Here is a 212,717-nt window from a genome sequence, read left to right as displayed (position 1 = left end):
ATGTTAGGAAGATCACGACTAGCACTGAAGGGACATTATTTGATTTGTTTTCATTATGCATATAAACGACTTCCTGCAAACTGGACTGGGGTATGTTATGTTGGAGTAATCTGCCCAATGTTATGCCCTTGATCTCCTTGCAGATCAAGCCTCACAGACGTGGGCAGCAGTACTCCAGCACTGCATTGTTCTGGACTACCTGCTAGCTGAAGAAGGAGGTGTCTCTGGCAAATTAAATGATTCTACTTGTTGTCTAAAGATTGATGATAATGGGATTGATGCAAATGAATTGCTCTAGTTATACAAAAGAGCACATGTTCCTGTCCAAACTTGGAAAAGCCCAGACCTCTTTTCCTGGCTCCCAGGTGGCCCATGGCTAAACATATATTATTTTATTTATTGTGTGTTATTGCAACTCTTATGTTTGTTCCTTGTATGATACCATGTTTTATTCAACTAATACAACGTGTGGTATCTTCTATGTACTTTACAACCTCCTCTGCTGATGAAGTGAAACATATCAGGGTGACAATTGTAACCAAGACTAAAAAATCTTTTGTAACAATTATACGAAACTTTTGATTCCCTGTCCCCTCCCTCCTTCACCCTTCTGCTTCCTATCTTTCTCACCATCATGAATCATCAGCGTCCAATTTTTAAGCAACCTTTGAGTTAGTCTCTTATACGGGGTGGTGCAAGACACTAACATTTTATACCATTGCCTCAAAGTTTGCTGATGAACATGTCCAAACATGTCCAAGCAAGTCCTGGATAAGGGTTGTGAAATCCTTTGTCTAACGAACAAGCAGATGGGCATGTCCTGGGGCAACGAAAGAGAGAGAAGCTGCAGCTCAGTGGCCGCTTAACACTCTTTTGTGTAGTACTCATCTCCGTGGGGAGATAGCCATCACAGGAGACGCTTGCCTGGCACTCTAGCATGGTATTTGCCACATAGGCAAGAGAAATGGAGGATAAAAGAGGGATCGACCACCATGAGATTGTTGTTGCTGTGTTGGTGTTCTTCCATCGGAAACCTCATGAGCTGATCCCTGCTGCTGAACTCCCTCCTGGGCCTGCTGCCTGAGACATACTGCTTTCTCCTGGACCTCGCCGCTCCTTCGAGGTGTTCTACCATCTGAACCCTTATAAGCTGATCACTGTTCGCTGCTTCTCCTGTGCTGACCCGGTGCCGCTTCTCCAGGACAACTGCTTGCTGCTCAAGCCTGCCTGTCGCTGCTGCTGTTCTCCCCGCTTCTGCTACCCCTGCTCTTCTGCCTCGGACCGTTGGAGCCGCTTGCAACCGGACTGCCCCTAGGATCCTGGCTGGTGTCTTTCCCTGCGTTGTACAAATCCTTGCTTCTTTCCTGTCTTTCCTATCGCTCGCCTTCCCTTCCCCATCTCCCTAACAGTGTCCGCCTTCCCCATCTCCCTGGTCAATATTGGTAATAAACTGGTCAGACCAACATTTGAACCGTTGTTTCTTAATCTCATGCCGGGTATACACATAATCAAAGAACCTTCGTCGCCCTCCTTTATATTGGAGCATGACACGGGGAGTTCCCTCAGTTTGTGGCTTGGAGGCTATTGCCACACAAACAAAATTACAGGTGATTGTCTTTGTTAAAGCCAAGCAACTAGAGAGGAAGAACAGACATAAGAAGGCCATCTGCTTTTGTTGGGATTGTGATGAACTTTCACTCTTTGGGAGTATTGTAATGGGTACTGTGTTTTCATAATAGTCACTAGACTGTTATGAAAAAAAAAAAATTATTGAGCAAAACGCAACCATCTATGAGAGTTGCTTCCACTTTTGACTGTAAGTTTGGTGTGGGGGCTTGCAGGTGTCTAATTCTGTCTGTTAAAGTCAAAACATTCTTGAGGTCAGTCACTCCACTTGAAACTGGTTTTGTTTCTCTTTGTAGATCCTACCACACATAGGACTTGGTAGTCATTGGGCTTGACTCAAGTGGTGGGTGATTTGCCACTGATGCTGAGTAATGGTGCATGTAGCAAACATCACTGTGCATGCTGGGAAGGTGTTGGGCAGTGTCTGGAAGGTTTTGGAAAGCTGGCAGTGGAATGTGCCTATTTCAGTGACTTCATAAATCTGCATTACATATATGAAAGTGGTGGAAATTTTTTAAGTATTATAAAAATATTTTTCAGGGAATAAAATGGGCTTTAAATAAGATGGTTGGTCATCTGAACAATGCTTGAACGAGTTCTGTTGAAATGAAACAGTTATCAATAGTGTTTGATGGTGCAGAGTTACAGCTACCTCCAAACAGATCTATTTTAGTAAATTAGTGATAAATGCTGCTGAATGCAGACAGTCTGAAAACTGTGTGTTCTCTTTCTTGCCAGGTAAAGTAAAACAGTGTCCACACAAAGCAGACCTCATATTTGCTCAAGTTCTCAACTGGGAGTTCTGTAAGCCTCTTCATTGTGAGGCAGCTACCTCTTTTTGCCTTGAAGTTTCCCTCATATCACACAGGTTTGCATCAAGTAAACATCTATGTGCTCTAGTATGAGTCCTCATAATTGCTTATCCTGCTTCGCCTATTAATTTAGTAGCTACACTCTTGAAAAACAGGTCAGCAGAATAGGAAGAAGTGAGAAGATTGGAAGAACATCCCAGTCCTGATCTCAAACGGACTAAGTTTACTTCCGTCTCTGCATCTGTTTATGATGCCCAATAAACAGCTCTGTACCATGAGACCATTAAGGAGCCATTTTTAAAAGCTGAATAAGAGAGAGATCAGTCTAGAACATGACTTTTTGAAAGCTCTTCAATTGACAGAAGCAGCTACAAATAAATGAGTAAAAATCAAAGAGCAGAAAGAGAAATTTGTGTAAGCACTGTTCATCTCAAAAGGTGACTTGTCAGAATGTGAACTGCTTGGGAGATAAATGTGGACAATGGAAAAGTCAATGTAGCATGGCAATGGAGACAAAGTACAGTTCAGGCTGAAGATTCAGAGCCCCACTGGCACAGATAACCTGCAACAGAAGTTTTCTTCAATTAAAATTTTGGTGTACTAAGGAGGTGACCTTGAAAACAACAGTCAGAAAAGAGAGTTTGTTCTTAAGGTGCTGATAACTCTCTTATAAGGACTGTATCTAATGGAGCCATTGTAGTATCAATCATGCTTATGGCTGATGGCACAATGTCAAGCTGATTGCAGCTTCTGTTCAGGTCATGTAGGATTTTTTTTTCCCAACCTCCAAAATGTCAGATGAATCATTGAGAGATACCTAACAGCATTTGACTTTCCTTCCTGAGTTGTTCCAAGACTTAGAAATACATAGAGACTATAATATATGGACCTGCCATTCCACTTGCTGTGCTCTCTGGTGGATTTTTAGGGACTTTTTCCAGCAGCACTCAGATCCTCAGTGTCCTTGTATCTGCAGTGCATTTATGCCTGTTTCCAGTGAAGGTGAGCATTTCTCTGTCATAGCAGCAGCTGTCTGTCCTCAGTTGCTGCGGCTGCTGCTTTTTCTTGAGCATAATTGAACATAGTGCAGACTTAGGGAGAATCAGCCTCTAGAGCCATATTTGCAGCTCTGACTTAATTTGCAAGATAAGAAACAAAATTTATAGAATCATTCCAATGCATTCCAAAAAAGATTAAATAAATCCACGATGCCATAAAGTTGAAGCAAGTTGCACTCTTCCCAAGGGCAGAGAGATTTGTATAATGCCTTCATGTGCACCCTGTAAAATTAAGACAGTGCTGGTAGATATGCTGTTTAAGATCTCACTGGTAATTTTATATTAGCTTCAGTACGGCACAATTGGTTTAGCACAGTGTGATCCTGAACATTTAATAGTGGTAAGGAACGTTGTAGGTACACTTAATTTATTGAAAGAGTTGGTGTAGAGCTATGGGAATAAGGTGAGGATTTGATCTGCTGAAGACTGTATCTCCATTTGCCTGTTTCAGAAGAGAAGGTTAAAATTCTCAGAGATCAAGGCATGCATAAATTTAGAAGGCTGCGTGTGGGTTAAAGTAAACGGGGATAAATAGCAAATATGATTAACGCTCTTCAGATAGCATGTTTCTTCCCATGAAGTGTTTCCTGTGCCATTCAGACATCTGGTTGTCTTGTGCTGACCCTGTCAGTTAGTACACTGTTATTCTTACCAACACCTGGCTATGCCTCTGTGTCTTTTCCTACTGGGTGAGAAGCTTGCTGCTATTGTCCCTGTCTCAGTGTTGTGTGGTTATACTTTTGTTTACTTCAGGATACATTTGGAGACATTTAGAGTTACATCTTTGTAGCTAAAAAGGTTATCCATAATGCTCTGTCGGCAAGGCATCTCACATCATCTTATTTGATGCTGAATATTTGCAGCTGGTTGCCTCATGTTTCAGGTAGTGAGAACAGTATTTGTCTTCACCTATTTGGTATTTGGGTATTGTTCCCTACCCAGCCTGGGAACCCAGTTTGTGTGGGTTCTCCTTTAATCTAAAAGAGAAACACTGCTGAAAGGGAAAAGTGGGAAAGCTCCATGGGACTGTTTTCAGTGTTGCATTTAATCCAATAGCTCAGCAATGCACTTAGCACACTTGGTCATTCAATGGGGCTGCGGGTGGAGAGACCACCAATTCTTTGAGATTTGTTCTATACAAAAGCAGAGCATGCATTAGCACAGTACTTAGCAAGGGTCTTTGTCCCAACTGCACTGTTTTTTTAGATTATGGATATTTTTTTGTTGTTGCATCAGTCCTTTCAAGATGAGCATGATTGTGTTATGACTGTGCCATGAGCATACAGCTGGCAGAGTGGTGAAAGCGGGCCAGTGAAATTATGCAGTGAGAAACTGCACATTTGGGAAAAGTGCCTGAGGGAGTCCCTTGAAACAAATGTCAATCTCTTCAAAGGTTGAAACCAGCCTAAATTCTTAATGGGAACGTTATTTACCAGGATCAGAAAAGCTTCTACAGAAAGGAAACTAGGCGTGGCTCCTGTGCAGCTTCTGTTCTTTCCTGTGGGCTGCGCTGTAGTTTCAAATCCTGCCTGTTTTCTGCCAGAAGGGGAAAATTGAGGCAGAGCCTCCTTGAACACCTTCCTGGATGTGCCAAGGCTACACATGCTTCTGTATGCACTACTGCTAGTGCAACACCTGTCCTCCATCAGCTCAAGGCCTCTGTGCTCACCACATCCCAGTGAAGAAACTCCCAGTCCTTGTGCTGTGAGATGGGGCAGCATGTGGCGAGTTTAAGAGTGATGACACCTTCCTGTGTGAATTCAAGAACCTTGAAGTGAGAGATGCCTAGGCAGGTCTTCATAAAAAGCCTCAGTTACTTTCCTCAAAAAGCATGTGACTTAATTGCATTTTGTGATAATCTGAGTTTGGTGATTCTGTAATCCCTTAAAATGCTGCTTTGGAAAGCTTATTTCAGTGGATTAATTCATTGAACTTCAAATTTGCTGCAGTCTCCCTTAAAGACTATTTTAAACCTGATTTACTAGATTGTTTGGAAGGGCACATATCAATTTTGCAGGGCATAGAGCTGTGAATCCATTGCTTTGTTCTTTCTGTGTCCCCACAGATGCCCCCAGGGATTGTTCATGTAATCAGTGCAGCCGTTTTACACAGGGAGGACCTTCTGAATTTCATTAGATATAAGAAAAGCTCATCAGCCAGCACCTGTGGCTCTTCCTTTGGTAATGCACTGCAGAAGCAAAATGTTCCACTGTTGTGAGTTTTATCTTGGGCACCAAAAATACCTCTCATAACACTGAAGTAGGACTATTCATCTAAAATTTATGCTGTTTACTCCTTTCTGCTGCAGAAAAGAAAAATGTCAGCGTCCCATTCTCTGTTAATCTGATCTGTGTGTTTGCTGCCTCCCCCATTAACTTTTGAAAGGAGTTAATGAGAGAAAACATTTTGCTTTCTTTGTAGAGACAAATCCACTCCATGTCTTAAAGCTGCCATCAAAGATTGCTGGATAGTTAATCAAAGCTGAGGCTTAACATTTCAAACCTAGCTGTTTTCAGCAGCAAATGCTTGCGGGTTGCTAAATGCACTTAGCCTTGATTAATAAGCCTTAGAGTGATTGCCTTTGACTGGGGAAGGAACAGTTTTCAATTAACATTTATCTTCTGTTTATCAGTGGCTTTCCTTTGAGTTTTGAGCCAGGATAGTTATACAGCACTCTCACAAGTTGCCTGGCAGGTGGCTTGCAGCCTGTTAAGCACGATAGGTACGCTCTTATCATAGAGGAACAGGGCAAGACTTCAGCTGGTGTAAAACTGCTATTGATTTGTTGTATTCACAGAGCTATCTAGTGGTCTGCCTACTTTTATTGAAACACGTGACTTCTGCCAGTTGGTTTTTTTGTTTTGTTTTGTTTTTTAAATTTCTAAAAAGATGAACAGCAGAACAGGGCTTTGATTTCATTGTGGTGAAAGGTTGCTCACTGGGAAACTTGATATCTTTTAGTTAGATCCTTATCACATAGTACTGAAAATCTGAACAAAAATAAATTTTTGGTTTGTTAGCAAGGGAGTACAGGCAGGGATTCAGCATTTACTCATTTCCAATCTTTGGGAATGCTAATGCTCAGCTTGGTCACCTTGTATCTGTTTTTTATTTGCTGGGTGGTGGGGTGAACCAAACAGAACAGGATACCAGTTTCTCTACCCTCTAGCTTTACCCTGCTATGACTTGCTAAGCAATTCCTAAAGCTCTTATTCCTGCGTAGCTAAAAAGACCATGGTAATATCTCATGAAAACCACAGATAATGGTACAAATCCTTTCTTGCTTTTCCTCATCTATAGTAGGAAGTGTCATGCTGCTTCTTGTTCAGCTGGTTCAGGTTACTGGAGTGAAAAGCTGTAAAACAGATCCTTGACAATGCATGAGTATGAATTCAGTGGTTTTGAGTGGATTAACCTTGATCTAAGAGGAGTGACAACCTCGTCTTGATTTTAAAGAGTAGTTATGTTACCAAAGAGAGTTAATTGGCTTGGAATGTTCTTCTCAGTGTGTATTGTATTGCATTAGCTGCTGTGCTATTCACAGAAAAAGAGTCAGGATTTCTGTGACCAATCATCTTGTGTCCATCCCCGAGATAGATGGCTGACTCTGTCTAAACCTCAACATTTATCTCAGCAGAACGTGCAATAGAGATGTGCAATAACCACTCATGATTTATTTCCTTTGTGAGGACAGTTATATTCAGAGCCCCTGAGCTTTGTTGTTCCTGTTCTGACCTTTCTCTGAAGGAGTTTCGCTTTTCAGAAATTGTAGCATTTTGATTACCTGAGATAGTGTAAATGGCAAGAGCACTGCAAAGTTGGAGAGATTACACTCCTTGGTAGTAAACAGATCTTAATGAAAGAGAGTCCTTAAGCAAGACATCAACACTGACAGAATATCTATTAACCCTGAATTTTGTAAGCATCACAACTCATCTGTCTGCGCTGTCATTGCATGGCAGCTTGAATGCTCAGTGAACTGTAATTTTATGTGCATTTACAATTTTTAAAAACCAAAATTACTTTGCTTAGACAGTAATGTTAAGCAACAGTATTTTGCACCAAAGCACAGCCTATCTCACTGTCTCTTTGCAACTGAAAACTGCTTTTTGTTAATTCTACTTAAAGAATATGTTGAGAAGAACAGCAATAACTGGGGAATATCTTAGGCTCTGTGGATAGGAGGTGAGAAACTGTTGCCAAACTTGTAATAGGTGTACTTTCAACAATATCATTAGATGAAGTTCAATGACTGGCAAATTGCTATACAGTAATAGAAAACAGAATAGTGTCTGTATTATTTTTATTGCTCTGTCCTCACTTTGATTTAGATTTTCAATCTTATTGAAATCTGAAGGACACAGTAGCACATTTAGGGTTTATTTTGCATACTGTTCCACATTACCTTAAAATAAAATAAAGGATTAAGCCTATAATATATACATATATATATATGATTTTACTTGCAGCAGTGTGAGTTACTGCTTGCAGTTAAGACAAGCTCACATTACAGTTTCCATCCATTCTGAGCAGCAGCTTACTTGGCAAGAGGAACTTGAAGTTACTGACTAGGTTTTTAACTTGGCTTTCCACCACCAGACTGATTTAATAGGACTGAATGTCTGTTCCTACTGCCTACTGTGAGATGCACAGAGGAACAGGAAAGAAGAGTTGGGAGTTAATGGAAAATCGTGGTTTGGGGGGGAGTCCTAAGGTACCCCCCTAAGTTTCCTGATGCTTACGAAGACCAGCATGTCAGAAACTCATATTTATGAGTCTGTTTATAAAAGATCATTGAGGATGAGGGCATCCCTCAATTTCCCGAGTAACCACAGAAGATTCCCAGTGATGCTGGCTTCCAACTAAAAAGTTCACAAATTCTGCTCACATCTGGCATAAAGGCAAAGGGTTTCCGGTACAGGTTTCTGCATATTTTTACACATCTTCAATTTTTATGCTTTTCTCTGTGTCTAGCAGTTCACACCATCTGTATCACACTGTAGAGAAGCAGACGGTCTCAGAGCTGAGTGCAGAAAAGCCAAATGAGCTTCTTCACTGCTCACTTTGCAGCCTTGTGGCAGGGGGCCATGCCTCAAGGGGATTTCATTCAGACAGACATCTGCTGACAGCACTGATATTGCAGTTGTTGCATGCCAGTAAGAGAGTGGTTCTGAGCTGCCTTTTTCACTTCTCTGGAAAGCAGACTGGGATACACAGAAGTGCTGCTGAGTTACGGAACGTCACTCTTCAGTAGCACTTGTGCTGCCAGTAACTGTCATAGACAAGAACTGCTGAAAAGCAGTTCTGTGACCACAGTAATATTTCCTCTGTAGGCTGGAGGTGCAGTAAAACTTCAGGCAGTCTGTCTACAGAAAGGCTATTTATGTTAGCATCCTTGATAGTACTTAAAATTTTTCCTCCTCAGAAGAAAAGTAAATCATAAAAAGGATGTGCAGATAGAACTATCTTGCTGCTGGATGTAGGCAGGGCACAGTATGTTAGCAATTCTGGCTGCCCGCGCTATCTACAGAACAGCTTCTGCATCCTAGGGCAGGGCTCAGCTGCAGCAAGAGCATCTTCTGATGTGCCCTGTGGTTGGGGCCTGAGGATCTCAGTGTCCTGGCCAAGGAAGGGTGAGGGTGACTGTGAAGTGATCCAGCTGTGTAGCCTCCTCCATGCAGCTCTGTGAGACTTTTTAACATGGCTGGCCAGAGCATGCAAACATTTCATGTTCCAAAATACCATTTTTGTGACAAAACTCATGTGCATGGGAAATCGTACAAATTTTTTGCCTGGCTTTGAAATTAAGGGGATAAGAAATTGACAGGAAGAAGTTATTGCATTTAGTATTGTTGTAGACACACAATTCAGTGGTGTAGGCAAACTGTTAGGTCTCAGCTTGAACTGATGATTGAGCACCTGGTGAAGGGCTGTGGCTGCCCAGGGGGCAGAGGCAGATTGTTTGCACCTGTGCCCCCTGGGCTCATATGAGGACCTAGGCTGCTTGTTTCTGCATAGCCAGAGAGCCCCTTCATCATCTGGGTGAGTTCTACTCTTCTTTTGGTGTGTGACTCTTGGCTTCCCTGTGAATGCTTTACCTGTATCAGAACCAATTTCACTTCTTTGTGAGCAGAACAACTGGCAATACCTGCTTTCTGTTGGGCTCTGTGAATTTAACAGAACTTATGAGACATGGCTGTCTGTGCCCCAAAAAATGATGACTGCAGGAGATGGAAGTCAAATCTGGTAATAACCTTCTTGCCAATGGTGCTTTCAGTATCTATGCTTGCTAGTTACTGCTGATGGGATTATGAGGTGTTACTAGTAGAAAACATACTATTTAATAGGAGGAGAAGATAGCCACAAAGGCCACTGCAATTCAGGAGCTTTTAGTGCCATCTGTGCAGTAGACCATCCAGTACAGGGGCAGTATGTGGATGGTTGCTTTCCCCTGTCTCTTTCCGTCAAGATTCTCAGGCACTGATCTGCTTTGGCTTTTGTAATTTTGGTATCAGATTAGACAGTGTTTCCAATTGCTGCCAAGTGTAAGATTTGTGGGGGAAAAAAAAAAAGAATTGCTGTTGTTAATTTCATATCAAGTAAGTGGTCCTGTGGCTATAGAAATGAGTTTTTTCATTAGGATGGAAAAATAGGTCGAACTTTGCAAATCATGATAGTTCAATAAGCACAACTTTCAGAAATCATTTTGCCCTGACCCAGGTAATGGAAGTTCATCTATTCAGTTGTGAGTTTAAATAAGTAATTCACATTGACTGGGCTGTGACATCCAAATTGGTACTTCTGTATCCTTTGACTTGTCAGGTAATTTCTTTGAAAATTGTTTAACTAGTCTAAATGCTGAGGGTTTCTGAAAGGATCGTACTTAACTATATGAAGGTGAATTAGTTAGTAGATGTTCTGAGAATTTGCTCTCCCCCCCCCCCCCCCCACCAGCCTATGATGATTTGTGCAGAGGACAAGCTAGTATCCAATGCTTGTTACGCTGGTGTTGGAGAACTTGTTTTCTTCTGCAGAACGCTCACAGTGAATGAGCTGTCTCCACTAATTAAGCTCATAATAGAGCAGTGAGAGAGGCATTTTTTTAATGGTCATCTCCTACCTGCTCCTGTATTCTTACTTATCTGTACCAGTAGCTGTAAGATAACCTTTCAGATGTTTCACTTGAGCTAACCTACAGTGTACATAGACCATGAGATGAGGTACTGTGCTTTTACTGCCTGCCAGACCTGAACAGATCACATTTTGGGATGTCTGATCAGAGCTGAGAAGCCCCCACCAAACATCCTCAGGAATATCTGATAGTGAATTTGTTCCTGAACGGCATCTTGCCCTCCTGTGCTCAGTTCTTGACAAGCTTTTGCTGGGTTTGCCGGTCACTGTGGTGGATGCAGTCACGCTCTGGAAGGGGCATAAAGTAAAGGTTTTATTTCCTAAAAGAAAGTGGGGTAATCTCAGAGTCAGTGCTGGGACTTGAATTTTCATTTAAAGATTATGGGAAGCAAGAAGGAGTTTCTGGTGCACTCAAGTTAGTGCTGGGCCCGAGCTATAAGCACTGGAGCTATAGGCTGAGAGACTAGGATTCAAGTAGAGGGACAAAAGCCACAGAGAATATAGAACTGAGAAGGAAGTCTTCATAAATATTCCCAACTATTAGATAATAAAAAAGTAATGTTTCTTATACATCTTGTAACAGGAATTTGCTTTCTGAGGCTGAATTTTAACACTTCATATCTGCTTAGCCTGATCTTTTGTAATTGTCTGATTGTTTTTGATTACTTGAGATTGTCTCAAGGGGCATGGATACAAATAACTATTAACTCGTGCATCTTGTCACTCGGGAATGGTAAAATGTTTATCTCTGCAGGTGGAAGAACGTCATCAGAAACTGAGATGCAGGCAGCCTTAGAATTATGTCTGTGCCAGATAAAGGCAGCTTGATTTGTGCATTTGTGACTTGTGTGTCTTTTGCGTGTGTGTGTAGGAAGAGCTTTATTTCTCAGGGGGAAACCAACCATTCTGACATGGCCTCTATTCTTCTCACTCACCCGTTTCTGTAAAGAGCAATGAAATCTTCATCTTCTATGCTTGCAATTAGGATTCTTCCATGACTGTTTGTGGGGTCAGTATGAGTAGCTCTTGCTGGAATGCTCCCTAGTTAGTGGGATGTCACTGTGTTCCACAGATCGTTACCAGCCAGGTTCACTGCATAGGTGAACATCTCTAGCACAGGACAGCCTCTGCTGTCTCTGATGTCTGACAGATGAGATGGTTCAAATGCAATAATTTCCAAACAGTGCAGGCTGTCATGCTGCACATTTTGTCTCAAAAGCAGATTTTTTGTTAGTTAAGATTTCTTTAAAGAATTTTCAGCCCCGGGGAAGCTTTTTTTTTTTCCATGTCTTTCCTTTGCTAGAAAGGCTCATTGTCACAGTACAGCTGTTATTGACTTTCTAATTATTAACAAGATTTTTGATTAGGAACAAAAATACTACTACTTTTCTCTTACAGGCACCAAATATTGTTACAGGCAGTATCTTTATTTCCACCACTGTTTTTCTCTTGCTACTGCCTCATTTTACCATTAATGAGAGGGGTTTGAAGAAATGTAGCCTAAGCTTTCATCTGGAATTATAGCGTGCTTATGTACAAGACAGCAAACCCCTGTGGTCTGAAACTCTTAGCATCTGTAATAATTAATGTAGAGATACTTGTGTGCTTGATTGTAGTTATTGTACTGTTTTAGTGATTTTTTTTCAGTCTGAATGTCTTTCTGCTATGAACAATACAGTGCAGTTCTTGACTGCAGTTAATGACTTTTTATGATTATGACAGAAACCCCAGATTGATTCTGATAAGAGAGCAGCTACTTTTTATTATTATTTTTTTTTCTGGTGTTCACAGTTTACAACTATGAAATGGTCCTGCAGTTCATATGCATTCACCTCCCATGTTTAGACAAGGATGGCTTGTGCTCTGTACTCAGCTGCTACTATTTTAGAACTAAGATAGATGATGGGTGCAGGAGTAAGGGGGTTGGGGGAAGGCACAGAGGAAGTTGGAACCTAGGAAATACTACACATGTTAAAAGTAGTTTCATTTCTCAATATTTGCCTTTATTAACAATACTATGGAGATTTTACAGCTTGGAGTTCTTTGTCCGGAAGTCTGGGTTATAGAGAAACCTGTTAGTACAAAATGGGGCTAGGGAATCCTACTCTTATGGACAACATGGAAATACTTTACCAGCCTCTCTGCATGCCCAGTTGTGATAGGCAACCATGATGAATGAGTCAGAAACAAGCTGTGTGCTCCCGTACCTTTGAATGCATAGAGAGGGCAGCTGTAATGTGATATTGCTGGAAACAGATCTATTGCTCTCCTTGTGGTCGGTGCAAGTATACTTCTGCAGGCTAAGGATCAGTAGTGGCAAAGAGCATTAGTGAAATAAGTATTGCAGGGACTGAGGCAACACCTTTTATTCTACCAAATTATAAAGCTGAAATTAAACGAGCTTTGCCTTTTCTTAACGTACCTATTGGTCAAGTAAAATAACGTTATTTCTTCTACAACTCTACTTGCAAAGTGCAGGAGTCAATTTTAAACAACTGGACATCTTGGACACTTTAATACAGCCCACATATGTGCTTCAGTCACAGTTACAGGCCTGACTTTTACTCCTTTAGATCATCTGTTTTTGTATTATTGCCTCAAATAGGCTGCATGATCATATAATTACATACAGGTAGGCATTAAAGGTCAGCTGTAGTATTAATACTAATTAAGTCAGTTTCTGATACACATTTTTCCACTATACACATTTATTATTGCCACAATCTCTCTTAGCAATACCTCCATTGTCTAAGTGACAGTGGTACAACTCACTGGTTTGATAGTTCAGTTTTTTTCTATGCAGGGAAACTGCTGGAAAAGACAACCGATCATTTTAAAATCAGCACTGTGGGGGTTCCTGCTGCGTGTTTGTGAAGTTACAGCAGTAACACTGTGATGAGCAGCACAGCTGAAGGCAGGTCCGTAGCAAACATGAGAAGCCATGCAGTCACTCAAGAAACAGTTGTGGGGAGCACCAAAGCAATGTGCTTTGCAGATGTAAATACCTGTTGGCATGCTTTTTGAAAAGACTGTTTTTATATTAATGATAAACTAATCATTTGATTCACCCTCAAGTGTATTTAAATGTATTCAGTGAAGAGTGCAAACATTGTCTAATGACTAATGACAAGATTCAGTAATGTGTTAATACTGCTTTTTAAAACCAAAACCTCAGTAACAGCCACCATTGTTCTCTAATACTGTGGGCCAAAACACACACTTTTCATCTACTGGAAGTTTCTGAAAGTAGGAGTGTTCTTTTTGCAGTTTATTGAAAAGTGCTGGAACGGATGTTTCTCCTCTGATTATTTAGTAATTACCGTTGCCCAGAGCATGAGTAGGCGTCGGTCTGTTCAACATCAGTCATCCTTTAATAGGACTGAGAATATCTGAGGGCAGAAATCTGTGCGATGTTTCTCAGAGATGTGCTATACAAACTTTTGATCCAACTGCATTTGAGTAGGTGTGAGCTGTTGCAAGTAATATGTACAGAGGGATAAAAGTTGACATGAGACTGTCTTGTCAGCCTTTATTTGTACATCAGAAAGGTAAATACTTTTGTGTACTGGATGCAGGGTGGATATGTGTTGTGCAAGGGCTCCTAAAAATGTGCTTCTGTCTTGGGTTTTGTGGTTGGTTTAGGTTTTTTTCTTTTTCTTCCTGAGTCTTCTGGTATTTTATTTTGTGAATGATCAAGTAGCGTGGTTGAAGGTATGAAAGACAGTTTTGCTAAAAGGTTTGAGGCCATCACTGTGAGGAGGATGCATACATAAAAATACTTATTACACTTATATTTTTAATGAAAATCTGTGTGTGAACAAAATCATTCCTTCTGTATTTCTAGGTTTAGGTTGGAGGGAACTTTAAAGATCACCCAGTTCCAACACCCCTGCCATGGGTTGGTTGCTACCTAACAGCTCAGGCTGCTTAGGGACCATCAGGCACCTCCAAGGATGGAGAACCCCCAGCTCTCTGGGCAACAGTGCCAGGGCCTCATCAGAGAACTTCTAGAATTGCTTCAAGTATGGTAAGAAAGCAAGAGTTCATTCTGTTGGTGCCAAAGCGTTATGATCCAGTACATGCCTGTGTTTTCTTTGTATCAGATGTTCTCCAGAGTAATGATGTTTGTATTATGTAGAAAGAATTTTTTGCTGTGTGTGTTGTTTGTTTTTTTCCTCAGACAGCATGTTTGCTTTTATCAGATTGAGCCAGAGCACCCTGCTCACTAAAAACGTATGCTTATGCATCTCAGTGTGTGCCTCTGCAGATTAGCTCTTTGTCTTGCAAATAGAAAAATGGAGAACTTGGAGGCAGGCTTTCTTACACATTAATGTAAGAACTGTGCTGAAGTGTAATATCCAAACTGAGTTTGGAGTTAATGTCTTTCCTAACGTATCTAGTAACCCAGTCAAGTGAAGCATTTCCCAAAGGGAGGAAAATATGCTGATGAGTATGGCCTTCAAATGCATGTAAGGCATCATCACAGCTGGAGCAAATGTTAATTGTGCTTCAACAGTTGAGAGGTACTGCACTCAGTGATGGAGCATATGGACTTATTAGTTCCTGAATCCATTTCCTTCTGAGGAAAGAAGCAGGTTGTTTCACTGTTCCTGCTCCCGTCCCTCACTGTTTTGCTGTGATGGGCTTGTGCTGCTCAGATAGGACGAGTTGCTATGGGATGCTGTAAGATATCAATATAAGCTTACGTGTACTCATTCTGTTTCTTACAAGCTGCATGTTACAACCACTTCATTTCTGATTCATTAACTGCTCCAGCTCACATACCTCAGTGCTGTATTGTCATCTACAGTATAAACACGTTTAAGTTGTTCTTCCTTTGGATGACATAAGGGGAGCCGTGGTTTCAGATGGAGACCATGTAAGACAAATCAGAGTTAGAAAACAAAGGAGATGTGACTTTAATTTCAGAGAAATAGTGAAAGGAGAAAAATAATAATACTAATGCAGTCTAATGCAGATTGCCACTGCTTTCTACGCTTGCTTCTTGGGAAGGAAAGCTGACTTCCTTCTGTTCCAGTCACTCGGCTCCATGTGAGATAGCTGTCATCTCCATATCCTAATAATGACTCTCTGTAATGACACTGAGTCTGTTAGTTCACTGTGGGGTTTCCTGGCAGGCAGTATCATGCTACATTAGCAAACTTCCTGTGACTTTAATAAGAAATTATCAAATTGTTTACATGTGGCTTTTCTCTCATTGCTCTGGTTAGAATGTGCAGCTTCATTGAAACACGTTTATGTTCTGTCTTAGGCATTCCTATCTAAAACAAAAACAAAAAAAAAAAAACGTGCAACATGAGTCAGAGGGGAGAAGTATGATTGACATGAGAAAGGAGAGAAGGAAGAAGAACAGAACATGTGCTAGAGAAAAAGAAGATAGAGAAAATGAGAAAAGTATTGGTCTCTTAATGAGCTGGGTAGTACTGTAGCAGATGAGGGACTGCAGATAAAACTGAATAAGTTACTTTACAGCGGTGGATAGGATGAAGCATGTCAGAAAACTAATATGCCTTGACTCCCTCTGAGTCAAGCTTCATACTGCAAAGCAACAGACCTGAACTGGCATAAATTAGTATGAGATGGGAGGTGTCTCTGGTTTGAAGCTTTCAGTTCTAATCGTGTGCCCAGCTATGCTTACATCTCCTGGGAGTAAACTTAGTTATAAAATATGTGATGTTTGATAATTATTTTTTGCGGGAGGAGCAGATCCAGTCTCTGCAGGCTTAACACATTGGATGATGTAATGGCTGGATTGTCTGCCCCAGCATTTTCCCTTTGGAATGAGGCATGGGTATTAGAGGTCTCTCTCTGAACCTTCTGGCAGTCTTTTGCCAAGTGTTGATGGTATGCTTACTTCTTCAGTAGGCTTGTTAAGTGCTCACTGGATGTGGGAAGGTTCTGAACACCACCTGCAGCTATCTGGATCAGTTTTCTGGATGGAGTTGTTCCATGAAATCCTTTACTCAAGTGCTTTTATGATTAATCCTTTGAGCAAATACATTTGTTATTCTGCTCCAGTGAGGTTTTAAAGAAACTTTACTTCAGTTACAGCTCTCAAATAAAAGCACAACTTGTAGGGTTTTTACACATTAGATAATGAAGTAAATCTATAAATATTTCATTTTTCTTTGCTGAATGTCTCCCCTTGTTCTGCTCTCTCTTCTCATGTACAGATTTTAAAACCTTCATGCACCTCAACTATTTTCCTGATTTTAGTTAAAAAAAAAAGAATCCTCACCAAATCAAATGGGATGGCTCAATGGTGATCACAGTTCTTATTGAACCCTGTGGTTATCAGTTCATATGTATGTATGATAAAAATAGATGTAGGCACTTGAGGGGATTGTCTTTTATTTGCCTGTGTGCATATGGCATCTGATTCACATGCCCTGAAGGCTCTTTGTACTACTCCAGTAATATGAGGGGCCTTTAAACATTACTACCTCATTTTAAAGGATTACTGTAAAAAGACTTGAGCGTAAAGGAGAATTAACTTTGTTGCAGTTTTATTGGGAATTAAGTCACTGTAATTTCACAGTAATCTTGTTCTTCTGTTCAATTTGGTGTAGTCATTAAGAAGGGATATTTTCTTTCTTAGAATGGATTCTCTGCAGTCTCCATTATATGAACCCAGACCTGTGATTTTTCACCCTAATGCTGGGCTCATGCAGTGCTGAGGAGATGAATTTTCTGGTTGAGAGGGCTCTAAAATTGTGGTATCACATTCTGGAAGCTCCTTGTGGTGAGTGAAATATTTTTCTACTAAAAAATCTTGCTCAGAAGGTGGTTGTCTCTGGATCTTTTCCTCTCAAAAAAAATCGATGTTTTGGTTTCTTTATAAAGACCTTAATACAGCATTGGGAATGTTGGCTCTGTTGATACAAGGGTAGACTAGTCTGTTTTCTTTGCCATGTCTTGCTAGCATTGCTGCTGCTCAAAAGTGGTTTAATTCAGAGGCTGAAAGAGACTCATCTGTCCACAGGTGCTCTGGCCTGATAATAATTTTGGTACACTATTCTTGGAGAAAAAAAAAACATCAGAAGTTCAGTTTCAGGTTGTGTGAGTTGTGATCTCTAGGTCAGATTAACTGCTACATGGAGTGTAGCAGTATGAAAGGCAAAGGAAGAAACATTTCTGCATAGAAGCTGGGCACCATGGTTTTGTTTTGGCATTTAATCTTATGGCTTATATGCTATCCTATAGCATTTCATTTTATCACTTGTCATATAGCAGACCCTGAGAGGGTCTGCTCTTAGTTCTGATGCACTGTTTCTGTCACAATAAGAGCTATCCTTTTTATATTACTGAAGAAATAATATTCCTAGAAACCACATTTTAAATAATAAACATCTGTAAGTGCATTGAGAAATCTCATTCTCAATATTCTTCTGCTTCCATGCAGCAGAATAAAAATTTGAGAGAATACAAATAAATGCAGAAAAGATCCCAAACATGATCTCTCACATTCTCCAGCTCAGTGTTATTCTCTGCAGCACAAGCTTTCAGAGAGATACAAAGGGTTGGTTCTAATTAACAATATGGAAGGGTGAAAAGCAAGCTCAGAGCTGGTAGTACACCCCTCCTGAAGATAGATCAAAATGGATTATTCAACTTTGGAAAATGCAGTTTGCCAGAGCTGGTCAGAACCTCTCTTCTGCCTCTTAAATGCCTGGCTTCTCAGGCAAGAGTAAGAAATACAATCTGTCTTAAGTTTTTTTTCTGTTGTTGTTGCTCTTCCTCCTAAAGGCTGGCATAAGTTATAAGATATATTTTCTTCATTTCAGGACTCTTCCTTATTTCTTTTTTTTTTTAATATATCCTTAAAATTCACTTTGTTCTTATTCTGGAGAGTAGAATTATTTAGAATGAATTTTGCCCCTCTTTGGAATCTTAAATGACACGCTGAGAAAGGTAGTCCTGTGTTATAATTTACCACTATGACAACAGACATTAGTGTTTTGCCTTTATGGGGTATGTGTATATATATGTATGTTACTTGGAGACCTCATCTGTACCACTTTTTATTATCCTCCTCTTTCCTATATTCATATGCAATTGCTAAGCAGAAGAAGATAAGCCCACAGGCAATGAACCACTGTGTATTTGCCTATCCACTCTCTGCACATTGACTGTTTGGTGGGAAATGGGGAAGCCGGGCTGGATGCATGCAGCTAAAAATCCATTTTACTTGAGCAAAATAATCCTTCAGACTGGCCTGCAAATGTAGCATGAGAAAAAAACCAGCTGAGGTTTACATCTGTTTGGGTAAAATGTGATACCCCTCTGTAAGGTGAATAATTCCCAAAGATGGTACTCAAAAAATAGTATAGATGATGGTATATTTTAGTAGGTCTATATAGATAGCAGACAAATAATACACAAAAGAAGATGGCTCACCTTTAAGATGACAAAGACTCACTGGAGACTCCATGTAGGAGGGATCTCCAAGAAGAGATCCTTCCCTGGTGGTGGTCAGCCCTTAAATGGGGTTTGGGTTTTTCCCATCACACAGGTATATCACCTTCACCTGTGGCCCTGTGGCTGACTTGGTGCTCACCTCAGGTGACCAATCAGTGGTTCAGGCCGTAATTCAACAGTTCCCATACACTCCACCCCTTCATGACTTGAACCACTGATCAACTAACTATAAGGTTGAGCCCCCTTTGATACAGAGACCCAATACATCACGACGCTTACATAATTGCCTGTTGCAATGCGTATCGATGAGTGATGATTGGCATATCAGTTGAACTCTTCTTTGGGACAGTGCTCGGTGGTATCTACTGGAAGCATGCAATCACACAGTGCATGTCCATCTTATGCTTCATCGGTCCCAGTTAGACCATCACCAGATGCTGCACATGATCTTATAGCAACTCTGGAACACTTCAACATTAATTGGTTCCTTCTGGTGGCTCATAGACTTACAGGGAGTAATATTAAGTGTTTCAAAGGTACCAAGAAGGGAAGAGATCCGCCCTCCAGGGTAAGATACAGGCCGTATTCCTGTCTTGGGTCAACACTTCAGCTTGTACAGGGGCATGCCCTGGCTGCCTGTACCAAACCCTTTGACCCGATGTCTGTGGCTGTACGACTATATCAGGCACCAAAGGGGGTGTCCTGATCTGCCACAGAGACACGATAGGGGTCCCCTTAGCAGTAAAGGCTGGAGTGTTAACCATTATTTCAGTAGGCTATTTACCAATTACCGGAGGGGCTACCGAACCCCCCACCTCCAATAATCTCCCCCAAGGTGCAAGTAGGCCGCACCATCGTGGTCCTACCTGCACCTTCCAGGGCCATCTTATTTTATTGGTACCTGGTTTTAGGTTCTCAGGAGCAGGAAGCAGAAGATTGTTTTCACGGCCAATCTGAGGTCTCACCTCATTATCGGTGCCCGTAATTTGGATCCTAAGTGGGGAGGCCCATGTTGTCTGTAACACTTTCAAGGCACTGGGTCTGCCATCTCTAGGTCTTTCATTCAGGTTCCGCAGGGTCTCATGGAGTCTCTTTGTCCACCCCTGCAGGGACTGAGAAGTCTGTCTTCAGGGCAGCCTTGAGAATACCATTGTAACATTTGATAAGGCCTGCCCCCGTTGGATTATATGGCAGGTGGAATCACCACTCAATATTATTTTCTTCTGCCCAGTGCTGTATCATTGCACCCGTGAAATTACTCCCTTGGTCACTCTCTATGACTTGTGGTGTCCCATAGGCAGCCATCAACCTCGTGAGTGCCTCGATAGCATATGCCTGGTTGGCTTTTGGTACTGGATAGGCCTGCATTAGCCCACTCGCGGTGTCAACACAGGTTAGGGCATATCTCGCCCCCTCAGACCGAGGGAGGGGCCCAATATAATCAACCTGCCACCTCTGTAGAGGATTGTGTCCTCTAGCAAGATGGGCTGTAGTTTCTGGCAGCGACCTCGGTCTTATCTTAGAGCAGGTGTTACAGTCTCGGCATGCCTGAGCAATGTCCGATAGCTGTACGGGCAGTCCTCACACTTTAGCAGCTGCCCACATGGTCTTCTGCCCAGCATGCCACAGCTTTTGATGTAGCCAGTAAGTGATATTCTCAGATGGCGAGTTCTCAACCCATCTAACTCAGGCCAGTGTGTCGGCTTCATCATTTCCTGGTGACTGTAGGAGTTGATGACCAGAAACATGGTAGACACGTACAGTTCTGTGTTTGACTGCATTCCATATGTCTAACCACATATCTTTGCCCCAGATCGGCTGGGAGTGGATAGTCCAATCCTGGGTGGCCCACTGTGCAATCCAAAGAGTGAGCCCCAGATACACAGCCCAACTATCTGTGCAAATATTCAGGATACCATCACCAGGTTCTTTGGTTATAACCATCCACACAGCCTGCAGCTCTCCCCACTGACTGCTTTGACCATCCCCCTCTTCGAACCATATTGTGTCTGTGGCAGGATGGTACGCTACTGCTCTCCGCTTACTTGGGTTGCCCTTGCTGGACCCATCCGTGTACCAAGCATTTTCAGGAATGGGATATTTTCCTTCCTGGATGGGACTCTTCTGTGGTGGAGCAACCAAAGTTTGTTTCAGTGCATCGCTGTGATATGTTACTGGACCTAGAATCTTCTGAAGCTCTTCTTTCAACGGTGAGGAAGACAGACTACTCCTCTGACTGAGATAGGTGACCCATTGTGCCACCATCTGTGCCTGGGCCACCCCTGTCTTAGGAAGGTGGGTCAGATCTCTTACCCACCCCTGAATTGACAGCATAGTCTTAACTATGACTTCAGCCGTTTGGGTTATTGGCTCTACCGCTTGTAATGCAGAATAGGCAGCCAATAACTGTTTTTCATTCATTCTATATCTTTCTTCTGCTCCATGCCACACCTGAGACCAAAATCCAATGGGAGGTCCGAACAGAACTCTGACATTGCCACAGGCCCCAGCCAAAGCCATCTTGAGTCACATGAACATCTAACTCAGCTGGGAGAGTAGGATCAAATATACCCAATGTTTTGTTTAACCGCCTGTTTTGCCTGTTGAAAAGCATCCTGTTCTGTTCTCCCCCAATCCCATAATTGGCCCTTTTTGGTAAGTCTATATAAAGGTCTCAGCAGCTGCACCAAATGAGGTATAAAGGAACACCAATATCCCAATATACCTAGGAATTCCTGCAGCTGCTTTGGTGTTGTAGGGACTGGAAATGCCTGACCCTTATCTACGATGGCATTAGGTAACACTTTGGTCTTTCCTGACCAGACTACCCCTAGAAATTTTACGGACAGGCCTGGACCTTGCACTTTTTGAGGATTGATAGCCCATCCTCTTTCACTTAGGTAGGCAGTTAATGAATCTGCTGCCTCCCCTACTGCTTCCAGTGAGTCGGATGTTAACAAGAGATCATCAATATAGTGGTATAAGTTCACATCGTTCGTTTTTTTCCAATCGGCTGGGTCATGTGCCACCAAATTACGACAATATGTTGGTGAGTGCACGTACCTCTGTGGCAGGACCTGAAAGGTCCACTGCCTGCCTCCCCATGTAAATGCAAATTGATCTTGTGATTCTTTAGCAATAGGTATACTAAAAAATGCATTTACTAAATCCAGGACACAATGGTAGGTTTTGATTTCCCTACTGAGAGTGTCCATTAAGGAGGCAATTTTGGGTACGGCCGCATGGATGGGCGGCGTGACCTTATTTTGTTCCCTATAATCCACCATCATTCTCCATGTTCCATCCGACTTCCGTACTGGCCATATGGGGGAATTATAGGGGCTGTGTGCAGGTCTTATAATACCTACTTTCTCTAATTCCTGCACTGTCTTTGATATTTCCTCTTGCCCCCTCGGGAGTCTATACTGTCTTACATTAGTAATCCGGCGTGTTTTCAGAAAACAAATGGGCTCATGTTTCGCGTAGCCCCTCAGTATTGTCCGTATTGCCCAGATACTAATATACCTCTGCCATAGTCTGAACTCTCCCACAGTCGTCTGGGGAGCCAGACCCCATAAAATGTCTATGCCCAGGATGTATTCTGGGATTGGGGCAATCAACACCTTATACTCCCAGGGTGGGAGATGCCCAACCCCCAACTTCACCCATGTTTGGGTGACTGGAATAGTCTGTTCCCCAAACCCACCAATCATCACTCTATTACCCTTAAATTTTTTTGGGTCTCCATATATAATTGACATTTCTGCACCAGTATCCACTAGAGCCATCACTTTCTGCACATTTGTCCCAGATCAGAATATTGTTAATTCTACATAGGGCCTCCGGTCACATCTGGAGGCCCTATGGGGACCAGTGTTTTTCATTAATCCATGAACTTTGCTAGATCCAGATCTTTTTCCACAGGTGGCTCAGGCACTGTAGCCCGCGACACCTGCAGATGTTTTTTTCTTCTGTTCGGTATTATGAAATCAGCCAGATTCCAGGTTGTTGATGGTGTTTCTTGTATTATTTGTACTCCTCATTTTCTGAGAGCACTCTGAAATTTTTGATCATTTTTAAGCTGTTTCCACAGCTGTAACAAAACATGGTTGGGTTGCCCATCAATTTTGGTAAATGCAACCCCAGCCCGTATGGGGTCATTAAACACTGGGGGTTTATTAAAATGGGTCATTAAATATGGGGCCTGATCAGGGTATCCGTGGAGCAGGCTTTCTAGTTTTAATAGGGAAGGCCTCAGCTTCTTCCACTATGCGGACATTGCGCTTGGTTCTTATGAGCTCCATTTCTCCTAAATCTGCCACCAACTGGCCTGCCTGCTGTATGATGGCTTCTGAGGCCACCAATGGATTTAATATAGAAACTAATGTCCCATATAGGTGGGAGGGGGCCTGCTGTAATATTAGATCTCACATGCCTGCTGTAAATCTCTCTGTATCGGGGCTTTCAGATGTATCTGAGTACATAGCCTCCCTCATACCTAACTCTCGGATGTATGTCTGAAGGTCCTCCATAGAGGACCACAAACCGGTGTTGAGGGGAATATCGGTTTTGTTAGGCCATGTTAAGCAGCATGCTGCCATTAACCAATCTATAATAGAATGGTTTTCATTGTAGTGAACAGCTGCATATAACCTTTGCCTCAAGGCTGGGTGTATGGTTATGGACGCTAATTTTGACATCGCCGTCCTATTCACTAGAACACTTCTGGCTCCTGTATCCCATAACCTTAGGAGCCATGATGGTATGCTTTCTCTTGGTTTTTGATGGAACCGCTATACTAGGTCCATCAACTCACTAGCCGTATATTGACATGCTGTCACATGAAGGCAGGTTTCAGCAGGGGGCCATTGGTCAGGAGGCACCCCTGCTGGTCTATCTTGTACCTTCTTTGTTTTTTGAGTTATAGTCGGTGAGATTTTGAATGGATCCATAATAGATGGAGATTTGAGATCTGCCTTAGAGATCTTATTTTCTGAAATATCTAAGTCTGCTTCTTCTGATTTTTGGATGTCGTCTACTGGTATACTCCGTATTTGTCTCATTGGGACATTTAGGCCAGGTTTTTTGGTTATTAACGTACCCAGCTGTTGTTCAAGTTTTTCAATACGTTCTCTTAATAATCAGTTTTCAGTTTCTAAGTTAATATTTATAGTATCTAATTTATGTACAGCCATTACTAGAGGCCAGGCTACTGCCGAGGCAGCTAGCCACCACTCCTTCATAATGAGTATGTTATGGTTTTATGATTTCTGTTGTATTATTGATATTCCACATCATAACTCCCAATACACCACATGATATTAAAGAGTTAATGCTCCAGCTCTGTGGATAGTCAATAGTTCTGGGTGTACCTGTCTCAGAAGAACTACGTTACCCAGAGGACTGTGCAATGCTTTGCATTTTTACATATTTCCACCCAGAGGGAAAGATAAAAACTGTCTGCAGTCACGGGACTCTCTCTTCCCTTTGGGATCGACCTCAGCAGTGGGTGTTTGTTGCAGCCGTCCGCCTTCAGTGTTAGCGTAAGGCCTTCGGTTTATCAGACACTCTCTCTTGCTCATTTTATTTGATTCATTAGCCTCAATTCCAATTATATTATATTGTGTTATTTTCCTTTCTGATATCTTATTTAGTAAATTAGCTTTCCTCCTCAGATCATTGCCGCCGTTTCGTTCTTAGGCCCATCTCTCTTCTCACTTTTCCCTTTCCCCCTTCCCCAGGGTGTGGGCCCCTGGGTCCCCTGCCTCAATTGTCACAGTACTGGGTCAAACTGTCCCATAAACCGGTGACAGAGTATATCTTTATTTAGACCTAGAAAGCCTAGAAAGTAGTCTGTCAAATAAGCTGGGGAGGGAGAGGCAGTCCCTGGAACCCACAGGGGTCCCCATTTCTCAATAACTGACGCCAACCCATAGTAGGGTGACCCCATGAACCCTGGAATTTGGCCAGGGATTGTTTAGTCTAGGGGGGTAACATTCTCCCCCCGACCCATTTAAACATGTTCCAAATGAAGGACATGTTTGGTATGTATAAATTATTGTCACTAAGCCTGCCTGGCTCGCCAAGTGTAAGGTGAATAATTCCCAAAGATGGTACTCAAAAAATAGCATAGATGATGGTATATTTTAGTAGGTCTATATAGATAGTAGACAAATAATACACAAAAGAAGATGGCTCACCTTTAAGATGACAAAGGCTTGCTGGGGACTCCACATAGGAGGAATCTCCAAGAAGAGATCCTTCCCTGGTGGTCAGCCCTTAAATGGGGTTTGGGAGAGGTGGAGCCAGGCTCTACCCCTTCCAATCACACAGGTATATCACCTTCACCTGTGGCCCTGTGGCTGACTTGGTGCTCACCTCAGGTGACAAATCAGTGGTTCAGGCCATGATTCAACAGTTCCCATACACCCTCACAGACTAAAGGTTAAATCCTGGATTAAAAACAAAGACATTTTGATATGACTTTCAGTAGTTAAATGTACCTTTCTTTATCTGAACACAAAGTACTTCTGTACATGGTTAGAGATGACTTTTTTCCCTGAAAACATCTATGTCATCACCTTTGAGTATCATAGTTATTTATTATCCTGATTGATACTTCTTCCAGGTTATCATTTTCAGCGTTGTACCTTCTGCTGCAGCAGTTTAAGCTTAACCTAGCAGCAGGCAAGCTCCTGCACTCAGTAACTGTAATGTTTTGCGTGTGTGTGTGTACTGTGTTAATTGCAAAAGAGTGCAGAACACTAACCTCAGATCACCTCTCCCCTTCTTCCCTTTGTAAAAGAAAAATCCAGAATTCTAAACACTAGCACTGTTTTCATTTCCCATGTACTTCTTTCCATAAAGTAAAACACATTTGACTGAGATACTTCTAAAGGAGCTGAATTTCTTTTTGTCTTGAACTTGATGATATAGGCTTTTGGCATTCAATACAGTAGACACAGATAGTGAAGGAAAACCAGGCTTTTCCAGTAATGTTGCATATTTTAATCTCTTTCTGATCACTCTCCTTGCTGATCTCAAGTATACTTCCACTTCTCTGCTACTTCCATCAAAGCACCTTTAGTAATGTCTTGTTCATTCAAGTCTCTAACTGTCTAAGTGTTGTAAATGAATCTAACATTTTGCTTTGCTAGAACCCAACTGCTTTGCAAATGCTTTCTTAATCTATTCACATAAAATGCAATTTTTGAAAGCAATAAATACTTCTTCCATTCTTTTCCTATATGCTTCAGAAGGTAGTGTGTTGAGCTTTGCATTGACACTGGGGGGTTCATTATTCTTTTGATCACAACACTCTCATCTGCTTTGAATGAGAACAGCATCTGACCACAAGGTTCCATGAGTATACACAATTAAAAAAGAAAATAATTGTTAGAGAATGATTTCTAGTGTTTTTCCTTCTGTTCTTTTCATCTTTCAGAGGATATTTCAGCAAGTCTTTCATATTTTCATTCCTTTATTCTGAAGAAAGTAAATCAGTGGCATTCTCTCTGTTATGGGTGTGCTGAGCTGACTCTAGCCATAAAATTGGTGCTGCAGAGCTAGGGAGCTCTGCAAATCTTATTCGGCATCGCCATTCTTCAACAAGAATAAAAACAATCCTCCTGATGTTGGAGACACCACATCTATGCTTTTTGATTTTAAACACACGCATGTTCTACCATGCTTAAACTACTGACACTTCTCGATTTGGGAGTTCTGTTAACAATTGAGGGGAAAAAATACTGGCTCAAATTAATCCACTTTGTAATGATGCTTAGCCTTGGTGGGAAGATGATGTTATTAGATGGACTGAATGCTCATTTACTTGAACACTTTGTTGTCAGTTTAAAGAGCAGACAGTGCAATTCCCCCAGAATCCACAGTGTACTGAAGCAGGCAGGAGATTTGCTTCTTTAAATACTGTTCAGATATACTTCAAACCAATGCTTAGCTTTATGTGCTTCCCTGGCTTTGGGTGCTTTGAAATCGCCTTGTTTTACAAGCCACTTAAAGGTTGTAGTACCAGCACCTTAAAATCCTAATACTCACCTTTACTTACGTTCTTGGTTTATCTTCAGATCCACAGTACTGTTTGAACAATTTCCTTCTATAACACTCTGTGTGAGCCCGATGTCAATCAGTTCTGGGAGGCTGCCTTTATCACGCTGTGCCTGTGCTGAAGGCCTTCATTTTCTTTGTGAGCACAGTGTTGAAAGATAGCCATAAAAAATCAAGATGGACATGGATATTCTCTGGAGGGGAAAAAAAGTAAATACATTAAAAAAACCCAGAGACATAGATGGCTTTGATCTCAATTGTCAGGCTTCTGTCTGTGGTAATGTTTGGCTGTTTTCTTCTGAAATTTTATTTTTAAAAACTCATCTAGCCCTCAAAATTACATAGTTATATTTCAGGCAATGTTTTATGTCTCATATGGGAGTCTCAGGCTGCATCTTAGGCTGGAGGATGTAGCACTGCTTCCTCACTCCATGTAGGACTGCAGGTGCTTCGTTGGCTTTCATAGTCCCTTGTGATGGGGCAGTGAGTGATGTCAGGTTGCTGCTGTCTGCTTAACAGTAATCTTACCTTCTTTTCCTTCTTAAAGGTGTTAATGACTGAGTAGGAATTAAAAAAGAAAAAGCCTCTGACAGTGATTTATAGGGCAAAAAGTTGAAAGAAATAATAATAGTGATTGTGTTGTCCTTTCTTGGGAGAAATGGGTAAGCAACACAACTGGTCAATAATTGCAGCTACTTCAGCACTTTACTGGGTGCTGTGGTATAACAGTATCTGCGGTATCAGTGGCTCCCTATCTGGAAAGACTTGCTGGAAGACTTGCAGCCTTTGAAGAGACATGAAAATGAGAGCGTGCATGAAAAATGGGAGGAAGGTACCAGAGATCTAATGAGCTGAAAGTAAAGCATTTGAAATATAATTGCATGAAGAACATTTGTTTTTCCCCTTGGATTTTGCTTGAATAATGAGGACTGCATTATCCCCAAAGAAATTGGGAAGTAAATAACAGTTACTTTCAAGAAGGGATGTGATTTAAAGCGTAATATTTGATTTAAATGATCTCTTTCTGAATTTGAGGTGCCAGGAAAATAAGCTGAAATCTGTTTATGTCAGACAGACCAGATCTCTTGTTTACTCAACAGTATAGTTCCAATTAATTCAGTGGTAGCTGTTTTGATTTATTCCAGTATGTGGAGCAGCAGTTTCAGAAGTACTCGGCTGCCTGTCTTGAATGCAATTTCCACTTGTGTGTAGAGTTTAGTAAAACCATGTTCATGCACCTCAAATGAGGGAATGGGACTTGCTATGCATCCTCTGAATGGCTGAGGGGTCAGGTGGTTAAGAATAGTCTCATTTCTCCTTTGCTTTCCTCTTTGAGTCAAAATGTCCTTCCACCAACATCAAGAGTGGTCTAACTGAAGAGCAGTTATTGAGTGACGTGTGGACAGCACAGAGGGTGCTGCACTGTGCACTCAGTCTAGAAGTTGCTGTGAGATTGTTTTAATTACGTAAACCATGCTGCTCTGATACACTAGGGTTGTTAAAGACCCAATATTCTCAGAAAAGAGGTTGGTCTTTAAAATCGAATGACTGAAAACAGCAATTCAATTAAAGTTTTAGTACTTCTGGGAAGGATTTTATGATATAGCCAGAAAGACAGAGTTTACTTCACTCTGGTAGTTTGCTATTGAGCCCCGGCTGGATGGGGCTGATGCCAGTGCCCCCTGCAGCCCATACCAGGCAGCTTCGACATCTCCCATCTGGTCCCAGCTGCATCCCAGAGACCATGCCAGCAGGACACCCATCATGCTGATCCCTTGGGTGCTGCTGATCCGTGCTCTCCTTTTCATGCCTATACCTTGTGTGTTGTGGGTGAACATGTTTGCCCCTAACCTTATGCATCCATCAGTTAGATGTTCAACTCTAGGCAGGCTGCCCTAGGTTGGATGTCCCTTTCAATAAAGGGAAGCTTCCTTTGCAGGTGTCCTGTGAGTTGGTTGACCCCCAAAAAGCAGGTTGCTTGCTTTGTGGAAAAAGTCAAATCTCGGCTGATGTCTTTCTGCTGCTGAGCAGCAAATGTCAAGATACCTCCTTTGTAGCCTTGACTCTTTTCTTTGCAAGCTTTCAACTGATTGTAAACTGACTGTAAGGTACGGATAAATTGGGACTGCTGGAAGCTTAAATGCTGTACTTAGCGTTAAATGAGGTAAGCTGTTTGGGGTTTTTTTGTCTTTTTTTTTTTTCTCCTCAGAATTGTGTGTACTGTATCAACCTCTTCTTCCTTCTGAGAAGGATGACACTTCTAGGGAACCATAAGAGGCTAAAAGGTTTATTTTTAAGCTAAAATATTTTCCATCTTCAATCTACTTATTGGATACCACTCCAATACAAGAAACAGTGACACGGAGGTGGTCAGAAAATGTAACCTTTAAAGCCTTTGTTCAGCACACAACAGCTCTACTGTCTTTTGATTGCAGCACTCAGTACTGCTTTAAGTCTGAAGGTTACAATGAATATATTTTTAAATTACCACCTCTTCTCCATCAGAAAAGGAAAACTAGCCACTGTCACTGAGGCTGGAGGCAGTATCAGTAACTAAAATTTTCTGGCAAAGTACAGCATTCTTAACAGCATTCCCTTTTAGAAAATCACTAGCTCTACTTTTTCTGAACGCATTAAAAAAAAAAAAGTTTATTTTAAAGAAAAGATTATATAAGTACCTGAGAAGTATTTACTTACTAGATGTGTGAAGGGCCTTCATGGTTTTCTGCTCTGATACCTTTCAAAGTATTGAGAATATTCAGAATTTCTATTTTTCTCTTACCTAGCTTGAGCAGATGTGCTAGTCCTGCTTTGCAAGTAGTTGTGGAGATTCAGGGAAAGAACAACTTAAGCATTTATTTACTGAATAGATATGGTGTCCTCTGCTCAGCACAAGTTGACCTTGCTTTCTAAAATTACATTTTAAAAATAGATGTTTATCTTTTGTTGGTATTGGCACTTTGAGCACTTCTTCATTAATAGTAGTACTGGAGAGATGATACTTTTGGCTTCCATCAGTGGACAGTTCAGCACTCTCAGTGAGTACGTCAAATGGTAAATGGACTCTAGAGAAGCTACTTGTGTTTGTTAGTTCTCTGATTACTCATTAGTTTCTGCGTGGATAGAGCAGGCCCTAGTGCCCCAGATGTCAGGAGCTACCATCATATCTGTCAGAGCAGTTGCGTGAGATAAATAGCAGATGAGTGCTCAGAATAGAAAGGTCAGAAAACACCTTGCACTTGTGACTGCTGGCCACTAAAATACCCTTGAATTTTCAACCTCAGCCTAGTTGAAATACATCTTCTTCCACCAGCTCTTTTCCAAAACGGAAAGATCCAAGGCTGTACAAACTTACTTATATTACAATTCCAATGCTGTGAATGCAGTGCTAGATCTACAGTGGTGTTTTGCATCCTACTGGAGTCAGGGCACTGAAGACAAGTGCCACAGTCCTGCAAGAGGAGGGGATTTCTCCAAAGTTAACAGTTTTAAGTAACTACTCCCATGCGTATAACTCTTAGTGTGTTCTGTGAGTTGTAAATGTAGACTGAGTTTTTGGAGCTACACCAAAGCTTATGGCCCAGGAGCATTGCTCTCTGTGATCTACGTGTGGTCAAGGCAGTACCTTCTCCTGCCTAGGATGTGGCTTCTTTTGTGCACTGGGCCAATGAGAGGCTGGCTATATACAGACCTGCTTGCCAATCTGAGTGAAATTAAGACTGGGCCATGATATATACTAAAGTGTGCATCTGTCAGGCAGCCCAGACATGGCACTGTGAGAGCCAAGTATGGAAAAACTGAGTGGTTTTGGCAGAGTGCTGCAAAAGTGGGTGACCAAGCTCATACCTGAAGATGTCTGAGGCCCATACAAAGAATTGACCATGTTCCTGCATGGATAATCTTGCAAGCAAATGAGTCTCCTTTCACTAAGCCTGCAGCCCCCTGTTTGAAAAGCAAATGGACCTGACTGGTGTATGGACAGGGGATTGTTAGGAAGCATCCCTTCTAAGCCTCATCCCTTTCCAACCAACATCAAACTCATTATACAGTGGTGCACTTCAGTTATATTTTGCTGGTCAGTCATTGCTGCAGTTAAATTTACCTAGAATTGTATGGGGAGAAGAGGAAGGGGCAGAATTACTTCCTTGTGATTCCTGTAATGTGCTAGGGGGTACTGGCTGTGCTGTGTTTTATGATGTAGGCTTGGATTTCTGAGGGATGAAAAGGAAGCAAAAAAATAATAATAGGATACATTGGATTTGCATACCTGAGTGCTAGGCTGTTCTTCCTTCCCAACTGTGCAGGTATGGTATGGTATGGAGCAGGTATGGTATGGAGCAGGTAATGAGCAGGCTGTGCCTCAGCAGCAACACACAGCCATCAAACATTTGCATGGCTTGGGCTTTCTTCTTGCACTGATGTGACTGAGCTCAGACCAGAAACTCACTGAGTTGATGTGGGAGACTGTTCCCAAGCAAATCCCTTTAACTCCCAGCAGCTCATCAGTCACATCACTGTCAAGTCAGGGTTGCTCATGCCTATGTGGCTCTGAAGTGTGAGTTTGTCTGTCTGCTCTCCTCAGAGTAGACGTTTCCTATCTGCTAATGCATATACATGGCTGCAGACAGGCTCAGCAAAGTGCACTTATCCTCCATCCCATGGGGATGTTACAACAACCAGGACTGCAACTAAGTCCTTTAGGATTGCTTGTCTTCCTTTCTAGTCTTCTGTGAAATGCTTTTTCCAAAAGGTCTGGGGATCTGCAGAGGGCTCTAGTGCAAATTCTTCTTATTTCTTCCCTAAGCATCAAGGTTACTCAGGCACATAGTGCCACACTTAATAAAGCCTTCTAAAAATCTCCAGTGCACACTGACAGTTGATGTGATTCAGAGCCTGCTGTAGTTTCTGAAAGAGGCCCAAGCTTGGGGTTCCCTTTGCACAGGGGATTTTCTCTGTGCTTCAGCTCCCGAATACAGAAGGTGCTTGTGTGAAGGAGGAGATGGCTTCTTATCCTATCCTGAGCTGGGTAAAAGAGAGCTGTAACAAGCATTTGCATCCACTATGATGGAAATAGCCTGTGTTTATACTTGCAAGCCACATTTCTCTGTGGGTTGCTGAAAGGTTAGAAATATATCATTTGCTGTCATTCTTACAGACCTAAGAGCAGCTGCATGCAGCACCCCATCTCTGTGGATGGAGTTAAGCTAATCTTTAGAAAACCAGCTTTTTGAAAAGTTGGAATTATCCCTAGCTAACACAATGTTCGGTTTCAAAACTGTCACTTCATAACGGATAACTGCTTGTTTTTGGTTTTTTTTAATAATCTATTTAATAAGTCCTTTCTCCTTTTCCATTTTGAATTGATGACATTCATTAACTTTCACTGCATTTTCTTCTCTCTTCCTTTTAAATGAATCAGAAGACAGATATTGCTTTCTTTGGAGACCTGTTATATGTCAGACCATGTCTCTAAGCACCAGATGTAGATGACCCTGTTTGTTGCAGGGCAGTTGGACTAGATGACCTTTAAGGATCCTTTCCATCTCAAATGATTGTATGATGTATTTTTAGACTCATTCAATAAAGTGTTTTTGTGTGTTTTTAATACAGTAGGCAAAAATATTTGTCTTGTTCAGTGTTGTTTTTAATGGAAGGGGAAACTTGTTGCTGAACACTTTAACAAAATGAAAATAATAATTAAAAAATGTGATTAAATTTAAACATCTTCCTTTGAATCTCATTTCCAGCATTTAGCTTTCCTATAAGCAAAAAGTGATTTAAAAGAAGAAAGCAGTATTTATCAAAAGTATAAGCTATTTCTACAGCTTCATAACAAAAAAAAAAAAACAAAAAACCAAGCTCAAATGAGCTGCAAAGTTGAAATTCCTCAAAACTGACTTTCACTGGGACTGGTTTTCTTAAAAACAGATTAACAACTTCCAGTAAAAGCTATATAGTAAAAAGAGAGCAGCAGAGGTACTACTTCAGGCCTGTGCATGGTTCCCTTGATTTCCAAGGGACTCCCTTTTTCCAAAGGGGCTCATCCCATGAGTATTTCAGGACCAGTTTCTGTGGGTAGGAAGAGGCTGGGCACACCCTAAATGCTAAAAAATGTGGTCTGTTAGTTGGCATCTAATTTAAAAAACAATTAAGGATCAGAATATTGGTGTGGATTTTTCAAGGGCCGTGATGTGTAGCCACGTAGCAGTGTGTGCCCTGTGCAGAAAGGGCTACTGTAGACCTTGCTGAGTGTGGGGTGAAGAGGCATCTAGTAGCGTTAAAGTAACTGGAGAGAGAACACCACTTAGCTTTACCTAGCTGTCATTGGAAATTTCTAAGGTGTCACAAAAACATCAGTTAATCCTTGCATTTACTGAAAAGATTATTATTGCTATTAAGAAGCCAGCACTGGATAAGAGCCATGGTACAGTTATTGCTTCTACTATCTCTCTTGCAGATGTAGGACTTACTTTTATTAAGCGGCAGCAATCTCCATTAACATGAAACTTCATTTTTCATTAGAAATATTGGGTATTTAAAAACATCCAGTGTCTGTCTAGATTGCTCCCACTGAAGTTCTGCCTGTGCTGTGTGTTTCAGAAAATTAACTTGGATGTTTTGTAGTTTGAGCATTTCAGCTGGCAATGAAATGGGGAAAGAGAACATGAGGAGAAGCAACGAGCTGTATTGCCATCCTAAATGGCTTCAGTGGGGATCTTTAAGATATTTGTCAGAACACTCCTGTAAAAAAAAAAAAAAAAAAAAACTTGTCACAGAGGCTCACATTTTTATTTAAGCAGGGCAGAAGAAAATTTAAGCTCCAAATCCTTATAGCTCTAAGGAAAAATGTCATTATTGGAAATCTGGGTGTTGTTGAATGAAGTCTTTGTACTGTTCTACTACAAGACTGTTTTGTAGCAGAGTACTGTAAATGAAAGTTGGAATTGTTTCTCTGTTCTTTATTCTTTCCAATTAAAATTCATTGTTAGGGAGATGAGGTATGTGAGTTCGTATTGGTGAATGTCCTCTTCCAAAGCAGAAGTGTACAAAGGATCAGCATTTACCTAAAGCAGTTTTGAGACTGGTTACATCTCCAGACTCCAGAAAGTAGCCTGTGTCTCAGTAGTTTTGTCCCTAAATTTACAGGCACTGTTTGTGACTGGATGTAAAAGTTTGTATTTGTGCAAGCAGAGGCTTATGCAAGAATTGGCAAATATATGACTACTCCTAACATTTTAGCTGTCATTATGATGAGGAGGGTGATTTTGTTTGTGTAATGAGGGGATGAATCTTATTCCCATCTGAGTGCATGTACTAGGCACTCTGCCACAAGCAGTGACTCCTGACCTGTGCAGGCAACTTACAAGCTGCTAACAATGCATAGATCTCAGTACTCTCTAGAGCCACCTCTTCTCTGACAGGTCATATTCTACATCCAAGAGAGCCTAAATTGTGAAGTTGTATTTATGCAGTAAAAATGTAGCCTTTTCTTCTGAAGTTATTTCCTCAAGTAATTCTTTGCTTTTCTCTCTTGAGAAATCTGTTGCACGCACTGTACTTTTTTTTTCTTTTTTCTTTGACATCCTGAGATTTAATGCGCATCTCAAAGCAAACCTTTTTTTCTTTCTGACAGTCCCAGATAACAAATGTGCGAAGTATCCATCTGTGCTATATCACCGTGCTTCTGCTGCTGAGAGCTCATTTTTTTGTTTGATTTCTGGTTTCTGTGGTTACCATCGAATGGAGAAAAACACAGCAGGAACAGGAAGAATAACATACAATGATGTTAGGAAAACTATTAAAAGCAGTTGTACAATTGATGCTTTCTCTGCCTTGGAAGCATCCAAAGTGTTAGCTTCCTCAAATGCTGTTTTATTTCAGAAATTTTCTTTCTTTTCTTGGTGCTTGCAACCTGTTCTGTCATCATTGGGTTGCAGGTGCTTGTAGCTTGTGGTTGTAAAATGAAGCAGACCTTTTCCTTCCTGCAGGCCCCAAGCAATGCCTCAGTAATGCCCTTTGATAGTACAGGCACTTTGTAGGACCAGGACTCGTTCATAGGCAGGGCAGCTCACCTCTGCAATCAGCTCCTCAAGTTCCAGAGTCAATGAAGAACCCACAAATTTATTTAGTGATCTCTGAATCCACTGGGAAACCTAGAGCCTGATCAGCTTGCAAGATGTGATTAGAATTTTTTTTTTTTCCTAGAGGCAGTGTATTGTTTAGCATTGGTCTGCAATGCTTTGAGAATGGCATCCTTGGTGCGTTTTGATCTTCTGGAAACCAAAATACTTTTGGAAGAACTTTCTTCCAAAATTCTTCCTAAAGTGATGCCATAGAATGCCTGACCCCTGCTGCAAATAAATACTAAATGCATTAGTCATTGATTTGCAGCTCTCCATTGCTTTCTGTTAGAGTGGGAAAGGACAAGTATCTCACAAGTTCAAGGAGTCTTGTGGTTATTCTTAGCTGAAGCTTTTCTTCTCCAGTGGAGAAATGTCACTTGCACAATTGAAAAGATGCAAACAAAATAATTCCTTTTATTTATATATTTTAAACTGAAGGAGTAGCAGTGCTTTTCCTTATTTAGTTGTAAGCTGACCATTTAGGGAGTAGGAGAGAGGTCATGCTGCGGAGGAAACCCAGAGGAAAAGAGAAACCTTCTGTATGAAGGAAAGATAACAAAATGAGACACTATTTACTTTTTTTTTTTTTTGTAATGTCTTGCAGCATGCCCATCTACTTGATGAGTTGAGTTTCTATAGTCTTTTCTATATATAATGCAATGCAAAGAAGTGTGCTGTGCACATCATCTTCATTCAGCTGAAGAAGAATGATTTGGTGTGCACTAATCATTACATTATTGACTTACATATGTTTTCAGGCTTACTGCATAAGGTCAAGGGAACCAAGATTAATGGTGCTAATCACTGAGCTCCAGGTCCTGCTGAAATAACTGTATTGCTGTCATTTGCATGTAATTAACATTTATCATGGTATTTTAAAAGATCACATTAATCAGCCCAGAAGATTTATGGTATATTTTTTTAAGCTCTGTACCATCATTTGAGTCTGACAAATGTGATGCCCATCTTCAAAAGGTCTGGGAAGATGATCCTGGTAGCTACAGACCTATCAGTCTCACCTCAGTGCCAGGGAAGGTTATGGAATGGTTAATATCAGGAGCCATCGTGGGTCAATTAAAGGTCAAGCATGGGACCAGGTCTAGTCAGCATGGGTTCATGAATGATAGATCCTGTCTGACAAACCTGATTTCATTTTATGACAAGGTGACCCACTTAGTAGATGAAGGTAGTGCTGTCAATGTGGTCTACCTCAACTTCAGTAAAACCTTTGACATTGTCCCCCACAACATCCTCATGGAGAAGCTTGCTGCCCATGGTTTGGATGAGTATATGCTCTCCTGGGTGAAACACTGGATGGCTGGGCCCAAAGAGTTGTAGTCAATGAAGCTAAATCCAGTTGGGGGCCAGCCATGAGAAGTGTCCCCGAGGGTTCTGTGATATATGAATGTTTATAAGTAATTATTCTGATATTTTATGTAGATTCTATTACAAGGCAGATCAATAAGGCAAAAGACAACACTTTGATGATGACCATTTTTCTTCCTCAGCTTCTTTACTAAACCTATGAAACCAGCTTGCCTCTAACTGTTGTATTTTTGTCATTTCCTAATCCAATATGAAATATGAGCTAAAAATTAGTGATCATTGGTTATGTAATACTGCAGTGAAGTTTCAAACCTTGACAGATGTCCTTTACTAGTGTTACGTTATAAAACTGCTTGTTCTACTTTATCTCTGTTTGTTCTCTTTTGTATATAGGTTTCTAAATTCAGGAAATTACTATCTATCCACAAATTTTGGTTCTTTATTGTATAGTTTTATTTCACTTGTGGTAGTTGTTCTCTTTGCAGTCTTCATTTTTGCTGGCATTTCTAACCCTTATTCTCCATAAAACTGACAAAATGTTCATAATACTCAATACCCTATACCACAACAGCAAATACTGAAGTCACAAGACTGCTCATTGTCTTTTCAGCACTCTTTAACATTCGTGCAGTCCCACTTTTTCACATTCCAAATGAAATTACAAATCCATCTTAATGCTAAATCTCAGTGAGAAATATTCCAAGATCTCAGCTTTTTTCTTCCAATTCCATGTACTGTACAACGTGCGGAGTATATGTGCAATTATTCCTTCAAGTCATAGCTTCCATTCCTATTTCTTTACACTCATAGTACTGAACATTTATTCAGCACTGCATGAGCTGAGATGACTGGAGATTGGCATTGATTCAGGTAAGGGAGTATTATTTTTGTTAGTGGGAGCCATGTTGGAAGGGTTCCTAAGAGAAGTTAATTTTTGCCAAATGTTAAAGGGAGGAGAAAGGGAGCATCTGGGCAAACAGTGTCCCATGTGGAACCAGGTTTTGGAGGTTCTTTTTTGTCACTGATTTCTCTTCAATCATGATTCTGTCTAGGGGATTTCTCCTGCAATGTTCCTATAATTTTAGGTTGCTCACTGTGTTGAAACCATCTACCCAGAAAACATATTTGTGTAAAGGAGCGCTAAAATTTCATTTTACAAACAGGGAAACAAAGCATCCACCCACGCAGACAGATGGCAACATATGCAAACCAATAACTGCTCAGTAGTTGTGAAACAAAAGCTGTTAAAAGCCCTCAGATACCAAGAACTTTGTAAGAGATGTGTCTGTTCAGCTAGGGGCGTAGTTCTTCCAATACAAATGGTGGATTCTTAAGAGAATTTACTAAGTTTACTTAGAATTTGCAGTTAAATCAATAACAAACAAAGAATCTGTGATGGATTACATTCAAATGTTGTCAAAACTTGAGCCAAGAAGAAGGATACCCATATGCAGTCACAGGTACCTGAGCAATTTTCTTCAACCTCATGCTTCTTTAGTAATGGGTGTTAGATGTGTGTAGCTGTTGACATCTTTATTTTACAAATGGGATATTTCAGTGGAGCAGTTCCTGCCTTTTCTTCTCTGATTCTGTGAGACCTATTTTTTTACTCACTTTTGAACTTTTATTTTTCACAGTTCAGGGTAACACCTATCAAAAGGAGAACCTCTCTGAATTAAGCATGAAAGAAAAAGAGAAAAAATACTTTCCAGTGCACCAAATGGCTTCTAAGTTTACTGGAAGAGAATTCTCAGCACACTCAGCTGGTCAAAACCCAGGCTCAGCACTGTCTGTAGAATTTGCTCTATAAGCTGTGTAAACTCAGAGTTTTTTATTCCACAGTAATTGATGTACCCAGTGACATGTTATTTTGGCACTGTGGGTACACCCAAGTTTATCATAGCTGTAAGTTTTTCTTCCATACTCTAAATTCAATCAACTTCTGAAATGTGAATACCTTTTCTTAGCTTGCTGCCTTTCTAATGACTGCAGAAGCATAAGCTCTAATGCTATTCCCAGGGAGTGTCTCCGTGTTGCAGTTTGACATTCATCTACTTAAATGAGGGGATTAATGAGAAGGTAACGAGGCCAAAAAGTGTAAAGGATTTTCATAACTGCTTTATACAGAATCACAGAATTGCAGGGGTTGGAAGGGACCTCTAGAGATCAAGTCCAACCCCCCTGCCAATGCAGCTCCTAGCCAAGGTTGCACAGGTAGGCATCCAGGCAGGTCTTGAATGTCTCCAGAGAAGGAGACTCCACCACCTCTCTGTGCAGCCTGTGCCAGTGCTCCATCACTGCACTGTGTATGCTTCAGTTTTTGGCCATTTTCCCTTGTCCTATTGCCACACACTGCAGAGAAGAGTGCAGCCTTTATCATTCCACACCCTTTATCATCTTCGTAGCCCTCCACTGGACTATTTTGAGTAGATCCCTGTCTTTTTTTGTACCAGGGAACCCAGAGCTGGACGCAAGAGTCCAGGTGAGTATGTTGTTGCAAGTGGAAAATAGGAATAAAGATTTATTTTACTTTGCTTTTGACCTGATAAAAATGACCCACTTTAATGAAGATGAGTATTTCTGTGAAATTTTTCATTTCTTTGAAAAGTATTCTTGAATGTTTTGATGGTAAGTCTTCAGACAGATCCAACTATTGATCGGATGGCTGAAAGCCAATAATTATTTACCACCCAAATGTTACTTAGGGCAGAGCAAACAACCAAGGGCACTATCCCAATTATACAGTGATTATTTTGGAGGAAGAGTATGCCATTTGAATCCATAAATAATGCACTTCACCATCTTAGCTTTGTGAAGGGGGGCACTTGTGCTGAGTATCTGCAGACTTCTCAGAAATTGCTTTGAGGAGATATTCAAAGATGCCAGCAGGGAAGCGGGCATCTGGTTTCTGGAAGTCAGGTGACAAATGGATCTCGATTGAGTGTAAACATGCTTGGTTATTTCTGCATTGCTGCTTCTCGCTGAAGCACATTGCTGTGTGGTGTTTCGCTGACTCTTGAGTAAAACAGAGACTTGAACCCACAACTGATGCTTTGTTGCCTTTTCTCTGGCAACCTAAGTTACGGTCTGCTCCGGCCTGCAATGGTTTCACAGCCTACAGGCCCAGCGCCCGACCCTATCGGTCCTGCGCCCCGCCTGGTCCACTTGCCACCATGAAATGTACCAATATGATGAGTGGCAAATGGCATTTATCCTAAGTAACACATTCTTCTTATAGCTTTCTACATTACAATACTACCAATCACCTGTGCTACGGTTATCTCTACCCAATAGGTGTGTGGCATGTCTTGTCTTGACCATATTTGGCCTTACTTGCCCTCCCCTCTTATCTTCAAGATAGGGTTACCATGGCTTCCCAAGAGTCAAGGGACCCCTGAGGGGGTCCTGTTACAACTTGGAGATTGACGCATCTTCTTTCCAAGCTTTCAGTTAACTACAGTGCTTACCTTTTTTTTTTTTTTTTTTTTTTTTTTTTTTGCTGTGTATTGATTAATCAAAGCTTGTTTTCTATGGAATCTAGGTGAAAATGAAAGAGAGTTTTCTTTGTGTAGATAAAGATAAAACTTTACTGCAAACTTGCAAGTTTCGGAGCTTGAGGAGGACCTTTTATTCAGAAGTCCTACCATCCTCCAGCCCCACTGAAATGAGTGGGAGCAGAGTAAAAATCAGTGAGATGGTTCATTTTTCCAGGACCAGAGATGTGCGTATGAAGGCCTGAAATGATACTCGTTCCTTAAATCATTCTAGCTGTCTTTTTTGCAGATGGATTTGAGCTGTTTGTGTCACACTGAGCATTTGAGTGAGTGCAGGAGAGCAGCAGCTTTGTGCCCTGAAGCACACTCTTTTTCAGACACACTGCACAGCTGTAATTCCCAAGGAGAGTTTCAGAGTAGTCTCCATCCCTGACATCTTGTTCTTATCTTCTCTGAGATATTCTTTAAGAAGTTTTTTCTAAACTCCTTTTTAGTCAAGATGAGGACGGAGTTAGATGAGGACAGGTTTTCTATTTATCTTTTTTCTGCCTCTTTTAACTAATATTTCTGCTACTGACCTCATGGTCAGAAATTACAAAGAAAGTTCAGGAATTATCTGGAAAACAGAATAACAGTGCTGTGTTAATTTACCATACTCTGCCAGTTCATTGCTCATGTAACATACAACCCTACAGAAACTGCATTTGTAGACTAAGTTATTACCTCTTTCTAACTAAAATATTCATACGTATTTCTGAACAGATTCAGAAGTCATTCATTATAGATTCAGGTCATGGTTAGCAGTCAGAATTTATCCTTGGTTTGATGCACAGCAGCATAACTTCTCTAGTTCGAGAGAGAGAGTAAACCCAGATGGTGCAAATGCTCTGCAGGTCGAGGTGTGGCTGGGACATAACCTGGTGCTGTCTTTGCTGTGATCCTGTGCTCTCCCCTCTGATCAGTGTTCGTTTCTGGATACTCCTCACAGGTACAGGTATACATCTCCCAAAACAAGAAAGTCTTTTGGGGCAGGAAAGTGGGAAAAAAAAAGTAAAGGAGAGAAGCAACCGATATCAGGAGACAATGTATAGTAATAAAAAAAGAATACAGAACTGCTGACCTCTGTACTCACAATTAGAGAATACTGTCTTATGCAGACCATGCATGAGAAATGCATGTTCTCATCAATCTTGTCCTTTTTTGTCAGTTATTGACAACCGCTTATTAGAAGAATGTGGGTTTTAAGAGTAATTGGAATGAACGTTAGATGAGGTAGGTGAAAGGTGTGCTCTCCAGTATGGAAAGACTGAAGAAGAGAAGGGAGTACATCCATCCCACAGTGTAGCTGATGAACAAGACAGATGTTTTCAGTCCATTTTCCAGCAGAATAGAAGTACTGTGGGGTAATCTCTATACTTTTCCCTAATTCTCCAGGTTTTTTTCTTTCCTATTATTATGATTAATTATCTATTGCTTTGACAAACCAAAAAGCTGTGCACTTTGTGCAAGATTTTGCAAGCTATAACCAACCACAAAAGCTTGGATTAAGTAATTTTAAACAATTATTCTTCAAAAAGAAAACAAAACTTTCTTATTTTTCTTCAGACACAAGTATTTTCAAGTCATAAATAAGCATGAGAAGAAATTAGCTTCAGCTGTGGCATCTGAAGCACTGATCTTCTAGGCAGGTGATCATTCCTGAGATCATGAAGGATCTCCGTTATCTGTGTTATCACTCCAACTAGGAGTGAGTGAGAGAAGTATTGCTGATTAGTAGTGATAGAGATATGTCCAGCATTTGAATAACGTGTATAGGCTACGATTACTCACTTACTTTTACCCTCTCCTTGTGTATCACTTCACACTTGTATAAGGTTAAACTAATCAAACTAATTCAAACTAATCAAATTAATTCTCCTCCTGCTGGGCTTACAGTCAAAGTGAAGATATTCTCCTCTTGTAGCATGAATGTTAGTTTTCAGATGATAAATAGCAGTGTAAACTGTTTTATTAACTGCTGCTGGATGATAAAATCAACGTGAAGAAATAATAAAGCAACTGAGACAATTGTAAAGGTAGACTGGAAGGCATAAATGCAAGCTTGGTATGAGGATCCAATAAACAGCCACAAAGTGAATGTCTTTTGTAAATGCTCTTTTTCTGTTATTGCATTGAATATGATTAGCAAGGATGGTAAAATACAAGATGTTTAATTAAAGTCTGTTCTCATGAGATAGCCAGCTTTCTTACTCACTTTCAAACTTTGTATAGCGTGGAAAAAAGCACCTAGTCATATTTAGTTGATATGTATTACCAAACTATCTTTTGCTGTATACTTTTCTCAGTAGAAATTCAGATTCAGGTCTACAAAAGTCTCTAGGTGTAGACAGTATAATCCATTATACTGATGACTCAACCTGATGGAAAGGTGTTCACATTTTCTGATCTGGCTTTCACACAGTTTCAAGAAGCCCTGCTGTATTTGCAAGGGTAGAAACTGTGACCAGAGTTTGGCTTCACATCTCTGGCTCTCAAACTCATCTTGATCCCTTTCCTTTATCAGAATACTAATAAGTTAATTGGTCATCTGGCTTGTTTCTTACAGAAAAGCTGCTTGCCAGTGTGAAGTGATCTATCATTTTGTTACCCTGTGATGACCTGATGAGAGAATTAGAGCTAGACATTTCCCATGTATTTTATTCCCATATATATATACTGAATTAGAAATAGCTATTAGCATGTTTGGGACTCTCAATTTATGTGTTTCCTGCTTGCATTTATTTTTTCTTATGACTGCTTTCCTATAACTCATATATTAACTAGTAATGATAGAATAATTGATTGTGGGGTTGTAAGTAGGTGGAAAGAGCTGGTGAGTGCTTTTGGTTCAATGAAGTAACAGCAGGGCTTCTGATAACTGAGAAGCACTGTGTAATACCAATTTTTTATGTGTCTACTCATACTAATTACATATTTCTGTTTTGATTCTTCAAATGGCCTTAATGGACCCTAATAACTATCTTGGAATAACCTATTTCTCCTGAATGCTAATCAGAGCGTCAGCATCCTACCTCCCAAATTTGCCCTTTCTGAGAAGTTCATTAAAACATTGAAATCAATTCTCATAAATTTTAGAGTAGTGCATTTTTATTTCTGTAAATGCTAAGCACCACAAAGAGGTAAGTTGCTGTTAGTTACTCAATCAGATGAGTCTAGATACCCATCAAAAAACAATTAGCACTCACTTTAAAACAGTGTGATAATGAATTGCATTAATTGTTAATGTTCACTTTCAGTATCATTATGGAATACATCCTAAATTCTTCCCTGTAGGAGAACCAATTGACAGAAAAGAAACACAAGAAGACTGAATGCAATTATTTGTAATGGCTCAAGCTCCATTGCTTAGTTGTGAGAGTGATTTTGGTCATGCTTTCACCCACTGGTTTTTGCTCACAAACCACACTAATAACTGTTTCCCTGACAACATGTATCTTTCCATAATAAACCAGTTTGGAGTGGCTGGAATCCGCTAAAACAAAATGAAGAGTGTTAAAAACGTTATGTTTTTGTTAGAGGTCTTAAGTTTCAAAGGGAAATAATAGGTTCACATTATGCAACTTCTTTAAAATAGCTTAGGCCAATCAAAATCTTTTGCAGAGCCTTGAGATGCATATGTGGTCAACCCTACTTCCACCCTGCCTGTTTGAATTTATGCTGGTGGTTAAAATAAAAAGCCTGGGGAAACCAGTGAAATGTGAATGTGAGAGGCAGCTCCCCCAAACTTCTCTGTAAATTGAAGGTGAGTAATTTGGGAGGGTAAATGGGTAAGAGCCTGAGTGACGTTTGGAAAAGGAAGGGAGGGTGGAGAAATGAAACACTGGATGAGGAAAAATAAAAACAGGAGGTGAAAAGGTGGTGGTTCTAAAAAAATAAGTGCCATGCTAGTACAGAGCTCTTATAACAGACAGTAGATACATTTAAGGTAAGAATTTTTGTCCCTTTGATTATATGGCAGAGAGCTGTACAGCATAAGTAAGTAAGATCTCTTTTCATAGAGGAAATACAGGGGAAACGCATCTGCTAGTGAGAGAACAGGCAAATGCAGAAAACTGCCATAAAACAGCAAGGCTGCAGGTTACTCAGGAGGCTTGGCCCTCACATTCCCTCATGCTGAAGCTGGTCCATTTGTCAGGACAGACTTAAATTTTCACAGAGCAGGCCAATATAATCTTTATTTAGTTGTTAATTATCATTTATTGGTGTTTATTAACACACGTAAGATGTCTCTGCCCCATCTGCAAGTCATTTGACCCTGAAGCCACAGCAGTTAGCACCACAGCAAGGCAGGATGTCTCATTGCTGATGATTAACACAGTCATATTGGTGCCTCATTGCTTGTTATGATTCTAATGCTTATCTGCAGACTGCCCAGAGTATCACAGATGGGGACACCAGCTACCTGATCCCTGAAATGACAAAGTCTTGTTGTATGTCATGATAGCAGATGCTGGCAAGGGTTGTCCCTTATGACAGTAGTCTCTTCAGTGCAGTCATACTGCAGACAGATATCTGCTCCAAACAGCAATTTATGGGTAAGTGCATTTGGAAATCCCTTTGGTCTCTTGAAGGTGCTTTATGCTACCTGTAAGCTCTGCACATTCTCAGTCTATATGATTATCGGTACTTTTTAGGTTAAAGTTAGGTTAAAGAATGAATTAGCTGAAAAAAATTGAGGCATGTTCAACAGGTGATGAACTGTCAAGCTTGTAAATACACACAAGTGACTCATGTATAAAGGCATTCCTGCTTAATTTTGGAATGAGGATGTTTTGGAGACAAATGATCAAATGCTCAGCATCTTGTGGGGTGTGGCTTTGGTGCAGCTTTGGAACAAACAGGCTGAATTCTTCTAAAGTTTTGCTCTTTTTCAAGCACCAAGAGCCACTGTCTTATCTTGCCAAAAGGCAGATTTCTGCTGCTGAAAGATGCCAGGCACACACAATGTACAAGTGGTGAAAGGAAGTGGCTGTAGTCTCCCTGCTTCATGAGCACCACCCTTTATTGGAGCCATGGCTGCGGAATGTGTATGTGTATATGTATGCCAGACCCACTTGCTTTTTGAGGTGACTTGAATGGTTGATGCTATCCTTTGAAGTGGGAGGCATTTACCTTTCCAGAGAAGTCAGAATATACTGATGCAAATTGCATGGAAACATTTGACACTTTTCTTTGGTGACAACGAGGTATAATTCAGACACTGGAGGGAGAGAAAGATATCACTAAGTACCTGTTCTCCTACTCTGCTAGCTGGAATAACAGGCTGTTGCCCAGTGAGCCCTTTTTGCTATTATTTGCACTCATGGACAAAGCACATGCAACGTGGCTCTCTTGAGAACATCAATAGTACTTTGCCTATTGATGACAGTACTTTGCCTTTGCTCTTGAGGACAAGAGCAGAACAAAACATGAAGCGTGTTCATTAAAGCACAGGACAGAGGGACAGGTAGGTAAGCAATGCAGTTCACTTTGGAAATTTCAGAGAATAACTTCCCCAGCAAGCTAGTGCCCACGCTAAAGCTGGAGCTTATAGGATGGAACTGTTTATTGTACACTGCATGTGAGAAATGTAGGCTTTACAAATCAAATCTCTCCTAGTAGATGACTCAATGGCCCTGTCCTGAGGTCTTGTCCTCCAAGAGGACCAACGAGGGATCTCCACTTAGCTGCCAACTCCTCATGACATTGAGGCTGCAGTTCTACACTCACAATTCACTTAGAAAAAAGAGGTTGCATATTAATTTCATTCCTTATAATGAAGAACTATGGTTTTCAATTGGCTTTACTCCCTTGGATGACTGCAGCAACTAAAAATGTTTTGCCTGAGAAGTGGCATCTTATAGCAGATAGGATGGTACTGTCAAATAATTATCAAAAAGGAGCCTTTGGCATGGATAAAAGCACTTTGCTGCACCACTATCAGGGCAGACTCATGTGCCTTCAGATCTGCTTTTGGTACCTCTTGCCACACCTTTTGACCACATTTCAGACAGTGTAACTATGAATTTATCACTGAAGCATCCCTCAGACAGTGCATCTGGCACCAGCAGGTTGATCCAAGCCTGTTCAGTTCACAGGAAGGGAAATGAAAATGCTGAAAAACTGATTTGCCAGAAAAAAGGAGCCTCAGTATGGGGAGGAGGACTGGGGAAACGGATGTTGTGTGTGCCAGGGCTGAAATACGAGCTGTAATAAAAGGGAGCTCACTGAATGGTCAGAGTTACAGCAGCTGTTTCCTTGTGATTGCTGCTTCACATCTAATTAGACCTCAGCAAGTTTTAAGATCATTCTCAGCTATGATGAGCATATATTTGAGAGGGATAAAGGGAACGTGATTTGCTTTTACAGTACCTGAGGTGCCCTGCAGGCTGCACTGAAATCCTTGGGAGCTGTAGGCAATCACCATCCTTTGAAAAGTCTGAAATTGAGCCTTCAATGAGTAAACAAAAACAGAAATCCCTGAGCTCAACTAGGCCATGGGAAAGCTGATCTAGGGAGAGCCTTCTGTCATGTGTGTTGTGAACTGAATTATTAAATTTTTATGCTGGAAAGATTTTGCTCTTATGGTTGGAAAAAATTGAATAATTATATTTCCCTGCTTTTTTTATTTTTGATTCATTTTATCTTAAACCCAAGTCGCAAAATAAGATTCCTCGAACAATTACTGGCCAAGAAGATGCTCTCTTCATTGTGAAGTTAGGTATCTATAAGAATTTATTGGTCTTCAAATGCCTGGAAATTGTTTTTGAGTAGGTGTGAAGGATGGAGAAAGAGGAGCTTTGACTTGAAGCAGCAGCAGTTCCCTGCTGTTCCCAGGAGGGAGGTGTGCTGACATGTTCTTGGCAGGACCAGTAGCTGCCCCAAAGTAAGACTTGCTGTGGGATATAATTCCTTCTGTAACAGGGCTGTGCTGCTGCAAACCTATGGTTCAAGGTTCAGTGCTGTCCTGAGCATTAGCTGTTAAACAGACACCTACATAAGTGCTGAGCTAGGGGAGATGAGATTATCCCCTCATTCTCTTTCTGCCTATGGCTACTTTCATTTTGGAGGGGTTTCTGTGCAACTGTGTCTGCTCAGGTTATTCTAATGCCTCTCTGCCTTTCAAGCACACTGAAAAGCACTGTGAGGAAAAACAATAGGTGCCTGAAAAGTGTTGAGGACAGACAGTGAGCACAGAGTTTCTAATAGGAACAGCTAGGAACAGAAACCTGTGATTAAATCTAGGCTGTGCTTTGGTGGAGGGCTACGTGGGTTATTTCTCAAGGATCTGCTAACCAGACAGGAGTGCCTTTCTTCTTTTCTCCTCTTTCATACTTAGTGTTGGGAACAGACAATTCAGGAAACTTAATACCCATCCTATTCTTGCCTTCTCTCCTGAGAAAAGTGACCCCATATGTAAGAAGCATTTTGTACATAAAGAATGGGAACTTTCTTGTTAGTTCATCAGTACACATAGCCCAGAACAGAAAAAAAATGTCCCGAGTTTTCAACAGCAACTGACAGTGTGGTTAGAAGTAATTGAAATCTTAACAGATATGAGAAAAGATTTTTCCCTTTGCAACAAAAAGAGGTTCACAGAAATGGAAGCACTTATTTTGTGCACAGTGATTGTCTTCTTAAGGAGAAGAAAACAAAACAGTGAGCGATCCTTTATGCTAAAGCCTGTCCTCTAAGCTGTATTCAGTTGGACCTGAGGAAAGGCAATAAACCTTGTCAAAAATGGGCTGTGGTTGTACCTCAAATGGATCCATATGTTTCCCAGCAATTATTAGCCACTGACATTGTACTGATTTCCAAGAATTTTGCTGTCTAGGAGATATGAGACTGAAAATGACTCGTGCAATATTAATTCATTTACTGAACAGTTCCATGCTTTGCTTAACACTAAGGATATTAAAATGAGAGCTCCACAATGGAAAATTGCAAATGGCTAGCTTGGAAGATATGAGAGTGAAAGCAAAGTTTACTTTTAAATAATGATGCCTTTTCTTGATCCTCTCTTTGATCAGCTAGCTCTGACAAACTGAGCAAAGCAACTTAATCTGTTGGGCTCAAAAAGCTTGATGTCCATTTCTTCAGTAAGTTGTTGCAAAATAGCTTTAGGTGTTCCTAAACAGCTTATTGAAGATGATATCTGATGATGTCTGAAGACAGATTTTTTGTGCTTTTACTAAGGTCCCTGCCTTTGTCCTCTCTTACAGCCTTAAGGGAGGCTGTAAGACTTCAAAAGCTCTGGGATTTTTCTGTGAATTATGCAAGGTTTTTCCTTGCATCTCTGGGTGTCAGCTTTCAGCTTTGGAAATCCAGTTATCCCATCAGACCTGCTGACTTAGCACAAAAATTCTTCTAAATGTGGCATATTCTTTGTTGAAATCAATGAGCATTTTGTCTTTACAAGTGCACACAGAGCCTCTCCTGATGGCTCCTCTGAATTTCACCTCTGCAGTTCCCCCTGTGAACGCAAAATAGAACAGAAACTTACTCTTATGTCATTTTCAGTAGTTGGTATATTGACTGTCTAATTTTTTCCACTGCCCTTTTTTAAAATGACAAATACAATCTGTTTATATCATGTATCTTTACAGAAAACATTTCAGCGTTAGTTACCATATTTAGTGAAAAGTAGATACGAAAAGACTGCTGCTAATAACTGCCTCCTTCTAGAAGCAGTCATTCTGATCCTTCTCATCTGAAGTGGCTGAAAGTAGATCCAGTGTTCACTAAGATTCAGCTGATTCACAAGGAAAAAGAAAACTAATGTACTGCATCATTTTCTGCCTTTCAGACCTTCAGACATGCTTAAAAAAGAAACAAGCAGACAAAAAAAAAAAAGACAAATGGGTTTCAGTCTTCATTATTGTTACTCACTACTTGCAAATGCTTAATATCTGTGTCTGGGAACTAGGACCTGCAGCAATGAAAAAGATGACTGTCTGTCTAACAGAGGTATACAAATAGAAGTGGCTGTGGGGGATACAGATCTCTGGGACATTCTGCAATAGTGGGAGGAAAAGGCATCCGACAGACTTCAGGCACCCAAAGCAAGTATTTGGAGCCCCCTTTGAATGCCTGGGAAATGAATTTCTCAAAGCTGTAATTTTAAACGTTATGACTGTTGTGTGCATCCTTTGCAATGTGCGTTTTAATGCACTCATGCAAAGTGGAAAGTTTTAATTCTTTCTTTCTGCACCTGCTTATTAAAATATGAAAGGCTGGTTCACATAAGTGATCTGAAAAAATACCAGCTTACCTCATTATGGGCAACTAAGCTGCACCCAGACTGTTTTTAGTGCTACTTTTCAATCATACACAATTTTCCTATCGGGCCTTTTTTTGCTAGGGCAGATATTTCAGATGTGACAGTCGCTTTTGTTTGTGCAGAATGGATCTGTGTGAGATGTCTTACGTGTACTGAACAGTGACAGTAATTTTGCTGACAACAGAGAAGTGGAAGCTTCAAAGAAAACACTAGTGACAAATGTGCTGGAAATACAAAATAGCAGCTGGCTGGTCCTCCCTGGAGGCAAACCTTTTATTTAAATTAAAAAGTTTTTCTCTTTAGATGGCCTGTCTATATGTCATAAATTGATAGTGCATATAAATGACCTGAATTTAGTTTTCAGAAGATAATAGTCCTGGAATTTAATCTCCTAAATCTTCCTGATACTTTACTCTTCTTCCATTCACAGGCAGGTTCTATGTTTCCCAAGCAAAGTGGTGCTTTCCCTCACTTGGTCACCTATGTACTGTTGCAAAGGAAAAGTACCTGCTCATACTGGGAGGCAAGTGGAGAAAGAAATAAAGCACAGACAACGAGACTTGAAATACATGTGGGAAACAGTACCTGAGGGCTCTCTCAAGCATGCTGTCCACAGTGAATTAAGAAATATCTTGTTCTGGCTTTCTTTGATGTCTGGAGAGGTGTTTCATTGTAGTGGGTGTCTGCCCCAGAGCTTGACCTAGTGCTCTTGGAGGACTAGGGTGATCTGGGAAATAATATGAACAGCTGAGGATCTAAGCATGCTGGGCAGTGTGCCATCATTGACCTACACACGATTTGCACCATGAGGTAGTTTCTGAAACCTCATTCTTTTGCCATCCTAGGTTAATGCATTTTGCCTCTAAGTGGCACCTCTCAATGTATATGTAATGGATATTTTACTAGGATTGTTTTGCAGTCAGTAGGAGTTTGGTTTTCAGGTTCAATATATTTTTTCTTTAGCCTTCAAATTCTCTATGCAGGAGTCCTAGGACTGCTTCATTTGTTCTCTTAGATTTGATTGCACTTGGAGAAATATTTGATGCTGATGAGTGGGGTTTGACATTCTGAATTGCTGAAATAATGTGTAGAAGGTTTGGTAATGCAGCAGAATTCACTGGTGCTTGGGTTTTGAGCATCTGCAAGTGTACTTTCCTTACTTTTGTCATAGGAACAATTATGCTGCTTTGAAGCTTGACAATCTGGATCCTTTCTGAACTACATCAGTTTGTGAAGCTGGATGATGAAATCTGAAAATCTGGCTCAAAACATGCTGTCATTTTAGCTTTGCTTCTTAAAGCAAGCAAAATCAGTGGGATTGTTCTGGTAAAGCACTGTTCTTTCAAATTTGTAGGTAGGATATCTATGTTTAGGAAACTTTACAAACAAATAAACAAAAAAATGACTAATGTTTATTGGTACTGTTAGATGCATAAGTTTCCTCACAGTTCTGTAACACTGTAAGCCTCATCTGTTCGCAGATCTTAAATCATTTTGAACATCTATCTTGAAGGCATGGTGATTCAGTGTAAGCTGTAGGGATTCCTAGTCCTACCTGTTTTAGAAAAATTAAATTCCTGAAATATATTCTGCCTGTAATTCTTTTAAATGTGTGGTACTGCTTGCACATTTCTTTCTAAACTGTCAAAGTCTTTGTGTAAATTTCTGCTTTTTCTGTGGGGAAAAATGCAGGACTAGAATTCTGTGTTTTGCCAAATCCTGCTGTTAAACAGCTGTGTGTTTACTTCACACACCTGTCAGGGCAGGCAGCTGATATCACCAGATCTCAGGACTGTCCCAGTTGATTTAGCTCCTGGACATTTTTGTAAGTAACAGTGTCATAAGTATATTTGATAGCAGTGGGCGTTTATTCTTCTGCAAATGTATCTTGACCTCTATTTACTACTGTTAAAAATCATCGCTTTTACAGCTTCTGGGCTAGCTTAGGGCAGTTCTTTGCAGTGCAGTTGACGTGAAGATTTAGATATGTGAGATGTTTATGAATGTGATGCACTGAAGGGATCCAGGGATCTTTGCAGTTTGGGCAGCATCTGCTGCCTTTCTCATGCCAGTAGAGACGTGAGGACTGAGAAAGAAAACAAATGGGGACACTGGGAAAAAAAATAACGTTTATTGGAAGTCCTCTCTCTCTCCTGTTCCGAAGGAAAGAAATGTTACAGGGGAATACTTTCATCTCTTATGTGATGGGGCAGTGTTGTGGTTTTGTGGTTTTGATGCCGGTATTCCACATCAGAGCATCATGCAGCAGTTAAGGAGTTAATGCTGCTGGGAGCAGCAGAGGGGTGGAGCTCCGCACCGGATGCCAGGCCACGCTCTGCCTGGGCGCGTTCTCTCTCGGCTGCCGTGGAGCTTCAGTGCATGTGGTTCACCTACAATTCCTCCTTAACGTAAGCTCACAGCTTTTTGGTTTGGAAACTTCATTTCTCTTTCAATTGTTCAATTTTATTAGATTTAGTAAAGTCACCGTTCCTTCTCAGATCGTGCCGTTGTTTTTTCTAGAACCATCTATTCCCTCTGTTTCCCCCTCCCCCCCCCCTTCCCCACCCCGGCACGCACAGCTCTGCTTGGGTTGCCGCGTGGCCTCTGCAGTTTGTTTTTTTTTTCTCTCTCCCTTCTCGGTTTCCCTTGGGTCACTGTCACGGATAACACCGTGACAGGGAGGTGTGCACAATAACTGCTGATTCTGCTTGTAGTTCTTACCTCATTTCTTAGCAGTTCCACCTGGAGCTGTTGTGCATGCAGGCAGTGAGCTATCAGTTTCCTGCTGTAAGACAAAAGGTGCACAAGAATAAATTTTTTTGTGTGCAAGTCAACTGTTAGTGGATATTTCCTCCCTGACTACCTTTGGTGTAGTCTTTGACTTCTCTTTGCTGGTATCTTGCTTCTTCCATAGTGATCAATAACAGTTTTCAGTCTGCTGTACTGCATGGAGGCGCAACCCTTAGCCCAGGAAGACAAGATGCTGTTGTTTGTTTCTCAGCCTCAACAGAGTCTGTGCTGGAATTGAAATACTTCTTTTTTTTTTTTTAATCAAACCAGTGTGTGCTCGAAAAGTTCAGCCTCTCCACCAGAGTGTGAATGGGACCATTGCACACCTGACCTCATTTCTGTAGTTTTTGATAGCATTCAGTCATTTAATGCCACTTTAAGAAAAAAAAATCTGAACTTTTGACTGACTTTTCTCAGAATTGTTTTTAGAAGGATTTACTGTTGATTTAAATGGTTAACACTGCTTTTATTGAGAGTGTAGAGAAAGAAACCTTGGAGGCAGGAAACTAACGGCTAAAGCAAACCAAGGTGAAAGCAGTGTTGCATGTGTATTGTGCACGGCCATGCAAGATGAGAGCCCTGCCCACACTCCCTGCTTCTTCCCTGTCCATCAGAGGGATTTTAGTCTAGCAGCGAGATCCAGCATTGGTTCATTATAACACATTTGCACCTTAATACGCTACCCCAAATACCTTTTCTCCAGAAGGCAAGGCTGGCTTTTACAGGCTGTGTCTGTGGATGAGCTTCCTAATGGGAAGGATGAGATGTTTGTATTGAGAGCTCTTCTAATGTTGCTTTATTTTTAGGAGACCTCCGAGCCCCTGACTAACAAAATACATCATCTGTCATACTCGGAATTTATTTTTACTGCAGGGAACATTGATACTGAAAAGACAGCGATCCTGCACTTCTCAGATAACAGCATCCCATCTTCATGCCCTGTGGTACTTCACCCAGCTTGCAGCTTGGAGGAAAGATCCCCTAGAGGGGTACTGCATGTATTCAGCTGGAATGAGCAATGCTTGAGGTAGGGGAGCGCAAGGAAGGCTCATCTTCAGGAAATACCTGGTTGAAACTGGCAGCTGTAGTGTGGTGGTACTGGCCAAATGAAAGCAGCCTTACTCAGATGTCAGTTCAACTAACGCAGCTACAGCCAGCAGAACAGCAGAGAGCTACTCTGCAAGGGAGGGAAAAGGAGGAGCAAATTAGATTTGGATGTCGGTAATTAATAGCTGGCTGGCAGAGGGGCGTTTTGTCAGCCCAGCTGTGGGAAGTTCTTTATTACAGATAAAGTCTCAGCATGATCCAGGCAGGGAAACCTGCCTCTTGTGATGGTGGAAGTGGGGAAGTGTGCTCCTGTTCTGCATTGATCAGTGTGCTGTGCTAGGTAAATAGGCTGTTCATTTTTCATCTTCAGAAAACACATCCTTCAAATAGTAGCTATGAGAAATACCTTGGAACCCTAGCTTGAATTTATTAGGAAAATTATACCTTCAGTGCTGGGCTAGAAGCAAGAATCCTTGGCAAGTTTCAGAAACACAAATGTGATGTTGTCAGACCGTCACCTTGCACAGCCTCAGTCACCCAGCACGCCAGAAGCAAGATTCTGATCTTGGGCATGTCAGGTACCTGCTCTTTCTTGAGCAAACCTTTCCTCATAAGTCATGTCCGTGGCTCTAAAAACACCCTTCATTGTCAGTTGCCACGAGGCCCTTTCTCAGGCAGGACTTGGTTGCAAGCTAGTCAGACCTCAGACCTCACCAGCTTACTGTCTTTCTGTGAGTCAATTTTCTCTTAGTTGGTATTAGGCTATGTATACTTACAGCAAAATGTACCTCCCTCCTTGGTAGAAAGAAGGATCAAAAACATATAGGTGTCTTTTCAAGTCTCACCTCATTGCTCTGCCTTACTTTTATGCTTGGAAAATCCCATCATTTTCAGGACAGATTTACATCCTTGACAGCACACATCTCCAGTTATGCATCTCATGAAAGAAAGTGGTTTAGATGTAATATCAAGGATGAATTTACCTTCTTTTATCTCTTTATGGGCGCATTACTTGCTGTTTCGTAATTATGAAACAAAAACATTTAACAGGCATTGTTCCTCACTATTAACTAGCAAAGCTATTTCTTGTGTGCTCCAGTGTGCCGCTCATATTTTTTTAGCCCTCACCACTGGGAAGTGGTGCAGGGTTGGGCACAACTGACTAGGAACAAAACCTCACTATACTGATTCCTCATGTTTGAAGCTGCAGATGCAGTGACCCCCTGGTTGGGTGCAGGAAGGGTACCCATGGCTGCCTCCCATTCCTGCCTGATCCTTGACTTAGTGGCCATTAATTTCTGTGCTTCTGGGAATATGAAACTGAAGACAGTGTTGTCCATTTTAGGTACTCATCGAATGCTTGTTATTGTACATTAAACATTTTTATCATTAAAATAATGGCCCAGGTATTACCAGCCACAAGATTCCCACTTCTCAGTGTATTTTGCAGAGTGGGTACTGATCTTCTTCCCGGTTGACACTGCATGCTTAGAAAACTCTTCACAATAAGAAGAGTTTCTATTCTGTGTCACAAAAAACATACACATTTACATTTTCAGACAGTATTTCAGAAGTCACAAAGCAATGAAGACTAATGCAGCAGTCTTTAATCAAATTGGAACTGATGGGAGTGGCTAAGGTTCCATATGGAAGCCAAGGATGGCATTTTAATATATAATCTTCTATCTTGCAGTTTTTGGTATCGATTTAACTGAAAGCCAAGCACAGGATACAGAATGGCTTGAGTTGGAAGGGACATTGAAGATCATTTCTTTCCACCTCCTCCCCCTGCTGTGTGCTGACTGCCCTCCACCTGCGCAGGTTGCCCTGAGTCCCATCCAACATGGTCTTGGGTACTTCCAGGGATGGGACACCCACAGCTCTTGGGCCCCCTGTTCCAGGGCCTCACCACCCACTTAGTGGTGAATTTCCATCTAACCTCGTCTCAACTAAATCCTCCCCTGTTTTATAAGACAGATGTTATTGGAGGTAAACCATACCACCTGAAGGAGCCCAGTGCAGCAGCTGAGACCCACAGAGAAATGTGAGGAGGTGATGTTGAGCCCTGACCTACTGCTTCTGCTGCCACAGGTGAGAAGGAATGGGGACTATGAGCAAACAGATCATACCCAGAGCCCAGAGGAGAGGATAGGATGGAAGGAAACAGCTGGAATTTGAGGACTGGGGACTATAGGATTTTGTTTGGCTTAGTTGCAGCAGCACTGCACTGTAGTAGAAGATGGCTTATTTACTATTTCTGTTAATGTAAACTCTTTGAGAGCCAGAAGATAGATAGATATATACATTTTTAATCCACCCTGTGCTTTTTGTAGTACTGTCCAGTGCATGGCAGAAACAAACACTGCTGGGCACTGCTCCTTGCCAAGCTGAGCCAGTTTAGTGGTAGTGCAGGAGCTGCTAACCTGATCAAAAGACAGCCTTGATGCCCTTCTCTTCTTTTCTGTTCTCCTAAAACAGTTATGAGAAACTGGTGTGCAAGAAGGCAGCTTGGATGATTCTTTCTTCTGGCCATGGACATGGTGTGTGCAGCATGTTTCAGTTCTCAAGTACATAAGCATATAGTGTTCTAGGAAAAGTCACAGGCAACGTGATCTTTAATGTGTCAGGAACAGGGAGATTATGCAGTGGGGTCAGATACAGGAGCATTGGGGGCAAGCTTGAGTCAGGTGGATAAAAGGTTCCTTTAATTAAGGGATCTGCCAGAGGCAAAGTATTGCTTTTATGCTTTTAACGTTCTTATTTGGCTAAAGATATTGGCTGTTTGCCAATTCACTCTTCTCTTATTTATATGATTCATAGCGCTAACCCCAGATGAGTTTTCCCTTCCCTCTCTGTCTCCATCAGAGCAAGAGATGCTTAGCAAGATTTCTGTAGAACAGACACTGCAAAAGCAGTGTGCTAGGGCAACACAGCCACCCCACTGCAAATGTGACTTCTCTCCTTCAGAAGGGAGATGCCACAGTCACTGAGATAAGTGGGTAGGTCAGACTGAGGTACTTCCTAAGGATCAGCATTGCACAGAAGTGGAATTTGGTGGGAGACATCCTGTAAGAGTTGCAGTCTTTTGTAAGCTATGTTTTATACAACTTATTTCATAAATTGTTCACCTTTGTGGTGTAGTGGTGATGACTTTGGTGTGGGGAATTCTTTTTGTTGGTGTAAGCAGAGCTTGGTAAGACGGTGTGCGATAAATGTTGATGAATATATCTTTTAATAATTATAAAGCCCCTTTGTTTTCCAATATCCAGAGCACCCTGTATGTCCGCAAGGAGCTGCCACTTCTAAGCAGAGGCCTTTAAATGACTCCAAAGGTTTCCTGAGCTCAAGCAATTGTTGATGCCAGCTGGAGCTCTGGAGGGGCATTTCTCTGAGTTAGCCTGGCCAAGTATAAGTCACAGGCCTGTCTCCCAAGCCCAGCTTTAAAGCAGCCTCCCCAAATCACCAGCCTGACACTGGAGTGCATCTCACTTGTCACAGTGCTCAGCTCATAGCTGTCTCTAACCACAACTACAGGAGCAAGCTAGTGTCCCAAGGGCACCATCAACTTTGTTAGTGTGAGCAACCTCACCTGGGGCTCACCCACACCTGCTGGTTCTAATTAAAGTCAGCCCTGGGCATCTAGAACCTTCTTAGAGCTGTTGTGCTGCTGCTGCTCTAAACATGTCTCTTGTACAGACCTTAGCTAAGTCAGTGATGTAAGTCTCTTTTTCTTTAAGCTTGTCTCTGTCCTGTAGGTGGTAGGTAGGTGGTTTTGTCTGTGGTCCTCACTCCTCGGTGGCTGGCTGGTGTATCACATTACCTGGCTTACCTAGCTTTCCTCAAAGCATTTTGGCACAAAGGTTGTCTTTCTTACTGGTAGTAAAGTGCCTCCTTTAGCAATAAAGCATTGTGAAGAATACTGAATATAGTGGTGGGAATTAGCCTTTATCTCATCCGTGCCTTGTAGATGCTAAACAAAGTACATCAAGGAGGACTGCATACATGGGCTGCTGCTGAACTGTTATCTTTTGGTAGTGTATCTGGAATCCTGTAGTAATGCATGCTGCGTGTTACTATCCCCTTAACTGCGTAAGCGCATTGTTGTGCAGAAGCTCAGCTTTAGCAGCACTGGGTTTTAGTGCTAGTTCACTGATAAGCCCTAATTAATTTGATTGAAAGAATTTCATTGAAAGAATCCACGTTAAGGGAAATAGGACTGCCTGTGCTGTTTCAAGAGGTGCTTTTATGAGTATGGCGTGTACAGGATAGTGGGGGAGTGTTGATGTTTTTTTGTTGTGGGTTGTTTGGTTTTTTTTGTTTTTTTTTGTGATGAGGTTTGCATGTGTTTTCATGCTATGATAGCAGATTCCTGTCTGCCCATCAGCAACACAGAGACTCTGGTCCCAGCCTGGCATTAAAGTGAAGGTTTTCATTCACTTTTGCAGATCACTTGGGATAAATGCTCAGCATATAATGAAGAGTTAAAGCCTGGGGATCTGGAAGTACTGATCTGCGCTGCTAGGAGAAATGAATTGATGGGAGGCACTTACAAAGCTAAAACTCATAGTGGCAAAGATGGCAAAAGAAGCAATGCAACATGATAAAGAAAAATCATTACTGTTGTTGTTTCCATTGGGCTCTTGTGTGCCAGATAATTTCTTAATGCAAAGTCTTCTGTGGTTTTTATGATCCACATTCATAACTGTGGACTACTTTACTGCGTTCAGACATGAAGAATAGCTCCTCTTCTCCAGTGTGTCTGGCAGAGATTCCTGAGTGACACAGGTCTGTGGTTGACCACTATGGTTAGAGCACGTGCCGAGTGGGGTTGAATACTGTAGTAATTAACTGTGAGTCAATCATATTTACTGCAGCTCTATTATTAGAATGTTCTCAAGCAATAGCTGAATTTATTTGGAACTAAAAAGTACCTGATCTTAGCTGATTTATTGCTAATGCAGTTTGAATGAGAGAGAGAATCTAATAAGCGTGTTCTCCCACTTCTCTCACCCCCTTTCAGGACTATTTTAAAGATGAAGGTGTAACAACAACTTTATAGCTTACTTAACACTGCAGTTCAGCTTCAGTGCTTTCTGAGCTATGCTTTTAAGTCAGTATGAAGATTCAAGTTGTTGTAGTTTTGATGCCGGTATTCCACATCAGAGCATCATGCAGCAGTTAAGGAGTTAATGCTGCTGGGAGCAGCAGAGGGGCGGAGGTCCGCACCGGATGCCAGGCCACGCTCTGCCTGGGCGCTGGAGGTTCAGCACGTGTGCTTCCCTTGCAATTCCTCCTTAACGTAAGCTCACAGCTTTTGGTTTGGAAACTTCATTTCTCTCTCAATCGTTCAATTTTATTAGATTTAGTAAAGTCACCGTTCCTTCTAAGATCGTGCCGTTGTTTTTTTGTAGACCCATCTGTTCCCGCTGTTTCCCCCTCCCCCCGGAGCGCGGCTCTGCTCGGCAGTGGCGTGGCTACTGACGCAGTTTTTTTTTCTTTTTCTCTCCTCTCTCCCTTCTCGGTTTCCCTTGGGTCACTGTCATGGATAACACCGTGACACAAGTGAAGTAGTTTTTTCAGGTCAATAGGAAAGAGGTACAAAAGGTACAAATATCTGCAGTGTTTTTTGGAGAAGCTGAAAATTTGCTAGCAGAGTCATGCTTTTCTCCTGTGGTAGTGGAGCAAGGGCTGTGTGTGGCTGCTGTTCCAGCAATGGCAAACTTAAAGCGAAGGGAACGTGTGGCAGTGGGGGAAGAAAGTGGCATCCCCTCTGAGGCACTCTATTGTGAACCCTGGGGTAGAATTAAAACTAAAGCCATATGGAAGGCTAAGTCAGAGGAATTTATTTTCCTGTGCCTACTTGATGAAGCAAATGAGCTTGCAGCCACTCTTTGTTGGTAAGATGTCCAGATGGTTTGAGTGTGTGTGGTAAGAATGCAAGTGAATGTTGTGAAGGTTGGGTTCAGCTAAAAGTAGAACTAAGTGCAAGTCTTTGCTTACAAATGCTTCGTACAAACAGGGTCAGACCTCTGCAGAGGCCACACAAACTAAAAGGAACAACAGTGTTGGGGGGGAAAGAATTGTGATATCTGGCAGCTGACTAATATCAAGTGACATCTGCTAAGTGAAAGAGTTGCACCCTTGGCTGGTGCCAGCCAGTCACGCAGCTGCAGAACTAATTCTGCAAGCTGCTGTGCCACACTGGGGCTGATGTCCAGAAGCATTAAAGCAAAGAGCACAGATCTGGTCAGACAGCATCACTGAAGTGTCATGAAACATGAATAAGGCTGCTGTGGCCCTGCATGCTCCCAGAGATGCTCACTGAGGAATGTTTGAGCAGCTGCTCTCAAGCCTTGCTTTAGCATGGAGTCAGTCACAAGCACTGCTTCTTGCTATGTATGTACCTGCCTGTCTAATGGGTGGCTTTGGAGTGTTAATAATTTGCTCCCCACTATGCTCTTTCTAAGGAATAATGCAGTGCAGAGCTTCCTATTGGCTTCTTGACAGTGGAACAAATAGGCTGTACGTAGGGTAATATAGTACACCAAGCTTTGGAAACCATTAATGTCTGCAGCCCTGTTGCAACAGCACTGGCCAGTACATTCCTTCCATTAATGTCCTGCAAAAGCTCCCAGACAAGTGAGCAAACCTACTTCTGGCTGCTTATCCAGAACTGAGAGTTTGTGGCTGTTAGTATTCCTGTAACAACTGTGAGGCAGACACTATATAGGCTTTTCAGAGGATGATAGGGAAGAGTGAAACTTAAGTGCTTGCTGTGGCTCTTGTTCCCATCAAATAATGAATGAAACAAAAGGGCAAAAAAAAAAAAAGCATCTCAGAGGCACTCAGAAATGAAAGTGCGAATCGCTTTCTGGATGAGGAAGGACCTCGAACCATGTGCTTTGAGTGTGATGTTTGAGCTGAGCACAGGCACAGATGGACGATGTGAACATTCACGAGAGGACAGCGGCAGATTTAAACAACAACAAAAAATTCTCATTTGAAGCCAGTTTTTTTTCTTACTCAACTTTTTGATTTCCTTTCCTCTTACACAGGCTGGAGAGCCTACAAAGAATATGGGTGCTCTCTCACTGAAGGGCCTCAGCTTTCTGATCAGACAGGTAAGAAAGCTCATGGTGTCCCTTAACACTTCAAGATCTGTTAATGGAAAAGTGCAAGTTAAGGCTGAGAAGGTATTCAGTTCAATTTAGGTTTTCCTCTGTGTATAAAGTGATAATGAATTGTAATGCAATTAGGAATGCTATGGCTTCTGGGTACCTGGTTTGTGACACTGTTAATCACATTGGAGATGGAAAGCACTCGGCTGCAATCCAGGGCAATTTGTTACACAAGGCAGAGTTGGAAGTCGTTATTCTTGTGCTGTCTCCGGTGGTTATGTCTCTTCCATCAAATGATCAAGAATGGAGTTGTTCATATGAACTCGCAAATTTTTTGAAACAAGTGTTCGATTTTTCTTTTTATTTTTGCACCTCAGTGGCAAGTTGTGAAACTGCAGATTTATTTCTAAATTCTTAATGATATTTAATATTCCTTAATATCTTCTTGGCACCGTTCCCTCAGTAATTTGGACGGTGAGCTAAATCTGTTGCTTGCAGTCTTGTGAGAAGCTTATACTAAGATAGCAGAGGCCAGTAATGTATTTCAGTGTGATACAGAATGATATCAGTGTTTCAGATCTTAATACTGGAATTCAGCAAAGAAGGTTTGTAATTCTAATCCAGGCACTGCAGGATCTCATTCCTCTTGTGGAGAGGCGACAGCAATTAATTATGAAATGGAATTATGAAACAAATGAATTTCCAAGTGAATCAGATCACAGTTTTTTGGGCTTCTTAGTGAACCACAACCTTAACAAATAGTGTCAACGGATCTCACAGATGAAAGAATCAGACAGAAGGCTTTTAGATGTATCACACCTCAGAGGATAATTGGATATAAATGCTTTCTAGCTATGTATTTAGTGAATTACACCTTTTCTTGTGCTGTTGTCTTTCTTTTATGCTGTGGTACCAAAACTACTTTGCATTTCTAAACAGGAACTAGAGGAACTATGACATCAATGTTTTCCTCTGAAAATACCTTAAGCAGAGATCTTAATAATCATGTCAGTCTTTTCTCATCCATTGCACAGCAAGACAAAGCATCTCTGAACTTGGAGCTACCCATGGTGCTTTGCACTAGTTTATTTGTCATTACACCATGACCCCTGTAGGTAACTTCTTATACTGAAGTAATCCCTCATGAGACACCCAGGGTTCTGTCCAGGTGGAGACCTGGGCAATGAAGCACTAGCCAAAGCATGAGGTTGCAAAGTATAACAGGAAAGGCTGAGTAATGTCAGCCTCAGTCTAAAGTGAGTGGGAAGGAGCAGTAAGAAGTGTAACTAGAATTGATTAGAAGGGAAGGACAAAGTAACAGGTAGTAGCTTCTGAGTTTAAGTTTGTGGTAAATTTGAAAATAAAGTGAGGTCCTTTCATATGAGATGGTCGGATGTTCTTTGATAGGAAATGTTTGTACCTGAGCTGCTTAAAAGTGAATTTCAGAGGATTATTTTGTGCAGCAGCTCATGAAATATTCACATTGACTGACAAAGAGCTTTCTTTGATGTATTGGCTAACGGCTGAAAGACTCAGAAACAATGACAAGTGTCTGACCTGAGCTCAGCCAAGACATCCCTAGGGAGATGCTGTGGAAAATGGGAATAGCTGGTGTCCTTTCTAATACCTTTTCTAGAGAGTGGGGTAAAGCTGCCTGAGGGTCCTACAGTGCACCTACAACTTCAGAAGGAAAAGCTCATTTCAGAAGGAGGAGAAAACTGGCAGAAATAAGATAAACTTCACCCTGGGAAGGGACAGAAACTCGCACCCTGCAGCGGAGATGAGGAGTGAGAGATGGGAAGGTGCAGAAGGGAACCGGAGACCCTGAGGAGCAAATCTAGTTCTTTTTCATAAACATTAGAACAAACAGAAAAATCACGTGAATCACATACAGGAGAAAAATAATAAAAGAAAAAAAGGAAGAATTACAGCTATCAAAAGAGGTATGAGAGGGAACAGAAGACTGTTTCAGCAGTGGTTTCCTGAATGGATCACAAAATTGTTGTGAATCTCTTTTTGTGCAGCACTCTTCCTGCAACACGACAGTTTCTGAGCATTTAATTACCAGGAAGATATTGACAGGATGAAAGATGTTCTGGGAAGAGGAGTAATTACTTGGAGAGAGTTGGAAAGGTATGGGGAAATGACCGAAGGTTAAGGCTTGGGGAAGAAGGGAGAGGGAAGGCAGATGCCAAAACCCAGATCAGGTCACCAGATCTCAGTCTGCTCTGGATAGGAAAATCCTCCTTGAATAGAATCAGTATTTTCTTTACTGTGAGTGAACTGCGGGGATCTGGGGAAGCTGTGGGGCTTGGGATTGGGGTGTGAATGGTGTGGCTTGCGGTTGGCAGCTCAGCAGCTGTGTTGTATGGACTTTGCAAGCTCCATAGGGAGCAACAATCCTGACAGTAATGACACTGAAAGCTGCAGAGGCTTCCCATCTTCAGGACGCAGGGTGTTTGTGCTCCATGAACATGCATCTCAGCAAATAGTGTTGGTTTCATTGCAGGAACTGGATGTGATGACCCCTTGGGTGTCCCTTCCAACTCAGGTGACTCTGATTGCTGAATTGCTGCTTACACTTTTTCACAACCTTCCTACTTGTTCTTGTTTGCTGCATCTGTTTGAAAGTGTCTTGAAGATGAAGTTATTTCCTGGAGGAATTCTGGTATGTTTTTCCCCCAACGGTTCATCATTCTTATTTGCTATATTCATTGTCAAGAAGCAGGTGTTATTTATTGTACATATACTGAGTAATTTAAACCACTCTTTTTTTATTTTTTTTTCCACTGGAAGTTTTGTTACTTACTAACTCCTGCCAAGTTGTGTCTTTTTACTGTTCTAGAAGTTTGACTTCATTTCTCTTTTTATTATCATCCAGATACTTGTGTTGTTTTTTATTTTTCCCCACAGGAATTTGTCTTGAATTCCTTTCTTTTTCCTCGATTGAAAGGATACAGTTCCACTGATAATCCATTTTAAGTGCCTGCTTTTGTATTGAGAGGGAGAAGAATATTCTACTTTCTTTTCCTGCACTGTTGGGGTAACAAAGGACCGGACGACCAGACATGAATTGTGTGATGCTTGTCCTCTTGTAATGACACATCCATCCAGAAGTTATTCATCAAAGTGGAGACATCCATCATATGAGCTGCGTGTCAAGCCAGGCGATAAGCTTCTTGTATTTCATATGAATGTGGGAGTTTCCTTGTCCCTGTTAAGGGGTCACTGCCTGTCTTTCCTGGAGAGGATACAGAGATCAGATTATTTATTTACCATGTATACACCATTTCACACGTGCCAGTTGTTATTGGTTGCCCCTCACTGCTTTAAACACCCCATACTTTCTCATCATATCCCAGTCTGATGCTTATCTCTGTCACAAAGTGAGAATATTGCTGACTCCCAGTCAACTGATCAGCCCTGTTATTAACATCAGTTCTTTTCTGCAGACCTGTCATCTAATTTCTCCTAATTTCACACTTGGGCAGATCATTATTATAAACTAAAAGTAGAATCTCTGTTTGCCCTTCTTTCTATGGTTCAATCCACCCCTGCATCTTTTTGAACATTCTGGATTTTCTTCTGTGTAGTCCTAGAAAAGCATGTACAGATTCACATTCAAAGCGAGATCTTTGTGTAGATTCACCATCACAAGAAAATCCAGTAGAAGCTAAGAAACACTCCAGCTAACCTAATTAACCAGGGATTGTGCTTTCATCACTAGCCATATAAATAGAAAACAAGAGGCAGTAATAAAAACAAGTGCATGATCACAGGAAAAAGAAATCAAAGCTATAGTCATAAGTCTAACAATAAGCATTGTTAGATACTCATCTGAAGTGAAGGAAACAGAAATAAAGGCTCAGTTGATAATGGAATCTGTACCTGGAATGAATGAAGACAGATATGAAAGCAGCAGAGGGGAATTGGTATTTCTGAGAAATCTTATGTATCTTGGCTTTGTTAGTGAATTTTGGAGTCATGGTAACACCTTTGTGCTTCATGAGAGGGTACTTGCAGTGGCCATTCTAATTACAATATGTTCAACTATCTCAGCAAACACTGACACTGGGTAAGATTGCAACTCTTCTGATGTGTGTTTATTGACAGCAGCGGAGATGCAATTTTGCTGTTGTAAGTGGATTAAGCCTTGGGCTGTGTAGAAGAGAATTTGCTTCTAAATGAAAAGAATATATTGAGAATATTGATAACTTTTTTTTTAATCACAAAAATAGATGCAGATAACGTCACCATGTCTGCTGGACCACTGATATTGTAATTTGACTACACAAAGTTCGTGTGTCATAGAATATTTCTGTCAGTGTATCTTTATATTTTCTAAACGGATGGTCAAATCTGCCCTTTTTCTTTAGCTGAAAAGGGATGGAGGAAAATTTCTGGCCTCTGAAATCATACAAACTCCCCACTGATAGCTATGTGAGAAAAGGAAGAACTAAGTGAGGTGTTTACTGGCTTGCAATTCCTAATTTATGAGACTAAAGGCTGTTTATTGTTGACAGTATTTATTGCTTGTTTTCAGTCAGTTTAATTTGTTGTGATTTGGGGTTTGTTTGTGCTTGGACAGGAATCATTATATTAGTCATAGTAACTGGAGAGGAAGAAACAAATGAATGCTTCATGGAAGGGCTATGAAGCAATTTCTTCTGTAGAAGAGCTGCCTGAGGCTCATAGTATGCCCTCGAAGACAAGCTTCTGATCTACCTTTCATAGCACCTTTTGTTTTTTTGTTCTCTTTTCATCTGTGAAGATGTGAGCAGCCTAGGAAAACGCAGCTCAAAAAATAATCATTACCTTCATTTCACCTGAGGCGGCAAAGTGCCAAAATAGTATTACTCAGAAAATAAAGATGTCATTAGAGGGAGATGCTTGTGATACTTAAGAGATGCTGCTAGAGAGGTTGTACTTAAAAACAGGTATGGTTTTCTTTTAACAGAAAGCAACAAGAAGCATTTTCTCAAGGAGGGAAAAAAATAAATGTTCACATGACTTGTGCCTAAATCCTGGAGCAGAACAGAGTGGTTGCTTAAAAGCGGATCAAATATAAACAAAATCCAACAGCTGCTGGGGCTGCTTATGAGGTAGGACCAAGCAGACTTGAGTGCATGTTGTCCTGCAGTTTATAAGGACTGAAAAACGGAAGAGGTCATTTGGGGATTTACATTATCTTCAGCATTGCAAATCTCCCAAAGTGTGGAAGAACTGGTTCTTTTCATACCTGCTCTGAGAAACGGTTTCTCTCCCTTTTGCAAAGGGTATGTGGAAAGGTGGGAGCACTCCTGCTTTCTTAAGGCTGTCCAATGACAGTCCTTGTAAGTTTCAAGGGAATGCTGGTAAACCAGCACAGCAACATAAGCTGGGTAGAATTGTGGTAGAGGGTGCAGTAACTAAGGCTAAAACTTATAATGTCAGTGGGCCACTAAAACTACAGGTGCAGCTTTGAGGAGGTTCAGCCTTGACTTTAGGATTGATAAGAATTGGGAAGCAAGATGAATAGGAGTGTTGTGGAGTGCTCAAGGGAGAACTGTCAAGCTATGCAAAAAAAAAAAAAAAAGATTATATATACGTGTATGTATATATATATACACACACACAGGCTCCGTGACTTAGGAGCACTTAAATCTGAATGTGTTATCATGAACCATAAAAGGGTGTTGTTGATCAAAGATGCCTTGTGGATGTTTGTGCCATCAGTAACACTGTGTATCTGTAGGAATTGGTATGTATTTACATGCAGAGTTGACTCTGTCTCACCCTTTGATTTGATTGTGTCCTGCTGTCACGGTGTTATCCGTGACAGTGACCCAAGGGAAACCGAGAAGGGAGAGAGGAGAGAAACAGAAGCTGCGTCAGTGGCCACGCGGCCGCCTGAGCAGAGCCGCGCTCCGGGGGGGGGAGGGAAACAGCGGGAAGAGATGGGTCTACAAGAAGACAACGGCACGATCTGAGAAGGAACGGTAACTTTACTAAATATAATAAAATTGAACGATTGAGAGAGAGAGAAAAAATTTCCAAACCAAAAGCTGTGAGCTTACGTTAAGGAGAAAAGTGCAGGGGAAGCACACGTGCTGAACCTCCACGGCAGCCCAGAGGAAGGCGCCCAGGCAGAGCTCGGCCTGGCATCCGGTGCGGAGCTCCGCCCCTCTGCTGCTCCCAGCAGCATTAACTCCTTAACTGCTGCATGATGCTCTGATGTGGAATACCGGCATCAAAACCACAAAGCCACAACACCTGCTTCTGAAACAGCTAATAAATCAAGAGGAAGGGGAAAACAATCTGCTGGTGTGGATGTGCTGCTCAATTCAAGTGCATCAGGCTGTGGCCTTGGCAGAGGCAGGAAGACTTCTGTTACCTGAAACATTGTGCTGCTTGGGTGCACTGGGCAAGGCAAAGGGAATAGTGAAACTCAGCGATTGCTGCCATGGATCGAATGCAGAACAGTTTTACCCTTTCTAAGGGAATATTCCACGTGTTGGTGTATAAATACTATTTTATGTGCGCAAATGTACTTGATCTTCAGCCTTAGGTGATTGTAATTGAAACTGGCCCTGCAGATCACTTTCCAAGTATTTTCCTACAATGAAAAAATAAAAAGAGCAAAAAAACAACAGAAAAAAAAAACAAAAAAAACCCCAAAAAACAGGAAGGAGGGATTGCAATTTTTTCTGCTGAAGAGCTGGATGGAGCAGAGTAAGCCTGTACCTGTTACCTTCACTGCAGTGACCCAAAATGTTGAGCTCTTTGCAGTGCTGACCGAGCTGATTTTTTCCAGAAACCAGAGCTATCAGCAGCTATGCTGCTATTGCCAAAATGCAATCCCTGCTTTGTTTCTTTTTTTCTTTTTTTTTTTTTTACCCTTTCTTGGGTAAAATATGATTGCATTCTGTTGAACCCAAGAGTGCAAATAGGGACAGTATGTCTGAAATCTGTGTGTACATTCAGGCACATTTTTCCATCCTGCAGCCAGACTCATTTACAGTATATGACATTACCTTGGAGCTAGCTGGCTATAAACTGACAGTTAAACATAGCTGTGGGCTACTGCTTTTCATACACAGTTGCAGTAAATAATTTAGAGTAATTTCTTTTGCTATTTTGTTATGTTGATTTTTTAACATTTGTAAACTGTTTAAAATGAAAAGGCATACTGGGGAGTTAGTTATGAACATGCCTCAAGATGCCATTTAAAATAATTGTGGTACTTCAGCCATGCACAAACCTTTCACGGCAAGAAGATAAATGCACTTTATTAAACAGGAAACATTCACAGTGAAGGTCAACATTTAAATGACTGCAGGAAACAAAACAAAAATCATTTCTTTTGAAAATCACTACTGTTGGTGGAAACAGCTTTTGCTCCAGCTCACTTTTGCCTGGAGCGTTGGGTACTGAACTCAAGAACAGTTAACAATAGGTGAAATTTAGAGTAAAAAAAAAGAAGTTACTAATGCTAATAAACAGATGATGGTAGTCATATCTTTATGTGTATACATAGTATGGCAAGAAATCAGGGTTTGTGTTTTTTTTTTGTAAAAAATGTCTTGTAAATGTAAAAACAGTTTTAAATACTGTGAGCAAAAAGCAGGATTTGAAAGTGAGCTTGCTGGGAGTTACAGCACTGCCGTGGAGATGACAAGAACAAGATTGATCAAGCAAGTGCAGCAAAAATATATGTGGAAGGTTGTGAACAAAAGCTGCGAGTCCAGCCTTGAGCTAGGGGAGGAGGTTGAGCTAGAAGGAGTTTGAGAAAGCAGAAGATAGCATCAAAACAGAAATTGTACGATGTTAGAGTGAAGAGCGGATGGGTGAGGTGGAAGGGGATGTGCTAAATATAAGTTATGACAAAAGGATAAATTGGTACAGACACCTTAAGACAGCTGGGAATATGTAACTTGGGCACAGCCTGCTCGGATGTGAAGCTAGAGCTGGAAGACAAGGGGAAATGCAGATAGCAAGTGACACGTAGCATTCCCCTTCCCAGTTTGCAAGGACGGCGGTACAGCAGTGACAGCCAGGGCAGGAGTCAGTGACAGCAGTGTTGGCATCTGCAGCACCCAGCTCTGCCAAATCCTTCCCTCAGCAACTGCAACTGGTGGTGGCCACTCCAGTGGAGTGAACTCCAACAGAAGACTTATACCATGTGCCTGAGGGCTACCATAGCCTGGTACTCTGAAAGGCTACTTGAAAGGCTACTCTGTGCCATTGGCTCCTGAGCAGATGGCGTTGCAACAACCACTTCATAGAATCATAGAATGCATTGAGCTGGAAGGGACCTTAAAGCCCACCCAGTTCCCCACCCTGTGCTGTGGGGTAGTTCCCCCCAGCAGCTCAGGTTGTCCAGGGCCCATCCAACCTGGCCTTGGGCACCTCCAGGGATGGGGCACCCACAGCTCTCTGGGCAGCAGTGTCAGGGCATCACTGCCCTCTAAGTAGATAATTTCCTCCCAACATCTAACCAAAATCTCCCTACTTTTAGTTTAAAGCCATTCACCCTTGTCCTGTCACTATGAGACCATGTAAAAAGTCACTCCCCCTCCTGTGTATAAGCTCTCAAGTACTGGAGGGCCGCAATGTGGTCTTCCTGGGGCCTTCTCCAGATTCTGCATGCCTGTGGTTGGGGATTTTGTCTCAGGTGTTTTGGAAATCTTCTCTAAATGCCGAGACAATGAATTTGGAGTAAATTATATCAGTTCTCTTTTTGTCAGGTAGTAGGTTCTTCCCAATCCTGGTGTAGTTCAGGGTGCAATCATTTTCTGTGTTTCATATGGTTTGCAGCACAAGCTTGAGTTAAAAACCCCTCCTTGAAAAATACTTGGCATTCAGGCTGCATCAGTGCAGGAGGCCATCAAATAATGCTGAGGTGAGCACCAAGTGATGTTTTTCTTGCTTTGAAAAACAAAGGCCACGGTGTCAGGAGCAAAACTCCTTGTGATGCTGCCCCAAAGTTCAGCACGTCTGCTTTGGTTTGAAGGTGGCAAGTGGCAAGGGCTCTTGGGGCAGCGTGACTCTTCCAAAAACAGGACCTCCCTTTGTTGGAGACCTTGGTGTTGCTGCCCTGTTCTGGTACAGCCTGTGCCATATATTTAATTCAGGCTGCACAATCCTGACATTTTGGTTTTCTTTGCTGTGCCACTTCAGAGGGCTGAGGACCACAGTGTTGCTCTTACTCAGAATCACTGCTTGTGCCACTCACATTAATTCAGGAGGATGCCAGTCCTTCACCAGCTTCAAACTGCTTTAAATTGACCCTAGGATCTATTTGCATAATGATCTGATCCATTTAGTGCTGAGCATAGCCCATTTGGGCTCTCTGTGCACCTTGTTAACTTCATGAAGGCATGCAGCAGAAGATGCTCGGTGTTGGTAGACTCAAGCTGGATGATTCGTTGTGACACGAGTGCTTTCTGTTGTAACATATTGACTCTTTTTTTTGCATTCTGGAAGACTGATGATTAGCAGGCATTCACAGAGCAATTAGTGTTTTAGTCTAATAAGGGCAACAAGTAATTATTTTTTCTCCAAAGCGGAGCAGTGATTTGAGTGTTTTCACAGTGTGACAGTCACCTTGATAAACCCAATTAGTGAAATACTTGTATTCTAATGTTCTATGTTCTTCATATTTCTGACCCTTTTTTTTTAATGTTATTTTTTTCTTCCCAAAGACATCATTTTTGCCTTTTTGTCTCTCTAGGGAATCTCGAAGAGGGAAGAAGACTGTGGTGTTACTCACTGCTAGGAGGATTTTTCCTGATCCTGAGGAAATTTATTCTGGAAGCTTGATCCAAATGACAGCTGTCTCCAGTTACTGCTCTACTTATTGCTGTGGGTATCTGGTTACATTCAAGACTGGAGACTTGGTGAAAGCCAGAAGTACCAGCAAGGAAACCTCAGATGGTTCAGGCTGAAGCAGCATGAGCATTAGACAGCCTGGATGTAAGTCAGCAGAGCACTTACAGGGCTAATTAGGACCGTGACCTTGAAAAGGCACTTTCCAGTACTGTTCACTTAGTCTGAAGCTAGAGACAGAGGAAGGTATACACTTCCCATTTTGAGTGCTCCTCCTGTTTTCCAAGTGTCAGGTACAGTAGCTTTGGAACATATTTTAGAGAGTTGTCAAAGTGCTTTAAAAGCAGATGATTCATAACAGGATGTACTAAGACCGGAAAAAAACAACAAGAGTGGTCATTTATTTGTGAGGCGAGCAGGCAGCATTCACCAAGCAAATAGTGTGATGCCTGTTTCCCTGCTTGCCTCCAAATATCTGCACGCCTTGGAAGCAAGTGTAGTGTTACATTCCCAAAGTGATCTCCTGCTGTGCACTGCAGGAGAATTATGGTGATTTTACAGGCTGGTATGGAGTAGCAGGTGGGTTGTTTGAAGGTGAGATCTCATGCTCAGATCTATTTCTGCCATGCTTTCTTTGTGAGGACTTGTGAACCCACGGTGTGGCCTTTCTCTTTACATTCCTCTGACTGTATGCTTGGCTGAATCTTGTGCCTCAGCTACAAGAAAGACCTTATAATGTGCTGGGATGGAGGAGTATCCAGAAAGTCTGGGAGACATCTAATGTCTGCAGGCACCAGTGTCCCCTCTCTAAATATCCAGAGATGAGTCAAGCATATTCTGAAATAGCCGTGTGAGCCCTTCATGGCAAGGTGCCCGTGGCACCAGTCAGAAACTGCTTCTGTCCACCGCAGACAATCAAAGAAGAGATGAGCAGGAGATTTTGTGAACGTCTTTATAACATGGAAAACTTTGGATTTATGGTGATAACTAATGTTTTTTGCAATATGCATCAACCTGATTAATTTCTTTCTAAATTTATAGCTTGCGTGTCCTTTATTCTATCTTGTGCCATAGCAACAATAACAAGCTGATTGCTGTACCATTTCAATCAGCATCAGTGGCAGTGAACAGATACGTCACAGCCTCAACAATAGCATAGGTTTTGTTTCTGAAAAACATTACTTCGGTCTTTTACTCCAGTCACAGACGTTATCTTTTTGTTTTCAGGACAAGAGGGAATGGCCACAAGTTGCGCCGGGGAAGATTTAGATTAGACCTGAGGAAACATTTTTTTTCTGAGAGATTGGTCAGGCACTGGGATGGCCTGCCTGGGGAGGTGGTTGAGGCACCATCCCTAGCGCTGTTCAAGAAGTGTTTAGATGAGGTGCTAAAGGATTTGATTTAGTAGTTGGGTAGGGATAGTGATAGGAGGATGGTTGGACTAGATGATCTTGTAGGTCCTTTCCAACCTTATGAACTTATGAACTTTTCTGAACTTCTGGTGAAGGAGATCTAACAAAGCGTTTGTGTTTAATGTAATTTGTGGTAAGAAGGATTGAAAGGCAATACAATCAGAAAGGGAAATAATCTTGTTTTCAGCTCTCATTTACTCAAAATTCCTTAATTTGTCCTTCTACATCCGTTACAATGCCATAACATTTCCTCCTTCATTTTCAATGAAAGGAAATCAGGGAAGTAGAAGAAAACATCACCCATGCACCTTGTGTTTTGTTGTTGGGTTTTGTTTAGCTGTGTTCTAAACTTCTTTTGGTTCAATCAGTTTTGTTTCAGTTGGTGAGTTCTCTCTTTCCTGTTCCCCAGATACAACCCTCTGGTTTGTTTATTTCTCCCTATCTGGGTTTCAGTTTGTTGCTAGACTGCCTTTGACAGCTCTGTGGGGCTGAGTGGTTGTCCAGAAAGACAGTGTGGGTTTCCAGAATTGCTTTTTGAATTAGAAGCTGCCTGGTCTGCTTTCATGGAGATGCACTGAAGATGTGATCCTGTAGAAATCAGCCCAGCTGAGTGCCTGTCATTATGGATTTGCTATCAGTGAATTCAAGTATTTTATCTAATTCTATTAAGTTCCAGAATTCCAGCGCAGGATTTTTAGCTGTTCTTCACTGAATATTCAAGAGAAGAAAAAGAAAAGTCCTTGGCACATGTCTAGAATTCACTTTTCTTAGTGCTTTCAGTGTGTAATGCTTCATTTCACATCTATGTATTCATCTCCAAACCAGACACTGAGAACAAGTATCTGCCATGAACTCTGTATGGCAAGCAGATGCCTCCCTGCATGGGAGCCATTAGGAGAAAATCACTGTTTGCCAGGGGTCAGACTGCAGTTTCCCTAGCAGAAAAAAAAAGAAGAGGAATGGCTTCTGTGGCTAGTGGCAGAGGAGACTGCTGTGCACACCATGGTGCTGCCTGGCTTTATTTTTTGGTCCTTGGGGGCAGGAGAAGTTTCTTGTATCTGAACGTTAGTTTAACCCAGAGAAAAGGTGATTTTAGCAGCTGTAAGGACCAGAGATAGCTTTTTGGATTTGCCCATGCTGGGATACGTGTGACTGTCCTACATCTCCTCCTCTATGAAGGTGACTAAAGTCATCACTTGCCTGCATGCGAGGCTGTCACTGAGCCACCACCAGGGCAAAGGCAGGAGAGCAGTGGAGCCTCCCACTGTCCCACTCCCCTCTTCCCACCTGCTGGAGGCTCCTGTCCCTTTGTGCTGGGCTGAATATCACATCACCATCACTTCTGAGACACAACCAGCTTTACACCTTCATCGCCATGAGCAGCACTCCCCAAACAGCCAGGCTGGCATGGCCAGACAGCTGCCCTGCACCAGCCTGTCATTCAGGTTCCCCCTTTGGACCTCTTTCCAGGCTTTTCTAATTTCCCTTCCCTAATTCTTCTGCTTCATTCACTTAAGGTATAGTCTTCATTTCCCCAGTGATCTACTCTCAGTCCTGCTTTCATTGTTCCATCTGTTGCAGGAATAAAGATTATCATCTCCAGGGCTCAAATTCACTTCACCTGCATTTTCTCAGTTTTTTTGTTTGTTTGTTTGCTTTCATAGGAAACCAACCAAACACTCCATCAGAAAACTCATCTTCCTACTCAGTTTTTTCTGCGTGGAAGGAAAGGCCATGTGGTTATCAGCCACACCATGTCTTTCATCCATCTTCCCTTGTATTGCAAATTCTCCGGGGAAAAATTGTCTTTGTTTTCTCTCTTCTGTAAAGTATTGGACCCATCAAAATTAGCTATTGATTGCAGTGCTTTTCCCTAGAAAAGACAGAAATGTTAAGCTTTCATGGAGAAACTGCAGTTGAAGAATGAAGTTTCTAGGAGACATTCTGAAAGAATAAGAAGTGTTCAGATGAGTTAGTTTTTGTTTTGCAGTACCAAGGAAATGAGCACAGTATTTTACTTTACATTTTCTGAAATGGCACCCTGACAAACAAATGTTATTTCTACAAGGAGAAAATAGACACTTCTAATTTTCATCAATTTCAGGATGAAAACATGCAAATGTATTGGAGTACTTCCAAAAGATTCAGTCCTCCCAAATCAGTGATGTTAGTAATAACAAAGTAGAGGGACGAGGGAAGCTGAATGCCAGGAGGACCACTATCTACAGTTTGCTCAAATCTTTTTTATTTCTTTTCTTTTTGCCTCTTGTTCCATTTTTCATAGAGACCTGTGGTCTAAAACAGCTGTTTTCTTCCTGAGATCTCATGCTTTTAATGATACATTGTCCTTTGCTGCTTTGTGCATCGATCAGAAGAAGGAACAGTCAAACAAAAGCAAGTGGTTAGATTAAGACAAAAGTAGAAAAAGAAGAAAAGAAACCAGAAAAACCAAAACCCAGAGCATGTGCCCTGTTTTCATCTTTTGATCTTTTATTTTGCTCTTTTCTTTTCTGGGTGATGGCCAAAATGACAGAAGAAAACATAGCTCAGTTTATCAGAGCTTGTCTAATGCTGGAATTTCACAGCTTACTACAGCATGGACTTGCTAGGAAAAGCAGGCCAAAAATTTAAAGCTGCTTTTATTTTTGTTTATGATTGCCATGGAAAATTGTTGTTCTTTTCCTCGATCGCATTCCTCCTAATGTGTCCTGATCTCAGTCATCCTGTGTTGGGCTGACTTCATGGGGACAGCTCAGTGGAGGAACTGTCCTGGTGTCTGTTAACTTAATGGTGTTGACCTGAGCTTGTTGTGTGTCCTGAGCAATGCACCATGTACACAGCTTCCCAGCTGTATGTTCATCTCCTGGGGGCTGCTTCCAACCCCAGCAACGTTGGGTCTCCTTGACCAGAAGCAGCACGTCTCATTTCATCTGCTGCAAGAAGGACAAATTCCATTTGTTTCAAAGCAAGTTCTCTGTAGGAATCACCAGTGTTACTTCTGTCAGAGCTGGTGCTTTTGGCACACAATCTCCAACCTGCGGCTTGTTCCTGCTGTTGGACTACAGCCCTCTGGTGGTACCTGACTGCTGCTTAACCACACAGCTCAAACTCAGCCCTGAGCCCTGACCTTTCTGGTGCTGCCTGCAGGGATAGCAATATCCCTGCTCTCTAAGTCCATGCATGAAACACGGCATGATTATTTTTGCTTAGGGAAAGATGCTGTGTTGCCTGACCTGCCTGTTTTTGGGAGCAGTAGTGTTTAATGTTATGTGGTCCACTGAGCTAGGTGTGGTGCCCTTTGCTTCACTCAGCCAGGGTGAAAACAGAATAAACAGGCTGAAGTCAGCATCCAGCTGTGCTGCAGTGTGCTGGACCATCACAAAGCAAATAGGAAGACTGCTGGTAAGGGTGCTTACAAGTGAGAGGGTATATCTGTTACAGGGTTGGGAGAGGTCTCAGAAGTCATTGCCAGAGCCCTGGGGGCACTAATGAGTCTCCTTGTTGTGTCCCTCTGGAAATCAGGAGCCAGCTCTTGTTCCTACAGCTGGAGGAACGAAACCTCTCTCAGCCCTGAGTGTTGTTTGCTTAGCCTGATCTGTAAAGTGCTTCAGTGACAGATTATGTAGTCTTTTATTCCAGTGTTTCATTATTCATCCTGTTAGACCGCTTTCCACATAACTCATTTGTATCTTACATTACGTGGTTTAAACCCATTATTTCTTGTTCTATTCACTATGGACATGGAAAAGAAACCTTTTTTTTTTTTTCTATATAATGGACTCTTTCTTATTTGAAGTTACATCCCTTTGAGTTTTCCTTAAAGCTAATCAGCCCCAATTCATTTCATCTCTCTCATCGGTCATGTTCACAGAGAAGATGTGCCCTGAATACCTTGTGCTGCAAGCTCTTTTCAGCCATGCAATGTGACGTGGCCTTTTGAGCATCAATTCTCAACATGAAGAATAACCTCAATTTCTATATAATGAGACCATGCCACGATATGTGCATTTGGAATTTAATTAGCATGCCCTGCTCTGAAGTTTCATTCTGGACTAGAAGAACACAATACTTTGGGCTATTAATGTCAGGCTCTGAATAAAGCAAAACAACTTCAAAGGACAGCAAGAGAGAACAGGGTGTGTTTGTAAAGCCCTACTGTTGTCTGTGATTGGTTCATGGCAGCTAAGTGGGCAGACCAACAAGCTGTCCTGGTCTTACTGAGAAAATAGCAGGAAGAGGTTTTGTTTGGATGATTGTATTGTGTTTTGTGTGTTTGGTTTTAATTGGTTTGATTTAGCATGAGAAACTTGTGTTGGTGGAGCTGAACAGCAAGAAAAGCAAGCGGGTTGGTGGCACTGATGAAATAAGCTGATTTTGTACATAAGGGATATAGCCAATTTAGATTGTGAGGGAGTTCATGGCAATACAAGCAATTAAAGAGGAAGCAAACCACCCATTGCATCAGGGCTTTATTGAGCTGTGCAGCAGTAGGTAAACACTTGTTCTGGGGCGATGATGATGTATCATAGAGCACATTTACAATGCAAAGAGGCAGCCTTCAGATTTTGTTCTCGCAAGAACAAGGCACATATCCTGGGCACAAAGGAGGAAAGATAGGAGTTGTTTCTTATTGTTCCTTTTTATTGATACTGTGGGCATTAGGTAAAAAATTCATACATATTAGGGATTTTTAATGCACTCACAGTGATAAAAATCTAAAAAGCTTCCAAGCAGCTATTTCTCAGATGTTTCATTAATGTGTTTATAGATAGTCTTTTGGTCTTTGAGCCATCTTTTAAGCAGGAAACAGCCTGCAGGATCCCTTTGTGTGAAATTCACCTTGGTGGTCCATTAGACAAGCCAAATAATTCAGTGCATAGTAGGAGTAGATTGTATCTTCCGTATTGTTTTTGGTGTTGTGTGTTTGAAAATAAACAGGGTAACAACTGCAGTCTAGGCCAAACTGTTTTGTCTTTCAGGTTGTCATTCTGTTTTGCTGCATTTGAGTGACTGCAAGCTCTCTGAAGGCTGGGATGTCTCATGTTCCCTTGCTGAAAGTCAGAGCCAGAGCCTCCATCACAGAAAGCCATGAATGCAGAGCCTGAGCCATGTATGCTTGCTTTGCCTGCAGTAAAGTAGTGTCTGCAGCAAGACAGAAGAGAAGCAACCCAAGGTGAGACTTTACTGAGTCAGGAATCCCCCTTGGAGAAATATAGCCTATAACAGAACATGACATTTTCATGTTTATTGCCTGGAGAGTCAAGTTTCATACCTAGAGTGGAGTCAGTGCTCAGGAGGAGTGGGAGAGTTCTCTTAAAGGTTATTTCTGTTCTGATAGGATGTCTAAGGGACAAAGTTTAGTGGGAAAATGGTGGTGGTAGGTGGACAGTGGTTGGTCTGGATGATTATTCTATGGTTCTAAAGCCTAAAAATCTCTTGCCATGAAAATACAGTGCCCACAGTCCAGCAGGATCTGCTTTCTGATCTCTTCTGGAAGACTGCCTCTGTGAAAGCATCAGCAGCTACTGCATTGTTTGGCTGGGCAGGCAGGCTTGTCCCTCCACAGAGCTGCAAATATTTGCATGTTGGTGCTGTGTGGAAGACTTTGCTTTCTGTGCTACATGAAGATTCCAAATATTTAAAAAAGAAAACCAACAAAAACAACTATCTGTTTTGTTGTTTAACCTTTTCAGAGGCTGTGTATGGAGCTGAGCAACGTGTGCACTATGCCATTGATTTTTTGAAAGATCGCCTGATGTTTCCCTTTTGTGACTCAAAAGAATGTGAAGTAGAATAGGGAAGATGCAGAAAACCTCCACTGGGCTTTTTATTTCTCTAGATACAGATTTGATTGCACAGCAGCTGAATTTCAAAATCACCTGAGCACCCAGCATCTTCTTCCTCCTCTTCACTTGCTGTTAGTGAGGCCATTCTCTACCAAGGTTTCAAGACATATGATTTAAATACCCATACTAGATGTATGCATTAAAAAAAATGAAAAAGTGACTTAAATATAAATGGATTATTAACAGAGATCTCAGCATTGGACTGTCTTGGTGTTGGGCTTTTTGGCTGTGTTTTGAATGGGTAAAAACTTTACATTTTTTTTTACAAAAAAAAAAGTTAAAGGAAATACATCCATTACTATTAGAGAAACTAAAGTCTCTCTGGGATTGGTGACACATGAGACTCAATTATGCGGGGAGTGAAGGAATAGAGGATGTTGATTCCCCATGGGGTAACTTGAGGTCCACCATGCTGTGAAAGAACATAGCACTTAGCTGTTCCTGAAGACACTGGAATCCCAGCAGTACTCTTTATGGTGTGGGGCTCTCAGGATGTCTGTGATCCTCCTGCTTTGATGCCTCATGTTTGGTAGATGTAACATACAGGAAAGGACGCTGTGATGAAGTATGAGGTGAGAACCAAATGGACAGATTTTGTAGATGGAGCGGGAGCCGTGCTGACTTTTATACACCATAATGTAATCGCAAACAACTGCAAAACTGACAGATAACAAAAATAAAGCTGTTCCATACATTCCCACCAAAATCCTGGCTCAGCAGGAGGCCTCTACACAGCGCCTGGAGACAACAACAAGGGACAAAGCTCTCCCCTGCAACGCAGACAGGACAGGCTTTGAACTCAGCCTCTGAAACTGCAGAGTGCTCATTTTATTGTCCATAGATAATCCACCAGGCAAAAGCTGGACTTGCTCTCTTTTATTCTGGCTCTGCAATGGCATCGCTCAAAAAGAAAGCTCCTCTGAACTGCTGACGCCTGTATAGGCAACCCCAAGGCGGGGCCATTGGCATTTATTTAGTTCAGTGCTGCAGATGATGCCTTTAGTGCCACAAACTGCCCTGGAGAAAAGTCCTAATCGTCTGGGGGGTGATTATGGTCAGTTCTTCCTCCCCAAACCCCCCAGACACAAATCAGATCCAAACTGGAGAGACAGGCAGGCACGGAAGAGGGGACACCGGCACCGCACAGCCCCCCTGAAGCCATGTACAGGAGCAGCTTCCTCCGCGAGGTTCGCAAGGAGAAGTACGAGCGCTCGGATGCCTATGATGAGCTACGGCGCTCCCCCGAATTCGACAGCTTGGCCCAAGCCCAAGGCCTGGAGAACCTGCAGGAACTCAACGAGCGCTTCGCCAGCTACATCAACCGGGCACGCGTGCTGGAGCAGCGCAACACCATCCTGCGCAAGCAGCTGGAGACCTTCCAGCGCATGGATGAGCTGGTGGGCTTGGATGAAGCCTTCGCGGGGCAGATCGAGTTCAACCACCAACGAATGAGGGAGCTGGCGTCTGACCGGGCCAAGCTGGAGCGGGAGGAGAAGGACGCCCAGCGCATGCTTGATGAGTACCGCAACAAGTAAGGCTGGAGAAGGGAGGGAATGTAGGTAGTATTGCTTCTGTAGTTATATCCCAGGATAGGTTTGGTCTCTAGCTGCTTCTCTTGCGTGGGTGATGTCTCTCCTTGTGTTTTAGACTTGTAGCCCAGGGTAGCATGTAGGGAGCTCCAGCTCTGTTTTTCGTGGTGTCCTTGCTACTAGAGGGGCAGTTCCTTGCCTGTCTGTGGCAGCAGGTCTTGTCATGGTACACACTGTTGTTTCTTAGCTTTACCAGCTCTGTGCTTTGCGCTGCAAAGAGGGAATAGACCAATTAGAAAACCATCCTGGCCCAAAATGAGCCTTTTGTCTGAACAGCACAGAGGTACAAGACTTCAGATATTTCCTGAGACATTTAGGACATCTCCAAGAAATCATTGTTTACAGATGTTGAAAATCACCTAGGCCAGCCTCTATGGATGCAGGATTAAAAGAGAGAAAATAATTATTTCTCTTTGTATGTGAAAGGGATTTGCCTATTTACCTTTTTATCCTTGCATCCCAATATTTCTGGCACTTGCTACTCAAGCAATACCTGTAAGAAAATTTTCCTCAAATTTCATTTCTCTTTAACTTAATTGGCACTGTAAATAAGAGCAGAAGGATTAGAAGCTAATGCTTGCAAATGGCTATAGACACACATAGTCACTTCTCTTCAGCAGCCAGTTTTGGCCATGTGTTGCCTAATTACTTCTACAACAAGACATGGTGAATGTTGCTGATAACAGGACTGATGACAGGAGAGAAGGGAAAATTTGGCAGCAGTGTACAGACTGAAGTGAAACTTTTCACGTTCCCCACCAAAGGTGGAGAGAGGAACACCATGTAAGATACTTTGGGTTAGAAACACTTTACACTGACAAGGGTAGGAAGGAGACAAATGAAAAATGTTCAAGAAACAAACTTGATAGAAACACAGCTGCTCCCAGGCAGTGCTCACCAAAAACATTTTTAAGAAAGGAGGAGGTGAATCAGCTGGAGCAGCACTGTCTGCTGCAGAATTATATGAGTCACTTGAGATTTCATCCCTTGTCACCACCACAGATTTTGGTCTGATCTTAATCAAATCACATAATTTTTCAGTCTGTTGCTCTGTGGATTTCCCCCTCCTCTGGACTAGGAAGTATAAAGACTGATTGCATGTCCCTTTGGTTTCTGCAGTTGTTTGGGGTTTTTTCTTTTTGCACAACTGGGAAGAGCCAGAAGGCAGGTGTGGGGCAATTGACAACATGACCATCTGTGTCTTGAGGCCATAGTTTAATGTTTCATTGCTCCCACCATCCTAACACGTGCTCATCCTGCCCTGCTGAGCCCTGTGTGCTGCTCTGCAGTGCTGTCACAGCTATTCATGGGGCAGCCAAGATAAATAAATAAAAATTAATAACTCCAACCCAGTCTGGTGATCTGCCACACAAAGAGCTCTTGCGAGCTGTGATACAGAGAAATTCCAAACCCTTATCTCTGTTTCTTGTCTGACAACTGTATGGGAACTGCTGAATCATGACCTGAACCACTGATTGATCACCTGAGGTGAGCACCAAGTCAGCCATGGGGCCACAGGTGAAGGTGATATACCTGTGTGATTGGAAGGGGTGGAGCCTGGCTCCACCTCTCCCAAACCTCATTTAAGGGCTGACCACCACCAGGGAAGGTTCTCTTCTCGGAGATCCCTTCCACGTGGAGTCCCCTGCGAGCCTTGCTATCCTGAAGGTGAGCTATCTTCTCTTTTGTATTATTTGTATCCTATTTATGTAGGACTACTTAAAATCTACATCATCTATACTATTTTGTTGTGAAGTGCTATTCTTGGGAGTTATTTACCCCTCAACAACGAAGAACAAAATGCATGTGCACTGAGGCTTAACACTGGAAGTGGTCAGAAGTTCATGACTCCCTGGCTGTGAGTCAATGAATAAGGAGCGCCAGATTAGGCAGTTTTGTATTAAAATAGCTGTAAGCAGGAAATTCAGCTGTGAGCCAATGGTGTAATTTCACAGTCAACTTTGTTACTTTTTTGTATGTTTTAATTAAGCAGTGTCTGTGTGAGTTTGACTGAACTCAGTGCTAGCTGCGTATTAGTTAAAAATACGTGCAAAATGGATGGAAATGCCTTTTGATGGATTCCTGTACAGCTTCCCATTTTGCAGTGTCTGACACAGCATCACTTGCTTTTTGTTAGCAGTGTTTTGCATAGGCTGTGAATGGGTGGGAAGAATGCAGGACACAGAAGGTCTGGAGGTCAGAAATGCTCATAGGAGGCACTGTGCTTTTAGAAAGTGAGATTTAGGACCTGCTAGTGGTATCTCAGAAAAAGAATTAGATGGTGTCTTGTCACACAACCCTGGGATGTTCATTCAGCTAAAGTGAAAAGGAAACTGTGGGATAATCAAAGGCTGTTTGGTCAAAATGCAGCCACTGCCCTTCCATTGCAATGCCTTTCTATATCTTCAACTTTGAGCTTAGAGCTTTTGTTGGCTTGGATGTAGCCAAGGTGAATTTGGGCTTTCTTGTTTCCCTTATTTGGAAGCTGCTGAATATGACCTGCAGAACAGATGTGAAAGCTCTTCAAAGACTGAAAAATAAGGTTAGTTGGGTTTAAAATAAGGCCAGCACCCCAGCACTGTGCGCCCTGTGTGTGCTCACCCTATTTCTAGCTCACGGCTATCCTGACTCCTGTGCTTTCTGCTCCTCAAATGTGGAGTGATAACCATCTGTGCTGTGCTGGGGCTGTGCCATGCTCCTGCAGCCAGAAGTGCTCTGGCACTGCAGAGCTGCTCTCGTGCCTGCCTGTGCCTTCAGTCAACAGCACAGTGTAGGGATTTCTTGATTCATTTTGGAACATAAAGCACTGACTTTTGGTGTGCTAGGATTGATAACCTCTCTTAGCGTTCTGTCTTGAGTAATTGACAGGTGCCTGTGCTTTCCACTTAGGCAATGAGCTCTCACAACCCATTCTTTTGCTCACATTCACAATTAAGGAACTAGATTTCTATTAAACACAGTACACTCTGGTACCATTGTGTCTGTAAAATTAAAGATTCTTGAGCCACTGGAAGGTATATCTTAGGTTTAGATTTATTTTTAAACCCTCTGTAGGCATGTCCATGGCTTTTCACATTAGTGTGAATAATTAAGGCTGTGCTGGTGAAGAATTTGTTCCCTTGAAGTTGGAAAAAGGCACAGTGAGGAATTGTTTGGATGCAACTCATAAAAGGGCTAATTATGCTAATTTTTATAGAGCATTGTCATTACAGCAGCGTTACATCTGTTTGTGGGAAAGGACTGTATTTCTCCCTCTGTGATATCTGGAAAGATGCCGAAACCCAGATTTTAGCACCCTTGACAGAGTAGAATTAATTAATTTGAGGAATTAAATGTCTTGCTAACAGATCATTCCATTTAAAATTCATTCAGTGCTAATATTGCGGGTTTTGCACGCCGCATGATTCCCTGGAAGTCACCAGGCACATAAATAGGCACTTGGTTCTCCCATCTGCACAGTGATGTTCAGACATGCTGACACCCATTGGGGCTGCAGCAGAGACACTACACCGATGAGGGGAAACAAAAGCAAGTAACGCAGCAGCAGAGCTGATGAGCACTGGCAAAGCTGTCTTCAAGCTTTGTCACCTAGGGCTGTCTCTGCAATGCTGCCACTATTCTGGCCATAGACTTTTATCCTGCAGCAGCTGCAGGTGAGGAGGTCCTGCCTGCATCCACACAGTGCCAAAATCTTAGACTTTGTGAGCCACTCTGTAGGACCTTCGTAATAACACAGGTAGCAGTCTGCTCACAAATCAGTGGAGCAGAGCCCACACAGGGCTCATCCCAGCCTTCAGGGCATGAAATACAATCCTTATTAGCCTGTCTGTCATCCTTGTAGGACTGGCATTTTGCAGTTTGTGCTCTCTTTGGTGCTCAAATTACTGCTGTTTCTGTTGAAAAAAGGCTGGTGAAACGCCTCGGGGAAACTTATACCTACTAGAAAAGTTTTGTCTTGTCTTGTGGCAAGCCAAGAAGCTTCCTGTATTGCTGAAGGACCTCAGTAGGCCTCAACAGAGAGGCATTATTCCTGTAACTCTATATTAAAGGCACAGGCTTGACATCAAATTAAGTGTCTGGCCATTGAACCTCACTAAGATGTATTGCAGATGTTTTCTCTGTGGAGAGAAGGCCGTCCTTGCATTGCATCAGAGACAAGGTCTGAAGGAGAGGAACCTTCCTTGCCCCATCTTTCAAGAACAGTCTAAGCCTGGCAGCAGAGGGTGGTTGTTTGCAAGAGCTGCTCTTTCCAACATAGAACCAAGCCCAGAGTCAGGTCACCCTCTTGCATACCCTTTGGTCACAGAGGGCTCATGTCTGTAGCTATGCAAGGGCTCAAGGTGCTCCACAAATATCTGTAAGTATCCCTACAGAGAGCTACTAACCTCAGAAAGGTGAGCTAATGGAATCCTTTACAGCCCTGTTCTGATGTGTTTGAACCTGGCAGCCACCTCCACTCCATTTATTTTCTACTGTGCAAAAAACAATGAATAATGCTTTTTCTAAACAGAGTTCCAAATGATTTGTTATATCCCTAAAGCTGTTTGTCTAGATGAGGAGGATTTTTTCACTTGTTTAAAGAAGCAGATGAGCCTTATGGCTCTCAAGGTCAAGGAAAGGCCAGCTAGCAGTATCTGAGAAGTGCAGACCTCCTTTAAACATCTCCCACTAATTACTTGATCTTGAGCATCAGGTTGGAAGTGTAAGAGCATGCAGCTTGTTAGCCACTACACTTACACATATTAGCAGCACAGAGGTGTGCACGTTGTATCGTGAGATCTCTGAAGAGTTTCTAAGAGGTCCTTTACCCTTTTGCACTGAGCTTTCAGAGTATGTTGAAAATGCCTTAAAAGCAGTCCACATTCAGAGAATAATAACACGATACTAACAGTTATCCACAGTTCATGGCTGCCAGGTGGATTTCTGTGTGTGTGACAGAGCAGATATTTGGGTTATTCGAGAAGCAGGGAAAATGTAGCTGACCATTTTAGTCATTGAAATAATTTTTGAGTAAGAACCTGGCAGCTAACCAGATTTGAAAAGGCCTGAATGGCACTGGGGCTGAGATTTTGACCCTGACACTGCTGGGATTTTGCATATTATTAGGCGTGCGAATCCATCTTTATATTGTAGCCACACATTTGGTTTTCCCAAGCTAGCACAGTCTGCTTTATTCTTGCCCAGTTGCCAGAAAATGTGAAGTGTCCACAGAATATTTATAAGACAGAAGATCTATTGGAGGTGAATTATTAAATAGCAGAAAGAAATGCAGTCATGCTTTCGAAGCTGAATATTCTTGGTTGTACCCTTGGAAGTGAAACTTGTGTTACTGCAATTTGGCAAAAAGGCATTGTTTCAGCTTTGTTAGAAAATAGCAATTCAGTAGATGAGGCCCAGCAATTTCATAGTACCATAGAGTTGTTTGAATTGGAAGGTATCCTGAAGTGCCATCTAGTCTAACCCCTGGCAGTGAACAGGGACATCTACAGCTCCATCAAATGCTCATGGCCCTACCAACCCTGAATCTGTTCACTCCAGCAGCTGACAAATTCCCTGTTGACTGAGCATGTCCCTTAGTCACCACCAGTGTATCCTGATTGAATTAATGATTTTTGAATACAGACAAGGGATTATGTTCAGTTCTGAATTTCAGCCACACTCATGCTTTGATTCATGCTCATTGATCATATTATGAGTGAAGAACATGCACCAGCAGAGCTGACTTATCACCAGCCATGAGGATTTCTAGTAGGAAGCGGGAAAACATTGGCTTTTTGCATCTTTGTAGCTGTTATTTTAGGGAAAGCAAAGGGTAAACAGGAATAGACTATATACATTGCTAGTAGTGAAAACTGGATCTCATGAGCCACTTGTTAAGCACTGATATTAAAGCATCATTGCTTGGCATTATAAAATGCTTCTAGCTGCTGGGGTTCTTTAGTTTGTTTTTAATCTGATCTTACTAAGCTATTTCTCCTAGTAAGTGTATTATTAAATAGTTAATTTAGGGAAAGGAATGAACAAATATCTCGTGTGTTAGTTAGGAAGTTTCTCACTCTGCAGCTAAGAGGTTTTCTGAGAAGGTAATTCCATCTAGCATAGAAATTCAGAGCCCTAATTCTTGAAGAGCATGTGTTATGTTTCCACCCATCAAAGATAAGCACGATATACTTCCATTGTTCACTCTGCATAGAAATGTGCATGTTATGCTCTCATTGAATTTTTATAAATGCATAAGAGTTGTTGGCTAAATGCTCTCCATGCTAAGACTGACGTGATTTCGACTGAATTGATGTATGAATTGATACTGAAGAGGACACAAGACTTAATCCATCAAAGCATCCTAATACAGCGTTATTCTTACACAATCGATGTACAAAAATGCAACTTGAATTGTATTTTTGTGATTTCAGTGGTTATTGAACAGTTGGAACAGAAAAGCAAGTACAGTGTAATTAAATGCTTATGATTCTATGAAATGCTAATGTGACAGTGTAGCAAATACCCATGTTGTAGTCACTGATGAGCAGTGGTTGCTGTAGCCCAACACCATACTCTTATTGTAAGCAATCTAATTCTTGGGCTTTCTGTGACAACATGATAGCTTTCCGTTGCCTGTTGCTATATAAGCCAGGTACAAGGCGTTAGTCAGTTCTGGAATTGTTCTCAGCAGCTGAGATGAAAAGGGAAGTAATACTAATATATAAATCTTTTGGGACCTTTCAAGGTTCATATTTTGTTGTAGTGTGAAGCATATATTGTGCACGATAGTGCAGTTAAAAATGCAGTTTGTAGAAGGATGGGCTGCTGAACTCATTTCCTTTTTCTGTTTACAGGTACCGAAATGAACGTGAATATCAGCAGAAGCTGAAGGAAACCCTTGAACGCCTGAATAAGGTAGACCTGGGAAAATGGTCTTTATCAAAAGAGCAAAGGTCTCTATCAGTTTTTTTTCTTTGAGTTTTTGACTATTTAGATACCACTGAGAATTCTTACTGGTGCCTATCTGCTTTTTATCTGAATTCATTTAAAGTGTCAGCGTCAGCAGAATGGAAAGTTCCACATGAGCATAATCAGAAGAAAGGTATGGGTAAAGACCCAGCAAAACAAGGGGAGCTGTTTTTTCTTCCATTTCTAGTTTTGGCGTATCTTCTACCCAAGAGATCTCATATATGCATATATGTTTTCTGTGTGCTGGCTGTTAAACTGTCAGAGACAGCCAACCTCAGTTGCCTTCTTGATAAGAAAAGTTCCTTGCTAACACTTATCTGGCTCTTGATTTTATGTTCTTTCCTGCTGCTTGTAGACAATTATCTTATTATAGGACTAAATATGTGTTTTCAATGATGCTGTTGTCTCACTTTGAGTTTATTCAGGCCAGGGATCACTGGTGTTTAAGAATCATCCAAGAGCTCACTTAGTGCCTATGTATGTAATTCAAAATAGGTGCTCTGTTTTGCACGATGAAAGATTTCAGATTGGGAATGATGTTCTGGAAATGTTCTGGAACTTGTAATTCAACATCTTTTTGTTTCATTCCAGGGAAGGATGTCTTAGGGGAGTACCTCAGGCAAATGCTTACATAGGTAGTCTATCCAGATGGCAAGGAAAGCCAGATTCTAGTTATGCAGCACATGGTGTCCACAGCCAACAGCCTCAGCTGTCCTCAGGACTTCATGAACTTTTCATTAAGACCGGGGACTTGAAGGATCTACTGTCTAGCACACCTCTAGAGCATAATCAGATGGCTCCTGCTTTCCTTCTGGGACCAAGAGTTGAAATATGTGTTGACTTTACATTCATTTTGATTTTGTGAATTCATATTTAGGTGCATTTAATAACTCTTATTCTTTCTGCTCAGAAGACAACTCCTTTCTGAATTTGAGTCTACACACAGCAGTAGGAAGAGCCCATTTATTAGTCTTATGGAGAGTGAATATCATGCAGCTCATATCTAAGAGTCTACATTAAGACTGGAGAAAACGTGTTTGTTGCTAAATACATTTGGGTTTCTAAACAAAAAGAAGGCAAAAAAGATCATGATTTATTCCTTTCTTAGTGCAACATGAGGGATGGTTACACAGAGTTGCTGTTTCCTGAACTTATCTCAAAGAAATATTAATAATGGTCACAGAAAAGTTGAAAGTTTACTAATGTATTCAGGAAGTTTCTAGACGAGATCTGAGGGACAGCCCAATTAATTCTCCTTTGCTGATAGCTTTCACCTGAGTGAAGGAAGTTGTAGTATATCTTTCCCCATTTCTGTTTCTCACAGCTTATCCTTTGTCTTCTGTAATGAGAAACAACTGCTGGTAGATTTTTTCTTCAGGACAAATGGGAGGGGATGTTTTGTGTGAGCACAGCCACAATGACATGTTCTTTATATATATTAAAAAAAATGTTTTTTAGCCTTTCTGACTCCAATGAACTGTAGCCCTCCTGCATCAATGCTATTTTCCAGAGTGCTAGCAGAGCACTTGCACAACCCAGTGAACTCTTAAAAACATTGGTGGAGGTCAATATTTTGTAAGGCATAGCTGGAGCCGCTGGGTCTATCTTCATTGCTCCTCTTAGCCAACTTGTGGCTGAAGAAAAGAGGATTGATGGACCACTCCAGGTACAGCCAACACGATTTTGAGCTGCAGGAAGTGTTTTTAACCTGGACTGCAGCTAGGCAGCTCCTTGCTTTAGGGCACCAAACAGTTGAAGAGAAAGTTGTTGATTCCTTTTCAAGTGTAAGGAGAATGAATTTGGAAATAGCAAACAGTTGTTCTGGTGATGCTTCTTTATTACGTAGATCAACTTTCTGGAATAAGCACCTTAGGCAGAATGGGTTTTGTTTGGAAGTAGAGTGAAAAGCAAATACTGCAAAGTTCAGAAGATGTGTAGGCACACTGTATTGTTTCAAGTCTCTTAGAAAGAAGGAAAGAAAGCAAAAGTATTTCTCCCCTTTGAAGGAACGTTTGGAAAGCTGAACAGAGCTTTTGCTTACTACATACAGAAATATTTGCTTACCTAAGGACCAGGATTTTTTTTTGGCTGCCCACAAGCCTCCTAACGTCACCATTGTTGTACTGATCTTCTACTCAGTGGTACGGCAGCGGATGCAGAAAAGCAGTGTGCAGTCATGACTGGCTGCAAACGTGCTGGTCTGGGTGAGCTGTTGCCTCACAAAGCAGAGAGATGGCTCTGGAGCAGAGTGGGTCCATGGGCAGCCTCCCAGTGCGTCAGCAGTCCTGGCTGGGAGGCTTGGCAGCATAATGAAACAGCAGTACCCGCACATTTTTTTTAATAGCTCGTGCTGTGCACATTAAAAAAGAACAATCCCCTTCTACCAGTCACATGCTGTGCCCATAGACTTTAGGATTTTATCTTCAACCTGTGATCTGCTCACTGAGACAGAATTACACAGTAATGGTATGTACGTCATTTTATAGGGGTACCTTTCAATCTTCTTATTATTTTGGTAACAAGAGTCAAAAATCTCTTGCTCTTAAAAAGCAACATGAGGGGTGGCACTGGCTCAGCTCTCTCCCTCTTTAAACTTTAAGAAGTTGGAAGCTGGGAAGGAATGCATACCCTTATGTTTTGGTATGATGCTTTAGAGCTTGGAGGGGGTTTTTCAGCGATAAAGCACCACGGTCAGGATTTATATCCACCAGTTTTCAGTCTGATGAACTATGCAGTCATCGTCATGCTTCTATGAAGTTTGGCAAAGTTTTCTGAGAAACAACAGTTGTATCAACTTTGGGACTACCACAAGTGACACTGATGGTGAAATTCATGTTGATCTGTTTGTATCTCTAGCACCAGGGAAGAGTTTGAGTCTTTGGTATATAAATAATAGAAAGTTCTGCAGCAGACCAACTTTTTGAGTCTTGCTCATCTGTCACTATTAGTTGCAGAAACGTCTTCAAATATGACAAACACTTGTGATATATGAAAAAGCACCAAAAGGAGAAGTGGAAATAGTTTGGACCAGTCTGCTTATTTTTGAGGAGACTTTTCACAGAGGATATTAAAAATGTCTCAAGATGCTCTATCATGAGCACTGGAGAAATCAATGTCTTACTCTGTTGATATCATCTGTTTAAGATTCATGCCCCATTGTAGTCTTTTAGCATCATAAACCAGTATTTCACTGTGTCTATTACTCGGATCCCAGCATTAATAAAGCATACAGTAAGCATATTTTGACAGTGTCTATGCTAAATTGTAATATAAATCATATTTATGCAGAAAAGCAGTGTGTACAATGGGAGAACACAATGTATAAAGTGCTTATTGTTCATTGCTTTCAAAGTATTATTTCTCCCAGTAGACTCTAGTTCTCCATACACCAGCAAAGTGATTCACATGGTGGCTCAGTGGCATGCCAGCCCTATGTACTAACCGTGTGTTTCCCTCTGCGTTGTAGGAAGCAGATGAAGCACTGCTGTGCAACCTGGAGCTGCAGATTGAATCCCAATTCCTGCAGGATGACATTAATGCCACAAAAGACAGATACAAGAAGGTAACTGGCTGGATTTGCCATCTTTTTTAGATCTTTCTTCCAGAGACATGTGTGAAGCTGCATCCTTCTCCATAATCTGTTCCAGTGGCTAGTAAAAGGAAATCCAAGTTTGTGTTTTATATATAGTCAGTGATCATAACAGTGACAGTGTGGGATGGAACTTGATGATTAGATGGCTGCAGATGTTCAAAGTGACTTAGTCCAAATCCAATGGCTACAGCAGTAGCAATGTTTTGAATTTCTTTGACCTGTTTGAATTCATTTGGCCTGTTACCGTGATGTGGGTCCCTTCCAGCTGAGGATATTCTATTATGATTCAACCCAACAAGCTGATCAGGCTGCCTTACATTTCATGCTAGGGAAGGTATTGTGTTCATGAAAGGGAGAGTCCTGATTTTGTGGGCCAGAGCATTCTGGTTAGTCAGTGGACATTATCCTGTGGCTATATGATTACATCGCTGCCAACTCGATTACGTGCACCCCGCTTTTCCCTGGGAGAGCAGCGGGACCTTCTAGCAGTGCCATCTTTCCCACTTTTCAAAGCAGCAGCTAATCTTTTGAGATCACGTGCAAATACATTGTTTGGTCCTCATTTTGAAAATGTACTGTAGAACTGGAAATCACATCACCTTTAATTAGGGCTGTGAAGTACATTGTTGTTGAGCCACATACTTGTAACATAACCGAAGCACAGTGAAACTCTTAGAACATGAGCAGTTTAAAGTGGGCCTAAAACTACTCAGCAGAAACAAGTCTTAATGCTACTTGGATTTCTATGTCTTGGAAGAAATAAATATCATAGAGTCATATGATGCCTGGGTGGAAAAGGATTTCAAAGATCATCTAGTTTCAATCCACCCCTGCTGTAGGCAGGGTTGCCAGCCACTAGAGCAGGCTGCCCAGAGCCACATCCAGCCTGGCCTTGAGTGCTTCCAGGGCTCAGGCATCCACAACCTCTCTGGGCAACCTGTTCCAGTGCCTCACCACCTTCTGAGTGAAAAACTTTCTCCTAACATGTAACGTAAATCTCCCGTCTTAGTTAAAACCATTTTGCCTTGTCCTTTCGCTAACAACCCAACATCTAAAAGTATCAAGGAATAAGACTCAAAAGTGTAGAATGTAATGGGCAGCTATGTTATTTTCCAACAAAAGTGTTTATTTCTTTACTACAGAACCTCATGGAAATCCAGACCTACGTCAATATTTTACAGCAGATCATACAGACAACCCCTCGTGTGTCCCCTATAACTACTGGCATATCCGAGGTAAGTGTTGGTAAATGCATGCTGCAGGGTCTGCACTACATGAAAAAATAAAGCATGCCAGATCCCCAAGCTAGTTAGATGAAAACCACAACAACTGTAATTATTAAGTCCTGAATATTGAATATGAGGAAAAATCTAATTGTAGCTTTGGAAAACTAATGTGAGCAAGAGAAGGGACAAAGTACTAGACAGATGCAAATCAGCATAGCTGTTAAGTGCAAAAATGGTTAGTTCAAAGGTGGTGGAAGTAGTTGTGCTTTGTATGTGAGCTGGAGCTGGCAGGATGTATGTGTGTATGCAGAGAGAGTAAATCTTACTGTGATGGGGCATTATGTGATTAAGTGTAGATAAATAGCTACAAACAGGATGAACACTTGGTGATTCACACCAGTCTGAGTAGCTGCATCAAGGACATTTATTAGGAGAAGACACAGTCTACTTCCAACATAAGTTGTATTTTCACAGCACTACCATATCACAGCTTTTATTTTTTGTCATGCCACAAAGATTTTCTTGGATATTGAATGTATCCAGTTTTCCATTTGTCTGTTGTCATTTTCTGTATGCATTTATTTTCAGTAGTAAAATTTCCTTCTATTCTTTTTAATAGAGTGAAATATACATCACTGCATAAATATTGTTTTCTTCCAAACAGGAAAAACTGGTAGCAGAGAGGAGGATCCCTGTTCTGCAGAGCCAACTGGAGGAATACAAGAGCATCCTCTGCCAGCTACAGGCTCAAAAATACAAGCTGCAGACAGAGGTACTTCCACTGTTAGATATAAACACAACCATGACTCTATAGTTTCTATGGGCACATGTTAAAACCTGAAAAATGAAAGGGAAGAAGACAGAGGAAACAGGAGATGGAGCAGCAGCAGAAGGCTGCAGTGAACAGAAACAAGTCATGTAGAATTGCACATGCCACATGTACCTCTGTGAAGTGGATTGTTTTCTTAGCAGATAAATAGGAGTGGAGAACAATCACCTCATCCCCAGATGCCGCTTCTTCTTCTTGAGCCTCAAGATGTCAGTCCTCTGTAGATGTGAGAGGGGATGTCTGTAGTGACACATAATACCTTTTGGTGAGATTTTGGACTCCTTTTGACAGCCACAGCAACAGCTGAGTGTAGTTTTTCTCAACATGTTACTCAGGGACAATGCTACCCCAGATCTTTTCCTCAGACTCTTCCTCAAGTCTCATGCTTTGGTGGAAAGGATATATGGGCTCTGGGAAGGGCAGGAATCAATAGAATGACAAGTGAGACTGTAAGTCAATATAGAGATGAGGAGAAAATCAGCCTTCTCCTGACAGCTGAAGAACTGCTCTGTGAGGAATTAATCTTGCTGCTTTCAAAAGCAAATCTTCATGTTTCATTTAGAAAAAAACTTGATTCATTCTCAGGCCTTGAGATTAAGAGTTAAATAACTTTTATGTGTGGAAGTTGATGACATGGTCGCTTGTGACAGTGAAGGCTGGGTCTGTTGGCTGAATTGTCACTGAAGTCCTTTGCTTTCCATTTTCTGAACATGATAGCCATGTTGCAGTGAGTTTATTGATTCCATCTTCTCAGCATTGAACATGTATCTGCACACCCTCTGACACTTAGTATGACCAAATCAGCGCCAGTGGACTTGGATCATAAATTTGGTCTCTTAAGGGGTTTCTGGAAATCCTTCCTTTAAAATGCGGAAATCATTCGGTTATTAAAGGATCCATTAACCATTTGTTTCCCCATTATGTCACTGTGAATGCATCTCTTTGATAAAAGATGTTTGAAAGGGGAAAACGTCCCAAGTGATAGATCAACTATAATAAATAGCCAAGCAGCAGATTAAAGTGAGAACAGAGTTGGTGAATAGGCCACCTGTTAAGTCCCATTGCTTGCTTTGGAAGGGCCTCATCGCCACCTCCTGGTTCATGTATGTTCCAGTGTTTGACACTTGGGACATTGTGCACAGAAGTTACTTTTATTTACCTCTGTGTGTCAGCAGTGCAGCTCAATACATGTCAAATTGGGATACCCAATAATTCAGAGCTGATTCTCTTACTCACCAACTTTGTTTGCCAGACAACTATGCTGGAGCAAGCGATAAAAAACACCCAGGAGAGTTATGATGACGAAATTCAGCTTTACAACGAGCAGATTGAGAACCTCAGGAAGGGGATAGAAGAAGCAGAGAGGACCTTGGAGAAGTACACGACTGACTGCCGCCAGCTGGTGATCTATCAGCAGTCCCTTGAGAATGAGCTGGAGCGCTACAAGCGCATCATTGAGAATGAGGACAGCCGGTAAGGCTGGGTTCCTGCCCTCTGCTAGAGGGTCCAGCAGTCTCTCTTACCATGCTTGAAAATAGTGTAATCTTTTCAAGGCCATTTGATCCACCTCTGGACATTTCACACCTTTCAGTGGTAGTTTTTACAGTAACAGTGTACATAGATACTTGTTTCTCTGCCAAAGAAAGGGTCAGAGCCATTCTGTGCTCCTCCTTTCGGTCCTTATGGGTCAGAAACATATAGAAGCCAACTGAATGCCCTCTCCATTGCCTGTGTACAGTGAACCTTGCTGGAACATTCTGGGCAGGCTCACGGGGTCCCCAAGCATCCTGCAAAGCAAATCACTCCTCCACAGCAAAGCTACTATTAGGCAAGGGGGAAACAAGACTGCAAGAACAGTGCAAAGCTTTGGCTTGCGTTGAGGTCTGTCGAGGAGCTCTGATGCCCTCTAGTGCCTCTCCGGAGGCCAACTTGCATGTTGGACAGCACATTCTGATGAGGGGGATCCAGTAGGGTCATTCTCTGCACTGAAAGCCCCATCTCGGCCCTTTCTCCCGACTGTGGGAGGAGCTGCAGCCCTAGGGTAGCATAGAGATACCCATCAGAGTTACCTTCACATCCTCCCAATAGGCAAAAATACTCTCATATTCTAGCAGAGCACCAGGCCACGGCTATGGTGACTGGTTTGCATATAACCCAGCCTCTCATTTATTTATTTATTTTCTGTGTTTAACCCTTAATGCTACCAACTCCACAAATATTTTCTAAGAACAACTGTTCAGTTTTCCTCTTGCCCTTCTGAAGCCAGGCGTTAGCAGGTAATGTCTAAACGTCGCCAAATTTCCTATTTTACTGTCCAGCTTTCACAAAGTGACGATGTCATTTGGTGAATGCAATCTCTGACATGGTCAGAGAGATTGTGGTGCTCAGGAAAGATTTGTCAGTCCTTCATTCTTTAAAAAATCACATCTATTTCAATTAGTTACCTCAAAGAGAAAAAATCCCCACTGCACGGGGACCTCGGAGGGGTTGCCTGTAGGAGAATGTAGGTAATACCACTGCAGCCATTTTTTTCTTTGATACAAAGTCACTCTCATACTATAGAGATCAAACAATGTATATGAACGTATCTCGGAAACCAGATGCTAAGGCAAAGGATAGCATTTTTTTCTGAGAAACTTGGCCAGCTCCAGGGTAATTGCAGAAAAAAACCTACCTCATTGCAGAGGGTCACTGCGATGACTGATTGAAACAGCTACACGTGCAGTTCTGCATTTCCTTCACAGCACTGGACTGGGGGCTGTTGAATAAGTTGATTTGAGATGGTCCAAGACTTCTCCCAAGCTCAGAAAGTATGGGAGCTGACAGACCTTATAGCTTCTTATTTCTTTCCCAAATTGGAGCTCAGCGTGGGAGTGAGTCTATTAATATAGCTTAAATCTAATTTTTCAGTGCTTAGAGACTTGCTAAGGCTTGTTTTCCTCCTTCAGGACAGAGGAAGCCCCTCTTTAAATTATATGAAAGGAAATGAACCTGTGCCTGGTGAGGTGTGGCTGTCTGCTTTCTCATTTGCATCATATGGCCCCTTCATCTAGGGCAGGTCCCATTGTCCCAGGCACAGCTGGAGGCAGAGGTACAGCAGCTCTTGCAGAGGCACAGGTTTGGGTAGGCATAGATGTACAGTTTGCCATCTGAATCTTCCCTTCCTTTCAAAGTGCTGTGGTAAGCTACAACCTGTTGCTGCAGTTCTTTATTATCAGTGTATATTCCAAAGCTCCTGCTGCTGGAAGCCAGCCCATATCTCTTGTGAAGGTACTGTGGCTGTGTTGCTCCCACTGCTCTCTTTATAATTCCTTGCCACAGAGAAATTATTTCTTCAGTCTCCATGTTTAATTTTGCATGTTTTCACTTGCTCATGGTGGAAATAAGGGGAGAGGTCTGACTGTTGCGCATCTTCTCTGGCAGGTTAAACTCTGCTATAGCAGGAACACCAGTCACACTCTTCACGCAGATCTATAGACCTGTCCAGCTTCAAGCTTCGAGGGGAAGAGGTAAACCTGTGACATGTCTTCCTGTGTCTGTCATGAGCAACATCACTGTAATTTAAACTGTTTTTCCATTTGTCCTTCATATGAACACCAGCTGTGACAGCTTGACTCAGGGCTTGCTAAGGGAATGCAGCAATTTTCGCTTTCCTCAGCTGGCTTTGAGACAAACTATCTAAAGCCAAAAACCTAAGCCAGCTGATTTCTTTTGCTTATTTTTGTAATCTACTGCTTAGGCTGATCAATAGAACCAAGTCAAAAGACACGTACAACTACTGAAGGAGCTGGAGTTTATTTTACTGACTTGTTGCAAATTGCTGTCCCACACTTCCATCATGTGCGGACAACACTGGGATGTGACTAGTGCTGCAGATCAGCAAAGAACACTTTTTGGTCCTGTTTATGTGCCATAGAATCGTGTAGGTTGAAAAAGACCTCTAAGATCTCCAAGTTGGACCCCAGTCTGTTCTCTCCTTGCCCCCTAACCACATCCCTCAATGCCACATCTCCACAGTTCTTGACATGGTTACTTCTGAATGAGGTGCTTCTACAGTGTTGTAGGACTGTCTGCTAGAATTAGGGTGCTTGTAAACCTAGTGACAGGATCCAGGACTGAATAGAGAGGGTGCGCTTTTACATGAATAGAATTTTGTTCATAGCAAAGTGCTGTAGGTACTAGTTAAATCTAAGGTCACTGAGGTTTTACTGACAGCAAATTTCCATGGTGGGAGGTGCCTGTCTCCTCTGGGACCAAGTGAAAGGTATCCCCCTGCTGCAAGAGGCCCAGCAGAGGACACCCTCAGAGCTTGTCCTCAGAAAGCGTGGAGGAACTGATGATGGCACTCAGTTTTCCCATTAGGCCTTGACCCTATATTCACTGAGGAAGTTTTAGATACAAATTTGTTTTTTCTTCTCCCCCTGAACCTTAGCTGTTTGTGGAGCTGTAAAAAGCCAGGCAGGCTGTTCCTACTGACTCCCACTGCTGGGTTTCACTGTCTCTGCACACCTACCTTCATCTCTGTCTCAGGAGAGATTTATTGTCCTGCTACTGGAGCAAAACTCAGCCACAGTGCCTGGGAGGAAGGTGCTGAGCTTGGTGGGCTCAAACAGCTCCTGCTGAGCATTAATGTGGCCTTGATGATGGGTGAATGCTTTGTACCACTTTGTGCCTTTCTTGCATGCAAAGTTGTCATGTCCTCATACTGGTTATGGAAGTGGCTATCTCAGATGCAAAATGGCTGCTTGGCCAAAGGAGGCCCTGCAAAAGAAGAGGCTGTTTAATGAGCTAGTAGGAGGTGTGTTCATGTTTGCTGCTGCATTCAGCTCTCTACCTGAGGCGTGGAGGGTGAGAGATGGCCTCAGCATTTGTAGCAGCTGTGTTCAGGACTGTCTGTTTGCTTTGTTTTTGTTCTCCCTAGATATCACCCAGGCTATGCAAGAGATTGCCAGTGTAAAGCCCAGACAAAAAGCGCTGACAAAGAAACTTTCCAGGAAAAAGGAGATCATGTCTAAAGACAAAACCGATGGGCTCTCACCTGAAAAAATATATGAAAGAACTGTGGAAGTTTTTGACCAAGATCAGCTGGAATTTGGCCATGGAGGTTCGATCACACGTGAATCTGGACAGGAGGAATTAGAACTTGTTGAAAAAGAAGCAGTCCCAGAGGATGTACCCGATGGAGCCCAGATAAGTAAAGCCTTTGATAAATTGTGTAACATTGTGAGGGAGAAAATAAGAGTTCACAAGAGATCAGAGGCTAAAGCTGATTCCCACCCCAAAGGGCGTTACGTGCTGGTAACAGGGGAGGGAAGCTGTGAAGAACCTTGCTTCTCATCCATTCCAGCTGGGGGAGGGATCACAGTTTCTACCAACAATGGGAAGGTAACGATTGGTGGTGATGTGGAGCCCATACCGGAGCTGCCCGAACCTACTGAACCATCAGAAAAAGAGAAAAGGGACATCTGTGAAAGTAGGGACGAGTTTGAAACCCAAGATAAACTGAAAGAGGAGGAGAAAGAAGACCTGTTTGAATGGGGCAAAATAAGGGGGAAAATTGAGCAAGTCACAAAGTATCCAGATGTCTCCGAGCCTGAGGCAGCTCCTTCCCCAGGTCTGATAAGCCCTGCTGAGCCAGGAGTCCTTCAAGAGCCAGAGTATGACCGAGAAGATAAACAGGGCCTCTTGTTCCGGGAAGCAGGCTTGCCTGGCTCCGTGAGCTATGAGAAGGTGGAGGTGGTGGAGTCCATTGAGAAGTTTTCTGATGACAGAATTCAGACATATGAAGAGACAGCAATGATTGTGGAGACAATGATAGAGAAGACAAGCAAGAAGAAACCGGGTGACAAAGGCTCTTAAGTGATAAACGGTCAACTTGTCTGGCATAGTTATTAAATGAGGTAATTTTTTTTCCTGATCGAATGATACAGTAGTGAGATTTTGCTGTTTGGTATGGAACAGATTGATACTTTGATGGCAATTCTGTCTGATGCAGGCTCACCTGTGTTGTAATGAATGTGAGACTGCTCCAGAACAAGGAGTAATGGACACATCCTAAGCAACTCATTTTCAACAGTAAGGACAATCAATCATTAAAGAACTGCCTGGCTTTCCAAAGTATCCAGGGCAGATTTGCCAGTGCATATTTCTCTACTTCTCCTATAGCTGCCGCAAGATTCCCCATCTCTCAGACAGCTACAAATGTTAACTTGTGACATCTGATGCATTTAATAAAAGCTTTGCCTTCTACAGAAAATGCCTACTGTGGGTGTGTGTTGCCTTTACCGTTGAATAACAGGCTCTACAGAAGTTAACCAATAGGTGTGCAGGAGTCTTTCCAGAGGAGGAGCTGGAAATTGAGTTCTCTAACCCACTCCAAATCTCTCTCACTTACCGTCTTAAGCTAGAGGTGAGCTTGGCAGAATGCTCTTTTTGTATTTGAAGACAAACCCACTGTGTTTGAAATAAGCTCTTACTGCACATCTACTCAGAATAAAAATTGAAGAAGTTCCACCAAAATAAAGCAGGGGAAAACCCTTCTAAAATACTCTAAAGGTGTTATTTTTTTCCATCACCAGTATAACTGAGGCATTTATGAGTGCAAGGAAGCTTTTGAGCAGACTGCGGGCAATTCGAAAGACTCTGCATGGTTTGTTTTATTTTTTTCTCCTTATATATTGCTTTGGATTGTAGCACTGTACAGAGTTTGATGCTGCCATGTGATCCTGTTGCATCCTGGTCATTTGCAGTGCCACAGAGCTCCACGGGAGCAGGGTCTGCTTGCTTGTGTGCCACCATGCCTGGAGAAGCAGCACTCCTGCATCAGCTTCTCGTAGCTTCCAGCAATCTTTGATTCAGGAAAAAAAAACAACATAATTCTGTTATGCTCTCTGAGCTGCCAGCCACAACCATGGCAGTGGACGATGGCCAGATCCTCACATTTCTCCAAACATATATGAAAACGATACAGAAAATTATACTAGTAAGTTATTGTTCATAAAGCCAGTGCTGAAACATGTAGTTAATCTCATGATTTATGGATCACCCGCTGCTTTAAATGCAGATTCTCAAGCACTAATGCTGAGGCGTTGCAATAAAATACATGTGAGCATTTATTCAAGAAAGCCTGGGATAAGACATGTGTCACTACAGACACACTGTCATAAGAAGTAGATGAGAAGCTTTCCAGCTGTCTTCAACTGCTGCAGAAATGGTTAGAAATTACAGCTGTGGCTATTTTAAAATCACACTATGCTGTGCTATGGGGCTATGTGTGCTTAAAACGTACTTGGAGGGCATGAGGGAAATAGGATGTATGTAGGGCATGAGTAGAGGGAAATAGGATTTTTTTTGTGGATGGAAGTGCTCCAAATAGCACAGAAAAATACTGCTGTGGTAGATCCTATTATTTCCCCAGGGCCAGAACTGCTACTGCTTATGAAACACAGTGGAGTGTTAACACCAAGCCTGCTGCTCTTCACATGTTTCTGTGCACTCTTTTGTAGGGTCATGTTTGTTTTCTCAATAAGCAAGATGGGCTATAAATTATCGGCATGAAAAGTAGGAGGTTAGGAAGTCACCCCACTGCCAGCACAGTGCCTCCCATGTACCTTCAGATAAGCAATGATGATAGGACCTGCCAATTTACAACAGCTCTTTATTTCACTTGGATTATAAAACATCATCACAGGGCTTTGGTTAAACAACTGTCACCTGTTGCAAGAGTGTCAATTCCCCCTTAATTATAAATGCTAACAAATTAACTTTATTTTCCATCAGCAATATCGTAAAGACTTAGTCCAACTGGACATATTTTTCAGTGATCCCCTGATGCAAAAACTGTGAAGAATCTGAAGTATATTGTATATACACTGGCTTTAGCTGTACCCATATCAAAACTCACCATTGCTGTTTGTCACTCATTATTGCAATCTTTCACTTAATATACTATGCCAACATTGGGAAAATATGATCAACCATAGCATTTTGCTGCTATATAGGATATTTAATGATTGAACAGAACTGCAAAATTACATGAATGCAATAGAAAGGAATGTACACATTCAGTTAAGGTTTCCATGTGGACTGTTCTTATTCTGCATTCCAGAAGTCCAGGAATAGCTTCCAGTTTTATGTTTCTTTGAACGCATACACAGGAAAGGTAATGAGGTGTGTGTATATTTTACATTATATACCATATATACTCTTTAGATATTTCTAAGCAAATGTATGTAGCATACTCTGAGTATACATATTGTATGTAATACAGAGCAGTACTGCAGGGGTGTTCTATGCATTTAGACTTACAGGAGTATGCATAAATGCATATATATGTGGTAAATTCTTCCCTCTGATATGCATATGCTGCTCTTTTTGAGAACTTGGTGTTTTGCCTGGGCACCTCCTGCTGTGGGCCCTTCAATTCCAAACAGACATGAACAAACCTGTCCCCAAGCCTCATGGTTGGAAGCAGGCCCATCTTCCCCTTGCTTTCATTCTTAAATCTGCAGGTTAAACACAGCTGACACTGTAATATATCTGAACTAATAACTAGGAGTGCTTTAAAAATAGAAATCACATGGGGGCCAGTTCTTGTCCTTCTGCCACCTGTGTTATCCTGTGTTATCCAGACCCTACTGCCTCTGCACAGCATGAGGATGCTTGGCTGGAGTTTACAATGTACTTCATGTAGACTGTAAGTCTTTCTTCAGGTTTTAGCTCTTTATTTTGCATTTGTATTTGGAAAGGAGAGAACAGGCCTGATGGAAGGATAGAAGGTGGAGATTCACTTGGAGTAACGAGAAATTATACATTCTTAATTGAAATGTATGCACTATATAACCTTTGGGTTGCATTTTTATTATATTAGATAAATATTTACTTACTGTGTTTATACCACTGCCAACCTGATTAACCAGGAAAATTCGTAGTGAAACACTTTAGATGAATACTCTGTATATTAAAAATACGTAATAGAACTCTGAAACCAGTCACTGCTAAAACAGTGGATCTCTAAGCGGCTCTTGAATCCTGCAGCCATCTTAAGCACCTGCTTGAGTAGGTCCACTGCTTTTACTGCGCGTGCGTAAGTATTTGTAGAATCAAGACCCTTTGTCTCCCAGAGTTTCAGTTTGGGCTCTCATACCTGTATGAGAACCTTCTAGTGGTTGTTACCTTGAGGAGTCCACACAGAGGGAAGTGTGATGTGGCAACAGCTAGAGCTGACCCCAAGGCAGGAGAGAATGACTTATGTGTGTAAAGTGAAGGTGGGACTGACACCAAAGAGCAACAATTACTGACAAATCTTCCCAAATGCACTACATTTTATTTTCCCAAGAAGGCCAACGTTGCATTACACATAAATTACATAGGCATATTTTTCTCCTTAAATATATTTGTATAACACAAAAATAACAGATCTCTATTTTTTAAAAGCAAAATTTGAATTAAAATGATTTGGGGACTTGAGCTGCATTTTTCATATTTCCCATAGCAATTTACTGACAGCCAGGCTGAAAACCCCAGAAAACAGGGATCTGAGATTGGAAATGCTGACACGGCTGCGCCTTCTGCTGCTGTTGTATAGAGCATTAAGTATTGAGGTGGGCAGATGCACTTTGGCACATAGATTGCAAGAAAACCTACAGATCATTCTCTTATGTACTCTACCACTGTAAGATGGTAAACGGATTTAAATAGCCAAAATTAAAAAGAAAAAAAAAAAACCCTGAAATTTGTGCTTCTAGTATGCCCTGACTCTGTTTGCACTGCATTTCCCCTTATCACCTGGCTCTAGCATTGCCTTGCTTTCCCTACTGCATGCTTGTAGCAGAGCCATTTTGTGGCTGAAGTGTTAACATGTATATTGTTTAAGTGTATATACTGAAGAAAACTCTGAAAAGATAATCAGTTTCTGAGAATTAGATAATTTTTCTTCACCTCTGGATCATTTCTTCTTATAAGGTCTAGTGCTATTTAGGTTGAACCCAGTGGGGTAACTGAAGCCATGATGCAAAATGAGCTGTTAGACATTCAAAGACCTCTCCAGCCAACCTCTTTGTGATTCCCTCTGTCACTATAATTTTCTTTAATGTTCCCACTGTCATCAACAGCCAGTATTAAAATTCACTCTTTTTTTTTGTTAGTTTGGTTGTTTTTTTTTTAATACAAACAACATTTACCACAAAAATGTGAAGGGAATAGCCATAAGCATGTTTTACAGGTATTACCTATTTGTATGACACAAAAGAAAAGTCATTTACAGTCACAAACTGTACATAATATTTGGTGGGGGACAATATATATGTGGTTTAGAGTTAAAAAAAAAGATTGCTTTGGTGATGATTAAAATAATTATTGACAATACATAAGACTTTAAAATCAAGAAAGTGATAATTTGGCTACAGAGACAATCATTGTTACATGTCTAACAGAGGTTTGGATAGTAGAAAGGTGAATAGAAGGATCTGGGAAAGACACTGTCATGCAGAACAGCACTAGTTCTTACTCAGTATACTCTTCAGGCTTCTCTCCACTGCTTCATCTAATTCTTCTTCCAACTCTTCCTTCTTGGACATAGCCAGTTTGGACTGATAATCTTTTACTATTTGCTCTATGTATGGTGCACTCTGAGTTCCATGCAGCATCAGTGTCCACTCCTTCAGCACACCCCGCTGCAGCATACTGCCGACAAACCCAATCTCTAGAACCCAGGTGCCTCGGGGGTCTTCTCCCCATGTGTGTGTGGTCATGAAAGGCCATTTGTCAAAACCCACCTTGGAGTCATCATCCCTGGGACGCTGGCTCAGTAGGATGGACTTGGTTCCCATCGGTGAGGTCATGTTGATGTTGAGGTCTCCTCGCCGAGTTGAATTGACAGTTATAACTGCTTGGACGTGTTCAAGGTAACGGACAAAATTCTCCTTCCCCTCACAAGCATCAGTTGTAAGTGTGAGAACCAGCTTGCTACTTGGTGGTATCTTTCTGCAGGTCAAAAGACAATTAAGCAAATTAAAAGGATATTCTGAAATACTGGTGCCCTACAGAAAAACCTGTACAGTTTTCCTTATTAATACATGGAAAGGTAAGGAAATAATAGCTGCAAACCCAGCCAGAAAGAAAACATTCCCTTTTTAAAAAATGTATTTTCAAATTAGGGTTTTAATATCATTATGAAATGTACATCTACACAAAGAGAGGAATACTATTAAGAAGTACATAATTGCTATTTAAGAAATGTTAACATTTACTTAATAGCTGCCTCTCCTTCTCACTGCTATTATTGGGTATTTGCACAATAATGTGTGTTTTGAGTTAAAGAGCCATGAGTAGTGGTTGTATCAGACACCTGAAAAGACGGCAGCAAACCACTCCAGAGCCACTTGCACAGAAATTCAGTGCAGCACTCTTTAAGTCTGTATCCTTGCTGTGATTTGGAACCTAACAAATATTGACCCTAGTTCCAGCTCACTGGAGCAGGTTGCAGCAGTGCCTTCCCAGCACTTGTGGTCCTGCTCAGGACCTCAGTTTTGCAGTAAAATAAGCAAGCGTGTCCCTTTCAAGGGGTGCTGACCACACTGTGTAAGTGGACTACCTTCTGCTCAAAAGAAATGAGAGTGTAAATCCAGTCTATCCCTTTGCTACTGAAAAAGTGCATTCTTGAGAGAACAGTGAAAGAATTTTATTCAAGCCTAACTTCCAGGAAATCTCTTCCCAAGTATTGTTCAGAACATTGCTAATATCAGCTCAGACCTGTCTGTTCTATTTTCCTAGCGTGCTGATTTCTTGGGAATACTTGCTGGGTAAAAAGATATTCATGCCTAGATCACTTACCTTAAACAGAGAAAAAATGCATTGTTTTCAGTTTTCAGGATAAGTTCATAAGTTCATAAGTTCATAAGGTTGGAAAGGACCTATAAGATCATCTAGTCCAACCATCCTCCTATCACTATCTCTACCCAACTACTAAATTAAGTCCTTTAGCACCTCATCTAAACACTTCTTGAACAGCGCTAGGGATGGTGCCTCAACCACCTCCCTAGGCAGGCCATTCCAGTGCCTGACCACTCTTTCAGAAAAGAAATGCTTCCTCAGGTCTAATCTAAATCTTCCCCGGCGCAACTTGTGGCCATTCCCTCTCGTCCTGTCATTACTTATCAGGGAGAAGAGACCTACCCCCTCCTCACCACAACCCCCCTTCAGGAAGTGGTAGAGTGCAATAAGGTCTCCTCTGAGCCTCCTCTTCTCCAGACTGAACAATCCCAGCTCCCTCAGCCGCTCCTCATAAGACTTGTGCTCCAGGCCCCTCACCAGTTTTGTTGCCCTTCTCTGAACACGCTCCAGGGCCTCAATGTCCTTCTTGTAGTGAGGGGCCCAAAACTGAACACAGTACTCGAGGTGCGGCCGTACCAGAGCTGAGTACAGGGGGATGATCACCTCCCTGCTCCTGCTGGCTACACTATTTCTAATACAGGCCAGGATGCTGTTGGCCTTCTTAGCCACCTGGGCACACTGCCGGCTCATGTTGAGCCGAGCATCAACCAACACCCCCAGGTCCTTTTCCTCTTTACATTCTTCAAGCCATTCTGCCCCAAGCCTATAGCATTGCATGGGGTTATTGTGGCCAAAGTGCAGGACCTGGCACTTGGTCTTATTGAACCTCATCCCATTGAGCTCAGCCCAGCTGTTCAGCCTATCCAAATCCCTCTGAAGGGCCTCCCTACCCTCAGGCCGTTTGACACATCCTCCCAGCTTTGTGTCATCTGCAAACTTACTGAGCATACACTCAATTCCCTCATCTAGGTCATCAATAAAGATATTAAACAAGATGGGCCCCAAAACTGACCCTTGGGGGACACCACTCGTTACAGGACGCCAGCTGGACTTAACTCCATTAACCACTACCCTCTGGGCACGGCCCTCCAGCCAGTTCTCCACCCAGAGAAGAGTGAACCTGTCCACACCACGGGCTGCCAGTTTCCTTAGGAGAATACTGTGGGAGACCGTGTCAAGTAGGGTCAAGGATGTGCTACTGCAGAAGCTGATATAACATAAATATTATATCACTAAAGTACTTGAACACCACTTGGGTATGATTCCCTCAAGATGCATTTTGTGTCCCTCAGCACAAGAAAAATGTGCTAGAGGTGAAGGACATCATCTCATGGTTGCTATCTGCTTAAAATTTGTGTGTGGGAAGCATCACCCTCAAAGCAATCTCACTTGTTATCATCTGATACCAGCTACCAATGCTTTGCCAGAAGTGCTTGTATCTCCTGCAGAGGATGAGGACTTCACTATCAGTACTAAAGGTGCCCTGTCTCTGCTAATGGGTAATGCTGATGTTGTACACACCTCTGTGTCACCACTATCTAAGTATATAGGGAAAATAGATATACAAATATATGTGTGTCTATATATATATATACACACAGAACACATCTGTCTACTAGGGCAGCATACTGGATTAATTTCTTCTTCCAGCAAAATAATGATGCTTTCAAAAATGGCACTGAAATGTCAATTTTCAAACTTTAAGGATGTAAATTGGCCATCATCAAGTTAGTTTTTCAATAATTAAATTGAATGATAGCTGTTGTAGTCAAGTATTATTAATTCACTTGTTGACTCATTCACTTTAGCACGCAAAGGTAATCAGAAAATAATTTGACAACCTAGCCTGCAATTGAACATCAACCTAACACAATTAAACGCTGTAATGTTCAAACTGAATATCTGGTACCTATAGATGACTGTTTCTCCTGGAGATAAATCTGTCTGCTAAAATAGGTCAGCAGGACTTGGCTGAGAAGTAGCATGTGGCAGCAATTTGTGCAATTTATGGGGCCAGCCTCCCAGATTTCCACTCATGCACAAGCTCTTTATTCACACAAACTTTGGTGGAAACATACCTGTAAGCACTTAGGAGAAATGGATGCTACTACTAACGCTACTGGCAGTAGTAACAACACTATAGGTCAGCTGTAAAATGCTCTCTGTTCTGTAGCAAACAAGAAGTTGAAAGATAACACTGTCAACTTATTGAAGTATATGGAATGATACTGATAATGTTAGGCTTTCTTAGATAAAAAGTGTTCATTATGTTTCTCTGCTCATCAAGTTCTTTGTCAAGGATTTTGCGTGCCTATGATCTCTTGAATTCCTGAAGAAATAAAACACATAGACTTACTCAGGTTCCTGTATCGATCCCCCAACACAGTGGAATCTCTCAGGAACAGTCTTCCAGTCTTTTGCCATCTTAACCATTGCTCCTGCATCTAGGACACCATAGCCAAACAAATGGTTGAATTCCAGCCCAACACCATTCCTACGCCACCGATGAACTTCGTCATGAAGCTGGTTCCTTTTGGAGGTGAGAACTGTCAGATGCTGCATGTCTCTCCATGTCAGATCCAAGCTGAGGAAGAGTAACAGGAAAAACAAACAGTGCAGTCTTTTCTCACAGATATTACATAAAATAATCTGCTAGCACAGATGGGTGCAGGAAAGGAACATTTGTCTAGATTCAGTGATCGTTTTTCATCATCAGCTCTTGTCTTCCCAGCTTTGCAGTGATTATGATGACAGAAAGGGCACTTACAAGTTATTATTCTGGAAGATGTAGAACTGACATTCTAATTCTACATAACTTACGCTATTCCATTTGTTTTATGATGAACTCTTTCAACATATCATACGGCTGATTCAAACCATCAGCCCAAAAGGATCAGTTTTTCAGCTTTCTGTGCTCCAAGTAATGCACACAAGCATCCTGAATGTACACCAGAAAAACCAATTTCTTTAATTTTTTCAAGGTGACGTGAGATAGCTGAAAACCAGAGATCACTTGCAGTACGCATACTGAAAACTTTTAAGAGCTGCTACATACCTTAAAACGGAGTGTCCCGTCTCACAGTTCACCTTGTTTTTAGAGACATGTCAGATATATATGAGCTGAGAGATGTACTGCAGGCAAGAGCAGCCAGCAAGGGAAATTGCTAGCCATTCCTGTGAAGGCAAGTGTTACTTGTCCAGGAAAATTCTGTGCAATAAAGCACAAGTTTAATACTGCCAGAGCTTACTTGCTTGCTTGATTTATTTATTTATCTTTCTTTCTCTTTCTCCTCTCTTTTTCTTTCTCTCTCTCTTTCTTTCTCTCTCTCTCTCTCTCTTTTTCTCTCTCTCTTTCTCTTCTCAGCAAAGGCTGAGAACCAGCTGCAGACAAGAGCAATCAGTCTAATTTCTATTCACAACAGTTTGGCAAGATTTATTACACACTTCATGGGCAGCCCAAATAAAGGGGAATGATTATTATTACTGAGAGATTAGAGTTGTAGTCCAAGTTAAATATGCAGTGGTCAGAAAATTCATTGTATCTTTCTATTTTTTTGGCTATATTAATTTATTACATCGTAGCTGTCCCACTGAACAATTCTGATAGCAGAAGGATTGATTGTCCGAAGTTAAGATACTTGGTGTGTTTATTTGACACACATAAAACATAAAAAATGAGACTTGGCCCAAGTAATCGTCTGAGCACAATAATCATTGCTCCGATAACAATATAAATTTTGTCTCCTCTGCTGTACATTCTTCTACACACTGTCAAAGAAAATTATGTACATAGTGTTCAGCTCATGCTGCGATTACAGCAACTGAAGCTGTATAGCTGAGCATCTTCTCCTAATCATTAGAAAAGAAGATAATGAGGCAGGATACACTACAGGCCTCTGATGTTACGAATAGCATGGAGAAGGTAAACAGACATTGGATATTTGCTCTTTCTCATAATGCAGCAATTATATAGCAGAAAAGCAGAATACCAGCCATGGGATAAGGAACAACAAAAGAAGCATTCCACACCACTGCCAAGAAAGTATTATTACTGTGGAACTGACTGACACTGATTGATGCAGATACCAAATCACTGATGAGCTGAAAAAGAGCCGGACAGCATCTAGGAAGATAACGCTGCCTGCGGCTGTTAAAAGGGATAGGCTGACTGCTCCCTCCCCAAACAACTGACTGCCAAAACTGCTGAAGTGAAAGATGGCTCTTAATCCCTGCTTGTTCCTCTCTGCCCTAAGTATCTGTCACTGTAAATATTTTGTGTGACAGGATGAATTCCTGTCTGATACTATAGGTTCCTTTTGTTTTTTTTTAAGCTGGGTGTTCCCCAGTAAATATGTGCAGAAATGAAGTAACCCCTCCTTCAAACAGTACTGGGGAGACAAAACTCTGGACATAGAGGACACACAGAGAGCAAGTCGAGCAAAAGGTATCTCAAGTTCATGGCTTTGGCAAGACCCTAGCTCCATCTGTAAGTCACCAGCCATGTCTTTACTGTATCCAGCAGCGCATCAGCTGCTCATCCTGGCAAACCCCAGGCCCACTCCTTTCCAAAGCTCACAAGGAATTTCTTAACAGCATACTTAGCCTCCAGGGCCAAGGCAAACACTCCTGCTGCTTCAGGGGCAGCTGCAGATGTTCCTGAGTGACGCAGGGTGCAGTTGCCATACAAATCTGTTGTAGCCTGCAATGATATTAGTTTTAATTAATGAAATTAGTTATTCAATTTTCCTTGCAGTTGCAGAAGTATAGAAATATAGAAAGTGGAGTTTCTATAAGTGGAGAAAAAAAAAAGAAAGTGGAGACTTTGTTTTTCAAAGTAATTGTGAATATCTTCGCTCGATCTGTCTTCTTTAGAATTGTGTATGAATTTTAAAACATTGGGGGACATAGTTACAGAAGGCAGGAAAGCAAGAATAAGTTATAGTGTAGGAAAACAATGTTCACTACCACTTAAAACTCAAACTTATAACAGATACCAATTGTTTCCTATGAGCACAGTTGAACCAAAGGCCTTAAAATTTCCTTATGGTTCTCATGAGAGTTGGAAACTAGAACTGTTAACAGCACTGAGATTTCTAAGGTGTGTACAACTCCAATGCCAAGACTGGCTGCAGTCCTCCATGCAGACCTAAGGAAAACCTTAGAAGTGCAATGTGTGGTGATAATTACAAAGGTCTCACTTCAACTGGTAACAGCACAGTGCTGATACCATGACAGAAATTAGTATTTTTCTACTTGATACTGCACACAGGCATTTAGAATTCTACATACAATACATAAAGTCTTCTAGGCTTGAGGCAGGGTTAAGGAAATGTATAATAGCTCTTGGCAAGGGCAGACCTTGAGTTACTACACCACAGTTTTCCCCTCTGTGAATACATCCTGGCTAGTCTGGAGGTGCTGGTGGGCAGTATCAGTACAGTGAAAGAGAATCCCAGCTAGAACTGAACATAAATCACATATTTTCCACAACTAAGTATGGCCCTATAAAGGACTTAAGTATGGTGCTCCACACTGCTCTCAGTATGCAACTGTATCTCTGAGGGAAATCTGAACGTCCACATTTCCTCTGTAGGCAACTGAATGTCTGTCTGCCCTATGCAGCTTCTAGTACAACAGAAATCTGGTTCATGACTGCTCTGCCAGAACAATTAAGGATGATTTCAGATGTCAACCCCTTTCATTTAGCTTTAAACAGAAACTTTTTATCAAGCTGTCCTCTGGAAAGAGGGCAATTGAACTTCTAAATCTGGTTTCCAATAAAGGAAAGCACTAAATATATGAATCTCTAAGATATGGAAGATAACTGCTGTTCTCAGTGTTAATTCCACGTCTCTTCAGCTGACAGTTTTGGCACACTCACATACTGCAAATGAGAAAATAGCCATCTCAACAAAGGACCATCTGGAGCTCCAAAGCAGAGCTGTAATGGGTCGTGGGAGTGCAAAAAGACAGCAACAACACCACAATAATATCTGGACTCACCACACCAGCCTCCGGATTTCTCTTCCTCCCATTACTGAATGTGGAGGCTAGGGTTGAAGAGCAGCTTTCATCATACAGAGCCGTCCGTCCATCATTTATAGCAGAATTGATGGAGATTGTCCACATGCTTGATGCGTAACCATCACAGTTGCAGTCATCGTAGCTGCCCCCGTCTCCAGAGGCCCAGACATAGATGCTGCCTTTCCCTCCTCGGCCCTGCAAAAGGGAAAAAATGGCCCTCCTGGGTTACACTGCAAATAGGAAACAGCACCTATGTTTAACAGCACACCTAATTGTCAAGGTCAAAATGCTGTAACAAATGTGTTCTTTTAAGAGCACTATAGGTCATCTCAGACACAAGTTTTGTAAGATCAAATTAGGTTTGGACAAGGACTAAAAACTCTCTAAATCTGACACCTTTTTCCTCTCAATAGATTTTCTCTGTAGGTATCACTCATGCAGAGCTGTTTTTCTGGCAAATCAGCTTTTATGACCAGGCAGAAAATAAGAAATCAAATGAATCATCTACAGAAAGAAATTCTACTAAAACCACTGCAATGTGCAGAGATGGATAGTAGATACTGAAGCTATGACCTTCGTGTGAAAGAAATTTGTATTGTCTCTTCCACACTCAGATAAGCAAGGAGTGGGAAGGGATCAAGCTCCTCTCCACCTTCTCATGCCATCCTAAGAATGGAAGAACCTAAGACTGGAAGAACCTAAGAATGAATGAACCTAAGACCGAATGAACCTAAGACCTTGGAGCCTTGATGCTTGGAGGAAGATCACTGCCACTGACCTTCCCAGCACAGATCTCCCACTGCTCCCAGCACAGCCAAAATTTCTGTGTTTAGTCTAATGTAATCCGATGTTTACTTCCAACAGTATCACAAGGGAGCAAGGCCTCAATTTACCATACTGTTTGCAAGCACTGGGGAGAAGATAAGAAAAAATATCTTCTGGTCTCTTTGTTGTCCAGCAAGAAACAGAAGTTAAAGCAAATGCAAACAAAGCAACTTGCAGTGGTATTTTAATAGGAACCTTTTCTGCAAGGAATTTAAATCAAATCTGAGCTCTCTGCAGTAGCTTCAATTTTTCATCATACTTCAGAGAACAGAGCAACCTCATTATTTCAAGCATGTTAGAGAGTTGCATTATAATCCACTGAATTGCACAGCAGGTCTGCTGCCACTGGGGTACATAACACCTCAGGACAGAGATTTTCATAATTAACATGATGACTATGAAAAAGCGTACTGAAATCAGCCTCAGAACTCCCACCAAAATCAGGGATCAATCATTTTAGTTTTATAGGAAGAGGATGCCATTGCAAAAATAGATAAAACCAAAATAATACCAGTAAAAAAGAAAAAGAAAAAAAAAAGAAAAAGCAATCAGACAAAACCAGCATAATGGGAACAGTTACGTCTTTTTTTACCCTTTCACTGTTCATGTTTCCCAGCTTGTGCTCAGACTGCTGCCACCTGGGCTTTGGACTCACTTCCCAGGCTGCATCACAAGCTTGCCATCCTGCCCACACGCACCATCACACCACCATGTCACCATCTGTGTCTTTTGGACAGCCTCAGTGACAGCTAGAGCACACGCCCGGCCCCAAAGGCAGGCACCATGTTTGGCACATATGGGCCTGTTCTTTAACCAATTCTTTTTTTCCAGCCATTTTGAAGGGAGATGAAACCCTCAGTTTTCATGTGACAAATTCAGAAATGCATCCCGGTGCCAGGCAGTGCACCTCCGCAGCGCTCATTCCGTGTTGAGAAGCAGATTTTGCCCTGCATGGCAAATCACTCAGTGCTGCCAGAAGTGGGAACACGCTGCAGATGGGATTTGTGGAGGAAAGCAGAAAACAGGAGTAACAGATTGCGGGTGGGGTCAGGTGGCATCCACAGCAGAAATGAAATCCGGGGTTGGGTTAGTGGGTGTAGTAAGTCTGCTAAGTGCTGGTGGGGGCACATATTACGCCTGTCACTGTCTATTTGGATCCACAGGTGTGGTGTAGTAGTGTGTTTTACATTCTATTTTGTATTTTTAATTATGTTTTAATACTCTAATTCCTATTGCATTTCCCTTTCAGCTAGGACTGGAAAGAGACAAATACTGCTGGAACAAGCTGATTGCAGCCCAAGTGCAATACAAATATTGCAAATGATGCCCGGGGCGTGTTTGCTGACATTTCCCACAGTCAGACCTGCAGTAGCTGGATAGTCTGCACAGGCAAACTGCTCACTGGCTGTCCTCGGGCATCACTCCAAGCACCATGCAGAAGCGTATGGCTTCAGAGGAAGTGAATTTTCAATTCTCTGGATGATATTTGGGTAAACCAGAAAAATCTCACTGCTGTCAACCAAGCGTCATACTTCAAGCAACTGAAAGCTCCTATTTGCATCTCAACTTTCTGTGAACCTCAACAATTTCAGCAGCATCACTCAACTTATGCTGCTGTAAATTTAAGGCAAAAACAGGACTGGAGAAGGTGCTAGTAATAGGCATTAGGCTATCACTATCCCGTTGGGATCCTGAATGAAGACTCGGAAATAGGAGGGAAGACTGCAAGACAGGAGGATACATTTTAAAGAGCACCTTTTTTCCAGAATCCTGTTGCAATCTGTTCATTTCCCCCAAAAGTAATGCAAGAGAACTCGGCACTCACACTTCTGAGCCATCTGAAGCTGTAACTCGCACTCACAGCTGAAAATGGATCTCAAAAATGGTGCATTGAGGAGCAGCCTAGAAGTCTCACCTCTCAATTCACACTAAGCCAGAATGAAATCCTGGGCAAGGCTGTATGCTCTGAAAGTCGCAGACAGCTACTGAGAAGTTCTCTCGGCAGAAACAGCAGGTTTTCTATTTCCAGTGCTCTTCATGAGATGTTGTGCTACTGACAAAAAATATCCCCAAGAAGCTTTATCACCCATTTTCTCAACTTCTAAAGAGCATAATCCCAGGAAAATGCCTTTGCAGAACAACCCTGCAAAAGTGAGCAGGCAGCGAACTGCAGGTTATGAAACTGCAGTGAAATGAACTGCTAGTTCATTTTATGTAACTTAAGGTACACCTTGAACTCTTCTTCTCTTTGTGTACATGCATAACACTTGCTGGGCTAGTGCCTAAACCAGTATTCCTCTAAACTTTCATTCCCAGATCATGCTTTCTAGATAAAAAATGGTGGCATTTGGCACATAAATATCCTTCAGCTTCTCTGGCCCTTCTTGTAAAGGCTGTCAAGTGTTCATGTGAGTAACAGCTGAGCCCCTAACACAGCTTGGCCTCTGCTTTAGCTCCTGTAATTTGTTCATTCAAGCCCAGCCATCAAGGTTGCTAAAGGTGGATGGAAGGAATGTCGCAGTCTTTACAGCCTGTCTCTGATACAGACTCTTTGGCTTTGCACTTTTTTTTGCATGCCACAATTCTGTACATTCTGTAATTCTCCTAAAGAAAAAAAAATAAGTGTTTCATAGCACCTTCTGTGTAGTTTAATAGCAATTTTTGTGCCTGCTATAGTAAGATATGAGCTGTTTTTTCCAGGAAAAGCAAAAAAAAAAAAAAAATCTACAGCTTTTTCAAGTCTTTGCCATTGGTCTTTGCAACTTCTGGATAGGACTTGGCAAGTTACCATTCCCTATTATTTCCCACTCACCTTCCTCTTTAAAGAGTGTTTGTTCCTCTTTCAACAGCATCATTAGAGCTTTTGGCACTGAATGATGTGAAAACCCTTACATGTTTTGTAATTAAGAACTGCATCCTTCAATTACATTTGATAATTATTCTGCAAAGTGTGGCTTGCAGCTCAGGGCATGGCATGCCCACAACACACAGCTCTGCTTGGAGGAGCTTGGTGGCAGTGGAAATTTCCATTGTGCTACCCAGCTGAGGCACCCCAAGGCCAGGAAGGATGTGGAAGAGCTGCAGAACCATTTTCCTGCTACTGTGACTTGTTGGGTGTGTTGGGCTGGGCTCTCCAGCCACCAAGGAGCTCTCCCCACCTCTCCCATGTGCAAGCAGCCGAGCTGTGTGGCTTTAGCCAGCTGGAGGCAGCAAGTCCTTGGCATTGCTGAGCTGTTGCTGGTTTTTTTCAGTGCCAGAGTTCTCCAGAGCCTGCCTGTGTGCTTTTGCATCCCTGACCTGGTGCCAGCTGGAAGCCCACTGAGCCCTAGTTGATTTTTGTAACTGGCTGACTGGTTCCTCCTAACAGATTTCTAAAGCTACTTAGGTCAAGTAATAATCACCCAAGTACAAGAGACTTCAACATATGAGATCCTCAAACAACTGAGCCCTATAATTATCAAACCCTAACAAAATGCTTTATATAACTTACTCCAGACTTTATTAGGCCACACAAGAGTGATGAATTTTCATCTACCAACCCCCAATTAATTGTGCAATTGTTAATACTTCCTTTTGCTAAAAATAGTTGGAGCTATTTTCTATGCCTAAATTACTGTTGAAACTAGATACGGTTCTGTTAGCCAAGAGAAATGAGTGGAAAAATACAGTTTTAGTGAAGAGAAGTAGCATTAGCTTTCATGTGGGGCTCAGCCCAGCAGGAAAATGTGAAAGGAGCTTGGAAAATGACAAGAAAAAAGCTTCTATTTAAAAATAAAATAAACCTGCCTGCTCAAAATCAAACATTTCTTCTTTCTGTTCAAAATTTACCTTCTGATTTAAATTTGTTCCATTTTACAAAAGCAAGAACTTGATGAGCAATACTCCATATAAACAAAATGAACAAACTCCATCAATTGAAACGCTCTGGCTCAGCTTAAACTAGCAATTCCTTTTTGTTGGATCCTGGGCTGCACATCACAAGTGATAACGCATTACTATAGCCCAACAATTCTGCAGGTCTAATTATGGTATTGATAGCATTTGTAAAAAATCAATGGCAATACAGCAGTTTTCTACTCTTTATGTGACAGTCATCTGAATCTTTCTGAAGGGCAGTATTTAACCCTGTCACAGGACCATGTGAGGCACAAGCCTTACAACAGCCAAGGTCTTCAGCTGACCAAGGCGTGGCTGAAGCAGCCAATATCACTACAGAAATCAGAGAGATCTGGGATTTACGCCCGTCCTGTCCCCAGAGACAAGTGTCCATTCCTTGAGCTGTGGCTGGAAAGCAGGTGCCCACAGACTGGTCTCGAAATCTGGACCTTGTTCACAGTGAAGGGTCATGTATCCCATCACTAGGTTAGAAAAGCTGCTCATGCTGTTTTACCAAAGCCTGAAAGAATCTCACTCCAGCCAAATGGGGCAACTTCAGAAGAGTTAACATACAATATACTCATGTGGGACTATAATTTGGTTTGATTTTAGTTAATATATAAGACAAGACTTGTAATTACAGTGCATATTCCAGACATGATAGCAGTATGATAGTAAAGGGCTCCAGAGTTACAAAGAAGCTTATAAGCCTTCTTCAGAAATGGAGTAATCAAAAGACTACGATGTCAAAAACTAATTTCCCTATGCTCACTTGGCTGTTGAGCCAACAAAACAACATTAGAACTAACTGCATATACGTTAATGACGTGCCAATCTCAGCATATTTCAAACAAGAATGCAGTGTGCGTGGCCTTGGAGGGAGGCAAATGAGAAATATTTCATTTTCCATGCTGTCCTTTCTTCTTCTACTGCTGAGACCAATTACAGAACTGTGACGACACTATAAATTCTTGATATTGCTCCCTTGGCAATTTGCACTTGTGCAGCATTTCCTTAGGTAGAACCATATTATGGAAGCAGTGTTTTCACCAGCACAGGCACAAATGGATCATGTCTTATATATTCTGGATGAGCTGGCGAAGTCTCAAGAAATTAATTCAGCCCATGAGCAATTCCTTGCAACCTACTAATATAAAAGCCTGTATCATAAAAATGCAATAGATAGAGACCAGCTTATCCTGATTACTCTTTTTTTTAATATCTGTCTTAAATTCCAATTGGCGAAGCTGGAAATATTGAACTCATAAAACAGCGAGTAAGAAATGTTTACTGGATATTGTGTTAAAGATAGGTTGTATCCATAAATCATGGGTGGAATTGGTCCTTGAGCTAGTTACTTTTCCTTACCTTACAGTTTAAGATCTCTGATGATATAATTCTGGATGAAAGGTACCAGTGAAAAAAGGTCCATAATTAAGAGAGTTATGCTACCAATGCGAAACCCTCTACTGTCCATCCCACTCCTTTTAAGTTGTGTAGCCCCCAGAACAGATAAGGACAGGTCAGACAAGGGATACATAAATCATACAGCATTGCTCTGTCCAGCCATACTATTTACAGAATGCTACTACAGGTTCACACTCCATCTCTGAAATGAAAGTTCCTCTCTGCCATGATATAGCTGCACTCAATACTGGGCTGTTTATTCCCAAATCTACCATCACAGTTTCTGGCCCTGCTCTGCATTTTCTTTTGTAGCTCTGCACCTGAAATAATAACCCTCTATAGCTCACTGAAGAAATATATCAGTAAACATGCAATACATAAGGGGCAATGAAACTGAGCATATAAGAAGCCTGATTTTGGTGTGGGGGTAAGGTATCTCAGGACATCAGAACAATGTTAAGTCAATGACTTACTGAGGCTGTAAAGAAACATAACCCTCTTCTGCCTATATGCCACAATATGCTGCTGTCCACAGATGATGCCTAGAAGCCAGACAGTATCATTTCATTAAATAAATCCATTACAGCTCCTGGCGACTGTTTTAAAGGGAGCAAGCAAATGTGCATTCACCAGACAGATCTGCATTTGTCCCTAAGCCCATTGCAGGCTGCCCTAATGAATATCTGACTCAGGCACAGTCTAGCACAGTTGCCTGTCACAGTGGGCAGCCAGCATCAGATGCCTTGCAGCTCAGGAATGTTTGCATACAAGACTAGTTCAACCTCTACCCTCAAGTGCCTGTTAATTCAGCAGTGAGCTCATCCATCTTTGCAATGCAGCTGCCACTGTTCAGTGACCTGGTCATGCTGCTGACTACTGCCCCTGAACAAAAGTCCTGAGATAAGGCAGTGAAGAGCAGATTGTATGAAAAGTGAGTGGGATTATGGCCTAGTAACAAAAAACAGCTAAATACCTTCTGATCACATGTATTACAGCTGGTTATGAATGCATAACTTCAAACCACACATCTAGACACACAAACTAGATGGGTAATCATCATGTTCTGGTTGTCAGGTGAGTGCTTACCCCAGGCATCCCAGCAGGTCTGGAAGGAGGATGCCAAAGGACAAGACATGAATGGAGTTTGGGGACAGGTGAAACTCATCTCTCCTTGAGATGAGTTCCCAAGTAGGGTGGCAACAAGGCAAATGTTACCAGTGTTTGTCAGTTAAGTTAACTGCATATTCCCTTTAAGAATTTAATCTCATTTCCAATTACTTCTTAGTTTATTGCCTTAGAGGCAGGGATATTAATCTTGCACTGTGCAAGAGATCTTCCATTTCCTTTCAGAATATTTGAAAGTATTGCTTTTAGTTTAACAACACATTTTTATTCTTAGCGTGTTGCTTCCTCCCTGCCAGTATTTCAGCTTCATCACTAATTTATGATCCATCACTCTGGTGAGAATCAGCCCTTGACTGAGGAAAAGCATTGCTCCATTTCTTTGTCTCCGTTTGTAAAATATCCTACTTTTCTCTTTAATAGGAAGTGTTGTTTTAAAAATATATATATTCTGAAAAGTGAGGTTTACATTTGTACACTCAATAGAGAATTTTGTGCGTAGATTGTAGACCTAAGATAGGTGGAATGGTATTATATCAAAGGCTTGTTAATCTTCCCTTACATGCAGGAAAGCCTGTAGTGGGTTTTTCAAAGCACCATGGAGAGTTCTCAGCATCCACAGAAATCATGAAATGCCTTTGGGAAATCTGGCTCTCCATGAAAAGAAATCAGAACAAATTATATCCCCAAACTTCACTATGACAGGAAATGTAATGAACATAATTAGGGTAGATAATGCTACAACCACAAAGCAAAGGGAATTATCTAGAGGGAGAGCTATCTCCTCTTTCATGCATGTATTGCCAGGAGATATCTAGGATACTGCCACCATAAAATGAAGTGTAATTGTTCCTAGACAGCAGTATATTTCTAAGGTACAATCCAGTACTATCCTTTCTGCCCTCCAATTCCACAGTGGCTGTTTGCTTTCCTAATGCAGGCTCTTCTGTTCACTTCATGCCTTCCAACAAAGTATCTTCCCCAGAGAGGGCAGCTCACCATCACCCTTCTCACTCCTTAGCAAGCAGTCTAAGAGATCCCAGATCCCTTCTGACCCTCATACTGTAAATTACTTCTTAAAGAGACTAACTAAAACATTTAATAAGGAGATGGCATTTAAAAAGTTACGTGACCAGACAATAAGACAGAGGAGAAAAATCTCTTACCCTCTTCTAAGCATTCAGAAAGGTGTCACATCAGTGAAACTCCACAAAACAGAGTACACAGTGATATGACAGCAAGTACATTGAAAGCTCTTCTAAATAGTACCCCGGGAAAAACAAACCAACCAAACCACCACAACAAGCCCTCCAAATTAAAACCTGCTTTTTTTGTGGGGGGGTTAAATATCTCCTCTTAGATTAGTTTGCATTACTCTTCCTGGGCTACCTGTGCCTTTTCTGTTACTTTTTTACTAGTTTTGCATGTCCATAATGTCCATCTGTTATAGGTAAAAATTAGAGACTCCAGTTTTGAGAAAGCTTTGGACACTTTACCAAGTACCACAGTGATAGATTTAATTATCATGCCACAAAACATGGTAAACTGAATGTGTTGTTCACAGAGAGGTGGTGATGAAGAGTGGGTGAAACAGGTACAAGTAAGAGGAAGAAATAACTGGAATGGAAAATGAGTAATTGCAGATATTCTGAGCAATGTCCAATCTTTTCACTATGGAAATCCATCTGGAGTCAAGAGGAGGAGAGGCTTATCCCCTACAACACCAGGAGTCACTGTGGCTGGCACACCTGCATGACACCAAAGAAGAGATGTAGCTATATAATGTTTGTTTTGAACCAGATTGTTTTCTTTCTGAGTTGTGGCACACATTTTACCTGACCTTATAATAAAAGCACAGGTTTTACAGATCTCAGAATGAAATTGAGTGTCTTTGACAAAGGCCAGAGACTGTCCCTGGCCAGAGGTGAAAGGATGGAAATAAAACAAGGAGGGTCCTGGTACTGGAGACCATTACTCCACAGACAGTGGTGGTACAATGACAGCTGTAATAAAGATCACATGAGTGAGAGCTTAAAGACACAATAAATTCAAAATGACAAACTGGCAGCACACCAAAAAAGACAATGCGACATCAGTAGTATAGCTAGCATCTTTTAAGTTAGGGAACATTTACAAGGCTCTGGAGCCAGGATGTGATCAGGCTTTTCCATTTTGACTGTGATGGCATGTAAAAAGCCTGCATAAGCTGAACAGAGATCAAAAAGCTCCATGCAAGACAGCACAGCATCCTGAGACTACATGATTAAAAAAACTCAAAATATTGCAATGGAATTCACTGAAAGCTGAGAAAATTGACATGATTGCATTGTGTTTTGCAACACCTATCACATGTGCCTAAGCTCCTGGCTTTAGTGCAAATGTGTACATATCCCCCTGTCCCAATACCTCAGTTATTTAATAGGATTGTTACCTTGTTCACTCCATCTGCCATTGCTTGTAGTGTTAGCTCTCTAGGTCCATCCACAGTCTTTCCATTATCAGTTGGTCCCCAGCTGGCACTGTAGATATCGATAACCTGAGGCATATGACTGATAGAGGAAGCCTCAATAATGTCTGTCATAAATGGCTGGTCGAGCATCCGAATACCTGTGGATTCAATCAGCATAAACATGAACTATACATCACCTAGCAGAAGATGAAAGCTTAGCACCTGGATAACTCCCCCAGACCCAGGTATTTTCACTCTCTGGTAGTTAAGCACAAGGCCACAGCAACGTGGTGTGGCCCAGAAAACAAAAACACTTTGCTGGTTTCTATCATACATCTGCTATTTGAAAACACAAAAAATCGCTATTAAGCAATCTCAGCATTTTATAATCATGAAATAAGATTAAAAGCATTCAGATAATATTTTTTAACAAGTAAGGATGAGGATTAAGCCCTTCTCTAACTGTAATTTATTCCTGGTGAGGTGTTGACACTTCATTTGATTTTCAAGTAATTTTTCTGTTTATTTCGGTTCTTCTGCAGAATTTAATCAGAAAAGGGAAAGACAGCACACACTGATTTCCTGGAGATATATCAGTGTTTCAACATGCAACCACAATAACAAAACAGATAAACAGAGGGGGGGGGAGAAGCAAAATAAAACCTGTTTTCTATGACCTGTATTAAAATAGGAACTGAGTTAAAGTTTCAGTGATATGACCCAAGGATGTGTTAACTTTATAAAACCTCAGAGCACTGGTCCTTGCATTTACCTTATGCCCCCTATGCAGGACAGTGGTGCTGACAGCCAACCTCTGGGCCTTTGCATGAGACCTGAGCAGCCAGGGACATGTTCCAAATCTCATTATGGCCTTGAGTTGAAGTTTGGTGTTTTTCCCAACAGCTTCAGGACAGAGATGTGGCAGAAATCAGCACCACAGATCCCAACGGTGTGATTTGGAAGCCAGTGCTTTCACTGTATGCAATACAAAATCCATGTGCCAAACACAAGGCTGGAAAAGGTGGTATTTGGAAAATATAAAAAATATACTGACCCAAACTGGATATTTCTGACCTGCTAACTTAGGCTAGAAACTATAAAGTGAATCTCAGTGACTGAGAAATCCCCTGACATGCTTGTGAAATGCAGGTCTGCACTGAAACCACAGAATTCATGACTGATCTGAGGGAAGTGGGGGACAACAGGCAGAGCCGAGTCATCTGGTTTTACTCTAGGGCAAAAAAAAGAGGTATGAGAAACAAAGCATGCAGTTCCCCACATCCTTGCTTACCAACTTCCAATTCCCCCTGCAAACATGCCGCTGAATCGTGGCAGGAGTGGACTATGAGCTCCGATTAATTAATTTTCCACTGACCACACGGTGGTGCTGCAGGAGCACAACCTTCCTTATACATTCCCCCACATGCAAATCTGGAAGGTTGTTTGTTGTCCGGAAAGGCCTTCAGATTTTGATTTTTAAACAACCAGCTTGATGCAGTAGATTATGCTAGTAATAAAGATGAGGTCCTGCCGAATTACCATGCCTCAACTCACATTCTTCTAACAGCAACTGCCAGAATGTATGTTTTGTGAAATGTTGTGTCCATCAAGTTGGACAATGGAGTTTTTAGTGTGGACTGGGGAATGAAATGAAATTCCTAAGCACCTGTCTCTACTTGCTAAGCCCACCCTAACATTGTGGAATGATTGTACAGTGAGAAAAATGGATTTCTTTAGGATGGAACTCAACTGACACATGCTGTTCAAGAGCTCAGCTCCAACCTCTGTACTCAGTCCATCAGGGCAGAAAAAAGCTATCTCAAAGTCAAAATACCCAGCACACCTGAGGAGTGAATGCTGAGAGCTAAGCACCAGCCAGTCCGCTCTGGGCATCTGTTCTTACCACTCCGCATCCCTCATTAAAAGGGAGGAAAGAATGACTGCAGAGATTTACAGCACTGCAAGGCCTGCACTGTGAGAGCCTGAAGCACACAAACAGCATGGGATTTGCCTTTTCAAGTACGGTTTCCGAGTGCAGCAGAAATTTGCACCTTCCCTCCTGCAAAGTAAGATTTGTCACAAACGATTCTGCCACAGAGCAGGGAAGGAGCATTGAAATATTGACAATATAGAGGTTAGCAAAAGGAGGAAGAGAGCTGTTTCTTTGCAGTTTCACTGAAAAAGCTATATAGGGCCCTCAGTGAGGGTGGCAGAGACATGGAGAAATTCCCTTCCCCATCTAGTGTGAAAAGTAATGAATGCATGACCTGGTGCCAGACTGCAGTCCTGTGCTGGGTGATGCTCCCTGTCCCTGCAGGAACATGACACAGTGCTGCAAGGACTGGTACTGTACCTGCCACCTTGGAGTTGTAGGCAACTCCCACGCCGCAGATGTTGTTGTTGGCAGCTGCAGACACCTCTCCTGCACATCGGGTCCCGTGGCTGCAGAGGGGAAAACAGAGACACCACGTGACCCCCAGCTGTCACTCTGCACATGCTGGATCAAGGAGCATCACCCTGGTCCTGTTCTTGCCTCACTGCAGTCAGGTTCCAGCACTTGAGAGGAAAACCCATGGCAAACTTGAATGCTGTACTGGGATACTCAAATGAGCTCATTCCTTCCTCAAGCAGCAAATAATCAGTTTCCCCTCTGCAGTGTGAACGATGCCTGCTCTGAGGTTAACACAGAGACTCGTGCTTCATTTAGCTGCAGACTTATTCAGCCCATTTTAACTCTGGCTGTCCAACAGTTTCTGCCTTGTTATCAGCTACTAGACAGCAGAACCATTTCTGGAAACAACAGTGTAAAAGTCAGATCAGCACTAATCCCTGCATTTTTGTGATTAGGCCACGTGACACCTATTATTTTGAGCCCCTGAGAATACCTTCCGATTGCCTTTTGCTCCTCAAACACGTATCTGTGTGTATCACTGCCCAAAAAGAATGCACTATCAAGCTGGAGTAGCAGAAGAGAGCCATAAAGACAATCACATTGCTCGACAGCAGAGCCATGGCCAAGGGTGCTAGCATCCTCCTCCTCCCAGCTGCCAGGAGAGCCACAAGCTGGCACGGAGCTGCAGCTGTCAGATGAGATGCCTCTGCTCTTACACTGAGGTCCAGGTTCAGGCTGACCTGTGGCATTTCAAGAACACTTGGCGTCTCTGAAGTGCTTTACAGCTCTTAGCAGAGACCCTGCTGCTGCCGATGGCTGCGAGGCAGGCTTGCAGCAAGGCAGATCACATTTTAATTCCTCTTAATTCACCACAGAAATTAAACCACAGAGAAGATGGAAAAGGGCAATATAAGAAGCAGAGAAACAAGTGAAACCTATGCTGCTGCCAGTTAGGTTTCCTTTGAGATGTGTCAACAGCAATCTTTTCCACCACCCACATCCATCCACGCCACGTTCCAGCTGGCACTGCTTCTACAGCATGCTAAGGACCCGTGCAATTAGCAGTGCTGCCTTCTAGGGGCTGTAGAGAGCCCCAGAGGAACCACCCCCAGGGCAGCAGGATTGTTTTGTTTTAATCATCTTTTTTCTCCCTCTGTTCTTTCTAAGCACCTCTGGCAAAGGTGAGTGTAAAATTAATCAGGGGGTGAGAAGGAGCACATTCTCTCTATTGCCTCACTCAGAAGAGTGCATTTTTCAAGGTAGCCTCAAGAAAGAAAACGACTGCTCTCAAATGCACACAGCACTGTGATCACGGGAGAGCAAATATCACATGCAAGTTCCTTTTGAAAAGGGGGCAGAGAGGTGAGTGGTGAGGACCTCTTCAGCTGCTGGAAAGATTTCTTTCAACAACCAAGCAGGTTCTCCCTCATGCCCTTGTTGAAGGAGCTGTGAGGAAACACGCCGTTGCTAGGCATTCATTATTTGGTCGCCTGTGGGCTAGCTGCAAGCCACAAAGCAGAATAAATGGCTTTGTGAAAAAATTGCCTTGATTGAGGCTGGGGCACAAAACAAATGAAATAATGTTGTTGGCACTGTCAGGTGGACTCCGTCTTGCAGAGGGAAAACAGAGGAGGACTATTGGAAGGTCCTCTCCCCTTCCTCTCCTCCACACTGGCCCACATGATGGAGACTGCAGCTCAGGGTTTAGGTAATGTGCTGCTGACAGGAGGGGGAAAAAAAAGTCACATGTGAGCTATTGCAAATGCATTTGGTTGAATTATTAATGGCAAATAACACTTTTCAAATTTAGCCCTATTTGCTGATCATGTATCATTGATAAATCCACTGTGGTTTCTACGAAGTGACCTGTGTCACGGGCACAGATCACAGCTTTCTTCTCTTTGCTGCATTCCAGCCTTTGAAACAAGGGGATTAAAAATAGTTGAGAATACGAATGAGATACCTCAAAGGCAAACTGGATATTAGCACATGGAGCAGCTTTTTTCATGAACACTATAAATCCAAACATTTTATATGAATATGCATGAAAAATTATGCTGGTCCAGGGTGATTTGATTGGAAAACAGCTTTTCCTATCTGTACTGCTTATTAAAATTTGACTTTTCTTCATTTTTGGAAACCATTTCTATTTATGAAGCCCACTGCCAATCCCAGTGTGCACATTTATTCTATTTATTTTCAAAAAGAGGTGGCCCTGGTTATCAGAAGAGGTTGTTTTTCCTCCTGCTCTGAAATACATCAGCAGACAGCAGAGGACAGGAATCTCCCTCCCTGACGCCAGATGTCTGCAGGGAGGGCTATGCTGAGCTGCAGACTCAACAGCAAGGATGAGCTGCCTGTCCCGACTGCCTCAGGTGCCTGCAGTGGGCAGCAGTCAAATTTGCAGAGCTCAAAGGAACATTTTTACAAGGTAAATGCCACCCCCTGCATGAAAACCTGCATGATGTTCTCAGCCTCTGAGAGCTGGGAAAGCACTACATAAGGGGTTGATCTAGTTGTGGAAGGAGCCAGTTCACCTGCATCTGAACATGCAGAAGAGCTGTTAGATATGTTTATAAGAATTCTCAATTATTGCATTGTTTCCAGTGCACTGATTGAAAAAAAAAAAATGAAGAGGGGAGCAGGTGTTTTTGCTCTGTTAAAGAGCACTGTCTGGAAACTAAGGGGAGACTCAGTGGGATTGTGTTAGAATACGTAATAAAGATCTTTTTTTATATTTTTTTACCTATGAAGTGTTGGAGTATTTTTTGCCCAGCAAACTCTCATCCGAGTGAGAGAATATATACTGAATACGAAGTCATAGTGGTGGAAATAGTTATTTATATCCGGGCAGAAAGCTGAAATGTCAGTGCTCTGAGATGGAGGGTCTTGTGTGTGCTCCCACAACACAAAATCAGAGGGCTGTGCAGAAAGGCCGAGCTGCCCCTGACTTCCACAGTTACCTCTGCACTGCACAACATGGTACCTGCCACATCCCGAACGTTATGAAGGAATAGGTGTTAAAATCACTGCCAGTACCTAAAGCAGTTGCTAATAAAGCACTCTGAGCTCTGCGGGGCAGCCTCTGCTTTTGGGAACTGGGCTTGGTTCAGGTTCCTCCCCTGAACTCACTGCTTCTCAAGATCAAATGCAGTCCTGCCCCATGTGGCACTTTGTGTTCCCCATGCCAAAATGGTAATGTCCATGGACCCCAAGCCGTGGGTCTGAGCACAGTCAATCAGACAGTGCAGTAAGGATGGGAACAAGTACCGTTGGTGCCCAGCCATCTGTGTGTCTCTGCCCTAAAAGCAGCCCGACTGCCTGTCTGCAGCTTCCAGCCTATGGAATCAAGTTGTCCCCCTCTACAACCCACCCTGCTTGGTTTCATAGAGAGCCAGTGGCTCTCCTCTCAGTAAAGGCCAGAGTGCCTCCAGCAACCTTACAAAGAACAAAGTAGAATCTGTGCTTATAAACAGAGCAGCTGGAATTAAATACTCCGCAAAAAAACCTCTTCCTTTTTTCTTAAAGTCTAATGACACTTTGCACATGCAGCTGGCAGCTCACAAAAGCCCTTTGGTTCATCTTTCTAAAAAACAGTCTTCTGGTTCTTGTTCTTGAATTGCTTACACAGAAACATTCCTTATGGAAAATGAGATATCATCCTATTTTGAGACTGATCTCCTGCATGCATAAAATTCAGCGGGTGATACAGAACTTACTGAAAACTGAGCAAAATTGAATCTTTACTGTAGGAGAGGTTTTGTTGTCTAACTACAGTCTATCCAGATGCACCTGTGCAGTTACACCTACAGATGGTCTGTCACAGGCAGGCAGTTGTAACCACCAGGTAAACTCAGGAGTCAGAAGTTACAGCAATAGCTTATGGACAGGCATAATTAACTATAGAAATACGCAGAGAAAAACAGCTACAACTACTCCTGAACAACTGGGTACAGTTGGTTCATGTCTTAACCTAGAGAAAACATGAAATCCTGCAAAGAAATGAGTGCTTAACTGATATGTTGCTCTGTGATTTGCCTTGCAAGGCAGAAAATTTTACAGATCAGGGTACAAGTAACTATGCTTCTTACTCTCTGTTCTTCCCTTGGGTGCCTGAATTTAGCCTGAAGCCCTGAGGCCAGGAGCCTTGCCACATCCAGGATGCTCAAGGCCTTCTTAAGAGACTTCAGGAGGTAGCTGTCTCCAGTGCTACCTTGCCGAACATGTGAGGACTGTAAACTGTGCCCTACTATAATAGTTGATAGCAGCACAACTGGTGTTAATGGGGCTTGGCAGAGCACGCATAGTTTTATGAAGTTCCAGACTGAAAATGACACAATCTGCCATTACCCACTAAAGCTAAATTTAATTTTCCTCTGTGCTGCTCCACAGCTAAGTGATATCCTTCTCCCACAAAGATCCTTCTCTTAAATAAAGCAAGAAAGACAGTAGACCTTCACAAATTAGTGCCTCAGTCTTTCTCCGGCTTTCCATTCTCTAATTGGATTCACTCTAGTTTAAAAGTATCAGAAGCCTGTTCCTAAAATAAAGGATAGCACTGGTATCTTGCTTTGGTTGAAAAATAGCTGGTCTACGAAAGAGGTAAATGGGACATGGCAGCTCCTAAATCTGTTTGATCCATTCCAGGAAGCCTGTGTCTGACAGCTGCCCCAAATCTTTGTTGTGCGACCTGACTGAAGTAACATTGATTTCTTTAAAAATAGAAGCCAACAAAGCAAAAAGAAAAAAAAGATCCACACACTCGAAACTCAGAGGCCATTCATGCAGCAGTATTAAGAGATGAAAACCACATCAGATAGGCCTAAACTACTTCTATGAGTACTATGACTGCGCCCTGATACTGATTCTGAATCCTCACTGCTGCTGCTATATAAATTTTGATGACATCAATTATCACAGAATCGCAGATCTGTAGGGGTTGGAAGGGACCTCTAGAGATCATCTAGTCCAACACCCCTGCCAAGTAGGCTCCATAGACCAATTATAATTAAATCTAGAAGACGTTTGGAAAATTCCTAGGAAATACAAGGAAACAAGTTTTGCGTATCTATGCCAGACCTATCTAAGACCTTGGAGCTTGGCTGAAGAGCCAGAGATGCTGGATGCTGAGAGCACCAGGTAATAAATATACACTGTGAGTGTGTCTTAGACTCTGCACTCTCAACTGCATTAACATCTTACTAGGAGTAGTTTGCCTGACATATAGGACACACAGACGCAGAATCCATGTTTGTTTTTTTGGTTTTGTTTTTTAAAGGACCTTTCAACACATTCCTGTTCCCATTTTGATCAAAGATGAGTTTTGGGAAAGGAAAAATTACATTTCCTAAAATCTGACCTTTTCTTTTGGGCTGCTCCTATTATACCATACCCTGAGGACTTCCTCCTGCTTAAAAATGCCTGGTTTGGAACACACTGAAGGAAAAGTGAGTCTTGGGCAATCATGACATGTTAGGGAGAAACTATGCGACAAGCATAGTTGCACTGTTGACTCCAGGCTAAAAACACAACAGAACAGGTTCCCAGCTAGTGTACAAGGACTTCAATTTCTAGCCTGAAATGCTACTCCAGCACAGCCATTAAACCTTGGTGAAAAGGCAGATGATTCAGAACTGATGTAAGACTTAATCGTTTTTAAGCTGGTCATTCTACACCGTGCTGCTTCTCAGCTTTCTTAGTTTACAGTCAGGTGAAAAGATTGTTTCTTCCCTCCCCAAAGCGTTTCCCTGTCAGACTCCAATCTGCGTAAAATTCCTTCTTCCAGCTTACTCTCTTCAAAATTAAATAGCAGTCATAAAGAGACGGATTCTGTAGATGGGAAATCCATCAAAATTGTATTAAATTTACAGAGCAGACTTATTATATTGTCATAGGATAGCTGTCAGAAAATTGAATGTGGCTATCACCTATAAAAATGATTTAAATCTATACTCTCATGAAGCAGCATCTTCATTTGAAAACCACAATGAACCATTTTTAAACCATCTATGAATGCACTAACTACAGATTATCTAAAAAATATGAAGTCAGAAGGAACAGCCAATTTTATAAACTGTAGTGAAATCGAAGCTTCTGTTTTGGCAAGCCCAGAACGTAGCAGGAAACAGACATTCCACAAATCTTAGCAAATACTTTTAAATTCCTATGCAAACAGAAGTGAACAGCAGGCCAGTCAAAACCCACTTACCTGTTGAACCAGTCATCTGTATAGCGAGGGTAGGGGTAGGGATCATTGCTGCTGAAATCGTAGCTAGCCTGGGCATTCTACAAAACACAAAGTTCAGTGAATGTGCAGGAAAGCAGACATGCTAGGTAAAGCATATATCCATGGAAAATGATAGGACAGGGAAATCCCATTAGGTGTTGGGTTCTTTGTTCTCCCTGGAAAAGAAGATGTCAATCTTTCTCTGTGAAATTCCGTGAGAACCCTGCTTGTTTATGTTTCAAAAAACACCATTCAAGACACTGAACACCATTTCCAAAAGTGCTTCATAACAGGATTTAGGTACTGTTTCAGCTTAATTTAATCACCTCACCAACATTTCCATGAGCATTCAGGTATTACACTGCTTAGTGTGGCAGGACAAAGATTAAACATTATTTTCCAGCCAGCAGTGGAAACAACCACACACCTGAGGTCTACAATCTCACTGAGAAAAACAGATTTCTAAATCATTTCAATGGCTAAGAAAATTTCCTCAAAATTCTAAAGTGAAAACTGTATTAATGGTCAGGACATGCATCTCAAAAGTCTCTCAGCATATTTTATTGATCCTTCAGCTGTTTGAATAGCTTCATAAATGTGGCTTTCAGGCCTCTTTGAGAATGCCATCCCAAGCCTCTCCTTTACACATAATCTAAATCATTCATTATTTCAGCCCGTCAGCAGAGCTAAGGACACTCAGCAACTTTCTGATGCTATATTTAAGAAGCAAGTGGAGAGTTTCAGAAAGTCAAGTGCATCTTCTTTCTTCTCTCTCAACGGAAAGAAATAAATAAAGGGTGACTGAAAATTAAGCTTTTAAAAATATTTAGAAGCTTCCTCCCAAGTGTATGATCACAGAGTTTATATTTTAATAAACACCACACACAAGGAACAGAATTATGTTAATTCTTAATTAATGTACTCACATCCTTTTTAAGATTTGGCTGAGCATGCTATTGAAGATAATTTGAGACTCGTATCTGAATAGCTTTGCTCCTAAAAACATCGCTTTTCAGCAAATTCTCAGTTTCAGGGGTGCAGGAATAGGCAGTCCATTGGTAGCACCAAGGTCTTTGGATTTTAGTTTAAAATAACCAGCTCCCAAAAACTCTTGTGCCAGAATGAAACAGAGAAAACACTGTTCTTGACCCTTGGAGAGTTAAATGAAGCATCTTTCTGGATGCTGTCCAGTTTTTGGGTCATCATTCCAGAAAGCTTGGTTCTTTATATTCAGTACAGACAATAAATATTCTGCAGTGAATTCTGCAGCCCAGGTTTGCAGAATGCCAGCCACACAGTTCAGTGATGCTCCCCAGATCAGATATAGCCAACTACCTTTGCAAGTATCTTTACTGGTCTCTCAGTACCTCTAAACTGAGGCCCTGATTTTCAGTCTTAAGATGCCTGCCTGCTAAATAATTGCAGCTGTAGGCACAGATTCTCAGTGCTTCTGAGCCTCTGTGTCCAGGTGCATGTTTAATTTACCTCTTTTAATTATCACAACTGCTTATGCAGCACTTTGAATGGCATGTGTCTGTATGAGCAAAGAGTAAATAAATAGAATATGACTTTTTAGATGGGGAAAAAGAGGAACTTGATAGTTGTCTATAAATCATAAATAGCACAGAGAAGGTGGACAGGGAGTTATTTACTACTTCTCATAATGCAAGAACTAGCAGGAATCCATAGAAATTACCAGAGGGAAGATTAAGAAGCAGCAGAAAATAGCAAGAAGTACTTTTCCACAGAGCACGTAATGAGTTACAAAATTCACTGGCCCTCACCAATACAGAGGTCAAAAGCTGGGGAAAAAAAACAGAGGTTAGACAAATTAATGGAAGATGAGTCTGGAAGGGGCATTAGATGCTGTGCTTCCTCCTTGTCCAGTAGTCCAGGGAACTGCAAACGCTGGAAGTCAGGAGGCCACAACCATGTAGGCAGTGCAGAGCCTCTGGTCTGGTGACTATGCTGCTCCACCAGCACCCAGTCCTGGCTGTTGCTGGAGACTCTTTCTACCATTGCAGGAATTTAATGAGTGACACCAATTGTTCTGTGGGATATGGCAACTCACACAAGAGACGGATGATATACCACAACTAGGGTCCTGAGTGACAAAAGCCTTGTGGCACAAACATCCTATCTCAGTGCAACAGAGGAGGTTTGGACTCTGCAGCGTCCAGGTAAGCTGCAAAAAGGATTTGCACAAGGAGCCAGGTCTCAGCCCACACATGGCAGTAAAAAGAAATGAGCATCAGTAAAAACAAATGAGCTTGTCAACAGATGATCCAGCCCTGTTCTTCATTAACAAGCGCAGCATCTACTCCTAGCAGGACAAGGTGAAAAAATGCATCCTATGGTAAAGTTAAAATAGAAATGATGACTCTCTGAGTAATTTAATTATAAGGTAAAACCTACTCTGTCAGTCTAGACGTAGCAACCTTTAGAGATAAATGAATTTCAGTCACAAATTCAATAAACTTTCTTATATTGCTGCCTTGGACTAGACATGGCCTGGAAACTATGAAGTCTGCAGATAACTAAGCTTAGTTCCACTGATTTCAGGTCTTTTTCACATAGCAATGAGCAAACTGGGTACTAAATATAATTCAACGTATTGCCAGTTCCTTACTCAGTTAGAACTTCTGGTTTCACTTCATTGTATGGATGAAAATTTAAACTCAGTTGTGAGTCAGCTCAGGCTTTTTTCTCATCTGGAAGGAAGGAAGAATGGGCTCTAAGTTGAAAGGGGGGCTGTTGAGGCTGATTTTTCAGGAAAACATGAGACATACAAGCACATGATAAAAGCTGTCAACTTCTCCTGACTGCAGTTTCCTCATACGGAGAACTTTGGATGGAGAAGTCCTTCTAGCTGTACAGACATACCACTTGTATCTAAGAATGGTGATGGGAAAATGGATTCCACAAATGATTCAGCCCACTCTGCAGCAGGCTGAAACTCAGCTCTACGCCCCATGTAACCAAATCTCAGACTATGGAAAGGTTGCTTTAGGCAGGCTACAAAACAAGTTGTGCAACACTCTTCCAAATTTTCTAATTTTTATTCACTTGATTTTGGATCACTGCACTCGAAGGAAAAAGATATCTAATTTAGCAGGAACCACTGACAAAGTACAAAATTAAGAAGAATTCTTGGAAAGAAAACAACTGCTGACTGCAAGATTTATCTTCATTAAGGTCTTTGTAAAAAGATGGCAAGTTTCATCTTCATGAGCGAACATTCCACCCACGCTATGAAAGCAGTAGAACTGGTAATGAAACAGCACTGACAAGTACAAATGGACTGCTTCATGTTCCTAATTTAAAGACCAAAATCTCAAATATCTAAGCTAGAACATATTTTATTCTATTTTCCTTCCCTGTTCCCCTTAATCCTACAGCACTGGATCAAAAAAGGAATGGCTTCAGTTGATAGACAAAATGATTCATCTTGTGTTTTGGGAAGTGAACACTGAAATCTGTGATATGCTATTCTCCTCCATAGGCTGGCCGTTCCAGCAGGCAGCAAGAGGCCATTTATCAGTAACTTGGGGATGAGGTGCCAGTGAAAACCTGTGCACATGAAGATCTGCAGCAGCACAGGGAGATAAAAATACACTGCCTTTCAACTCAGGTGATTCAGTTTTCCATTTTCATGTCCTACCAATAGGTATTTCTCTTAGACTTGATTTGTCTGATATTTGGTTGTCGGTATCTGACGTAGTTGCCCAGTCTTCTTCAACCACCAGTGGAAGATTAGCTTCAGGAAGCAACTCGGTGCCATCAGTCTTAGGCACTGATCTTAGGCTGGAGTCTAGACTTAGACGAGTCCTGAAGCACGGAATTAGAGCAAGATCAATCCTACCCCTCATGTTCAATCAATACCAGTTCCTTCTTGCAAAAAGATTTGAACCTGAAGTTCTTCTGTCACCATCAATGCATAATTACAAATAAATAATTTCTACTATATAACAGAGATGGCTGTTTTGCTATGAAAGAGAGCAATTACCTTTTAAGGCATATATCTACTGCTGCTATGTATCTTTCTGCATCTTTATCCCAAATAAGATGCTAACAAAATGTGATGATGAGATTCTTTGAACCGTTTACTAAGCAATGGTTTATATACCAGGATACAAATGGATAACTTTCACCCGGGTACAAAATTCAACTTTCCTTAAAAATAATCTTTGCCTTCCCAAGAACTGCACTTTTAAAAATATATGCTGTACCATCTTCTCTGTAAAACATTCATTCTGTAAAAAGCAACAACTGTAAATCAATTGTCCCATGCGTTACTCAGATCTGTAATAAAATTATGTACCTTGAGTAATGCAGAAAGCTAATAAATTTTCATATAGCTTTACAAGCCTCTAAAGAGTAATTCACATGTAATTCTCTTTTCTTCCTTATGCTTACATGAAAGTCCACGAAACAAACAATTAAAGATAAATGTCTGCTGGCCACAATCTGATTCTATTAATGATATTAAACCACTGATGAATTTAGCCCAGAGGTTTAAAACAAAAGAAAAATTTTTAACGCAAGTGGCATTTGTCTTACCCTCTTCAAGGAATTGTAATTCCTTGTAGATCTAAGACAGTGAGATACCTTTTGCTTGTTCGAGTTCTTTACTGATCTGAAGAGGGAGCAAACCCCTGAGCTCAAATTACTACATATAACCTCTTAAAAACTGTACTAAAATAACACTGCATGTCATACAGTGGGAAAATGAAATTCAGTTTTGTAGACACAAGCCTAAGAAAATGGAACATGCTCAGTATGAGGCAAAAGAAGGAGGCAGCATGGTATTTTGCCTAGGAGGAGTGCCATAAAGCTTAAAGGTCATTAATGAAAGAGAGCTGCAGCTGCTGAGTCACTAGTCACACAGTATACCATCTTCTCTTTGCCATGGCAAGCATGCTGTCCTAGATCTTGGTTGGATTTTTTATTTTGTTTTGTTCAGAAGTGAGAATGAAAAAATAATCTGCAAATTCTTAAGTAGCTCTTCTCTTCCATGAACTAATTGACATGTCTCATATTGCTATCCAGCAAATCCAGAGCTGAATTCAGGACCCTGTCAGCACTGAGAATACATCCACAAATGGTTTGTATTCAAATATGTTAACCATAAAGAGCAAATTCACTGTCAGCGAATACTTTCATCTCCCTCCAGAGACATAAGCTATTTACCCAGTTCTTGCAGGTATATTATAAAAGAAGAAATACTCAGTCATACTTTGAATAATTTATAAGACAGCAGCACTCTTTTCTACCATCCCATTTTTCAAAGCAGTCACAGAAAAATAAATACAAATCTCATTTGAAACAGATGGAGTAGAGAAGCATGCCAGGTCCTGAATACTACCCAAGGTGCCCATAAACCATCCTGGCATTCCAGGTTTAGGTATTCATTAGAGGCTTTGCTTATCCATAAAGTGAGCAAGTACACAGCATACCACAATGGTGATTTCACAACACAAGGTAAACCTCCTGCGCAGAGCTGAGTAGAATAAAACACAATAAAATAAGTAACATGACTACCTAATCCTTCCCACTTGTTTAAAGTACTAGATAAATTACAGCCAAAAGAGTATAAACTGACTATTATTAACAAAATATTTTATATAAAATAAAAAATTTTAATAGAATTTTAATAATTTTATTTTATTTTTAACATAACACTCATTTTATGATAGTGAAGGCATTTGAGGTAACAGATGTTACCACTTCTCATAATCCAGTTTTCAAAATTTATAGGAAGACAAGTTCACTGTGTCACCTGTGATACTGCTGCTTCTTTTGCAGAGTTGAAAACCTGACACAGCTTAGATTTAAAAAAAAACTTAATCAACACATATCAATTAATCAGACAAAGTAAACAATGAAAAAAAGTGCAACTGAAAAAGACATGAAGCTCGTGTTAACATTCATATTTATCTTTGTTAAAGATATCTTATTCTGCATTCTTTCTCTAGATTAGATAAATTTCCTTTGTCAATTAACTGGTCAGCTTCTCTTCATCTCACTTGGCACTACCTCTTAATTTACCACTTATCTTATTTTTCCCTAATTTCTTTTCTGCTTCCCCTGCAGATCAAAAAAATAAATGAATCAGAAAACCCAGATGAGTTATGTTGCCAGCTGGCACCCTTGGGCATGTAAACATCCTCAAAGTGAAGCCTGCAGCTAAAATTAACTCACAAACTGTTTCACATGGGGATAAAGCACCTATGTAGTAAGTACAGCAGTGAAACAGATCAACATATTTTTTCAGGCTTCAAAGAATAGAAGGAATAATCTATTCCATTCTTTGCTATCACGACTGCTGAGTGTTTTCCCAGTACAGTAAAGCAGATGGAAGGCCAGATGCATTCAGCTACGTGCAGTCTAGCTCACCGCGGCTGCATTTTGCAGTTGCTTGGCTCAGAGGTATATAGTCAAACAGGACAAAAAATAAAAGGAAAAAAAAATAATCACAGAAACTCAGAGAAAATAGAAGTTGAGCTACTTTTTTTTTCCTATCTTTCTTTCTTTCTTTTTTTTTTTTTTTTTTTTGTAATTTTTAAAGAGTGAGGCACATTTTTTCTTCTTCCTCCACACTTTTCAGGATGATACAGAAGAAACCTGAAGTACACCAACATCTGTTAATTACTTAGAGTCAGAGCTTTTCAAAGCAAGTTAATTTATAAAAAAATGAGATGTTTCTACTCAGCCAAGCACTGCTTAAATTTCAGAGGGGATGCAAAAAGTCTTTGAGATACGCCTCAAACACACTGAGGAGCCACTGAATGTTCATAGGTAGGCACATTACTGAAGCCAATTAATAAAACAATTACAGGCAATGGGTTTCAAGGCGAGTGGCAAATTTAAAGGTATAAAGCTTCAGTTTATGAAATGAAGTCCTTGATTTCTTTAATTCAGAGCCAGGTATTTGTGAAGAAAAAACATGATTTCTGAGTAACTAGAACCACAGAAGCTCTTGGACTATCTCATGATGTTGGTAAATACGAAGAACAAAATGAATTGCACTGAAAAACACTGCAAACACACTTCATCCAGCTTTGGTGTTCCATCTTATTAAAAACCTGGCCTGCATTCCCTTTCCAATACATGGATATTTTCCCCCTTCAGATTACTCGTTATTGTTATTAATGTGACCTACTGAAGGAGAGTAATGCAGGTATAAAGCCAGCAACAGAGCACCAAGATTCAGGTCGCTTATATTCCTGTAAGAAACAGCCAGTATGTTTGTTGGTACACCAAGTTCATGTTGGGTGCTGAGCTGTATTTGCAGAGCTGCAATGGCAGCCAGCACTTTCAGGCTCTGCGAGGGATGAGCTGGAGGGATTGGGAGCTAAGCTCTCTCTCTTCTCTCAATGAGCTCAATTCAAAGATTACCAAAACACCTGCCACAGGCTTTCCTACTGTAAAACATAGTCAGGATTTGGATCACATCCAACAAGAAGGCCTTCATTTTTAAGTGCCACGAGGCGGATAAGGGACAAGTTTTCCATCAGTGGAAGAAAATCTCAGAATTTGCAGTACTCAGCAGTAATTCAAGTACAGTTCTTAAGGATGACACAGGGCAAAGAGAGTCTGCTTGTGCTGGCAGAGCTGCCCTGCAGCTGCACAAGGCCATCCCCCTCCACGACCACAGAGGCATTGCAGTCAGAATCAGTAAAAGCTGATCAATTATCAGCAATGCTCCCAGCAAAGCACACAAATACTGGACATAATAATAGCATTCATAAAACAAAACTGGCAGGCTATTGAGGCTGGGCACTTAAACTAGTTACACCAATTGTGCTTGTACAAAACAGGCAAACTTCTGCTTTGAAGATGCAAATAAGTGGCTTAGATGGTTTGCTGAGGTAATAACAACAGACAGGTCTAGCTGATGGTGTTTGTGGAGAGGAAGAGGAGGACTCGGAGAGCTGCTCTTCTTACACAAGAGCACTGAAAAGTAAGAACTAGCAAGGCACTGAAGTGGATGGTTTCTTCTTGTTCTGAAAGGTTTCTCAGCTGACAAGAGAAGAACCAACTGTTAACAAGCACTCAAGCATTTTCACCTAAAGTGCATGAGTGTGGATGTTGAGGAGTGAGCACAAAAATTTACAACGTAGGTGGGCCAAAAGGAGGTGAACAGTTCAGAGACTAGAAAACATACTGCAAGCCACTATCTGCATTTCCCCATCACAAAAGCAAATAAAAGGGTGATTTATGTGCCTTGGAGTTACAAGGACTTGAAGATCTACTCTTTTATTCCAATTGTATGCTAACAGCATTAGCATAGTTTGAGTGCAATCTGGGGAGAGTGTTCCTGTCACTAAAATATGTCAGGTCATGTTAGGTTCTCAGAAACTTTAATGGACTAGTTTATATGCTTTTTAATTCATTAAAAATCATTTCCTTTGTTTATTCTATGTGAGAGACAGAGAAACCAGTAAACAGCTAAATCTGAAATTTCAGGGAGGTAAGGCGTGATTTCCAAACAACTTCACGTAAATCTACATATACTATACTGTGACACCATTTATGCTTTCAAACTGTACATGATCATTCCAGACTCTGCTCTTAAATTATTATGTTTGATTTACAGCTGATGTTTTCCCAGAAATGTATTGGATGCATAAATTTAAGAAATGTCCTTGCCATCATTAGCTGACAGTGAGAGATTCACAATTACATCAGTCAGATGCGATATAGCATTTTACTGATTTTTCAACTGAATTAAGTGCTGCACTAAATTAAAGTGATTTTGTTTCTCACAGTAATTAATTTTTTAAAACATGCACTATCATTGTAATTATAAGCTACTTAAACATAGCACAGACTTTTGTGCTCTCCTTTATATGTATTCTAAGAGAGGCATCTCCTTTAATAAAATGCAGACCACAACCCACCTGTGAGACATTTCTAAAGATCCTCTCTTTCAAAGTTTAAGAGTAAAGACACTACAGGGAATGTGTGACTGAGTTACGCACTAGCACACTCATTTAACTTTCACCAAACAACAGCTACACAGCATGGGAAGTAGCAGAAGTTTCATCAAATACAAGCTTCTGTCCTGTAGTAAAAGAGACTATCCTGACAGTCACATTTCTACAGTTTTTGGGATGATTTTGGCTCTGCTGAAGCTATGAAGCCTGTCTCTGTGATGATTAAAAAAGCAATACACAGTAGAATAAATCCTACAAACTTGTTGTTTATACAGTCTGCCCAATTTCTGATTGCTCTGGACTTAATGGAAAGGCTACCAGTGACTTCAATCAGACCAACACTTTATCAGACATTGTGTGCTGCTATTTTGTTCCCTTGTAAGAAATGCTCATTATTTTCGTTGCTTCTGTTGGGAGTGCCACAAAAAGTATGTTATTTTAAAATCAAAGCAATGCGAAATAGTGCAGACATTTGAAAATATCTTAACTACCTACAATGCACACTAGATCATCTACCAAGAGGTGAAATATTAATATGGAGAACATGAATGCATACAACAAACTAAACAATGCAAAGCAAGCAGCTGCATCAAGATGAAGTGCCAAAACAGAAAAAATTGAACTAATTTCAAATAACTTCAAGGCACAGTGGAGGAGAGGTGTTTAAATACTGAAGTCCATTTGCATCTTTATCTACTGTATTCAGGCTAGCATGGGTTTGCACAAAATAGCAGGCCATTGTTTGTCATTTGCATGTCCACTAATAAACAGAGGGTTTGAGACTCTCCTTGCCAAAATCAGCACTAGGTCTGAAAGTCTGTCCTTGGCACCTATCAAAAATTCATGATCCTTTTTGAGGGATGAGCATTCTCTACAATGCACCATCTAATGCAGACTTCCAAATGCAAAACCTGCAAAAGTATTTTTGCCTCTTTTTTTTTAAAACGAAAAATGTGTTATTTTCTCTTTGGGGAATTAGAAGCCCCTTACCTAATTCTGCTGGACTTTGTTTTAATATCAGATGGTACGCACTGCCTCCAGGAGACTGTATTTGAACCTGTCCCCCTAAGCAGACCATGGTATTTTGTTGCTGTTGATTTAATTCAGAAAGGTCCAGCAGCCAAATATTTAAAGTGAGGTTGAACTGAACCAAAGTAGAAATATTTTACTTGTATTATCCCATGGACACTTTTAGTTTATAAGACATTCATCTTTGCTGGCAAAACATATCATTCTATTGGAAGATTTCTGTCTGGTTCCAAAAACTAAATGGTCTCCAGAAAAAAAATGTAATATACAACCAAAACAGAACAATAACAGGTCCCTCCACAGCAAACAATTTATATCTTTCCTCTATTTTCCTTGTCTAAATAAAAGAAGGAACTAATAAAAAAAAAATCTTCCTTGGGCAAGCCTGGGAGAGTGGCACAAGCCAATTTTAAAAGTGCCTGTCAGAGCTGATGAGGAAATCTCCTCATCTGCTCTTCCACCTCTGCACATTTCTCATTTCATGCCCTAATTTACTTTCCCTGAATGATGCCTTAAGTGAAAACTAATACCACTGCTTAATGATTAAAGTGATTAGCCACCTTACACTTTCGAATATCCTTTTCAGGTGGCTGTAATATAGCAGACAGCTAAAAACTTTTTGCAGCATTCACTGTTTAGAAATAATCTCAGGTAAACACAGCTCACATACATTAATATATTTCTGATTCTGGAAGAATTGTACTTTGAGGATATTCTACAGCCCGCATAGATTAGTTGGCCTGAAGAGGCTCACATCTGTGGAACAATGCCAGTTTCAGCTGTATAGATGGTGCTAAACACCAAGCCCTTGGAAAGAGCCAAGTATTTAGAGACTAGATCTCCCCACAATGGACTTTGGCAAATACTACATAACATCTTCTGAAATGAGAAATCCTGTTTTCAGCTACAAAAGCATGTTTGTGTGTGATACAAGTTGTCTCTTGCTAAAGGACAAGTTACAGCTTCCTCTGCAGTAAAAGCCTCCTTCTATGGCTTTTGTGGCCATACAAAATGATCCAGAGGAGAAAAGAGTTTTGAAAGCTTTTGGCTCTTCCCTTTTTAATTGAGTTGAAAGCATTTGAGTTGAGGGCATTGATAACATCTATGATTACAAAACATTTGTTTATTTCATGAAGTAAGAAGATACTGACATCTCCCTTACATAGCACCATGGCTTCTCTCTCCCAACAGCAGTGACTATTTTAAGTAGCTGTAAGATAGAGAAGAACTGTACAGTCATCTTAAGTAAACTACAGCACACGAGCTCCAGTGTAACATATACCTGTAAAAACAGGTGCTGTTTGGAGCAGCAGAGGAGGAAAGGACTGTTGGAGGGACTTTGTAATGTTAAGCATTTTGTGTATGTGGCAAACCCAGGCCAGCTTTCCAAGTGTGCAGAGCAACCCTTTTGCCTGGCTGATGTTATCAGAGGAGGCATCGGCTCTTTTTCAGCATTCCATGTGTTCAGAGAAAAAAAACAACACAGATTGCACAGAACAGAGAGCTGAGTCCAGAAGCTGACCCTGCATAGAGTAACAGAAAAAAAAACTTGCCAAGTCTGACACGGAGATCTTCATTCCCTTTCCAGTAAATTCTAATTAATGCCAATGAAGCCTCAGCATCTTGCATCTCCTTAATGATCATCTTCTAAGCACTAAAACCAGCTTCCTAGCTGCTAGGAGCCATCTGAGCAACATAAACAGCTGACAGAAGGCCATAAGTTTCTGTTGCTAAGGCATCAGTCAGCCTGCATCCTTCTAGCCCAGCAAAAGAGAGCTTTCATTTTCTCTTCAACAATTTCTTGATGAAATTTCTGCCACAACTGACTTCAAGAACATCCATAAAAGAGTGCAGAGTGAATTTGCAAAGTGTTAGTAGATGCATGTGATTTATCCCAGATTTTGGTGGATAATTTTTAATTGGTATGCTAGCATTTATTTTAGAAAATCTATTTGCAAAATACCCAACCCCAAAGCAACACATTAAAAAAAAAAAAAAAAAAAAAAACAAGAAACCAAGCAATCAAAAATCCAATTAGCAATGTATCGAACCATCTGAAACAGTTTGTTCTTTATCTTTTGATATGGCAATGTTACTTCAACATTGCAATTACAAATAGGTGCTAGCAATAATGACCAGGGTGTAGAGTTTGCCCATAAAATACCTCTGATGTATTAGCAATAAAGCTTTATTGACATAAAGCACATAGTGTATGCACTCAATAAACCTTTGAAATGTAGCAGTAGCTGCAACTGTGACGGGCTCTTTTGAAGTTCTTGCTGTAGGAACCAGATCTCCTAAAGCTAACCCAAATCACTCACTGACGCCAGGCAAGGATGAGCATGACTCTGATATGGTTCAGCTTTAAGTACCCTGCGGATTCTTGGGCTAACAGTCACAGCAGTGTGGAAACTCTGGGAGCTTTTCAAGGTGTTCAGAGGGTTTCCTCCAAATTTTTGCTTTAGAAAGGCAATGTTTTTCTCATCACCACTTATACGTGAATTCTGTTTGACTTGGGCATTACATCAGTTGGGATTTCAGTGAGGTAAATTGACAGGATCGGCATAGCATGGTTCAGGAGCTGTCAATGGAGCTCTGACAACTTACAGAATCTCACCATTAGGACAAGGAATTTTAGTGGAGATGCTGATGATTTACAGTGCTAAATCACTGAGATACAGACTCCAGACCAATTTACCTGCCCTTGTGATAGCATGCAGAAAAAAGATCCTTTATGCCACAGCTAATCTTTACTGCAGATACCACAGTGTCTAATTTATTGCCTGTACTATCTCTTATTTCTTTGGTAGCTTTAAAAATTATTCAACAATGCATACATGCCTCTAGTAAACAATGCAAATTGCAGGTCATAACAGGAGTAGAAAATTTCCCTGCTTCACTGCTGGTATGATAATTATTCTAAAAGTATTCTGAGTGCCTCTTGGCAGCACAGGGGGACCTGTTACCATAACTGCTCATGATAAGGCCCCAAAAGTTGAGAGAGAGAGAGAGCTTTACCTCTTGAGCTGCAGCCAATTGGAGAGAAAAGACAGGCAAATCCACAGGGAAGAAAAGACAGAAAGTTATGGGAAGGACAGCAATGAAACACTGCTAGGATGACTGAATGCGTGTACACGTTACATCTATGTAATTCCAGAATTCCATGTCTTTTTTCTTATTCAAATATACTCTATTACTTCTGATCACTAAGAACAGCTGCATGATTCCCATTCTACAAGTATCAATACTTTATAAGAAGTTTTCTTTTCAGTCACTTCTCATTTTCCCATAACAAATATTAGACATGTCCTCTCCCTCTCTCATTTTTCTTTCTTCTTTAAAAAAAAAACCCTTTAGGTTCAGGCAGAGTTCAGGTACTGAAACCAGCAGCTTTTTACTCCTAGTCTGAGTGCCTTGGTGGAACTCTGATTTTGTCCACCACTGCTAATCGAGGATAAATCCACTTACATGAGATGATCAGCTCCCTGCTGCTGTAAATGGGATAATGCTGGTACACTGACCTTCGCCAGCTGACATGGGCAAAGTATGAGAGTTACAGAATACAAACTCATGTGAAGGAGAGGTCAGTTCACATTTCTGCTCATGGCACAATTAATCTGTTTGTTCCCTTTGGCTTTTCTTTAGAAGAATGTACTAAAGTTTATAATGCACACTCCCCACAGCTGCTGTCTTCCTCTTTTACTAGACACATCTAATACACAGCCCTTGTTACTTTGCTTCTCTTTCTCACTCAGATGTTGTATCTTGGAGAAGCCAGTTGTCATGGTTTTATGATTTTTGGTACTGGTATTCCACATCATAACATCATGTAGTGCATTTAGAGTTAAAGAGTTAATGCTCCAGCTCTGTGGATCATCGATAGTTCCAGGTATACCTGTCTCAGAAGAGAAGAAGAACTCCATTCCCCAGAGGACTTTGCGATGCTTTGCGTTCTTACGTGTTTACGCTCAGAGGGAAAGATAAAAACTGTCTGCGGTCACGGGACACTCTCTTTCCTTTGGGATCGACTCAGCAGTGGGTGCTCGCTGCCGTTCGCCTTCAGCGTTAGCGTAAGGCCTTCGGTTTATCGGACACTCTCTCTTGCTCATTTTATTTGATTTATTAGCTTTAATTCCAATTATATTGTATTATATTGTGTTATTTTGCTTTCTGATATCTTATTTAGTAAATTAGCTTTCCTCCTCAGATCGTTGCCGCTGTTTTGTTCCTAGGCCCATCTCCCTTTTCCCTTCTCCCTTTCCCCCTTCCCCTTTCCTGGGGCGTGGGTCCGTGGGTCCCCCGCACCAATCGTCACGGAACCGGGCCGAACCTGCCCGTAAACCGTTGACATTTTTGGCGCCCAACGTGGGGCTAAACCAGCTGCCTTAGCTGGGCAGAGACATACTTTTAGAGTGAATCTCTGTCTCTCGTTAGCAGGCTTATCTGTACTGCAGGTGCTGTACGGCAAAACACGACCTTGAAGTCTGGGCGTACTGCCAGTTGTCCTGGGATATTTGTAAACTTTTTGGGTACTGCCAGCTAGTTTTAGAAAAGAAAAAAAATGCTTTCTCTTTTTAAACTGGTCTTAAAGGGACTGCATTTCATCGGTTTTTCCCTTGTAATGCTCAGAACGTACTGGGACTTAATTAAGTTTGCCAGTCTGATCCATGGAGCTTGGTCTCTGTATGATAAACTAAAAACACTGATGGACATACCTACCTGGCTTTTGTATACGATGTGGCATTCTGTTCCAGAGGGAGTAACTCCAGATGGAGTTGTTAACTCTATGGAACTTGTGATTTTTAAACAGAGTCCTGGCCTCTCCTTTGAATTCATTATGCGTTTTCTGAACGCCCATCCAATGCTTGTTATGATTGTGGTGTCAGTCTCCCTGAATGTACTTTTACTCAGTATTTGTATTTATAATATTTTGAGAAAACCCTCTCCAGAGCCAGAGAATACTGACTGGAAGGGAGTTTGGAGGGACTTAGGAGAGACTTTAGAGAAATGGGCATCACCGGTGTCATGGAACTTTTCTCCTGAACACCTGCAAGATCCTGAGAACTTAAGCAGATATTTGAGACAGGGATGTTGCGGCTCAAACAGATCTGAGGAGGCCCAAATTATTTGGGGCCTGGCTTATGCTTACCGGGCCTTATTCAATACTATCCCAGAGAGGCATAGAGTTTCTGAAATAGACCGAGAAAAACGCCCTCCAGACTGAGAAAGATGCCCACCAGTCTCAACAAGGAGCACTCCAATCCGAGAGAGACGCCCTCCAATCCGAGAGAGACGCCCTCCAGACTGAGAAAGACACCCTCCAGTCTCAACAAGAAGCCCTCCAGACCGAGAGAGGCGCCCTCCAACCTGAAAGAGACACCCTCCAGTTTGAGCGAGACACCCTCCTGTCTGAACAGTACTCCTTCAGAACTGAGCGAGGTACCTACCAGCCACAATAGCCCCTGCCCCCCAGCCAGGGGGGGGGGAAGGCATAATAGAGTGTATTGGACTGTGTGGATTCGATGGCCTGGCACATCAGAACCACAAAAACATAAGGCCCTGGTGGACACTGGTGCACAGTGCACTCTAATGCCCTCGAGTCACCAAGGGACAGACTTAATCTATATTTCTGGGGTGACTGGGGGTTCCCAAGAGTTAACCATGTTGGAGGCTGAAATAAGCCTCACTGGTAAAGACTGGCAAAAACATTCTATTGTGACTGGCCCAGGGGCTCCATGTATACTTGGTATTGATTACCTCAAAAGGGGATATTTTAAGGATCCCAAAGGGTATCGATGGGCCTTTGGAATAGCTGCTGTGGACGCAGACAACGTTAAGCAGCTGTCTGCTTTGCCTGGCCTATCAGAAGATCCGTCTGTTGTGGGGTTGCTCCAAGTGGAGGAGCAACAGGTACCGATTGCTACAAAAACGGTGCACAGACAACAGTACCGCACCAACAGGGATTCCTTGCTCCCCATTCATAACCTGATTCGACAGCTAGAGAACCAGGGAGTGATCAGCAAAACTCACTCACCTTTTAACAGCCCCATATGGCCGGTGCATAAAGCCAGTGGAGAATGGAGGCTGACGGTAGATTACCGTGGCCTGAATGAAGTCACACCCCCACTGAGTGCTGCTGTGCCGGACATGCTACAACTCCAGTACGAACTGGAGTCAAAAGCAGCCAAGTGGTATGCCACCATTGACATTGCTAATGCCTTCTTCTCAATTCCTTTGGCCACAGAATGCAGGCCACAGTTTGCCTTCACCTGGAGGGGCGTTCAGTACACCTGGAACCGTTTGCCCCAGGGGTGGAAGCACAGCCCAACCATTTGTCATGGATTGGTCCAAACTGCATTGGAACAGGGCGGTGCTCCTGAGCACTTACAATACATTGATGATATCATTGTGTGGGGCAATACAGCAGGAGAAGTTTTTGAGAAAGGAGAGAGAATAATCCAGATCCTTCTGCAAGCTGGCTTTGCTATCAAGCGAAGCAAAGTGAAAGGGCCTGCACAGGAAATTCAGTTCCTAGGTATAAAGTGGCAAGATGGACGTCGTCACATCCCTACAGATGTGATTAACAAAATCACTGCCATGTCTCCACCCACTAGTAAGACGGAGACCCAAGCTTTTTTGGGTGTAGTGGGCTTTTGGAGAATGCATGTTCCAAACTACAGTCTCATTGTGAGCCCTCTCTATCGGGTGACGCGGAAGAAGAATGATTTTGTGTGGGGCCCTGAGCAGCAGCAGGCTTTTGAGCAAATTAAGCAGGAGATAGCCCGTGCCGTGGCCCTGGGGCCAGTGCGGACGGGACAGGATGTAAAGAATATCCTCTACACTGCTGCTGGAAAGGAAGGTCCCACTTGGAGTTTGTGGCAAAGAGCTCCTGGAGAGACCCGAGGCCGACCCCTTGGATTCTGGAGTCGGGCGTACAGGGGGTCTGAGGAGCGCTACACTCCAACTGAGAAGGAGATCTTAGCCGCGTACGAGGGGGTTCGAGCTGCTTCCGAAGTAATCGGTACTGAAACGCAGCTCCTTCTGGCACCTCGATTGCCAGTGCTGAACTGGATGTTCAAAGGAAAGGTTCCCTCCACCCATCATGCTACTGATGCCACTTGGAGCAAGTGGATTGCGCTGATTACACAGCGAGCTCGGATGGGGAACCTCAGTCATCCAGGAATCCTAGAAGTGATCATGGACTGGCCTGAAGGTAAAAAGTTTGGAACAACACCAGCAGAGGAGGTATCACGTGCCAAAGAGGCCCCACCATATAATGAACTACCAGACAATGAAAAGAGATATGCCCTGTTCACAGATGGATCCTGTCGCATTGTGGGTAAGCACCGCAGATGGAAATCTGCTGTGTGGAGCCCCACACGACGAGTTGCAGAGGCCACTAAAGGAAAAGGAGAATCAAGTCAATTTGCAGAGGTAAAGGCTGTCCAGCTGGCCTTAGATATTGCTGAACGAGAGAGGTGGCCAGTGCTTTATCTTTACACTGACTCATGGATGGTGGCAAATGCTTTATGGGGGTGGTTACAGCAATGGGAACAAAATGGTTGGCAACGGAGGGGTAAACCTATTTGGGCTGCTGAACTGTGGAGAGACATTGCTGCCCGAATAAAGAATATGGCTGTAAAGGTGCGCCATGTAGATGCTCATGTTCCTAAGAGCCGGGCAACTGAGGAACAACAAAATAACCATCAGGTAGATCGAGCTGCCAAAGTTAAGGTGGCTCAAGCAGACTTGGACTGGCAACACAAGAGTGAATTATTTTTAGCTCGATGGGCCCATGAGACCTCTGGCCATCAAGGAAGAGATGCAACATATAAATGGGCTAGAGACCGAGGGGTGGACTTAACTATGGATGCTATTGCACAGGTTATCCATGACTGTGATACATGCGCCACAATTAAACAAGCTAAGAGAATGAAACCTCTTTGGGGGGAAGGGCGATGGCAAAAGTATAAATATGGGGAGGCATGGCAGGTTGATTATATCACCTTGCCACGATCTCACAGTGGTAAGCGTTATGTGCTCACCATGGTGGAGGCAACCACTGGGTGGCTTGAAACATATGCAGTACCCCATGCTACCGCCCGAAACACCATCTTAGGGCTCGAGAAACAAGTCCTATGGCGACATGGCACTCCAGAGAGAATTGAGTCCGATAATGGGACTCATTTCAAAAATTCTCTTGTAAATACTTGGGCCAAAGATCATGGCATTGAGTGGATTTATCATATCCCCTATCACGCACCAGCTTCTGGTAAAATTGAAAGGTACAATGGGTTGTTAAAAACCACATTGAAAGCAATGGGTGGCGGAACATTTAAGCACTGGGAGAAGCATTTGGCAGAAGCCACCTGGCTGGTCAACACTCGAGGATCCATCAATCGCGATGGTCCTGCCCAATCCAGATCTCTACCTACTGTAGAGGGAGATAAGGTCCCTGTAGTACATGTAAAGAACATGTTGGGAAAAGCAGTTTGGGTCCTTCCAGCTTCTGGAAAGGGTAAACCTCTCCGTGGAACTGTTTTTGCTCAAGGACCTGGGTCCACTTGGTGGGTGATGCAGAAGAATGGGGATGTTCAATGTGTACCACAAGGGAATTTGATGCTGGGGGAGTGCAGTCAGTAATTCCATGTATATACATATATGTGTTGTGTGTGTACTTAATGCATGTTAATCATTGTTCTTCTATACATACATATCAAACATGATGTAGTGATGTGGAATAAGGGGTGGAATGTCATGGTTTTATGATTTTTGGTACTGGTATTCCACATCATAACATCATGTAGTGCATTTAGAGTTAAAGAGTTAATGCTCCAGCTCTGTGGATCATCGATAGTTCCAGGTATACCTGTCTCAGAAGAGAAGAAGAACTCCATTCCCCAGAGGACTTTGCGATGCTTTGCGTTCTTACGTGTTTACGCTCAGAGGGAAAGATAAAAACTGTCTGCGGTCACGGGACACTCTCTTTCCTTTGGGATCGACTCAGCAGTGGGTGCTCGCTGCCGTTCGCCTTCAGCGTTAGCGTAAGGCCTTCGGTTTATCGGACACTCTCTCTTGCTCATTTTATTTGATTTATTAGCTTTAATTCCAATTATATTGTATTATATTGTGTTATTTTGCTTTCTGATATCTTATTTAGTAAATTAGCTTTCCTCCTCAGATCGTTGCCGCTGTTTTGTTCCTAGGCCCATCTCCCTTTTCCCTTCTCCCTTTCCCCCTTCCCCTTTCCTGGGGCGTGGGTCCGTGGGTCCCCCGCACCAATCGTCACGGAACCGGGCCGAACCTGCCCGTAAACCGTTGACACCAGTCCTGAAAATTACTGGCTTTGTAGGCACAGTCTGAGTTGCAAGAAAAGCATGGAGTACATTAGGCTTCAGTTTTTTAATTATCAGTTCATAATGAAGGGTTCTCTTTGCAGGGAAAAAAATAATTTCCTGAAGGCTGAACCTCTGCAGGGTTTCCAAGGCATGGAAGAAAATATCGATCCTTTGACAACGAGTCTCTGCATTCACAGAGTGCAGAATGGAAAATTCCAGCTCAGAAATAACCCCCTAAACCCTGAGAAACAAGTAGCTATACTGCAGCTTGCTGAGAAGAAGAATGGGGGAGCAGTCCACCCAGGATGCATCCTCCTTTTCATATATATAGGAAGGCTGTCAGGAAGGAATAAAGGTTCATGATTCTCACGGCCAGTTAAAAAGGGCATCTGGGGTATGGCTTGGGCAAGCTGGGTACAAATGGAGAATGCATTTCATTTACATACAAAGACTAGATGTTACCTGTTTGAATTCTGAGGTTTCCTGGGTTGTTGTAGGAAAAGCAATTAAATATTAAATTAAATATTTACATTTGGGAAATATATTTTGAACAAAGTTACTGAAACAACACACCTCCTAATTCCCCTTTCACATTTTTATGGCTATAGAGTCAACTTTGCACTCCAGTTTGGGACAAAACCAACTTTGACTTATCAGACTTTCTAAAAGAAAAGACATAAACCAATCCTAATTAGAAAGTTTCATTTGTGTAAGAATAATCTTTTAGACTAAACCAGGCATGTCCAATTCATGACCCACACAGCACACACATTCCAGCCCTGCAGATGCCTCCTGCCCCAAATCATCAGCTCTGCCCCACTGAGCAGCCCAGCATGGCCCTGGGCTGAAAGCAGGGCATGGGGAGGGCACAGTGCAGTGCTGACTCAGTTACAGCAAGTAACTGCATGCGTTGTGATATATTGGCTAAACACAGTCCTGTGAACAGCAACAAATATGCAAATATATCATCAATTTTCTGGCGTATTTGCAATTCCATTTTCAGTCAACATAAATAGATTACCTGCAATCTTTCAAATGCAACATATCAAATTGCAATCAGATATTCAACTCAAAAATTTGATCATGTCTCTATATTAGACTTCTCTAAAATGTATCTTAGCAAAGAGAAATACCCTTCACTTCACAATATGGCTTATTCATGTCACTGCTTTTTGGCAGTATGTACAACTATGAACAACTGTTTTCAAGGATGAAGAACACAAGGAGTAAAATGTCATCAAAAATCTCTGACAAACACCTGGGAGCTCACTGAGAACTGCAGCCACTGCCATTGAACGAGACTGATGTGTTAGTGACAAAAGAAAGGTCACATCCCACTGGTTTTATGGTTTTGCTGCTCTCTTATTTGTGTTACAATAAAAAAACATTTTAAAATAAGATGTTCTATTACATAAGTTAACATAAATATTATATATTACATAAATATTATATATTTTATATGTGGCCCAAGACAACACCTCTTCACTCTGTGCAGCCCAAGCCAAAAAGTTGAAAACCCATGGATTATGTGGTATGATAAAAGTGAGATTTTGCCATAGTGCCCTGCAAGACAGGGACTTTCTTATACTGACCTGGAGGATCAGTAAGATTTGATCCAAAGGCCTTTTGGTAGCTCAGATGTTTTACAGGCTCCATCTTAAAAAATCCTGTTTTGATGCCATTTCTTTACGCACACACAGTCCCACAGACTTGGTGCAACTATGTTGGGTGTCTCGCATTAAAAAGAGAAATGGGTGATACAAGCAGTAAGCTCAGAAACAGTGAAGAAAAATACAGCTAGAATGTGCTCTCTCTCTCTCTCTCTGTATATATATATATATATATATATATATATATATGTACACATCTTCATATGTTATCTTCATATGCATATAAATACGTGTATACATATGTGTGTATATTTATATGGAAGCACATGTAGGAAAATTGAATACCATGACTACGTCATTTGGAGTCAAAGCATCACAAATTTTAAACGTCTTTCCATACTAAAAGCAACATGTAAGACTAATTAAACCATGTACTTCACATTACTTTATACAGACATACACAAACATAATATTGACATAAATAAAAATTACATTACAAAATGTGAACTGGTCAATTACCCTTGGCTTGAGGTGTTCTGATTTAAATTTTAGCTGGCAATTTTACATTCTCAGATGCTGTGTCACTGGTGCATTATTTCCAGCACTTGGATGTTATCCCTGACAATCACGTGAAGTGACACACTAAATATTCAGCAAGAGTACACTGGTTTAACACTGTGGATTGTAAGGTACCCAGGAAAGACAAAGTAAATAAGATTCTGGCCTAACGTCATTTAGGAAGAGATCTCAACAACTATCTACGTATGCAGTCAGTATCAGCTGCTTTACTTCAGCTACTTTACTTCATTCTCTTGGGCAACACCTAATTTGCTTCCTCCTCTGCATGTCTTCAAACCAGCATTTCAGAAAAGGGTTATACACATTGCTTATATGGTGGGTCATATTTATGCCCAGTAAGACAGATCATATTTCATAAAAATTTAGGATAAAATACAACATGGTTTGTTTTTCTTTTAGAAAGCTCTTCTACCTCTCTGATCCTCATTGTATCTAACTGCTAAACCCCTGTTAATCTAACCTGTTCAAGAAAGAAAACCAACAGCAAGTCAAAACATAAAACCAAATGAAACCAAGTAACCAAAGCCAAGATTTTATACTTGAAAAATGCTAACGTGCTGAAAACCTCACCTTTGAGAAGCTTTCTAACTGTTCCCAATTTATCCAAGAAGATGAACAGATATTGCCATGGTGTGTAGGCATTTAGACATTTAAGATATGTAAACTTTTAATTTTCTAAATAAAAACAACACAACTTAAAAGAAAGCTGCCCCAAAGTGCAAATGCCATGGATTGATAAACACACTGTACAGGAACTGTGCAAGGGTGATTGCAATTGCTATGCCAGCCTGAAGAGAATTAAAGATCTGTTCCTAAGAGACTGACTTCACTGCATTTCCAGGTCTAAACTGATCTTTACTCCAGGTTGAATTTAAGTTTCTTGTCTTTAGTTCATGCCCAAATTACAACCTACTGGGAAAAAATGCCCTTGTGGCCTCTGTGATGCAGCAGATGCTATCAAGAGCAGGGTCTCCTAGAACTCAGAGGCGTGTGTAGCCTTGCAGAGAGAGGAGGAGAGGTAAAACAGGGGTGAACTGAGCCCTGCAACCGCTGTGCTGTGCTTCAGTGTAAGAGGAGTTAGCAGATTTAGCAGCAGGAGCAGGACTTGACCTTGCCCTTCAGCAGTCACCTCTTAGAGGCAGTCACTGCAGTCATCCTTGTGTGAGGAGGTGCCAGCACCTCTAACTGCTTACCGTGCATATAATGAGCTAATTTATCAGCACATTTCTTGTCTGTGTCCTCTGGCATATTCAGCCCATGTTTTCATATTTCCATATTAAAAGCATTGGGTTTATAATTCCTTTAAGTCTGTGATCTTTCAGATAGAGTTTCTGCTACTCCATAACGACTATTTGTCAGACCTCGGTCCTCAGCCTTCTCCTCCATGGCCAGCTATTAACCTGTCCTGCCCAAGCCAGGCCGAGCCCTGCTCTTGGCATTGGCAAGGACAATTACCTGTTACCCCTCAACAGCCTGCTCATTGCTTCACAGCCATGTCACCCTTTTCTCAGACAAAGCCAGAATTTTTAAGATTCTCCCTTCAAGATCAGTCTCTTCACAAGTCTTCCATTCCTACCACGAAACATTTGTTTTCTCCTTTCCCAACCAGCTTTTCTTCTTCAATTTTAGCCCAATAGTTCTTGGTCTGTCTCCAGCTTCACTGTTTTCTAACTCCTACCATATCTGCATTGTCATTACATTCTCTATTCTATTTTCCTTTAGATACTAAAATACTCACTATTGCCACTCTAAAAAGAACACGTTCTGCTAAGCCTGATGAGTATTTATCCTTCAAACAGAAAACATTTTTAGAATTGAAAGACAAAACACAGTATTATTAAAAATCTATTTTTAGTTTCTGGGCATGACCCTAGGCTCACTGCTAACAACATGTTCCTATTTTACATTAGATCAGATATAGGCAGACAGTTGTATCTTGTTTATTTGAAACATGGTTATTTGATAAACAGAATGTTCTCTCATGCTTTGTTCATGCCTGCTGCTGTAAAAGCAAGTGAGCAAAAAGCATGTTCTGGCCCTAGATCGCATGTAAAAAGCATGCACGCTGAGAACAACTCCTGTGACGACAAAGGCTATCTGTTAATAATTTCTTTATTCTTATCAACTTATTGAAACATCCCACTGAGTAATTCCTCTTGGGTGAGGATTTTGCAGTTAGGGCACAAGGCTTAATTAGCTTCTATCAAGTTATTAAGTGAGTTCATAACAAGTGAAACAGGTTATCTTGCACTTAACCTCTCCAGTCAGCTATTTCCCAAATCCTTTGTCCAAAGTCAGCACCTTCTCTTAACTACATATTCTTCAGCAGAGGCACTTAGCTGTTTACTACAAGAAACAGATTTTCATCCTGTGTTTATTATTATTTTCCAAGTTGCAACAACTAATACATAAAAGTAATTGTCCCACTCTTTCTAATTTTGGAGCCGTTCTTTCGGAATGAGTCATTTTTACGAAAACTTCCAGTTGCCTTTGTTCTTTTTCATTTGACTGCAACTGAAAATAAAACCCAGTTGCTCAACTGAAGAAGCCAGAATAACTGAAAGAAAGCTGCTGACTGCAGGAAGGTAGCAAGACCTAAAGCAGAGACTGCAACTATGAGGCAAAGAGCCACCATTTCTTGACTTCTCACTGCCTTAAACACAGTGTAAAGGATGTAACAGACTAATATTTTATATCATTGCCTCAAAGTTTGCTGATGAACATGTCCAAACCTGTCCAAGCTAGTCCTGGGCAAGGGTTGTGAAATCCTTTGTCTAAGGAACAAGCAGATGGGCATGTCCTGGGGCAACGAAAGAGAGATCAGCTGCAGCTCAGTGGCCGCTTAACACTCTTTTGTGTGGTACTCATCTCCGTGGGGAGATAGCCATCACAGGAGACGCTTGCCTGGCACTCTAGCATGGGAGCAAGAGAAATGGAGGATAAAAGAGGGATCGACCACCATGAGACTGGTCGGTGTTCTTCCATCAGAAACCTCATGAGCTGATCCCTGCTGCTGAACTCCCTCCTGGGCCTGCTGCCTGAGACATGCTGCTTTCTCCTGGACCCCACCGCTCCTTCGAGGTATTCTACCATCATGAGGGGTTCCCTCATGAGCTCATCACTGTTCACTGCTTCTCCTGTGCTGACCCCGCGCTGCTTCTGTGCTGACCCGGTGCCGCTTCTCCAGGACGACTGCTTGCTGCTCAAGCCTGCTCGTCGCTGCTGCTGTTCTCCCCGCTTCTGCTACCCCTGCTTTTCTGCCTCGGACCGTCGGAGCCGCTTGCAACCGGACCACCCCTATGATCCTGGCTGGTGTCTTTCCCCGCGTTGTACAAATCCTTGCTTCTTTCCTATCTTTCCTATCGCTCGCTTTCCCTTCCCCATCACTCTAATAGTGTCCGCCTTCCCCATCTCCCTGGTTTGTTGTGGTAATAAACTTTTTTGAACCGCTGTTTCTTAATCTCACGCCGGGTATACACATAATCAGAAGAACCTTCGTCGCCCTCCTTTATATTGGAGCGTGACAAAGGAGCATGCCACAAAAACAGCCCCCAGCCTGAGGGTGCTGGGAGCCCTGGTAGACCACTGGAGACCTGAGTGCTAGTGACTATGGAGGCTTGGGGAGAATGTGGAAGGATAAAGAAAGATTAAAAGCCTCAAGTCTAAAGGTAAGCCTGAGGTATGTTAGAGGAACAATCAATTGTTGCTGTGTATGCTGATAATACACAACCTGCCCTGCACATGCTTTGGAGCACCAGACCAAATCACCTGTTATAAAGGAATTAAGCTGTTCCTGGAGGTTTCAAAAGCTAATGCACGCTTGAACCATGGTGAACAATAGCAGCTTTGCCACAGCCCACAGCTCCACAGCCTTCCAAGTGACAGGTGTGCTCTGCATCTTAATAGCAGGATTTAGAGCCAATTCCCAGGTTGCTCATTTTTGTCCTAAATCCAATACTGCAAACTGCAGCTTATTTAATGTGCGGCAGCACTGTCATTCCTTCTCAAAAAGCCTTGTCAACCTTTTCATTCCTTGCACAGACAGCCTCATTTTTAGTCTGCTTATTTCAATATGAAGTGTATCATCTGTAAGATCAGTAGTTCAGCTGTACCATTAGCCTCTTCACTGTTTACAATTTTATAACGAAAAAGAGCCATAACAATAAGAAAATTCACATTTTGCAGAGAAGGTCAGCATGTACTTACATAATTAGAGGCAAGATCAGGATGCAGATAATCAATTCCTGCAATAAAATAATGACAGAAGACAAACTGAAGGTTAAGAGCTTCAAAGATATTTTCTAATGATCCCAGCACAAAACAAAACTCCTTTGCAGCAAAAGGAAAACAATCATGGCGAATAATGCAACTGGTTGAAATGAAATTTCAGTTTTTATGTATTGATTTATAAACAGTGCCATCAATCCTGATGTAGCCCCCGCTAGGAGTTTTCAATCATTTGTGTCAAAATACAGGTGCCAGTTGACAAGGTGAGCTCGGTGGCAACGTTTACTGACCTGTTTTGTCCATTACATCACATTTGTTTAGCAAGATGAGCTAAAACCACAATGTATCTACAAACGAAGAGCTGTCATGTACACCAAAGTGTACCAAAGCTGTGAACATCAGCAAACACTAGATCAGTACAGCACACAAAAATGGAATTTTTGACCACTGATAATAGTAACCTAAATAGAAAAATGTCAGATCATACTGTTCTAGCAAATATCTGAGCATAGGTTTCAGTCTGAGTTCTGGGCTTCATGAGATGCATATCACAACACTTAGAAACTTGGATTCTGTGCATTCCCATACATGGTTTCAAAAAACTGACACACACCAGAAATCCCAACAAGCTGAATGTTCACTAGAGCTCATCTGGTGTCTGCTTAACCACTACAGGTACTGAAAACTGCCAGAAGGAACTCTCAGATCCTGAAATTCTAAACAAACCAGACACTTAGGCTGCAGCTGAGAAGAAAACAAGGAAACCATATCCAGAGGATCAAGACAATGCACAAAGTAACCCTGACATTTTACAAAGCATGAGTTTAAATGGTGGCTCCACACTTTGGCATTATGCTAAACCCTGGAACAAGGCAGTGGTGTGGAAGATAAATGCTCATGCTAACGCAAGAATGATTTCCAAAGCTGATAAATACACAAATGCCCACTGATGGAACAGCAAAAGCAGCAGATCTACACTCAGATGGGATAAATTAACCTATTAGATATTCAGTTAAAATGTACAAAGAAATGGTCACTAATTTCACATTTCGCTTTGAACATTCTCTGTGTTTCCAACCAACACTTCATTCTGTACTTAATCTTATCTGCAAGTAAAATGGCATATTATCATGATTATTTTGATGAAAATATCACCTTTGCTTATGTAAGGTCCTTAGCACTAGATTTTCAGGAAGGGATCCTTGCACCTATGGAAGTCCTTGCTGACCGAAAAGGGATATGGGCAACAGAAGTCTCAGTGAAGAATTATTTCATACAGGTGCACTATTCCAGACTTACTCGAGCTCAAAACAGATGATCTTTGAGGTTCTTTTCATCCCAGACCATTCTATGATCTAATCACTCTCTTCTCTAAAAGCTGTATCTGTTGGGCTCAACTTCTCAACAGTTTTCTCTGACTTAAAGCTTAAGCAGTTTGTTGTCATCCCTGTGTTCTGATCATGTCTAGCCATTCTGAAAGCAAACTGCTGCCTCTGTGTGAACAGTAAAAATGTGGTTTCTCACAACATCAATATACAGATGTCTGAATCTCCTTTCTTATTTCCATGAAATCTTTGCCTTAAGAGTGAGTAAATGAATAGAAATGAATGAGGATCCACATCAGCTGATCCCAGAAAACATATGTGAATACAGCCTTTTTATTTATTTTTAATATTATTCAGCCATCCTAAAAGCAAAACATTTAAAATTTATCCCTAAGAGACACTGCAACTTCAGCTGCACCTGTTATCTTCATCTTCCTTGAACTTAGCCTCAAATTAGTGATATGCTTAATATGCAGGTCTTTATTGACATTCAGCTTGACAGTGTTTAATTATTTCAGCTGTAGAAGTATGACTTTGAGAATAATGCAACCCAGAACGTGTTTTTGTAAGTAGTTTTGATGAGGCAATTAAGTCCTCCAGTCAGTGCCTACAGAAGTCAAGGGGAGTCTTCTCTTTGGTTTATTGGTCATTATAATGTGCCCTTGAAGATCACTGTTTAATAATTGCATACTACTATGAGTGATATCTGTGCTTCTCTTTCCCTAGTGGAGACTTCATAATGCATTTTCCCCAAAGGTTGGTAGTCTCAGTACTATAAGCAACCCATTATTACTTTTTAATTTTTTTTTTTAACTTTGATTGCATGGGAAAAAGCTACTTACAAAATATTAAATTAGCAAGCAGTCTTCACTCACCATCATCCATAATTCCTATGGTAACTCCTTTTCCCGTGTATCCCAGTTCCCATGCTTCAGCTACGTTAAGGTCAAGTCCAGGAGTCCCATCCGCTTGACCAGTGTTGATCTAACAGATCAGTGAAAAAGAAAAACAGCTCCTCTTACTTGATAGACACACTTCCACAGCTACTGATTCTGTCTTTATGTCTTTGATATGGAAAATAAATCCCAACTGCTTTGGAGTACTACTCTGTAACCATATCTACTGACTTAAGTTTTAAAAAAGAGCAATGGTGGTAAATTCACCTCTTTGTGGTTTTTAAGATGTGGTTAAACACTGAATCTTTTCAACCCAAAGCAACGTTTTTCTTCTCAAGAGTATCAGTGTAGTTTGTTAAGCTAACAAAAGTCACACCAGTAGATAATATGGAGTTAATGAACAGGTAATTGCAACAGTTTTTATGGAAAGCACTGAGCTGCTGAAATTCAGTCCCATGGAAATGACTTTTTTGATTAAAAAGTTAGGTCTGCTTTGAGCATGAATGACCACTAGGTGAATTTTATGGGTCCTTTCCAAAACTCTATGTGGGTATGATTCCTGAGGTAAGGGCAATGCCTTCTCTGTCTTCAGGCAGACAGCATGCTTACCAATCTCATTCAAAAATTTCCATGGTAGACATAATATGAATTTTGCTATTCCAGATGCAGAACTATTCAACTTTATGTCAAATACATTTCTCATAAAATGCATTTTTGTTCACTTTATAATCTAAAATCTAAATGTATATCTTGATTTAAAAAAAATGGTTATTGTTATCACTGTGATATTCTGATTGAAGTACCACAAAGAAGTGAATTAATCTACATTTCATTTTATCATTTTAGCAAAGGTGAAGTCCCAGATATGCTAACACGCCCTCAATTCATCTAGCAACTCCTGTCTCATGAAAAAAAAAAAAAAGACATATTTGACAGATCCACTAAACACACAAAATGCATTAATGGGAAGAGATTGAGAAATACTATTCATAAACAAAAAGAGTCAACTTAAGTGAAAACAACAGTACTGCATTTACAAAACTATGTTGCACTGTTAAAATTGCGTAAAATGACTTAATCAAGTTTTTAATAGAAAGACATCTTTCTTAGCTATGTCTATGTAAAAAAAAATACCTTATTTCAAGACTAAAAACTTCTCCCTATAAAATGACACATTAAAAATAAACAGTTCAGTAAAATATTAATTACTTTGTCATTAACTTAAAAGTCAAAATTCATCAGTTTTCAACCGCTCTGTTTTTGATAGAAGGAAACCAATTAAGCAGTATTCAGATTTCCAAAAGAAGAACCTCAACTTTTTCTATCAAGTACACTGGAACTTTTTGTTATAATTCTATAGCAGTGTTTTACGTGGCAACAGCTCAAACAAAGGCATGATTCATATGCAGTTTTAGGAGTCACATCAGCACACCAGTAATGCCCACAGGACACCAATAGAGTTCCTCTTTCAAGCCTTCTAAGGATCTTTTTATTGACTGAAATGAAATGTAGCTCTTGAAATTTGCTGGGTCTTCCCAGCATAAAAGAGGTTCAGTTAAAAACACACACAGAGCCTTGGATCCATTCCCAAGCTCTTGTAAGATAACTGGAAAGAACTCTTGCAACACTTTGTAGCAGCACGGAGTAATTCAAATACCAGTTATTTAGTTATGCTTATTGTGATTTTATTTCAGAACTTACCAAGTACCACTGCTTTGCAAATAGAGGATCATTCATGTTGATGTCAATATCGTTGATGTCTCTATATCCTCTCTTTCTCCTGCTGAAGCCTTCCTGTTGCACAGCCCTCTTGACCTGGAGGGATTAATTTTTACATCTTTAGTTCAATGTTCTTCACCACAAAGATTTTTTGGCTACGTTTTCAGGAGACATAAGGGTTATTAAATCACATTATTTGTGTCTGTACCACTCTTCAGCAACCTTGGGAAGATTTCGGTCAAATTTTGTAATGAGAGCTCAAGGAAGAATATAATTCTGGGGAAGATGGTTATACAGAAAAGATACACTCAAAAGTGTCCTATCTGGAGGAACTCTGACATTACTGATATGGACCATATTGCCATACTTTTCTTCCTCTTAGCCATCAGAATCAAATTTTTTTCATTATTAGATGATAAAATTCTGTAACTAATTCCCATTGTGAAAGTTCCAAGCTGCATTTGGTAAAAGGAGGATGCAGGTCTGTCACACGTTTTTCAGACTTCTCTAGGGTATTTTCAGAGTACTAAATAGCCTTTCCTGCTAGTGAGATTTGCTGGGAGAAAAGTATCTGGGGCTATGTGCTCTCATTGTATTCCTGAGGTTCTTGGAAATGCAGAGAGAAATGCACTTTCAGGGATCATCTTTGTTATAAATAAGTGATAAATAAACACATTGGCAAGAAAAACTAGTTCATAAGTTCATAAGGTTGGAAAGGACCTATAAGATCATCTAGTCCAACCATCCTCCTATCACTATCTCTACCCAACTACTAAATTAAGTCCTTTAGCACCTCATCTAAACGCTTCTTGAACAGCGCTAGATGGCAAAATGGCCACTAAATAAATAGACCAAACTAGCTAAAGCGTAAGACGTGAAAATAGTGGAAAACAAGTTGCCTCAGTTTGAGATCCTTTTCTTTATAAACAGGAAATCCACTAAAATATGTACCTATGCACTATAAAAAGCAAGAAAAGTTAGACACACACGCATCTTTGGAGGCAGAAACTACAGATGTCATAATAATCATCTTATTTGCACCCATGTAAAAGGAGACAACTGAATGGTTCTAATCGTGGTTACAATGTGTTAACATTTATCTTAACATATAGAACCAAGATCACATAATAGTCCAAATATTTCATCTAAAAAAATACATATATATATATATATCCAATTCCTCTTAATCAAAGAGGAAAGCTTAAAACTATGCACTGAGTTAACTTTGAGATGCAGAAACAAGGTAGCAAAGAAACAAACATTTTCTTAGGCATTTTCTTTAAAAGAAAAACAATTTAAAAACCCCAAAGCAACACCAAAACAATCCGTGGTTATTAAGAAAACATCATAACTTAAGTAGCCATTTCTACAAGTGTGGCTTTTCCATTTCTGATTAAGGAGATGTTACCCTTGATGTGTCACAGTAACTCATATACTGACAGTCAAAATTCAACAGAGGAGAAATTCCTCCAAAGGCCAAATCAGGCCTTAAAGGAGTTGAGTCATTCTTGAAGATGCACTTCGATCTCTGTTAATTAAAGCACAAGCCTCAAAGAATAGGGCTCAGCGAGATGCCTGTGACCAAGATGAAACTGGGATCTAACTAACTGGGGCTAAAAGCTATTTTCCTCACAGCTATATTGCTTCATTATAACCTTGAGAACATAATGCCACTTCATAGTGAGCAGGATGAGGCATACCTGATGCACTCAGAAAGAGGATACCAGAAAGTACTGATCTGTCCTGAAGATGCAGTGTCAATGTTTCTAAAAAACTACTTTTATGAATTGCAATTCCTTAACTAGAGGTACAAAATGATAAAATACTGAATGGGTAGGTGCTCTCATTTATGTGTATCTCAATTACTTGTTCAGGTTCACTAAAAGCAGAGCAGATTGAAAAGAATGTGCAAAATTAATACAAAATAAGCTGAAAAGGTGACAGTAACTAAGGAGGAACCATACCAGGTGTATCTGGATTCAGAAAGGTATAAGACACACTGTTTGATACCTCTAAGATAAGGCTCAGTGAGTGATGCCATGGAGACAACAGAGCAATCACCTGTCATTATGTCTTCCTCTGTTACTACCCATGCCTCCATGCTTGCAATTGCAAACCTCGAACTGTCACCACATTAAATAATTATGAACAGAAGTCAACTCTCAGTTAGAGGGATGCCAGAGAAAAAGATTCATGCCTTTATGCTCCCACACAAGCTTGCTGGCTCTGCAGGACCTGCTGCATTAAGGCATTGAATTAGGATTTAGTACAAAAAGAATTCTACGAATTAAAAAGCAATGTTTTGGAGCCTTGGCTTTTCTTTAAGACAGGCTGAAGAAAGTGAGGAGCAATTTGCAGAAACAGCACAGGCTGGCTTCACTCATTAGGATCATCTCATTCATCTGTTTTGTTATGTATTTATAATAAAATATAATTTGTTTCCTTTATTGTATTACATGATATTGTAATTCCCTGAGAAGCAGAAATACATGCAAACCTCTGAACTAGGACCACTCTTAGCAAGCTAGTTTCTGAGTATTTTACATGGACTGGTATATCTATCTATTGTATATATATTTCTGGTATATCTATCAGAAAAATAGCATTTTTCCTCAGCTGTAAGCTTGACCAAGTCCAAATCTGAAAAAGAAGCACATCTTATTTTACATCTATCTGAAGGATTTCTTAACAATCAGACTTCCCTATGATATCTGTGACATAAATACTTTAAGTACCATGTTGCAGGTAATAAGTTTTAAAAATACATAAAAGAGAGAACTTGGGATCACATCATTGCGTGAGAAATGGTGCAAAATCACTAATAATCCTGTGTACTTCTGTTATGTTCAGACTTGGAATCCAGCCCACAAAGAAGTCCATAATGCACCCTCATACCATCTTCTAAATACTTATCTAAGCGAAGCAGGAAAAACAGTGTTTGTAAGAGAGACTTTTGATAATTGCATCTCTAAAGGATTTGAGCCTGTTAAGCATGACACTTTACTAGAAATTAATGAAGGAACAAGACTTCCTTCCAAAATGAGCCCATTTTTTACTGTCTCAAGTTTAGGTTTGTCAGCAATAACAGCTTTTGTTTACTTCATTCTTAATACGCTTTTTTTTCTTCCTCATTCTAATAAAGGACTAAGAAGTCAGCAAAATCTGAACACATATTTTATTAGCATGTGTCTAGATCACGCAAAAGTTACTGTGTCATTATCAGAAAAAGAAGGTGAGGTAGCAAAGAAGGTACAGTCCAAGGATGTTGGGAGAGAGGTTCAAGTATCGATTTTTAATGTACTTACGCATGGTGCATAAAGCCACTTGTATGATAATAAAACAGCAGGATACTGATGCAGAACAAATTAACAAAATAATCAATTGACTGCAGTACTGCTCCGGGAAGGCCAGAAACCACAGCATTCTAACTATGCTCTATGCTCCCATGAATGCCAAGACCATCAGCTCCTCATTTTGAAGGAACAGGGTTAATTATACTGTTGAGTTTCTGCAGTTAAACGACTCTGTTATATTGAGCACAAATGACAGATTTTCTAAATTATACCAGCGGGTATAAAAAAGTAGAACAGCACATGCAACCCCCAACCTCAAGAATCAAGTACAAAAAGGAGAATTCAGGTCAAAGGAAAAAGAAAGTCCCAGTGATGACATCTAGTAAGCATGACTTGCATGGCTTTCAAAAAAAACCACAGCAGTAAGATTATCAACCCAATAAAGTGGTGGATCTTTTTTTCCTAAAGCCTATTGTCAACATAGGTCTGCTGCTGAAGGCAAAGAAAGAGGTTGAAAGCCAGTTGCCCACGTTTGTTTTTAAGAAGTCTGGCCGATGGTTAGCCTTAAGCCCTACAAATTGTGCAGAGGATCAGCCTCCTGTTAAGGTGGCTTGCAAGAGTATGCCCACATACTTGAAGGCATCATCCAGCAAACCACCTCCATCTACTGGAGAGCAGTCCTGACTGCTGCTATCAAAGAAAAATGACAACAACAAAAGATGGAGGCAGAAAAATTCAAGTGAATCTGTGTGATCTGCACACTTAATAGCCTTCAAAAAGGATATGAAGCATCTATAGCACCTTGTCCAGGGCCTTGGCTGCAAATGTCATTTGCTCTCTGATCCCAGTCCCTCATAGCTGTGTAGTTTTCACCTTTGATTTCTAAGTAAACACAGATTAAAACATTTAATTTTACTATCTGCTCCTTCCATGTAAAGAAAGGGAAGTACTGATCTCATTCACAGAGTACATGCATCATCTGCACTGTCCAACAGCTCTTTTCTGATAAGAAGCTCGGAAGATGTCTGAAGAATACCCACTTAACTTTCTTCCACATTTTTCCTAAAGCCCAAAACTAATAAAGTTTTTTTGAGACTTTCCACTACAAAGTAAAAAGAGTAACACTGACCATCGCTAGAGAAAAGAAAGTACAGACCTACTTGAACTGTAACTGTGTAACTGAAGTCATGAACCGAACAAAACCAAATGACTTTTAAATGTCAGTGGGGGCCCCCCGGGGAGTGGATGTGACTACGTGTGGCTCCCAGGTTATGGTGTATTACCCATTCTCAATCAGCCAGACTTTCAAGGCCTTGGCACCCTGACAAACAGGGACTATTCTGAAATTCAGAGAGCGTGATGTCTTACAACACACATCAACCTAATGGTTGATTCTGCTGTAAGCAATGGGAAGTTGTGCCCTGACATACAGTTACAGGAGCTGGATGTGGCTGAAGACACTCCAGAGGACAAAGCAGCAGTACCAGGGCTCCAATGCACAGACAGGATTTCAGCCATTCTCAGCTTAAAAAACTCAGCCTTTTTTCTTCAAATTGCACTTCACTCCTGGCAATGAAAATGCCTGCTAACTATAAAGAGGAAAGTGCAGAGCACCAATAGCAAAGTGTTCCTGCTGCTATTTCCAGGTTGGTATGTATTCCTGTAAATACCAAGATATCAATCAAACACTAAAACTGGATGTTTAAAGACAAATCTTCAGTAATCTTTTCCCATCTTCTGCATCCTCACAAGGATTTAGCCTTTTAAATAGCTGCCTCCAGTCCATGAAAAAAACTATTATTTTCTCCGAGTATTAACAAAAGAGATTGGTCTCCAAGCATAGCTAGTTAATGTAGCAATTTTTTTCCAGTATAACAGCTTCAATTCTATGAATTTATCAATCTATCTTCTCAAACTCATCCCAAAGTAAAGAGGGACTATCTTCAACTAATTACGGCTTGTATGAGTGCCTCCAGAAGTACTATCAGCAATCAAGTTTGTAACAGTCAAGAGCAGGTAGCTGGAAGGCAAGTACTACCTGATCTAAGAGCTGCTCCACCTGGCACCAGAAATTCACTTGAGCTGGCAGCTGAGCTCTTCCCCCATTTTACCATTCTTCCCTACATTCATTTATGATTAATCTATGATGCTATTTACAGTTGGCAAAGGGGATTCCTGACTTCTGCTACTGAATTAATAACCTGAGGTGGTAAGGGTAGGAGACTTTGTCCACATGCAGAAAATTGATGCCATTTATTTTGACACTGTTGTATTTATCCTCTTGATTTTAAATCTTTTGAGCCTGTTTTGAGGCCCAGAAAGAGTAAGAAGGGATGTCAGGGAGCTCAAGTGTGTTACTAATCACCCAGTATTTACTAACTAAATGAAAACTACTCCTCTCAAGCAAGCTAATTATTCCAGAAATTCTCATGAGTCTCCATATATATGAACAAATCTCTCTTGGTAACTACAGGTGTCTCTGGTGCATTATTCATACAAGAGTCTCAAAGTGCCCTCTCTACCAACATTCATCAGTCCGTGGGGAGTTCTCTGTATGAGGACTCTTTTCTCCAGCTATCCTGCCCATCCTTGGTAGGTACGGTCAGAACAGCTACAACAAAGATAACAGCAGCTGTTGAATGGCAAAGTTTATCAACACAAGTATACATGTGATTTTGAAGCAAAAGACACAGGAATTAAATTGGTTTTGACTTGGATGGTTTCATGAAAGGAAAAATGTATCTTGCTCCATTACATTCTTGTATTACTCCTAGTATTACTCCTTCATTTCATAAATCTTAAAATGTCTATTTAATGACTAGCATAGAAGCATGAGAATTGCTTTGAATGCTAGCAAATGTCCCACTCTCTACAGAATGCATCCATCTTTCATTGTTCTTGCCCTTTATTTGTATATCTTGCTTCTTAAAATAAATAAATAAACAAATGCTGCTAGCTGAACCAATGTCACTAAGTATCGAGGTCCTGCTGATTTTTCTTGCTTATTAAACTGGGATGTTCTGTACCAGTCACAGTTTTCCACTTTCTCTAATGAGCCCCACTTGACTGCTAAAACACATCTAACTGTATGTAGACCATCAGTGGATTTCAAGCCTTCTGGACACTGGGACTGCCTCCAGCCATCCCTCTTGAGATATCCACTCAGTTTTCCCTGGCTTCATCTTGTGCCTTTTGAACTTTTGTTTCCACTCTCTGGACACAATATTGAAAGAATGTCATGCTCCCAGTAAAATAAAACAAGGGTAAAATATTACCGCTGTTGAACTCTGAAGAAAGACTGTTTCTTGCACAGCCTGACTGTGCCTTGCACAGTAAATGTAGCATAGCTGGGGCTGGTCTTTAACTTCTCACAGAAAAATCATACTGTTAGAGGTATGGCCATTTAGGAAACTACCATAGAGTTCAGTGTCAATCAGACAACAGTAAGACATGAAAGTAAACAGCTTCAACTCAGAGGTTCCACTTAGGCAATTAACCTTTTTTTGACGGAAACATAATGTAAAGAACTCACGTGTCAAGCAAATTCATATTAAAATAAATAAATAAATAAAATAATGTCAGAACTGACTTGCTTCTGCCTTACTTTGTGGCCTTTCATTTTCCTGATACTAGTTCAGTGCTTGGTAAATAAGGAGCTTTCAAAAATAAAGAATGGGAAAAGGAATCAATATTTTTGTCCATTTAGCAGGTCTCTCACAGTTCAGTGACATTCAGGAAGCAGTGAGTAAAGAGACAAGGAATCAATGTGTAAGAGGAGGCTCCAGATCATATTCAACCTGCTCAACTAAGCAATCAATACTGCTCCTCTAGATTCTACTTTGAAATGCAGGTGAATTGTCTAGGCTGCAATGTAAAATGAATGCCCATATAGAAGGCCCAGGAAGGATAATATCAATCTGGTAAAACAAATTTTCATAGGATTGTGCCCTTTAGATAACACTTCTTTTTTCCTCAGAATAGGATTTATGAGGGGAAAGAGTGAGACAGAGAAAAAGCCCTGAATATCAAGACATGCAGCGCGCAGCTTTCAAGAGCAAACTGACTCATTTCTCAACTCTCTCCTCAATTAGGCATGAGGGTCATATCAAGAAATGCACTATCACAGGTGCTGGCTATTCTAGGAATGCTGTTCTTATTTATTTTTTAGTGCTAAAAAAACCACAAAAACCAGAGCAGAAGCATTTCTGAAATCCTAAGGTGTTTCCAAACAAAAGAAAAACAGCTTGTTATACTAACCAGAGAAGGAAACATTCAACTCCAACAGAAGTGGAGCTCCAGCACATCCCAGAGTGGGCACTGCGTGCAGCGGTGGGACACGGGTTGCAGTGCACCATGGAAATATGGTGATGTCTATAGGGAGAGATGGATCACGGTGGTTGACAGCCCGTGTTGAGATGATTTGACCAAAATATTTTATCGGCATTGTAAGTAGCACCAGTTCTCTGGTGGCTCCAAAGCCACTCTCACTCAGATCTGCCGAAGTGAGAGGCTGCAAGTCCTGCGTCAAGACAAGTAGTGGCACTAACTGAGCAAGCTGGAATCTGAATAGGTGGAAATTGCATCTATGCCACTATTTGTACAGTTCCATTAAGGTCAGCATCGATAAGTCCCGGTAAAACAGTTACTCCACGAAGTCCAGTAGAAGAATGTCCAATCAGGAGAGCACCCACAGTTGTTCCAGATATAACCAATGGACCCCGAGTTGTTGTAGCTATCCGAGTGGGTCGGCTGTCAAAGAGAGTTACGTCTACTGCGGTTGCCACGTCCAAGCCGAAGCTTCTTTTGTTGCCGGTTGCAAGTCGGAGGCCCTTGTGAATGCATGCTGGTGGCTGTTATCAGGTGCTGCTGGCTCGGAGAGGGGGGTACCCTCCCCGGGGAGCTGATCACTGGAGCCGTCACTGTCGTCAGCGCGCGACGGCCCTTTGCGCTCAGCTGGGAGTTTCCCGACTAGCGGCACGCTAGGGTGCTATGGGTTGCGGAGTTGCAGTTGTCGCACCAGACCCTAGCCCTACACTCCCTTTTCATGTGTCCTGCCTTTCCGCATCGGAAACAGTTAAGACTCTGGCTCCGTCTCGGTCTGTCAGTGGTGCTAAAGCGGCTAAGGCTTGAGTCTGTGCTTCTAGCAGCTTACCCCCCAACTCCCGCACTGCTTCCACCAGCAGTGCCTGTGGTCCTACGGGCACCCTACTCATGCGCTCTAACATCATTTCAATAGTAGCATCCATAGGAAGAGTAATTAATATGGATCTAGTGGAGGAGTTACAGTTCTCCATTGCGCACTGACGAAGTAATGCCTGCTTCATCCAATCTGGAACATCAGCTCGATCAATAGCATCTGTTACTCTATCTATAAAACTGGCAAAAGACTCCTCACGGCCCTGCTTTAGGGACATGTATGAAGGAGTTGGTGCAGATATCTTAACCATCTCCATTGCCTGCCGCGCGAGCCGCATACCTTCTAAACACACATCAGGTTCCATTTGCATTTGTATTCCGGGAGTGGCGAATGGCCCCGTACCCATTAATTGCTGGGCTATTACTCCGAACAAAGGGTCGGTGTCAGCCCGCGGGGTGTTAGCACTAATTTCACACAGTCTCTGCCAATGGGCCTGCCATAACAACTGCTCTGACTGGCTCATTATCATACGTACTATCACCTTGATATCCTCCGGAACAAGCACACTAATCCCCCAAATATAATTTAATATCTGTTTAGTGGGCTCCCCGTGTAAGCCACTATCATTGACCGTAGCTCTTAGTTGGGAAAGGGTTTTCCAACCTATCGGGGCATAGTCCCCCTGCCAGCCTCCATCATTCCCGTGCTCATATAGGACCGGGAATGCCTGACTCATCGCCTCCATCATCCCCATATCCCCAGCACCCATAGCCTCTCTGGCCACTGCTGACCAGTTTAGCTGCGAGGGGCGCGGGCCGCGAACGACAGTGGGGGGTGAAGCAGCCACTGTCGAGCCAGATCCCCCGCCAACAGGCGCGGAGGGGGGGATAGAGGGGGGAGTGGGAGGGGGTGCAGCTCCCGGCTCCTGGCTGTTGCCGCTGTCAGGGTCCGGTGGAAACAAATCGGGCCCATCATCGTCATCATCATGGCAAAGGCCATCCTGGGGAGGGGCCGCTACCGACCCGTCTCCCAAGGCACCGCCACGGTGTACTGGCACAGGGCCGCCTACGTGGGGTGTTGGTATATAGTCGACCCCGGGCTTATTGCGGCCTGCGTCAGGACCCAAGGCTTCCAGCTGGCGTGAAGCCGGAGCCTCTACCTGTTTTTCTGTTTTATACTTCTTAATGCAATCTATTACATTCCGCCATGGCTTCATCAATTTCTTTGCCCCTTTAATAACCTTATACCAGAGAATATCCCCGAGCCTGCGCCACTCTTTGTCCCCAAAGAACCCGTCTGAACAAGCAAACAATCCCTCTGCTTCACTAAAGGCTATTAACCCCGGCACCTGCTTAATAGTGCTAGAATCTACCTCCTGCTTTGCTAAGAAGCTCTGAAAAAATCCATGGTGCACTGCAACTCGCGTCCCACCGCTGCACGCAGTGCCCACTCTGGGATGTGCTGGAGCTCCACTTCTGTGCCCTCCGGATCCGTGCAGACCCCTCGTGGTCGGTCTAGGCGAAATCGCCCCCCAGCTCGGCAATGCGACGCTGGTGCTCTCCGTCCGCCTGGTTCCGAGTCAATCCTCCGTTTGTTCGGGCGCCAATTGCTGCGGATATCAGGGTCCGAGTGGATTGCTCTCGGGCGGGGAGCACGACAGGACTCAATACATGAATGATCAGGCTTTTTTTTATTACCCGGACAGCCTTATTCTTATAGTGTTTAAGACAGGGGCGTACCGAGAATAGCACACAATCATTGGCTGAGAGCCTCAGAGAAAAACAACTTTGAGCAGTTCCCAACAATTAACAGCAGTGAGAAACCATCCTGAGGGAGGTAACTCTTGTTATCATCCTAATCCTAAGAAACCCAAACAGGAATGCGTCGGCGGCGGGTGTGAAAGGCAGTGCTGGCAGGGCGTCCCCTGTTCAAAGTGCACTTTTCCTCTCCCACTCGCCAAAGACCATCTCCTGCTTCTGCTTTTCTCTAGGTTCACACAGTGTACTTTCCCCTGAGCGCCGTATCAGCGTGGCCAGCGCATAACACAGAGCCCAAAGGAAAGCTAAACAGACTAGACTACCAAGGACAGCTTATTCTAAAAATACCTATAGTTACAATTATCAGCAACCCTGTGAAGCCTTCTTCACTGAAAGCAGGGTGAATAACATAATCATAGAAGTTTCCCATAGACATCTTGGCAACTTGAGTTGCTCAGCTGAAGCAGTTCATGTCCGCTTTGAGTTGTTTGTCACTTGGCCCAGGAGCATCATGACCTCCTATCAACATCTAATACTTTTCCATGAGCATATAGTCTGTGCTGCAGTGCAAACTGTGCTCGTACATATCACCGTGACTTCCCTGCTCCTGCAGCCATTTCCCAACAAAACATTACACTTTATGGTGTATGATAACGGAAAAGACAAAGTAATTTATATTTCAAGCATCTCTTTGCAAGACAGCAGGACAGCTATCCCAGTTACAAAATCAAGATCGCTGTGAGAATGAAATTCCCTGGAAATGGGATGCAACAGGTGAGTCTCACCAGACGATCAGAGTGCAAACTGCAGGGACATTTTATCAGCAGCATTTGGGCATCTTTTTCAACTTTGCTGTCTCAGCAGTTACATCAAGCCACAGAAATCAATCAGAGGAACCACATCTATGTGCAGGTGTAAACAACAGCTTGTCTAGTGACAGAGAAAAGAATTAGGCCCCATGCATGTAGGGCACTTCATCGACTGCACACTCTCCCTTCTTAGCTGCCAGATTAGGTGCAGTAAATAGCAGCTCCCTCTTCTCTTACATCCCTTGGCCAATTACTGCAAATAAACTTCTTAAAACATTATGTTTGAAAAAAAGAGACCTTGTTCATCCTCCTCAACACTAAAAAGCTTTTCAGGGAGTTATTTTCTTTTATAACTAAGGACATCACCGATCTTTCAGCTGATACAGGAGACCCAAAGTACATTTAAGTTGTATTTGCAGTCTCTGCGGCGTAAAATTGTTTTAATTTAAATGGGAATCAGGTGTAGCTCATTTTTAAGACTGCAGACTATTCAGCATTGAGAGTGGCTTTTGAATACATTTATGCAGTACAAAGAAGAGTGATGCTTACTGGATCTTCTAATTTAATAATTTTCTCTCTCCCATAATTTGATCATTTATTACTTTAGTCTTCCTTAAAATCCTGGGCACTCCTATATCAAAGGACTATTCTTCCTGCTCCACAGTAGTTCATTGGTCCTACACAAATACTACAGAGTGCACCTTTATATCACCTTCCTTCATCCTGCTATTAGTATGGTTGCTGCTCCCATACAAGCAATGAATATACTATCTGATACATCCCAAGGGAACAGAACTGCTCCAAGGCTAAACATTCCTCTAATTCTGTTGATTTAAAGTTAGTTTACTTCATGAAACAAGTCTCCAGATAAGCAGAGACCATGAAAAAATATCACTTGGAGAAAAACCTGTTCAGTTTGGTTCATATGGGAAGACGTAACTGTCAGGTAAAATTTTCTCTTTGCTGAAGCAAACCCTTGACACATCCTGAGTGAGAAGACACTTGTAAACGTGTGAATTTGTTGTAATGCCCAAGCACATTTCCAGTCAGAAAGCATCATCTGTAGCAGCTCTGTTTCTAACATCATGCATTTTCTTTCTAAAGATGCCAATTTGCTTTACATACATTATGGGTACTCCACATGGAGCCTCACCATAGAATGGATATTATGCATCTTTTCTTATGGAAATCAAGTCAGAAGAGAATGACACCTTAAAGCAAATCTGTAGCACATACTGAAAACAGATCCTCCTTACCTCCAAACTGATACCTAGATCTGCACTTAAACTCTGGGGCTTCTGACCTGTATCATAATTAGATATTTCTGCTTCATTCTCCACAACTCACCTCCCACTCAAATTGTACCTAACAGCTCATCCTTTGCCTTGAAACATCTGCTTGGAAAAATACAGTACACACTTCTGTCACAGAATTACTGGCATGGATTATCCCCTTCTCACGTCAGCAGTAAACATGCCATATTGTCACACTTGTTGAAGAATTACACATTGCCCTGTGCTTTACATAACCATCTATTTAGCTTTCTACATATAAAGCTTTTCTAACTGGCTTCTGAACAAGGAAAAAATATACATTTTGCTCTGGCTGTCTCCAGAGCCCACTGACATTGTGCAGATGTGGTAACAGAGTTGAGAGCTGTTGGCAGTTCTTTCACGCTGTGGGGCTTAGAGTAAAAGTTAACTTCAGTTTCATCTGATGCTTATGGTTCTTCCAAGGAGACGAGCCCTGCTGGATCCAGTGATGATAAAGTTATCACACAAAAGCATTGTGTGAATCTCAGCTAAAGAGCAGCTTGTCAGGGTAAAAGTTGTATCATGGCGTTAGGAGTGAAGAAAGGCTAGCTAAATCAGTACCATTGTCCCACACACAGTACATGAACCAGACAAAAATTAATTTTCTTTAAGTCTGAATTCAAAGTTACTCAAAAGTAGCTGTGACTCCTCAAAATCTGCACTCATGAGATGAAAATGGAGATGGTTCAGTCACATAGAATCTAGGTGTTCTCAATCCTGAGTTCAAAAAGGGCACAAAGACATTGAACATGCTCAAAGAAAGGCAACAAAGCCCTGAAGTGTTTGAAGCACGAGTTTTATGTAAGTGCCTGAGAGAGCTGGGGGTTTTCAGGCACAGGGGAGACCCCATCACTCTCTACAATGACCTGAATGGAAGGGAGGTGGAGGTCAGCCTCTGCTCCCCAATAACTAGTGATAGGATGAGAGTTAGTGGTCTTAAATTGCACCAGGGAAGGTTCAGGTTAGATATTAGGAACAATTTCCTCACAGAAAGAACAGTGAGGTATTGGAACAGGCTGCCCAGGGAGGTGGTGGAGTCAGCATCCTCACTGGACCACAACAGCTTACTAGCAATGATTATGGCCCAGTGCTGTCAGCATCTCCCCAGTCAGGTGGGAAGGACATTTGCAGAAAACCCTTTTAGCCTCAATAAAGAAAGCTTATTTTTACAAAGGTGCCTTCTTGGCAACAGCTACCAAAAAAAAAAGTCTAACTTTCCTCTAGTATTTCAAGTCTGCAATACTTAAACTTCAAGATTCACAAGAGCAGTAGTGATATATTGGTGAGTCTTTCTTGTACATTTTTAACACCTTCAGAGATCTGTACCTAACTCAACAGCGACGAGATACACAACCACAGAACACTGATCTTTCTGAAGTGATGCCTGGTGCGAATTAGACAGGCTGCACGTTTTCTCTCAGTAAACGTCATATCTAGAAACCGGAGACAGAACAGAAGCCAATCTTATGACAGAGGGAAGCCACAATTATGCTGCTGCTCATAGTCATGTATCTGCTCTTGCATCCAGCAGCAGCAGAGTGGCTGCGTATAGCACAGCTACCTCTTTATTGTGTTACCATAAATACCCTGGACAGAAAAGACAAAGGAGTTTGCTCCCTTTCCCAGCCCACTGGAAATTGTACTGATGAGACTGTATACTGTAAAGGTTGCAAATGCACTTCTTCAGTTCCTAGATTTGGAGGCTGATGGATCCCTGTCACAAAGCACTTTAATAAAATCAGCAGAGGTTCGTGTACTGTTGCTGCACAGCATCAGGTTAGCAGCATATAGCTACCAGTGCCAGGCTATCTGCCACAACAGAAGCACCAAAACAGAAGGGTTTTCACATAACAATTTCTGTATCAAGAGGAAAGACTGGAAAACCTAGGAAAAAAAGGGATTGGCTCACAGAAGAAAAAGAAACAGTCCACGCCCTTTAATTCTAGCTTTAACCAGATCAGCTTTTAATTTGATGCTTTCAAAAGACTAACCTTGATGGTTGTCATGACACTCTGTATGTCAGAATCCTTTCTTTCGATCCTTGAATGTTTTCCTTTGGTTTCCACAGGGGATCTTGCAGAAAGTGCAGCTGCTGAGCTCCCTGGTGACCAGTGCTGTGGCAGCGAGCACTACCAAAGCAGGCAGATCTCAATTAAGAGGCATTTCCCATTTCTTCCCAGAATCTGGCTGCCATAAACTCTCCTCAGCTCTTTACAGAGATAGGGCAGTAGAAGTGTAGCTTGAACATTCCCTACAGGTTTTCTTGACAAGCCCGTAGCTGAGAAGCTTTTTACGTATGTGTCCATGATCTCCAGCAACCTGTCCTACTAGCTGCTGCTCAGGCCCCTTTGCAAAGCACATCTGCACAATTAAAATTATTTTCAAGTATCTTAGAACCAAGGGAGTTCTGCCTAGACTTCAAGGGACCAGAATGTTCAGCTGGTTCCAATACGTCACAGGTCCCCATACTCATCCATCGCCTGCAACACTGAAAAGTAGACCCCAAAGACTACAAAACTCATTATTAATTGCAGTTGCATGTGCACTACTGTGGATTTTGGTGTCAGCATTTTCATTGTTCCCACTGGGACATAGCACGGGCTGGTTTAAATGAAGTGCTAAAATGATTGTCCTGCTCCAAAATCTTAGAACTGATGCTGTGTTTTTTTGACCACGGACAAGTGAGTATCTTTGCAATTTAGTTATTAGCATAAAGTAATTAGGCTTTGGAGTATATTTTCCTCCCAGAGCATTCACATAATTTGCATCAATATTTATAGGAACGTTTCCATTGAAAAGAGGATGGACCCCAAGGGAAACAAGAAAATCTAAACTCTAAATACACTTTTTCCTATCACTGAAGACTTCATATGTTCATAGATACATTAGGTTGGAAAGGACCTACAAGATCATCTAGTCCAACCATCCTCCTATCACCATCCCTACCCACTGAACTACTAAATCAAATCCCTTAGCACCTCATCTAAACGCTTCTTGAACAGCGCTAGGGATGGTGCCTCAACCACCTCCCTAGGCAGGCCATTCCAGTGACTGACCACTCTTTCTGAGAAAAAATGTTTCCTCAGGTCTAATCTAAATCTTCCCCGGCGCAACTTGTGGCCATTCCCTCTCATCCTGTCATTATTTATCAGGGAGAAGAGGCCCATCCCTCCTCAGCAAAACCCCCCTTCAGGAAGTGGTAGAGCGCAATAAGGTCTCCTCTGAGCCCCCTCTTCTCCAGACTAAACAATCCCAGCTCCCTCAGCCACTCCTCATAAGACTTGTGCTCCAGAACCCTCACCAGTTTTGTTGCCCTTCTCTGAACACGCTCCAGGGCCTCAATGTCCTTCTTGTAGTGAGGGGCCCAAAACTGAACACAGTACTCGAGGTGCGGCCACACCAGAGCTGGGTACAGGGGGATGATCACCTCCCTGCTCCTGCTGGCTACACTATTTCTAATACAGGCCAGGATGCCGTTGACCTTCTTGGCCACCTGGGCACACTGCCGACTCATGTTAAGCCGAGCATCAACCAACACCCCCAGGTTCTTTTCCTCTATGCATTCTTTAAGCCATTCTGCCCCAAGCCTATAGCATTGCATGGGGTTGTTGTGGCCAAAGTGCAGGACCCGGCACTTGGTCTTATTGAACCTCATCCCATTGAGCTCAGCCCAGCTATTCAGCCTATCCAGATCCCTCTGAAGGACATAACGTACTTTCCTTTAGAAGAGAGGTGAGCTGTACCTATAAATGACCATAACAAAGTGAAAATTATTAGTGAAGCACTGCCAAAGACACAGTGGGACTTAAAGATGTAAATTGACAAAGACTTGGCTCAAAATGTCATTTTATAAGTCTGATGGTAACAACAGTAGCCTACAAAACAGGGAACACTTAACAAAAAATAGCAGAAAACAAGAGCCTTGAGTAAGGCTGAAAATTACAATCACTTCCTTTTATTTTTAATCAAGGGCTTAACCCGTTGTAAGTTATTCCCTCTTGTTTTACCTGGACTGAACTGCTGATAAGATCAGAGAAATGATCTAGCTCAGAAGGAGTCACTTTTTTTGCATGGTATGTTTAAAATGCAGTCAGATTCCTTCCCCAGCAGCTGTTCCTTCAAGAAATGGGAACAGAGTCAGAGGAACAAACAGTGAGGACAGAGAAGGCAGGAATATCTAAAAACATCAGGTGAAACCACTATAGTGGAAGAACAGTGTGTATTTGTTATTAGCTTCCTGGCTGACATTCAGATCCCCAGGAGTGTAAAGACCCAGGCTTCATCTCTTCCTGCCCAAGGGTAAGTACACATTCACTCCATTCATTTCAGTGAATTTCAGATTTTCACTGCTGCAGATTGGAGCAATGTTACGTTTAATGCCATTCTTCTGAGAAGAAAAACTGTTAAAGCCTCTCTCCAGTTGAACTCACGCTCAATCATGCTGGGCTGAACTCATAAGGACAAATTATCCTCTGCTTCAAGGGAAAATATCAATTTCCAAAGAAGTAAACAGAACAGAACCCACTGATAAGGAAAAGCTGCTGAAGTACTGAGGGAGAATGAGAAAGCAGAGTGCTGAGGGCAGCACACAGAGCCTTGTGAACTGGTACACAGGGCACTGAAAGCAGTAGTAGCATGTGGATGTTACCTGCACGCTTCCTTGTGTAGGTGCACTGCTGCTCTACAAATGAACCACCAGTGCTAAGGAGCTGGCTTTGCAAGTAACTCCCTCCATCATGTCCCTCTTGGAGGCTGTGGATTCAACACAAGTTCCTGTGCACATCTGGACATAAGCACTGCAAAAATTGCAGCGTGATCCCCACTTGAGGCATGTGTTGTTCCTGTGCTTCTCCTCCCTCCTGTTTAAGCCAGGTACCACCCTCCTCCACAGATGCTTACAGGTGTTGAAAACTCCAGGACAGTTTCTCTTTTCATCACAACTCACAGCACAGGCAACTCTGAGGCAGGAAGGAGGCAGAAGCTCTTCATACCTCACACGAGCACATAATGGAAGTAGTGATTTGTTCAGGGATGAAGAAAGCATATGGTTATTTTGCTTTCTCTTGACATCTGCTATGTATACAGAATCCTAGAAAGCAACAGTCCAGTCCACTAACATAATTCTTACCTGAAGTTCTTATGGAAAATTACCCAAAAAAGAAAAATTTCCTTTCTTATTGTCAACCCTCACAACAAAACATAAAAGTAGAATTGAGATAAAACCATCTGCTATTTCTTTCCTCTTACGTCCCCTCTCTCTAACTCAGAAAGCAATATAAAAAAAAGCACAAAACTGCAGGAAATCCTTCATCATGTCTTTTATCAAAATCACTAGTCAGAGAAAGTAAATGGCTACTGTTTTAATCAGACAAAACATAGTAAAACAGGTTTCAAATTACCTCCTAAAAGAGATGAAAACTATTTATCATTTCATTGCGCAGCTTCATCTAAGAGTAATATGCTCAGTGGAGACAGAACATCGGCCCGGAGGAATTGCTGTACTTTGGGATGATGCCTTGTCCCGGTGTTACACCAATGCTCCTGGCAGCTGGGGCCAGATTTCTCCTTGCAGAGACTCAAGAGAGCTCCAAATTCCACAAGCGAGGATTATAATAAAACCTGCATGACACCTACACAACCCTCATTGCTGAGACACCACTGATACATCTCTGAAAAACCAACCCTTTACTGCTGATCAACACGCATTTGGGGACCCAAAGGTAGGTCTACAGTACCATCTGAGAATGCCAGGGCTTGGGGGGGAGGAATGGATTTTACATTTGGATAAATTGCAGCACGTTCAGTCAAAGAAATCATGCATAATTTATACTAAAAAAAAAAGTTACCTATTGGACAACAAAGAAAGAAAGAAGGAAAAATTTGTTCAGGTTACAGACTCCTGAGTACAAAGACCTCTTACTCAACATGCTATTAACACTAGAGAAGTAAATGTGCTTTCTCCATGTGCTGCTGCTTCTCAGGATGAAGAGGCACAGCCCTGGGAAAAGCTGGAACGAGCCATGGTAAAGCAAGGGCAGGAGCAGAGGCAAGATCACTAGGTGCCACATTATACCCAGGAGCAAATGCCTCCATGCAATTCCATTATTATTTTATGTTTAGATAGCCTCTAGCACAGTAATTTCCCTTAAGCCTCCAGCTCATGCATGCGGAAACACTAAATGACAACAGTAATTACAGTTTAAGGTTACTGTCGTTTGTCTAAGTCTTTGGGGCTTCAGAGGATCTGCGCTAATCTCTTGTTTTTATTTTTTCCCCACTCTTCTCATCTCAATTTTCTGATTGCCTGGGTACTGTTAAAACCACTGATTACCACAAATGGCCATAAATCCAACCTCTTGTTGTCCTTTTTCCCCCTTCTGTCAGTAGATTGAGCATCTGGAACCTACTCCTATTTTTGCTCTGCCTTGTTATATAGCCTTTTGGAAACTTTAAAATTCCCTCTGTTCATTACCAGTGCTACTAAAACACACGTAATCCATATGTGAAGCACATTTTGAAATAGGCAGTTAAAGATTAATTCACTAGATACCATAAAATACCACAAGTTACTTCAGATGGACAGATAGATCACACCAGCGGGAGAACTGCAAGTAAGAAAATTGGTCCTTACCTCACTGTTAACTATTTTTAGGCAGATAGAAAGTATTTGGAAAGATTTATTGGACTTTCTGGTTTAGACTGAAGTACTCACTGTTTCAAGTCAGGTAGGTCATTCACCTTGCACAGACTCCTTAAGCGTCACATTAATGCAAAAAAACACAATGAGAGAATATTTCTGGCAAGTAACATCCCCAGCTGTCCTCACTGGGAGACGTCCTTTCCCTGTGCAAAAGCACTCAGCATTCCAAGTCAGTGGCGTGACACGAGTAGACTTCATTTTAACTCACGCTCCTAAAAGCAAAGTTCTTCATACCTTCCAATCTCAATCCAGAATTTGCATTTCTTTCACATACTCAAATTTTCTTCAGAATTTCTGCTGACATACAGAAGTAGAAACATTTCATAGCTGAACTCCAAACTGCATGGAGAGCTGTATATACCACCTCTGCATTTAAAAAAAAAACAACACACACACGTCTTTTCTTTCCTACAGCAAGCTACTCCATGCATTAAAAGGTTTCCTCTTTAGGTGGAAATGAGCTGCCCAGTTCTGTGAGTAGAAGAGACTGTAGATCTGAACAGTAATCAAACACTTGTTTCAGAGGTTTTCCCCTACCATTGACTTATCTTCGCATGAAACATTACTTTCCCTATCACAATGGAAAATGGAGTCAGACCTATGGGTGCCTGGAAATAGGATGTTTTACTTTAAAGGAAATAATGAAGCTGAAGAAAATCATCAAAAGTGATTGTGAAACCAAATCATAACATGTTCCAATTAGAAATGTTGAAACCAAACCTAAAACAACAACAAGTTTATTTATTGTTTTTCAATAAATGAAATCATTTAGCCTCAAATCATTATTTCAAGAGTGAAAATTTGCATCCTCTTTCTGTTATTTTCTCTTGAGCTATCAGAAATAAAAAAAATTAAATCTTCAAAATATTTTTTTTCCTTTAGGAAAATTATTATAATTTTGATTTGCTGATGCCCTACAGAAAAAAAAAATCATAAGTCTTTCTTATAACACAGTTGAGGAAATGATCCTTGAGATTTACAATATATGAATATGATTAGGTCTAGGAAAGAATAGGATAGTTTTTACACAGAGATTTCCCTTTCTCTTTTCAGAAAATATGCAGCCCAAACAGAAACTCTCTTCTTATAGCAGTCAAGGGAATAATTTCAAGAAAACCTCAAGTTGCAAAAGAAATAAAATGGATTCCAATGGAGATTTTCCCAAGATAGCATCACTGTCCATAAGAGAAAATAAAGAAAGCAGTTAAGGTAGTATCTACTGGCCTAGAAGAACCAGAAACTGTTAAAGATCACTTGTTGCCCTACAGTAACAGATTCATAAAGCATGAGGGGCAAGCTACTACAAGAAGAGTTCAGCCTGAGTTGAAGAAAATAGTCATAATAATGATACTTATAAAAGGTATCTCACATTTTTGAGATGCTCTGTATACCCTGATTAGAACATACCTTCACCAAGCAGAGGGACTGGGATAGCTGCTTCCAGTTGGAGCTAAGAGCTCTTTATTTCCCCAGGGAGAAAATGCCCCCAGGCACAGCAACAGTGACTTGGGTAGAACGAAAGGCAGGACAGCAGCAGTCCAGTGACCCAAGAGCACCACAGGAGAAAGCTGCCTGAGCACCAAGAAAATCAGTGGAGTAACACACAAGGTGGGCTCGAGACAGAGCTTGTCATTTTCTAAATGACAAAGCAAAGTTAGATGAGAACAAATGCAATAAATCGCTCCACCTCAGCCTTTAAGATAAAACAAGGCCACTTCTAGTCACAGGGGCTTTTACTTTTGTTTCTTTGGCAAGGAGACAACCAACACATCTGGACTTCATCTGAAGAAAAAAGAGAGTGTATGCAGAGTGGACAAGGAAGAAGAAAACCAGCTATTTATGTTCAGAGAAGCACTGCAGTGTTACATAAGACAGAGCCAAGCAGTAATCAGCTTAGTGATATTGCTGAAAGACCAGGAGTATAAAAGAAACAATTACATCTGGCAATTATGGTTCTTCTGTGAAGACTTCAAGTTTGCAAGGCTTGCAGACCCATTACTGCGTATTCCTCAGTATGAAAGAATAACGCTTGGAATCAATGAAGATTAAATGAATGGAGACAGACTATTGAGATATTAAGTGAGATATTAAGCCTGTATGCAAAAATAAGTGTATTTCTTCTCAGCACTCAGAAAGTAGATGTGTATCAATACAGAATATGAAGCAGTACCTTAATAAAAATGTGCCCATTTTGATACTGTTTCATATAAGCAGACAAAGTTGCAATATTGAGCAAAGTCCATTTATGACAGTGTAGAGCAGATATCATACAAGTGAGCAAGGGAACAAATGCAATCTGGAGATGTTATGGTATTCATTAGTCTTTCCACGATGTTTTACTCTACCCAATCTTGTTCTGCCCCTCAGGATGGAAGTTGAGAAGGCCAGGAACCATTATTCAACTTCATCACCCCAAGACATCTGTATTCACATTTTAATTACTATTGGCTATTCTTAGTGTTAAGAGGCATCGTTTTACTGAGAAGCCTTGTTTTAATGCAGCATCAAATTGTTACTGCAGAAAATTCTTCAGAAACAATTTAAGTTCAAACCTTTATTTCATCTCCATTCCATCTCCAAATACTGCTCTCAGCTTTCCCTGACCTTCATAAAGTCCTTTTTGTATTCACGGAATGCATCATGCACAGACAGTGAATTTGCAGATGTATTTATAACTCCTTGGTAGCTTGGTGGGCTATTGAGTTTGTGGCAAAATAAATTAAGCTTGGATACCGCACACACACTTTGAAGATCTGGAAACACAGTATGTTTGTAGCAATAGTGTTTTAGAAGAGATTGCAAAATCCAAGAGGCTGAAATGCTGTTCACAAAGGAAACACTCATCACATTTTAAACAACAGTAAAGCATATTAAATGGCATGAGTGGATGCACTACATAATACTTTTATTTTGTGAAATAACTTCCGCCACTGCATCTTGTTGCTCAAGCCTCACAGCAGAGAGGTGGTGGTTTGTGAGGTTTTTTGTTTGTTTACTATTGTTGCTTTTTAAGTGTCACAGCCCTGTGATGCAAGTCCTGGCATACTCATATAGCCTAGAAAACTATACCAAGGCAAAAAAAAAGTTCCAACCTCATGTTGCTTTTGGTTTAGCAGTACACCCTTAGCTGCGCTGCCTTGTATTTATTGTTAGTGTCTTGTAAAGCAAATGGTTCCGTACATCAAATGCACACATAAAAAAACCCAAGTGCTTTAACAGCTGATATTTTGAAGTCAAGAAAGAATCAAAATGATTGTTAGAAATCCATTTTGTTCCATTCTCTCTCTACTGCATCGCAGTCTGAAATACACGGGCATCCTATACTGGCAGTGATACAATAATTTTAGATTAGTCTTCCCAGTGTACATGCCAACTAGTGTTTCCAATCTTTTAACAGGGTTTAACTCAAATACAACTTTCCAGTCACCAGTACACCCAATTTTCTTTTCAACTTGGGAATTTGACTGAAGAAAATAGATACTGAAATGCTTTGCACTGTTTCTGGGGGAGTTCTTTTAGCACAGAATAAATTCATCTTTAAAACAATAACGTGTAACCGAACAATACAGCAGCTTTCTAGACTTCAGGCAAAGATAACTCTGAAGATGGGTGTGGATGTGGCAGGCTGGGTCCTGCCATAACTCAAAGATTGTTAATCAGGGAAGGGAAATCACATGCTTTTGCATCCCTACAGTTTCTGCCTTCATCCCACCAGTACAGAGCATATATTCTCACCATTGCCACTGATTTAATATTATCATGCAACAGAGCACATCAAAGAGTCAGTGCCACAAATTGCACAGGCAGATAATGGAGACAATGCCTGCTCTGCAACACAGGCTCTATTCTCAAGATGGGAAACAAGAGGCAGACAGAAAAAGCAGAGGAAAACCAGAGTATGAGGCTGCTGTCAAGCAAACAGAATTCAACAATAAAGCAGAGATGTAACTAACGCCAACTCAGCAATTTACAGGCATCAGAGCAGAGGCTGAAGGAGGTCAGCTGTCTCAACAGTTATTTGCAAAATTACTGAACTTCCACACCGCTACAAATATTTCTGAGGAATAAACTCCATTTCACTGCCCTATCCCACCTTACCTTACCAAGTATCACCTTGAGCCATGTGACAGGAAGCAATACAATGTCAAAAGCCCCTCTTGGGGCCCCAGCACCCTAAGATCACTGTCCAACCACAGTCTCAGGATGACACTTCACTGCTCCTTCTATCTTTAGAAAACTCCACATGAATCTGCATAGTGCATCATCTTCACAGTCAGTTACCTCGCAGCACATTCATTTATATGTTTTCCAATGTTCCAGCTTACCCGGTAATTTTAGTTACACAGTATTTCCATAAAAAACACACAGATTTGATTTCAATGTCATTTTGATAGCCTGTTTTTTTTGTTTTTTTTTTTATGTGGAGCTAATGGTCCTTTTATAAACAATATAGCTATACAAGATTTCCAGCATTCTTAAATGCTGATGTTGTTGGATTGCTTTCTGCTTTCCCCTCTAGTTGTATTTCTAGTCACAAAGTAATAGATCAATTCAACGTAGCTTTTACATCCTGCTGGATGTAACAGTATTCGCTCCACTAGCAAATTGTTCAAAATACTTGATTTTCGATGCTCTGTGTTGCTGTGATATTTTACTTTAGAAATGTACTGCACATTGCAGATACAACATGCAGTCTAAATAAACAAGCCAGCAACACAGCATGTAACATCAGGAAATCAAGCTTAGAAACAAGGAAATCCTTCAGCACCTGCTCAGCATACTTCCTTCAACCCAAGTGACAGATTAAGTACCAGAGTAAACCAGACCTTATTATTTTTATATCAGAGTTCTTTTTATTCTTATTATAGAAACTGACTCCTATGTGATAGTTGTGATATCTCAATTAAAGAGCAGCTACATGCTTTTAATCTGGAGGCACTGTTGGTCAGCTGCACTAAACAGAACTGGGCAAGGGCATTCTGCAAGCTGTCCATTTCCACCAACCTCTCACTGGGCATGTACAGAGTTTACAAAGGCCAGGGAGAGCTAGAAAGAGGAGCCCTTCAGAGGCATTTAGCAAAAAAATCAATCACAGGGAATTGAGCAATCACCATGTGTAGCGACAACACCCATCCAGTGTGTATAATATATAATATATTCATAGCCATGAATCAAATTTTCTACCTGAATTTTCACCTTCTTTCTTTGAATGACAAAGATCATGCAACATGCATAGCCTATCTTCTACAATTACTAAGGTTTGTCCTATTGCCTATGTGACTCTGTCTACATTCAAAATGTAGGTTGAATTCCACCTTGAACAGATTCTAAGTGGATACAACCTCTTTTTTAAGCACTGTGTCATCTTTTTTGATAATCCTACTCACAAACTTATAGCTTTAAATAACCATTCACCACTACCACTTGCAATGGGTCTAAACATCATAAGAGCAAAACGTTTTGTTTAAGTGGTAAATTATCTCAGTATTAACATGTACACCAGATCAGTTATCAGATGAGCTAATATACAGATGAGTAGATTTTCTCAGTAATTTCTCCGCTTAGGTTGCTTGCTGACAGGCTTCATTAAAAATTAGAAGCAAAGTCTTAAAAAAGGACCCTGAGCTCTATGGGAAAGCAAAATAATTACAGTTCAAGATGTTGATCAAAGAAAGTTATTAATTTAAGAATGAGGCTTCTCTCTAAAGTGGAAAAGATGTGCAGAAACCCATCCTCAAAAGCTCTGGATAAAGCGCAAGACAACTTACTCCACAAACAATTAGGACAGTGACCCATTCCTGGAAGATTCTGTTTTCTGTATCATATACTTGGCTGTTGCTTTTTTTTCCTGGGATGATTTATGACAGAAATGTCTCCAGTTGTTGTTCAGAGATCAAACTAACAATGCAGTTTTAACAAACAGTGCGTAGGTTTGAGGGTTGCTGGTTTTGTTTTAGCATTGGAAAGAAGACATTTCCTCTAATGAGTTTTCCTTGTCTGTTCAATATTTATTACAGGTACTTAAACAGAGCTTTTATTACTTAATGTTCCATTTCCTTCCAAAAGGATAACACCAGTGTTTGTGTAATACTGCCCAATGGTCTCATAAAATTGACAGCTACTCCAGACTTTTCTCAGGTGCAATCCTACCAGCATGCCAGCCTATGTGTATCATGCATTAGGGCAAAACTCCAAAGAGCCTTCACTGGGAATTCTGTCATCTCTAACAGCAGCAGCACAAATTTACATTAAAAAGTTGAAAGCATAAGTACCTTTTTATCTTTCTATTTTCTTTCATCTATCCTCACACACTCATCTGTACCTTCCCACGTGGCTGGTAGACCTGATGCTTCCCCCCACAGCTTTCAGATGGGGCACTGAGTCTTGGCATTACACTCACTCCATATAATGCTTCTCTGTAGAGAAGTTGGAAGTTTTGGATCGATCTGGTGTCACTCCTGCAGTGAAGTGCAAGGAAATTAATCCTTGTGAATGCAGAAAGTCACAGCAGTCAGAATGCTACAGTATGCTGACCCTTTCTATGGGATGGATTTCGGTATGGCTGCCTCATTGCTCCTGGGAGCAAGCCAGCTTTCTTCTCAGAAAGACAAAGCACCTCAGGAAACCTCCTGAGCTTCGATCAGAAACTTAGCAGGGAAAGAAAGAACCATCACTGGACAGGAAGTCAGGAGATGGAGATGTGGGGCACAGAACAAGACTGAGATGACAAATTTTGCCATTTTCACAGAAATAACAAAAATGTGCCTATTGCTGTTTGAGACAGCTACCTGTCACCAGTTCTGAAGGTTTAACCTGTTTCTCCAACTTTCTTCAGCAATTACAGAGATCTGACCAAGCCCACAAGAAAGGCTACAAACCACTGACTCCCAGACCCTGTGGGCCCAGGTCACCTTGCTCTACACCGGCTGGAGAACTGGGGAAAAATGGCTTGTCCTGATCTCACTGGGAACACTTTCGCTTCTGCAAAGGAGAAGATCGGCAAAAGGAGTAGGATAAAAAGCTCTCTCTTCAACTAATCTCAAGCCTCTCATTAATGCTGACAGAAAGGGTACAGAAAATTGGTTTATGCTACACAGCCACTGCTAAGGGCTGCTGCTTGCTGAGCAGCGGTGGCTCTCCACAAGCAGCCAGCCCTTGTTCCTCCAGTCCAAGGTGATCACAGTTTTATAGGCAGGATCCAGCAGCACTTGGGAAGCCCCTACCTGGCAGCAAAGGGCACTTCTGCCTTCACATAGCAAGTGGTGGGGTAGTGAGGAAGCTAGGGGCTTGGATCATGTGTTCCTGCACATTGAAAACCGGAGAGGAAAGTAAGTTAAAGGATGGCAAGATGATGGGAGAACTGACAATGGTTGATGAGGTTGGTGAAGGGAAAGCCCAGGGTAGCACCCAGGATTATTGTCATCACACCTAAAGCAAGGAACCAACCCCAAACCAGTCACGTTAAGGTGACGCAAGAGGTACCTGAGGTGAGCAAGAATATGAAAGAATATGAAAGACTGCGATTCGTTTTGTCAAGAGTTTAGATCCTCTACGTTTATTGCCTCCTTTTCTTTCCTTATCTCATGACAGAAGTGATATGGGAGTACTGGTAACCCTGGGCATCTAGGGATGACATTTTGAAGCTGTGCACCTGCTCTTCCCAGATTGCCTTACCACTACCATGCATCAGAAGAGTACCCCATTCTAATTCCTTTCAGAAAACTTAATTGCCATCACTGGGATGTTTATGACTGATGAACTCATCATCTAAGTGCCAAACTCACTCACTCTCAGTGGAAGATCATCTTTTCACCTCTTCCCCCCCCTCCTCCACACATATGTATTTATTCTCCTAACACCAACACAGACACACTCGCATATAGATATTGGTAAATGGCTCTGCTCTGTATATTAAAGCCTCTTTCTGGACTGGAATTAATCTTAGCAGCTGTCTGACAGTAGAGACTGTGTGGGAGGAAAATGGTTTTATCTGAAACTTGAAAGAAAGCAAAACAATCTTAGAACAAACTGTGTTTCAACTCTTGCTCCTTCAGTGGAAGATTATTTACTAACAGAAAATACCCAACAATAGCAAAAATACAAAAGTATGACTCTAAAAGGTAACATAAGGACTGTGTATTTTTTCTTTCCTTTTACTTTTGTGGTCACTGTTCAAAACATATATTAATAATCCATCTTAGACTCACTATAGGAGCCAAGAATCCAAATCTGTTTTGGATATGAAAAGGAAGGAAATCCTATGGCATTCTTCTGGCTGTGGTGGATAAGGAAAGGGCTCTTTCTCCAGCCTGTCCCAATAATTCTGACCTTGCCTTCATGCTGATGTCTGGTCCTATTCTACTCTGGCTCCTCCTGGGCTTTATGTCACTACTGTCTCATGTACCCTGCTATCAACCTGCTGTCGCCCATACCCACAGATCATTGCAAGGACCTTCCCACTGTGTGAAGCCTTCATGGCAAAAAAAAAAAAAAAACAAAAACTAGCAGACCCTTGAGTGAAGTTTCCCAAAGCAAACCAAGTTAATGGCTCATCTTTTGGTCTGAAACCATTAATTAATAAAGGCAGATGAAAATGCAGTTTCTCATGGTGAGTACTGGATATCTTTCTGCTATGCCTTGTGTGATTAAAATATCAGTTTTAACATGGAAAAATATTAAAGAGGCCTTTTTTTGTTTGTTTCCCAAAATCTATTTGGCCTCAAAGGTACATAAGGAAAATTAACAAAATACAGATGCATCTGGAAATTATGGGAATTCACAACTAATTACAAAAGAAAGATTTCTGAACAAACCTCTCCTAGAAGGTTCTCTGTATATCAGAGACTGTAATTTCAAAAACAAAACAGCCTCCATTTGAAACAGTTCAGCTCACTCTGGCATTTGCCATCCTGAGTGAGGATCCCCGAGAGGACTCCGCTGGAAACCAAAGCCACAGTGCTTCATAAATGTGTATTTTTGCCTTAAACAGTTCAATAGCAAAACACATATGACACTATTATGCCTTCACCTGTTGCCAGTACTGCTTCAGGCCTCAGCAATACTCTTCTATAAAATTATGTCAAATTAATCATATTTAAGGCTGTTCTTCAGAATAAATATTGGATCTCTTCTAGGAAGTTATCTTAACATTCCACTCCTGCCCTCTGGACAGCAATGATTTTTATCACGGGACAGCTCTGTACATTTAGCATACCTCCAAATTACTTTGGTAAAAATATACAGTAATTTTTATGCATAAAAGCTTTCTAAAGTGTTTTAAAAGACAAGTAGAGCATGAAGACGATGCAGTAACCTGTTTGCATAGTGCTCTGCCATCTATCTCTCCAGACTCTTGAAAAACTGACATGGTTCCTCAAGGGACTTCCTTGATTAAAGAACATTAATTAATTGAGTGAACATCTGTGCTGTTTTTCTACTAATAATTAAGATTAGTGAGGAATTGTAATCTCTCTAAAAGTGAAAAGTATACAGAATAACTGCAGCCCACTATCTCACGCAATTTGGGTAGGGCTAAGCAACTGTGACATTTATCATAGTGGTTCCCAATGGATTTGGAAGGCTGTGTGGTGGAATTAGTCAGTTTGCCCAGCAACAGGAACATTTTATTTTTGGCTTCATGCATTAACATATTAACCATGACAGTGCTGACATCTGTTGCTAAACAAAAATGAGTATAAAAGGTCCAGAAAGCTGCCATTACACTGAAATTATTTTTGGAGTTTGAAATTACAAACTGTCAACACAACTGATGTTTCCACTTACACACAAAAATGACAGGAATTTTAATGATTTCCCCAAATTCCACATAGAAAAGAAAGAAGTAAAACAAAAGTAATGATCTTAGGTGCTCTCAAACTCTATTACAAAAACCACACACCTATATGGTACTATATGGCTCTAATAGAGCTCAAAGACTACCTAACAGAACAGGGTAGGTAGGAGGGCTAGATGACAAAGTGTCCTGTCACTTGTGGCAATGAAACAGTGCTTCCGTTCCCTTAGTGCAACCCACAAGGTTGGGGCACACTGAGGATCATTCTTTTCCTCGCACAGGAGGCAGTCCTCATTATTTCAATACAGGGCTATATTCACTGAAAACAAGGAGAGCTAAGCCTTCGGAATGCAGCACCAGAAAAAAAAAATATCACAGAATCACAGAGGTTGGACGGGACCTCAAGTGACTACTGAGTCCAACCCCCTGCTAAAGCAAGTACCCTATGATAGGTTGCACAGACAGATGTCCAAATAAGCCTTGTGCATCTCCATAGGAGACTCCACCACCTCTCTGGGCAGCCTGTTTCAGTGCTCCAGCACCCTTACCGTAAAGAAATTCTTCCACATGTTTATATGGAACTTATGTTCATGTTTTAGGCCATTGCTCCTTGTCCTACAGCCATGCACCAAGAGCCTGACCTCATTCATTTGCTCATCACCTCTCTTTAGATATTTATAAGCATTAATCTGATCATGGAGATAAAAGCAAAAATGAGATTTTATTGCATGTGACAGAAACCAACTAAGAGTCTAGAGTCTACAAAATGTCAGAATGATGCAAAAGAAAGCACTTCTGAAAGAGACAATAAACCTAAAAAGCTTAAATGAGTTTTTCTAATACCTTTTTCTACCCCTCCCTTACAAGGCACACTAAGTCTAGAGGTAGTGAATCAAATTGCCACACACATCCCTGTTGGACATGAGTCCAGAACCACTTGAATCTTCTGCAGAAGTTAGAAAAATAAGTTGGGAATTCATCAGATCTTGACTCCAGTGGTGTCACAGTAAATACAATCTTATTTAACCTTTTTTTTTCCCCGATACAATTTTTTATTTTAAGTGTTTCAATAACATATATCTGGCAATAAAATTCTCAGGATAAAATTACTCACTCCTATTTTTAATTTATTTTATTTTTTTGCTTACAGCACAGAGAGTTTAAAGCCTCCTGAAGGATTAAAAATTAATCTATTTGCTGTCATGATATCACTTCTCAGGCTTATCTACTTTATTTGGGCAGCAAATGTACTTTTTATGTTACTGGCCCCACTCCAGCCCAGTATTACTCTGGTGTAAGAACTCAGATGAAAACTAAAAAAGGATGTGCTACTGCCAGCTTGTAGACTCCTAAAACTGAAACACAACAGCCTCTAACAGGTGCAAAAAAATGTAGAACACTTACCCTGGAATCCTTTTCCAGATGAAGCTTATGTTGAAGACTTCGCCTTCTTCTGGCCTTGGCAATGCCATTGTGATAGAAGTAGTAACCAGTGTCTAGAAAAGGGAGCTGAGGAAAAGAGAGAAAAACATGGAGCTATCAGCCACTAATAAGGATGTCATAGAAAACTCTACCTGTGAGGTGACTCAGGAGTCTACAAAACAAGACTCGTGAGGAGTTACACCACAATGCCCAATTCACTCTTGAGCACATCACTTCTAAGTTGCTTTTGAGAGGTGTGTCCTGCAGCATTAAGGATTATTTGCTGCAGTTTTGCAGATTTGAAACTACCACAACACATCCTCAATCAGTAAGGTGTTACACAAGTGTCTTTCTGAATCGTTAGAATGCAATCAAGACAATGTCATAATTGCAAAATCCTGGGATGAACAAGGACAGCAGGATCCTGATGTCATAAAAGACTCCATACCTGTGTACAGGTATATGCAGTTCACAGTTCTAGTTTTCCTTCTATGACAGTATTTCCTGTTCCATTAATTTTATCACAGTGTCTGTTGCAGTTCTGCAAACTTTGGCATTTGTATGGAGTAGCATGGGAATGTAAGTTCCACAGGGAATACTGAAGATTTAAAATCTGGTCACATTTCAAATACGACTCAGATTTAACTTTCCGCAAAGTCTTCTTTTTATGCAATTTCAAAGAGTCTGTGTCAATATAATCAAAGCATTTCATTTTTCTTTTAAAATTCCATTGTATATGATACACTAACGCAAAGGAACTTTAAAAAAAATTATATCAAAGCATTCTGTTCTGATGCAAAGACCTCTTTCTAACTGCAGATTAAGCAGATTTCATCAAAATCACTGTGGTCTCTTGAAGCTGAGTTTCAGGTCCATCTGGAGTGCTTTTCTGGGCAAATAACCAGAATATCTTAAATCAGCTTCATACACACAAAGAATAACATACGTGAATCTGAAGGGGAAACAAGACTACAAAAAGCTCACAGCAGCAGCCACAGAAGTCTCCAGTCTCCCACCTACCCTCATATCTCTCCCTTTTAAGGCCCCATTCCTGTCTTTTTATAGGTCATGTTTCACATTTTAAAAGTTTACATCTGGTAACTTCACCAAATGGATAATAAGGTAACGAAGTAAGGTATAATAAGGTTTTACGAAGCAGAATTTGTCACAGAATCATATAATGGGTTGGGTTGGAAGAGACCTTCAAGATCATCCAGTTCCAACCACCTCCCCCTAGACCAGGTTGCTTACAGCCCCATCAGCCTGGCCTGGAATGCTTCCAGGGAGAGGACATCCATAACTTCACTGGAAAACCTGTTCCAGTGTCTCGCCACCCTCACAGTAAAGAATTTCTTCCTGATATCTAGTCCAAATCAACTCTCTTCCAGTTTAAAGCCATTTCCCCTTATTCTGTCACTACATGCCCTTACAAAAAGTCCCTCCCAAGCTTTCTTGTAGGTCCCCTTCAGGCACTGGAAGTCCTCTATAAGGTCCTTCTGAGCTTTTTCTTTCTCCAGGCTGAAGAGCTCGAGCTGTCTCTGCCTGTCCTTGTAGGGGGAGGTGCTATGAGGAGAGGCTGTTACAGATCTAGTTTTCCAGAAAATGGCTCTTCCTTCTTGTAGGATACATAACACCTCAAAATTATGTAGAAAAACAACAACAACAGCAACAAAACCCTTGTATTAATCAGATTGGTTACAGCTTGAAATACAACTAGCTGTGCTAACCATTATAATCCATCAAAAGCTGTGGTCCATTTTCCCTTCTAACTCTAAGTGAAATCAGGCTGTCTTCCTTTTCCCTGTCTCAGTATCAAACACTCAGATCCATTCCAGTCAAATATTGATCTTGATGTTCTTCCATTAAGGAAGACTCTCAGCAATATTGGAGATATCTGAAAGGATATTTAAGATATATGACACATTCATTTTTGGTGTAGAATTAGTACCACCTAGAATAAGGAAATACACCACACAGTAAACTTTTATAGCCAGTGTGTTGAAGTCCAACCACGTGAGAAAGCTTGTGAGACTGCATCACATGAAAGCAACAGTGTTATGGTTTTGTGATTTTTGTTGTATTGTTGATATTCCACATCATAACATCATGTGGAGTATTGGGAGTTAAGGAGTTAATGTTCCAGCTCCGTGGATCATCGATAGTTCCAGGTATGCCTGTCTCAGAAGAGAAGAAGAACTACATTCCCCAGAGGACTTTGCGATGCTTTGCGTTCTTACGTGTTTACGCTCAGAGGGAAAGATAAAAACTGTCTGCGGTCACGGGACTCTCTCTTCCCTTCGGGACCGAGCTCGGCAGTGGGTGATTGTTGCAGCCATCCACCTTCAGCGTTAGCATAAGGCCTTCGGTTTATCGGACACTCTCTCTCTTGCTCATTTTATTTGATTCATTTGCCTCAATTCCAATTATATTATATTATATTGTGTTATTTTTTTCCTTTCTGATATCTATTTAGTAAAATAGCTTTCCTCCTCAGATCATTGCCGCTGTTTTGTTCCTAGGCCCATCTCCCTTCTCCTTTATCCCCTTCCCCTTTCCCCTTCCCCAGGGTGTGGGCCCGTGGGTCCCCTGCCTCAATTGTCACGGTACCGGGTCAAACTGTCCTGCAAACCGCTGACAAACAGGTTCATGAACAAAATCACAGATAATCTTGAAGCACTTAACGGATTATTCTGCTCTTTCCACAGACCATAGAACAGCTTGGGTTCGAAGACACCTTAAAGCCCACCCAGCCCCAACCCCTACCATGGGCTGGCTGTCCCCAGCAGCTCAGGCTGCCCATCCAAACTGGCCTCGGGCACCCACAGCTCTCTGTGCAGCAGTGCCAGGGCCTCACCACTCTAATAATAGATATCCCAATAACCTTTGGGAAACTCAGATCAGTTTGCAGTTTTTGTACTCCCTCAGTGAAGCTGTAGGTGGATAGACAGGAAGGTTGCTAAGCTTGGCAACAACTTAAACATGACACGATCAACTGTGAATAACAGCAAAAATAGCAACATGCAGCACGAAGATTCTAAACTTTTCAGGAAATCTTTAAAATATAGGAAGCCAGGGAAAGTCAGATGCCAGCAAAGTGCCCAAGACAGTGCATGCATAGATGAGAGTTTTGCAATGAAATCCATGAATACAGCAAGCACCCACAGCAGTGCTTCATGTTTGACAGACTCCTGATACTGACTCAGAACTCCAAATGCCAGCATGCTGATACCTCACAGCAGAGTTTCTTTTCCTGCCATTAGAGCCTCTGTGATATCTATTCTGCTTAGGAGTTCAGCATGACCTCATAAAAACTGCAGGTAACAAAATGAAATGAAAACCAAAGGTTCACATGCATCACAAGCCCTGAAGATCCACCAGCAGTAGCTTTTCCTGTATGTTCACTGTAAAGCTGGAGCTGTATTTGAGTAAAATTCTGTTTCAGCAGCAGTCTGTGCACAAAATATGGGTGAATAGTTCACTCAATCTTGTGGCTCTTTCAGTAAGAAAGAAACAAAGCTTCCTGCCCTCACACAAAAACTAGCAATTATGTAAAATTACTAATTACTGGAAAGCGCTTGAAAATTAAAGTAAGAAGGACCATTAAGAGTGATAAAAAATGGCCTTACTATTGCCTTAATGTATAAATAAGACAGAATCTGAGAAACCCAGGAATTCTGTAATGTAATTACTTGTATAAAATTACTGGTGAAAAAGACACAAGCAAAAGCAGAATCACAAATTGAGCACGGCAAGGAGAGCAAGCCCTCATCTGTCAATCTGTGCCAACCTTTTCTTCAGCTTTGCAACTGCCGTGATGAAGTACTTAACCTCCTTCCAGAAAAGGATGAGGAACAGAAAATTACTTTTGAAATTTCAGTGTTCAACTAAGTGGAGGAAAGAAAATAAGTCTTTAAATAGAAGAGGCTTATCTAGAAAGGAAAACAGCTAAGATTTCTGCTTCTATCAAATTACTGCCACAACAGGGCAGTGCAGGTGCAATTATTACTGAAATAAAAAGAAGCTAAACTCATGGTATGCAGTCTTCCTGCACTCCCCTCCTTTCATATGCAATCTTTCCCAAACAGGGAATTTACTTCGTGCTGTTCTAGATGTAGTCCTCAAGAGAAGGGGGTGCAAATAGGCAGCTAGGATTCTACCTGGCTTGAATCACTTCTGTGCTACTGTTCTCTACTATGGCCTGCCAGCAAACAACTGCTCTAACCCTGCAACTAACAGGGTCTCAGGGGCTGTACCACAAAATAATGAAAGGAACAAGGGGGAAACAAAAGACACAGCACACTGCTGAGCCTCCAGCTGCAGATCTGCTCCAAGAAGGAAAAGCAGTCACAGGTCCTATTCCTCACAGGCACCTGGTCCAGGTCAGGGTAGAACAGCTCCCTTGGAGTGGGTGTCCATCCCACTTTGCCTGCTTGACAGAGAAGGTCCAACTGCATTTCCTTTGCCTTGGACAATTCACAGTGGCATCAGATGTAATATTGTCTGTCTGAAAACAAAGGTCATAAAGATAGCTGCACAGCAGTGCAGAGGTTTAAAGAAAAGAAGCCACATAAAGACTAGATTCCAGCTGTGTCCCTTATCTGACCCAGCAGCATCTGGAGCACCTTGGAGAGGCACAACAGTGTGGGGAAAAGAAGCATAATCTAGCCAGGAGTTTTATGTTTGTAGCGCCAATAAATGCTAATGTTAGAAAATAACATAATACTGATAAAGCAACCAGAGGGATTCCTATTTTCCCCTGACATGGCCAAGGTCCAGTGCTCACAGCTTGTCTCTAGATTTAAGAAGTAACATACACAACACAAACCTAAAGAGAAACCTTGGTTCCCAGGCTTATCTTTCCCATTAAATGGTACTTACTCACATTAGGGTTCTATTTCCCCATACACTTTGCAAGCAAATTTAGGGACACACAGGAAGCAAGAACAGAACAGATAGTTGCACATGCAGCCTGTCCTGCTGCACCGTTTAACACAGCATCTCTGCAGTACACTGCTGGGTTTTGTGTCTCATTCTCAGTGATTATCAGTGATTCCCTGATACCACATTACTATAAAATATGAAATAACAGATTACTTGAATCTACTGTTATGGTGTCTCTTCCTAGTCTGCAATGGGGAAGACAGTCTGTAACAACTTATTTTGAGCAAAATAATTGAAGAACAAAAGCTAAGGCTGTTTTATAACAGTTACTCCAGGGTCATCTTTCTTGACTGACACTGAAATCAGCATAAACGGATCTGTCAGAAAGTTTCAATGAAATTCCTTATCCAGGTAAGCTGATGAAGATCTTCTTTGGGGCATAAATAGTGGGGTCTGCATAAATACGGGGCCAGCTACACAGGGGTACAAACCAAGACTGGTGCTAAAAAAACCTTTTATCCACTCTAAGGAAAAATAACTATCTGCCCTCAATTTAAAAAAAATAAAGCACACTAACACAAAGCATCTCTCCTCAACATAGCCTGAGCACGACTCATGACTTTAAAAGGGGCCATAAATCTCCACAGGTGAGTTTTCATCCCATTACTGCTCAGTAATTATACAACCTAGACCTGGCAGAAGAAAATGTGTTCAGAGCCTTCACGGGCCCCTCAGGCCCTGCTCCTTTAGTTGCCATTATAGTTGAAGCACAGCAAAGTGCCTCACAGCAGAAATTAGAAACCTTTTAGAAACCTTTTCATCCCAGCTTCACCAAATGCACCGAGGATGCTTATAAATATTCAATATGAATTTTTAAAACTCTTTCTCTCATTTTCCTTCACTCTGATTAGCATTAGAAATCGTTTTACTTTTAAATATACAGATGGGAGCCAAATCTGAAGTCAAAGGCACTCACTACAGCGATGAGGACCACATACAAGTAGAGCCAGCTAGAAACTCAGGCAGCTGGAGGCACAGAAATAGAACAAAGTACGAATAAGAAAGGATTAATTCAAATGGTGGTAAAGAACCGTGAAGTAGCACAAAGGGGTAAAGCTTTGCCAGAGCTTGCTCAACATGAAACCCGTTCCATGGCGTCCCTAGGGCCCCAGGCAAAGATTTCACACTTTCTCATTAGTTCATTATAACTACTCAAAAACCTCAGCAGAAGGAACTCATGTAGAACCTACACAAGCTCCAAACATCCTTGAAGGCTGCAGCAACCAGGGTCCAGGCTTGAATGTTCTGACTTGGTCTTCCTGGCCCATTTCACCCTGTATGTACACTACACTACCTCTTAGTTGTCTCTATCCAAGTAATAAATAAACCAAATAAACCTAACCCAATTCATCTTGACAAATTTGACAGGTGGAGGTGTTAGCCACAGCTTTAACACTCCTGGAATGTAAAGCTCATATTGAAGCATTCATTATATATGATCCCTGTAAAGTCAGCTAAACGCAGAAGGTAAATGCGGAAAGTAAATGAAAGAAAAGGACTAGTTCTTGATTGACTAGGATTATGCTTACATGCCCAGACTGTCCATGTGAAATCAGAATTTGTGTGAGCTCCCTACACGATTCACCAAAATAATAAAATAAAATAAAAGAAGAAGAAAAAAAGAGGTACTTTCAGAGCATGATTCATCTGACCTATCTTAGGTAGCCATGCTAAATGAGCAGAGCTGTGTCCCGGGAGCATCTTTTTTGCTCAAGAGACTGTAAGAGGAACACATCTACCCATTTTGAGCTAGGTCAGTTCTGATGTCAGAAATATAATTCTCAATTTCTCATTAGTATTGTTCTTACATTATCACATAGTGCTTCCAAGTGCTTACAAGCAACTGCACCATTGGTTTGTTTTCAAGTTTGCAATGTTTGGAATTTGATTTACAACTGAATGACTCCAAGCTTTTATGCTTTATTGTGCTCACATAAGTTTGTCGCTGAAGAGCTTTATCCTGAAAGCCTGCAACAGTCGTGCAAGTTATCAGCAACAAGGTTGTGGATTTGCTGTGAGTTTTATCAGTGAATTGTACAAGCCATTTCAGGCTTTTAAAAGAGACATTCTATTTCAGATGAATGGATCCATGCATTTTAGAGTTTCATCCGTTATTCCCCAGGAAACACAGAACACATCACTGATTCTATCACATGCATTGCTGAATTGAGCCAAAGCAGGATACAACTTGGATTTAGAGATGAACATTCTTGCTTATACATTAGCACTCACATTGGACTGTATGGATTGATCCAGAACATAAATTAGCTGGAGTTAGTGACTTACTGTTGGATTGAAAGCCTTAAGCAAAAGCTCAGTAATCATCATTATGTTCTTGTACATAGATGTTGAGGATCCTATGAAAAGAGCACCAGCAAATCAAGCAAACCCCCCCCAAAAAAAACAAAAAACCTACCCAGAAAAGCAAGCAGAAATTATATTTCAGACATCCTTTGAAGAAGTACCTGTCCCTAGACTTCTTTAACTTGTTCCTGCTAGTAGAGGCTGCACAGAATTGCTCAACTCTGTGGTATAAATTACATTACAGCCAGAAAACTGGTCAGTATCTGACCCAGTTAACTAATTAGTTCATTTAACTCATCACAGCTAACGCTTTAAGAAAAGCAGGCAAATAAAAAATGGTATCCCAAAAGTGAAACAGCTTCTTTCATATTTCACAACCAAAGGCTAACAAGTCTAATGCTATTCACACTTGTCTCCTAACTGGAGAAATAAGGTGCTCCTGGGTCTCTTGCTGCTCTATCAAGGCCCTACTGCTCATTCAAAGCATCTCTCAAGATGGTAATATTTTGTGAAATTTTTCACACCTCAGATATCCTTCCCATCAAGGTTAACTAGGAATATTTAATTTTCCTATTCCCTCTTGGCTCTTTTTACCTCCATGGTGGCATGTATAGGACAGAACCAGAACCAAGACTCACAGGGCATGGTTTTCAATTGCAAATTAAATACTCCTTGCACCTTAGCCCTGGCAAGCGCTCTGAGACACAGGGTAATCCCTGTTTCTACTAATACTAGGAAAAACTTAGGCAATAACAGCTTTTAATAATCTTGTTTCAGTTGCACGTAAAATAGTATAGTCTAATAAGTTCTTGTTTACTGATTTGATTTATGGATAGAATTCATTTAATTAATGTTTGCACAGCACTACTGAAACTATAAAATTCTAAGTGCCATCATCAATATATATTAGTGGGTAAATCTACATGTAAATATCATGTATCTCTTTAATAACAGATATTTGGTAAATATTTTAATACGATTAAATAATACATGATAAATCTCTTCTTTGTATCAGCATGACATAGAGAAAACTCAAATGATAATAAATAACAATTTAATTATAGTCCACAAATTTCAGTGACCTTGGTCTATTTGTAACAAAGCTGGGTCAACCCTGACAGCAATCAGTACTAGTTTTCCCTCTCTTCCAATCTACAACAGAATTCTCTGTTCACAGAAGGATATAGCCAAAAAGGCCAACTCCTATTAATCCAAGGTCCAGTGTGACATCAGTTCTAAGAGCACTGAGATAAAACGTGAAATAAAGTTTGTTGCATTTGAAACATATTATTAAGATATAGCTTAACCCTGCTGAAAATAACTGGTACCTGCATTTCAGAAATAGAGTGGGGTAAGACACAACTACTCAAAGACACTCTCAACTTCAGCAAGTGTTATTCAGCATTATTTTTAAATCAATGCCCTCATCATAAAGCACATAGGATGAGTGTGTGCGAGTGCTCAGCTAATGTAGTGCTTAAAAGCAAAGCCATGAACTCAAACTCTTAAGGAAATACAGCTATAAAAGCAGCTCAGACCAAAACATGCTGGCTACTGACAAGAACCACTCAAAAAAAGCACAGAAAAGGTGAATTGTACTAATGCAAAGATGCTAGCCCTGCTCAACACTTAAGGAAGGCTCATAACTCTTTCTTTACAAACCCTTTATTCTCCATGTCTATTTAATGCTAGGCTGTCAGTAGAAATGATGGGTAGAAAGTGCTTCGCAGGGAAGTTTCTACCACTAGACCACACTGAACAAGTCTTCCAGTTCCCAGAACAAGAAGTCAATTCCTAGAGAAATATAGATGCTATATGGGATAAAAGTTGATAAGCAGTAGTTAGCTTTTGTAAAGTTGCTTGACTGTGGTAACAGGAAGTCATGGACATTTACCTGTATTAATAGAAGACCATGTCAGGGATGCATTTGTCCATTACTCATATAATCATGAACTGGAAACAACTCAGCTCAGCTCCCATATGTCACTGTTTGATCGTCACTTCACAATGAGGCTAACAGCTGTGAGTGGGTTCAAGAGCTCTGTGCTAGACAGTAAATAAAAGATAACCCAAATCTGCCCCAATGTTAGCAATAACAACAAGAAAGGAAAGCAAACTGCACCACCACCTCCTTCCCCTCCTCACTGACCTTTCAGTCAGTTGCAAAATAAGTCTTGTTACTGTTCGTTACTACCAAATTATGAACAATAAAAGTTTATTGCTGACAAATTGTGGTCAACCCAGCATGTGCTGATCTTTCTTTATTACATCAGTTAGGCAGAGAAAATGCAGGTTTTTAATTAATTACTTAAGCATGCTTCAGCTTTTGGAGCTAGGAATATTGGATTCTCTACCAATCTACTTAATGTGGATAAAATGTGTTCAGTTAAAAGGAAAAAAAGGAATCTTATTGAAGGAAATTGAGTATTTTAATCCCATGAGAAGAGAAAAAACAATCTGTATCAGTTCTGTCTGGGCTTCATTCTGAACTGTATCTGAATTGCATAAGAAATAGAAGGGTTTTACAACAAAGAGAAGGAAAGTAGAGTCACTGGTAAAGTTTTAGGGTCTAAACAGTAACGTAAAAAATCAACAGGCTGAAATGCTGTAAAGATCAATCTTCAGATGATGCCCAGACTCACAACCATCATTTCACCAGTGTAAACAACTGATTTTCATATTTTTTTTCCTAACCTGCAAATATGTTCAGGCCCCAATTTGTCACACTTCTCCACCCAAACTCAGAAATGACAATTATACATACTCCATTGATTCAGAATAACTTCTAAATTGCTAAATTTCACTGACAGATGTCTTTCAAATTAACTGACGTGGAAAAACACAAGGTCCCTATGGGGACTTGTAAAGGTTATAGCTATTTCACCATATCTTGGCTGTAGCTAGAAGCCTCAGGCAGAAGCTTCGGCTTTACTCAGCTCTGCACACTGAGCAACAAAAGAAGGGTTCAGCTATAGAGCTGATTTCAGTCTTGTACTAACTCATTTCACCCATGTTTCATAAAGGTTAAATAGGCAGAACAGGGGATACGCTGTCATCAAGAAAGCGTCACGATACCCCATCCTCTCCTCCACTCCCCCCTTTTTTTAAAACTATTTATTTAAGAGTTTCATCTGTTTAGCTCTAGTTTGATATCAAATACTCTTCCCTAATAACAGAGACTGCTTCTCTACTTCATCATTAGTACATATATAGTTACTGGGTCTCAGTTTTCACAATTTCGTTGAGTACTCTGTGAGGAACCAGGTATGACAGAGTACCCTTTTATTCATTATGTAAGCAAATAACCTACTTCAGTCATGAGCACTGGTAATGCACACTTGCTGTCTGGTTTGATGCAAACACTGAGGTCACTCTTTCCATTTGCTTTCTGTGGACAAAGAAATTAAGGATGTAACATTTACACAAAAGTATTGGTTGAGAAGATAGATAATACATGACAAAGAACACTATGTCCACTTCCTGAATGACTAAAGCAGTGCTACTGCCATCATCTTGAGCTGTTTACAACCCCAGTGTATAAACGGTAAATCTGAGCTAGCTTGTAATCCCTAATTCCAGGTACAAGTTTACACTACTTCAAAACACAGCCAGGGCTCAGTCGAGCTAGACTCAGAGTGACCAGTAAAACTTCACATCTACATCAGATTTCATCATGCATAGCAACACAAGGTGTTCACGCACAATTTCACACAGCTCACTCTGCCCCAAAGCACACTGCAGGACCTTTTCAATGAGCTTACAAGAGTTAAACACAGAGCTCTCACTGATTTACTTCAGGTTACTCGGAGAAACCCTCGTCTTTGACAAAGAGTTCAGCTTCCTCCCACCAGAGGCCAGATATAGATGGAAGCACCAGGCTGCTCACTGCAATACTTATAGACACCATGCAGCCAGCATCTTGCAGAAACCTGATCTATTATTTGAAAAGCTGAAATAAATTTAAAAAGAAAACAAAACAAAAAAACCCTTTCTGTTAACTAGGACAGTACTGTGTGACAAAGGTAAACTTCAGATCCATACAATCCATTAGTTCAGTCCTCACAAAAATCAGCCATTCATCCTAAGACCTGACCTGCACAAAATGGTTTTCTCTAATATTTTAACAAGAGCTGGCATCATTTATCTTTCACTTCATCATTTTGGCTTGATTTCCAGCTCACAAAATTTTCCATGAACATGCTCACGTCTCAGAACTCACCCACTGAAACTACCAAATAAATTCTACATACATTTCAGCAGCTTCTTGGTAAGAGCTTAATTACAAGCATTTGACAGTAGAGTCGTACAGATTAATTTTAACTGGAATAATTCTATAGATGGACAAAGAAAAGATTGCATGCAAACTTCCATTTAGCTGCTATGTCAAGTGTTACCACTACAACAGTTCCAGGAAGACGGATGAATTTAATTTATTTATTTCTTAATCAGCACAAGCTTACTAGTGAAACCTCTAGTTTAAATTAAATCTGTGCTGTTATTGTTCGGACTTGGAATTTGTTAAACATGTTAGCACTCCTACACTGCTGATAGCAGCTTTGCAGTTGGGTTTCTTTTCCCATTTTAATCACATTAGTGTCGTTACAGGAGTCTTCTAAAAATGGGTAGAGTATTACATCTTCTTGCCTGTCATATTTGGTGAGGAGGACACAAAGCTATCTTCCACCTTCACACAGGTTGGCCCTTCTCAAAGTTAACATCTGAAAAATGCCATTGCTTCTAATAAAAGCCATGCTTCCTAAAGGCACCCAGTCTAGCAGCACAGTCAGTCTCTGGAATCAAATGAACGTCAAGGGTTCCATCAGGTACTCATATGGAAGCACTTTGAGCTGTGAGAGCACTGACAATTCGCTCAATTTGGTTTAGAGGTTTGATATGGATGCGAACTCCCAAGTTAGAAACAAAATGTTCTACCTCATGCAGAGTAACTGAAACCATCTGGCTCTGGTTGTCACGTGGCAGTAGGATCTCTCTATCTGGTCTGATACCAAACAACAGCCATCCAAGGCAGGGTTATTTTACAAAAGCTAACTGCTTCCTTCTGCTGCACAGCTCCGCAGCTTTGGGGCTGGGGACAAATTTGACTTAAGCATAGGTAACAGCCACAGATATCCACACTTAGAGGAATCCACACTTAGACTGCTCTCAACACCTGAGAAACATGCCCAGAGGAATGACAGCACCAGATAGAATCCTAGGCAGAGCCTGCATATGGGATCCCGCTGCATATGGGATCACAAAGTTTCACTGCATACAGGCAGTTAATATATCCATATGCTGTAGCATTCAGAAATAGCCTGAACACCATGCAGGAAAGCTATCTGGGCAAAAGGTAGGAGATGCTAGGCTGACAACAGAACGGCATATTCACAGGCAATGACACCATGCTAATGGCCTTTGATTATCTAGCACTAATATTAAAATAACTATAAATTCCACAGCACAGGTCTGAAATAGCCCAGTGGCAGACCTGAAGCAAAGGAATATAAGCAAGACTTATTTCCTACATACTAAGTCTGTCTCTCCTGATGCAAAACATGAACCTTATATGCACGGCACTGAGATCTCTATCTGCCATCACAGAGATCAACAAGCTGGGGAGCTGTAGTCACTACATGTGATACTACACACAGCCCTGGGAGGCTGGCTTGGGTCTGGTGGCAGCCAGGAGCTGGCAGAGCTGCTCTCCCTGCCTGAGGAGGGAGGGAACAGGCAGCAAGAGGCACACGGATACATACAGGCTTCAGGCACTGATGCTCCTCAGTAGTTTAAGGCCCTCAGACCCCAGAGCTGTGTCCTGCAGCAGAAAACCATCCCTGGTGCCTTGATACCACACTACAACAAGCTTTCATCAGGCAGGGATTCAAGCTAGACTGCAGCATACCATGTCAATCTGATGCAAGCAAATTATCTGGAAATGCTGTTCACTTCTTTGTATGTTTTCTCTATTTTTCTCCTCAACACCAGTAAAACTAATTATAATGTAAATGAAAAGAAATAACTGCACCTCCTGAGTGGGATTGCAGCATGAAGAAAACAAGTGGGAAAAAATATTACTAACGGGGCATTTCCTGGTTCTCTAGCACACGTGCAATTTCGCCAGTGAGCACAGGCAATATGGAATAAATAAGAACACAGGTAGCTTTACAAACAATTTTTCATCTGAGCTTTAGCACAGTAAAAAGCAAAACTTAACCATAAAAGTAACATTTAACTTGCACGTTTTGTAAGGAAACAGAACTACACTGTGTATTCAAAACAGTAATAGAGCAATTACAGCAGGGAGCCATAGCAGAGGAGCCTGACCTTGTTTTGCATTCAAAGAATAAATGCTACAAAAAGCTGACAAGGTAATTATTTTATTATTTTAAATCTCAAACAACACTCACCTCCAGCAAGCAGCCAGTTTGGGTCTCCAATAGAGAAGGAACTCTACAGATACTGACTGAGGGATGTGCACGAGCAGCATGTGTTTTACATTCTCTCTGTGTGGTTGGTTCCAGCTTTCACATGTATTAGCAAGTGTATTAAAATAACATGGGCCTTTCTGTTCTGAGTAACCCAGATGAAGTGTTTGATACAAGTCCAAGTTGGAATGCAAAACAGAATATAACAGCAACAATGAAAAAAAACCCACACCATTTTGAAGGAAATACATTATTTCACATAGGAGGCAAACTCCACACTGCAACAGCATAACTGACTTAATTGCTCTAACACCTGTCTAGGGTGTAAACAGGAGCAAACGGGGCTTCCCAGCCAGGGCCCAGCAATATGCTGCCAGCACTCCAGAGGTGAGGAACTGACAAGGGTCCAGACCCAGGTGGCTGCTCTCACCACAATTACTTTCCTCCAGATTTTTTCTGGAAAAATGAGCTACCTGCCACCCCCCAGCAGCGAGTCTTACCACAGCAAGATCAACCTTTTCCTAGCACTTAATTGATTTTTCCCCTTAACTTGAACACATCAGCTCAGGCTCTCAAAAACTAAAGCATTTTTCTCTTATGGTGAGACCTATTGAAATACATTAGCTTGTCCTAGTTTTCTTACACATTTCCTTAGGTACATTGTAACTTCCAGTTCTAGAAAAGCTTCTTCTGTTTCTATAATGAAGGATTACTTTGTGCAAGCAAACATCCTTTCCTCTAGGCCAACATAAAATGCAAAGTTAATTAATTATTAAACTTGTCAGTGCATGGAAACACTGCAGCCTGAGGCTTGACATCACATCCTTAGACTCCAGCAGGCTCACGCTGGGAGGCTGGGCTCTCAGACTCCTCTTTGCATGGAATGTTCCATTGCTGCATCATCTATTTCCACATCAGATGCAGAAGAATTGGGCCGCCCAGGTAAGAACTCTGGCTTATTTGTGTGTTAATTTTTGCTTTTAGCAAAACAGTGTTTGCACTGTGTATATACACCTGAGCTCCCAACTGTTTAATCCAGAAATTCATGGGCAGCTCCATAACACTTGGTCCACAAACAACAGCAGCCGCCTATGCAAAAAACAGGAAGTCACAATTGTGACAATTTACCTTGGTTTCTGCAAGATTTAGAGGGAGAAGTGACAAAGTAACAAATATATCAAGGAAAAAAAAAGAAGAAAAACAACCAAACTTTGGGAGACATAAGATTCCCCGTGTTTTAAGATCTATGAGTCTCCGTTTTAAATTCTGAGGCCACTCGATACTGTTTAAAACCCTTCAATTCAATGCTACCAGTAGCAGAATATTTAGATATGGTGGCATTTTGTAGATTGTATCTGCCTGTGTTGCAGATGAAATGGAAGAGATGCCTGAGCTCTGATCTCCAGTGACGAGACCTATCCAAACATTTCTTTCAACTCCCCTCTGTACAAAGGAATAAGAACTGCAGTGCAAGATCAAAAAGGAGCTTTTTTTTCAGCCTGCATTAAGAAATGTACTCTGGTGGTAAGCGTGCCAGAAGGCACACAGCAAAAGTTGTTCCTTTCATAGTTCTCAGTTTAACATGATGTTAGGGGACTGCTTCACGACTCCTGCTCGCTTGAGGATGGCAAGATGAACCATGTTAAAAGAATATGCTTTATCACAGCATTTGTTTCATAAGGAATGTACAGAAATAAGTACAAATGGATTGCAAAACTGCAAATGTTTAAAAAAAACAATTAGAATTGCGCAAGTCCATATTTGAGGTCAATTTAAAGAAAAATTGGTCAGCATTCTTCAGACTCTGCCTCATGTCAGGGCCCTAAGTCTAAATGCAGACAGTTGTTCACATGTGTCCCAAGCCCTCTTGAAATAATTAAATGGGCACCACGTTTAATACATACATTTTAGCCCACCTGAAATCTTGCAGCAGCTTTGGAATGACAGCAGGGAACACGGCCAAGGAATCAATTAGAAAGCACATCACACTGTTCATGACATTAATCTTCAAGGCAGTGTTCTCCCTTGCATTCCTGCAGAAGTTTGTTATTTAATAACTGCAGCATAAACTTGCACACAGGTGGTGTGTCATCATGAAAAACGATGTGCACTGAAAATATGTAATTTAAAAATCAGCTCTCATGAAGTCATGGTAACACACATCTGTCATATATAACAAGTATAAAAGCAATCCCTCTTACACACATCTTAAATCCACCCAGAAAAAAATAAAAAAAAAGAAGCTGCATCTGCCCTTTATTACTGTCAGGAAATTACCTGTGCTGAACCAAAGGTGATTGCTTTCAGACAACAGTACTTCTCCAGTATTGGTAAGGGTAACCAGGTTTGGCTTAATAATTCAGTGTGTTGTCCAAACAGTAACATGGTTGAAGCACGTAAAGATCACTTCTCCTTGCAGTATAATTTTTTTCCTATTTTCTGAGAATGTAGGCAGCACATTCTACACATGGTCCTTGCCCCCAGAGAGTTTACCACTCACAGCTCTGGTTGCATACACATAGATGTCCAAGTTCAACTTTCTGCACTGCTGTTACCGCTGTGCAAGCCAGGCCTGCAGACCGTAAGCTGAGACAATAGATAAGCCTGATGACAGCAAAACAGATCAGGAGGCTCTTCTGTTCAGCAGTGTAGATGGCACACACTTTTACTGACAGCCACCTATTGCCCTGTTAAGATTTCCCCTGCAGATTGCCATCAGATTCTAATGGATTACCCTCTGATACAGACAGCTAAATGCCAAACTCTAGGAACTCCTCCTGCTCCCTAAAATCTCTGTCTCGCAGACAGCAGGGTGCTATTTTCTCTCATATTTGTAGGCACAGGGTGGGAGGGTTTCTAGCTTTTCAAAGACTGAGATGATGTAACTTGAAAACCTCTTGGGACAACACGTGCACAGTACAAGAGCCTCGGCCAACCTCCTCCTCTCTGTGAACACACACACAAGGCACCACAGCTCTGCAGGGCTCTGTTCCTTGAGCCTCCTGCATCCACAGGACACAGCATCCCAGCAACATGTACAGGAAAGCAGGTCCTCTCCTCCCACGTACCCGGGGGACCTCCCTCTTTCCAGCTCTTCCCAAGACAAGCTAGAAGTGAAACCAGTATGCAACCTAACAAGCCCTGGGAAAAGAACTGTAGCAGCCCAGAAGCTGCTCTTCTTCATTCTACAGCCCACCCCTCCTCCCCCCAAACCTCCATCTCTTCCCAACACAGTCACAGCAGCATCTGTAAGCATCTGGATTAATTAAAAAAGAAATTCAGCTCCACAGCAAGGTACCCTCCCCTCCTCCTGAGCCCTTATCATGCACACATCACCAGGTTAGCACAGGATATGAAGGACAGAGTTCACGTAGAAAGCAGTAACAAGGGAAAACTATTGGCCAAACAAATGTGAAGTTTCAGGTAACAAGATGCAATCCCTGAAACAGCTCCTGTGCCACGGGGGTATCAGAAGAGCAGCCCCACCACCACCAGGACTGGGCTAAGAACACAAAACAAAAGCATGTTATCAGTAGCAGGCGTTAGTACTGTTCAAAGCAGAAGGGATCTCGTCCTCATTCCTGTAACAAATCCCCAATGGAGTTGAGACAAGGCAGCCTGAGGGAGTGAGTCTCACTTCATAGGAGAGATATACAGGTATACCAGGGGATTAAATCATCTCACTTATTCAAGCACAGCATGCAATTCCCTTTTGCTTCCTTGGAAGTTGGTTCAGGATCTCATTGCATAATTATCAGTGAAAGAAAAAAAGAAACCCCCCCCAAAAAAAACCAAGTAATGCTCACACAGCTCGATTTCCCTCCACACTCCTCCAACCAAGTACTGCTTGGGCATCAAGTCTGCCAGGAATCGTCCCGACCAGGACGTTATATTAGCACCAGATCTGACTGTAACCTAAGCTATTGAGAGCTTTGAACACTGTTTAAAAGCGAGAGATTTCTAGCTCATCAGAGCTCTCCAGGAGCTGGGGAGGACCTCCTAAGACCTCAGGAGAGTAAAGAGCCTTCAATGGAGCTTGAAGTTTCTCAACTTGCGTCAATTTGCAACGAGCACTGATTGCATATCACGCTTCATATCAAGCAGATTCTCCGGCCTGGCAGCGTCCTATTTCTCCATGAGAATAACAGGGACACTAAGGAAGCCGCCAGCCTCACAAACTTATGTGTCAAAATCCCTAAGAAATCCCTCATTTAAACCGCGTTGCGAGCTTCTCCATGGAGATGCAGCTTTAATTATTTCCAGCGCTCGGAACAGTTTCAATTCCAGCCGTGCTCAGGAAGCTCTAGGGCTGCCCGGCCCCCGCTGCGCTCTGCCCTACGCCGCTCCCGAGCGCCGCAGGATGGGAGCTCAATTGGAGGATGTTTACGCAGCGAAGTCAAAAGGCGCTGAGCTACCCAACGTGCGGGAAACTCCTCACCTACCAGCGCGAGAAGAACGCCCTCTCGGGACACCGCTACGGACTCCCGAAGCCTCGCAGGACGCAGCCGGGCTCCGTCCCCCTTACCTTGCGCACCCCACCGAAGCCGTGCTCCGCCGCCACTCGCTCGGCCTCCGCCTGGTCCCTGCCGTGCAGCTCCACCAAGAACTGGTTGGTGTAGACGGCTGCCCGGGCCGGGTCTCCGAAGGAGAGCAGCAGCAGCAGGGCGAGGAGGGGGAGGAAGAGGACGAAAGCTCCTCGCAGCAGCAGCAGCAGCGGCGGCGGCGGCGGCCCCGCCGGCATGGCCCCGCGCTGCGCGCCCGCCGAGGCAGCCCGCGGGGAGGGCGGCGGGCGGGCGGGCGAGACGGGGAAGCGGCCAAAAGACAGGAGGGGGGAATGGAAGAAATCAGCAATAAAGAAAGAAATTTAAAAAATCCTTAGCGGAGGGAGCGGCCGGGCTGCAGGGGCTGCTCGGGGCTTGGCGGTGTGCGCGCTGCCGGTGCTGCAGCCCCGGCCCCTCCTCAGCGCCGAGTCGGCGGAGGGGAAGCACCAGCCGGGAGGGGACACCGCTGCGCTGCCAATCACGGCTGGGGAAGATCGCCCCGCTCCCCCCCGCCCGCGGCTGAAGCTCGCGTAGCCTGCAGTCGTCGTCGTCTGCCCCCCCCCGCCAGCACCCCGACGGCCCCACCCCGAGCCCCGGTGGTGGGGGGGGGTGGTCCTCGCGCGGAGCTGTCCCGCACAGCGGGTGCTGACTGCCTGCAGCTGTGAGGCAGGGGGAAGAATGCTCCAGCGGAACGCGCCCGGGCAGGTGTTGGTAATTTGGGCGGTCCGGTGCCAGCACCTGGCTCCTGTGATGAGTCTGATGAACGGCAGGTGCATCCCGCCCTGGAGAAGTACTCAGGGGAAAAACCCCGCGTCCAGGACCCCCTCTGCGCTGGGAGCGTGGCTCTGGGCTCATGTGAGATTTCCCTGCAGACAGGCTGAGATGGGGTCTTTGTGCTGGGGCCGTACCTAAGGGAACTCTGCCTTTTTCTCAGAACTCCAAGTGGAAACGAGCAGTACAGAGTATTCAAGGTTACATCAAGGTATGTGATAGCCTGTTCCTGCAGCTGTTAATTTGTCATGCAAAAAAGTTAACCCTCAGATTGATCCCTGAATGGTGCCCTGGGAACAACTCAAGACAGAAAATACAGAAAGTTTCACTATCGTTAAAACAAATAGCAATAGATTTACTGTAATCCATTCTACAAATGGTCCAGTGGAGCACAGTACCTAAATCAATTGGAGAAAACAAAAGAGAACAAAGATCACAAGCAAAACTCTTCTTCCATTAATCTCCAAAGCTTTAGAAAATGACAGAAAAGCTCACCATATGATTGTGGTTCCAAATGAATCCTAGTTTGCCATGACAAATTATTGATTTCCTTCCTCTATGGTAGAAGAAAATCCCTATTCAAATAGAAGGGTAATGGTAACTTTGTGCCTGATCCAAAGCCCTTTTAAATCAACAGAAGTGCTCTAAATTAAAGACTGGTGTTGGGGGGAAAAAATCAAACACTAGGGAAAGGTAAAAAGTGAGAAATGGCACAATAAAGAAGGAAAACATCTTTGCAGACTCATTAAGGCACTACATCAATAGAATTTTGATTGTAGATGCTTGTTCTTAGCATATACAGTTATTAAAACAACTTGATATTATATTTCTTAAAGCCAAGCTGCTTGTTTTCATCAATATTCAGCATTAAAGCAGACCCTACTGTTTGATTTGTTTCCAGGTGACTCAGGGGCTGTGAGGTTCTCAGATCAGTAGCAGCTGCTGGCAGTGTCTCACCAGCCAATGGAGGCCCATCCACAGCTGTTCCTCAGGACGAGGAGCTAAGGGAAATTAAAACAGAAGCAGCCAAGTGGGATTTTCTCTACTTTAAAGTTTCTTATGTGTGAGAATATATATGAGTTTCTTCCTCCCAGTTACTCTTCCTTTGCTTGCTATGCATCCATTTTGTTACAAGCTCAAAGAAAGAGGAATACCAATAATAAAGGTAATGGAGCAGTCCTCCTGGCTCCATCAAATCAAGACAAGATCCTGCACACATTCAGAAAGTAGAGTGATATCACAGGTCTGGGTGAGCAGTCTGACTTAGTCACAGTGTATCTGTCTTCTCTCATCCCCTGCTGCCAGCTGATTTTGCAGCTCTGCAAGTCAGTGCTACTGGAGAACCTACAGGGCTGGGACATTACAGTGATGAGAAAATTGAACCACCTGGTTCTAGCTTGTAAGCCTCACATTGTTGAGCTTGGATGGTTCCAATTATGGTTTGTTTGGGTTTTTTTTTTGTTGTATTTTTTTCTCCTTCAAACAAAATATTATGAAAGATTGAGTTAAAAAGTCAAATCTGAATAGCACAAGGAAGAGAAAAGTCAGTTCTAAGATGTCATTTAAATAAGAATGGTATTTGTGTGTTGATGTTCATAGCAGTTTAAGATCAAGAGCACCACTGGATTTCTAACCTAGTACTTTATGTAAGCTGTAGAACTTATCTGTATTCATTTTTGCTCTGGTCTATAGTCCTTTTTTATTTTATTTTTTATTTTTACTTGATATGGCAGATTTGAGTTAAAAATCAAGACTGCTCCATTACAGCTACTGTGGAGATGTTACAGTGATTACTTACAGTCATTTGCAAAAAAAAAAAAAAAAACAACCTGTAACTCTGCTTGTTTTTTTTGAATACAGACTAGTCCCACATTAGCTGCTGGACAGTGTTGCTGTGAATTTGTGTGCTTATATGCTGAAATTTTACCAAACTTCTCCTCCCCAAAAAATAATTTCAAGGTAGTGATGATAAAGACTTCTAGCTAGCACTCCCTCAGTCTCTTTATGTGAAGCACATTTTCCACCCCTTCAACAACTCCCTTTTAATCTCCTTCATTTGTGAACTATAACTGCTCCAGATATTTCAGCTCCAGACACCTCAGGTCAGGCCAGTGCTAAATTGATGTTTTATCACCCTCCTTTTCTTAGTGGATGCCCAGTATTTGGATGCCCATATATCCATCAACCAGGGAGTCCATTCAGTCTTCCCATCAAGGTTCTCAGATGCTTAGCAGAGTACCCAAGACAACTTGTGCATCTCTCATCTACCTCAACCCTTTTTCAGGACTGCTGTTATTACGTGCAGCATGGATTATGATCTTTGTCCTAGATATATATTACTCTACTTTATTGAAATAGATGTAATCTACTTTCATGGAGCTTTCCAAACAACCCAGATCAGTCAGCACTCCTCTCTTTTATTGTTTATGACTTCCTTCTCTAACCTACAAACTTTATCAGTATATTGATGTACTGGATTTAGCAAGGTCTTATAGAGATCATTTCTTGGCTCCAGTCCTCTGGAATATCTCCAGAAACAAATCACCTTCAAAAATGATTCCCACTTTGTAATTATACTTAAACATTTAATCATTTTTTAGTCTGCTTCGCAAATGCCATTTTGCATTTGTATCCAATTTACTCATCAGAGTCATGCAATATCAAGTGTCTCCCAGATACAACCAATATAGCAGATATGATGGATCAACTACCTCAGTTCATCCAGTAAAAGAGAGAAAGCTTCCCTATACATCTTGACTCATCTGAGGGCTAATGAATAACACTACTAGTTTTACCAGTTAGAACTACAACAGTGATTTAAAAAGTGATGTAACGTTAGTTTAACAATTCTATTTCTTACATGGGTTGCTGGCTATGTCTTTAAGTAACCCTTATTGTTGTATCATGATGTATATTGTATAAGTTGTATCATGATGACTATTTTACAGCAGGTAGTTAGCTTTTAGTATGAGGTCATCAAAGTACTAACATTACAGGAGGTGTTTCTCTCCTTGGGAACTGCACAGGATGGTGCTGTGCCAAAAAGACCGGAAGGTAAGGAGAAGTTGGAAGTTCCTCACTGTGGAAGTCAACTGAGTCCTAAGTACAAGATTAACATTGCTTACATCTTCAATTTGTCATCCTAGCAGGTACGTGAGCAGTAGTGTTCTGAAGAGATGGACACAATTTCACAAGTTATGAGGGGATCACATGAGCATCCTTTTGCACAAGTTTCATTCTCCCTTAAACCTATCTTTCTGAAGCTGTGAACTAAGCATAAAATCAGGCTTTAACTGGATTCTGAAGCAGGCTTAAGGATAATGCCTGCATTTGGAGCAGCATAAGTGAGGCTAAAAAGGCATGAGGAGAAATTACAAAGGAAAGAATTGGATTCATAGTTTACAAAAATAAAAAAGTGGCTTGGAGGGAGAGAGTATTGCTTGATAGTCATATTTAAAAGTTACTAGGACAGGGAATAAGCAGGTGTATCTGAAGAAAAGCAAGAAAAGCCCTACTTTCTCTGTATATCCAAAACAATTGAGTGTCTGTGTAATTGAATGTATACGATAAAGAGAATCACGTGAAATACTACTAGAAACTTCCCTGTGACCCACTTTGAAGTGAGCTGTGAGTTGGCCCACTTCAGCTACAGGATTAAAGTCACTTAGAAAGATTCCTGCACAAATATCTTAAAGGTATGACTGTGCATCAGCCTTGCTGTAGATCATCTTATGATAGTACTTAAGAGCAAGCTTTACAGCAGTTTACTTTGATACTGAGCAGCACCAGGATGAGGAAAGCAAAGCAGACCACAGTAGATGAGAGAGAGAATTGAGAGAGAACACAGCCACTACTGCTCTACTTTGGGCTGACTGCCAAATCAGGCATGACTGTCTTACAGAGCATTTTCAGAAAACACATCTGGGCCATTCAAGCACAGCAAGGAAAAGACTGCAAAATGATAAGGCTGAGGAAAACTGGTGGTTCTGTGGTGAGGCTCTAGGTTAAAGAGCTTGGGATACAGCTATCTTAGATAATTTCAAGATCACCTGTCCTATTTCAAAATACTCGTCTGAACCTTTTCATTGTTTTATGCTATAGGAATATATATTGTTATAAACACATTAATGATGACAGTATCATTTGCATTCAAATAGCCTCTGATTGCTATATTTAGTGTTAAATGCATTTATTGGAGAGAGAAGGCTATACCAGGCACCACTTTCTAATTAAGGTACGTGTACCCAGGAGGGTTGGCAGCTACCAGACACAGAAATGAAGAACAGGGCTGAAATTATTCATGCCATCACTATATGGGACTGTACAAACCTTGAAACTTAAAGGACACCTGAAGACTGGAAGCCTGCTCCACGCTTTCTAATTACTTAGACTTCAAGTTGCAGACATAATCCTCACAATACACATTTTTCTATTTACATTTATACAGTCGAGCACCAGAGTGAACCAGAATTATAATAGTTCTACTAATAATGACACAATAATGCTAATAGTAAAAGATATCAGAAGTGGTTTCCAGCACACATTGACTGGGCTGAGCAAGGAGGGGCATAATTTCCTTCCCAATCAGTTTTTGACTTACTTATTATGTCTAGATGTAAGGAACAACAGAAGGGCTGCTAGGTAACATGGTGTCTGATAGCAGAAGGTGAAAAGCGTTGAGATAAGCAGTGAAAGCAATCTCCCATGCATACTTTACAAGTCTGCAATTCAAAACAGGCAGAGAGAAATAACTTAGGTGTAAAATACACATTCACAAAACAGGAAAAAAACAACGAAATCTTTGAAAGAAAATAGCACTTAACTGAGTGCTTGAATGTGCTTAAGTTTAGGCATATGCTGAAAGCCTCACGGATTTCCCTGGTACTACAGCATGTCTGCCTGTTTACTAAATGGGAATATGATTACCCATGTGCTGAAGTCGTTTCCTGAATCTGACTCTTAGCCACTGCTTAATATCCTCATAGACAAATGTTCAGCTCAGGCAGCCATGGCAGAGAGGTACTAAAAGTAATGAAAATATGTGGCCCATTTATATTAAAAGGGTATGCTTTTCAGTTTTACCAAGCCTGTTTGTTTTTTATGCTGCTGAGTTCCCTGCTGAGGACAGAGTCTGTCTGGAGAGGATGTCTGTGCAAACGATATTAGAGAGCTACTGTTGCTCAGCAGAGCCAGCTTGAAGCAGATGGTTTCAGTGACATTTTAGGAGATAACAATGGTGAAAGAAAGCTCCAAAGCAAGACCTGGAAAAACAAGCAATGAAACAAACAAACCAGGAGACTTGAGGGAAAGGGCAGAAGTAAAGGTAAACAAGATCCCTGAACCATGGGAATGATTGGGAGAAAGGAAAACTGCCAGATGTGTGAATTTAGGGTAAGAGATCATGAATCAGGGGAAAGATTGAAAATAGAACACTAAAGGAAACATCAAAAGATACAGGATGATAATCTCCAAGGAACTCAGCTATCTGAATGATAAAACTCTCATGAAGGACTAATAGATCTGTTTGCCTTGGGAGGGGAATGCAGGACAGACTCCAGTGGTGTCCCAAATGAATTACAGAATGGCCTGGGAAGGTGGGTAGAGAGGGTGGCAGTTGCAGTTCATTCAGTTTTCTATGCCCTTGTAATTGTTCATCTCTTTGATGGAGAGGAATGGGGGACATTACATAGGTGTGGCACACTAATAGCCAGCTCTTCAGCTTTGTTGGAGCACCAACTTGTAAACGTTTGGCTATTCTATGGGCTGAAACGTGGGATGAAACAGCAGTTCATTACAATTAAAACACATATGCAGTGTTGACAGTTGCCATGACAATTTTGTTGGGTAAAAACCAGACTCTTGATTCTTAATTAAATAATGTTTAAAAAAAATGGCTTTACTGTTGTCCATTTCATTGTAGATTTAATTCATTAAAGTATGTTATGCTCCCATAGCATACTTAATAATTTTCATTTATTAGTTAGCAATCATCAGTGCGAAACAAAGATAGGCTTTCAGAATCTTACTTTTAATTTCAATCTACTCAAGTTTGAGGTTTTGTTTCTAAGCGAGAACAAAAACTAATTAGTAAAGCTAT

General features: G+C 41.5%; 2 protein-coding genes across 2 annotated transcripts; one reads left to right on the top strand and one right to left on the bottom strand.

Moving 5' to 3' along the window:
- The first annotated feature begins 78,572 nt into the window (after positions 1-78,572).
- BFSP1 (beaded filament structural protein 1) lies at positions 78,573-97,936 on the top strand. The gene is made up of 8 exons (XM_065739385.1): positions 78,573-78,943; positions 85,838-85,898; positions 89,419-89,514; positions 90,687-90,779; positions 91,435-91,542; positions 92,852-93,072; positions 95,023-95,108; positions 96,521-97,936. Exons 1-8 carry the CDS (start codon positions 78,573-78,575, stop codon positions 97,456-97,458), a joined length of 1,974 nt encoding a protein of 657 aa, XP_065595457.1. The 3' UTR covers positions 97,459-97,936.
- A 3,633-nt stretch (positions 97,937-101,569) lies between these two features.
- Positions 101,570-206,121, bottom strand: PCSK2 (proprotein convertase subtilisin/kexin type 2). Its single transcript, XM_065739540.1, has 12 exons — positions 205,834-206,121; positions 187,621-187,725; positions 157,397-157,510; positions 155,675-155,783; positions 153,454-153,491; positions 127,735-127,811; positions 121,488-121,576; positions 119,117-119,292; positions 109,435-109,650; positions 108,030-108,130; positions 105,788-106,015; positions 101,570-102,582 (listed from the first exon to the last, which is right to left on the bottom strand). Exons 1-12 carry the CDS (start codon positions 206,047-206,049, stop codon positions 102,096-102,098), a joined length of 1,956 nt encoding a protein of 651 aa, XP_065595612.1. The 5' UTR covers positions 206,050-206,121; the 3' UTR covers positions 101,570-102,095.
- Between the last annotated feature and the right edge of the window lie 6,596 nt (positions 206,122-212,717).

Source organism: Cyrtonyx montezumae, unplaced genomic scaffold, assembly GCF_038088225.1.
Source record: "Cyrtonyx montezumae isolate F1298 unplaced genomic scaffold, pur_monq_1.0 scaffold_24, whole genome shotgun sequence".
NCBI lineage: Eukaryota > Metazoa > Chordata > Aves > Galliformes > Odontophoridae > Cyrtonyx > Cyrtonyx montezumae.
The sequence above is the reverse complement of the archived record's forward strand: the minus strand, read 5'-3'. Positions and strand labels throughout refer to the sequence as shown.

Coding starts and splice junctions, on each gene's coding strand:
- BFSP1 (XM_065739385.1), top strand. CDS start 78,573: ATGTACAGGAGCAGCTTCCTCCGCGAGGTTCGCAAGGAGAAGTACGAG. Junction 91,543..92,851: donor AATACAAGCTGCAGACAGAG/GTACTTCCACTG, acceptor TTTGTTTGCCAG/ACAACTATGCTGGAGCAAGC. Junction 93,073..95,022: donor ATTGAGAATGAGGACAGCCG/GTAAGGCTGGGT, acceptor CTTCTCTGGCAG/GTTAAACTCTGCTATAGCAG.
- PCSK2 (XM_065739540.1), bottom strand. CDS start 206,049: ATGCCGGCGGGGCCGCCGCCGCCGCCGCTGCTGCTGCTGCTGCGAGGA. Junction 157,511..187,620: donor ATCTGGAAAAGGATTCCAGG/GTAAGTGTTCTA, acceptor TAATCCCTCCAG/GTCAAGAGGGCTGTGCAACA. Junction 127,812..153,453: donor CTGATCTTGCCTCTAATTAT/GTAAGTACATGC, acceptor TGTGTTTTGTAG/AATGCCCAGGCTAGCTACGA.